At 39.9% G+C, this 288,358-nt stretch overlaps 1 protein-coding gene across 4 annotated transcripts; it reads right to left on the minus strand.

Moving 5' to 3' along the window:
* Positions 1–27,724: 27,724 nt before the first annotated feature.
* Positions 27,725–215,796, minus strand: MPPED2 (metallophosphoesterase domain containing 2). 4 transcript variants are annotated; one of them, XM_081949220.1, is made up of 7 exons: positions 215,378–215,772; positions 208,661–208,904; positions 150,704–150,885; positions 123,059–123,284; positions 54,117–54,232; positions 33,383–33,496; positions 27,725–29,354 (listed from the first exon to the last, which is right to left on the minus strand). In XM_081949220.1, the coding sequence occupies exons 2-7, from the start codon at positions 208,786–208,788 to the stop codon at positions 29,236–29,238; spliced, it is 885 nt and encodes a 294-aa protein (XP_081805346.1). In that variant the 5' UTR covers positions 208,789–208,904; positions 215,378–215,772; the 3' UTR covers positions 27,725–29,235. The 4 variants fall into 4 exon arrangements, with proteins under 4 accessions (XP_081805346.1, XP_081805348.1, XP_081805347.1 ...); XM_081949222.1 differs by lacking the exon at positions 215,378–215,772 and adding an exon at positions 213,705–213,834; XM_081949221.1 differs by lacking the exon at positions 215,378–215,772 and adding an exon at positions 213,523–213,674.
* Positions 215,797–288,358: the final 72,562 nt, after the last annotated feature.

The raw sequence follows: 288,358 nt of genomic DNA on the forward strand, positions 1-288,358 counted from the left end.
TTTTTATACCTCCTCCATGTACACGTGTTCGTTTATTCTGTGTGTGTATTGTCCTTATTGTTTTTATGTGTTTTATTGTATGCTGCCCCGAGTCCTTTGGGAGAGGGAGCGGCTAAGAAATAAATTTATTGTTATTATTATTATTATTATTATTATTATTATTATTATTATTATTATTATTATTATTATTATTATTATTATTATTATTATTATTATTATTATTATTTAAGTGCCTCTTTGGTTACTTCCCACAGATCCCCCGTGTAGCAAGGAATCCAAGTTCAGCAAACAGAGGGATGTCATTGGGAGCAATCATGTCAAGTGCCTGAGTTACCCCTGGATGCCAGTCACTCAACAGAACTGAGAAAACCCTTACGTGCCATCAGAACCATGAGGACTGGGATAGCGCATGATATATTTGCTAGAGTTAATGCATATGTTTAATCCTCCTTCCAAAGTGTATCCTTAAATCCAGCAATTCCAAAAGCGCAAAAAATTTGGACTTCCCAGGGAGCCATGGTAAGCCAAGCATGTCACCAAAAGAGGGGAGATGATGATTGCAGCAAAGACTGAAAAATCAGGCAAGTACACCAGTTCGTAGGAATCTCCAGATAAGGAAAAGTGGGAAATTAGTCACACTTCCTCTGGATGACCGCTCCTTGCAAGAAGACAACAGGACAGAGGTCTTCCTCAGGTTTGAGTGCCAGCAGATGATGGGATCACCCATCATACTCACAATTACAGCAGAACCTTTTAAAGGATACTGAGTTTGCTAATTTACTTTCTAATCACTTTTGGAAATTTGCTTGCTTGCTTGCTTATGTATGTATGTATTTATGTATCAGTGGTGGGTTTCAATTTTTTTTAGAACCTCTTATGTAGGTGTGGCCTGCTTTGTGGGAGTGGCTTGCCAGCCATGTGACTGGGTGGGAGTGGCCAACTTATAAAATGTGATGAAACTCACTTAACAACGCTCTTACTTAGCAACCAAAATATTGGCTCAGAAACTCTGGCATTTGAAGCACGCGAGTCTTAAAGCTGTCAAGTTACAAGACCCTTGCACCCCTAACTCTTTAGAAAAAAAATCCAGGGGTTTTCAAACTTGACAGCTTTAAGACTTGTGGACTTCAACTCTCAGAATTCCTCTTCCAGTCATGTTGGCTCAGAAAGTCTGGCATTGAAGTGTGCAAGTCTTGAAGCTGTCAAGTTACAAGACCCTTGCACCTCCAACCCTTTAGAAAAAAAAACCCAGGGGTGTTCAAACTTTACAGATTTAAAACTTGTGGACTTCAACTCCCAGAATTTCTCCTCTCGCTCTTCATCTTGATGATGTGCGGACGGGAGGGTGGAGGGAGCTGGAACCGGTTCTAAACGGCACTATAGATTTGTGGAACCTCTTCTATAGAAGAGGTTAGAAGTGGCAGGAACCCACCCCTGGTATGTATGTATGTATGTATGTATGTATGTACCAGTGGTGGGTTTCAAAATTTTTTGGAACCTACTCTGTGGGTGTGGCCTCCTTTGTGGGAGTGGCTTGCCAGCCATGTGACCTGGTGGGAGTGGCTTGCCGGCCATGTGACCGGGTGGGAGTGGCTTGCCGGCCATGTGACTGGGTGGGAGTGGCTTGGCAGTCATGTGACCGGATGGGAGTGGCCAAGACAATGTCACTGAATTTTTTGCCCCAATGAATGATCTACAAAAAGAAAATATAAAAAAGGAAATTTATTATTTTGTGCACTTACTACTTAAATAAGATTAAAATAAGTACACAAAACAATAAAAGAGCTACTTACAGAAGGGAATAAATACATATTTAATTTTACACATGTTAACAGCTGTTGGAATTGTGTTTGCACAACAGTGGAAAAAACAAAGATATGAAAATGAATAAATATTAGAATGTGCAAGAATGAATAAATTGACAATTAAAACCAAGAAGGCTTTGAATACTTTTTCACGTGGAATTTGTTTTATCAATTGCTAACTAACAGAAACAGCAATTAGAAATCTAAAAGTATGAAAGAAAACACCAATTATGAAAGGAAAGGTCATTAAAATGTATAAGGAAATATTATTAGTACTTGATCATTATTAATGTGTAGATAACTGCAGGACATTACATACCCACAAACACAAACTATGACAGTGCCAGGAAAACACACACACACACACAAAAAAAAAAACAATTCCCCCCCAAAAGACTGCAGATGAAACCAGTTTTTTTCCCTAACCCTAAGAACAGGAAAGACAAAGCCACAGGAATAAAAACCATCAAGGCATTGTGGGAAATTATAAAGGACAGTGCCAGGAAGCTCACAGAACCAGCAACCACCTCACAATTACCTAAACAACCAGGTATCACACAGAAACACACAAAATCTGGCAAAGCTGCCTTGCACCAACCTGGCCTGCCCATAGAAAAGAAGCCACCTTGAGACACATACCATACACCAACCTGTACACTTAAAAGCAACATATTGCATCACAAATAAAACATTTGCAAAAAGGAATAACATTTCTTGTAATAAACATTCTATAAACAATAAATAAATAAAAATTCCCTAAAAATAATTAAAAACCACCAGGTTCAGAGAACACCAAAGGACCCCACAGTCCTCTCCCTCCTTATCTTTTTCCTTTTTGTCCTTCGACTTCTCCTCCTCCTCCTTTCCCCACAACCCCATCTAGCACTGATGATGTTACCTAGTTTGGTAGTGAAATGTCTGTAAAAAAAACCACCAAGCTCAGAAAGCAGCAAGGATCCCACTTTCCCCCACCTCCTCCCTCTTTCTCCTTTTTGTCCCCCCCCCCCCCCCAAAGACTGCAAATGAAACCAGTGTTTTTTTCCCCCTAACCCTAAGGACAGGAAAGACAAAGCCACTGGAATAAAAACCATCAAGGCATTGTGGGAAATTATAAAGGACAGTGCCAGGAAGCTCACAGAACCAGCAACCACCTCACAATTACCTAAACAACCAGGGTGAAACACATTAAATGTGGCAAAGCTGCCTTGCACCAACCTGGCCTGCCCATAGAAAAGCACCCACTTTGAGATATATAAACCTGGTCTGAACACTTTTAAGCAACATATTGCACCACAAAGAAAACATTTGCAAAAAGGAATAATATTTCTTGTAGTAAATATATTTTATAAACAATTAAAACATAAAAATTCCCAAACAATAATTTAAAAAAGATATTCTATAAATAAAAAAAATCCTTAAAAACCATTGTTAAGTATTCCACCAGCAATAATTTATACTATAACTATTTTAAGGTATTGTACCAACTGTAACCATTATTCCACCAGCAATAATTTATACTGTACCATTTCAAACTACTCCACACACAATAATTTAAAATGAAACCATTAAAAACATTCAATACACAATAAATTACAATAAAACAATTTAAAACAATTCTATACACAATACATTTTAAAGTATTGAGTATAGAATATTTTAAAATGGTTTATTTTAATTTATTTTGGATATAATCTTTTTTAAAATAGTCTGAGACAATTTTAAAAAAGAATCCATACACAATAAATTGAAGTAAACCATTTTAAAATATACTACACTCAATACTTTTAAGTAAAAATATTTTAAAAAATTCTATGCACAATAAATAAAATATTATTTTAAAATACATTAAAAAAATAAAAGAAAAAAAACCAGGTTACTTACCAGCAGGCAGAATCAGCAGCTCTCCGATGCAACAGGCAGCAGACAGGCAGAGAGGCAGGAGGACAGGTAAGACTGTTTAAGACTCTTAGGGCTTAGCCAGCCAGGCGAGGCTGGAGAGGGGAGGGTGGGGGGCTTTTGGCCTAGCCTCGCGGAGGCTTGCCGCCCACGCCAGCCTGGTGCTTTGTCCCGGAAAGGCCCAGGGGCCTCTCCTGGGCTGAGCTAGCTTCCCGGCGGTCGCGCGTCCCACGCGACGCCGGCGCTTCGCCCCGGAAAGGCCCAGGGGCCTCTCCCGGGCTCAGCTAGCTTCCCGGCGGCCGCGCGTCCCACGCGACCCCGGCGCTTCGTCCCGGAAAGGCCCAGCGGCCTCTCCCGGGCGAAGCTAGCTTCCCGGCGGCCGCGCGTCCCACGCGACCCCGGCGCTTCGTCCCGGAAAGGCCCAGCGGCCTCTCCCGGGCGAAGCTAGCTTCCCGGCGGCCGCGCGTCCCACGCGACCCCGGCGCTTCGTCCCGGAAAGGCCCAGCGGCCTCTCCCGGGCGAAGCTAGCTTCCCGGCGGCCGCGCGTTCCACGCGACCCCGGCGCTTCGTCCCGGAAAGGCCCAGAGGCCTCTCCCGGGCGAAGCTAGCTTCCCGGCGGCCGCGCGTTCCACGCGACCCCGGCGCTTCGTCCCGGAAAGGCCCAAAGGCCTTTCCCGGGCGAAGCTAGCTTCCCGGCGGCCGTGCGTTCCACGCGACCCCGGCGCTTCGTCCCGGAAAGGCCCAGAGGCCTTTCCTGGGCGAAGCTAGCTGCCCACTGCCCGCACGGCCCACGCCAGCCCGCCGCTTCAGCGAGGGAAGGCCTAGAGGCCTTTCCTCGCCGAAGCTAGCCTCCTGCCCCCCCTCGCGCTTAGTTGCTTACCTGAAGGAAGCAGCAAGCTCCCAGCGAAGAGAAGGGAGTTTTGAAATGGAGGACAACCCGCTTTTAAACGGGTCGCCTCCAGCCCGCTCACTGATTGGCTGAACTCCAGCCAATCAATGAGCGGCTAGCTGGGCTAGCTACCTTAGTGTGGACGGGCGGGGGAGCGAGCGAGCTCCGTTGGGATGGCAAGGGGGATAAAGTGACAGGACCGGTGCCGGTTCCCGGTTACTTCCGGGTCCGGTTACTTCCGGGTTCGATCTTCAACCGGTTCGCGCGATCCGGTGCGAACCGGTAGGAACCCACCACTGGTATGTACCAGTATGTATGTATGAAATCTCCAGAATGGCATTGGAAAAGCCATCTGGTGAGTTTAACTTCATTCTTGAACAAAAGAAAAAGTAACCATATTTTTTCTTAATAATTAATTATTATTATTTTAAGAACTTAAAAGAATTGGAAATAAACTCCAAAAAGGTAAATAAGATTTTAATTCAATAAAGATATAAATAAAATAAGGGTTCAGAGAAATTTGGAATGTTTAGATTTTTTATTATAAAATTTGGAAATAATTATATAAAATGTTTATGAGAACCAAATTGTTTTGTCTATTTTAAATCATAATAGAGATTTGAGACATTATAATTTCACAAATTGGACACTAGAGGGATCTTAAGTTTCGGTACAGAAAAGGAAAAAGGAAAAAAAAGTGTAATCTTGCCTCTAATTTTCATTTAGTAAGGGGATTCACAAGAGGATCCAAAAGTTTTAACATTTGAAATATTCCAGATGATTTTTCTAAAGTATGGGGCAGAAATTAGTAGTTATTAGCAGTGCCAACAATGGTGCCTGCTTCTGGATTTCTGGAGAAGGAATGACAAATTGAAGATGGCACTTCGAAAGTGAAGTTGATGATCTCAGCAAAGACCAAGGAACCAGTGAGTAAAGCAGTTCCTTGAAACCTCGCTGGATAAGAAGAGAATGGGAGATCACCCAGGTGTCCTTTCGATGACTGCTCCTCACAAGAAAACTGCACTAGGAGATGATTGGATCAACCATCTTGCTTGCAACCAGTGGAAACTTTTAAAGCCACTAAGTTTGCAAGCCTCACTTCTTAATTATTTTACAAAATTGCTCATTGACTGTTTCTAACCTATTGCATATCTTTGGACTGATAAGTCTGAAAATGCCAGATGAATCTGCTTTCAATCCTAGATGAAAGAAAATTGTAACCATAAATTGAAGAATTTAAAGAATCTGAAACACAAACCAAAAAACTAAATAATTTCCCCCCTAAAAATAATAAATGGACTAAAGGTCAAGACATAAATTGGAATATTGAAACTTTTACAATATTTTGAAATTAATTAAAAACAACCACCAGCTTCTCATGAGAAATAGATTCTGTTTTGCTTTTTACAAGACAAAACAAAGAATTCATGATTTTAAAAACTGGACACTAAAAGTGTCTCTTAAAGTTTTTAGGTAAAGAAAAGATTTAAAAACCTATAAAATGTTGCAAAACATTCTAACAATGAAAATACTGAAAGAGACTTTTGAAGAATGAAAACCAAAAATAGTAACTCCATTATTAAGAATATAAGTAATGATGTCTGCTTCCATGTTCAAAAGATGTTGTAAAGCAACACATGTGGAACAAGTTTTAGTTTTTATCTTTCTTTTCCTTTTTCCTTTCTTAATACTTTTTACTTTTTTCCTTTCTCTGAGTTTAATTTGTATTTGCTTTCACTGTTGCCATTGAAATCTTCAATTAAAAGAAGAGCCAGACATTTCAGATTAGGCCCTCCACAGTGATGTTACTGCACCACTCCAGCTGTCACTCCCAAACACTGAAGAAAAAGTGTGCAAAGTGGTTGATAGCCTCTGAAAAACAGGCTCAAACTAGTGTTCTTTCATAATTTCCATGTTGCCTATTTTTTGCAATCCATATGAGCTGAAAGAACATGTGGCAATGGGTCCTTCTTGATGGTTATAGTACCTTTATTTTCATTTGCTTCATTAATGAGAATTCTTAATGTGATGTTGCAATGGGATTGAGATGTCAAAACTGTGGTTTCACATTCAAATATCAAAGCACCCAAAGCTTGTAACTTATTTTAATAGAGCTGAAAGTCAAAGATCCTTCTTCCTAGCACCTAATATTCAAGCCAGCATTCTTCACAGAAACTTTTTTGTTTGCAAGTATAGCGCACTCAGGAATAACAAAGCAGTAATACGAGCGTTTGCTACAGGTTTTCCCAGGAAGACTTTCATCCAAAATTGACCATTGGTTTCTGTGCTAGTGAGAGAAAGAAAAACTGCAGACAGACCACTCAGGAGAGACACAAACACCACACACACTATATGGGAAGACAATTGACCACACATTTTTGCCATCTTCAGTAGGGTGTTTCACTAGTTAATAAACTACTTGATATTCAAGTCCAGCTCAGGAAATAATTTTTGCACTTCCCTTCTTATCTGGACTCCTTCTGTCCATGTAACTACTGCCTTCTTCCATTTCATAACCAGGCCCAACAGAGAACCATGTTTGAAATAACATCAGCACACTCTCTTGCCACCCTTGTCAACTTTCTTTAGCGGAGAAAAGAGGGAAACAGAAGAGGGGGGCACATAAACAGCTGTTGCCTTGAGGCATGCAAACAGCAGAATGGGATTGTACTAATGGCATTTCACTCACCTGAAGTGCAGAGCCCATGTTTACATCTGCCTGTTACCTGGAAGAGGAAGATACTCGATTCTACCTGGTGAATGACAACTGGAGAATACCTGGAAGGCAGTCTGGTTGCTTTTTTCCACCGGGATTCTGGGGATGGTCCATCCCCCTATCTATTTGTGATGCTTTGGATTTGGGGAAACTACTGACTCAACTTCTATTTTAATACAAAATCAGAATCTGAAGAGCAGGTTGTTGCCCAGTAGCAAAAATTTCTGCTCCTGGGATTTTCCTTTCTTTCTGGAAGCCAAGAAGCCAGAATGCCTGGCCATCCTACCTGCTCTTCATTAGTAGCTTTCTCCCCTTTCCACATGACAGAACATGAACAAGAAAACAACAAGGGGATTAGATGGTTAGAACATAGTTTCCACTCCATCATTATTTAGCTAGATGGCAGAACTGTCTTTGCCTTTTCTTGTGCTCCACAATCTTGGGGAAAAGGAGTAGGGACACTTAGGAAATACAGTAATATAAAAATACAGGAGATTAAATAAACCAATAAACCAATAGCATAAAACCACTGCAAAGGTTAAGATGTTAAGTACCCAGAATTGTCTGGAGTTGGACAGTCTTTATATAAATAGAAATAACCTGTCCATTTAAAAAATATATCTTAAGAGCAGATAAACAGAAATGGAGAACATTTGGTGATTTCTTGGAGAATTAGCCTGAGAGATTTATGCCAGGGGTATAGCCGCAATAATGGAAAAATATGCATATTGAATTTATTGTAGCAATAGGTACCACATGCAATTATTTGGATGACATTAAAGATATAAGAAAAAAAAGTGCATTAAGTTCAAAAATACTTTGGTTTAGCCATTAGTCATAATATGCAAAATATCAATATAGAAAAATTGGCATTATATATAAAACTGGAGTAAAAGTTGTCATATTGTCTTTTAAAAATTAGGGTAAGATGATATCATTTGTAGTACAGTGCACAATCTAGCTTCCATGTGCATATCCAGATATCTTTAGTGACATTTGGTTGCTACCAGACAGAATTGGGCATACATTTTTATTGCTACTGACAAATAGATCTTCTTTCTTACTGATTTAATCAACAGTGGTTTCCTTCATGAGTTCCAGGGAAACCTTCACTGAATATTTTTAAGAATAATAAATGAGGTCTTATTAATGAGATGTTGCAATTTACCTTTCATTTTGCTCTTGTCTTGGGCACATTGATTATGACCTGATAAAAAAGCTATAGTGAAACTAAGCATCCTTTAAAACTTAGCTAGCTATGGCCAATGGCTGGTTGAGAAATATTCTGGGACATCTATCAATAAAGGGTGTTTTGTGAAGTATAAGCAAAGCTCCCTCCTTAAAATGTTAAAGCAGCGGTGTCTTTGGAAAGCTCATATAGCTGCTTCTAAGGGTCTATGCTGCCACAACATATCGTAACTGCTGGGCTGCAGATAAAGTGAAGTTTTGATGTGAGAATGATATAGTTGGCAATATGCCAAGCTTTCATAGACTTTTCACAATGGAAAAGGTCATCTCCCCAGTGTCTTCTACCTAAACTGGAGAAATTTGAAAACAACATTTGAATGCAATATCTTTGAAGCCCTATAAGAGAGAAATAAAACCATCACGTTTCCAGGCTACATACCATTTAGAGCTTTATGGATAAGGAAATAATGCTAATTCACTACATAATGTTCTTTTATGGACAACGGAGACAATTTTAGCCAAGTTCGTTGAACATATTTTTTTTTAAAAAAAATCCATTTACAAATGAAATAAATTTGCTCCAAATAGGAAAAGTTCATAGCTCAATTACAGAGCACATGCTTAGCATGCAAAAGGTCTCAATTAAAATGAGGCTTTGGTAGCAGATGAGGAAAAAAATAGCATCTCCCTGCTGAGATCATGGAGAGCCCATTGCTAGTCTGGGTAGATATAACTGGGCTTGATAAACAAATAAACTGACACTTTATATAAGGTACGCTCTCCAATTGTGTGGGATTACTTTCAGTCTGTGAGGCTTTAAGACACAGGCAAGATGCCTTATAGCCATTTGAACTACCATGTGCTCCTTTGATTCCCGCCCCTATTGGCTCATTCAAGGTGTAGTGCTAAAGGGACTGAACCTGAGAGTAATGGATACATCTTTCTGTAAGGGAATATTACTGTCTGCTTTGAAGGAATCAGGGCTTCACACACTCCTAAAAACATTTGCTTTTGGATGGAGGGGGAAAGTGCTTAAGAGTGTAGTAGCTGATAGTTCAAGATATTCTTGGAAGATCCAATTTTCTTGATCCCTTTCAGTCTCTGATCAGATAAGGTTTTAAGGAAAATCAGGCCTGGTTGTCCTGATAGATGATCTTTTACAAGAAAGAGAAGGAATACGGCTCTATGTTAATCCTGTTGGATATCTCAGTGTTTTAAATACCATTGATCATAGTAGTCTGGATAAAACCTTTTAAGGAGTGCTTCTAGAATTATCTTTATCACAGACTCAACTAGATAGAAGTACCTGCAAATAGCTTTGGCTGGCATACAAACAATAATGTTTTGTGGATGGAGCCAGCACAGCTGCAGTTGTTTATATGTGCAAAATTGCTGTTTGCATTTCCATCACATTTCTATTGAAGCGTCTCTACCGGCTGTCAAAAAGCTACCGATCCATAGACATAGAAGGCTCTAAACAAATTGGGATTAGGATAGTTATCCAATTTTGCCATTCTAGACATGGATGGTCACTGAGATCATTTGGGGGAGGCCTTGTTAGAGGCCCCAGGGGCTGCTGAATGCCTGTCGTTGGTAGTGTTGGCAAAATAGAATACATTCCAATTTTAAGTTCAGGAGGTGCCTATTCTACTATCCTTTAAGTACTTGTTGACCATTTCGCTCCTCTTTCTACATGAGAATTTCAGAAGAACGTTATTTTTTCTTATGCCCCACATTTCTTGTGTGTGTGTGTGTGTAATATTTTAATATTGTTATTTGATGAGAACCAACTTGGTGTAGTAGTTAACACACTAGGCTAGAAGCTGGGAGACTGTGAGTTCTGTTTTCAATCTGCAAAATGACTTCGTCTGAAACCATGCTTGCTTCTGTTTCATTTCTTGGTTGCCATTCAAGGGGAGGGGGAGCTTAGGAAAGTGGTGGCTCAGCTGGCTACCCATAACATCTACCAGCCAACATTTGAACCAAGGTCATGTCAACAGACACCTGTCAGAATCAGGGGAGCGGGGCACCTGCGACTGGACTGATTGGCCCATGTGACCAAAGAGACCCAGGGAGGAGGGAAAATCCTATTCTTTTAACCATCCTATGCACGGAAATAATTTAGAGCTAGCTTCACCTTTCTAAGTGCCGATATGATGTTCTCAATAAAGGGTTTTTTGAACCTGAACAAAATGTCAAAGTCTTGACTTCCCAGAGTTCATTACTCGAAATGATGACCTCTGTATTGGATTCATAGCCAACTGATGAACTTGGGTCAGTCATTCTCTCTGGAAGAACACAATGGCAAATCACTTTTAAAAACCTTTGCCAAAAGAACCCAAAACAAAATCTTCAAGGATTCATCCAGCTGGTCACCAGGAATAGGGGACACACACACAAGTTATTTGATATTGCATGAAATATTGTTTGATTATCTGTTTTACTGCTATTTTTATTATAGACTACCTGAAAGTGCTTTAGCAGTAAGAGACAATGAATAAATTCATTAAATAGTACCCTTTTCCCCAAAAAATAAGACCTCCCCGGTAATAAGCCCAATTGGCCTTATGAGCGCATGTGCTAAAATAAACCCTTCCCCAAAAATAAACTCTCCCCCAAAATATTGCAACACAGCAGCAACCATGAGTTGACCACACTCGCTGCCTCCTGCACCTCAAAATAATAAGACCTCCCCCAAAATATGGCCAAGTGCTTATTTTGAGTGTCAAAAGAAAATAAAACCCTGTCTTATTTTCAGGAAAACATGGTAGTAGAGGTAGTAGTGATAGTGATAATTCCCTAACTTTTCAATAATGGACTGTAGTCTACAACCTTCCAAATGGTATGTGAAAAAGAGTATTATTTCTGCAATCTAAACCAGCCTCCCACCCATTCCCTAATTTGCATACTATAGACAAGGTGGACTGAAATGCCCAAGTTGTGAACCAGCTAAGACTTAAATTCACAAGAGACCTCTGGAATATTCCTTAGGGAAGACTGAACTATGGTTTTGTTACTGTTAAGAAGGAAAAAGGAGAAGAAAGAAATTGACAGAAAGGAGAAGAAAGGAATTGACGGAAAGGAATTGACAGTGGGGTAGAAAAATAAAGAGAAATGGGAGGAGGCAAAAATAGAAAATCAGAGAGAGACAAAGAAATGGAGTTCAAACAAGCTGAATAGTCATCAGTTGGGGATGGTGCAGTGAATTCTTCAATGACCTCCAAGGTTCCTAACAGCTGTACAATTCTATGAAAATGGAGAAAACAGACATTTGTAGTGAATCTTGTTTTGCAGTGAACCAAATGCAGTGTATTCCTGGACACACAACTACCTATGCAGCATTTAACATTACCATATTTAAGATAAATATACAGACAGTTCTTGACTTACAAGAGTTCATTTAGTGACCGTTTGAAGTTACAATGGTACTAAAAAAAGTGACTTATGACCGTTTTTCACACATAGGAAAATTGCAGCATCCCCATGGTCATTTGGTCGAAATGCAGACGCTTGGCAACTGACTCATATATATGACGGTTGCAGTGTCCCGGGATCATGTGATCACCTTTTGAGACCTTTTGACAAGCAAAGTCAATGGGAATGCCAGATTCACTTAAGAACTGTATTACTAATTTAGCAACTGCAGTGATTCACTTAACAACTGTGGCAAGAAAGGTCATAAAATGGGGAAAACACTCATTTAACAAATGTCTCACTTAACAACAGAAATATTAGGGTCAATTTGTGGTCATAAGTCAAAGGTTACCTGTAGCGGGTCTTGTTTCGCACCGAACAAAACACATTGTATCCCTGCTCATGCAACTACCCAGCAGCAGCATTTAATATTACTATACAGTATGTAAGATGAATATATACCAATAAAGCTAGACTACTTCAGTGGGACGATGTGATGAGTGTAATTTAAGCTAATGAGAGTGGGGTGGGTGTTGGAAAGAGAACAAGAGGTCAGCTGAGAATATGTACCAGTCAAGGAACCATCCAAAACGTTTCTTAGCAGCAAGACAAGATACTGTTAATGATTCTTTGGAATTAAACTCAAACCCAGAGCTGGAATCTTTTCTGGTGGAAAATTCATGCTGGTCTGTGTCCCTTTAAGGCCAACTTTTTCTGGCTGCTCAGCAGTTCATGCCATTAACAGCCAGTCCTGTAAGTTTTCAGTATTATTGAACTCTCTCTGACCTTCACAGACAATAATTGCTTTAGCATAGGACAGACAATAACAGCCACAAATTTCCCCCACCACAATAGCAAAGCTCAAAATGCAGTTTAACCCCCCACCCTCCCAAAGACCCAAACACGTTTCCTCTTTGTTGTTCTGAGTTTAATAATATAGAGTGGGAATGGCCATTTCCCCCAACCCTGAAAGCATTTTAAATATCTCTTGTAGGAGTTTGTGATCTGGCAAAGAGCCAAACTACACTGTGAGTTGACTGTCCCTGCCTCCAGAAATGCTGTTCTCAATTATGTGGCTACCCATTAAGGACACATTTTAGCAGGAAGGTCTCCTGTGCATTAACATACATTGGAGCCCGTTCCTTTTCTCCTTTTGCCGCTCTCCTTTCAACCAAGATCAACTAGGAAGCAATGGAATCACGTGAAATTATATATTTTTTATTCTGTGGTTTAGATCTCTTTTATTCCCCTATCTAGATCACCTAAAACTCTGGTGACAATTTGCTTCAAGATTTCTTAGGACTACAAAACTCAACACCCAAAGCCTACTAAATGGCATTAGACCAGGGGTGACAAACTCGTGTTGTCATGGTGTTGTCATATGACACATAACTTTTACCCCCTTCACTAAACTGGGTGTGGGTGTGGACATCGCAGGACGCATCCGGGTGGCCTGCAACCCGTGAGTTTGACAGCCCTGCATTAGACTGATGAAGCTTGTTAAAATTTACTTTTAGCAGCCCACTGACAGACTTAACAATAAATTATGTAGGTGTCCTAGCATTGGAGGAATACTAGGATATTTATAGAGAACTCCCTATATCCAATCAGTCATCAGCAATTTCATTCTGCATTTGTGGAGGTTGCACTATTTCTCCATTGACTTTCTACCTGCATGTTTTCCACAAGCAAAGATTTCCAGTTACTTCCCTTTCAGCAGCCATAACTTTATAGCCTTAGGGTTATAAACAAAGCCAATTACTTTACCTGAGCCAGGTAGTATTGTAAAGAAGAGTATGAGTAAGAGTATGGAAAGAGTATGAGTATGGAAATTAGTTAGTCTGTGACTTCCAAACGCAATTGAGCCCCAAATTTCCCTTGCTAAGCAAGACAGTTGTTTTGCCCCATTTTATGACCTTTTTAGTCACCGTTATTAAGTGAATACTGCAAGTGTTAAGTTACTAACAAGGCTGTTAAGTGAATCTGGCTTCCCCATGACTTTGCTTGTCAGAAGGTTCGCAAAAAGTGATTACATGACGCCAAGGACACCTCATCCTTCGTAAACATGAGCCAGTTGACAAGTGTCTAAATTTTAGTCACATGACCACAGGGGTGCTCAATGGTCATATGTGTCATAAGTCACTTTTTTCAGTGCCTCTGTAAATTTGAATGGTCATTAAATTACAGGTCAAGGGCTACCCGTACTTCGTTTTTTGCATGAATGGAAGCTTCTGGATAGCTACTACCATATTTTTCGGAGTATAAGACACACCAAGGTTTTGAAGAGGCAAATTTAAAAAAAGTAGGAACGTAGATAGAGGGATAGAGAGGGAGAAAAAGAGAGAGAAATACAGTAGGTAGGTAGGGAGAGAGAAAGAGAGAGTAGTTAGGTAGGTAGGTAGGTAGGTAGATAAAGGGATAGAGAGAGACAGAAATACAGTAGGTAGGTAGGGAGAGAGAGTGACTAGGTAGGTGAAGGGAGAGAAATACAGTAGGTAGGTAGGGAGAGAGAGTAGTTGGTAGGTAGATGTTTCCAGGTGCATTTATCCATGTGCTGGAGAAGGAAATTGCTGACAACCTGCAGCACCTTGATCAATGTAATTCTCATCAATCATTCTAACTAAAGAGCTTTCCGAAAGGACAAAAAAAGGTTTTGCACTCTGCAAACCTCTCCAAAACAGCCCTTTTTTTCAAATAAAAGGCATGAATAGCCTTGGGGTGGGGTGGGGTTGCAGAGTGCTCCTGGGGGTGGGGGGTGGGGCAAAAACGAGCAAAAAACTGCCTGCTTTTTGTGAAAACGGGCTCGTTTTTTGTCAAAAGATTTGCATGCATAGCCTTACGGAGGCTTATAGAGTTCTGCTGAGGGCTGGGGGGGTGGGGGAATGACCCATTTTTTGCTCGTTTCTGCCCTCCCCAGCCCCCAGGAGCTCTCTGAAAGCCTCCATAAGGATATGCACGGCCATTTTTGTGAAGTGGGCAGGGCTTCAGGAGGCAAAAAATGCTGTATTCAATGTATAAGACGCACCCAGATTTTCAGCCTCTTTTTTGAGGAAAAAAGGTGCGTCTTATACTCTGAAAAATAAGGTACTTAGAACCCACTGCAGTGGTCTAAACCTGCCATACTCAACACAGTATTGTAAAATACACATGTATATGTATTTTAAACCAGATCTTAAATTCATGAATTTAAAAAAAAATCATACATTTAACTTGTTAAAAATCAATTCAATTTTAAGCTCTCATATCTATATCATATTACTAAAAACTAAACACATTACGAAGTGCTCATTTCTGAAGCAGTAGAGGGGAAACTTACTCTTTTTTTCCCTGTCAGTAAATGCTATTTAGAAACTGGGAGTGAATGGTATAATGCTTCCTTGGCAAGACTGTCAGACATAATGTGCTTTTATAGAAGAGCATTTCCTTTGGCTCTAATAGGAAACTGCTAAAGGCAAGGAATTCTAAATATAGACAGTAAAGTTTATCAAATTTTTCAGCATCTTTATTGGAAATATCTCTAGGATATAATCAGTATTAATTACTCTTCTTTCTTTACAAAGAGTTGTGGCATTGTTTAACCATATAGGAGTAATTCTGAGTTCAAACTTTTCTGTGCCAAAAGGGGATTGAATTGAGGGCAGGTCTCTTTGTTTGCTGCCTATATCCACATCTGTAGGGTTGCCAAATTAATTGAATGAGGTTCTTGTGACAAATGTGGATTACAAAATTATTGGCACTGTTAGGGCTGCTTCTAGCTGCCTTGAGAAATTTTCCTGAAACAGTCACCTCTATGAGCTGGAAAATGCAACACAATCTTTCCACAAGGCCAGATGTGAGCCATATGTTGACCTAAGAAAGAACAGTAAGCCTTGCCCCAGTGAAAAAAATATTCATTGGTGTATGACCAGAAAATTTGGCTTTCTTCTCAAGTTTTCTTAATATTTTACATTAGAACTAAACACTATCAAAAACAACTACCATACTACCAAGAATATACTATACACACCTAGAATAACAACCGGGAATGTGAGTTGCTTCATTATTTATTAAAATACTTCACATATTGCTTTAGGAAAAAACCCTAACTGAAATATTTCTTAAATTTTGTCCCATTGAGCACTATGAGAGATGGAATCATAATCAGCTTTATGTATTCTTTTCAAGATTTTCTTATATTGGGGACCCAGAAGAGGGCTGGTTGGGCTAAGATCCAATTTCACTTCACTAACTCTGCTTTCCTAATTTAGGAATTTGCTGTGAGAGAGGAACAGACTCCAATTTATATGAATTGAGGAGAAAGTTGTAATGGTATGTGGAAATAGCTTTAGGAGACAGAAGGAAGAATCTCAGACTAAACAACCATCCTGGAAAATGCCCACAGAAGGAAAAAGGGCATGGGAAACATCTCAGAAAAGTGAGACTTTCCTCATTCTGTCAAAGCTGAAGGAGCTTCTTGGATGAGAAGGGAAAAGTCTTCAAAGAAAAAAAACCCAGAAAGTCCAGTTACCTCTTGAAAAAGTACCTTTGGAATCTCAGAAAAGACCCCCCTAATTTTCTGGGAAGTATGATGGCAGGCCCTTTGAGGCAGCCTAGACAAGAAGCACAAGCTATGAATAAACCATCTTTATTATAAGGTTATAGCAATAGAGTCTTGCAAGTCTAAAAGCATTCCTTTATTTTTATTTTCCAGGAATCATTATTATACTGATACACCACAGCTCTATATCTTTACCCCAGGCCATGCAGGAGATGCAATCTCCTTAAACCTGGGTGGTATGGAACATATTCAGATTGAATCCCAACACAATGAGGTACCATTGTGCAGAGGGACACTGGTATCTTTAGCTTAAAGGTAAAGGTTACCCTTGCACATATGTGCTAGTTGTTCCCGACTCTAGGAGGTGATGCTCATCTCCGTTTCAAAGCTGAAGAGCCAGGGCTGTCTGAAGACGTCTCCATGGTCATGTGGTATATAAGTCTAAATGCTATTGTTATTGCTATTGCTATCTTGGAGGACAGGAGTCCCAATAAAACTCCAGCACTGGAAGTTTTTAAGAAGCGATTGGATAATGATTTGTCTGAAATGGTGTAGGGTTTCCTGCCTAAGCAGGGGGTTGGAGCAGTGGTGGGCTGCTGCATGATTGCAGGAGTTTGGGTGAACCCTTAGCTTTGATTGCTGACTGACCCCACCCACCGCCCTTGTGCTAAGCTATCCATTTATAACTAACTTTCTGGCTTGTTCCCTCCGCCCTTGCGGCCCAGCTGAGTTTTGCACTGCCCCTGCTTTACTCACCGGAGCTGCCTGAGTTGATTACCTGCTTCTTTGAAGCTGTTTCACTCCCAAAGGGGTGCATGCGAGCAAAGCTAGTGCATGCATGTTTTCACAACCAGCAAACCGCTTGTGAATGTAAGTGCAGCCCACCTCTGGGTTGGAGTAGAAGACCTCCAAGGTCCCTCCCAACTTTTGTTATTCTGAGGCAAATGTTGAGTCCCAATAAATGGAATTGCTTGATTGAAGAGACACAGCTAACATCCATACTGCTTGATCTTCTAGGATGACAGATGGTCTCTCAGTTAATCAGGTCCTTTGGAGGTAATTACCCGCACCTTGAATCGCGCTCAGAAATCAATTGAAAATCAATGTGGCTAATGCTATATGGGTATATTGAGGCAGTCCCATTAGTGGCAGTGCTGCTGCATTCTAGATCAGCTGTTGTTGATTTATGAAACTGGTCTCCCATGACCATTTAGCAACATCATCTAGAAAACAGTGAAAAGATACCCTTCCATATGACCTTCCAAGTGTAAACTGTCACATGAGAATGACAACAATATTTGTGGTAATAAAGCAGAGAGCCAGTTTGGTGTAGTGGTTAAGGTACCAAGCTAGAGACCAGCAGACTGCGAGCCTATTCCCCCTTTAGGCATAAAAAAGCCAACTGACTGATATTGGGCCAGTCATTTTCTCTCAGCCCAACTCATCTTATAGAGTGGTTGTGGGGGAAAAGAGGCAGGGGAACGAGTATTAAGCTTGTTTGCCACCTTCAATTATTTATAAAAATAATAAAGCCAGGATAAAAACAAATAAAATTTAAAAATAAAATATTTGAGATTGATGATGTTGGATGTTTGTATTGGTTTTGGATGTAGAATCAATTAAAAAAGCAGTAAATAATTAGGTGGATTACTGACTGGCAAGTTGGCTCAATAGATATTGATGGGTAATGAATGGATGGTTGGATAGATAGATATAGAGAGGCAGAGAAGCAGATTTTTCTCTGCATGAATCTCTTGCCATTTTACAATATCAGGGTAGACTTCCTAAAGTGACATGCTGCCCCTTCCCCTCCCCTCCCTTTTTTTATTCTGTAGAACCACATTTGCTAAATAAATTATAGTTTCCTTCCATGGAAACATTAACCTAGACATTTGAGCTTCAGTAGAAGTGAAATTCCTTCAAAAATATGTTGCAGGCTAGGAAAAAAAGGAATTAGTATAAAAAGTCATTCGCTTATTTTATTTCTGTAAATTAGTATGGTTAAATGAATGAAAGTTAGAAACGTCTGGTAAGCTGCCAATGATCTACCAACAGATTCTCATACATAATTACATATCCATTTCATCTATCCTCCACTTCACAAGAATAAGCTATAGAGGGTAACAGATTTTTGCAAGTTTTATTAGATCACAAGCAATAAGTAGTGGGGGTTTCGTACCCTATGATCCCCAGCATGTAATCTTTGTGAACTATGAATCATCCTGACCATCGCTTGTCCAGGCTATTTCAACAGTTTTCCAACAATCTTTTTTTTTTTTTAACAGACATTTGTTGAAAGACTGGCTGAGTGGAAGTTAGAGGGAGTCTCAGATAAAATGGGTAATCTAGCCCCTTTTCAGTTAGGATTCAGATATGGATACGGGAATAAAAGTGCATAGTTTATTCTTGATACAATTGCGTGGGATTTATTATGCCATCCTCTGGGTACTAGCTGCAAGAATTGCAAGTGGAATGCACTGTTCTTCAGTGACTTCCTCCTTTCCGATTGACCTGTTCCAGTTCATGGGATGTAAAAAGGATCAGGCCCTTGGTCATTCTGTTGTGTGTCCGTGCAAGGTGTGAACCTCTCCCCAGTATTGTTTAACATCCACATGAAACTACGGAGAGAAATCATCTACTGGCATAGAAAGTATGTTGTCCTAGCTTGATACTGGTGTCATGTTAGAGTCTGGATAGGAATTACAGGCTTAATCTAAATCTTACTAGAATTTGGTGGCTTTGGAAGTCAATTAAATAAAAAAATCCATCTTTTACTCTAGATGAAACTGGCCTAGTTTTGGGAGGATCCTTCTGGACAATGTAAGTGGTTGCATTCAGGAGGGTCTTTGCAGAAATCTCTTCCATATTACTGTTGCGTGTTTGGATCAGGAGCCTTTACGGATAATCACTCATGGCCATGTCACTTGGCAGTTGGATATTTTGCAATGAATTTTACATAGTCTTGTTCTTGAAGACCATCTGGAAGATAATTATGGGCTCACCAAAATTTGCCTATGGGAAGCTGCATTATTGCCAATTGACTTTTTTGAGGATAATCTGCCCACACAGTGATCCAAGGGAGTACTATTTTCAGAAATATCTGGTTTGAACCTTCTAGGATGCCTCCATCCTTTGGAATATCTTGTCCTTAGAAATCTGGAGCACCTTTCCTTGCAAAACTCTTTTAAAAAGTATTGAGGATAAGTAAGATCATGCCATTTTTGAACAATGAGTCATTGTAATGTTGGTATATAATTGATTTAATTTGGTTTGTGTTTGTAATAGTATAACAGTATATACATACTGTAAACTACACTGTGCTTCTAAAAGTCATGTGGCATATAATTAGTAATAGCAAATTTTCTCTTCTCTGTGCATGAAACAGTTCATGTTACCAAGGAGAAAGAAATAAAAAGACAATATTTCATAAGGAAAAATATTAAGATGGTGGCAGAATTTTGCTGATAGGTTATAAGTTCTGCAAAAATGGTATTTTTGGCTTAAAATAATTCATATTTGTTCGATTGAACTATTTGACAAATGATAAATAGTTGTAAAATATGCTAGAACAGAAATATATTGAATGTAGAAAACAGAAAGATCAGTCAATCCTAACATTACAATCTCCTAGTTTATGGAAGAGTAAACTCCAGAAGGACAAATTAATGAAGAAAAGTTGTTTCCAGAGCTTGTTTCCGAGATATTAAACATACCATTTCCCCTAAGTGATATAAAATATATGAATTTCCTTTAGCCATTGGCATGGATTTCCATTTTTGATAAATATACATCCAGCAATAATAAACATGATAAACATTTGTGAAGAATTAAGAGTGGAAGAGTTGTTCAGACAAATTTGCCAGATAATGCTGTGACTTTCACAAACATACTTGTTATACTTGTTTTAGTATAACCTGCATTTATATACTGTAAATATTCTACCAGTAAAAGCATATTGCTGCATTAAAGCCCCAGCTTTGGTTACACACATACTCTTAGGGATGTTGGAATACATAACTCATTTCCTAAGAAAAGTCTGTTTTCATAGCTCAGGTACCACTAGAGTTTGGAAAACACATCCTAGAGAGTTTGTAATGGCTGCTGACACCAGGCTAGCATTCCTTCTCATTCCCTATAAAAGCTACCAATCTTAAATCATCGGTAAAGGCACGGTGCTTACTTGCCCTCATCATTCAAGCATGTCTTTACTTCAGGGACTAAATCCATCTTGATATAGTTTAAACAAGAAATTTATTACATAGTACCTAAAAGCCCTTCACAGTGAGTCTAAAAAAAAAATTAAAAGTAGGATGAAGCTTTCAGGATAAAGCATGTGCATCTCAAGGAAATATTGATGAACAAATAACACATCTTAAAAATGTGAACGATATTTATACTTTTTATGTTTCAAGAGTCCATAACACAGGCTGCACTGTTTGAATGTTAATATAGCAAAACTAAAATGCATTTGAGTAATGAAAAAAAAAAGAGACAGATAAAATGCTGGTTTTTTAAAAATCTTTCTCCCCAGCTGCTCTTTTTGCTCTCTATACTATTTTATTTATTTAGTTAGTTAGTTTGTCACTCATGTACAAGATAACAGGAATAAGAATACATATGAATAAGAACAAAGGAAATGGGTACAAATAAATGGGGACAGTAGGATAGGGACGTTAGGCACACTGGTGCGCTTATGCACGCCCCTACGCTGTAGTCTTGAAATAAAATTAAAAATCCATCTCGTTATGTTCTAGCTATTTACCTTAGTAAGTTAAAACTCACCTTAGTAAAACAATCTGGGTGTGCTATGTTGCTTCCACATAGCCCTCATAACAATACACTTCATTCTCTAATGTCTTCTGTTAAATGTTTCAGGTGGTTGTTTCATTCAAAAATAACACTGTGCCACTGTAATAATGTATTCAAGCATGAAAAAAATGTTGTAATAGACATGTGTGGGTTCATTTACATCACTCCTACAAATCAGTCACTTAATAATAGAAAAAAATGTATTGAAGAAACTCAAAACCAGGTTTTGGACATGGAATGAAAAATTACAACAAACAGGTAGAGCTCCTGTAAGTTTCTACCATGCAGCTTATGACTTCTCGAATCCTTAGTGCCAAGTGGAGACATAACTCATATTTTCTTTCTGGAATAACCAAGTGCAAATTAAAGTGTGTGGTTATAAAAATCAATAGCCACCATGGATCTAGAATAGCATCTACATTTCTTCTCTATGGCTACTGTGTCGATGATTCATGTGTAGACTGTAAGACACTGATAAGTTTTTTCTTCTTCTAAATCTAGTTTATCTCTATTTATGTGAATATAAATTTTATACTAGTAGAAAGATTTTATTCCCCATTATGCATTAATGCTCCTATTCAATAACTGAGATGTTCTAAAGATTGTATTGAAGGTCTCCTGGTCAAACAACAGAACATTTATGGAACATATCAACCCACATTCACAACACAGTGGGGTTTATTGATGGTTTGGTCATATATATCTTCCCCAAAATTCATATTGAATACATACTGATATAGATATCATAGGACTGCAACCATTAAGGCAGGGGTACCAAACTCGTGTTGTCACAGCAGTAGCACCTGATGTATTGCAATTTTTTTCCCCTCTCCTAAACCGGGTGTGGATGTGGGCACGGGACGCATCCAGCCCACGAGCCACAGGTTTGACAGCCCTGCATTAAGATATAGAATCAAGTGCACTATGTGTTATTGTGACTCAGAGGAATATTATAGATTGAATATTAAATACAGTGAAAACATGAACTAGTCTGTACTTATTGAGATGCGCTTTAATTTGATCCTTTTTTTTCCCTGTGGAAAAAGTGTTACAAGCGTTTTATCAGTTGAAAATTGCCTAAAGGTCAGAAAGTCTATTCCATTGGCTAATTATTAGAGAACTGATGCCAGTGGAACTGTTTAAAACAGTCATAGAAAACTGAGTTACCCCATTGGTGCAGAAGAACTTACTAAAGTGTAGCCAAACACATCCTTGAAGGCAAATGCTGAGCAATGGCAGCGATATTTGTCTATCTGAATAATGAGTTCTTTCTGACAAAATCAATAGTTACTGAAATGCTGCAAGATATGAGCAATTCTCTGTAATAGGCTTCTATTTCATAACTATGCACAATATAGATCTTGATTTATGATGATTCATTTAATGACCTTTAAAAGTTTCAACAACCTCAAAGAAAAAGTGACTTACAATTTCTTAAGTACTCACACTTAAGACATCATCGTGGTCATGTGATCATAATTTAGGTACTTGCCAACCAGCTTGCATTTACAACATGTTGCGGCATCCTGTAGTTACACGATTGCAATTTGCAACCAAACACTCATTGGGGAAATTGAATTTGCTTCAAGACCGTGGCAATTTGTTTAACAACTGATGTAAAAATTGCCCTAATATTGGGTTCAACTCAATTTATGATTACAACAACGTGTGATGAAAATGTTAGTCACAATTGTGGTCATAAGTCAAGGACTACCTATGATTATGCAGCACATTTAAAACTCTTAAATCAGTATTTCCTAACTTCCAGGTGTATAGAGTTCCAAAATGTAATCAATTTACCGTTCTGGCTATGGAATTCAAAAGTTAAATAAAATTGGCATAGTATTCATTATATAACCAACTATAGTGAAAGAATATGATTAAACATAAGGATGGTTTGCAAGAATGACAAGGTGAATGGCGTTGGTATAAAATAGATTTAGCTATTTTTCTCATGCCTTCAATTTCTTTTGTTTGCTATATCTTATTCCTTTTCTGCACTTTGCATAGCGCTGCTTCCCTTGAAAGGCAGTGTATGCATGTAGGGATGATTACATGCTGCTCTTTAATCAATCTTTACGTAAGGCAGGGGGAAATCCTATTTAAAAATTTAGCTGTCATAAATGTTTCAGCTATTAAGATCAACGTTGGAATCATAACACCACCTACTTTTTGTAGAATTTATTGTATTTCATGAGAGAGGCTTGTAAGAACGGCGTGCACGCTTCCACTAAACCATTGAGCTACACAATTTTAGCCTTATGTACTTTGAAATTTTCTTTTTTATGTGGATATTTGTGATACAAGGAGACAAGCTGGGAATCTAGTGCTATATATAAGAGAAAATTTTTGGAAAAAAGTAATCTTATTATCTTAATATCTGCTTTATTTCCATATAGAATTTCTTACACAAGAAAATCCTCTTAGTATGAACTGTAGACTGCCATAGATTAAATTTCATATGTAGATAAACAATAAACTTCACAGGCTTACCCTAATCTATGGGATTGTAACCCGAGGCCTACCAAGAAATGGTTGCTGTCAAGTGATATTGGATAGGTGTTTTTAGCATTTTAACAAGAACCAGATCATTTAATTTTTTCTGGACATCAATGTCACAAGACAGTGTGGGAGGAAAGAAAGGGAAATGATGAAATGCATGTGATCATCACCTATAGTAACTTATTCACTTAATAGCATATCAAAACTTTAAAGAATTCAGTTGGCACTCCATGAAGAAAACTTGATATGACTTCAAATGTTTTCAACGACTGATGAAAAAGTGGCCAATCCAAGGATTGATCTTTGATAATGGGTTATGGCTGCAAAGTAATTGAAATTAAATTTAATAGATTTTAAATTGAATCATAGGTGAGCAGAAAAAAGGAGTAGGGGTTGTATATAGAAGACTTGTTGAGAATGAAGAGCCTGAATACAAGTAAGGAGTAAAACCACAAAGCAAACTGGAATTTATCTTGGCTATTCCAGCCTTAATTTCCTAGAGTTTTTGGAACTTTGTCATAGTTAAAATGAAATAATGATAGGCTAAATTACATAGGTTAGTGATATTTGTTGCAATATATTGAGGTTTTATGAAAGGCAACTTCTTACATTCCAAAATTATTACTACAAGAATACCTTTAACCATAATAAATACATAATTATTGAAACAGATTTGGAAATAAAATTGTGAAGAGTTAGGACTGTGCTGGTTACATGAATATTTGTTTTATTTTATTCTTTACTGTAATGAAATGCTGAAAATGTAATAAAGGTTTAGAAAGCAAGTTGGACTAAAAGAATGCAAAACCCATGTTTAAAGAAGTATCTCTATTAGGCGAACTGAAGGTTCCCAAAACAGCAGGCGACTTTCTGATTTTCCAAGAACTATTAATACAGCAAAAAAAGAGAGTTGGCTAAGCAAAAAAAATATAACTTGTATAAAATCTGATTCAAATGACAGTGTCTGAGAGAATGCTGGAGTAATCTGCAGGCATGCAAATTCAATTATGTTTATTATTGAAGTGAAGTTAGATTTTACGTTGCCTCCCTATATCATGCTGTTTGGCGTAGTGGTTAAGACATCAGGCTACAAATTGGGAGACCGTGAGTTCTAGTCCCACAGAGCCATAAATCAGAGTGACCTTGGGCCTGCCACACACTCTCAACTCTAGAAAGCAGGAATGGCACTTCCAAAATATTGCCAAGGAAACCTCAGGGGCTACACCAGGCAGTCACTTGGTGTCAGAAATTGACTGGAAGGCACCCCAAAACAAACAAAACAAAACACTTCCATGCAGGGTACATGATGTAGCTATTATTTTTTTCAATGAATACTTGCAAAATATGAAATGCAATAGAACATTTTTTTCTTGGCAGTCTTAAATGTAATACGATTACTTACAACCAACTATCCATTATTTTATCACTCTGCCTTAAAAACACTGTTTTGGTATGATCCTGGTAGAATACCCCCGAAGTTGAGCAGATTGATTTGAAAGTCTCTTACTCTAATAAATGTTTGACCTCTGGGTCTCTTGAATTCACTAGACAGGAGAACTCAGGAACCAATCACCTTGGTGGAACATCCTATTCTGCAGCGCTCATTTGATAAAGGCCTTGACTGCTTTCAACCTTTTCAAGATGATTAGATGAAAGCTGCTCTCTCAAAGTGAAAAGGTTAATCGACTACTGTGTGGTTAATCAATCACTTGAAAAGACTGAATACGAGTAGCTTCTTCTATCAGAGGTTCTTGTATAGTCATATGGGAACATCTACAGGTTAAAGAACAAACAAAACAGATAATCCATTCTGTTTCTGGATGCCTCAGCCAAATCCCCTTTGGCAGTAATGGTTAGTTAAAATGGTCTGTGTATATAACATTCCAAAGATAAAAACATTAAGAATGCTGTATTAGATCCAGCCATGAGAACTGAATGTTAAACAGCAAGAGAATAACCCCAAAGGTATAGCTTCACCTATTTTTAAACGGCAGATAGAGTAGGCTAACAATGGACACTCTTGTATCTTCCAGATGTTTTGGATTATAGTTTCCACAACACCTTACTCATGCTTATTTCAGCCAAAAGGAATTGATCTAATAATTTAGAAGAAAGCAGATTGTCAAACCTGGAATAACCAAATTGTTATTATGGAACATATAGAAAGTGGATCTGTTATTGGATTTATGGGCACCAATCAATGCACTTGTTGGAGGAAAGAATTAATCAATCTTGTCTAGTCAGAATGCAGAACTTGGACTATTTGCTGACTGGAGGAAAATCATCCTCTATGCTCACATATATTGGTTTCAGCTGAAACCAATCTCCCTGAATTTCCTGCTCTATAGGAGATCAACAGGTCTGTTGCCCTGTCTGTGCTTGAGATGTAGACTTAAGTTCTATGCATCTCAAGGTTATGCTTTGATTTTTTAATATTCTAACTTTTAGCAGAAATTTGGCAATATGATCACTTCTCTGTGAAAACTAGAATCAATCTTGGACGTCAAACAGGAATTCAGTGAAGAACCAGTCTGTTTTGGTTGAACTCACATAGTCCTCCTCTTATGGAGAAGAATACTAGCCCCTAAATATTCTGGCAGAGATGGAAGCTATTAAGAAGGCCATCTTCCATGTGAGGATGCTGGTGGGAATCTGTCTGATGTACTCATACAGGATAATAGTCAGTGCCTTGAAGGCCAAGGTAAAATGCCATAAATAGGAGTATATAACCTGGGATAAAAGATGTGAGCACATTTACAAAACATAGTGTATTTAAGAAGATCCCAAACAGAAGTCTATTTGTTTATTCTAAATTCTAGCTTATTTCAAGATGGGAGGCGTAACCTTATGTTTCCTATCATAATCACACTTACTTTATGAAAAGCAGTATAACTATTCACATGATAAGCTCACTTTTCCCTAGAGGCTATTTACATTGTAGCATGAGGTCATAATCCTAGATCTATTGCAGCATATTCCAATATTATTTTTATGACTCTTGATTTCCATGAAGAGATTGGGTATGTGAATCTTTTCTGCTGAAAATGTATATAATGTTGATTTCACACTACTTCTACTTGGTTAACAAACTACGCAATTGTGTATGCTGGAAGTGGCTTGTCTAATAGCAGTCCTTTTGATGCAATTCATAAAACTTCCAGTAAGTAACAAGATCAGAAACCAAACTGAAAATATGTTCCAACCAAAATCAAGCTTTTAAAAGGATCTCAATAAAATATGCAGCTAAGTGATAGAATTTAGAAGTACTTGTGACTATACAAAATATTTTTCATGTGGTCACTGTAGTCATGTTGGATGGATGAGAAGGGTGACTTGTTAAAATCAAAGGCAGAAAGTGAGTAACTGATTACCCATTCAAACCAATTCTATTCAAGTCATTTTCAGCGGAGAGTCATCTAATAAATTATCACATGGTTTGAGATAAATTATTTACTCGTAAAACTTACTCAGATTTTATAAATGACAAGCTGATACACCCAAAACCTGAGTATGGATATGATGGGAAAGGCATTTTTTTTCATTTTCTTTGCTACAATCTGACATTCAACTGATGTTTGTGTTTCACTAGTTTATGGATTTGATTGCTGTAGACTTGAGACAAAAGGTTCTAGGGCAAGGAATTGGAAAGCTAACAATAGTTCTCTGATATATGCCCAATCTAATGACCCATTTAGTTTACCCAATGGGCTGTTGATTTCCATTATCTATTATAATATGGGAGAGAGAGGAGGGGGGAAGGGGGAAGAGGAAGAAAGTAGTAGTAGTAGTTTTCCTTTTCAACAGTGCATATGATTCACTGAATATTGCATCCAAGTGCCCTGAGGAGTACTGAGCTGGGTATAGCATTATTTTGTAGAATTGTGCTGAGTGCATCCATTAGAATAAGTATTTAATTTTTTCAAACTATAAAAACATGCTCAAACAATTAAATATTTAAAAATCTTGCAATTTTATTTGCATATAAAGGCCGCTAGATATATAATATTGCAATAAATTTAAAGAAACACCTGCTTTCCTAAATTCCATGAAGATAACATAAAACAGAAGAAAGCTCAATAGCATTTACAGTGATAGAACAGAAGTAACTATCTGCAACAATATTTTGTGCTAGCAAGATTGCATTTACACACAGTGCAAAATAAGAAAAAAAAAGAAATGGAAAGACAATTCAATAATATTTTAAATATAAAGGACAACGAAGCCTTATTTTAGTTAGGCTTGATTGTATTTATTTGATTCTATACATGCCCGAAACTGCACAAAGATTTTAAACTCAAGCTCTTGAAGGCCTTGAGTGATTGGAAAAAATGTATCACATCCTTCATAATTTAGATGTGCTATACAGCATAATTTTGGAGATGCTACGCTGGCAATATTATATGCCTTGTTTTGTTATAATGCACAAAAAATATATATAAAAATCCATATTTAAAAGGAGTCCACATTTACATGTTTTTACTGCATGGAACACCTGCTCATTGCAGTTTTCATTCCCATATTTTTTTTTAAACTAAAATAATTTAAGAAACTCACCCAAATTGGGACAATTTAGATAATCATATACAGGATGTTGCTATCTAACTGATCATTAAAGCAGGCAGACAAACTAAACCTAGAAAGCTATTTTCCCCTCACTACTGCAATACTATTAATAAGCAGAATTTCATAGAACCCATATGTATCAATCAAAAAAACCTGATCCCTGATCCAGCAATCAGCTGTGGACACAGGAGCTCTAATGGGTGAAGATTCTTCCAGATCAATAATTCTTTCAAGAAAGGGAGATGATTCACTGAAAGGAATGGAGAATCCACATCCGGTTTAATAACTCCGTGACCACAGCCTAGCACAGATGGAAGCCTATCTAGAACCATCAATTCTAGAAGTTTTCAACACACTTCACTGAATCTTGAATTGTGATGTGCATTTTTCACAGGGACATATTCCAACCTCTGATTCATGGAACATATACATGCTAATAAAAATGAGGAAAGAATGGCATTTTATCATTGGAGATTCCCCACCCCCATCCCAAATAAAACAATAAAAAGTGTGCAAATTTGGACCTGGGTGTTCGTTTTTTTTAAAAAACAATGCCTTTTATAATCTTATTTAATAATAATAAAATAAGGTGTCTCACTCATTAAAAGAAAGCTTGGCTGTCCTTTTGAGAACACTAACAATTTACAATGGCAAGTTAATTAAGAGAACATAAAACTTCATTTTACAAATTCACAATGTTTTATCAATTTTCAAATGGATGCTGCATTTCCAAAAGAAAGAGAGAGAGAAAGAGAGAGAAAAGAAAAAAGCATAACCCCTATCTTTTTTTCCCCTCTGTAACAACAATTTACAAAAAAGCCCTACATTATTTGTAAAGAAACATGTTAAGAGAATGAATGTTTTGTAATTAGAAAAATGGCAGTTTATAGACCTTCCCCAGTGGAGTAGTGGTCTTTCATGATCCTTGTGGCGTTGGCAAGTCAAATATAATTGGTGGGTTGGTTGGCTGAAAGCTGACTGTACACGTTGAGGCATTAATGTATGTTGTATAACCATCTGTCATGATGCCGTAACCTGTAGAGAAAATGTGCCACATTTACTGTGATGCGAACAAACATTGGCCTTGTATATTACCCTCTCAGTGACAAAAGGAGGGGAAAATGTTCTGAGCATACTTTGGAAATTGCTTCATTTCCAGTAATCAAAAATCACCCCCATTACTCTTTCCCTGGTTTTTTAAGCAGTAAAATTTTGCTTTAGTATGAACTTGAAAAAGTTAAGAAGACAAAACTGCCTTTGTTTTTACATTATAGGAATTATTTGTAAACTTGATTTTAAGTTCATCACATGTAAAGTAGAGCCATGATGTAAAACAATGCTTAATTTAATTGGTGTTAACACCTCTGTCATTGCATTGGAAATTTAGCTACCTGATATATCATGAAGTCACTTCAGAGAACTTGGCAAAAACTTCCCTTTGCCTCCCAAACATTTTTTTTTAAATTCAAACTTCATTCAGATTGTCCATAAGACTCTTGCCTGTGTATTTTATCGGCATTGGGGGGAGTACTATTTAAAGCAGGGGTCCCAAATTTATGGTCCGTGGTCCACTGCTGGTCCGTGGCCTATTCACAACTGGGCTGCCTGAGTGGTGGGAGTGCACATGTGCATCCCCATTCATGTGAGAGGCGGGTGCCGGCACGTTCAGCCCCACTCACGCAAACGTTCACAGCCCCACTTCACAAATGAAGTAGGAAAGGTTGGTGAACACTGATTTAAACACAATGAACACAGATCATAAATAGGCTCCCCTTTGTTCAACAACCTGTTCCATTGCAGGTGCCAAATATATGCGACATAAGATGCTATCAATAAAGTGGTGGGGAAATGGCAAAACAGGGAGAATCAAAGCGGAGGGCTACTTTTCTAAGAGCCTGGCAATGTAGAACATGGTGCTGTGATGTCGCCTTTTGCTTTGTTGCTGATTACAAAGAGTAAAGGGCACCAGTGTGTGGGCTGGCATAATTTTCTACTTATTCTGAAATTTGTTAAGGACAATGCTGGATGGTGTTGAAACTCTTCCCTGCATGATCCTTTTCACTTTCTTCAGGGTTGGATCTTTCTTTGGATATACAAAAGAAACTTAAAAGCTCTGATTCAATTTTCCATGATGAAACCATTCTCTTCATCTTCAGAAGATAGAAAAAAACTTAAAAGCTCCCATAATGCCATCTTCGGCATTAGAAGGCTCTATAGTAACTTAGATATTATGTGTGTGTGTGTGTGTCTGTGTGTCAAAAAAGCACACAAGAGCATGTCCATGCTTCCCCTCCAGTGCTGGTGATACTGTCGGGATACTGGATCTATAAAGAGGGAAACCTCTTGTCAATATGTTGTCCCAAGACTCTGTGCAGCATACTTTCATGCTTTCTTTTCTGTTTTTAAATGTATAACCTTCTGTTAATTGTCCAGAAATGCATGGTGAGTGAGAGGTCATACAAACTTAAATAAATAAATAGGTAAGAGAGAAAGATATTTGCAATTTTACTCATCAAAACTGAGTTTAGTGGCACCAAATTCTTGTTCTGTCCTTTCATGTGAAAATAATCTTATACAATTTATCCTTAAGTTAAAATTTAAATGTTAGAAGAAACTATAGGAAATACTGTTTTACATTACTCATTCTATACATGCAGTGCAAATCTCTGCAATTAATAATTAAGGTACTGAGGGTTAAATCTATACTTCTGAGAGCAATTATTTCACAATTGTACAAGCAACCTCTCTTTCTCGTGAAAAAAAATATCCTTTTGGGTTGTTTTTAAAATAGATCCTCTATGTGATCTATGATTTTGCTTTTTAATAAATAGTGAAAACCTGAAATCCTCAATAGTATGCAACTGCTTGTCCTAAATAATGTAAGGGTTGCTATGAACTGAATTAAAGGAAACATAATTTTGATTCTGATCCAAAAAGATATACTGACTATATGGGGATATACATGTGTGGTCTTAAAAATAAACCAGGCAACCAACTCAGTCCCATCCCTTCCTTTACTCTTTTCTACACATTGTGCTGTACAATTAGGTTAGGGAATCACACTTGTCCATCCATGTTGTCAGCTATGGACATGATTCTACTTTCCATATATAGCCATATACCTAAGATATATAATAGGACATTATATATTTAAGTTATAATAATAACAACAACAACAACAACAATGTAATAATAGTATTTTAACGAGAAATTTCATTATATTCGAAGAGATCTACTCATATAAGTAGAAATGGTTATTATCTCAATGCTCTTGAATGCTCATTAAACCCCTTTTATAGTTAAAGTGTGCACTACCAGCCTAGTCATAAACTTAAATTGTATAATGCTGAGCCCCACAATAGCTTTCCATAATGATCTCTCCATCAGTTAATTCTTTTATTAGTGGATGTTTGATTACTTTCAACGTGGAAGAGAACTACAAAAGCTGCAGGCAGTTTCCATGCTCTAATAAAATATTTGTTTCTTCTGTCATTTACTTAACATTAATACCTGAGCATCAGTATTTATGCAAAATTATACTGTTTCCCTTATTTTTTACAGGGATGCTTCTGTGATTAAGGGCTAGTCAGCATTTCTCATTACGAAAACCTATCTGAAAGGCTTTATATAACACTGGTATAAAAATCTAGCTGCTTTAAAATAATGCAAACCAGGGGAGGGGGGGAGCAACAGTACGAATCAACTGGACATCTCATGCTTTATAAAGTTCTCCAGAGCTGTATGCTAGCAGAGAGCTTAATTAAAGACTGTAAGAAATTTCCACAAAAAAGGAAGGTATGCAATATAAAGCATTTAAATATATAATTTTTAGCTCTGGGGTCACAACATTGTTCTCTCTCTGCTCTCTAAGGCAGCATTTGCAGTATTTGTCTCGCTGGCATACAAAGGCGACTAAAAGTTCATTAAATATTTAAAACTCTTGCTTAGTTTATTAGAAGGAATTTCTCATTACCCCATAACCAGATTTATGTGCTAGAAATGTCCCTGCTTTTAATTTAACATTAAAGCAGGATATTTTGAAAAGCTTATCTAAAAAATACACACACTATTTAAAAGCATCTGAAATTTAAACCAGATTATAACTCCACATACATCCACACGCCCACTTCACTTGTTATTTCTTCATCTGCTCTGCTATTTGGGTAATCTTGTTCACATCTTGAACTTTCTATAAAAAACATATGCGAAATGAAACCACTTGCTGCAAAAGTAAATGGTCTCTTTTATCCGAAGGGCTCTAAATGATTTAAAGATGTTACTCATATTTGCAAATTGTACAAGATTCTTAGGAAAGCTTTAACGCCCAGAATAACATGGACATAAAGTGGGCATTGTACAGATAGTCCTTGACTTACGACCACAATTGAGCCTAACATTTCTGTTGTTAAGTAAATTTTGTCGCATTTTGCGACCTTTCTTGCCTCAGTTGTCTACTATAGCTAGCTTTTGTAGCTCTCTTCCATGTTGGATCATTGCAATTGATAAGTTAGTAACTCGGATGTTAAGTGAATCTGGCTTGCCCACTGACTTTGCTTGTCAGAAAGTCACAAAATCACATGACTTTGGGACACAGCAACGGTCATAAATATGAACCATTTGCCAAACATCTAAATTTTTATCATGTGACCAAAGGGATACTGCAACGGTTTTAAGTATGAAAAATGATCATAAGTCACTATTTGAGTGCTGTTGTAACTCTGAATAGTCACTAAATGAACTGTTGTAAGTCGAGGACTACCTGTATTTGTCTACTATATGTAGCATTTATCAGGATGGTAAATAACTTGGTACAATCAAATCTGTGCTTTCCTATTATTGAGTCAAATGGCACCAGGCCACTTCCTGTGACACACAGTTCTCCTGACCTCCCATTGCTTCATCTTCAGCTATAAAATTAGTTTAAATGTCAAATTTTCTATATCATATATGATCATTTAAAAAAAAAACTTCATTCTATTTGAAACACTTTTTTGACATAAAATACCAAAAAGAATGACTAATATTTTCCCATCACAAGGCATCTTATTTGATGGATTGCTTACCTTCATGAATACCTCCAAAGACGTGGAGTTTGGGTCTTACTCGCCTTTGTACAGTGTTTAGCAATTCCACGCAGCCAACCCTCTGCAGTTCCTTTGGAACCCAGTCTCGGAATCCTAAAAGTATGATAGAATTAATTGTCTTACTTCTCTATGTGTAGATTAAGTTTAATACAGACTTTCAGGAAGCAATAACTCAAAGAGGGTTTACTACATTATCTATAATTCTATCACCATTATAATATACAGTGGCTTTTAAGAAACTTTTGATTGGCATAATTATTTTTTTTAAGTTATGGCCATTATTCTTTTTGAATTCTACCTCTGCCTTCCCAAATTATATATTTTGCTACACAATTTGATTAAGTTAATCCAGTGCTTCTCAATTATTTTCTGTCATGCCCCCCCTTGGAAGAAGAAAACATTTCGCGCCCCCCCCCCCCGCGCGACTGTAAATAGTCTAATTTGTCTATAAAATTGTTATAAGTACACCTCTGCATAACATAGCACACCGGTCTTTCCTCGACTCCCACCGTAGTCACATGCTTTCTTTCCTCTTTCCCTCTTACTTGTCTATCCTTCCTTCCACCCTCCCTTCCTCCTTCCCTTCCTTCCTGCCTCCCTTCCAGTTCCCTCCTTCCTCTTTCCCCCTGCCTGCCTGCCTTCTTTCCTCTTTCCCTATCCACCTATCCTTCCTTTCTCCCTCCCTCCTTCCCTGCCTCCCTTCCAGTTCCATTCTTCCCTCCTTCCTTCTGCCTCCTTCCTGCCTGCTTGCCTTCTTTCCTCTTTCCCTCTTGCTTGTCTATCCTTCCTTCCACCCTCCCTTCCTCCTTCCCTTCCTTCCTGCCTCCCTTCCAGTTCCCTCCTTCCTCTTTCCCCCTGCCTGCCTGCCTTCTTTCCTCTTTCCCTATCCTCCTATCCTTCCTTTCTCCCTCCCTCCTTCCCTGCCTCCCTTCCAGTTCCATTCTTCCCTCCTTCCTTCTGCCTCCTTCCTGCCTGCTTGCCTTCTTTCCTCTTTCCCTCTTGCTTGTCTATCCTTCCTTCCACCCTCCCTTCCTCCTTCCCTTCCTTCCTGCCTCCCTTCCAGTTCCCTCCTTCCTCTTTCCCCCTGCCTGCCTGCCTTCTTTCCTCTTTCCCTATCCTCCTATCCTTCCTTTCTCCCTCCCTCCTTCCCTGCCTCCCTTCCAGTTCCATTCTTCCCTCCTTCCTTCTGCCTCCTTCCTGCCTGCTTGCCTTCTTTCCTCTTTCCCTCTTGCTTGTCTATCCTTCCTTCCACCCTCCCTTCCTCCTTCCCTTCCTTCCTGCCTCCCTTCCAGTTCCCTCCTTCCTCTTTCCCCCTGCCTGCCTGCCTTCTTTCCTCTTTCCCTATCCTCCTATCCTTCCTTTCTCCCTCCCTCCTTCCCTGCCTCCCTTCCAGTTCCATTCTTCCCTCCTTCCTTCTGCCTCCTTCCTGCCTGCTTGCCTTCTTTCCTCTTTCCCTCTTGCTTGTCTATCCTTACTCCCTCCTCCCTTTCTTCCCTCCCTCCCTGCCAGTAGCTCCTCCAGCATCCCAGCTGGAAGCAGCAGCACAACAGTCGCCGTTACCGGGGGGAAGGGGTGGGGGTGGCAAGATCGGGCGACCGCCGCCCCTTTGTCCCTTCCCCAACAGCGGCTGTTGCGCTTCCGCTTCCAGACGGAATGTTGGCGGTGGAGCTGCTGGCGGGGAGGCGAGCTACCTGCATAAAGACGCCGCCGAGGGCATGGCAGAATATATCCCGGCTTGAAGTGGCAGCGCTGGGGACTGCTCAGAGACTCATCAGAGCGGCGGGCTGGAGCTGTGCAAAAAGTCTGCTTGGGCTGGGGGGGGAGGGAGGGAAGCCTGGGACAGCCATGCTTCCCTCCCTCCCACCCCCGCCCGAGCAGGCTTCTTGCACAGATCCAGCCCGCGGCTCTGATGAGTCTCTAAGCAGTCCCCAGCGCTGCCACTTCAAGCCGGGATATATTATGCCTCGCCCACGCCGCCGCCGTTGCACCCAGATGGAAAGGGAGCCTTCGCGCCCCCCTTTACGGAGCCCCTGGGGGGGCGCGCCCCACTATTTGAGAACCGCTGAGTTAATCGCACAGATTCATCTACATAACACAAGGCTGTTAAATATGTATTCTTGATAGTGGTTCACCTTCTCAACGAGCCTTTGCTTTTTCTTTAATGGTGATTGCCAATTGATCAGATAATGATGGTTTACAGAGTTACATTCCCTAAGCACTTGATAGTTCACCTATAACAAATATCTAACATACAAAGAAACTCAGTGCAAAATCCATGCATATGTGAGATCATGTGAACTGGCCCTATCTCTTGAAATCTGATAGGTCTTTAGAACAATATGCATACACTGAACATTCCCTGATATATAAAGGCAAAACTATATATAATACCTTTTGTAAAGCTTATACTAGCCTTTCTTATTTTGGTATCCTCCATGCTTCATGGACAACTGACCTCCCCCAAAATTGATTGTGAATAGTGGATCCAACATGTCTGAAGTGTTGTGCTGTGTAAAGCAGGACCTGTTAGCCCAAGCAAAGTACCCCATCTTAAAACACTGAGATAGCAATAGCAATAGGACTTAGACTTATATACCGCTTTACAGCCCTCTCTAAACAGTTTACAGAGTCAGCCTCTTGCCCCCAACAATTTGGGTCCTCATTTTACCCACCTCAGAAGAATGGAAGGCTGAGCCAACCTTGAGCCTGGTGAGATCTGAACTGACAAATTGAAGACAACCAGCAGGCAGCAGCCTGCAATACTGCACTCTAACCACTGTGCCACCATGGCTCATAATTTAGTTCCCTGGAAGACTTTGCGCTGATGCTTGTCCAGATTGCCTCGGCTTCACTCTGTGCATGCAAGCACAGTGAATTTATCCAGCCATGCCAATGGAAGTGTTGCCCATGCTTGTATGTACAGGCAACCTGGAAAAGCTCTCCAAAAAATAGTTGCGAGTCTTCCAAGGATGCAGAGTTGCTTGGCTTGAGCCATTGCATTTTGAGAAGTCTCACTTATATTGCCCTGCTAAACATTGCCAGATTGTGAGATGGCTACTTTCTTACTGTGACCCTTTTACGAATCTAGGAGGAGGCATCATTATGTGATTCTATATAATGGAAATGCAGTAGGTTTCCCAGCTGAAGTGAATAAAGTACTTTTGCATATGGTCACTCGCACGCTGATAGAAACTACAGAACCAGAATAATAACTATTATTTCCACATGGCAAAGTGGAAGGAAATGTAGATTTTCAAAATCATTACCAGAAAAATATGTAATTAGGATAATCAAACAAATATAAATCCAGACTGCAGCCAAAAATATCAACACTGACATCCATACCAGAAACTTTTTTTAGAAGAAACACAGCAGATAAAGAAAGATGGCTGACATACGAGGCTGTATTAATACATGACAAGAGAGAATTGTCTTGTTGAAGATGAGAGAACAACTAGGAGAAGGAAATTATTTTCAATGATTTTCTTATAATCATCTAAGAGTTTTAACATGGATGAAAGGACAATTGTAATCAAGAAGAGAAATACTGATTTTTAAGAAAAACAATGTATAAATGATGATCATATAATAGTTAAAGAAGTATAAATTGTTATTAAGATTTGAGGATGAAGAGCTAAAATACCATTGTCAAGCCTGAATTTTAAGTGATGAAATGGACTACAAATGTTGATTATAATAATTGTTTCTATTGTGTTTGTGGATAATGAACAGAAAAGAATATGGGCAATTAATGTAGTATATAGCAATGTAGCAAGATTATAATGAAATACCCACAGTGCAAGATTGGATTATCAAATTGACTGAGCTTGTGACAAAGTTGATCATTTTGTCAGGGAAAAAATAGTAAAATATATTTTTTTTTAAAAAAAGACTGAAAGCCTTATATGACCTTTTTAATCAAAGAAGAAAAGTCTGAAATGATGATTTATGGATTGGATTGGATTGAATTTATTAGATTTATATGCCGTCCTTCTCCCAAAGGATTTATGGACTTGGGGATTAAGTAGGATCAAAGAGCAAAGGGAAAGAAGAAGATGTCTTAATTGCGGAGTCCTCTGTGTTTTCTGAGGTTGATTGTTAGGTTGAAAGATGTTTCATTACCCAACTAGGTAACATCATCAATGCAAGTGGATGTGGAGTTTACTCCCTGTTTACATATTTTTAGTTTGCCCTACCAGTTTTAGTAGATTTTTCCTTGGTAGTTCCTGGTTTAGGCTAATGTTTTCTGCTTGATTGTTTGACTGATGCTAATCTTTAGATTGGCTGCTGGAAAGGACATGTTCTGGTCTTTCCACCTTAACTTTTGTATTGTTTCTTAAATGGTTTATAAATATGTTTTATTTCTATGTGCCTATTGATGGCCGATTTCTCTCAAAGTCAAGTTTTCAAGAATTCCCTAACATTCTTTCGAAAAATGCTTAACATTTTTGGAGTTAGCTTGTTCTAGAATGCTCACAGTTTCCATGATTGCAAGATTAATATTAGCCTGTGAGATAGTCCAGTCAAGAAAATCAAGAGTGCTATCTCTATCTTTATTGTATGGGTTACATTATCAAATTCTTGTAGGATTTGAAAGAAAGTATTTCTCCCATACCTTTCATTTTCCATAAAACTAGGGAGAGTCCTTTCTAAGAGTTCCTTTCCCATGTCATCCCACCTTCTGTAGGATGAGACATCTTTTACATGCTGGTTGTTCCATCTGCATCTTTCCCTGTTGTTTCCTAAGGTCATTTCCTCTACCATTATACCACTGATTTCAAAATGTGGGCATTAATATTTAATTCCCTATATTATGCTGTGGTTAAAGTATGTAAAAGATTGTCTTTTACTACATATACCAATGCAGATTGACAATTTTCACAGGCCCTTTCCTGAGTGCTCCTACCAAATGAGATGTAATGGATATCTGCTAAGGAGACCCTTATGTTCAATAGTCATACGTGCTGTAAAGTATATGCTTTAATGCTTTAATGCTGCTGCCATTATTGTTGCTTTGCAATTTTAAATTTGTTTTTAATATTCCTCCTGTATTTTAATATTGTACAATTTAATTATCTTTCTATACTCTACTCAAGGGACTTTGATAAGGATATGGTACAAAATGTGGTAAACAAGTAGATGTTATATATATATATATATATATATATATATATATATATATATGTGTGTGTGTGTGTGTGTGTGTGTGTGTGTGTGTGTGTGTGTGTGTGTGTGTGTGTGTGTGTTTTACAACCCCCGGTATGCCCAAATATGGGAGGGAGCTCACTACTCCGCCTTTCTGTCCTTCGGCTCATTACAGAGGACCATCGAGGCAGAAAACCATATTTTTATTTTTAATGTTGCCTTTTTATATTTGTGTTGTATTTGTGCTGATAAATAATATACTAGTCGCCCTTTATTTATTTATCAGCACAAATACAACATATATACAACATATATATCAATATCAGGCATAGTAGGATTGCATAACACAATAGCCATTATAATTTTATGGTATTATAATGAGAGAGAGAGCTTTGTCATCAATTTGTGTATCTCATTTTTTTACAGTGTTGTAGCTGATAATGCCAATACCATTCAGTACATACCTTGTGTGAAGAGGTTATTGTATACTGTAGAGTGGGTGCACTTAACTGCCTTTTAGACTTCTCCAAAGAGAAGAATGCTGGAAAAAGCCTGCTATCTAACTTTACATTAATTCTTCTTCATTATTTTCTCCATGTTACCCTCAGTGTAAGTATGGACACATTTTTATATATATTATTTTCAATCTGCAGATGTTATACAGATTTTGCAATGCAAAATCTTATTGCACCACCAATATTCATTGTCATATGGAAAGAGCGGTTGAGAAAGATGGGAGTGAAAGAGAGACAGCCACCTGGATTTATTAAAAAAAAATATAGGCTGCAGTTTTAAGGGTTACATCTGGGCCTACACAGAGCATTGATGTAAGGTCTTGCCTCTCCAATCTTCCCAAGAAAGCAAGACTCTTGAAACTGCAGTAGTTCCAGAAGGAGCTTTTATTAGAAGGTTTGTGATAACAAGAGATCTAGGCAAGAACTGAAACTTCTCACTTAAAACCAGCTATTTAAAACAATGTTAACCAAACCCCTCTCACACTACAGCACTGCAGGGAAACAGAAACACAGACTTTATATAGAGATTAACACAGTAATTTAAGAAGCAGAAACTGGAAACAGAAACTTCATATACAGACCACTCCATTCCTCCCCCCGCCCACTTCCTCCCACCAAAATCCCAGCATCCCTGTAGAAATATATGGACCCGGGCAATAGATCTGCTTTATATACTCCACTCTCTCCCCACACAGGGAAGAGAGTGCACTGGTCAGTTGCTGTAGAATTACTGTTATGCTACATGAAAGGACTCCTCATGTTATGACAACATAAAGGTAAATCACTGGTTAGGAATTTCTGTCTTTAATAGGGGAAATCAAAGAAAGTTTGATCATGGAGTTCATGGCTTCCATGACGGCCATGGACCTGACCCAATTAGTTCAGGGCCCCACTCACGAAGGGGGCCACACACTGGACCTTATTTTTGTATCTGAACAGTGGACGAGTGATCTGGGAATAGGGGACTTAGTCATCACGCCCCTGTCATGGTCAGATCACTCATCCCTCCGGCTGGACTTCCCTGGCGCTATCCCCCACCGCGAGGAGGCGGAACCAGACTCTGCAAGCTGGTACCGCCCCAGGCTCCTGATGGAACCGGATAGATTCCAGACGGAGCTTGGGCCAATACCTGTAGCCCTGTCCCGCTCCCGGTCAGAGGACCTAGTGACTGCCTGGAATAGGGCGACGGCTGGGGCCTTGGACCGGGTTGCGCCTTTGCAACCTCTCCGGCGGCATCGATCCACCCGGGCTCCTTGGTTCACTGCCGCCCTTATTGCGTCCGCGGATAACCGCCCTGCCGCCCTGTTTCGGGTGACCCGCTCCCTTTTATTGCAGGGGACACGGGAGGCACCCTTACAGGGAAGAGCAGAGGAGTTTGGGGAATATCTGCAGGACAAAATCGCTCAGATCCGGAGTGGATGGACCCCCGTCAGTGGACCGGATGAGCCGTCAGCAGCGAATTTTGAGAGACCATTCTGGGAGGAGTTTGACTCTGTTGCCCCCGAGGATTTGGACAGGTTGCGTGGAAGGCTGCGACCCACTACATGTTGAATGGACCCGTGTCCCTCCTGGCTGGTACTGGCAGCCTGGGAGGTGACACGAGGCTGGCTTCTGGGCCTGGTGAACGCCTCATTGGGTGAGGGATACTTACCAACCGCCTTGAAAGAGGCGGTGGTGAGACCCTTGCTCAAGAGGCCTTCGCTCGACCCAACGGAGCTAGCTAATCATCGTCCAGTCTCCAACCTTCCCTTTTTGGCGAAGGTTGTTGAGAATGTGGTGGCGCAGCAGTTTCCGCGACACCTGGACGAATCCGATTATCTAGACTCACGCCAGTCCGGCTTCCGACCCGGGCACAGCACAGAAACAGCCTTGGTCGCGTTGGTCGATGATCTCTGGAGGGCCAGAGATAGAGGTTGTTCCTCTATCCTGGTCCTATTAGACCTCTCGGCGGCTTTTGATACCATCGACCATGGTATCCTATTGCGCCGGTTGGAGGGGATGGGAGTCGGAGGTACCGTCTTGCGGTGGTTCGGCTCCTACCTCTCCGACCGGAAGCAATGTGTGTTGACAGGGGGGCAGAGGTCGACCCTGAGGCCACTCACTTGTGGGGTGCCACAGGGGTCGGTCCTCTCGCCTCTCCTGTTCAATGCATATGTGAAGCCGCTGGGTGAGATCATCCGTGGCTTTGGGGTTGAGTACCATCTGTACGCTGATGATACTCAGCTGTACATTTCAACCCCAAACCACCTCAACGAGGCTGTCGAAGTGATGTCCCGGTGTTTGGAAGCCGTCGGGGTCTGGATGGGGGACAACAGACTCAAACTCAACCCCTCCAAGACTGAGTGGCTGTGGCTACCGGCACCTCGGTTCAGCCAGCTGATACCATCGCTGGCCATAGGGGGCGAACAACTGTCCCCTGTGGAACGGGCGCACAATTTGGGCGTCCTCCTTGATGCCCGGCTGTCAATGGATGACCATGTGGCAGCTGTGGCAAGGGGGGCATTCCACCAGGTTCGCCTGGTGCGCCAATTGCGCCCCCTACCGGAGTGCCCTACGCACGGTCACTCACGCGCTGGTGACGTCTCGCCTGGACTACTGCAATGCCCTCTACATGGGGCTCCCCTTGGGACGCATCCGGAGACTACAGCTAGTCCAGAATGCAGCCGCGCGGGCCATCATGGGGAGTGCACGATACTCCCGCGTAACACCCCTCCTGCGCGAGCTGCACTGGCTGCCTGTGGCCTTTCGGGTGCGTTTCAAGGTATTGATTACTATCTTTAAAGCGCTCCATGGCATAGGACCTAGTTATCTGCAGGATCGCATCCTACCACACACGTCCCTACGACCAATCTGCTCTCACAGGGAGGGACTCCTCCTGGTGCCGTCCACCAGGCAATGCCAGCGGGCGACACCTAGGAGTAGGTCCTTCTCTGTGATGGGCCCAACCCTCTGGAATGACCTCCCCCCCGACATCAGAACCACCACTGACCTCCGTTCCTTCCGTCAAAAACTAAAGACTCACCTGTTTCAATTAGCTGGCCTGGCACACTCTTAGTCTTACCTCCCGGGGATATATTTTAATTGGGTTTGGGTATTTTAATTGGGATGTTTTAGGGCTTTCATACTATATTTATTTCTTTGTACAGTCTCACCTCCTCTACCCAAATGCTCAATATTTAATTGTTTATATATTATTTATATTGTTATTTATGTATTTTATCTGTGTTTTATTGACTGTATACCGCCCCGAGTCCCTTTTTGGGAGAGGGGGCGGTTTATAAATCCAAATAAATAAATAAATAAATAAATAATAAAGATACTGTATTATTTGATATAAAAGGATTCATTGGTAGAACTTTGGGTGACTTGCAATTGATCGCTTATTTAAATACAGCAATTAAAACTGAAATTTCTTGGTTTAACTTTCTTCTTTACTGTTTCTCATCAGATACGTATTGCGATTAATTATGTGCATAATGGCTGTACAAACATTTCACACTGAAATGTTCAAAGTACAGAATTTCATATGTTCTCCTCTGAATGTGAAACAGGCTGTTTTGGGCACTATGAATTCTTTGCCGCTTTAGAAGCATTGTTTAAAAACACAGGACTTGCCTCAGAGACCCAAAACATAAGGCAAGACAATCATGCCACACACCAGAAGAACATCAAAGTAGAATCAACTCAAAGCAGAAGGTAGAGCAGCTCCCAAAAACTGAAAGAAAGACCAAACCAAGTTCCCAGCAAAAAAGGACGAACCAAAGTTATCATGGACAGAATACAATATACAGGTTATCATGGGCAGAACACAATACATACAAAAAGCCAAAGTATTACTGGAAGACAAAAAAACCTACATCCGAAAAAATACTAACGGAATACAGAAACTGCATGATATGATCAAGATAACCCTAAATAATCTAACCATGAAATATCAAATAACTAAAGAAGAATGGGGGTAGATGAAAATCAGTGAACCTATCCTGCCGTGCTTCTATAGTTATCCCAAAATATACAAGGCCAACATATCTCTTACTCCAATTGTATCATTGCCATGAACTTCAACATAGGTTACAGAACTTACAAAACAACTTGGATATTTGATAGAAAGGAGTGAATATTTTATTAACTCCCCACTATAATGCTTCCAGAAAAATCAAATATTTAAAAACCAAAAATGAAATTATGGTTCATTCGATGTCACAGCATTCTTACCGCTGTAGATTCAGAACTAATGAAAGAATCCATGGCAGCAGTATTATGCAACACACCTGACCTAGCCAAATACTCTAAGATCAAAACATACAGAATCTTGGACCTCATTAATCTTTGCCTTCACCAGCTACTTTCAGCTTGGTGACAAATGTATCAACATTCATGAGGTCCACTCTCAGGACTCATAACAAAGAGTGTATTGCAGCATCTAGAAACTACAGCACTTCCACTCACATAACCAAAATCACTGAACCAGGTCCAGTATGTACAGTAGATAACACCTTCAGCATCATAATAAAGAAACAATAAAGACACATGAAACTATCAGCATCTTCAAAGAAATAAAATTCACAAGTGAAGGAGGGGGGGGACACCACACTACCTTGCCTAGCTATCCTTATCAGCAGAAGAAATGATAATAACACAAAACACAAGTCTATTGAAAAACAGCCCATTCTCCAACAAGTGCTATATTGCGTAAGAACATTATTCAGATGAGTACATAAAATTGTTAAGCTGAAGCAACCAGAACATCAGAAAAAGGAAACAGACTGTCTATACAACAACTTTCAACAAAATAGGTATCAACACAACTTTATCAGAAAGTGCTTGACCTTACTACAGCACAACCAAAACAAGCTATGTAAAGGATAACTATCAAAACATCTCAGTAACAATCAACAGACGATTACAATTACATGGCATTACCATGGTATGCAAACCAACTAAAGTCCTCCAAAACATTTTAAGTAAGCCAAAAGACCCAGTAGCCCAAGAAAAACAACAACAGAGGTCTCTCTATTGTAACCTGGAATAGTCACTATGTAAGAAAGGTAGGCAGAAGACTAACAGAATGCATCCATTAATACTTACCAGCAGTAAGAACACATAATGAAAACTCCTTAATCTTACAACATATGGACAAACTCAATCAAAAACATCTTAGACCCATGATGACACACAGAGCCATCTCTCTGGGCACGCCAGCCGTCACCTCTTGCTCTTCCGGTGTGCACATGCCAGTTGGTCTTCTCACATGGGAGAGCACCGGAAACCGGAAGAGCAGCTACTTGGTGCGCATGCCAGGAAGCTGAGTTTCCAGTGCGCACGTGTGCGCCGGCCAGCTGGTCTTTGCATATGTATGCACACCAGAAACTGGAAGCTCAGTTTCCTGGGGCATGTATGCGTGCCGAGGAACTGCTCTTCCAGTTTCCAGCATACCACACATGCACGTAAAGCTTGGCATTGAGAGAAATTAGGTTTCAAAAGACACAGAGAAAGAACGTTGGTCTTACCTGAACGTTTTTTTCTGGAGTAGTGGAGGGAGGGGTCACAGCAGGGTTAACACAGCCTGATTGGTCCATTTGACTGAGAGAAAACTTCTTAACCTTCGCCTTCTCCCGTTGGTTCCCAGTTTCCGCGATGTCACGGCCAACAACTGCAAGTCAAACACAAACAAGAACAAGCCCCCCCGGGGCCTCCCGATTCTACACCTCCCGGACCCTGTCTAACTAACTAACTAGGGCGGGAAATGTGACCCCTCCCTCCACTACTCCAGAAAAAAACGTTCAGGTAAGACCAACGTTCTTTTTCCAGTAGAGTGGAGGGAGGGGTCACAGCAGGGACATACCCACGCTACGTCCCCGGGCGGGCCGACTGGGTCCCAGGTGAAGAATCGGCCACCACCCTCTGAAGGACCCTCCGGCCAAAGGATGCCTCAGCCGAGGCATAAGTATCCAAACGATAGTGTCTAATAAAAGGTGTGGGGGAAGCCCAGGCCGCCGCCCTACAAATATCCTCGAAAGGTGCCCTGGTGGCCCAAGCCGCCGAAGTAGCCGCACTGCGGGTGGAGTGCGCAGTGATCCCCGATGGGGGAGTCTTCCCAGAAGCCCCGTAAGCCTCAACTATGGCCAACCTAATCCATCGTCCGATGGTGGAAGAAGACACCTTACATCCTAACGAGCCTGGACGAAAGGAAACAAATAACGCTTCCGTCCTCCTAATGCCCTCAGTTCGCTTTAGGTAAATGCGAACAGCCCGGCGAACGTCCAGCTTATGCCACACCAACTCCCGCTCTCTCGAGGGATTGGGACAAAAATTCGGGAGCACGACCTCCTGGGCCCTGTGAAACTGTGAATTCACCTTCGGAATGAACGAAGGATCCAAGCGAAGGACCACCCTGTCCTGGTGTATTACACACAGGTCACTGCGTGAAGAAAGGGCCCCCAACTCTGAAATGCGCCTGGCCGATGTAATGGCCACTAAAAACACCACCTTAAGGGTAAGCAGACGCATGTGTACCGTCCTAAGTGGTTCGAACGGGGAGCTCGTCAGAGCCTGGAGAACCAGGGTCAGATCCCAGGTTGGAAACCTATGAACCGGAGGCGGACGGATGTTAGCCGCCCCCTTCAGAAAACGCTTAATCAGTGGAGACCGGGAAAGGACGGGGGAACCCTCCCCCCCCAGAATGGTGGCCAAAGCCGCCACTTGACGCCGGAGCGTATTATGCGACAAGCCATCCTCCAACCCCTTCTGGAGGAACTCCAACACGTTTGGGACGGTAGCCCTAGAAGGATCCAACCCCAAAGGAATGCACCACTTCGCAAACGCTTTCCATGTGGCATTGTAAATTCTAACCGTGGACGGCCTCCTAGACGCCTCTAAGGTGGCTATGACTCCTGACGAAAGTCTCTGCCCCCTCAGGATCCTCCGTTCAAGAGCCAGGCGGTCAGATGGAGCCACTGAGGCCCTGGGTGATGTAAAGCCCCCTGACTCAGAACGACCTCCCCCGGGGGAATCCTCCAGGGGTCTGCTACCGACAGCTGGACCAGGTCCGCGAACCAGGGTCTCCTCGGCCAGTATGGTGCTAACAGAATAACGAGAGCCCTCTCTGTGACTATCTTCCCTATCGTACGGGGAACGAGGGGAAGGGGAGGAAAGGCATAAAGGAGACCCGGGGGCCATCGGCTCCTGAGAGCATCCGCTCCTTCCGCCGACGGAGACTGGAACCGGGTAAAGAACCGGGGCAGCTGAGCGTTGTCGGGGGAGGCGAACAGATCCACCCGAGGTGTGCCGAACCTGCTGCATATCTTCCGAAACAACTCCGGGCCCAGTTGCCACTCGCCATCGTCTAGGGTTGTGCGACTCAGCCAATCCGCCTGAAGATTGGACACTCCTGAGATGTGCTCCGCCACTATGGAGGCCAAGTGTCTCTCCGCCCACAAGCCCAACGACTGCGCCTCTCGCCAGAGAGAACGTGAGTGGGTGCCCCCCTGGCGATTGACATGGGCCTTCGTCGCCACATTGTCCGTAAGCAGGAGGACATGGCGCCCCCGCAGGTGATGACGAAAAGTCCTTAGGGCAAGCCGCGCGGCTTTTAGCTCCAGCCAATTGATGTTGTGGCGGAGATCCGAGGCAGACCAACGTCCCTGGGTCATGTCGGAGTCCATCACGGCCCCCCAGCCGAAGAGGCTGGCATCCGTCGTCACTGTGACTCTCTCGGGCTCCCAAAAACAAGCCCCCTGTTGCAGTGCTGGGGACAACCACCACCGAAACGAGAGTCTCACCTCCACCGGTAGAGGAACTGGACGCAAGGAGTTGCTCATCATCCTTCTCTGGACCGGGATCAAGGCCCACTGGAGAGGTCGCAGGTGGAGCCGGGCCCAGGGCACTATCCCTATGCAAGAGACCATCTTCCCCAGAAGTTGAGACAAGGTCAGGATGGAAACAGACCGACTTTTTTGTACAGAGGAGACCAGCTGGCGAAGGCTGGACAAGCGCTCTGGAGACAGACGGACCCTCCCTGACTCGGAGTCTATCACTGTCCCTAGGTGTAGAATCTGCCTGGATGGGGACAGGTGGCTCTTGGGAAAGTTCACTGAAAACCCCAACGCCTGAAGCCAACGGATCGTCAGCCGAAGATCCGACTTGGCCCTGGGGAGGGACCCTGCCTGAACGAGGACGTCGTCCAAGTAGCACTGAAGTCTCACCGGAATGGAACGCAGGTAAGCCGCCAGTGCTGCCAGGACCTTGGTGAACGTCCGCGGAGCTGAGGCCAGACCAAACGGGAGAGCCCGGTACTGGTAATGCCTGCCCCGGTGAGAGAACCTGAGATAACACCGGTGAGACTGAAGGATGGGGACGTGGAGGTAGGCCTCCGTCAAATCTACTGAGGCCATGTAATCCCCCTTCCGAATGCCCTGCAGAATGGATTTCAGGGACGCCATCTTGAACCGCCTGTATACTAGGTAGCGGTTTAGGCGTTTCAGGTTGAGGATTGCCCTCCAACCCCCCGAGGATTTTGGAACTACGAACAGATGGGAGTAGTAGCCCAGACCCCTCTCCGGCTCCGGAACGACCTCCACTGCCCTGATTTCTAGAAGATGGGCGACCGCGAGGTCCATGAGATGACGCCGCTTCGGGTCCCGAGCCGGGGGAAAAACTTTGAAAAAACTTGGGGGTTTGGAGAGGAATTCTAACCTTAGGCCGTGGCGAACGGTCGCCCTGACCCAACCGTCTGACGTGATCCGATCCCACTCGTCCGCATACAGTGCCAGGCGGCCTCCGATGGGATGACTCGGGTTCGAGTCATTTCCCTCTGCGGAAGGGGCGGCCGCCCCCCCCACGAAAGGGCCGCTTGGACTGCGGCTGATATCTAGAACGGTCCTGAAAACTCTGTCTATGAAATGACCTGTCCTGCCTGTATGGTTGGTATCGCTGGTCCTGATCCCTGTCATAAGACTTGAACTGGGGCCTGCGATAGGGATGACTACGGGACTCCGCCTTCTTGGTGGATGTGGGCATAACTTTCTTTTTATCTTTGTTTTCCACCAAAATCGGGTCTAAGGAAGCCCCGAACAAATTTGGACCCTCAAAAGGGGCAGCTACTAGGTCCCACTTGGCTTTATAATCCATCTGCCAGTTCCTGAGCCACAAAAGTCTACGAGAGGCCACAGAGGTGGCCAAAGCACTTGAACCAAATCTAACTGCGTCTAGGGTCGCATCAGCCGAATACTGACACGCTGCCATTATTTTAGCCAAATCCTGGTGTGCGCGCTCCTCCTGGATCGGAATGCGCTCCTGGAGCCGGCGGAGCCACATGACCGTAGTACGGTTAAAGTACGAGGCAGCAGCCGCTGCCCGCACCGCCCATGCTGAGGCTTTAAAATTTTTACGTAAAGTGAGCTCCGCCCTCTTGTCCTCTGCCTTAAGTTTGTCAGCCGCGTCCCCCGAAACTACTGGAGAGGAGGAGACTAAAGCTGCTATGGGCTGATCTATAACTGGAAGCTGAATAGCCTGCACAAAAGACTTTTCCATGTTGTAGGCGCGACGGTCGTTGCTGCCAGGTGGGGAAAAGTTAGAAGGACGGGCCCATTGGCTAGTAGCTACCTCTAAGAAAAGAGGAGGGGCAGGAATCTCCTCCTTATTGGTGGCCGTCGCTGAGAACATGACCATGTCCGGATCCGTGGGCGGTGGGACCGTGGGGTCCCCCGTGCCCACCTTTGTGGTCCTCCTAGCCTTCTTAAGCAATGGTTTGAACATGGCCTGGAGGAAAAGATTGGAAGAGCGAGGCGGCTCAGGAGCCGCATCCTCCTCCTCAGAGAACCCCCAATCGTCCCTCCGTGCCTCCCCCCTAGAGGAGACCTCACTCATGAGGGAAGGCGAAGAAGCCCTAGATCTGGACCTACTAAAGGGAGTAACTCGACTGTGGTGGTAAGGTCTGTCCCTTTGGGAAATGCCCCTAGAAATGGCTGCAGAAATAAGCCTTTTGAGATTCTCAGGGAGGTTTTCGAGATCCTCCTCATCTTCTTCTGAATCATAGTCTGGTGCCACATAGGCCCTGCTGGATCTCCTACCCCTAACTGGACCTGCAGAGGTACCTTCCAATGGATCCCCCCTATCTTCTTCCCTAATCCCCGGGAAAGCAGAAGGAGAGCGAGGCGCCCCCCGCTCCTGACTCCTAACAGATCTGCATGGGGAAGCAGAGGAAGAGGAAGAGGAAGGGCTGAACCCCCTAGCCACCGGTGGGGGAGGGCATGAAGCTGCCACGTGTGGGGATCTGGATCTGGGCCTAGGATCCCTGGCCTGTCTCTTCTCAGCCCTTTCAATGACCTTCTCGATGGCCCTGGATCGCCTGAGCTCATCCCTTTGCAGAGCTCTCGAAGGCCTGTCCTCAGCTGAAGGCCTAGAAACCCGAGGCCTAACTGGGGGAGTGGGCTCAACCTGATCTTCGCCTGCCTGAGCTGGCGCGGCCTGCTGGGACTCAGTTCTATCTGCCATCCCCACTCACGTGCTCCAGAACGAGGTTTTTGGTAGGAATTGCCCTTCAGCTGGTGAGAATCGCCTGCTCCGGGCCTCCGGTAAAGTTGCAAACAGCACAGCCACGTTTTTTACAGCCTCTCCGTGTTGCAAGCCCCAAACACGTGACTCAAAATGGCCGCCGGCTTCTTTTGGGCGGTGCTTTCAAAAGCGCGCCTAAAAATGGCCGCTCACCTCGCCCTTATTGCCAATGCCTGCAACTGCAAGCTCGCTTTCCCAAAACACTCTCTAAATCACCGCTGAGCTCCTAAGCCCCTAGGAGCCTTCCAAACCAAGAAAAACGATTCCGCGCTGCTGCCGTGGGCTGTAACCGGCCCGGGAAGCTAGCGGTTCAAATTAGAAGCCGAAAAGCCGCTTTCGCGCCGAAAAGCCCCAGCGCGCTGCGAGCCTCACCGGAAAGTTTTAAGAAGACAAATTAAAGCACGTAGGATCGCCCGGCACACCCGAGACCCCAGGCACCAGTCCGGAGCGATCCCTTAAGAGAGGGGGAGGAAGCGCCCCCCCCCCACTGACTATCTCAGCCTCCTGAGGGCAGTCGAACAACAGCCCTGCAAGGCGGACCATTAGAAAAAAAAAAAAATTTTTTTAAATAAAAAACTCCAAATTCAAGGTGCCAACAACACTAACACTGACTAATAAAACCCACTAAAACTCTACTACTAGGAACCAAACCTGTGTCTTGGACCTTGACTGAGAGGAAACTGGGAACCAACGGGAGAAGGCGAAGGTTAAGAAGTTTTCTCTCAGTCAAATGGACCAATCAGGCTGTGTTAACCCTGCTGTGACCCCTCCCTCCACTCTACTGGAAAAATAAAGTATATTTATGTACCATTCAACAGAGACAATAAAAAAGCTAAGAAGGAAACAAAAAGAGAGGAACATATATTCAACCAGCATTTATATAATCAGGGATTAATACTAGGCAAACAATCAAGCAGAAAACCAATTAAGGAACTACCAAGAATAAAACCACACCCCTATCAACACTGATAGGGAAGGCTACGGTATATAAATAGAGAACATATCCCACGCTTACTCCCACTGATGATAATACCTAGTTGGATTAAAAAAAACATCTTCAAGGAAACAACCAAGCTCAGAGCACCAAGGAGTCCCCAGGTCCTCTTCTAAGATGTCAATTACTTGATAGAAGGAAAAGCAGAAGTCATAATTCTTTTTGGTATTTCATTTTTTTCTATTATTTTTCTTATTCTTTTAATTCTGTGCACTTTTATTGTACTGAAAAGATTTATTGAAGAAAATAACTATCATTTCCAGAAGGACAAGCTCTATCAATAATTTCCCTAGTTTTGAAACCGTGTAAGTAAAACTATAATACAAGAGAATATTAACTGGCCTCTAAGGAAAGTAGTAATTGACTTCTATTAAAAAGAAAGCCATTAAGGTCTATAGGTAATGAAAAAAATCAATAAATCTGACATCAATTATAGCAAAGGTTTGAGGTCTAATATTCTGCATTTATAAAGATTAAAGGAATAAGAAAGAGCTAAGAGAAGGAAGAGCTAAATCAAATATGGAGGCTACACATTCCTCCTTAATATTATTTAATCAACTTCAGAGGTGTTTTTATCTGGGTCAAATTTGGTTAATTCTACATTACAATACAGTGAAACTTTCAGTTGATTTCTATGGTTAACAATCTAACCCATGTGTACATTTTTACAAATTTTGGCATAATGCTTACAAACACAAATTACGATCCAGTTTGCTGAGAACTGGATAAACTCAGGGGGTGTCAAACTCACGTTGTCATGGTGGCGTGACATGATGTATCGGGACTTTTTCCTCCTTTGCTAAACCAGGCATGGCCAGCGCATGACACATCCGGTCCATGGGGCTGGGAGTTTGACAGCCTTGGCATAACTAGTCTAATTTGCTTGTTTGTTAAATTTATACGCTGGGTTTTCTTCTGGAGCTCAAGGTCCTGTATATAGCATTCCCTCCTCCCATTTTTCCATACAACTACTCTGTGAGATAGGTTGGTTTGAAAAAGAGGGACTAGCTGAAATTTCCCTTTTTCAAAACTCTGTAGTAATTATAGCCACAATGGGATAGAAGTACCCTGATGACTTGCAATCAATGATGATGTTATGCATTCAATCATGTTTGACTCTCAGCGATTCTATAGGCCAGGTCTCTCCACATCTTCCGATCTTGCACTGTTCTTTGAGTTTTTCTACGCTCTGGCTGGTGTCAGCTTTGATGGCATCTAGCCATCGTGTTCTTTGTCAGCCTGGTTTCCTTTTACTACTAACTCTTCCAAGTATAATTGCTTTCTCCAGTGAATTCCCCTGCATGACATGGTGAAAATAATTGAGGCACAGTGACAACTGCCTTCTAGTGACAACTCAGCTGTTATGTGATCCAGTACTTGCTTGTTAGTCTCCAATGCTGCCCAAGGAATACACGGGAGCCTTCTCTAGCACCACAACTCAAACAAGTTGATTTTCTTCCTACCTTGCTTTTTTAAGGTCCAACTTTCAGAGTCATAGATAGTTATGTGACACAAAGAGCAGACTAATTTACATCTGGTTGCCAGGCTGATGTTCTTGCTTTTTTTCATACTTACTTCATGTTCATCATTGCTGTGTGACCCATTGCAACCCAATATTTATTTCTGGGCTGCATTCACTGCTTTGAGCTCTCTGCAATCCTATGAAATTTTTCCATTCATTCAATCTCTTCATTGTCAAATTTCTCTTTTGATGTTTCCATTCCTTGCAGTAGTCATGAGCTTGGTCTTTTTCAAAAAGAGACCAAAGTTCTAACCTTTTTCCTTGATTAGATGTTCCAGGTCTTTTTTTTTTTTTTGGTTTTTGGTTTTTGAGAGGAGAGTTGTATTATCAGTGTATTTACCCTGATTTTTGATTCTCAAGATATAGCTTTCTTATAATCATTTCAGCATACAGGTTGAATAAATAGGGGGAGAAAATACAACCTTGTCTCACTCCTTTCTCTGTATTAAACCAATTAGTGTCACCATACAATGTGCGCAGAGCAGCTTCCTGATTTGTGTACAGTGATTGCACCAACTTGACATGATGTGCTCATACCCCAAAGTCTTGTAGGGTTATCCATAGATTCCCTTGAGCCAAAAAAACTGGGGAAGGTTCCAGTAGAGGGGCGTCATCAAAAAAGATGATTGGCTCAGTCTCCAGGCAGAAGACAACAGCAACACCCAATCCTGGTTGCTCCTCCCTATCACTATGGAGAATTGAAGGCTTTCTTGTAATCAGTGAAGCATATGTAAATTATCTTTTGATTTGTACAATTCCCTCACCCCCCATGTTCTAGTGCAGATCTACAATATGATCCTGGATACTATGACCCCTTCAGAAGCTGGCTTGGATATCTGGTAATTCCCTTTAAGCAGAATCTTGCTGATGTGAGGGATGAGAGCAATTGTGCAATAATTGGAGCATCTTTAGAGTCACCCTTTTCGACAGTGGAATGAACATTTGCAGGCAGAGGAAAGCAAACAAGCCAAATTGGGAGGGTGGGCAGTGACTGCCTGTCAGTGGGTTTGGTGATGGCTTGGAAGAGGGGGAAAAGAATCACAGTTAATGGAATAATATTTTGGGTAGAAAGTGGGAGAGAAGAGTAGGAATGTCAGCTGATGATACACCTGCCATTCATACATTGCAGTTTCTGCTTAGAAGCTACTTTTCTCTCATTTTGATATCCTAAATGGTCACAGAAGTAAATCTGGCTTCTTTCAACCCGACAGAATAGTTCTTATCAATTCCAATTGGACAATTGCCCTGGAAATTTTTCTATAACTGACCTCCGCCTTTTGATGCTGGCTTTGAGGATGCCAGAGTAAAGCAATTTCCATACTGCTATAATGTATAAACAGTGCCAAAGGAAAGGCTCAGCAGTGCAATCTATGGCGTGCCTGGACTACATGGATTTTAATGTGCTCCCTTTTATCACTATCATCTTTTCACAGATCCTATTGGGGGCAAGAATTCAAAACTTTATTAAAACGTGAGGTTTTTCGGAAAAGTTATTTTCTATATCATTGCAAGAGCCATGGTGGCACAGTGGTTAGAATGCAGTATTGCAGGGTAACTCAATCCATTGCCAGGAGTTCGATCCTGACTGACTCAAGGTTGGCTCAGCCTTCCATCCTTCTGAGATTAGTAAAATGAGGATCCAGATTGTTGGGGGCAATCTGCTGACTCTGTAAACTGCTTAGAGAGGGATGCAAAGCACTATGGAGTGGTGCATAAGTCTAAGTACTATTGCTATTTAAAATGGAGATTTAATTTCCTTCCAGAAGGTTACTGCAAATCAGCAAAAGGAATTGATGCATGAATCAGGTTTTACTTAGAGAATCCAGTTGATGATACCACTGCATACAGTAGAATTGAAAAATCATCTATTGTCTCCCGTTTGCCCTTGCGCCAATCAATTTATATCAATCTATCTGGATGCCATTAACGTCTGGGCTAAAGCATACCCACTGAGAGTGATCTTAGTTTAATTGTGATACTCACCAAGAGGAGGCCCATGGGTCATTAGTATATCTATGCCTTCAGGAATAAGGTTCCACTTGTCCAACAAAGATTGACCTCTGGGTAGATTAAAACCCCATCCATTAAACCATGGTGTCCTATGAAGGAAAGAAAATAAATTAGTGCCGCTATGGAAGAAGGATTTATCTCTGTCTTACAATTATACAACAAGGCACATTGTCTCTAGCTAGCCCTCATTCAGAATGAAAAATAAAGAGTAGAAGAAAACCTCTGATAACCAAATGATATCTAAACCATAATCATGTTAATCCAATATGACTGTCAGTCTCTAAGGAAGGAAAAGATGGATGTAAATATTCTTTTTATCTCATAGGTTTTTCTTTAAAAAGCTATAGCATAATACATTAATTCTAACAATAAAAATTGTAATTAATTTTTTTCCATTAGGCACTGATACATAAGTTATTCTTAGAGTAATTGAAAGTCTATCTTAAATTTATATTTGGCATTTGAGTTTTGATTTGGTATTGCAATGATAGGCAATAGATCTTTGACAAATAAATGCAGAATCTCCATTGTCCTGGGTTAATGTTTTGCTATAAATGTTTCTGGGTGAAGGAAGTCTCTTTAACTGCAATTTCTTATCCCAGGGCAATGGATCAAATAATTTAAACTTGATATCATCAACCTGCTTTACATCTAACCTTCTAATGTAACAAATTGATCTGCCAAGATACTATTACATTTAATAATTCTGTGAGTTGCTTTAGGTAAGCAGATAACTGAATGGGCTGAAAAAAGTCAGTTAAGTCACAGTGTCCTTTTACCACCCTACTTTAGTCCATGCTAATTGCAAAAGAAAGATGGTCATCTCTATGATTATGGGAGACACTTCAATCTGGATGGTAAAGAAGAGAGAGATGATCTCTTCCATGAATGCACTTAACAGAAATAATTCTTTGAAACAGCTAGCCAAGCAGTCAAAATGGAAATACAGTGCCGAAATTCAGGTAACCAAACTTGTTTGCAGATTAATATATTTTGTAAGTATATTTGCAAGAGTGTATTAGAAGCTCTATTTTCCACTTCTTGCATTTCTTTATATTTACCCTAACACAGGACCTGTAATTTATATAAAAAATTTGACGCTATACTTGAAAATTTCTTTAACTGCATTGGCACAAATTAAGTAGTTGGACTGCTCAATTCACTTTAATAATTTTAAAAGTTGAAACTGCAGATTAGTGGCCCAGTCGAGACGCCAGTGGCGAGTCTTGAGAAACCTTTTTGGGAGGAGTTTGACTTGGTTGTCATCGAGGATTTGGACAGATTGCGTGGGCGACTGCGACCTACCACATGTTTGTTGGACCCGTGTCCCTCCTGGCTTGTACTGGCATCCTGGGAGGTTACACGCGACTGGCTCCTGGACCTAGTGAACGCTTCGTTGGGTGAGGGGTCTCTCCCGGCCGCCTTGAAAGAGGCGGTGATGAGACCCTTGCTCAAGAAGCCTTCCCTGGACCCTATGGAGCTGGTCAATTATCGTCCTGTCTCCAACCTTCCCTTTTTGGCGAAGGTTGTGGAGAGTGTGGTGGCTTCTCAGTTTCCACGACATCTGGAGGAGAATGATTATCTAGACCCGCGCCAGTCCGGCTTTCGCCCTGGGCACAGCACTGAGACGGCCTTGGTCGCGTTGGTAGACGATCTCTGGAGGGCCAGAGATAGGGGCTGTTCCTCTATCCTGGTCCTATTAGATCTCTCGGCGGCTTTTGATACCATCGACCATGGTATCCTGTTGCACCGACTGGAGGGGTTGGGGATCCGGGGCACCGTCTTGCGGTGGTTCGGCTCCTACCTCTCCGGCAGGACGCAACGTGTGTTGGCAGGAGAGCAGAGGTCGACCCTAAGCCCCCTCATCTGTGGGGTGCCACAGGGGTCGGTCCTCTCGCCACTCCTGTTCAACACATACATGAAGCCGCTGGGTGAGATCATCCGTGGTTTTGGGGTGGGATACCACCTGTACGCTGATGATACTCAGCTGTACATTTCCACCCCGAACCACCCCAACGAGGCCGTCGAAGTGATGTCCCGGTGTGTGGAAGCCGTATGGGTCTGGATGGATGACAACCGACTCAGGCTCAACCCTTCCAAGACGGAGTGGCTGTGGGTTCCGGCTCCCCGGTTCAACCAGATAATTCCATCTCTGGCCATTGGGGGCATTCAACTTGCCCCCGTGGAGCGGGCGCGCAATTTGGGCGTCCTCCTGGATGCCAAGCTGTCCATGGATGAACATGTGACAGCTGTGGCCAGGGGGGCGTTCCATCAGGTTCGCCTGGTGCGCCAATTGCGCCCCCTATTGGACCGGGACGCTCTACGCACAGTCACCCATGCGCTGGTGACGTCTCGCCTGGACTACTGTAACGCTCTCTACATGGGGCTTCCCTTGAAATGCACTCGGAGACTACAGTTGGTCCAGAATGCGGCCGCGCGGGTGATTATGGGGAGCACCAGGTACTCCCACGTGACACCACACCTGCGCGAGCTGCACTGGCTTCCTGTGGTCTATCGAGTGCGTTTCAAGGTTTTGATTACGATCTTTAAAGCGCTCCATGGCTCAGGACCTAGTTACCTCCGGGACCGTATTCTGCCCCATACATCCCTACGACCTATTCGCTCGCACAGAGAGGGACTTCTCAAGGTGCCGTCCACTAGACAATGTCATGGGGCGGCGCCTAGGAGCAGAGCCTTCTCTGTGGCGGGCCCAGCCCTGTGGAATGACCTCCCCCTGGATATTAGGACCACTACAGACCTCCGCTCCTTCCGTGTTAAGCTCAAGACCCACCTTTTTCAAATATCTGGCCTGGCCCAACCATAACTTCGTTACGCTCCTGAGGGGTTTTTAATTCAGCAATTTTATTTAGGGGATTTTAAACTGTGTTTTAACTGTGTTTTTAGCTGTGTTTATTGTCTCTCACTTGCAGGTCTACTCTCCTCCATGCACAAATGTAATTGTCCTTGTTTTTTCGTATGTATGTGTGTCCTATGTGTATTTTATCTTTTTGACTGTACGCCGCCCCGAGTCCTTCGGGAGAGGGTTGCGGCTAATCAAATAAAATTTGATTTGATTTGATTTGATCTTTCAATCAAATCCCTTTGTATCAACATAAATATAAAACAGGTACAGTAGCATTTGTTGCCTCTAGTCAGATATTTTATTTTTACTGCAAACTTTGCTAGGGTTTTAGTAATATCCTGAAGTACTAAAGCTAATTTATCCAGTTTCAGCATTGTGTATAGGCATCCTGAATGTTTTGGAAAAAGACAACTGTGAATCTTATAACTGCCAAAAACCCTACATGGACATATCTACTGTATCAAATCATCAGTTGAGCTCAACTGGAAGAAGACTACTTTTTCTAGCAGCTATTAAATATTTGCTTTATTGCCCAGTTCATGAATAATTTCTTATCTCCAGCTCTGATCTGATAACAACACTGCAAAACCTCTTAATATGGTAAGATGTGCTGAATATTATGGACAAAACATTTTGTGCATGATCTGATGTCAAACTATAGCTGAAAACAATGTTAAACACAGAAAATAGTCATCTGTAGAGAGAGGATCTCTAAGATCACCATCAGATAGATTTGTAACTGGCTGACAAACCGTACTCAATGACCAGTCCTTAAAGATATTACATCTACATGCAGAGAAGTAAGCACTGGAGTAACACAAGTTTCCATCTTAGGCCCAGTACTCTTCAATATAGCAATAGCACTTAGACTTATATACTGCTTTACAATGCTTTACAGCCTTCTCTAAGTGGTTTACAAAGTTAGCATATTGCCCCCAGCAATTTGGGTCCTCATTTTACCTACCTCGGAAGGATGGAAGGCTGAATTAACCTTGAGCTTGGTGGGATTTGAACTGCCAAATTACAGGCAGCTGGAGGGCAGCAGAAGTAGTCTGCAGAACTGCACTTTAACCACTGCGCCATCACGGCTATCTTCATAAGTGACTTGCCGTAGATTAGAGAATAGAAGGTGAACTCATCAAATGTGCAGATGACACTAAACTAGTAGGAATAGCCAATATCCCAAAAGACAAGCTCTGGATCCAAAAAGATCCTGACAGACTTCAAAAATGTGCCCTATCTAGCAAAACGAAATTTAATATGGAGAAAAACACTGTTTTACCCTTATGCAGGAAAAACCATAGGTACAGATTAGGCAAAACCTGGCTCAAAAACAGTAACTGTGAGAGGGACTTTGGAGTCCTAGTGAACGGTCAATTTAATATGAGCCAGCAATGTGTGGCAGCAGCCAAAAAAGCTAATAAAAATTTTGGTTGTATAACAGAGATATCGAATCAAAATTACGGGAAGTATTAGTACCGCTTTATAAATCCTTAGTAAGATCACACCTGGAATACTGTATCCAGTTTTGGTCACCACATTACAAAGAAGATGTTGAGAGTTTGGAAAAAATGGAGAAAAGAGCAACTAACATTATTAAAGGCCTGGAGACTAAAACATATGAAGAATGATTGTAGGAATCGGGTATGCCTTGTCTAGAGGAAAGAAGGACTAAGGATGACATGATGGCAGTATTCCAGTATTTGAGGGGCTGCCACAAAGAAGAGGGGGGCAACTTATTTTACAAAGCACCAGAAGGCAAAACAAGAAACAATGGAGGGAAACTAAGGAGAGAAGCAACTGGGAACTGGATAAACTTTCTAACAATGAGAGCAATTAACCAGTAGAACAGTTTGCCTTCAGAATTTGTGGATGCTTCATCACTGAAGGTTTTAAAGAAGAGACTAGACCAGTGGTTTCCAACCTTTTTTTTGGCTATGCCTCACTTAAGCATCTTTACAATCCTGATGCCCCCTCTGTGATATATAATTCTTACTTTACTTAAAAAATGAACTCTACTCAGGCGGAGGAAGCCTAAAACACTATTAACTTGGTTTAAACAAGGTTCAAATTGCCCCCATTAAAAATCAAATTGCCTCCCTGTGGGGTGTGGGCCCCACGTCGGGAACCCCTGGACCAGACAGTTACTTGTCTGAATGAAATTGCATAGGGCCGTGATGGCGAACCTGTGGCACAGGTGGCACACAGAGCCATGTCTGCCGGCACATGAGCCAACAGCTCCAATACGCATGCCCCATCTGATTTTTGGCCTTCCGTAGGGCTGGGAGAGGCCATTTTTGTCCTCCCCAAACTTCAGGAAAGCCTCCGGAGCTGAGGAGGTTGGAAAATGGGCCCAACGGGTCTACCGAAATTTTGGAAATGATCCATTTCTGGCTTCCGGAAGGCCTCCATGAGACCAGTGGAAGTCATTTTTGCCCACCCCAGGCTTCAGAAAAGGCTCCGAAGCCTGGGGAGGGGGGAAAGCGCCCTACAGGAAGTTCGGAAAGGGCCCGTTTTTCGCTATCCCCAGGCTCTGGAGGCTTTCCTGGAACGTGGGAAGGGCAAAAACACCCCCCCCCCAGGAAATACCAAGCTCATCTTGGAGGCGAGGTGTGGGGGGGAGTGTATGTGTGTGTTTGTATTGTGCATGCATGCGCCTGTGGGGTGGCACTTTGCATTATGGGTGCCGGCACTTGTGCTCATATTTTTGGCATCCAACAACAAAAAGGTTAGCCATCACTGGTATAGGGTCTTCTGTTTGAGCAGGGGGTTGGGTCTAGAAGACCTCCATGTAACCTTCCAGCTCTATTCTAATTGATTGATCATAGACCAGGTGGGCCAGTGGTATATACAATGCTGGAATACTGGAAATAGTAGTCAACTGACTGGAAGGGAAGAATGAATGAATCGGGAAGTACACCTCTGCGGACGAAGGTGCAAACAGCCCATAAGAAGAGGATGCAGAATGAGTAATGTGCATTAGTATTGATATTGTTCTGCAAAATTACTTCAGGATTCAACTAAACATCTCTTTTAAATTTTGTTTCTGCCGTTTCTGCACCCTGATCTGAAATGGTTTGGAAAATCATCCAAATGAATGATAATTTGTTTTAGATTTTTTTTTTTAAAGTCTATTTTATGTTCGTGCAACCCTGCTGAGTATACATAATAAAGCATCTTCTGGAAAAGTCTCATGAACAATTACAAAATACTGTATATGAAAACAAGCCAAAGTACCCAGAGATTAAAATAAGGCCATTTGGGGTTGCTGTTAATGATTATGTATTGTTACTAATTAAAGACATTTGCTTTATACTGTTCTCATGTATTGCAAAGAAAAAGAAGCTTGTTAGAAAGTCAGCATGGTATTTTTCTCCCAGAACAAAGGCAGTAAAACTGAGATTCTGGAACAGATTTAGATTTCAGCGAGAACAAAAGAACAGGTCATCCTATTCTTCAAGCTGGTACACTATTATTACATAGTATTGTACAAATACATTAACAGCTGTTTGCTCCCAAACAATTTTAAATTCATAAAGAATTATTGTTAATTGCTCATGAAGTTTCACTGGAATTACTTGCATCATAGTTTTTTACATTTGAAATGGATTTTTGATTTAATATTGCTGAGCATGTTATGATCTATGCAAAAATGGGACAAAATGTTTTGTGTTAAAAGAGCAGGGAGGCACTCTCTCAGTTTCTGAAAATGCCTGTAAGAAACTCTGAATTAAAGGAATTTGGAAAACTGAATTTCTTATTTGTGAAGAAAATTCATACAATTTACAATAAGAATGTAACTGAGGAAACTAGTCCAGACAAGATTCTTGGTACTATTTGTAATGTGAGCTGATTGTCCCAGTGTATGACAACCAATAATTAAAAAAATCTTATATACAAACAAAAGAATTGAAGACATGATGTACTAACACAATAACAGTGAACCAATGACATGTGTGTCAAAAATGATATGCCATACATAACATTTTGGGTGACAAATCAGTGTTCACCAACACTGACAACTACTGTTCTTGAAAGCACACCCCATTCTAATATGATGGCTGCAGAGGCCACACCAAAATGGGGTGTGATCTTGTGTGGCTTCTGAACCCACCAGAAGTTGGGCAAAGGAGGTCATGTTCTTGTGCAGCTTCCAAATTCTCCAAAACTGAGTTTATTTTACTCAAATTTGTCATTAATATTATCTAATGTGTCTTTATTAACACATTCCGCTTGTGTATTTTTTTAAAAATAATTCTATATTTTTTTTAAAAAATTAATATGTTAAAATTTGTTATTCCCTTTTGGGGGGGGGGTTGACATGCTACCACAGTCATGTTATGTGTTGTGGCCCAGCAGGTGCCGTTGCCGCTGCCACCAGACTCCGAGAGTGAGGGTCCCTACGAGTCAGTGCCAGAGGAGATGGGGGACCCTGGACAGGGTTCGGACGCTGAGCAGGGATCCGAGAGTCTGGACGGCCACCAGGAGGCGCCTGAGGCATGGAGCAGCGGTGAGAGCCAGAGGAGGGGGGCTCCCGATGCCATGCCTTGGAGCAGCGGGGAGGAGTCATGAGACAGTGAGTCAGAACTCAGCAGGGAGTTTCTGGACGCTCGTTACCGCCGCGCCCATAGACGCAAGGAGCGTGGGTGTAATTACCGGCGGTAAGAGCTCTCAGCTGCTGCTTGGGAGGCTCCTTTCCAGGTTATAAAAAGGGTTGACTGTGCATACGCCCTTTGCAGCAGTCAACAGAAGACTTCTGCCAGAAGTTCTAGTCTGGAATTCTAGCAAGCTGGATAGCTGCTTTTGTGTTCTGTTCTTGTGAGTTTTGTCTTGGTGGCTTGCTGCCACGGAACCTTCTGTTTGTTTTGTGCAATAAACCTTGTTCCCTTGTACTGTTCCGGAGTGTATTCTGTGTGGGCAACGGAGGAAGGGGGGTCAGAACAGTTATGTATTTTTGACATTGCAAGGCCGAATGATTTGCCACTGTGTTTAAATACCTAATGTAACATGGTGCTAACAATGAGTAAGAAAGCTTTAACACACCACAAACAACATGGATAAGTGCTGCTGAAGTGTCACTGCCCCTCTCAAAATCTGCAATGACTTGATTGCCAGGACTTCTGGGTCAGACTCCTCATTCTTTATTTAAAGAAACATCACGGGAATGAAAAACCAATAAGAACTTTACTTTGCAGCTATTCTTGCACCCTATCTATTCCAATTTCTGAATCGATTTTGCAGGGGGTCAACAATACTGTATCTAAATGGCAAATAGGTGACATTAGTACCACCCCTTTTCACACACTCATGCAGCAGATATTAAAAAGGGGCGGAGTTTTGATAATCCATCTTTCTGCTATTTTGATACCACAAAGCCTCAGATGCCCCTCCAATTGTGGCCTAATTGTTGCTTAATCATTAATTGCTGTAAGTCCAGGTTTTATTGGCAGGCTACCACACTGAAACCAGAAAAGAAAAGTGGAGATCAGCCAACTTAATACTCCTGATGTTACTTTAGCCATGTAATAATGTTCAGATGAGGCTGAAAAAGGAAAGATGGGTACAGTACAAGCTCTGGGGCTTCCTTTTTCTCTTTTTCAAGTGTATGGATTTCAATCAAGCTTCTAGCTTTACCACTAGGCAAGGGCAGACAAACTCCTCCTCGCTCAGGATAGCTAACCAAGGTTTACATCTTCAAACATAAACATTTTTATTTCTCTCTTAATGAGATGTCCCATGGTAATTGCTCATAGAAAATAGGCTTTAATTTAGTTTCATGCAAACACAATGGCAAAAAGTATATGTAATGAAATTCCCTGACTTGTATCCCAGAAGTGTAACTAGATGGAGGGATTTGGCATTCCCATGATAAATCTGCCTGCCTATGAATATACAGAAGCAATTTCCCCTCTGCCCTGCAGGATATGTGTAATTCTTTTGTGCTCAAAGGCCTCTGACTTAGTTGCTATTATTTTTTTCTACAGGCTAGTTTTGTATAGGTCTATTTCCTTCTCTATTATACATACCACAATTGCAATTGTTGATTCATTACTTCTAGGGGAGGTATTTTTAAACAACTAGAATAACCTTTGATGCTACAATTTGTGAGAAATGAACTAAAAGTAAGATCCACATTCCAAAATCTTTGGTCTTAAAAGTCAGAATACGATATTATTCCAATTCCAGTTGTGCTTCAGAAAGCCATGAAATTGGCAAATTAGAAAGAGATTCAGTATTCCGTATTTCATAAGCTATAAATGCTTTATTCACCACTGTATTCCATTAAGGATTTTGAAGTCAAGGGCCCTGTACTCATACTTTACATTGATCTTTTAAGTCGACCGGGGGCGGTAGAAAAAAGCGGTCAGGTTGACATTTGAGTTTCCTCAATAATTTTCTAACAAAGACTTCACTGAATTTATGACTAATATGTCTATACAAGGCTTCCACAAATCCATGACCCAGCCATAGTTACTTCTAACATACCTGAACATTTCTGCATGATGAATGCTAATGCTACTGACAATATCTCAAACATTTTCTGTACCATTACATTTTCTGCTACTATACCTCCTGAGAAATGTGGTTGCCTGCAAAAGGCTGGACAAGAGTGATAGCAACTGATCAAGGATGCAGAAGGAGTGGGAAGGAAAGAAAAGGCTGAAGGATAGGAAACAGCTACAGAGAGATAGCAGAATAACAGCCTGGGAAAGAGAGAGAGCCTGAAAAGTACCACAAGGTTTGTCTGTGAATGATTCACATTTTCCCCAGCTATAATCTTTGATGGTAAACTTACATTCATAGGCAATTTCAGGATTATAAGCCTATATTTTCAAAGTTGCAATTGGCTTGGGTGAGAATTTAAATGAACTGAACCGGAAATAAATGTATGTTTTCCCCAGAAACATATATTTGCTGAGGTCAAACTGCAGAAGGTCTGCTGAATCTGTGGCATGTATTATATTTCATTTAAAAAAAAACCAGAGAATTTTAAGGAAAACAAAACTTCTGTTGCCATTTAAGTTATGGCTCCATTCCCAGTTACAAAGTCATACATTCTGTTGCCTATGCAAGGAAAATAAATCTCCAGATGACCTGCAAAATATCCTAGAGACCCATTTTACAATCATACAAACACCTACATTTGTGTGTGGTTTTGTGCCATTTAATTTGGTTTTAAGGTTATTTAAATGTGGGATAAAAAAATATTCTCCTTCCAATGATGTCACAGCATCACCAGTTAGCCTCCATCTACCTACCTTCCATCGTCTCCTGCACTGTTCTCCACTCCATACAATCTCACATTAAGTGATAAGAAACAGCTAGTATAACTAAAATTGTGGAGAAGTGAAACAACAAAATCTGGGTTTATTCATTACGTTCGGTAATAACCTGCTGTACAGCATTCTCAACCTAATGATTAATCTAACCTGTTTATTTAAAAAAAAAAGCTATCCTGGGAGCAAAAAGCAGTACTCAATACTAACTCTAGTTATAAGGGACCACCATTTGGATCAGTGGTGCAATTCAGCCGATTCTAACTGGTTTGGTGAACCGGTAGCGGTGGCGTCGGGAGGCTCCGCCCACCCACCCAGACATCATCACATCCTGTTATTGATGCTCTGTTCATGTGCGGAAGATCCTGTGCATGTACGGAGGTGGGCGTGCGCGCTCACATTTGAGAACCGGTAGCAAAGGTATGTTGATTTCACCCCTGATTTGGATGACTTGTGGTTAATCATAAACTCTTTCATCTTCTGTCTATTTTGCAATATTTTCTGGGTTTATTCACTGGGTGAAACGTTTCCTTCTCGCAACCCACTGATTTCTCAAATGTTCCCCAGCTCCTCATGGATAAAAGTTAAATTCATCTTAAGTTTCAAGGGATGAAAGATCCAGGACACTGAAAACAGAACTGGGTGAATTATATATGTGTGATCGTCCTATCTTCTGTTGAAAATGCTTGTTTTTTCTGAAGGTTTCATTTGATTAAATGGCTAATTAGAAGAGCAAGAGCCACCAAAAGACTGAATCTATGGGCCTTGGGATGATGCCCAACATCCTTCATTCCATGTGTATGCAAACTCATATGTTTACACATGTAGAGCCAGCCGTTTGTTTAAAGGGCTTTTTAACAGGAATGAAGCTCATACACAGCAGATTCATGCACCATTGGTTTTGTCACTTAAGAAAGTAATTATTTCTGATTCACTAATTCAGGGTAAATTAGTTCAAACTTGCAGTCAAAATTCACAAATAATAGGGAATAAAATTAGCTTAACAAGCAGAATCACATCCATAAGCAACAAGGAAGAATTAGCTCAGATAAAAATTAGCATTTGCTCAGTTTAACAAGTTATTCTACACATACAAGGAAGCAAGAAGACATAGGGGAAACAAGCATTCAGATAATTTTAAGTAACCTAAGGACAAAAGAAGAATGGAAGGATGTAGATCTTAGCAAATTGGATTTGGAAGGTAATATAGACTGCAGGACTGCATTAGACAATTGAAATGGAGTTGCTGGCAAAAACAGACCAGGGTTGCCATAGACACTTCCAATAACAGAGTAAGTAGATAAAAAAGATGCTATAATTACTATTTTCAGGAAACAGAAAGAATAAAACTTCTAGGTTGCTCTTGGAGGATTTGAACGTCATTGTATACCATCTACTCTCCAAAATTGCTAATTTAAAAACCAATATTCATACATACTTTTTTTCCTCGAAGTTCTCTAGAAATACCGGATGATTGGAAAATTGGATGGATAAATTAGTTATTTTGGAACCTGTAATACTAAATAATTGGCTGTGATTGTTAATAGCAAATAATGATTCTTAATATCAGGTATGTTTACAGGTAGACCTCATTTAACAACCACTCATTCAGCAATGTGTCCCTGTGATTATAAATTTGTGATTTGTGATGTTTCTTACTGGATTTTCATAATTAAAACCAATGGACAAGGCAGCAGGAAGTAGTAGTCACATGAGGTCTTCACTTAACAACCTATACTGTCCTCGCCTCAATAACTGGGGACTGTAGGAACTGCTGTTGTTAATAGGTGCAGTCATGTGACATTCACATTGCTTAGTGATGGAAATTCTGGTCCCAATTACTATTATTAACCAAGGATTACCTGTATCTAACAAATTACGGTATATATTTCATGTTCACTATTAATACTACTGATTTTAAAATCAACCAGTAGGTATTTCCTTCCAAGATATAAAAAGCTGCCAAAGACAAAGAGGATTAATCACAAGTTTAAAAATAATTATATTAGAAGATCAGAAGTAACAAAAGGAATCTTCAATAAATTAGTATCAGCAAATCAAAGTGCTGAAATAGTTCATTGGGAATAGACAACGAGATAGTTAATACTGACCAAGCAAAGAGACAATAGGTTGTGTGAACTCAAATGCATGTGTACATTTCCATGCATACAATCAAGGCACATAACCATTTTGCTAAACCAAATGCAACAAAAAAAAAAAGGTATTGTCATGGCCAATGATTAGAAACGTTTTGATTACAATGGTACCTTAGTACTTATCATTAATTGGTTCTAGGAGGTACAATGAGTATCACAAATAAAAATAATTTCCCCCCATTAGGAACAATGTAGTTAGTCACAAGACAACTGATGCCAACAAGTTCTAGCTTGTGAGTTGGGTATCAAACAAAGGATAAGTATCAGGACAACATTTTCATGTTAAAATGCGTTGAGTATCAAGTTCAATAAGTTTTAAATTGGAATTGAATACCAAGGCACCACTATATATGTTTATGTTTTTTTAACAAAAGGGCAATACATATAGTGAACAGTTATTGGCGATACTACTGAATGCCACAAACTGTCATTAGATTTGTTGATCTGGATAGGGAGATTGAAATAACATCCTGAAAGAAAGCAATGGAAAAATGCAGGCTATATCAACCTGCCTTATAGTCACAAAAAGATGAGCTCAACCTGAGGAAGTCTTATCTTTTAGTTACAAAAGTGAAAAGATACATCACTGATATTTAAGTATAGCTTTATACACGTCCAACAGTATGTCAGTACCTTGTGTGTGCATGAGCGTGTGTGCATGCATACACATGTGTCGATGTGTGGCATTTAATTAGATATGAAATGTATGATTCTACATTTTCATAGGAAAATTCTATATATGTAATTACTGGATTTATTCAGGCATCTCTCCTGGTTCAATTGTGCAAAGCAATACAACAACAAAAATATTTTATTTCAGGAATTCCTTCATATTTTCCAAATTAGACTCTACAGAGCATAATATCAAAAAAATGGGAAACTTTTCTGAAGGTCTTTAAGCTTATCACCCAGCAAGAATTAAAAAACTCAAAAACATATCTGTACAGTGTTAGCGTTTAAAAGCCAGCATATTGGGAAGTTGAAAATCAAATTAATACTACAAAGATTACTTAAATATAGTAAAATCATCATTAGCCATCTAATATATGACATAATTCTTAAGACATAAGAATTTTCATGCACTCAATAGTCATTTTCTATTTGAAACTCTATTTACATTTATCAGTATGTTTGTGTATAAATGCCTTGTTTTTTGTAATTTATCTCCCACTAAAATACACTTATGACATATACAAATATTACATATGCAGACCTGTGAAGAAAAGCAGGGGTTTTTTTCTCTCTGAATAGCTTGAACAAATAATTTGGGGAAAACATTTTCAAATTATATTCTTCCCATAGCCTACATGTACCTCAAATCCATCTCGAAAAGAAACATTCATGTAATAACAGTAATAAACCAGTTTTTTTTTTAAGACAAAAATGGTCACCACTCAGAGTTAAATGCACAATGCACAATGATTACTAGGGAGGGAGATCACTCCATTTGCAGAACAAAAATTACAGGACAGAGCATTAAATATGCATTTTCAGGATTGTTCAATTACAGCATTGCCCTGTAACTATGGCCTGAGAGTATCTATTTCAGTTTTACATTTGGGAGGTAATAACAGAGAATGTCCTGAACTGAATGAACTGCTGAAAAGGGAACACATGACCTTTTTGTAAAATAAAGAAGAGCCTTTCCATAAAGCACAGAGCACACAAATATTTGCATGCATCTGTGCCCTTTCTCTATTTAACGAAGAGAATGGAAAGAGCACACGGGTAAGACAGAAAACTATTGTAGAAGCTAAACCCGTGCATTAAATAGCAGCCTTTAATTTTTTTAAAAACCCTTTCAGCACATTTTTCAGAACGCCTTGAATGTTTAAGATTTAGCAACAAAGCCTCCTGCTCTTGTGAATGCTCGATTGTTACATGGCTACAAAGGCATAGGCTTAATCAAGACATTGTGTCCAAATCTATGAACATGCAAATCAAATATATTTTTTTAAAGTAACTGTAACTGCAATGTTGAGTTTCAAGGACTATAACCTACTATTACAGATGTCTTAGATCAGTGGTGGGCAACCCGCGGCTCGGGAGCCACATGCGGCTCTTTACACCCTTTAATGCGGCTCGTCTGTGTGCCGGGTGCCCGCTCCCCTCCCTCCTCTTGGGCTTCGGAGGGAAGCTTCTGCAAAAGCCCGGGCGAGTGACAACCAATTTTGGTCCTATGACTGCAGAATGCTGCAAAATACCATAAATGCAGGCCAGTTGTTGAGTGTTTCAAATGTGATTGGAACACTCAACAAGGTGACCACAGTGTGTGTGTGTGTGTGTGTGTGAGTGAGAAAGACAGACAGAGAGAGGAACAGAGAGAGGGAGTGAGGGAGGGAATCAGAGAGAGACTGACAGACAGACAGACACACACACAGACAGAGAGAGACAGAGAGGGGGAGGGAGGGAGAGAAAGATAGACAGACAGAGACACACACAGAGTGAGTGATTAAGTGAATGAGTGAGAGACAGACACACCCACATACACAGAGTGACAGAGAGAGAGGAAGGGAGGGGAAAGAGACAGAGTGAGAGACAGAGGCAGACACACACACACACAGAGTGAGTGAGAGGCAGACAGACACACACACACACAGAGTGACAGAGATGGGGGAGGGAGGGAGAGAGAGACAAAGAGCCAGAGAGAGAGAGAGAAAGAAAAAGAAAAAAAGAAAGAAAGTGGGAGAGAGAGATGAAATTAAAAACAACAACATACAAACCTGACTTACTCAAACTATCCAAGGAAATGCAAGGCCAATGTTCACATTAGTGGTTGTGACTTTGTCAGTCAATGTCAGGATGTAATTTTCTCTACATTGTAAGGCAAATTTTACGGAATTTAATGTTATCGATAAATAATATCGTTCTAAAGTTTTTGTTTTATTAGTTGTGTTATTTGTATCCTCCCGACCTATGTGGATACTTGCATGCAGAATATTCTCAATAAAAACTTATTGAAACTAAAAGCAGTGTACCATCCTATGTATTTTCGGTTTTAAAAATGTGGCTCTCAAAGTAAATTTCAATCGTGGTTTTGGCGAGATTTGGCTCAGTTGAAAAAAAAGGTTGCCCACCACTGTCTTAGATGAATGAAAACTCAGGTAAACAAAGACACAATACAAAAATTGAATTAAAGGCAACATATGAAGCAATGTCCATATAATGTGGAAACACAAATTGGTTTTTAGTGTATAAAATGAATTTCTGTCTGCAGAATTCCTGCAAACCATATAAAGAATGATGTCTTCTACTGGGTTGTTAATAGTACCTTCTGTAGTATTCTGTGGTATGCAAGGAAGGACTTGGTGAATGAAGCATGTTGGAATAAGTGAAATATGCCTGCTTAGAATGCAAAAAGAGCCACAACCTTTGGAAAGGCGAACAGTTATTTCAAAGTTCTTTCCAATTACTGTGATATGTTGGTACTCCACTACTTCAAAACTCATCAAATCTGGTACTTGATGCATTTTGACACAAAAATGCTGTCCCGATACTGGTTGTTTGTTTGGTACTCAAAATCCTGGGATAGGAAGAGGGGAGGGGTGAACTGCAGAGAATGGACAGGAAGTCTGCCATACTGGCATGGTGGCTGCAAAAGGAAGCAGAGCACGGTGGTCACAGAGGGTGGACAGGAAGTCCACCATGCTGGGAAGGTCACTGACATAAGAAAAGGGGAATGGTAGCAGAAAGCAGACAGGAAGTTCTTCCCAGACAAAAAAAGGGTATCACATCACAGTTTGTTTCGTATTCAGTTTTAGTACTCATCCCGCCTGGAACCAATTAACAAGTACTGAGGTACCACTGTATTTGTTTCTAGGTCTATACAAAAGGCAACACTTTTGCTGAGATTTCCAGTAAAGCATCTATGTATAGGTAGTCTTCGACTTACAACTTGTCAAAGTTACAACAGACACCCCCCACCCCTCAAATGGTATGGCCCGCTTCTGAAGTTCTGACACCGTTCCCACCCTGCAGTCACACTGCTGCATTTCAGCTACCTGGCAACCCAGCCTGCATTTACAGCTGTCTACAATGCCCCCCAGTCTTGACAGAGATTTCTGTTTTTGCTGAAAATCAGCATTTTTTACTTTTTTACTTTTGATAAAAATATCCCATAGGGAACAATATGCTTAATGACAGTGATTTTACAACCACAGAAAAGGTTGTGATGATCCACTTAACGGTTGTCATGATTCAGAACCATAATGGACATGCTTCATTACAATTGTAGGTTGAAGATTACCTACATGTGCCCCAGGGGTCGGTTCTCTCACCCCTCCTGTTCAACATATATATGAAACCGCTGGGTGAGATCATCTGTGGTTTTGGGGTACGGTATCATCAATATGCTGATGATACCCAACTTTTCATCTCTACCCCAAACCACCCAAACGATGCCCTCAACGTGATGTCCCGATGCCTGGAGGCTGTGCGGATCTGGATGGGGAGGAACAGACTCAGGCTCAATCCCTCCAAAACTGAATGGCTGTGGTTTCCGTCATGCCGATTTGTACATCTTGTTCCATCTTTGATGATAGGGGGAGAAATTTTAGCCCCCTCAGAGAAGGCTCGCAATCTGGGAGTCCTCCTGGATACGCGGCTTAGTTTAGAAGAACACCTGACGGCCGTGACCAGGGGGGCCTTTTACCAGATTCACCTGGTACATCAGTTGAGCCCCTTCCTGGATCGGGATGCTCTATGGACAGTCACTCATGCCCTCATCCTTTCTCGCCTGGACTACTGCAACGCTCTCTACGTGGGGCTGCCCTTGAAGAGCACCCAGAGGCTTCAGCTGGTCCAGAATGCAGCCGCGCGGGTTATCATGGGGGTACCTAGGTGCTCCCATGTTACACCCCTTTTAGGCGGCCTGCACTGGTTGCCAGTTGTTTTCCAGGTGCGATTCAAGGTACTAATTATGACCTTTAAAGCGCTCCATGGCTTAGGCCCAGGGTACCTGCGAGACTACCTACTGCCACCAGTAAACTCCCACCGTCCAGTGCGATCCCACAGAGTTGGCCTCCTCAGGGTGCCATCGGCCAAACAGTGTCGGCTAGCGACCCCCAGGCAGAGAGCCTTCTCTGTGGGAGCACCTTCCCTCTGGAATGAGCTGCCCCCGGAGCTTCGCATAATCCATGACCTCTGGTCCTTCCAACGCACCCTAAAAAGTTGGCTTTTCCAGCAAGCTGGCCTGGCCTGTTATTTGTTTTTGGATTGTTTCTAATTTCCTCTTATATATAACTTTTGTAATATGTGTTTTTTAATGCTGTACGCCGCCCTGAGTCCTTTGGGAGAAGGGCGGCATATAAATCCAATAAAACAAACAAACAAACTTGTATGTACACATAAACAAATACAGCTAGATAATGGTGTAACTTCTCCATGTTAAAACAGATCAAATGCAGTGGAATTTTAGCAGCATTTTGCTCAAGCTAACGTACTTTGTGAAATAATTATTTTCAATGTTTTATACAGTCTTATTTACAGACCATCATACAAGCTTATTCTTTTAATGCTGGGAAGTATTTTGCCATTAATGTACCAATTTAAAGGTGAAAGGCATAATTAAAGTAAGGTGTGATTACTAAAATACCAAAAGTCATTCTAAAGTTTAAAAACTTATTTTTAAAAAACTTCTATCTATGAAATATTAATACAATACAATACAATACAATACAATACAATACAATACAATACAATAGAAGAGTTGGAAGGGACCTTGGAGGTCTTCTAGTCCAACACCCTGCCTAGGCAGGAAACCCTATACCGTTTCAGACAGATGGCTATCCAACATCTTCTTAAAGACTTCCAGTGTTGGGGCATTCACAACTTCTGGAGGCAAGATGTTCCACTGATTAATTGTTCTAACTGTCAGGAAATTTCTCCTCAGTTCTAAGTTGCTTCTCTCCTTGATTAGTTTCCACCCATTGCTTCTTGTTCTATCCTCAGGTGCCTTAGAGAATAGTTTTACTCCCTCTTCTTTGTGGCAACCCCTAAGATATTGGAACACTGCTATCATGTCTCCCTTAGTCCTTCTTTCTCTTAAGTTAAACATACCCAGTTCCTGCAACCGTTCTTCATATGTTTTAGTCTCCAGTCCCCTAATCATCTTTGTTGCTCTTCTCTGCACTCTCTCCAGAGTCTCCACATCTTTTCTACATCGTGGCGACCAGAACTGAATGCAGTATTCCAAGTGTGGCCTTATCAAGGCATTATAAAGTGATATTAACACTTCACGTGATCTTCATTCTATCCCTCTATTTATGCAGCCTAGAACTGTGTTAGCTTTTTTGGCAGCTGCTGCATACTGCTGGCTCATATTTAAATGGTTGTCCACTAGGACTCCAAAATCCCTTTCACAGTTACTACTACTAAGCAAGGTACCATCTATATTGTACCTGTGCATTTCATTTTTCTTGCCTAAATGTAGAACCTTATTCTTTTCACCATTGAATTTCATTTTATTAGATAGTGCCCAATGTCCAAGTTTGTCAAGATCCTTCTGTATCTTAAGCCTATGTTCTGGAGTGTTAGCTATTCCTGCCAGCTTGGTGTCACCTGCAAATTTGATGAGTTCCCCATTTATTCCCTCATCCAAATCATTGATGAAGATGTTGAAGAGTACTGGGCCTAAAACAGAGCCTGGGGTACTCCACTGCATACTTCCCTCCATGAAGATGCAGTTCCATTGAGGACTACACGTTGAGTGCGGTTGGTCAGCCAGTTACGAATCCATCTGGTGGTGATGGATTCGTACATTCTTCTACTTTATCTAATAATAGGTTATGGTCTACCTTATCAATATTGTTTCATCACTTGAAGATAATTGGTTATTCTGAGATAAAAACTATTCCCATACTTCTTGTTTTTATTTCCTATCTTCTCAGCCTTATTCAAAAAAAATATTCTGCTTATGTGTGTGCATGTGTGTGTGTGTGTGAGAGAGAGAGAGAGGGAGAGGGAGGGAGTGGGAGAGAGGGGGGGGAGAGAGACAGAGAGAGAGAACACAGTATTATAAAATTGTTAGCAAAGCTAAGAAGCATGGCCTTGGATGTAGATTTCACCAAACCTGCCTTCACCATATGAGTCTATTTCAACATGTTGTGAAATATATATCTCTGAAATCTTTTCAAGAGCAAACTTATTTCGGTATAATCCTTAATATACTGGTACTTTATTGCTATTTCAATTATTCATAGAAGTGAAAAGGAAAGGGAAAACATCTAGAATTCATCATTCTTCAATACACAAGTGCTGTAGCAAGCTTTCAAATTCTATTTGTTTATTTCATCTATTTTATTACATATTGAATTTTATGCCACTTATTTCTCCTACAAGGTGACTCCAGATGGTTTATTTTATTTGTTTATTTTTATAAATAAACTTTTTACATTTATAAAAACTAGGCTTTTGGCTGAAGTTGTCTAACTTGTCCACTCTTGCCAACAAATATTCATTAAGAGATGGGATGGAAAATGAAATCTTTTTTTCATGTTAAACCTGAATTTAAAATAAATTTTGCATAATGACCAACTTTGCACTGCTTATTTGGTAAGAACAAACTCTTCAGCTCTTCGGAGGTTTCCAAGCCCCTAATTATACCGCAATCTAGTTAATGAGCTGTGGGATGTATTTGAAGACTGCAAAATTATAGAAATAATTTCAAGCCTGACTCTAGGGCACATTTTAGCTCACTTAAAATTAAGAGGAAACACAAAGTTGCTGCATTATTTCATTTTTGGTGCTGCCAGATATTAAGCATTAGGAGTGTACAAAACCTTTCCAAGACCAACTCTGCAATATCCAGAAGAGTATACAAAATAAACTACTTCTAATTACTAAATGCAGCCCAATCTTGTTCCCGGGTATGTGTGGTTGCTTCAAGAACTGCTGTTGGAAAAAGGTTGTATACACAGAGACAGCTGGGCATTAAAATCTTTTGAAGGATTTGCGAAGCCATATTAGGTTTCACATTTGTTTTTTAATGTATCTCTTACATTGTATAGAGGGACACGGTGGCCCCAGTGGCTAAGACACTGAGCTTGTTGATCAGAAAGGTTGGCAGTTCTGCGGTTCGAATCTCTAGTGCTGCATAACGGAGTGAGCTCCCAGTAATGGGAGCTCACCCCGTTATGCAGCAGTAGAGATGGCCAGCTTCTGCCAACCTAGCAGTTTGAAAGCATGTAAAAATGCAAGTAGAAAAATAGGAACCACCTTTGATGGGAAGGTAACAGTGTTCCGTGTGCCTTTAGCATTTAGTCATGCCATCCACATGACGACGGAGATGTCCTCGGACAGTACTGGCTCTTCGGCTTTGAAATGGAAATGGGCACTGCTCCCTAGAGTCAGGAATGACTAGCACATATGTGCGAAGGGAACCTTTACCTTACATTGTACGCTCGTGTGCATGAATACATTACACAATATAATTTGGCATAGTCTCTTTAAAAAAACAACAACTACAGTTGGAATAATATATACCTAATTTTTTTTCGGTTTTCGAGAACTGTGTGATGGAATGCCTTACAGAAGACACAGAGAAGAGAGCAGTGCAGCAGAGAAAGGGCATTAGAGAAGAAACTTTTGAGTTTTGAAGCATGAAAAAACTCACAGTAATTTTGCCTTAATTATAGTAGGTATAAAGTGTGGGAGAAAATTACATCGTGGGTTTTCATGAGTCTGTTGCATTATTTTACTTGCAATAAAGATCTTCCCATAAATCTAAGTGTTTCCTGAATTTGGCAGCCTCACAGAGACCTTTCCATCAAACGAAAACCCAAAACAAACAAAAACAAAGGCAGGGGCAAAAACCCTTGGTAACTCCAAGCAATTGGGCTGACAGCAGATACATAGAATAAAACACCCTGTGGGTTTGCAACGTTCTGAAGCAAAAAAAAAAAAAAAAAAAAAAAAAAAGTTTGATTTGGGGTGTTATACAATTCTGAGGTTCCTTGAAATTCCTACAAACCATGGACATTTGGACACTTATTAATCAATCTGAAAATGGGCAATTTTTCTATCCCTGCAACCACTGACTGTACAATGGATCCTGAAAGGCTCAGACGACAAATAATTTGGGTGCCGACTGAAAAAAAAATTGCTAAATGTTTCACTCACGTCAGAAACACATCCTCAGGTGCCAAATAAACACAGCCACGGCGATTTTCCCTGCTACGGCAATTTCCCCTGCCACTCCATTTTGTGTGTGTGTGTGCATGCACAGTTTGTCTTGCTTCTGGTCACGACCAAACCAGGTGCCGACTGAAGTCATGGAACGGATTACTCTCGGCATCCGAGGTCCCACTGTAGCATGTTGAAGTAGGGTTAGAGTGTAAGAGAGGGCACTTAAATGGATATATGATACGAGAATGAGAAGCATTCTGGTCATTAAAAGAATAATGCTGCCTCCCTTGAAAATAAATTCACTGCCATTTGAATTCTTTGCTATGAGATTAGGGTTCATGGGTGGTAATACAACTTTGCTGACTCTTTATATATTGTGTTTTATTTTTTCAGACTATTTGCTGAATGAGAAAGCATGGTGCTTATACACTAGAGATACCGCTATGCTGTCGTGCTTGTCATTACAAATGCAAACATTCGGCTTTTTTAATTTGTTAAACTCTGCAGGCAAAGAAGGAAATTTGTCATTATGTTGTTCATGGGCTTTGCAGAAATGACTTCACTGCTGTTTTTACTTGTTTCTCTGATGGGCTCTGCTCTGTGGGTATTTATGCAGGCAGGCTGCCAAAGAACCAACTAGCCCAAACACTTAACTTTTTCTTTCACTGTTTGCTACGAGAAGTTAAAATATATATTTAAAAATCAAACACTTTTGACAATCATTTTCTATAAATTCTGTAGCAAGTAACACTCAACATGTACCATTACATTATTCATGTAATTCAAGAAGAAACATGAGAGAGAAAAAAGGTTTATTTTGAATTAATCTTCTTTCTTACAGTGGCATTCCTATGGTGTCAGAAGACAGAACATCCAAGATACTTTGAGTTTCTGTCTTTTGGGACACATGCTGGAATATCCATTCCAAGAAAATACTCTGAGTGCAGATTTTTCATGTTGAGGACAGAATATACTTTCCTTGCATGCAACCCTTATTCTGCATAGGTTTTCCAGTTGGAATAATGTGCAAATTATTTCATCTTCTATTTCTACTTCTACAGTTCTCTTGTACATAATGAATGGAGAGTCTGGTGTTAATATCTTCCGTCCTTTCCCTCCTCCTGATTTTTGTATAATTTGACAATGGGAGATTGGGGATTGAAGAACTAGATTTAAAAACTTCAGGACTGTTTTGGGGGGGAAAGATAGGACTATTTGACTTTTAAAAAATGCCCTTATATTCTGTGGACTTCTTCAGTCTACCAACTCTACTTGGAATGTTTATGAGATAGATATTGTCACATTATATTCCACATCGACATTTTAGGATGCACCTGAACCAGTGGTGGGTTCCGGTTCCTGTTGCAACCGGTATGGTTGCAACGGGGCCCGGCATCCACTACATGAACGCATGCAGTGCGAGCATGCGTCCTTACCTCTTGCAATGCCTCCATGAGTCTCCGCAATGCTCCAGCTGTTCGGCAGAGCGTTGCGCAGGCACTGTGCGCTCTGTGCACGTGTGAGGACACCCCGAAGAGCTCAAATACAGGTAAGAAGCACTGGCGGGCCCTCCAGAGCACCGTATCGGAATGGTACCCGTACTGCCTGCAACCCACCACTGACCTGAACCCAGAAGTGCTACAGACATAGGTATAATGTATATAAAGTATAATGTTAAAATTTAACATCACAATCCACAATACCCTTTGACCCAACCAACCAACCAGCCCACTTCAATTCTTCTACTTTTTGAAAAAAAGAAGAATAATACCTTTCTCTTCCACACTGAGGGTTAAGACTGCTTCATTAGGAATACTTAACAGTGAGAAATACTAAACAAAGCTAAAGGCTGTTAAACAATGAATTATGTCTTCACTATCATAGTAAGAAGTATACTCATAAACATATATATTTGGATAATGAGGAAAAGGTATTCGTATCAGCTTTTCTTTATTCTACAATTCCCTTTTTCATTTGCTCTTCCTTGCAAAAGAAAGAGATCCGAATGCCACATTTAACAGCACAAGAAAGCCTGAGAGTGGGGCAGAGATGACACAAATCCACAGGTAGTCAATAGCTGGAGTAGATGAGTTAGATAATAACACATCATAGTTGCTTCTATTCTAATAATAAGCACAATAAAATTGGAAATACCACTTCCTTCTTGGTTTATTTACAATAAAAACCATTCAATTGTAATTATTTTGGACTCTCTGCAACCCCATTCTAGCAATCTTGTAATAAAATCACCAGCAACATTTTTAACTTATTGTAAAAAGGGAAAAAAGTGTTTATTTTTTCCTTTTACAAAAATGTCCTAAAATCATTATAATTATTACATAGTAAATCATTATAATTATTACATAGTTGGCTTATGGACTATTAATGTTTTACATTTAAACTTGTACATTTATTGTAATGTAGCGATGAAAATATTTTGCTTTAATCATGTCTGTCGATTAAACAAACAGCATTTCTCTCACGCTATTAGGTCTAAAATTATTACATTTTTGTGTTTGTAAAACTCTTTGTATTCTAAAAATTCACTTCAGTATAAATGTTGTTGACAAATAACAACAAATATATACAGTATTTGTCTCCATAATAATAGGCTATAATATGCTTCAGTTTAATTATCTCCTCTTCCATTCACTTCCATTTTCACAAGCTAAAGTAGGAGATAGACAAAATAATGGTTTGGTTTAAAATTATATGTACTTCAGTTAATCGGAATAAAACTGTTTCTTTTTCTTTTTCTTTTAAACTATATTTCTTGATCATGATGAATATATTTAGCTTACACCCAAAATCACAAGCAGCCCAGGGGTGAGATCCTACTGGTTTAACAACCAGTTCGCTGAGCGCATGCTGCACACACATGCACAATTTAGAGAAGACTTGCCTTCCAATTAATGCTTGGGAAGGAAAACAGCTGATGCATGGCAATCCACTCTGCTGCGCGACTTGGGTGGGGAGATAACAGCTCAGTAAAGCACAGGGGCGGGTGGGAGCGAGCTTGCTCACTCGTGGGAGCGAAGCGGTTCGCTTGCTTGTGGGAGCGAACCAGTTCACTCCCAGCTGATCTTCAGAGCTACCGGTTCGCCCGAACTGGTCCAAACCAGTAGAATTCCTTGAAGCAGCCCTGCATGTACCTCACTATATTGGTAATATATACACACACACATGCGCACGGGCACAAGCCAGGATTTTCAACTTACATGGTACTTCTAAGCTAATTATGAATGAACTGTGGAGTTCAAGCCAAAGAATGAAGTCACTCCATCAGCAGCCAGGCAAACTCAAATTAGCTGTAGATGTTGAACCATAATATATTAACTTAAAAAAACAGGGATGGACTTTAGAGGAGAGAGTTCTGATGCTATTACATGCAAGATCACTGAATTAAGAGGAAGGTTTCTAACTTAAAAAAGAACTATCTAAAAAGTGAATATTGTTAAACAAAAATGCCAACAAGGGCTGGTTTATATAAAACCTCGTTTGTATATCACCTCTTTGTTCTCTTGTTTCACCATTTCACCCTAATTGTTTCTAAAATAGTTTTGAGAATTACATATCTAAAAAAAAAAAGAATATAAGACAGCTGTTAAGACTAAAGTTAAATGAAACGATTAATTGTACTTACAGGTAGTCCTCAATTTACAAACATTTGTTTAGTTACCATTCATATGATTGCGTCACTATCACTGTTTGTAATCTCTCCAGCTGGCTTCTGACAAACAAAGTCAATGGGGGAAGCCAAATTTGCTGATGATTCACTTATCACTGCAGTGATTTTCTTAACAACTGTAGCAGAAAAGTCATAAAATGGGGCACAACTCAACAACCGTCTTGCTTAAGCAATGGAATTTTGGGCACAATTGTGGTCGTAAGTCAGCAACTATCTGTATAGTACTAGAGTTCACTGAGAGGGAGAGGGGTCTTAAGATCCCTAATTTCTAATAAAAGATGTGCTAGGTTCTCTAGTAACTATTCATGTCATTTATAGCACATCAACTCCTTCCACAACCTCAAGTATCCCTAATGATTTAAAAGAATTGTTAATGTAACACTACATCAAACCAATCAATCAGTATGTCACCCTAACAGATCTGAATGTTATGGTTAAACTGTGTTTTGGTTGGACAATTTTAAACAAGCATTTACAATGTAATGACATGCAATATGTCATGTATAGATTCCAGATTTCTGTGCAAGAGCAACCTCAGAAGAAACAGTATTTATTAAGTAAATGAGAGCAATACAATTTCATATATTTTATATATTGCTTTTTTACATTATCTGCATTATAGTACTTAATCGACTGTAATAAAATCAAAGCACCACATATCTGTATTTGATTACCACTGCTTAGCAAAATACAGATATTCTGTATGCTGAGGTCAGAAATCTTTCTAGGTGCTAAACACTATCATATGCTTTGATATTCGTATCATAGGCACAATAAAAGGAAGGTTTTTTTTAAAAAAAGCAAGAATACATTTAACAAAATTCCAAAGGGCAAAGTCTTCCAATAGAACATAAAGATCTTTAAAATTTGAATGTTTTGTAAAAAAAAATTAAGCTGATTTTTAAGATGTGGAACATGTTTACATTTTAAACTAATTGTACTGAAGAGTAGCACATTAAAGACCCCCCAAATATATATAAAATGTTAAAAATGGGAGCCTGCTAGTTTTCATTACCATTAGCTAGTTAATCGTAATGAGAAACCAAATACAGAGATAAAGCTGCTTTTAATGGGTATGTCAGAGACATCTGGAGAGAATAACTTAGTTCCAACATACTATTTACATTTTAAGACTATGGCATTGTCTGGAATGCCGTCTTATTTATTTATTTCCACGGTTTATTCTTTTAAACAACAATTATAATACCACAATTCAGTTTCCATGCAATAGATTTTCCCCTCCTTTCCTTTCAGTCTGGTCCTTTTTTTCAGTCTGCTTGTTTCTTGATGATTATTGGAAACAGACACATGGCAATGGCAAAAATGAACTCTTGGCCATGGACATGAAAGCAATGAGGGAGGGAGGGAGGGAGGGAGACAGAACAAAGGTCACTGCTACTAAATTTGCCAGTAACTTTTTTTTTATTTCCTGATAACAATAGGAAAGCGATACAGCTACTGCTGATGCTTATGGATGCAATGGCAGCCTTGGAAGTATGAAAGCAGCAAAATCCCCGCCTGTACTCTTTTAATATTTTATTTCCTCCAAGCTGTCTAGATATCCTGCTTCTGCTCACCATTCATTCTTATTTGATTAGCAAGGTCAGAAGTGAGTAACCTGGTGCTCTTGTTTAGATATAAACAGAAGGTTAGCTAGATATTGGAGATGCCAGTTCTTTGGAACCTGTCTGCCTACTCAGGAAGAAGATAAACAGGGATAGTCATGGATCACACTATGAGAATACTGAGGAAACAGGCCTAGGATGTAATTATAAACTTCACTCAAATGTAAATGTGTTCAGGCATATAGCAAGGTCCTGTGCATAGATTAGGTAAAGAAGTAGATACCCAAAGTAGGATTTAAAGCAAATTCTTGATCTGTAGCTACAAAACATTGGTTGTATTCAACAATTCCAAAAAGAGCATTTAGTCTCTTTTTGTGTGTCTCTCTCTACAAGTTAGTGTTGATTCCTGGTGATTGCCTGGATAAATCCTGGCAATTTTCTTGGACACTGGAAGTGATTTGCTATTGCTTCCTGCTTCTTAGGCTTGAGAGAGGAGGATTCCTTAACTGCCTTCATGCCTAAGGTTGGAATCAGTCGCCTAGATTCAAGCCTGATGCCTTAATTACTGTGCAAACTGGCTCTCTTTACTCTTTCTAAAGGCTGAAAAAACTATAAAAATGATGTCATCAAATACATTGGTAAAGTTTGAAAAATGTAACCTCTGTTTACTCCAGGACTCAATTTATTATTTTACTTTTTAAAAAGTCTGGGAAGATATCACTTCAAAAATCTTCACCTAAACTGAAAAATGGGATGGACTTTCATGGAGTTGCTAATTCTGAAGTATAGTTTGTCTTCAGCAGTGAATACATTTAAATATACCAAATATTACATAATTGTGCTTTAGACAAGTAATGCATACTTACATCTTGATCCCTTTGCATTTTAAGAAGGGCAGCTAAATGCAATTGGACATTCTTCTATAGAAGTATTCATAGGATTGCAACTTTGCAACCCAACTCTATAAGATGCAACTTTTATTTCATAGAGAACTAATTGCCTTATGGAAATCTTTATTTATTGGCTTGGTGTGGCTTGTTTATTTTCTGACAGTTACCACTGACCATATTCCAAAAATGTTAAAAGTTAACATGGAATAGAATTTAAAAGTGGCTAAAAAACAGAAGCCAAAACAGGAAATAGAAGTCTTTGTTTGTGTTTTTTTTAAACTAGTATTGAATAAAAATTAACTAAAGTTACTAATTATTATCAAACTTAATTGAATAAAAATTAACTAAAGTTACTAATTACTATCAAACTTAAAAAGTATTGACCACAATGTAAATATAATGGTAATATGAACAATTAATATTATTACAAGTGTTAGTACAACTGTTATTACACTATTACAGAAGTTAAAATCGATAGGAAGGCAATGGAAAATGGAGAACTACAAAGGCTAAACAGGAATGCCGATAGAGAAGGCTGTATAACTATTTTATATTGCTATGCTTGTCTTGTTTTTTTCTTTTTTGTGTGTGTTTTTTTAAGGTAAAAATGTTTAAGAAAAACTATTTTAAAAAAAGGAAACGGCACATTATCCTCTCTGAAATACTCTTAAAATCTCAAAAATACCAGGGATAAGGTTTTACACTTTTCTCTCCAAATGTTCACATGGACTGAAGGTAAAGGTGTTAAGCTTTGTGTAACGAGATTGAAATTATTTTCCATTTCTATGGCTAGACTACATAACAGAGCGTAGAATCACATTTAACTATAGCGGTATTGCAATATAGCATTTCTAGTACTGTTTTATTGCAGGCTTGTGAATTATATGCTGCCTCTACCTTTTTAGGCAAATGTTACTTGATAATATGAAAAGGAATTGCATTTGTTTTTTGAAGAAATGAGAGTGCAAAGAAAACATTTTTTTTTTTACCAAAGTGACAGCCAACAGTTGGTTTTCAGTTCTTAAATCAAATGTTGTGAACTTTTGCTCTACAATTAAGGACTTCATATTTCAGGTCTTCAACTCTAGACATTCTGATCAGATAACATTCTGAAGCTTACAGTAGCCTATTATATGGACATACTATTCATTTTATATTCACCTCCTTGTCATGTTAGTGCAGAGGGCATCTAAAGAGAAGGGCTAATTAATCAAGCTGCCAGAGCCAATGAGGAGGAGCATGTTAATAGGACTTTTATTTTACCCTGGAAAGCAGCAGTCTTGACAGGAAGCAGAAAATACAGCCCTGGTGTTGCTGTTTATTAGCCATGCTGAGATCAGTAGTAATAGACGGCAAGCAGTGTACTGTATGTTTGACAAAGTGCTGGGTGTCAAGAGCCAGCAGCACAAGAAATTGGACTGACAAGAAGAAAGAGTTGTATAATATTAATAGCTGATAAACAACACTCAAGGTCCAAATATGCAGTCAGGTAGCTTGTTATATTCCCCAGCCCCCCTCCAATAACATACATAACCTCGAATGCTTTTCCTTCTAGTTATGTCAATACATTGTAGTAATACTTTGTTTTGTTTATGATAGATTTTTTCTTAGATAGAACTGTACTTATCCAAATACCAGCTTGTTGGAAATACTTGAGTCACCCATGGGCTGAAGAAGTGTGGTTGCATGGCATTTTCCCAACAATGCAAGCCTAGTCAGTGTAGACAAGGGAGCGAGAAAAATGAAGGCTGTCTCAGTTGTGGCAACAGGTTCCATATCTTTGATTTCCAGAAGAAACATCACTGACCTGGGACTAATCACCAGGACATATCAAGGGTGAGATATTTGAATTACAATCTGTGCATTATCCCTGCGATTCTTTAGGTCATAGTACTTGGCATACTTCAAAGAGTATAGGTTTTAAGGTGATATTATTGTTTTGTAAAGCTTTAGAATTCATTTTATTTAGCTCTATACTAGTGAGTTCAATTTAGCCCATCATTTGTTGCAGGCAGCAGTGCTGCAATAACTGCTGGAAAAACAAGTGACCCCTGTCTTTTCTACAGGCTAAACTAAGTGACGTTCCTTATGTTTTAGTTATTATTATTTATACAGTGTCCTCTCTTCTTTTATTTAGATAGCACCATCGATTAATGGTTCTCTACAAACAAACAAAAGAAAAGAGCACCCTGTTAAAAGCTTTAGCTTAAATATGAAAGCTGTTGCATTCTTTATAATGAAAACTACCAGAGAAGAACAAGGGCAGAGGGGAATTGAATTGAAAAAAGAAAGCTAGGCTTAAAAAAAGAAAAGAAAAAAAACAGCAGAATCTGGTCAGCAGTAAATACCGAGTTTGCCCGAAAGTAAGACAGGGTCTTATTTTCTTTTGACCCCTGAAATAAGCACTTGGCCTTATTTCAGGGACATCTTATTTTTGAGATGCAAAAGGCAGCGATCATGGTCACCTCATGGCTTCTGCTGTGTTTCAATATTTTCAGGGGAGGGCTTATTTTAGTGCATGCGCTTCAAAGCCTGATTGGGCTTATTCCAAGGAGGTCTTATTTTGGGGGGGAACAGGGTAGTACAAGGTACTTCTTATTAATTCAAAAGTAAGTGCTATTTTGTGATTTTAAGGCAAAATGGTGGGGAAATCAACGGTGAAGCTTTTCAAATTCTCTGTAAGATTTTTTTTTAAATCTGAACTTTAAAATCGAGCCAGACTACATCACACTAAGTGATAGTTCATTCTAAACAAATTTGTGGACTAAGCCATAGTATGATTTGTTTGCTTTTGGCTTAGCATGACAGCTGAATTCATTTGCTATCATTAAGCCTTGCCTTCTAAATAAATCCTTCAAAAATCCTTGCTTGTAAACATTTTTACTCTTCCCCTGGCAGCAAAACAGAAAAGAACAATAATTTTCTTCAGAAGACACACAGGAGTAGACTTTCCTCCTCTAGTAGTTCACTGCTTCTGTGGTGGATGCAAAATAGGGTTAGAGTTTTCCTTATACCTGTATGCATTTCCAAAACTTACTGGATTCCCCTTGTTGGAAACTAGTCATGGTGGTACCACTATTGTTCATGCAGTGCATGAGCTTCTTTTCCTCTCAATCATGGTTATAAGAGCAAGGCCAAGAAGCAAAACCTTTCCTCTTTGTTATTGGAAGAACACAAGGAAAATTTAAGTCAGTAACTGCTTGTCAGAATGGAGGGACATGTTATCAGATTGCAACCTGTAAGATCCAAATTGACTTCAAAATATTACTCATCATCGTCACCTATTCAGTCTTGTCTGACCCTTGACCACTCTATGGTTCAGCTCTCTCCATGCCCCTCTCTCTTGCACTGCCTCTTTCAGATCCACCATAGCCCTCCTGATGTCATCCTTTATAATGTCAAGGCAATGGATACTAGGTGCTCCTTTTTCCGTTGATCATTCCCAGCATGATTTACTTTACAATGAAAACTTATTTTCGCTCAAAAGGTTATTAGTGAAAAGTTACAAAGATTCATTAAAATATATATAAGTGTTTCTTATTAGAGTTTATTAAGAGTTTACTGAGCAAAGTAAACAGGAACAGCAAATGGAAGAGTTTTTGGGGGGGTGTCTGGAAGGGATGTTTGGAAGAGATTCCAATGCATTCAATGACCATTCAATCTTGAAATGGTGCTGAATGAGTTGTAGTTATCACTGGTCCTTGAAGTTCTAGCTGCCACAATGCCTTCACAGTCATGTGATTGTGCTCAGCAACCAGCATAGATTTCCAACCATTGCAGTTCCCCACAGTCATGCAGTCACAATTTGACTCCACTGATTTCTCACAAGGAAATTAATGGGAAACCTGGTAGGAAGTTGAAAATTGAAATCACTAGAAATCCCTGCTTAACAACTTGTGTTTAATGACAAATGCAAGTAATCTACAAGTACTGCAAGTAGTCGATGCACAGCAATGGTAACTGGGACCTGAATTTATATCGCTAAGCAATGCAGTTACAATGCTGAAGCCTCACTGCTGCTTAGTGAGAGCAGTTTCAGTAATCCCCAATTACCATTACTATGCACAGACTACCTGTAGTTCTAAGCAGCATAGAACATGAAGGATCTGGTGTGATTTGCAATGCACATATGATATTTGTCATCATATTGGAAAAGAACCCATGCTGCATTACATTTTTGGAAAGAGAAGGTAAAAGGCAACAATGGGGAAAAATTCTAAACTGCAACACAAGATGCAGGAGAGTGGAGGGAGACATCAAGATTAGCAAGAAAACTATAAAAGCAAAGCCAATAGAGGGCACTTATAATCTCATATGTTTCTACACCAATGTTCAGGGTAGAGAAAACAGACAAACACAGCATATCAAACGTGATGTCCTAAGCAACACTAAAAATGGGTGAGATGACGATTGGAACATAAAAATGAGTGTAAGAAGAAAAGAAAGAAGGCATATATCTACATAGAAATTTCTGAATAGAACTACAAACTCTAGAGCAGTGGTTCTCAAGCTGTGGATCGGGACCCCTTTGGGGGTCGAACAACCCTTTCACAGGGGTCGCCTAAGGCCATCGGAAAACACATATTTTCAATGGTCTTAGGAACTGAGACACCAATTTTATGGTTGGGGGTCACCACAACATGAGGAACTGTATTAAAGGGTCGCAATATTGGGAAGATTGAGAAACACTGCTCTAGAGCAAGGTTTCCCAACCACGGTGCCATGGCCCGGTTTGAGGCGTGAGCGGTGGGCATATGCACTTGCTCCATTTGTGCATGCGCGTCCACTGCTTGTGCAAATGGAGCTGCCATTTCCACACTCCCACCACCACCACTAGTTCACAAATCTGGAAGGGTTGGGGACCGCTATTCTGGAGCATGAACATCCTCATCAAGGGGTTTGGATAAGAATGGAAAGTGAAAGTAATAAAAACTATTGTCATGGCAGACAGACGATAGCAATAAAGCCTTTCTGAGTCAGGTGACTAAACTTTTAAAGAGACACATAATAATGATGATAAACTTTGGCGACATCTGCTAAAAATCTAAAACTGTCAGGAATCAGGGGTCCAAGAAATTCTTGTCCTCTCCTAATAATAATTTTATAAGCAATGAAGGAATAAGGGAGTATACTCTGGATCTAACCCTTGCCAAAAAAGAGAGGAACTGGCTGAAAAACTAAAGATAATTAAACAATTAGGATAAGTTGGATAAAGGAAAGTCATTCTTTTATTTATGGTATCAATGCAACTGTCAGGAACACAGTCATATTTATATTCTGGATTTCAGATGTGCAGTTTTCAATGAACTCAAGCAGCAGGTAAGCCAATTCCAGTGTTTGAAATTCAAAAGGAGGAAAATTTCTGGAAAGGATGAGAAATAAAACACAACCACAAACACTTCCTATTGGAAGAAAAAGTGATGGGCCTCAAAAAAAAAAAAACCCACCACTGCAGAGGCACATGATTTACTAAAAATGTCAAAAGAAATAGAGACATCGATAGGAAATAGAAAGGAGACGGAAACAAAATAACCATAAGAAATTGTAGAGAATGACCATTGGCTTACCTGAAGGGTCCTTTTCTGTACACCGCGGGAGAGTCCAAGCAATGGGTTAATTCAGTCTGCTTGCCCTTAGGACTGAGGAACTATTTTTCCTTAAGCCACACCTCCTCCTGGTGTGCTCAATCCCCCAGAATTCTTTGAAGGAGTCAGTTCGTGCGGACGGAGCGAAGCGTCCAAGATGATGTACTGTTGACACGAGGAACCCGAATCCCGGCCTTGAGAGCCAGGGTGGGTTGGACTCTCCCGCGGTGTACAGAAAAGGACCCTTCAGGTAAGCCAATGGTCATTTTCCTGTACACCGCTTGGAGAGTCCAAGCAATGGGACATACCAAAGTTATTGTCCATCTGGGTGGGCAGAAGAAGGCTCCCGGGATTCGGTCTCTGACACAACCGCCTGGAGCACACGCCTGCCGAAAGACGCCTCAGCCGAGGCGAAAATGTCCAGTTTATAGTGTCGCACAAATGGAGAAGGAGAGGACCACGTAGCGGCCCTGCAGATGTCCAGGATCGAGGCCTGGGTGGCCCAGGCCGCTGAAGTAGCAGCACTTCGTGTGGAGTGTGCAGTGATGCCGCGCGGAACGGCTTTGGATTGACTTTCATAGGCAGTCGCAATGCAAGCGCGAAGCCACCTGCCAATTGTGGAGGAAGTGACCTTCTTCCCTAGGGAACCGGGCTGGAAGGAGAGGAAAAGAACCTCTGATTTCCTGAATTCCGCAGTACGAGCGATGTAGACCTTCAGGGCCCTCCTGACATCAAGATTGTGCCAGGATCGCTCTCTGGGATGCGACGGATGAGGACAAAAATTTGGCAACACAATGTCTTGCGCTCTATGGAACCATGAGTTTACTTTGGGGGTAAAGGTCGGGTCCAGCCTCAAAATGACCCTGTCAGGGTGGATGACGCACAGATCCTGGCGAACAGAGAGAGCCGCCAGCTCCGAAATCCGGCGAGCTGACGTGATGGCAATCAAGAAGGCCGTCTTCAGCGTCAGGAATCGAAGAGAAGTAGTGCGTAAAGGCTCGAATGGAGGGCCAGAGAGGGCCCGCAGGACCACGGACAGCTGCCAAGTAGGATAGCGATGAACGGTGGGAGGGCGAAGGTTAGAAGCGCCCTTGAGGAAAAGACGCACCTTCGGGATTTTGCTGAGAGGCAAAAGGTGGTCGCCCGACCAGACAGTAGACAAAGCCGCCACTTGGCGTCGAAGGGTGTTCGGGGCCAGGCCCTTGTTGAGTCCCGCTTGAAGGAAGTCAAGCACTCTGGGAACAGGCGCGGTCGTCGGCTCGATGAGCAGCTCCTCACACCACTTGGCGAAGGCGGCCCAGGACGCATCATAAATCCTAGTGGTTGAAGGGCGTCTAGCCGCCTGAATGGTGTTCACTACCTCCTCCGACAGGCCTTGGTCTTTTAGTTGGTCCCCCTCAAGTGCCAGACGGCCAACTGGAGCCACTGGGGCTCTGGGTGAATCACGGCCCCCTGGCTGAGGGAGATCTGGTCCGGAGGAATGCGCCACGGAGGAGACACCGACAGGTGGACAAGGTCGGCAAACCACGACCTGCGGGGCCAATGCGGGGCCACGAGAAGGACCTCTGCTCCCTCTGCGATGACTTTGGAGATGAATTGAGGAAGGAGAGGCAGGGGAGGGAAGGCATACAGTAGCTCGCGGGGCCACTTGCAACGCAGTGCGTCTGTCCCCTCCGCCCCCGGGGTGAAGAACCGGGAGTAGAAGCGGTCGAGCTGCTTGTTGTCCCTTGACGCAAACAGGTCTACGGCCGGAGTCCCGAATCTGTCGGACATCTGGTGGAACAGGCGAGGGTCCAGTTTCCACTCCGCAGGATCTATGGTCGTCCTGCTCAGCCAGTCGGCCTGTGTGTTGTCCACTCCGGAGATATGGTCGGAGCGAAGGGATTCCAGATGGCGCTCCGCCCAGCGTCCCAGGGACTCCGCCTCTCTCATCAGTGCTCTGGATCTGGTGCCGCCCTGACGGTTGATGTGGGCCTTGGTGGCCACATTGTCCGTCATCAGAAGCACATGTTGACGATGGATGGGCCGGCTGAAATGTCGCAGGGCCAGGCGAGCAGCTCTCAGTTCCAGCAGGTTGATGCTGTAGCTGGATTCCACTTGGGACCACTTGCCTTGAACAACCAGGGACCCCATGTGGGCTCCCCAGCCGGAGAGGCTGGCGTCTGTGGTGATGATCAACCTCTCGGGTTCCTTGAATAGGTGGCCCTTGAGGATGGCCGGAGACACCCACCAGCGGAGAGACCTCTTCACGTCCGGGGGAACTCGAATCGGCCTGGTAGAGTTGCTCCTGGATGCCCTCTGGTGCGGCAGCAGCAGCCACTGAAGAGACCTGGAATGCAGGCGGGCCCACGGCACGATGGAAATGCAGGAGATCATTTTTCCCAGCAGCTGCGACAGAAGGACCACTGGAGCCAGCCTCAAGCTCAACACCTTGTGGGTCATGGACCTTAGACCGGTCAACCTGTCTCGGGAAAGGAAAACCCTGCACAAGTTGGTATCTATCACCGCCCCCAGGTGTACAAGTCTGTTGGTTGGAGTGAGATGGCTCTTCTCTATGTTTAGAGTGAAGCCGTGATTTCTGAGGGATCTCATAGTGGTTTGGAGATCCCGAAGGGCCTGCTGCCTGGACGACGACTGGATCAGGATGTCGTCCAGGTAGCACTGGAGCCTTATGGGCCTGCGTCTTAGCTGAGCCGCCACTACCGCCAGCACTTTGGTAAACGTCCGAGGAGCGGACGAGAGGCCGAATGGAAGAGCTTTGTACTGGAAGTGGCGACCCGCATAATAGAAGCGCAGGAACTTCCTGTGCTGAGGACGGATGGGGATGTGGAGGTATGCCTCTTTGAGATCTATAGATGTGAGAAGATCTCCCTGTCGAATCCCCGCCAGAATGGACTGCAGAGACTGCATCTTGAACCTCCGGTAGGCGATATGCCTGTTGAGGTTCTTGAGGTCCAAGATGGCTCTCCACCCCCCCGAGTTCTTTGGTACCAGGAAGAGGATGGAGTAAAACCCCTTCCCCTCTTCGCCTTGGGGAACTGGTTCCACGGCCCTGATGTCCAGGAGATGACGGACTTCCTGGTCCATACGCTGCCTCTTTTGGGGGCAGGACGGGACAGGGCACCGGATGAAGGTCCGAGGGGGAAGGGACAGGAATTCCAGGGAGAGGCCTTCCCTGACTGTCTGCAGAACCCAAGCATCCTCGGTGTTCTGGGCCCAATGGGAGGCGAACAGCTGGAGGCGACCCCCGATGGGCGCCAAGCCCTGGCAGTCACTTTGACTTACGGAACGGCCTGTTGGAGGCCCCACCGCGGTTATACTTGCGGAAGCCGAACTGCTGCCTGCCTCTGTCCCGAAAGGGCGCTCTGTCTTGGGACCTGTCGCCCTGCTGGCCGAAGGACCTATTAGAGGGAGAGAAGGAAGAGGCAGAGGTGGAAGGCTCGGAGGCACGAAAGGACTGCCTCCTAGAGTAGGGAGCGGCCTTACGTTCCTGCTTTTTATTTAGAGAAGGTAGGATCTTCCTCTTGTCCTTGGACTCAATGAGGAGAGGATCCAGGGACTCGCCAAACAATTTGGACCCCTTAAAGGGGGCGGAAGCCAGTTTCCATTTGTTTTTCTGGTCCGCTTGCCAATGTCGGAGCCAGATCAGTCGACGGGAAGTTATGTTAGAACCGAGGGCCCTGGAGGCAAATTTGGTGGCATTGAGGGACGCGTCAGCGGCATACTGGGAGGCCGCGATTATTTTTGACACGTCCTGGTGGAGACGGATGTCTCCCGCCGGGAGCTTGTTTAGGAGCTCGCGCAGCCAGATCACAGAAGCCCTATTAAAAAAGGAAGCGGAAGAAGAGGCCCTGATGGCCCAGGCAGCCGCCAGATGGGTCTTGTGGCACGCCTTTTCCGCCTTCTTGTCCTCCGCCTTAAGGCCTTCCAGGAGGTCGGCCGGTAGCGAGGAGTTGGAAGTGAGCGCAGCGATGGGCGGGTCGACAGTGGGAAGGGCCAGAAGGTCCTCCAACACTGGCTCCATAGTATAAAGCTTCCTATCTACCCCACTGGGAGAGGATTGCGTGGCTGGCTGAGCCCACTGGCGCTGGATTAAGTCGAGGAACAGCCCCGGGACCGGAACCAGCTCTTGCTGGGGCGCTGGCACATCAAACATGACCGCATTGGGATTAGCCGGAGGGGCATCCTCCGCCGGCGCGGTCGGCTTGGGCTTGATCCCCACCCTGGTGGCAGCCTTGACCTTGTGAAGGACCGATTTAAAAAGGCTGGGCTTGAAGAGACCCGCAAAGGCGGGCGCTTCGGGGGGAAGGTCCTCGTCGTCCGAGAGGCCTAGCACCTCTGGGTCAGGGTCCTCAATGGCAGAGGCCTCGCTGACCACCGAGGATTCCAGGGAAGGATGGCGAGCACGCTTGCTTGGGGGCGGAGCTGCCTGATCGGGCTTGGGACCCCTAGGGGCCGCTGCGGTAGGGCTTTTAAATTTCATGGCCTCCGTGATGCCCTTGGCAATGGCGCGGGCCATTAGCTCCTGCATGCGGGGCGATAACTCCTCAGAGTCAGAATCGGGATCCAAGCCCTCTTCTAGGGGGGGTGAAGCCTCACCCTGCATATCGTCTATGCTAGCATCCCCAGGGGGAGGAACCTGTTCACAGGCCCAAGAAGGGACCGGGGAAGCCGGCTCTGCAAATGACCTATTAGGGGATAGGTCCTGGGATTCCACCTCCTCGGCGAGGACCGACTGGAGATCTTCCCGGGAGGGAGGGGCTCCTGAAAGGGACTGCACCCTGTCTGCCTGGCGTCTGGCCTTCTCGAATTGCTTGTCAAGGGCCCGCTGGCGCCTTTCAGCATCCTTGGCCTCAGCTACCGAAGGGGTTCTGGAACGCTGTTTCCCAGAGCTACCCCCACCACTCTTGCCCGCACCCCCACTCCCCGAAGAGGAGGAACCCTTGCTAGGGGCCTGCGAGAGGCTCGGCCTAGCGTCTTGGGAATCGGGAGGACTGGGCAGGTCCATAGTCAATGACCACACAAGATGGAGCAAGGCTATGATAAGGCAGAAGGATAGATATAGACTGGGTGCTGTAATGGGAAACAAAACGAAATGATCGTTAAAATTGCCATATATACAATTAATCGAACCAATACTATGAAATCATCCCATGTTTCACACCAGTCGGAGGCCCAGGGGTAGGATTGGGGCCTGCACCGAGGTGCAAGGCTCCGCAGGAGAAGCAGGGAGGAGAATGACTATATAAAAAATCTTCAGGCCTGCGCTTACTTAGGCCTCCTCCCTGAGCCGGTATGATGACCGTTGGAATGGCACAGGAACCAGCGCCGCTCGCAAAAATAGACAAATGGCGAAGGTGGCGATCCTAGCCCGAGAAACCCTTGCTAGGCCCTGCCACCTCCAGCGGCCTCCTGACAACGAGGCTGATGCAAAATGGCGGCCATGGCTGGGCGCGCTATTTTCGCGCCTAAAAATGGCCGCCGCAACAGCGTGGGGCTAAGGGAGAGCGAGGGGCGAACGCGCCTCGCAATGGCGACGATCGCCCACTCCTCCCTGCGGCAGAGGTCCTCTAGCAGGCCGGGGAGCGAAAAAACTTCGACGAAAATAACAAACGAGGGGCCTGGGGACTTAGGAACCTCGCCGCTGCAGCCGCGCCGTTTTAAACGACAAGCGGCAGGCCTCCGAAGCCGTCCCAAGAGGATCGGCTGAGGGGCACCCCCCACCACCTTGTAGCTTACCTCCTGGCCTTCAAGTGCAGATTCTATTGAAGAAAGTCGCAGAATTGAAGAGAGAAACGTCTCACGAGGTTGGGGAATATTAGAGAAAAAACTTTAAACGCAATTAGAGAGTCCAAGCCAAAAAAAAAAGATCAATTTAGCTCAGAGCTCTAACTAAATACGTCCAAACGGGCTGACTGAGGAAGAATTCTGGGGGATTGAGCACACCAGGAGGAGGTGTGGCTTAAGGAAAAATAGTTCCTCAGTCCTAAGGGCAAGCAGACTGAATTAACCCATTGCTTGGACTCTCCAAGCGGTGTACAGGAAAAAAGCAAAAGCAAAGAATGAGCTGAACTTTGTTACAAAAACAACAAAAAAAGCTTGTTTTGTTTCTGCTATACCAGAAACAAAAGAAAAAGCAAGAAGAATTGGAAAAAAAGATTTCAGATTGGAAGCATAATGTGTTAGCTGATGTTTTATATTTGTCTTCCTTCGGAAGGAAAGCAAATCTCTTGCTGGTGACCATTAATGCAAACTTTCATGGCTAGAGGCACCCATTCCAATACTTGAATATAGATAGATAATATCAGAAAGTGTTTTTTATAGATAGAAAAAGGGTTTGTAAACCCACTTCTATAAAATGAAAAACTTGTAGAATACTCCCCTTGGAGACATACAGTATGTTTGGCCCTTATCTTGTTAACCTTTAGGCAAACTTTTTATTACAGTCAGGCTCTGGATGATTTGTTGTGCTGTTTATTTTATGATTGCTGCAATGCTATCTTAATGTTTTTATTGTACTGTTTTCAGCTATGACTACTGTGGCTGGGCTATAAAAAATCCAGATGATTATATGGTAAATGGATACAAAAAAACTCTGAATTCCAATTAAAGTATCTTCTTTTAGTTAGCTGACTTGTCACATGATTTTCTGCTTCGATGTGATCATTTTTGTGATCCCTTTTGTGTGATCTTTTATGTAATTTTACCTATGAATATGAAGTATCTTGAGAGGACAATCAGTTCTGACATCTGAAAAGTGGCTTAAAGGACACTAAGTAAGCAGTGTAAATGTAAATAAAATGGCAACTAAACTTTCAAAAAATGATATTTTAAGATTTTTACGTTGAAACCATAGGCTCTTATTGGCAGAAGGTTATACGATAAAAGTAGTGTATGTGTTAATTTTAAAAATTGAAATGGACTCTATTGATGAGACTGGCCCACAACCCATATATAAAATCTTAGTTATTTCTAAAGCTAAATAAATCCTTATTTAGAGATCAAGACATCAAATATTTTGAAAAACAAAAAGATATTTTCCAAATAATTTACCCACACACCCATATTTATTTTTTCCCTGAAATACAACTGTCAATGAAACCTAAACCATTGTTTAAATAGGAGAAATCTATAATCAATATACTGTATATACTATATTCAAAATAGAAAAATATTGCTTGTATATGTAGTTTTACTATTCAACTTTAGGCATCATAAATAGGAAATAATATGGATGCATTGTAATGTAAAGTAGCTCATATACTTATATATTGTTATTATTTTATAAATACTTCTGCTTTTTATATACATCACTGCTTCTTCTCCTTAATCATTTCAATGTGCAAATTATATAGTTACTTATTGGAAGATCGGCCTTAGCCTTATAATGCAGAGTCTTTATTCACAACATTAAAAATAATGATAAACTGCCTGTTTACATTTTAATTATTCAACACTACTACATCTAACATTTTTGTTCAATTTGTAGAATCATTTTTCATTTTTCTTACTTTTATCTGCAGTTGAATCAAATGATACAAAACTTCTAGTAAAGCTCAAATCTGGAGATCTTTTGTCTAAGGCATAAATAATTATTTATGTAGTAACACTCTTTGCAAGGTAAATACCTTGTTTCGCCATAAATAAGATCTCCCCGGATAATAAGCCCAATTGGGCTTTTGAGCACATGTGCTAAAATAAGCCCTACCCCCAAAATAAACCCTCCCTGAAAATATTTCAACACAGCAGCAGCCATGAGGTGACCATGCTCGCCGCTTCCTTCACCTCAAAAATAATAAGATCTCCCTTAAAATAAGGCCAAATGCTTATTTCGGGGGTCCAAAGAAAATAAGACCCTGTCTTATTTTCGGGGAAACACGGTAATTGAAATTAGATACAATAAGGTAGCGTTGAACAGAAATTGCAAACATACTGCATTTATAAATAGCCTGAAGAAGATGCATAAGCATCATCCTTAAATTGGATTTAATTTCAGAGGAACTATGGAAATAGCATGAAGATTGCTTCTGATTTCTCTGAAGTATAATGTAACATCAGCCTTTGCTGTTGATTCAGGAGAAGAACAGGCTTTCCTTGAGCTTGTCAGGCCTCTTAAGAATGGCCTCTTTCAAGTGCCATGAAAGAGCAGTACAATGTTAGGGAGCACCATTATACTTCTATAGTCACTGTGGTATCTTAGGTTGTGGCTAGGAAATTGCTTTTTTACCATCCCCGGAAGTGCAAAATTGTTGAACACCCTTTAGAAGAGGAGATAAAAAATGAACATATGCATATATCCTCAATACCATCCAACTGTATCGATCTCAAAATAATAATAATAAAAAAAAGCAGATGCAGGGTCCTGAAGTGGAAGGCATTGATGATCACAATCAAGTATCCGTATAGTTAATGCAAACTTGAAAGCTAATTATATCTGGAAGATCCTCTTAAAAGAGTTCAGAAGAGAACTGCTGTATACTGTATAGGGTTTTTGCAGAAAATTATTTTTATTGATACAATTTGAAATAATATGTCAAATATGTTACATTTTATATTGGTGATAGAACAATGGAAGAAGAAAGTGAAATATCTGGTTGGTAAAGATTCTGATCAACATATATTGAAGATCTTATAGATGCTGACTAAAATGAATTATTAAGGAAAATTAAATTTTTAGAATATCTTTGGAGTTTCTATATATTGTTTCAATATATAAGTATAAACTGACTATTTTTTTATTAATTTACTGGAAGAAGGTGTACACTTCATAAAATATTTATTTTCTAATAAAAGTTCCTTGTGGCTCTTTGTCAAATATTATTCCTCTTCTACCTGTAAAATTTCAAAATAGTCTTACTTTTTACATATTTGCATATATTGTCTATAAAAGGACCCAGATTCTTACAGACAGAATCCAGTATTGTTGCCGGTCCTTAATATTTACTGCTCTTGTAAAATTGTTTTATTTATATTTTGAAATAAAGTTGTGCATCTGAAGGGACTTGAGTCCCATATGATTCTTCTGTAACCAGAAGCATTGGTTACAGAAGCAAAAATTATTATAATGCTTGAATCCTTTTTAATTTGAATTAATATGGTGGGGTTTTTTTCTGTGTTATTGTGTTGTGATTATTCTGTCCACACTGTAGTTTGTTTCCTTGCCCTTTCCAATTTTCTGAAAATAAGGAGTGGTTGATTAAATATTGCATCAAGACTTTAGATTATGATTGAGAATGAATGGTATATTTTGAAAAAAAAATATTTCATGATCTGTTCCCCATACTTTCCCCCTACAAATTGTGTTGTGGTCCTTGCCCTTGCCCCACAAGTTCAGTGCTACTGATTGTTATTCTCTGTTGATTAAAAGGGACAGGAATAATTGTTTGATTATTTTATAACTTGTTAAAATACATGTCTCAATCATTTTTTCCCCAGAGTATTTTTATTCTTGAGAGGAAATCAGTTCTCTTTGGGGTGGGGTGTAGGAACACACTTAATGACATAACTTTAAGTCTTTCCTGCCTACTTCCCAGTTCCCCTGACCCTTGAAGTACATTTATAGAGATTCTACAAATATTCAGATGATATTAAGCAATTCAGATGGGCAAATGGGCATATAGATAGATTTCCTCCCACTATTACAATTCAATAGAAGTAAGGTAACAACCTCTACTGCAGGTGTGGCCTTCAGTTATTTAAATCCCTCTGTATCAAGCTTATCTACAATTCCAAAACTGTAGAATATATGAAGTAAGCCTGCAATATTGGCTGTCTGGCTTGATGAAATGTACCTCAGACTGTGTTCAGTATTCACAAAATTTTACAATTTCTCTATCTGATGTTTATGAAATCTTAATGTAAACAAGTAGTGCTTTCTTCACAACTGTTGCCAAAAATATGTCTTACCCTTATTTTCTTACTTGTACAGGAATAGTATTCCCTTAAGAACTTTAACCTCAAAATATTAGTGTAGGAACCCTTATTTAGTGTGTGGTAAAAGAAATTCTTTCTTTCTTTCTTATAATCCCATTAAATCTAGGTCTCATTTAACTACTAAGAAGCTTTTACAATAGACTGGCTGATGCACTGTGATAAATGGCTGCATAATATCTTTTAACAATAGGCCTGGCCATATCCCTAACCATAATGTATATAAACACAGCTTATTTTTGAACAATGCAAAGCTCTCAATAACAGGAAGTAGAATAATTCAGAATACAAACATTTTTGCTAAAGTATTTTCTTTTTCTGTGAGAAAAAGAAACATCCACTCAAAATTATTGAAGTTTCTGAATAATGCTGAGAACTCTTTAAAAGCTGTAGCCCAGGCAGAAAGACTTCCTGAAACCAAATGCTTTAAAGATAAAAGAGTTGGCAATGGGATGAAAGTTGTCTTATTTCCCCCACACCCTATTTTTTTTAATATGTCGGAGAAATGAATGGAATGGCTTAGGAATATGTGGAGCTAGCTCATTCAGGAGCTGTTCTGGTTCCCCCCTTTGTCCTGAAATATTGGTATTAGGTTACTATGCAAATCTAAGAAGCACTTATCTAACATAAACTTGATCCATAAGAATGTAATAAGCCAAAACAAATTTGTCTAAAGACCTATGCAACTCTTAAAAAGTTATTGTGATGGCACACATTTTAAACATTCTTTCGTGCTCTTGAGCTTTTTACTTTTCCAGGAAACTTTATAAATTTATTACACATTATAAAATGGCAGTGTTATGGAAAGAATGCCTAAATTATAGGATAACTGTAAGTTTGTTCTACAAGCTTCATAGTTTTTCCTGCTTATAGCCAGACTCTGATATAATTTTACATAAAATGGTATTATAAAACTGGACATGGTAAAACTACAGTATTTACACTGGAGATGAGGGTCTGACATTCTGTCTAAACGAAATTTCCCAGTTGTCCTGAATGCTTTTTATCTTGTTTCCATGCTAGCAGTTAGAAATGTCACTGCATATTGCCACTTTGATAGATGAGCAAAAGCAAAGAAAACAACCTTTCTCAGAACTGAAATGTAGAAAAAAATGGGAAACCATTTAACATTTACCATTTGCAAAAGATCGGGAATTCTTATTGTTAACTCTCTAGTTTATCAACTAAATATGTTTTGAATGAAAAATAAAAATTGTGCTAAAAAGAAAATAATTGTGAAGTCTATCAGGATCAACACTGCATATAGATTTTCATCTTGCAAGACCATTGCAAGTCTTCCCACCCATTTAAAAGAAGTCCAAAGTAATGTCCTCAAAAATATGTATAATTACAGTATATTTATTATCCTTCACAATGGGACGAGGTGGCCCAGTGGCTAAGATGCTGAGCTTGTCGATCAGAAAGGTCAGCAGTTCGGTGGGTCGAATCCCCAGCTCCGTGTAATGGAGTGAGCTCCTGATACGTGTCCCAGCTTCTGCCACCTAGCAGTTCGAAAGCCCGTAAAAAATGCAACTAGAAAAATAGGAACCACCTTTAGTGGGAAGGTAACAATGTTCCGTGCGCCTTTGGCATTCAGTCATGCCGGCCCCATGACCACGGAGATGTCTTCGGACAGCGCTGGCTCTTCAGCTTTGAAATGGAGATGAGCACTGCCCCCTGGAGTCAGGAACAACTACCACATATATGCGAGAGGAACCTTTGCTTTTTATGATCCTTCACTTTTTATTTCATCAATTTTGTTATAGCTGCCCAATTCATATGCACTATCGTTCCAAAGAAATCATTCATATGCACTATAATTCCGAACATATCTCTTCAACATTATAAGCAAATGTAAATTAACACAGGAAACTTGAACACTGATTAATTATAAAATTGTACTGAAATATAGCAACATTTGTTCCACATAAATGCACACACTGAATTTACTTTTCCACAAACAATAGTAAAGTTATAGACTAACATGTCTTCTCAAATGAGACTTTTTCTAAATGTGTAGAAGCACATACAACACACACATCTATTCATCTCTTTCTCACAACAGCAACCTAATAACCTTCCCACATTAAACCAAGATAACTGTGTAATATAAATAAGAAAACCCAATTTTGGAACAATAATTGGTGTGACTATTGTAGCCTTACCGATTTGCCTTAGCTACTGACACAGAAATCGTAATAATCCTATTGGCTGAGACCAAGGCCCACTTCAGTTCAGCATTTTATTTCTCACAAGAACTAGCCATATCCCTCTGGAGTGTTTGTAAGCAAGAGATGGAAGCGTATCATTTCCCAACTGAGAATATGCTGCCCCTAATAGCACATTCTTTCTGTGAGAGGAACATCTTATTTTAATCTAGAAGAGACAACCCTACAACTAATGTTGTATACTAGAAGCCCCGTTTATATCTTATATTTCAGTAGTAGCAAAAGTTGATTACTAAAAAAAAGAACGCAAAATTTTCATTGAATAATGTGAAACTTTGTAAAACAAGAGAATCAATTACAATTATATAAAATGAGCTCCTTCCGCTTCTCACCGAAAGTGCTATAGCTAAAAGAAAAGAATCTAACATTTTAAAAAATGTTTTCATTTAAAATATTGGGGCATTTATAAAGGAGGCATTTTATTGCTTCTAGTCCTTATTTTTAAAAAGTTGTTCCAACAGGCTTCTTGTATAATATTTTATATGTTGCTTTTTTTCCAACTTCCCAAATTTCAGTTAAGATCTTGGTCATCAGTGCAGCCCATAGCACACCCTGGGTTAAAATAAAGCCTAAAGGCACACCTTGTCTAATATTTCCATTTCATTTCATTCTGCCATCTATAGTGTGTGATGGTGAAATGCTCTCATGTAGACCTGAATCGAAAGGTTTTGTGTTTTTAGGAGGCTACAGTGCAATTTAGGGCATGCTTAAATAAGCTCTGTTAACTTTTCTTCAACTACTCTGAACAGATGGAAGAGTTACTTCAGTAATAAGCTATAAGCATTCTAAAACATATAGACACATAGGTACTGATGAAAGAAAACATATGCTTTTTAGTTCAATGGAATTCTTGTTTCTTTGCATAAACTTTCATTCAAAGTTTATCAGTTGGACTTTTATTACTTTTTAATACATTGCTGTTAGTAACAGCTCTTAGAATTATGTAAAGCTAACTTAAACTCTTACAATTTATATTTTCTTTAATTTTTTTTGTCTTATCTATTAAAATTACTTTTAAAAAATCTAGAACCACAATGGAAACTCCCATTGGAGACACCAAAACTGCAAACAACTGCTATTTTCAAGTATTGGAAATATGACAAAAAAAACCCAAACCAAGTAGGTATATGTAGATAGGTATATGTAACACAGGGATGCAGTTATACTATTTACTATCACAATATATTTTACCAAGAAGCCAAATTTATAAAAACTAAGGAGGTAATTATCATCAAGAGAAACTCTTTCAAAAAGGCTCATGGAATTAGTCCAATGTCTGAAATATGTGAATATTATTTTCAAGGAGAAAAAGTTTCTGCATAAATCTAGATTGTAAATCATTAAAATTATTGTCAGGTTTTTATAATAACTCTGAGGTTTGCTTTAGGTCAAAGTAGTTACTACCATAGTTTTTTTTGAGTTTTATGATTCTGCTCTCACATAAATAGATTCCTTCTACTCAGTAATAAAACTGCTATTTATCTGGTGCCAAATAGATAGAAATCAGAACTAACAATATTTAAGACATTTTTTTTCTAGGAACTGATTAACTACCCAGATCTATTTAAGTCAAACTTGATATTCCATTCTATATCAGGTTTGACTTAAAACCTGATCCTGATATTCTACTTGAAACAAAGGATAATTAGATAAGACTACCTTCTCCCATCATACAGAGTTTTTTCTCTTTTCTAAAAGAATATGCATGAGTCAGATAAAACTATATGCAGAAGAAAGCTTCTAACTGCATAGGGGTTGGTGACCTGATAAAACAAGAGACTATAGATCAATAATGGTGAACCTTTTCAGCACCAAGTGCCAAACCGGAACATGTGTGCCGGGAGCTCCAGCGCACAAGAAGACCAGCTGGCCAGCGCACATGCTGACACTGGAAACCCGAAGACCAGGTAGCCAGCACGCACATACGCACCAGCCAGCTTGTCTTCCGGTTTCCAGCACTCCGGCATTCGCGAAGAACAGTTGGCGATGGCGCGTGTGCCCACAGACAGGGCCCTGCATGCCACCTCAGGCACACGTGCCATAGGTTCGCCATCACGGATATAGATAATACATAAAATATAGACTTTGGTATTATGGTTTGTAGAACTGAGAGAGAATATAGAGAATATAGACATTGGTGTGATGGTATGTGAGAAAGATCTTGCCAACAAGGTGAAGAGATGCTGTCCATGGAATGGTCAGATAAAGGATGATGTAGCCCCGCAGCCCCTAAGTTCTTGCGCTGTAAAGTAGCTGGCAAGAGATCTGTACTTTCAGACTTGCAAGATTCTGTTAATGTACTGTAGCTTTATAATAAAGTAGAGTTAGCTTATCTAGTCATGTTTCCTGTCTGGTCTACCTGATAAAGCTGACAATTTGGGTATACAAGCTCATTACTTTGAAAGGAATGTGCATTCAAATGTATTTAATACATAGAATAGTTTCCTAATAAAATAAATCAGATTCTGCAATACACTCAATACAGTAGTGCATCAAATTTTGTATACAAGTCTTCCTTTATTGTTACAGTTGATACAATTTTGTTAGTTATGCTTGACATTAAAAATATTATACATCCCCCACAGAATCAATGGATCAGGAATAGGAATATATTCGCCTCCTCAATGTTTCCTATCCTATTTCCCCTACTATTTATTGCCATCCTGCCCATGCCTGCCTTAACCATGGATAGGGGTAATGTATGAATAGTTATTAACAACTGTGAATAGCAACAGCAATAGCACTTATATACCGCTTCGCAGCCCTCTTATATACCACTTTATAGCCCTCTCTAAATAGTTTTACAAAGTTAGCATATTGCCTCCAACAATCTGGGTCCTGATTTTACCCAACACAGAAAGATGGAAGGCTGAGTCAACCTTGAGCCTGGTGAGATTCGATCTGCCAAACTGCTGGCAGCTGGTGATCAACAGAAGTAGCCTGCAGTACTGCACTCTAGCCAATATAAAAGGAATACCATTTATATTATATTATCTGTTGGAATCAGTGCATAATCTCAGTTCTCTGCCATTCCAAAATCTATGGCTAAGAAACTGGGAATATTATAACAGTATTAGAAAACCAGTTTGGTCTAGTGGTTAAGGCTTGAGCCTTGAAAGCCAGAGATTGAGTTCCAGTCCCAGATATAAACAAATAAATGAACCCTACAAAAGTGCAATTTAACTATGGAATGTACAATTTTTAAACTTTTGTTGTAATAGAATATTTTAGTACAAACCAGTATTGTTTGGAATGTTAATCCAAGTCTTATTTGAATGTAGTCTTTTTGCTGCAGTTTGGTAAAATATTTCAAAGAAGGCAGTTTTTCCAAGAGAACAGGAAATTCTCTTGTGCTCTGTTATAGCAATAATATGAAAATAACTAGAAAGAATGAAAAGCCTTTAATTTCAATATGTTCCTTCCCACTTGTTTTTCTTCAGGTGAGTCTTGATTATTATGCCGCAGGCAGTGTTAACTTTAAATATGTCTAACTGAGCTCAGCAAAGTTGCTGCAATTTCACTGCTTACTGGGATCCTAAACCAGGGGACAACAAGCCTTGAAATATAATTCCACAGAGCTATGCAAGTCTGACTGGCATGTTCAGAATATCTTACTATAGCGGTTTTCCAGAGGGAAACACAGAATAGTCAAATTAGTTGTACTACTTGAAACCAAGATTCTCCAGCTTCCTTCAAGGTTACTGTTTTGAAGAATTGACATGTTTATTGAGGAATGCAGTCCTGAGAATGAAAATCAGGGAATCAACTGTTGCCATAAATTACTAAGTTTGCTCTCAGTAGCTTATATTTTTAGTAACAAGAAATGCTACAACCAAAATAAAGTTTCTCATAATGATATATGTATTCTTTAACAATTATGTTACAAATAATCATTTATGCACCCTGCACTAATCCATCATGTCTGTGTGGTAGTGAGAGGTATCTTATTTCAGGATCTTTTATGCAGATTCTAGCAATTTGTATCTAAGTTACTTGATTTATCAATAGAAAATTGCTCAATCAATAGAAAAACTTAATTAACAATATAAAAATAGACATATAAAGTAGCAATAAAAATAGTAGCAATAATATAAACTCCATCTCATATTATTCAATCATCTGTTAGATATCAATATTTACCTCATGTTAGACAGGAAGAGCCGGCTTTTTGAAAGCTTCCTGAAAGTAGAAATCTATGAATGATTTTAAAGATGATAATTTAAGCTTGAATTGCACCTAGAAAGAAGCTGGCAGCCAATTCAGCTTTTGCAATACTAGTATTTTATGTCTAAATCTAATAATTGTGTTATATGTCTAAACCAGCTGGTCCCAATTAGCAAATGTGTGGTTGCATCTTATATCATATCAGCTGTAATTTCTTCAACTGTGGTCCCAAGTACAGCCACAAGGTTACAAGATCAGTTGCAAACATTTCTTGCATTGAAGACTCTCAACTGGCACATAAAGTCCAGCTGGATGAAAGCCTTCCTAGCTACATTTTCCAATTGTTCAGGCATTTCTCAAGATTGAACACTAACTCTCTCTGGGAGAGAGCAATCCCACTGAGAACTAAATCTGGTATTGTCCCAGATTTAAGTACATTCTGAACCAACAGCTACTCTGTGTCTTGCTAAGCCTAAATCTTTTCTCCCCATCCAAACCTTACAGCTTCCAGATACCAGGTGGAGATTTCCATGCCATATTCCAAGTGGCCTCTATTTGAGAACAAATTATATGTCAAAGCAATTAGCTGTTAAAATTAGATGTTACTCTTAAGTAGTCCTAGTATTCCATCCCTAGAATGGATCTACTGTCGAATGTTCAGTCTTGCCCTGCATGCCCTCTTTCTACACCTTGCTCTTTACTTCTCTGTACTATCAGGTCAGGAAGAAATTTCAACAAAACTCTTCCTCAGGCCACTGATATCTCTGGGAACCAAACCCATTAAGATATTTCTGACTCCTGCTCATGCTACTTTAACTGTCTGGTGAACAGGAAGGAACTGATAAAAATAGGATTACAATGCCCTTACAGATGAACTGGCAAGAGACCTGATTGTGATTGATGCCTGAATAAACATACAATAGCAGGCCATACATCTCAGCAAGGCTTTGCTAGAAACAGGAGACAAGGGTAGGTTTTCACTGGCTAGACTGTCACATTCTGTTCTCAATGAAACATTTCAGTACAAAGCCCTGTAAAGGGATGCTGGTTTGCTTCTTTCATTAACCCAGAGAAACAAATTCGACAAGCTTGCCATTTATACGGCTGCATAAGGGAACTGTAAACGTACATGAATGAGTGAGTGCCCCAGCTCCCTCCATGATGGAACCACAGGTAGTTTTCGACTTACTGCCACAATTTCCATTGCAAAACAAGATAGTTGTTTAATGAGTTGCCAAGCATCCAAATTTTGATCACATGACCATAGAGAAACGGCAACAGTCGTTAACTGTGAAAAATGGCCATACGTCAATTTTTTTTAGTGCCTCACAGGTTGTAACTTGAGGATTACCTGTATAAGCCTAATTGAAATTCAGTTTAGCAATGCATTGCAACTGTTATTTGGAATACCATTGTTTTCCACAGGAACCACACTAACTGCTGACATAACCTGCTTAGCAATAGCAATAGCACTTAGACTTATATACCGCTTCACAGTGCTTTACAGCCCTCTCTAAGCGGTTTACAGAGTCAGCATATTGCCCCCAACAATCTGGGTCCTCATTTTATCCACCTTGGATGGATGGAAGGCTGAGTCAACCTTGAGCCTGGTGAGATTCAATCTGCCAAACAGCTGGCAGCCGGTGATCAGCAGAAGTAGCCTGCAGTACTGCACTCTAACTATTGTGCCACCATGGCTTAGATATATGAATATGGTAAATCTGGCCAAATTAATATTTTGAAACAGGATTGCTACAGAAATGGTCATGTGTTAGTAAAGTTCTTAAATAAAAAATAATAAGTGTGTTTCAACCACACTTCTAACCAAGCAATACTCCCGCAAGGCCATACATTTGTACCTGGAATTGTATTTCAATTAGCAAGAAATATTTAGAGCAAAATTTCATTTTCCTGGTAGACATTGTGGGAGTTTCATTTTTTCACTTTTCAGCCTTCAGTTTCTAATACCAGACCCTCTATTATTCCAGAGGACTTCTACCATCAGTGAAATACAGAAGATTCAAGAAGATCAAGGAATCAGAGGGGGGAAAAGTATTTCATCCAGATGAAATGTCATCTTGAATCGTTTCTTCTAGTGAAAGGTTTAGATTACATTATTTAATTAAAACTGAATAGATTACATTTTGTATGTATGTATGTATTACAAAATTTTTATATATATAAATTTATATATATATAAATTTATATATATATATAAATTTATATATATATATAAATTATATATATATATATATATATATATATATATATATATATATATATATATATATATATATGAAGAACTATGCAAAATAATCAAGCAAAAGGAATTGCTTATGACATCTTAAGTTATAGTAGGATGTAAATATCCATGCTTTAATTCAGAAAACAGAATTTGAGCATGCCTAGCCATTTATAATACAACAAAAATTGTAACTGTTTTTTTTTCTTTTTCAAACAAGAAAGAGTAGGACACAGAAGCTTCATCTGTGATCACAAATGTGTGTGTGTAACTATAGCAAAAATAACATAGAAACATAACATTTTTACACTGACAATTTTTTAACATTTTGGCTTTCATGTATATGAAAGATTTTTCTCAGCCTAAAAGCTAATAGATTATGTAAAGATTATCAATAAGACATGCTTGCCCAGTGAAATAAAATACAAGGCAGTTGACAATCCAAAGATGCACTGAGGTCTTGTACAAATGTGTGGCTCTGATAAAACTCTTGCTATAATTTAATGACAGCAGCTGACAAATGCGCTTAACAGATCAACCAAAATAACACTACAGCACATCTATAAGGTACTGTGTGTAAATACTTCCCTCAGCCATTCATCATCAGACATCTAACAAAATTCATATCAATGTTTTTAAAGTAACATTTACAGGGTATAATACTTATCACAGCTTAGGATTCCTGGCTATAAACTTCTGTTCTTGTGAGCATGGGAAGTTGTTGAATTTATATTGGAATGCAATGGGGTTCGTGTTCCTTCTTCCAAATGGTAGTAACTTTTGTTTCCTTAAAACATGAAGATAATGGATTCAGTCTAAAACAATGTGAGAGTCTATTCAGGAAAGCTATTTCTGTATTTATTAATTGCAATCCTTAGATCCTTTCTGAGAAAATTATAGGTGTGAAAAGAAGCTGTGAAATAGAGATGTAGGGAAGTCCTATTCCACAAACCTATAGCTGTAGCTATATAGTATGTAGAGATTCTCTGCTTCTGGAGGTTGTTGGGCAATGGGTTTTTCATCTGTGACATTCCCAAACTGTTGACAACTCTGACACTAGCACTGTGATAAGCCTCAACTCCCTGCTTTCAGAAAAGAGTATGAAAAATATGCAATTGGTTGCCCTATAGCTGTGATGGTGAACCAATAGCACGCATGCCAGAGGTGGCACGCAGCACTCTCTCTGATAGCATGTGAACCATCACCCCAGTTCAGCTCCGCCACGTATGTGCCTCCCACCGGCCAGCTGGTCTTCAGGTCTCTGCCGTGCATGTGTGGGGAAGAGGGCATATGTGGAAGGTCATATGTGCATGTGCTGTGTGTGTGTGGGTCATGTGAATGCATGTGGGGGGGACACGGGGGTCATGTGTGGATGTATGGAAGGCAGGGGAAATGTGCGGTGAGGACGCACATTGCATTTTGGGAGTTCAGGAATGCACACGCACACATGCACACATGCTTTGGACATTCCGACCAGAAAAGGTTAGTCATTACTCCCCTATAGTTATGTAATGTTGATCTACGTTACAATTATTATTTGTTACATTGCAGGATTTTTCAGAGCAATTCTGGATGCACTCACTGTTGAATACATTTGACATAAATGTAATACCTGTGAATGTGTGAAGATTATGTTTTACACCAAATTATTATTTTATTTTCAGATCATATTCCTTCCTTGTTGTTTTTAATGACTGCGTCAAGTACTTTAAAGAATTTAAATTTCAAAACCAAGATATTTGATAGAACACCAAAGAAATGAATTATTGCAAACAGTAATAAAATGACACAAGATATGCTGAGCATCAGGAAATTGTGTTAAAAATATGTCCCTCCTTTTCTTATTTTTAATTGAGATTTGATTGTACCATAGTAGTATTTTAAAAAAATATTATACATCACTTGGAAGGCTCTGCAGGTAAATTAGAAATATTTTCATATTAAACAAAGTAAGTATTTGCAAAAAAAATTGGGAAGCCCTGGCATGTGATATTGTTGTGGGATGGACTTTGTCTTCTTGAAGAGACAGCATCAGAACAACATTTCAAGTCCATATCTTGGCCAGAGCTGGTTCCATTTAAAGCTAGGAATTGTAGGCTGTATATCATGGAAAATTCCTGTCAGTAACATTGATTACACAGAGCAACAGTCTCCAAGAGGAAATTACATAGCCACATTGCTTGAGTTATTTAAAATTAGAATGGACAAGCACTTAAGATGATAGTACTGAGACCTATTCAGCACTTAGAAGACAGCATAATAGGAGTCTTCAATCTCCAATATAATCTCCAAAAACAGTAAGGAGAAAGACAAACCTCTGCAAAATTAAATCACTGAGAATCAACTGGAGAATACAAATTAAATCATGAGAGTTTATTTCCTTCTTTGTAAGCATTAGCATTAATCTCATGCAAAAGTAAAATATTAGTTAATTTGATTGCCTTTTCCTCCAGACATAGTTTGAAGCAATCAATGCAGAAGAAATATTGTTTTGATAAATGAAGAAAAGAAAGTATAGTCTGCAGGAAGAAAAAAAGGCAAAGACAAAACCGTGTGTGTGTGTGTGTGTGTGTGTGTGTGTGTGTGTGTGTAGGATTAGGAAGAGAGAGGGAAGGCACAGAAAAAAAATGAATCCAAAAATAACACATAGTAAAGCTGTAAAAATACTATAGCCAGCTCAAAACAGCCACTATATGGATTATTGATGATACTAGATTCTCTTTAATATAATATGGTAAAGGAAATGTTTTTCATCTCTAATCTCCACCTTTGAGAGTGGTGGAGCCAATTTAAAGCAACGTTATCTTCTTTGGGGGTAAATACAGGAATTCTGAGGCAGTACCTCACTGCTCACCATTTCCTAATTAAGCCTATGGTGGAAACTGCGCTATTAGCACTTTGTTTCAAAGATTTAATATGCATGTCTGTTAACCCATGAGAGATGTAAGCCCCATCTATATTTCTTTGAAGCCCTCTACTCAAAGCAAAGCATATGTGAAAGAAGTTGATGTATGTGCTAGAGGATATACAAAAATCTGGACCAAGATGAATGGTATTTAAAATAGACATCTTTCTGTTTACTATTTCTGTTTTCATTTCATTTTCAAATAGAAGAACTGTTAAGTTAGAAGTCAATTTATCTCAGCAAGATTTAAAAGGAGTCAGTGACATTCCCATAGAGGCAAAAAAATGTCAACAAACGCTGGTAATTTTAGACCTGAGGGAATAACAATCTTCAATTTTATAATGAGAGGGTTGAAGGACAAAAGCCAAGAAAAATGAAATAAGACCCGGGGTCTTTAAACATAACTAAGTTATGAGCATCTGTATATTTGTTTAACGCAGACACAAGACCTCATTCTTTCCCAATGCTTTATTTTAACTGTTGCTTTCTATTAAAGAATGCCAATTTCTGACAAAGCGGTAGAGAAACATCATTATGTGCCCCTTCAGATTAGCAGATATGAAAAACATTATTGCTGAACCCGGTAATTTCTACTTCATTTTTAAAAGGCCTCAGTTAATTGCCAAGTAAGACTATGAAAATAAAAGACAGGGGAGCCATTCTCCCTATCAAGCATAACTGAAGCCTTACTGTGCGAGTTGCCAATTGGTTTTTCTAATCCAACAACTCAATATCTGCTGTTAATTTGCTCTCTATTTCGAGAACATGAAGACTGTCAGCAAAATCCATGATGCATTACACAATTTATAATTGGAAAAAAAATCTTGATGTTTTTCTGACAGTGTAAAGAGAAAGCGAGATAGCAGCATAAAGCAGTAACAACTTTATGGCTATTTGTACTAAAACATAACTGCAAATGAAGTAAGAAAAAAAATTGCAGCCTTTTAGTTTAGCTCCTACCATGAGAAATAATGTGAAAAATTGTGACAAAGCAAAACTGGATATTTTAGACTAAGCTATAAAGGATTTTGAAGGATTTCAACATTCAGGTAGTCCTTGGCTTATAACCATTCGCTTAGGGATAGTTGAAAAAAGGCACTGAAAAAAGTGACTTACGGCCATTTTTCTCATTTACACCATTGCAGGATCCCATGGTCAATGTTCAGTTGCTTGGCAATTTGCATATATTTATGATGAGTGCAGTGTCACACAGTCACATCATCACCTTTTGTAGACTTCTAACAAGCAAAGTCAATGGGGAAGCCAGATTCAATTAACAACTGTGTTAACTGCAATGATTCATTTAACAATGGTGGCAAGAAAGATTGTAAAATGGGACAACACTCATTTGACAACTGTCTTGCTTAGCAATGGAAATATTGGGTTCAATTGTGATCATAAATCAAAGACTATCTGTAAATTATATCAGCTGAATCGTTGTCTGCAGGCTGGGAAACTGGTAGCTCTTGCACAAGGGTGCAAAGCATCCAATTTGGACACCAGTACATTTGGGACATTCCTGCCACTGTTTTCCCTATTGTGATTTGTATCAGATCTCTATAATCTGTTGTTCTTTTTTTAAAGTTCAGCATAACAACAACAACAACAAAATCTGTAGATGTCAGAGGTACCACTGACTGTTTTTGATGAGCTTTTAATTACCAATGTCTACAGTAAGTGGTAGGACTTTGCTAAACTTGGGTGGTTTCAAAAAACCAAAAAAGGGCTATACCAGGTTGCTATGTGGACAGAGGGGTTATGCTGTTGCCAAGAAAACAACAACATGAAAGTCTTCATAAATCTAACAGGATTCAATTTAAGGGAAATTTTTATCCTAAAGGCCAATAGTTTAAATTTCTACCAGTAGATGCAAGAATTCTCAAAACCTCAGTTAAGTAAACTTGACAAAAGTGATTTAATGGTTGCTAAATAATGCTTTTATGCCTGTTGAGAAGTAAACTGTAGCATATGTTAGGCACTGAAAAAGCCAAAAGAGGTATTCTATACAAGTAGTCCTCAGCTTACAGCCATTCATATAGCCACGGTTTTAAAACAGCAGCACTAAAATAACTGAAATTACAACTCATACAAACTTATATTTACAACCTTTACAACGGCCCCAGAGTTGTGTGGTAAAAATTCATGGCATATCACCATATCAAATAAATTGCAAATTCCATATATACCTTAAACATGTTAGCTATGCACCATTGTTCCAACTGCAAACAGGCAGAAAAGCTTTTTTATATTCAAAGTTTTTGTTTAAGAACAAATTCTATTACAGTGCACTTATCATCTTGGTCATTAGATGTATGAAGAAAAATGACCAATCATGAATAATGTACATTTCTTTATTATAGCTATAATAAGTTGATAATTGTTTGTATGCACCTTTGAGTCAGCATTGATTCCTGGGAATTGCCTGGATACCTCCATTCAGCTTTTTTGCCAATATTTTTTTCAAAAAAAGTTTGCCACTGCCCTCTTGCCAAGGTCAGCTAGCTGGCTTTGTGTCTAACATGGAATTAGAACTCACAGAACAATTAATCAGTGGAACATCTTTCCTCCAGAAGTTGTGGATGCTCCAATAGTAGAGGTTTTTAAGAAGAGATTAGACAAGCATTTGTCTGAAATGATGTAGGGTTTCCGTCTTGAGCAGGCAGTTAGATTAGAAGTCTTCCAAGATCCTTTCCAATTCTGTTGTTCTAACCTGGTGCCATAACCATTATATCAAACTGAATTTCAAGTTGACAATGCTGATGTTGATACTAAGTACTGATTTTAAAAAAAATGTCCAGTAAGGCAGAAAGGACACGTTAAGAAGTCTGTTGACTAAAGAATTATGATTGGTGGGGTGCAGAAGAAGAAACTTCTCTACCATTACCCTTCCCCTTTGGAATACATTTCCCTGAGATGAGGTTGGGCCCCTTCTAGGAGAGCATTAACACTTGGTTTGTCAACTAGCATGGAGATCCCAGAGTGGTATGCAACCACAGGGGGTGGTTGGTAGCTTGAGGGCATTCCCTTCATCTTTTTAATTCTATTTTTGTAAGGATTTTATGGGATTTTTCTAGTTGTAAACTGCCAGAGTCACTTTGGTAGTGATATGGGCAATGTATACATTTGATTAATAAATAAAATAATTTACATTGTCTAAATCAGAGGTGCCCAACCCCCAACCCATTACCGGGCCATGGAAGTGGTAGGCAAAAGCATGCACGTACATCCCCACTTGTTCATTTGAATGAGCGGCAGACATGTGTACTCGCCTCTAGTGCAAATGGAGCTGAGCACATATGCGCACACTTGCTTGACACTCATGTAGAACCATTCCCCCCCCCCCCCCCAGATATGTTGGGAAACTCTGGTCTAAATATATGTGCTATGGTTAGTTTTGAAATTCAATGACAATTATTATTGAATCTGAAGCTCTTAAGAATTAGGAATATTAATGATAGGTTGAGTCCTCTCTTCGATGTAAAACTACTAATGGATTTTCTACATGACTAAATTCAGTGTTTTTAGTAGGGCTATTCACTTTTTTTTTCTAATTTTACAAGAGCACAGGCTTTCCTATATTCATTAAAGCAGATGATCTTCTCTTCTACTTCCATGTAAGCAGTCATCTTTTTCCCAGGCTCACATGAAAGTGTGAAAAAGTCTTATTTTATATATTTCTTCCATTAATTTAAGAGAGTGACACGCTTCCTGTTACACACATTAGGGACTGATGATAGCAGTTTGATTACCAAGCAAACAAGAATTCCTGTAAACTAGCTAATCCAGGAACTTAATGGAAAAGAAAACTCGACTCCATCCTGAAGAAAGTTTAGTTTTAACTCAGTTGTGTCCAGGAATTTTACTGAGGCTTTCTATCCATTTCCTGAAACAATCTATTAATTATTTTGTTCCTCCCCAGGGATATCAAATTCAAATCCACTGCGAACTAATTCATTATTTCAAGGTTTACAATGCCAAAGTCTTTTTATGTACTGATAAAGAAATCGCTAGTGAGTCATTTAAAAAAAAATGATTATATGACAGTACACATAAATGAATTACATTTTTAAAAAAATCCTCAGCTGCAAAGCAGACCTATCTCTGAAATAGAACCATTTCATTTTAGCCACTTTGCTTACAGTGTTTTTTATTAACTAAAATTATATGTAGATATCTCATTATCTTTAAATGTCTTGAAAAACTCTTGAAGTGAATTAAAATCATCATTCCAATTAGGATGGATTTTAAGCATTTAGTTTTTTAAACAAATCTCAAATGTATTTGTACCAAATAGTACAAATAATACCAAATCGTACATATTGTAAAACACCATGCGTAGAATCACAGAAGTTTGTTTTAGTCTCTATTTTTCTTTATTTTTATGGGAGAAAAAAAAGAGGTTATTTCAGCTACACCAACATCATTCCTAATGAAACTAATGCCATCCATTAGGAAATTCAGGGAGGGAACCTATGGTCAAAATTCCATATAGGTCTCAGAAAAAGAGCCAGAATGGGGAAAAAAACAGGGAAACCAAAGAGAGAAAGTATTAATACTGTGATATGGCAGATTCCATTTCTATTCTATCTACTCAAACTTTGAAACTTCACATTGGAGCTATGGCTCTACTTGCTCGGGGGGGAAGGGATGGTCGCAGTGTTGCAACATGCCTGAGCTGCATGGGCTCTAGCTTACTTTACTTACTTTACTTTTATTTAGACTTTTATACCGCCCCCTCTCCCCAAAGGGACTCGGGGCGGTGTACAGTCAGATAAAACACATCAATAGAAAATACAAACATAAATACAAACATAAAGAGGAGGCAATGAGAAACTGTACAAAAAGCAAAGCAGTTAAAAACAATATTTAAATAACCCTAAAAATACCCAATTAATATATCTGCCAGGAGGTAGAATAAACTATGAATGGGCCAGGCCGGCTAAACGGAACAGGTGAGTCTTCAGTTTTTGTCGGAAGGAGCGGAAGTCGGTGGTGGTTCTGATATCGGGGGGGAGGTCATTCCAGAGGGTTGGGCCCATCACAGAGAAGGCTCTACTCCTAGGCGCCGCCCGTTGGCATTGCTTAGTGGACGGCACCTGGAGGAGTCCTTCCCTGTGAGAGCGAATCGGTCGCAGGGAAGTGTGTGGTAGGATGCGATCCCGCAAGTACCTAGGTCCTGAGCCATGGAGCGCTTTAAAGATGGTAATTAACACCTTGAAACGCACCCGAAAGACCACAGGCAGCCAGTGCAGCTCGCGCAGGAGCGGTGTTACGTGGGAGTACCTAGTACTCCCCATAATAGCCCGCGCGGCTGCTTTTTGTACAGTTTCTCATTGCCATGTATAGCTGCTGCCATACATTGTCTCTCCCTGAGCGCTCGCCACCTCCTGTGCCCTCCACCCCTGGGCTGATGACCATCTTCACTGGGGCTTATTTTAGGGGCAGGGCTTGTAATGCGAGCAACATGAAAAATCAGGCTAGGCTTATTTTCTGGTAGGATGTTATTTTCACGGAAACACGGTACTTACAAATAATATTTCTCTGCAAGGCTGGAAGACTAGAATTTGACTCAAGAGGAACATTTTCACATTTTTTTAAATCTATCATTACAGATTATAGCATGCACAAAGAAGAAGAATATCCATATTAAAATGGAAATAATAAAATTTCTTGACTCACACTTTAAACAAAGTTACAAATTTAATTGGAATTTACTTCCAATTTACTTTTAGTCTACCACTTATTGACACCCTCATTTAATGCTTTCGCTACCAACAGCTCTACCAACAGATACCAACAGCTAACTGCAGCTAAATGTACATAAGTTACTGTACAATAGATTATAATGGTGAGTTGTAAGTACAGGTAATCCTCGAGTGATGACTATAACTAAGCCCAAAAATTATGTTGCTAAGTGAAACATTTGTTAAGTCTGTTTTTCCCCGTTTTATGACTTTTCTTGCCACAGTTGTTAGGTGAATTGCTACATTTGTTAAGTTAGCAACATGGTTGTTAAGTGAAACTGGCTTCCCCATTGACTTTGCTTGTCAGAAGGTCTCAAAAGCTGTTCACATGACCCCAGGGCACTGTAACCGTCATAAATATGAACTAATTGGCAAGTATCTGAATTTTGATCATGTTACCATGGAGATGCTGCAATGGTTGTAAGTGTGAAAAAGATCAGTGACAGAAATTTGAACGGTCACTAAATGAACGATTGTTAAGTCAAGGACTACCTGTAATTAGAAGCTATGCATTTAACAGAATAACAGAGTTGGAGGTCTTCTAGTCCAACCTCCTCCTCAAGCAGGAAACCCTGTAACATTTCAGATAAAACGTTCAATCTCTTCTTCACTCCACTGCTCCATTGCTCCACTGCTGGAATACCAGCAACTTCTGGAGGCAAATTCCAATTATTCCAATTTCACTTCCCACTGCTTTCTACATGACTCTTTCTACATGACTCTACCCTGTTCATGGGTAAGTACCTCCTAAAGGAAAGATGACGAAAGCTCTGAGTTCTGATAGGGGATTTGGCTACAGATCTATTACTAATATCCATAAAAACAGAAAAAATCTATGACAAGTGAATGCTGCCAATCTAGATCTTCCCTGGACTCTAAAATGACAACAAATCTATAATCTAGATAACTGTAATTTCATTTTGGATATACACACATTGCATACAAAGGATATTATCATCATAATTTGCAACACTTTTAGATTTATTATTTTTATATGAGGTAATTCTCCAACATACAACTCACTCATTTAAATGAAGTTTGAATTGCTTCTGTTGATTAAAAGGAAAAATAGATAAAAGAGGGAGGGAACATTTCGTAAAGTTCTGATTTCATTTTTTTTCACAAGGTTACAATTAGACAGGAGTGAAATTTCCCTTTGTTGAACCTTCAGCCTGTACTGGGAACAGGTCTTAAAGGAGAAATGGGAGTGAAATAACTTCTCAAACTTTGGGAACATCAACTCCCATCATCCTTTAAAATTGGCTATGCAGTTGATGGGTGTTGATGTCCAAACCAACTGGAAGAGATCAGATTGCTGATCCCCGAGGTAAGGTAAATTCTTCTCTTGCATTCTTTTTTGTGGTTAAAGATGCCTTTTTAACTAGTATGGACATGAATGGAAAAACATGTTTTGAAGGTCCCATTACATTTAGGTTATTTGCAAGACATCAGGAAGATAATCTAAATTCTAAATCATGCAGAAAGATTTTGGCGCAAGACAATGAAATGAAGTATTATCTGAAGATAATATTCTACTCTCTTTCTCTCATCCTGGTCTTTGGCTATGCATACATGCAGGTATGTGAACATGAATATGCATACATAGATCATTCCTTCTGTTTTTAAAATAGACTGGAAGTATAAAAAAATAGAATTTCTTTCTTCAATTACCCAATATAATACAAATATAAAAATGAAAACATAATTACAGTTTTTAAATAACTTGAAATAAATAGCAGACTGTCATAATTTCTTGTAGTAAACATTCAACTTAAGCATTTTCTATTAAGTTCATAAGGAGTTAAATGAAGAGGAACCCTGCCATGATTAGTAGAGACATAGGTGGGGACATATGAGATCTTAACTATGTGCAGTATTTAATTAGCAGATTACTAACAAAAGAGCTGTGAGAATGACCATTGGCTTACCTGAAGGGTCCTTTTCTGTACACCGCGGGAGAGTCCAAGCAATGGGTTAATTCAGTCTGCTTGCCCTTAGGACTGAGGAACTATTTTTCCTTAAGCCACACCTCCTCCTGGTGTGCTCAATCCCCCAGAATTCTTTGAAGGAGTCAGTTCGTGCGGACGGAGCGAAGCGTCCAAGATGATGTACTGTTGACACGAGGAACCCGAATCCCGGCCTTGAGAGCCAGGGTGGGTTGGACTCTCCCGCGGTGTACAGAAAAGGACCCTTCAGGTAAGCCAATGGTCATTTTCCTGTACACCGCTTGGAGAGTCCAAGCAATGGGACATACCAAAGTTATTGTCCATCTGGGTGGGCAGAAGAAGGCTCCCGGGATTCGGTCTCTGACACAACCGCCTGGAGCACACGCCTGCCGAAAGACGCCTCAGCCGAGGCGAAAATGTCCAGTTTATAGTGTCGCACAAATGGAGAAGGAGAGGACCACGTAGCGGCCCTGCAGATGTCCAGGATCGAGGCCTGGGTGGCCCAGGCCGCTGAGGTAGCAGCACTTCGTGTGGAGTGTGCAGTGATGCCGCGCGGAACGGCCTTGGATTGACTTTCATAGGCAGTCGCAATGCAAGCGCGAAGCCACCTGCCAATTGTGGAGGAAGTGACCTTCTTCCCTAGGGAACCGGGCTGGAAGGAGAGAAAAAGAGCCTCTGACTTCCTGAATTCCGCAGTACGAGCGATGTAGACCTTCAGGGCCCTCCTGACATCAAGATTGTGCCAGGATCGCTCTCTGGGATGCGACGGATGAGGACAAAAATTTGGCAACACAATGTCTTGCGCTCTATGGAACCATGAGTTTACTTTGGGGGTAAAGGTCGGGTCCAGCCTCAAAATGACCCTGTCAGGGTGGATGACGCACAGATCCTGGCGAACAGAGAGAGCCGCCAGCTCCGAAATCCGGCGAGCTGACGTGATGGCAATCAAGAAGGCCGTCTTCAGCGTCAGGAATCGAAGAGAAGTAGTGCGTAAAGGCTCGAATGGGGGGCCAGAGAGGGCCCGCAGGACCACGGACAGCTGCCAAGTAGGGTAGCGATGAACGGTGGGAGGGCGAAGGTTAGAAGCGCCCTTGAGGAAAAGACGCACCTTCGGGATTTTGCTGAGAGGCAAAAGGTGGTCGCCCGACCAGACAGTAGACAAAGCCGCCACTTGACGTCGAAGGGTGTTCGGGGCCAGGCCCCTGTTGAGTCCCGCTTGAAGGAAGTCAAGCACTCTGGGAACAGGCGCGGTCGTCGGCTCGATGAGCAGCTCCTCACACCACTTGGCGAAGGCGGCCCAGGACGCATCATAAATCCTAGTGGTTGAAGGGCGTCTAGCCGCCTGAATGGTGTTCACTACCTCCTCCGACAGGCCTTGGCCTTTCAGTTGGTCCCCCTCAAGTGCCAGACGGCCAACTGGAGCCACTGGGGCTCTGGGTGAATCACGGCCCCCTGGCTGAGGGAGATCTGGTCCGGAGGAATGCGCCACGGAGGAGACACCGACAGGTGGACAAGGTCGGCAAACCACGACCTGCGGGGCCAATGCGGGGCCACGAGAAGGACCTCTGCTCCCTCTGCGATGACTTTGGAGATGAATTGAGGAAGGAGAGGCAGGGGAGGGAAGGCATACAGTAGCTCGCGGGGCCACTTGCAACGCAGTGCGTCTGTCCCCTCCGCCCCCGGGGTGAAGAACCGGGAGTAGAAGCGGGCGAGCTGCTTGTTGTCCCTTGACGCAAACAGGTCTACGGCCGGAGTCCCGAATCTGTCGGACATCTGGTGGAACAGGCGAGGGTCCAGTTTCCACTCCGCAGGATCTATGGTCGTCCTGCTCAGCCAGTCGGCCTGTGTGTTGTCCACTCCGGAGATATGGTCGGAGCGAAGGGATTCCAGATGGCGCTCCGCCCAGCGTCCCAGGGACTCCGCCTCTCTCATCAGTGCTCTGGATCTGGTGCCGCCCTGGCGGTTGATGTGGGCCTTGGTGGCCACATTGTCCGTCATCAGAAGCACATGTTGGCGATGGATGGGCCGGCTGAAATGGCGCAGGGCCAGGCGAGCAGCTCTCAGTTCCAGCAGGTTGATGCTGTATCTGGATTCCACTTGGGACCACTTGCCCTGAACAACCAGGGACCCCATGTGGGCTCCCCAGCCGGAGAGGCTGGCGTCTGTGGTGATGATCAACCTCTCGGGTTCCTTGAATAGGTGGCCCTTGAGGATGGCCGGAGACACCCACCAGCGGAGAGACCTCTTCACGTCCGGGGGAACTCGAATCGGCCTGGTAGAGTTGCTCCTGGATGCCCTCTGGTGCGGCAGCAGCAGCCACTGGAGAGACCTGGAATGCAGGCGGGCCCACGGCACGATGGAAATGCAGGAGATCATTTTTCCCAGCAGCTGCGACAGAAGGACCACTGGAGCCTGCCTCAAGCTCAACACCTTGTGGGTCATGGACCTTAGACCGGTCAACCTGTCTCGGGAAAGGAAAACCCTGCACAAGTTGGTATCTATCACCGCCCCCAGGTGTACAAGTCTGTTGGTTGGGGTGAGATGGCTCTTCTCTATATTTAGAGAGAAGCCGTGGTTTCTGAGGGATCTCATAGTGGTTTGGAGATCCCGAAGGGCCTGCTGCCTGGACGACGACTGGATCAGGATGTCGTCCAGGTAGCACTGGAGCCTTATGGGCCTGCGTCTTAGCTGAGCCGCCACTACCGCCAGCACTTTGGTAAACGTCCGAGGAGCGGACGAGAGGCCGAATGGAAGAGCTTTGTACTGGAAGTGGCGACCCGCATAATAGAAGCGCAGGAACTTCCTGTGCTGAGGACGGATGGGGATGTGGAGGTATGCCTCTTTGAGATCTATAGATGTGAGAAGATCTCCCTGTCGAATCCCCGCCAGAATGGACTGCAGAGACTGCATCTTGAACCTCCGGTAGGCGATATGCCTGTTGAGGTTCTTGAGGTCCAAGATGGCTCTCCACCCCCCCGAGTTCTTTGGTACCAGGAAGAGGATGGAGTAAAACCCCTTCCCCTCTTCGCCTTGGGGAACTGGTTCCACGGCCCTGATGTCCAGGAGATGACGGACTTCCTGGTCCATACGCTGCCTCTTTTGGGGGCAGGACGGGACAGGGCACCGGATGAAGGTCCGGGGGGGAAGGGACAGGAATTCTAGGGAGAGGCCTTCCCTGACTGTCTGCAGAACCCAAGCATCCTCGGTGTTCTGGGCCCAATGAGAGGCGAACAGCTGGAGGCGACCCCCGATGGGCGCCAAGCCCTGGCAGTCACTTTGACTTACGGAACGGCCTGTTGGAGGCCCCACCGCGGTTATACTTGCGGAAGCCGAACTGCTGCCTGCCTCTGTCCCGAAAAGGCGCTCTGTCTTGGGACCTGTCGCCCTGCTGGCCGAAGGACCTATTAGAGGGAGAGAAGGAAGAGGCAGAGGTGGAAGGCTCGGAGGCACGAAAGGACTGCCTCCTAGAGTAGGGAGCGGCCTTACGTTCCTGCTTTTTATTTAAAGAAGGTAGGATCTTCCTCTTGTCCTTGGACTCAATGAGGAGAGGATCCAGGGACTCGCCAAACAATTTGGACCCCTTAAAGGGGGCGGAAGCCAGTTTCCATTTGTTTTTCTGGTCCGCTTGCCAATGTCGGAGCCAGATCAGTCGACGGGAAGTTATGTTAGAACCGAGGGCCCTGGAGGCAAATTTGGTGGCATTGAGGGACGCGTCAGCGGCATACTGGGAGGCCGCGATTATTTTTGACACGTCCTGGTGGAGACGGATGTCTCCCGCCGGGAGCTTGTTTAGGAGCTCGCGCAGCCAGATCACAGAGGCCCTATTAAAAAAGGAAGCGGAAGAAGAGGCCCTGATGGCCCAGGCAGCCGCCAGATGGGTCTTGTGACACGCCTTTTCCGCCTTCTTGTCCTCCGCCTTAAGGCCTTCCAGGAGGTCGGCCGGTAGCGAGGAGTTGGAAGTGAGCGCAGCGATGGGCGGGTCGACAGTGGGAAGGGCCAGAAGGTCCTCCAACACTGGCTCCATAGTATAAAGCTTCCTATCTACCCCACTGGGAGAGGATTGCGTGGCTGGCTGAGCCCACTGGCGCTGGATTAAGTCGAGGAACAGCCCCGGGACCGGAACCAGCTCTTGCTGGGGCGCTGGCACATCAAACATGACCGCATTGGGATTAGCCGGAGGGGCATCATCCGCCGGCGCGGTCGGCTTGGGCTTGATCCCCACCCTGGTGGCAGCCTTGACCTTGTGAAGGACCGATTTAAAAAGGCTGGGCTTAAAGAGACCCGCAAAGGCGGGCGCTTCGGGGGGAAGGTCCTCGTCGTCCGAGAGGCCTAGCACCTCCGGGTCAGGGTCCTCAATGGCAGAGGCCTCGCTGACCACCGAGGATTCCAGGGAAGGATGGCGAGCACGCTTGCTTGGGGGCGGAGCTGCCTGATCGGGTTTGGGACCCCTAGGGGCCGCTGCGGTAGGACTTTTAAATTTCATGGCCTCCGTGATGCCCTTGGCAATGGCACGGGCCATTAGCTCCTGCATGCGGGGCGATAACTCCTCAGAGTCAGAATCGGGATCCAAGCCCTCTACTAGGGGGGGTGAAGCCTCACCCTGCATATCGTCTATGCTAGCATCCCCAGGGGGAGGAACCTGTTCACAGGCCCAGGAAGGGACCGGGGAAGCCGGCTCTGCAAATGACCTATTAGGGGATAGGTCCTGGGATTCCACCTCCTCGGCGAGGACCGACTGGAGATCTTCCCGGGAGGGAGGGGCTCCTGAAAAGGACTGCACCCTGTCTGCCTGGCGTCTGGCCTTCTCGAATTGCTTGTCAAGGGCCCGCTGGCGCCTTTCAGCATCCTTGGCCTCAGCTACCGAAGGGGTTCTGGAACGCTGTTTCCCAGAGCTACCCCCACCACTCTTGCCCGCACCCCCACTCCCCGAAGAGGAGGAACCCTTGCTAGGGGCCTGCGAGAGGCTCGGCCTAGCGTCTTGGGAATCGGGAGGACTGGGCAGGTCCATAGTCAATGACCACACAAGATGGAGCAAGGCTATGATAAGGCAGAAGGATAGATATAGACTGGGTGCTGTAATGGGAAACAAAACGAAATGATCGTTAAAATTGCCATATATACAATTAATCGAATCAATACTATGAAATCATCCCATGTTTCACACCAGTCGGAGGCCCAGGGGTAGGATTGGGGCCTGCACCGGGGTGCAAGGCTCCGCAGGAGAAGCAGGGAGGAGAATGACTATAGAAAAATTCTTTAGGCCTGCTCTTACTTAAGGCCTCCTCCCTGAGCCGGTATGATGACCGTTGGAATGGCACAGGAACCAGCGCCGCTCGCAAAAATAGACAAAAGGCGAAGGTGGCGATCCTAGCCCGAGAAACCCTTGCTAGGCCCTGCCACCTCCAGCGGCCTCCTGAACAACGAGGCTGATGCAAAATGGCGGCCATGGCTGGGCGCGCTATTTTCGCGCCTAAAAATGGCCGCCGCAACAGCGTGGGGCTAAGGGAGAGCGAGGGGCGAACGCGCCTCGCAATGGCGACGATCGCCCACTCCTCCCTGCGGCAGAGGTCCTCTAGCAGGCCGGGGAGCGAAAAAACTTCGACGAAAATAACAAACGAGGGGCCTGGGGAGTTAGGAACCTCGCCGCTGCAGCCGCGCCGTTTTAAACGACAAGCGGCAGGCCTCCGAAGCCGTCCCAAGAGGATCGGCTGAGGGGCACCCCCCACCACCTTCCAGCTTACCTCCTGGCCTTCAAGTGCAGATTGTACTGAAGAAAGTCGCAGAATTTAAGAGAGAAACGTCTCACGATGTTGGAGGAATAGTAGAGAAAAACTTTAAACGTAATTTGAGAGTCCAAGCCAAAAAAAGGATCAATTTAGCTCAGAGCTCTAACTAAATACGTCCAAACGGGCTGACTGAGGAAGAATTCTGGGGGATTGAGCACACCAGGAGGAGGTGTGGCTTAAGGAAAAATAGTTCCTCAGTCCTAAGGGCAAGCAGACTGAATTAACCCATTGCTTGGACTCTCCAAGCGGTGTACAGGAAAACAAGCAGACTTACAATAACCATCATTAAGTGTCTTTCAAAGAATACTTTTTTCTTCCTTGCAGTGAACAGATCATACTAATCAGATGAGCTCAGTTTAGTTTTCATATGAAAGCTGACACACTGATGTAAAAGGAACAGCATCAAACTTAATTGGACATTATTTGTGAGTTTTATCCATTTACTCAATGTCTGCTCTCTAAGAAATCTATGATTTTTTTTATTGTAATGCTCAATGATATACTATATATATCCCTTTTTAGCGTTCTATGATTAAACTATTTTGCGTCATTTCAAAACACAGACAAAAAATCTATCATTCTGGAGTACAGCTATTAAATAAAATCAAGAGTTTTGAATTTCAAATTTATTATGTAAAATAACGGATTATTCCAGACTTCGCTCATAGCCTTAGTTTTCTAACAAACATACAAGAGTTTGAGTTATGGAGTATCTATTATTTCCCTTATTCAGAAGAAATTACATTCTATGTTAAGGTAAGAATTTCACAGATTGTGGAACTAATTAAATATGTATGCACATAAAGGTAAACTTTAGACTTACCAAGGGGCGCCATATATTCGGAATCCTTTGACGGTTACCTCAGAATCTTGCAAGTAAATACTGTTTGTCAAAAGTGACTGAACATTGTCAAAGTCCTCTGGTTTCAATTTGGATACAGAAGGAAAGCGGTAGTAATCCTGTTTTACAAGGTCTGCCATGAATTCCTTATCAAATGTTAGTTCATGATTCCCAGCAATCACTATTTTGTAATCATATGGCAAGTTTCCTGAAACAATACAGAAATAGAGCAATTATTTATTTATGAAACTGCTGTCCCAAACCAAATGTAGCTCTCACTTTTAAACTCACACTGCACAGATTTTGTTCAAGGAAAATCACAAGAAAGAAAGGCATATTGTTAACATTAATTTAGATGGTTGATGAATTGAAGAAGAATTTACGGAATAGTTCATACAGCTGGTTATCTTTTTATTCAGATGTATGCAATCTCAATTCCAGAAACACAATCATCTTTTTAAGAATCCTTCTGATACTCACTTGTCTAGCAGAACAGGAACATAATTAATACATATGTAGGGTGTAATCACGTTAATTATATACAATTGATTACATTAAACTCTAAATTTAAAATTTAAAAAATCAAATGTAGTTTTTGTTATGGCTGTAGTCAATATTCTTTGCTCTACTCCACCAAATTTTATGTTCTATGTTCTACTATCTTTGAAACAATGCCGCCAGTAGTCCATTGAAAGGCAACAGACTGGAACTCAGTCCTTGCTGTATTCATCAATAGTTCAGACTCACCTTTCCAATCTGGTGTCTCCAGATGTATTGAGTTTTTCAATTCCATAACTGACCAAAGTTTGCAATCTACATCTCAAGGACATCAGATTGAAAAAGGTTCAACTGAAATTTATTAGGAAAATAAGCACTTTCTATTACTATTACATAACAACCTGATGGCACACAACCATTATGGCAATCAAAAACAATACATTATGCCAGATTAATTAATATGGTAATGTTAACTCTTATGTTAACTGTTAAGTCTTGGCTTATACTATCTGAACTATTTTTCTTTCTTAATTATTCACTCTCTCTAATCTTCTTCATATCTGCTATCACAATTTTTATATTATCAAAATTTTTCAGAGGAAAGGGGAAAGTGTTACAAATTTCATGAACCTCCTCCTCTCGTTTGCTTTGCTTGCAAGGTTCACCCACAATCACTGCTACTGCTTTCTCTAGACTACAATTTAATATTAAAAAAATGAAATAAAAAATTAAAATAAAACGGACTACCATTAAATTTGGTTAATTATCCAAATGAACCAAGAGAAGGATCCACTGACTCATTCTTAATCACATTTCAAATAGCCCATAATCCTGTTCAACATTACTGAGCTAAAAATACAGTAGGACTGCATAGGTATATATTTTTGTCAGTCTTTAGAACACCTCTCTAATAATAATTTAGGGAAGTTTTTTTTTTAAAATCAATATCACTTAGAGAAGAAACTTCAATGTGTAACAATGTATATACATATGTCAAGATAGCCACTTAGGTTCAGGCTATCACTCTAAAGCAGAAGTTCTCAACCTGTGAGTTGCGACCCTTTGAGGGTCGAACAACCCTTTCCCAGGGGTCGCTTAAGACCATCGGAAAACACATATTTTTGAAAAAAATACAGAAAACATAAAATAATTTTATGGTTGGGGGTCACCACAACATGAGGAACTGCATTAAAGGGTCGCGACATTAGGAACGTTGAGTCCCACTGCTCTAAAGGTATGAAAATGATGGATTGTTTTATTTGTTTATCTTGGGAAGGCTACCTTGTATATGTAGCCTATACATATGTCTGCCATATAATATGGCCATTTGTAACATTATAAAGAACATTGCATTCATTTTCTTAAAATTCTATTCATCATAAACTAAAAACTATACAGGTCAGGTTTCTGAACTCACACTAACTTGGATCACTTCCACAAACACAGCAGTTTTAGTGAAGTCAACTTGATACTTCAGAATTTTGCAGTTTGAAAATCTTGTTATGTTTTACTGCTGATACTCTATTCCATTCATGATTGCTAAATTCATTGACTTGGATCCTTCTTCCATATTTGATGCCAATGCTGCAAAGCTCAACAACACTATGATTTACCTACAAAATTGAAGAAAACCTGAAAGTGGTAATTCCATTTTATCCTGAGATATTTTGATTAAACGCCACTCAACTATATAATATATTTATTCAATATATAATAAGTTGCATAGTATATCTTAACAGCTGCAAGGATATGGTGTTTTGTTTTTTTTAAATTAGAAGAGATATTTGGTCCCCTCTATGGAAAATTGTTTACTAAAATGTGGAATATGTTTCAATGCTTAGAATAACTTCATATTCAAAAAGAAAATCTAATGTGCAATTCAATCTTGTTTTGAAACCATTCGAAGACTACAATTCTATACATGGAATTGGGCCACAATCCAAATTTGTATTCTACAGTTTCTATTTTCATCTGATATATAGTTTACATATCACTGACACTATTCAATATACTGTTTTTTATTATTATAGTTTTCCCTCTCTTTTTGATTTTAATTGTGTTAACCAAATATATTTAATTTAACAGAAATATTATTTGATTAAAAATTGGGTATGAAATGCCTTAAAATACTTGGTTGTTGCTTGTATATTAGAATGTATTAGCCATATAAGGCTTTAATTTTATATACCACAAATCAAGAATGATCCCAGTCAGCTGCAGTTGTACAAGTCAGAAATGGGCTAAAAGTGAAATTATAATTAGAGCAGTGTACAAAATAGTGTACCAAATTAAATTGTAACCCAAGTATCCTAAAAAATTGAGCCTGTAACTGCAAATAACATTGTTGTTTTTCATGATGAAGAAAAAAATATTTTCTAGACTATATTTTGCCAAGGACTAGCCTATGTTTTTAACTTCACAGTATCTTATACAAAGTTCTATTAAGAATTTTATTAAAAAATAGCGAGGACAGGATATTCCCACTGTTCAGTCTCAACTAAATATAAACTCTGGTTGGATGGTATGTTTAATCATGGACTATTGTTCACCAAAGCATTTCAATCACAATGTTGTCTGATTTTGAACAAATAAATTCCAGATTGCTTCTATTTGTATAGAAAAATGAACTTCTATGCAAATATAGATAACTGCATAATAGAGAATATTGGACTGAAGGTTTCCCAAAAGCTTGCAAGATTGATTATTTAGATGAAAAAAGAGGAAAAACGTGAAGTAACTTGGTTAAGACGAGACATCAAGCAAAAAAGCAATGGGAAGATATTTTTTTGCAAAAAGATGTTTTGTCATTCCTAAGGATTAAGAACTAAACATATTTCCCCTCAATTTCAGTTATCTTACTTTTCTGTAATTTAACTGCTCCCTCCAGTGCTATCCCCAACATACTCAATATGTAGAAGTCAGAATGATTGTGTGGAATGGAACATTTATTCTCTTTAATCCAGCTCCTATGGTTTGTTCAAGCTTCTTTTTTTCAACCTGCTTGACTTTAATAGACTTCTTGGTAAACATAACCAAGGAGACCAAGGCAAAGCAAGAACCACTTTTGAAGCACTTCTCGCTCAATGAAATGATCAATGTATTCTCCAAATTAGCCAAATGTAATTCAAATATACATATAATCTCAAACTGAAAAATGTAATACCACAGAATGATGACCCTAATCTCTCTCTCTCTCTCTCTCTCTCTCTCACACACACACACACACACACACACACACACACACACACAGCCTAACATCAGGCATTCTCAAAATTCATTAACAAAACTTTCCTCATCATTACTACTTTAACTGCTGTCTGTTTCAAAAGTGGTAACTGAGTTGGACAGAGCCCGGAAGGACAGTTGAGAAGCATGGGAAAAATCAATCAAGGTGAAAGCAAACAACTAAATACTTTGGTTTTATGCAAGGAAAACATCAAGCTACAACACAAGGAAAAGAGAAGGCCAAGACCTATGGAGTCCTGTGATAAATCTAAGGCTCACACATAAAAGCTCTCCTTTGTTCAAATTGTTGTTAGACACAACAAAATACAAATGTTACATAAGAGCAAGCTCTGCCTCTGACCTTTCACTGGGTAACCATCAGGCTTCATTAATTTTCACAAGGCCTGACAGCTCTAGCGTTAATACTCACGCTTGCTGATCGAGCCACACAGCAGGTTCAGAACTGCTACTTTCTCCTCTGAAACTCATGCATTAGGGTTCCTTCCATGCTGGCAATGGAAAACCAAGTCTAAGAAACATTAAACACAAAAAACTACGTTACAATAATGCCAAGGTTGAGCCATAAACCCACGAAAGCAGGGAACCCCTGCCTACTCCTTCTAAAAGGCCTGCTTGGGCGTAGCCATATGCTAATCTCCATCAGAGTCCTCAATGCCAGACTATGTCATTCTCAAACTATTGGCTTACAATAGCATACATACCTGCCCAATGGCAGATTCATTTGAGATAAGCGTAAGTTGGTATCACCACCTGGAACAGGAGACGTGAAATCCACTGCCCCATCGGGGCTAATTTAAAGCTCCAATAGCAGTTAGCAATGGAATTAGTTCTCCATAATTTATGTCTCAACCATAACATTATTCTAATGTAACTGTTTGTGATTAATACCCTTGCTTTTGTTGAACAATAAGAAGCATATTGCATAAATTATTTTATTCCAAAAATTATAATATTTTGTTTCTTTTTTATGGTTTTTCTAAACAATTATAGTCGATAAAAAGATTCCATCAATATATTTTCAATTGTTGAATATTTGTCTTTAATCTATGCATCAATTTACATTTAATTCCATACTTGAGTGTATCTAATGAAGTTTATATATATGTTATCATGCAATCCTCAATGACCCCTTGATAATTTAACAAGCATTTTCTATTGTTTTGGTTGTCATATTTTTTAAAAAAACAATCAAATGAATAAACCTCTATTCAATTTAACAATTTACTTCAAAAAGGTAAACTTTCCCTTCCTAATAGAAGTAATTTAGGATTCATTTTTATTACAGGAAGATAATCTTACACTCAGTCCAAAGCTAGAAGATTCACAGTACTTTAGACTGAAACCAATGATCCAAACATTTACAAGGTGTGGTATGCCTATTTTAAAGTTGTTTAGTATTTTAAGATAAATCCTGGCAGATAAATTGATAAGTCCAACTTTTAAACAGTGCTTGAGGTTAACCAATGATGTCAAATTTTGAATTTCAATCACAATTATTTTTTTCACTAGTGTAACGATTGACTATATTAGTCTCCCAATGCAATGTCTCAGCCTTTCCTGCAGTGGAAAGAGAATTCCCAGGGAGGTCTGGGACCTTAACAGGTAAGTGGATGTTTCCACAGGAAAGGAAAATAAATTAACTTCAACTGACTACAAGTATCCAGTTGTACCACTGTTGGGTGGGACTAGACAGACCAATAATAATTTCCCACTTTTGCAAATGTTGCAGACATCAATTAATTTCTGATCATGGTATTCAAATAAATAAAAATTGTGTTATGCAAATAAAGGCACTTAATTAAAGGAAATGGAACAATTTTAAATAGATCAATATTCTGAAGGAAAATATATGAGAATATGTCAGTGTAGAGAAATAGAGAAATAGTCTTAAAAGATTACAAAAGTGGTTATGTAAACAGCAGCCCAGGCCTGCAAACGAGGGAGGGGTGTGAAACTCGTTTATCATCCTTGATTTTCTCATATCAGAGAATCATTAGGGGAAGAGTAACTCTGTCAGGCTTTCAAGATTCTTATTATACCCTTACAATGAGATAGTGAATTTCTTGGCTGTTTCCTGACCTAGCTTACTATAAAAGATAACACACTGTTTGGGTCATGGATAATTTTTTGGCCGCTCTTCCCTATGCAATATGGTTGCAGCGAAGAATGCTTAGCTATTAAAAGCACAGTTAGTTTCCTTTATAATCGGCAATTTCAGAATTGTAATACACAATTTATGCCCCACTTACAGCATAAGGAAGCCCAGCCGCTTGATTGTAGCATAATTTTTAAGCAAAGTGTAAATGCTTCATAGAGATAGAGAAGATAGAGAGATAGATGGAGAAGATGATCCTCAGATGAAGGAACACTTCATTTAAGTGTTTCTTAAATGTTTATTTAAGCTTATTTGACTAAATTAAAGAATTGAGCTTACAAATACAGATGATAAATTCTGGTTCAACAAATTTCTGCTGAGTCTCCATTGAAGTATTTTTGCTGAAGAATGGTGACTTTTAGATTTTGAGATGGGATAATGGGATAGTCTTCCACTGATTTCATATGCCAGCCATTAACAATTCTGAACAGCTTACAAAGATACCGTAAAATATGAAATATGGAAAACACAAGGAGTAACCTTAAAAACACGGTTAAATAAGTGTTTTGAATCATTTTCTAAGCAGTTATGGATTCAGTCTAATAGATGTTTGTTCAATAATGAACATTGGCACAGAGAAAGCATAATTGACCATCGAGCCCAAAAGTACTTGTTGTTAAGTCCAGAAAAAGTGCTACAGTTGAGACCACAAGTCAATAATCCAAGGAGTGCCATTACCGAAAGTAGGCAAATTTGATGGATGAATATATAGCATATAAAAATAAATTAATAGAGAAACATATTTGTATGTATGTATGTATGTGTGTGAATATGTGGGTATGTATATATGCATATGCATGCCTATACTAATTAGTTCCAAAACTTCTGGAATTTTAACTTACAATCATCATAAAATGATCCCAAAAGAAATCCCATCATCAATTAACATGACATAGAACTATATAGCAACAGAGGTACAACATGGTGTCCTGATTTACAAACATCATCGGTTACTATGTGAGAGACAGAAGCAACAAACTAGCCCTACCTAACAGCAAAAAATAATAAGCATTACAAAGAACAAAAAACCCAGTCCAAATCAAATCATCATCCAAAATATTAGTCAAATGATATCATCTTAAAACCATTTCAAAAAGCCAATAAGAAAGAATAGGGTGAACATCTGGGGGCAAGTTCATTCACAATCTTTAGGTCATCACACATAGAAAGATTCCTGTTCTTAGTCCATTTCTCTTGATCTCAGGAGAAGACCTCCTGAAGACCACCTCTAGATACAAACATTGAACAGCAGAGCAGATGGTTCCTAAGGGACTTGAGGACAAGCCATAAAAGGCTTTACAAACTAGTCCTTTCAGATGGATTCAGAAATTAATGCTGCAGCCTCTCCCCCAATCATACTCCATCCCACATGCAAGCTTCTGTTGCAAGACTTCAGGTCGAACCAATCTCATATACTCCTACTGCATAATATTGTCTAAAAACAAATCTAATACTAATCTCCCCTTCTCTCATTTGGGTCCATGAGATATAAATAAACTGTTTGGCCAATATAAGCCACATCTGACTTCTTCCTTATTTGGAGCTGTCAAAGCGACTGCTGTCCAATAACTTCTGTCCAACTTCTCCAGCCTTTTCATATTATCAAATACAATTTCTGCCTTCAGTTTTTGACATTTTCACTTTTCTCCTCCAATGCCCAATATCAGTGCTTCCATCACAGATAACCATGCCAATACAATTCTCTCTACTACCAAGACTCCCAAAATATAATAATGCCATGAAACAACAATGAACATAACATTATTATATATTGTATTGTATTGCATTTTATTGTATTACATATTATATATTTGTTATTTTTTAATTTATATGTTGTCCACCTCCCCAATAAGGTGACTCTGGGCAAACTACAAAGGATAAAAAGATAAATATACAAACAATTATATATAAAAACTAGAACCAAGGAAAGTTGCCTAAAATGCACCATCTTTTGCACAGCAACTGTTCTATGCTATGGAAATGCACTACTTGCAGATGACAATTGATATACTGTATTGCAATGTTACCCTGGTGGTACTGGTATTATTAGTATCGTTAGTAGTACTGGTGTCTGAAATTTAAAGTGTTATTAAATATGCTACAGTTTGCGTCACTGGAAAAATTTTGTCCTCTTCTGTTGAAATAGCTACTTTGGAAGAATGATTCTTCTCAAAGTAGGAATACATCAGCAATAAACTATTCCTCCCACTAATTGAAACCAGGGGAGATGGGAGAGAGGAGATTCTGCATGTGCAAAATCTTCTTTGTTCCCAAATGTTTTCTGTTTTTTTTTTTTTTTCATAAGAGGAAGCACATACGTGTGCCAAATTGTCTTCCATAGAAGCCTACATAAAGAAGAGTTCCATGTGAATATCATAGCACATAAATAGTGGAGAACCAGGATGTAAACTTGAATTTTTTAGATTGCACATTAGGTGCCTTCCTTTTAAAAAATAATAATAAAGTCTAAAAATATGAGAATAAGAAACTAACTAAACTAAGAAAAAAAGAAAAAATACAAACAAATTACCTCCCCCTTAATTAAAACAAATACAGTTTCAGTTACTTAATGTATCATCTTTTCTAACTAATTTCAAGCAAAGGTCTCATTTTCTGATAAAATTTTCTTATCTGTAAGTGAATTATAAAGCTTCTAAAACTTTGTCATTCAGTCCTAACCAATTACAGATGTCCATTAAGAGCTGCAAATAACAATAAATCAGTTCTATACTCCTTTCTTTTACTTTTAACACAGTAACTTAACACAACAAAAAATCCCCTCTTCCCATATCTTACCTCTTATCTATAACCAAATCTTTCAAGCTTCATCATTCGAATCAATCAAGAAAAATCAATTCAAAGCTGCCAGAAACAACATATTAAGAATACTGATCTTTATTCACTTTAGGCCTGAAAGCCGTCTTTTCCTTTTTGGACTTTAGGCCTGTCATACTTTCTATTATTTATTATGCATTTTCTATTGTGGGAAAATGGGAGGGGGAATTATATGGAGTTGGGTGATACGTAGCCATAACAAAATTCTTTCTAGAAACCCAAGGTCATCCTTTGTCTCTACACCTGGCTGGAATTGGATGGGTAGAAGCTGCAGGCATGGCAGGGGAGGATTGGACCATGTGATGGACCTGCGGGTGTAGGGGCAGGAACTTGAACTTTCAACTTGGTGGGAAAACCTGGAAGCTTTCAGATTCGGGTTTTCCCAGATGTGCCAAGATGGCTCTCTTAATAAATTGGAACTTTGAGGAATCCTCTGCCTTGGACTCTGATTTACTTTTGGATGCTATTTTGGAACTCTGACAAAGAGTGTCTTACAAATTCATTTAGCATTTTCTCTTTGTTTTCTCTTAGAAACTCCTTCACAAGTTTAACACACACCAAAAATAACACCTATATTTTAATCTGAATCAAATAAGCCAATTTGGTTATTCTTTAACATCATAGCTTATTGATTTCTCTGAAAATACAAGAAAAATTTTTTTCTTCCCATATCTATAAACATATCTTTAAAGCCTCATCATTCAATACAGGCTAATAAAAACTCAATAAGAGCTATTAGAAAGAACATTGTATGTATATTTTAACCTTGATCAAATAACCTGACTTTAAAAGCACACTAGGTGCTTTTAAAAATCTTAATGCTTATTTCCTTTAAATAGTGCAATGTCTCAGAGGATGATTTCATTTCATCTTTTGTCTTTTCTCAGGAACTCCTTCATAAGACTAAAATCATGTCCAAGTAACCATTCTGATTTACTACTTGTGTATCGATTTTGTTTATTAAGAGTTCAGCCAGTTTAACTTGCAAATCCAATCTAATATCTTTTTCTATATCACTTGTGAACTTCAAACTTGCACATTCAAAACAGCCTGGTTTTCAGTTGTATCCGCTTTTATCTCCTCCTTTAAACCCACATTTATGGTAGCAGATTCTTAAAAGAAATTTCTGACTGTATTGTCCCCAAATGTCTTTCAATTCTTCCAAAGTTAAAATACTCTTGTCCATTCTGTATCAGGAGGTTTCTTCTCCTTTAATTATAATTTTTAGTTCTTTTGGTTGTCTCTAATGTCTGGTCTTCAAAATCTCTTATTTTTCTTTAATATACAACATTTTTCCATGGAAAGATTTCTTATGCAGGATATATTAATAAATAAATGAACAGCAAGCAAACAAACAAACTAACTATGCTCTATAAGTGCATACTATTGCACAACACGTCACACTTATTTTACAGTGGATCTGCTCTGGAAGTCTAATATGTGCAACTTAAAATACATGGAATATTTTCTGGTTCTGATTAATGCATCAAACATACTGTGAACAGAATGTGTGAATAGAAAAGGTGTCCCCTGCACATTCAAAACTCTTATGAATGGATGAGGATTCTTCAAAAGAGGATTTTGGCTGTGCAGTGTTAAGTATTGCTTCCTCAAGAAATGACAATAGCCTCAAATTCAGAGACTTTAAAAGGGGGATCGGACAAATTAATTTAAGTTGGGTATGGACGACTGGACTAGTAGTCTCAATGGCTATATAATTAATCATAGTATAAGCTCTTCAGTCTAGTGAATGTGCAATATGCAAATCCCCACATTAACAGAATAAGGTTACGAAAACCAAGGGATTCCTGAAGAAGAGACCCTCATCCGTCCACCCCATGGACCATAACACTTTAGTAGGAAAACAGAGGAGCAAAAGTTTTGGGGCCATATAGTGTTTATAGTCTTCCCAGTGACATTTCCTATGCTACAGCATGACACAAGATAGAGAGAAAATAGGGGCGTGATGGTGAAACTGTGCCACAGGTGGCACGTGGAGCCATTTGTTAGGGCATGCGAGGCGTTGCTCTGTTAGCTCCAGCGCCCATGCGCGAGCTGGCCAGCTGACTTTGGCCTTCTTTTAAGGCTGTTGTCTGTCCTCTGGAAGCCACGGGAGCACAAAAAACCGGACAAACCGGAAGTCAGGAACGGACTTCTGGTTTGCTCGTAGGGACGTTTTTCGCCCTCCTGAAGGCTTTGGAGGGCGAAAAACGGCCCTACGGCCAAACCAGAAGAAACTTCCAGTTTGCTCATAGGGCTGTTTTTTGCCCTCTGGAGTTTCAGGGAAGCCTCCTGAAGGTTCCGGAAGGTGAAAAATGGCTGCATAAGAAAACCGGAATTCTGTTCCTGAACTTTCAGTTTGCCCGTAGGGCCGGTTTTTCGTGCTCCGGTGGCTTCTGGAGGACAGAAAACAGCCTTAAAAGAAGGCCAAAGTCAGCTGGCCAACGCACACATGTGCACTGGAGCTGACAGAGCAACGCCTCGCATGCCCTAGCAAATGGCTCCATGTGCCATAGTTTCGCTATCACCTTTGCCCATAGGGCTGCTTTTTTGCCCTCTGGAAAGGCTGTTTTCACCCTCCGCAGGCTCCTAGAAAGCCTCTGGACACTGGAGAGGGCGAAAAAAGCGCTCCAAAAGCAAGGGAGAACACTGGTTGCGCATGCATGCGCACACTCTGGGGTCATATGCATAGCATTATCGGTGTGAGCATGCCCACGCACAACCCCCCTGCGCTTCCCCCTGCTTTTGTCACACGATCGAAAAAAGGTTAGCCATCACTGAAATAGGGCATAGATCCAATCTCACAAGGTACTTTTAAAAGTATTTTTGCTTTTTCTTTCCTCGTAATGTAGCTTCTTACATTAGCTTGAACATATGTTATATACTGTCTTCAAAAGAAAGTAAATGTAGCATGCTATTAATTTGTACATCATGTCAAGGTCAAGGATCCAGTTCGGTCCAGAAATAAAAATGAAAAATAACCAAAAATGGGCTGTTAGTTAGCTTCTTAGCTGTTTCAGAGAGAACACAAACAATACTAATCTTTACTTTAAAAAATATTTCATCAGCATGTATGTGCTCAGATGTTTAAATAGACAAAATGGTGTGAATCCATATTCTAATACTGACTTCAACACATTTTTCCTATGTAAATATTTTGGTACAAACCTCTTTTGTTATAAAAGAAATGAAATGAATGTTCAAATATATTTTTAATTGGATTTGTTCCTATGATATTAAATAGGCTGACATAAAAAAGAGAAAGTCTTTTAAACTTTTTTGCAGTATTTATTTCCATGACTGTATCTAATAACTTTTTGCATATTTAACTGCTTTTAAACAATTTACAATGCAGTATTTTACATGTCACAAGTTATTAAGAATGAATATACAAACAATATGGTCTATGTATTTTTGAAATTAAAGTCATGAATAAGCAGTCTTACGAATAAACAATCAACTGTATAACCCGATTGAAACCTCAGGTTCCAGTGTTTCATTAAAATAACAAATTATATAGATGTATTTGCAAATCTCAAGTACCATAAGAACTGAAATTTAATTGTGAAAGTTAATATAATTCTGACTTCAATCATTTAAGATGTTCTACCTATTTGTATCTTATTTAGATTCTCCAACAGGAAAATTTGCGATGTTCACGTCAAGTGCTGCCATTACTGTTTTAACAGCTGGTTGTCCGGAAATACTTGTTTATTAATAGATCTATAGAACACCAACATCTTCTCTAGTCACTCAGACAAATTCTGAAAATTATTGAAGCACACCTAGATACAATGACTATTTATTTATCTTTCTAACTTACATTCCTTTTACTGGACATTTTTAATGTACTGCTACTTTCCTTCCAAAGCAAGCTAGAAAAGGAAGGAAAGAGTATTTTATGTCAAACGTATTATTTTACCAAAAGTACATATTGAGAATTATTTAGAACGTAATTTATAGATGAGGTAAAAAATCTTATTTTCATTGCAGTAGTATCAGACAGTCCAGTGGGAAAGTCTAAAAGAAAATATTTAGCATGATTCCTAAGAGAAAGAATAATAGATCTTTCATATACAGAACTTGTCGGGTTAAAATTAGATTTTTTTTTTGAAACAGCATTAACTACACTAACTTTAAGGTTTCTTTGGTTTAATGTCGGATCCATGAATCTTGATTTGGATTAATCTGCCTTTGTGTACACAGGTGAAACTCGAAAAATTAGAATATCATGCAAAAGTTCATTTATTTCAGTAATGCAACTTAAAAGGTGAAACTAATATATGAGATAAGACTCATTACATGCAAAACAAGATAGTTCAAGCCATTATTTGTCATAATTGTAATGATTATGGCTTACAGCTCATGAAAACCCCAAATCCACAATCTCAGAAAATTAGAATATTACATGCAATCAATAAAACAAGGATTGTACATAGAACAATATCGGACCTCTGAAAAGCATAAGCATGCATATGTACTCAGTACTTGGTTTGGGCCCCTTTTGCAGCAATTACTGCCTCAATGCGGCGTGGCATGGAAGCTATCAGCCTTTGGTACTGCTGAGGTGTTATGGAAGACCAGGATGCTTCAATAGCAGCCTTCAGCTCTTCTGCATTGTTCGGTCTCATGTCTCTCATTTTTCTCTTGGCAATGCCCCTAGATTCTCTATGGGGTTAAGGTCAGGTGAGTTTGCTGGCCAATTAAGCACAGTAATCCCACAGTCATTGAATCAGGTTTTGGTGCTTTTGGCAGTGTGGGCAGCTGGAAAACGAAGTTAGAATCCCCATAAAGCTCGTTTGCGGAAGGAAGCATGAAGTGCTCCAAAATCTCCTGGTAGACGGCTGCGTTGACCCTGGACTTAATGAAGCACAGTGTACCAACACCAGCAGATGACATGGCTCCCCAAATCAACACACGTGGAAATTTCACACTGGAAGCATTTTGCAGTCTGTGCCTCTCCATTCCTCTTCCATACTCTGGGTCCTTGGTTTCCAAATTAGATACAAAAGTTGCTCTCATCAGAAAAGAGGACTTTGGACCACTGAGCAACAGACCAGGTCTGGTTTTTTTTTAGCCCAGGTAAGACGCTTCTGACATTGTTTGTTGTTCAAGCGCGGCTTGACAAGAGGAATATGACATTTGAAGCCCATGTCCAGGATCCGTCTGTGTGTGATGGCTCTTGATGCCTCAGTCCACTCCTTGTGAAAGTCCCCAACACTTTTGAATGGCCTTTTCCTGACAATCCTCTCCAGGCTGAGGTCATCCCTGTTGCTTGTGCACCTTTTTCTTCCACACTTTTCCCTTCCACATAACTTTCTATTAATGTGCTTTGATACAGCACTTTGGGAACATCCAACTTCTTTTGCAATTACCTTTTGAGACTTTCCCTCCTCTTGGAAGGTGTCAATGATGGTTTTCTGCACAACTGTCAGGTCAGCAGTCTTTCCCATGATTGTGATTCCTACTGAACCAGACTGAGAGACCATTTAAAGGCTCAGGAACCTTTGCAGGTGTTATGGCTTAATTAGCTGATAAGAGTGGGACACTTTGAGCCTAGAATATTGCACCTTTTCACAATATTCTAATTTTCTGAGATTGTGGATTTGGGGTTTTCATGAGCTGTAAACCATAATCATCACAATTATGACAAATCACGGCTTGAACTATCTTGCTTTTCATGTAATGAGTCTATCTCATATATTAGTTTCACCTTTTAAGCTGCATTACTGAAATAAATGAACTTTTGCACGATATTCTAATTTTTCGAGTTTTACCTGCATGTTTAACACTTTTTGTGCTAAATTGTGTTTTTTCCCACCCATTTCTAACAATAATTTTTTTAACCTGTTATATTACACTCCAACACTGGATTATATTCACATTTTATTTTTGTTTAAAGGTAGCATCATATGCTAACATTTTTATATGAAATAGCCGTCTTCAGCATATAGAATCTATTTGTGTATCCATATATGATTTTTAGTACAAACGTGATTTAGGATTAATGTACCTTTGTGCACATGTTTAGCACTTTTTGCAAACTAACCTTCCTATTCTTCATGCTGTATCGTTCTAGATTTCAAGATTTGGAATTGTTCATTTGTTGGATGTCAAGTTCTTTGTTCCCCTTCTGTAAAGCCTCTACCCCCCCCCTCGCCTCCGCCACCCCACCCTCCACAAGGTCCAATAGAGTTTGAGAGAATGTCCTTTTATCTTAGATTTCAAAATGTAATAGAAGCAGATGGGGAAAACATAAGGGACATTATGACTAATATTTTAGCTGAATACATACACAAAGATAAACAGCAGATGGATTGGGAGATAGACCTAGCTTATAGAGTGAATTCAGCATATGCCAGAACACATAATGTACCCAGAGAGGTTCACATTAAATTTCTTAGGAAAACCACAAGAGATGAAATACTGGGTGTGCAAAGGGGGCAAACATTGACATACTGTGATAGGGAGATAACCATTCTAAAGCAGATTCCCAAAAAAATTAGGGAAAAAAGGAAAAATTATTCGCAATTGGCGAATAAATTATACCAGAAGGGGGTGTGGTTTAGATGGTTGATGCCTGAAGGTATGCTAATATTCTGGGAGGAGACAAGAATCAGAATTAATACACCCATAGAGGCACAGGCCTTTATGGAAAAAAACAAAGCTAACCTAGAAAAAACAGAAGATACTACAACGGTCATACAGGACACGGGAGGGGCCGGAGCTCTGCCAGCGGGGGGTGAAGGGGCAACACCAAGAAAACTCAGATCACAAAAATAAATAAGGAAATCACAATGTTATAAACAGACCGAAAGTAAATATGAATTTATAACTAGACTATATATTATAATTATATAAACTGATTGAAAATTATTTTCTCTAGAATTAAGATGCTGACTTTTTATGATTATGTATTAAGATTTGATATTTTGATGTAACCTAGGAGTTTGGAGGGAGGGGGCGTCTGCCACATTTGCAACTGCCAAAATTTGTAATTCCACCTACCCCTTTTCCACATAAATGTTTTTAAAAAAACCAATAAAACTTTCTGAAAAAAAAAAAAAAGATTTGGAATTGTTAAGTTACCAAGAAACAAACCTGCCAACAAGGAGTTCAACAATGAAACCAGAAAAGAGGAGGTCTACCCTTTATATCTCATGTTCAAGGGGAAACTAGATAGCTATCTGATGGAAATAATTTAGATCTCTGCACTGAGCAAGGTGCAACACACCTTCTTCCAACTTCTATGCATGTCCCTAGAGAAGGAAGCAGATACAGACTAGACTTGCTGGACCCCCTTTGCACTTCCCATTGGCAGAACAGAACTGGAAATCATTTGGTTGCAGAATTGTAGATGTATATTACTTACTAAATATGCTGTGCCTGTATGCATATGTGTGTGTGTGTATTATTTAATAAAACTCTTAGTATGCAATATGATAGGGGGGGGGATAAGATGCCTCAGATTGGTTGTTGTTTCTTTCTCCCTTCTTTCTCTATACATAACATGGATTTGGGTGGTGGCTGTTGCAATTTCTGTTATTTCTTCTTTTTTTTCTATGATGGGATAAACAAGTGTTTTGTTTCTTTTAGCCCTTGAGGTATAGGACTCTGAATGTTATCTTTTGTTTTCTTTCACTGGTCAGATGGAATGGGTACTCCTTGGCTCACTGACTGGTAATCTCAAACTGTTTATTGTACTTTATGGTGGGCAACACTGAAGACAAGAACAAGTCATTTTCAAACTGCTTTGGGAATTATGGGACGAAAATAACTTGGCTCTAGAGTCTGATCTTCAGCTTTAACATCTCCATCCCTGGCCATCTCCGTGATATGTGAAGGGTCCTAGTATCTGGAAGCTGTGGAACAAGCTTCAGCTCGACCTAAGCAAGACCAAGTGAGCCTTCTGCTTTGGGGGACCTTCAATTTTTAGTTTAGTTTTGTTCGGGTTTTTTAAACAATTTTTTGAAGGTTATAGTAAGCACAATAAAAACTAATGAGAGGCTGTAAATGTGTGAAGGCTACAGGCTGTATATTCTTTGGGTTTGCATGTTTTAATATTCCTTATGGAAGGCAACATTTTTTCCACGCAATAGCACTTTGTCCTACTATGCAAATACTTTTATTTCCCATTATTCATTATAATATACCACTGAACATATGTGCTCAAATGAAAAAGGAACATTTTCCAAGTTTCCCACCGAACTCACCACTGTGCAGCGCTGCTTTTTAAGATGTGCTCAAAATAATTTATTTCCACAAATTATAATGATTTTCAAGAAATCCAGTAGAAAACAAAAGATATATTGGTATCACTTCCCTTTCCCTGACCCTAAGGGAGAAGTCAGGCATATTCAGCATTAAAAGCAAAAGAATCTCAGAACTTTAAAGCTGGCTGCCAGCCCAACAGCACCAAAGGATTAATTAGCAAGTCAAACAAGATGCTAATAGTCCGTAGGAAGCATGGCTTTAGAAAGCTGCTCATTTTTCTTGCAATAAGGAAAATAAAGAAGTAATTCTAGGAACCTTTATTAACCCATGTAGTCTGGATAATTACATTATGGTGAAGGTCTGCCACTTTTACATTAATATAAGTTGCTGCATGTTGGTTTTTGGTGACAGTGTATATTGTCTGGTTCTGTGAATAAATGATAACATGAGTTTTGAAGCTGAAGCCGCATTTGCAGCAAATGGTTTCAACCAGACCTTTGCTCAGTGATTGTTTGATCATAAAAAGTTCATTTTCCAGAACACAAAAGAAGCCCAGGAAATATTCAACTGAGTAAAGCATTTCCTTAATATAACACTTCCATTCACTAACAATTACCGCTAAGCCAAAGGAAAGAACAAAAAAGGAGCACTAAATGCTGTCTGTCATCTAGATGGATCTTACAGATCCATCACATCACGTATATTACAGATGTACACATTAAAAAATTAAAACAGCTGTTGCAGCTGAGGCATTGCTGGCCAATTCTAAATTGAAGTCCATAGCCTATTAATCCTTTTTTTTTTAGACCCAGAGTGTTTTCCTAGATGTAGTGCAATGAAGAAATATGAGGTTTTAGTTATTAGTTCTTTATACAGTAGCATTTATTTAGCATTAATGAGGAAAAAACCTAAATAATTTCTGAGAAGACAGAGTTATCTTTGCTTTTTTCTCATAACTATTCACACAATAAGCCTACTTAAAATTTTCTTTTTTAAGTCATGATACCAGGGTTGGCAACACAGCATCCTCAAATGCCTATGACTCACATTGCAATAAATACACCCAAAAAACTCTATCTTCTCACCTCAATTTTCTGCGCTGTTTATTTATTTTTCCCTACAAATCAAGAAGCACGAAGACAGCTACATCAGCTACAGAAAGGTTGAAAGAAAAAGGAAGAACATCTTTATAATTCAATTCTTCTGCTTGCTTGATGAATCTGGGAAGGGGGCACAACTAAAGGCAGAAAAATGAACCTGAGATTTCCAAATCTGTAGGTTTATTGTTCTCATCTTGTGGATGAAAACAGTTAAGATGCTATTAGGAAGTTATTGATTCCAAGTCACAGCACTGGATTTATAGTTTTGAATGAGCCTTGATATTCAACAAGTATTACAAAAATTGAACATATACAAATGTTTGAATGTGCAGAATTACATGCATGCAGTCTCTTAATGGAATTGAAAATTTAAACCTAATGGAGTTTAAATTTGGGAGAAATTTCCTGAGCCGAACAACAAATATAGATTCTTCAAGAGTTAAGAAATAATACATTTGATCCCTTTTTTTGTTTCATTGTTACTGTTGTGAAAGTCTATTAAATTTTTCAATTTTGACAGCAAGGTCTTCAAAGCCGCCATACAGTCCAGGGGCGTGAAATTCGATTTCATTGAGAGCCGCATCAGGTTTGTGTTTGACCTTGAGGGACTGGGGTGGGCGTGGCCAGGGTGGGCATGCCAACTCAATGTCACTTGTGTCGGAGGTACCTGTGGTGGCCCGAGTGTTTTGCCAGAGAAAACGGGCTCCTGAGCTCTGTTTTCAGCTGTGACGGCCTCCAGTAAACCTCTACCAGCCACACGAGCTCCGTTTTTCACTTGCGGAGGTACTGAGGGCCAGTTCTTCACTGTTTCCCATGGGCCAGATCCGTCCCACGAGCCTTGAGTTTGACACCCCAAATCTAGTCCTAAAGTTAAGAAGACCTAAAGATGCTGCCAGACTATTGAAGACCTCGAGGATATTTAAACTTAATCAGCATTTTCGTTCAATCACAGCTTTTGAAAACACGCACAATGTATAACAAGTAGTAGAAAATGAATCTTTATAATAAATCTTTATTCCAGAAATAATAAATGAAATAATATGATGCAAAATTAAATGCCAGATGGTAAGCTCCAAAATGGGAAAATAAATCAAACTACTACTGCTTTAAAAAGGGGTTTTATTTCATTGTAAGATATTTGCTTTAATTCAAGTAAGAATATTGTAACAATACATTTTCCCCCTTTTTTTGTGAGGGACTTTTTTAAAAAAAATCCAACACAAATTAGAATAAATATGCTATTCTAAAGTGCAGTTTCTTTTAAAACTTTCTCTTAATTCATTTCTGGGCAACGCCACACAATTTCAGACATCTGATATTTCATCATTTTCCATAAACGAAATATGCAGTTTTGCAATGCCTTCCATATTTGTTAATTGATAAAATTTTGGTTAGACCTTTGATCCTAAAGAAAGTATATATGTCTCAAGTAGAACAAAATACTGTATTTCATATATAAAAAATAAATGCGACTCAAAATATTAAAATAAACAAATCAATTTATTATGTATTGAAGACAACAGTACTAATTTATAATATATATGCCAGTTTTTCCTTTAATATGAAACCTGTATACATGTCATTTCCTTCCTTTAGTTAAGTAATAAATCCCATTAAGTATACTGTAGTTACAGAATATAATTTTCAAATGCAAATAAACATGTTAAGTTGAAGAGGGAAAAAACAGTTTTTATATTAGTAAAAAGATTCAACCAAGCCTGAATTTTAGGGTGCCCAATTAAAATATAATTTGAAAGTTGGTTTGTCTTTTGTTTACATCAACACATTTCTCCTAAAGTGGAAGGTGAACATTTTAATCAAAAAGGTAGTAATAGTTAATTTAATTAATAAATAAATAAAATCTGTCACACACAGACACCCAAAAAGCTCAACATCATTATACTTAATTTACTCAAGTTTTACAAGTCTTTATAAAAGGTTTACCCTAATCTACTAGAATTCATATAAATCTTTATAATACAATTACAGTATGTCCAGATTATGGGAAAGATAATAAAAGATCATCTTTAATATATCTGAATTTCAAATTTAAGGCTAAAATTAAAAATGAAAACCAACTTGATTCTTGATTCGGTATTGCCCCAATTGAAATTGTAACTGCATAAACTTTCTGTTATTCGAGCAACTCTGAGTCGGCATGCAGAACTTACTTCTGTATTGCTGAAAAAACGACAGGGATGTTTTTATACAAACATCTGTAATCACATTTGGCTTGAGGAAGTGTTTAAACACCTAAGAGGAACATCTGTACGCTACTTTCATTTTGCATATTCATTCTCTTTGCTAGGTTATACAAAACAGCTGTCCTGCAAAAAGGTTTGAAACTAAATGACTTCAAGTAATACAGTAAAAGTAACAATCTAAAAAAATCAGCACTGGCTCAAGCAACAGCAATGTTTGAGAGGAGGCGGGGCTGACGTCGCTACAACACAACATGCCATCTTGGAGCTCCAGGATTGTTATTGATATCTCTGCTGCTGGACGGTCCTTTTGGACCTAAACGATCCCGAAGAGATGGTGACAGAGAAGAGCATGTCCTGCTGATCTCAGGGACATCGCAAAGTCCCTGATTGATCCAGGAGAAAGCTCTTTTTGCCGGCTACAAGAGAAGCAGCCATTTTTAAGCTGCATAAGATTGGGACAGACCCCTGAATGGAAGCTCAGCAGGAGAGAGAGAGTGTCGGAATTGGTGAGATAAATTTTACTTTTAGAGAACACCCAAAAAGATTTAGAGTAAAGTTAAAATTGAAGACAGAAGAGAGTAAGCCTGAATTACAGAGTTAAGAGAGTATTAGCCTGAATTACAACTATTGTGTGATCTTTTTTTCTTTAATTTTGTTTCCTTTTTATGGATGAAATTTTTACAAATGCCTCTTACTTTTTAAATTGGACAGGTCTATTTTTCCCTTCTTCTATTTTTTCTCATTTTTTATATTTGTGGATTAAGGATTCCTTTCTTATCTTTTCTCAATGCACAACAGGATTGTCCTTTTAAACCATTTTTTTCTTAACCCAAAGAAAGCTTAAACAGAGAGCTAAAAGCAGAGGAAAATAAGTAACACTGCTATCTAGAAGCTGGAGGCTTGGAAATATTGTTTTTTTTTTAATATTTGACGTATAACTCATGCTTCAGGGCGTCAGAATTTGTTTATTGAAAGAATAGTGGGAAGAGTAGAGTTTGTTTACACAGGTGCTCTTCTGGAATATTATCAGTAGCTGGACTGCAGTAAAGAGAAAGCCTTGACATGAAAGATTATAGTGAATTTATTTGAAACCTAGTAAAAGGCCTTGGATGTCTTAGTGGCAGTGTTTACAACCTGGAAAAATGGCACAATATGAAGAAGAAGAGGAAATAACTTTGCAAAAAATTATGCTAGAAATTCAAAAAGTCCTAATGAGCACAGAAAGAATTGAAAAGAATCTGGGGATTATAGAACAAAGAACAGAAAGAATGGAGGGAAGAGTTGAGGATATTGATGAAACAATGATGAAACTTGAAGAAAGAGCTCAAAAAATTGCAGAGAAATATGAACAAAGTGATAAGAAAATTGTTGATACTGACAGCAAACCGAGAGCGGAGGGAAATGATATGTATGGAATACTGAAAGGAGAGGTAGACAAGCTGGATCTCTTATCTCATGCTTCAAAACATAGATGAAGAAAGGGGAGAAAATTTGGCAGAAACAATGAGAATATCTTTGGCAGAAGCACCAGTGATAACCATAGGCAAGCTGATGAAGGGAACAGATGTAGGGTTTTGAGTCTTTACAAAATATGCAATGAACAAATTGCCAAGAGAAGTTCACGTAAGTTCACCTAGAATACAGATTTTACAAATGGCAAGAGATATTGGACTGCACTACTGGAAGGATACAGGATGATGAAATGAAATGTCACAATAAAATTAAGTTAAACTTAGTTAAACTTTGAGTATTATGTATAAGACAAAGTAATAATAGTTATAGTCAAATAAATGATTAATAATGATAATAATGCATTTATATATACTAGATTGATATATGGAATTTTATATAAGCTGTAAATGAGGACCATGGAGATGATGTGGAAAAGCTTTTTTTTTAAATAAAAGATAAACAATTCTATATAGAATAGAAGACAAAGGCGTAACACCATTGGATGAGTCCAGGATGATGTAATGAAATGTCATAATATAAATTTACTTTAAATTTAGTATGTTTCATATAAAAATGATGTAATAATAGCTATATTCAATGAATGCTTAATAATCATAATAATTGTATGCATATATATTAGATTGATGATATGAGCAATGGAATGTGCGAAAATGAGTAAGTTGACATGAAATTAGAGAATAAGAAGATAAAAAATTTTATAGGACATGGGATCTATTTAATTAGTGGTTAGATTAAAAAAAAATATGGAATTGAAAATTTATTAGCGAATGTTACCAACACCAAAATAAGGGAATGATTTAAAATAGGTGATTTAAAATAGGATATTTAAAAAAATACTTATTATTGGACATGTTGCAGATGATGTAACAAATTATTATAATATAAATGAACCCATATTTAGAATAACTTGTTTAAAATGAAGAAATAATAGTGACAGTCAAACAAATGAAGTACTATAATAATAATGTATACAAATATACTTGATTGACAATGTGTGACTTTATATAAAATTTAAGGGATGACTATGGAAAGGATGCACAAAAACCTTGTAACCAATCGACATACTGTACGGAATTGAAGATGTTTTTATGTTATGTGTTTTGTTTGTTAATGTTTGTTTAAAAAAATAAAAACATATAAAAAAAGCAACAGTTGATTTGTGGAAAATCAACCAAGTTGGACACAATCTAAGAGAGGAGGTATGAAGTTTTGGAAGATATTACTTGTAGATCAAGTACTTCTTTGGCCAATCCTCAAATAATGTGGTAGCAAAGAAAAAGAGAACAGTAACCAGAGTTGCTTTGGATAGTGAGAGGAGCAGAATGTAAATTTAATAAATAAGTAACAAACGTGCAATTCAGGAAAAAAAGCCTGAATCAAGTTGTGATATAAATATTTGTTGCAGAAATGATCCATTTTACATTGAGATATCTGCACAATAACAATGATTTTATTTTATTATTTGATTACATGATAACTATAGGTTAGAGATAACCCTGGTACAGGTAACTACGGGAAGCCAATTGTACAGAAAATACTTTTATGGTATTTTGGAGTTAATAAAGGATCCCAGCATCTGGTCTTTGAAATTAAATAACATTTTAACCTTTCAAAGTTCCTTGTAATTTACGTTAACAATCTTTACATTTCAGTATCTTTCAAACTGCAAGTAGTATCAGCCAGTTCTAAATAGCTAATATCTGCAACAATTATACCCAAATGCAATTCTGCAGTTAAGAGTCTTGCTGCTCCTATACACAACTGAGTGCAATGAGTAAACATGTGCATTGTACACTAGCCACTGAAAATTTTTTGTTCTTGACTCAGTCTATAGTGTTGGGTTTATTGCAAGGTCGGTTAAGTTACTATAAGGGATTTTTAATGAAAACAATTATAAATTTAAAATAACTGTGTTTAAAGCATTTAACAGTCACTGGGGTCAAGTGATTACAGCAGTTACAAGACCCCTGGGATATGTTCACACCAAAACAAAGTGAATAAATTACCCCAGCAGGCATGTGTAATCACTAAGTGACCACAAAGGTCAGGCAGTGTACAAGCCCAGATGACTTTCATGAAAAACCAATAATAAAAATTTATCAGTCAAGGAGCAAATGCACACAACACACACACACATACACACACACACACACACACACACACACACAGAAGAGAAGAGAGTTAGCTAATAGTTACTGCACAAAAGAAACCATAAGGCAAAATGCATAAAGGTTAGATAAAGAAGTCGGAAAAATAAAAGTTGACAAGGATGTGCTACGGTGAAGATGAAGACTTAAACAATTTGATCAACTCAGTCCTCTTAAACAGACATTTCAGATGCACACCTATTAAGTCAAAATTCTACCTCTTGCTACCAGGACATAAGACTATGGAGAAAAGAGAAAATAAAGGAGAAAATGCCCAAAGTCTTAAAAATGATTGGGGTGGGGGGGAAATCATGAAAAGTAATGAGTGAATTTCTATGGAGATTCTCACTCATCCAGGTCATGGTTGTTCCAAAGGTGATTTTTCAAGAGGCAACTGGACTTCCTGGTTTTTCTTTGAAGACATTTCACTTCTCATCCAAGAAGCTTCTTCGGCTCTGACTAATCACCCTTCCATTCCCCACTATCCAGTCAGAGCTGAAGAAGCTTCTTGGATGAAAAGCAAAAAGTATTTAAAAAAAACCCCGGAAGTCTAATTGCCTCTTGAAAAAACACCTTTGGGACTACTGAGTAAATTGGTTTCTGCTTGTTCCAGAGGACAAAATTAGAATCAATACTAAAAATCCCAGCAAAAGCAAATTTCAGCTAAAAATGTAGAGCAACTTCAAGTGGGATAAACTATCTTGAATGGATTTGTGATTGCCTTGGAAGGTGAGTAGAAATTCTTTATCAAGGAGGAAAGGTAGCCATAAATTGCCTCTTTCATTGCAGATTTTATCTTAAGAAGCAGCTCTGCCAACTAACTTTGTAAAAATGAGCTCATCTGCAAAAGGAGACTATAAGAAGTGGAGTTTAACTCACCCAGATAGCACCAGGTTGGAAAAGATGGGTTGGAGAACTGGATTAGATTACCAAAGCAGAATCCAAAAGTCATAATTCTGACCATAGTAACTAGAGACTCTATGATGTTAACCTAGGAAAACCTGGCTTCCAGTTAGTTTCCAAAACTTATATGAATGCTGACTCTGATCTTCATACTTCAGCTTTGTTGGATTTCAATGATTTGGGGAGAGATTTGCCTTTCCTGCTGTTTTTAGGTATGAACTAAAATAATTCTTGTTTAGAAGGATTTTTGGACCTCCAAGTATGCATATTGTTTGAAGGAACCAGCTTCTTGAAGCTGTCCTTGCTCAATCTTCTACAGTTCATTCATCAGCTGTAGTTAACAGAATAAGAGTTAGAAGGACCTTGGAGGTCTTTTAATCAACCCCCTGCTCAAACACGAGACCCTATATCATTTCAGACAAATTGTTGCCCAATCTCTTCATTAAATCCTCTGGTGATGGAGTACCCACAACTTCTGAAGGCAAGCAATTCCACTGATTAATTCTTCTAATTGTGAGGAAATTCCTCCTTACTTCTAGGATGGTTTTCTCCTTGATTAGTTTCCACCCATTGCTTCTTGTTTTGCCCAGGTGCTTCAGAGAATAGCTTTACCCCCTCGTCTTTGTGGCAGTTCCTTAGATATTGGAACATTGCTATTATGTTACCTCTGCTCCTTCTTTTCATTAATAGTTCTTCTATTCATTCATAATTCTGCTTTTGTTTCGTTTGGTGCTTTTTGCAAGATGGACACTGTCTCCGCTAACTTCTTGCAGACTACTATTTACCTAATTTATTTTGTGGTGGATTTCAAATGATTCACAAAACCACACTGTAAACTTTTTAGATCAAAACATGAGTTATAAATACTTTAGTAAACATGGCTATTTGCCAGAGAAATGGTTTGATATGAATCAGACTAAATATAGCCCATGAATCTGAGAAGAAGAAGCACAGAAGCTTACTCCTGCTTTGAAGAGTCTTGGAGACGATGGGAAGATTAATTACTTTTTTCAGACTGCAGCTGTGAAGAGTAACAATGTCTTATTGCAATGAACCGCAGAGACAATTCAGGATCAAATTGCTTTAAACACGTAAATTGGAATGGATTCTGAAAAGTTCAAACCATTCATCCAAATAGATTTCCCCCCCCCCCTACAAAAAAGCTGTAACAATTCTTTGATGAATAATAATTTATTTCACTAAGGGCTTTCCCAGATAATCTGAAAAATGTCATTACAGGTCTTTAGAAGCATGGTCCCTATAAAAAATTATAGAGGAGCACTGACACCTCTCAGGGAGGAGGAGTGATGAAATGTGCATTGTGACATCATGACCACAAATCTCACATCTGAATACTTTCAGCTGATGTTGGGGCAGGATTGCATTGTAACAACACAACATACATTTATTATTGTTTTTGTCATCATGTATCATAGGTACAGGAGGTCTATGTAAAAAATATTACAGATATGCTCTAAAATAAATGTTTTATATAATTATACAATTTTATTTACACAAAAGACCAATTATTTTTCCTAGAGTCATGTTTCCATTTAAAACTTCATGCTGTTCAGTTTTTCCCTTTCAAGATAACTTCCCCAAGTTTTCTAACTCTATACCACAGCATTCACATTTTAGGCAGGCCAGTGATACATATGCCTGTTTTTCTGTCTCTTCTGTTACTTATTGAATCCTTATATCAACTTATTAATGGCCTACTATCTAATAGGCTATTAGGAAATACTTAATAAAATTCAGCCTTGCAAACATATGTCTTGCTCCTTTAAGACTATATATATATATATATATATATATATATATATATATATATATATATATATATATATATATATATATATATATATATATATATATATATATATATATATATATATATATATATATATATATATATATATATATATATATATATATATATATATATATATATATATATATATATATATATATATATATATATATATATATATATATATATATATATATATATATATATATATATATATATATATATATATATATATATATATATATATATATATATATATATATATATATATATATATATATATATATATATATATATATATATATATATATATATATATATATATATATATATATATATATATATATATATATATATATATATATATATATATATATATATATATATATATATATATATATATATATATATATATATATATATATATATATATATATATATATATATATATATATATATATATATATATATATATATATATATATATATATATATATATATATATATATATATATATATATATATATATATATATATATATATATATATATATATATATATATATATATATATATATATATATATATATATATATATAAAGAAGATCCTTCAGTTATCAAGATATTATTATGCCTGTATCCCTTTATCTGGGAAACATATATCCATCTCCTAGTGTTTTTCTGATGTTCAGAGTCTTTTTCAAACCATATTTAGTACTGAGTACAGTAGAAAAAGCTGTTATATTTTTATTATTCCTTCTTTGCAAAGGTCTAAAACTCAGGTATGCTTTAGGTCAGGTAATTATTCAGCCTTTGTCATCATGGGATGCTCAAAGGCAAAGGTTATGTTAGTGAAAATACAAGATCAGGCATATAAATCCACGTTAATTAACAGAATCATATTTTGGTTGCACCGGGTATATAACAAGATGACAAGGTTGTAAGGTGAATACTTTTCAAAGCTCTAACACAATTAGGAGGTTGTAAGTGACACTTGGAAAGCAAAGGTTAATTTGGGTCATCAAAATGCAGTGATTTCTTACCTAACCAATCATTAAACTTCTTGACCTCAGAAGGTAGTCCCAACTCGGTAAAATCGCCTGTATGAAGCAAGATGTCCCCATAAGGCATCTGGACTCCATCTGTTCTGGAGTGTGTATCTGAGATGCACACAAACCGTGTGTGGCCTGCTGGTTTCGGGGTGTCGTATGGAATAGGGTCGACCCTAAAACAAACATAACAGATCCCATTAAAATTACACTAGCTACACACATTAAACAAATTAGGCATATTCACCATCTAGATACTTCCTACATGATGGGATTTTTTTCAATCTTAAAGAGATCCTTATAATACATAAATTGTTTTTTTTGTTTTATTTTTACACTGAGTATTACAAAAATAAAGATCTGAAAATACCATATGATTTTAATTAAATATTTTGGCAAATAGAAGTTACTATCACAAGGTAAATTTGAATCAAAGTATGAGGAATTACAGATGGCAATAAAGGAAGAGTTATTTGAAGTCAGGCAGCATCAAAATCAAATAAATCAAATAAACATGTATGTTGCTTTCATTCCTATATAGTGCATCACGCTGGCTATGTACCTGACATGTGACATATCTTCACAGATGAGCAAGGAAAAAAATCCTATTGGAATCATCTAGTGGTATTCATATTCATCCCCCACTCTCTCTCTCTCACACACACACACACAAACCGCACATTGCTTTGGCTTTGAAGAGTTTTGGAGCACAAAGGACATAAATGTAGCATCTGTCACTTAGTTCTTAATGTCCTTTCTTGAGATAGGGCAGGAGTTGTGCAGGGCAGCTGCACAATCTTGAGCAAAAGAGGCAGTAACTTTAAGAAGTTGCCAACTAGTGTTATGATCAACGTTATTTGGCTCTTTCTCAAACACACCCAGGGTGATTTTTGTGAGTTCTGATTATTAAATATATTATCAATCACTTTGCAAAATTTACCTGTGAATTTAATGTTTATAAAGCACCTTTAATGTTTATAAAGCACCTTTAAAGCAAAAAAAAGGGGTCAAATAGGTTTGTTTGTTTGTTTGTTTGTTTGTTTGTATTTATATGCCACCCTTCTCCCAAAGGACTCAGGGCGGTGTACAGCATTAAAAAAACACATATTACAAAACTTAAAAGAAAATTAGAAACAATCCAAGAAACAAACCAAATTAATATAACACTTAACATTTAAAAAATTAGATAAAATTAACAGGCCAGGCCGGCTTGCTTGAAAAGCCAACTTTTTAGGGCGCATCGGAAGGACAGGAGGTCAGGGATTATGCGAAGCTCCGGAGGCAGCTCATTCCAGAGGAAAGGCGCTCCCACAGAGAAGGCTCTCCCCCTGGGGGTCGCTAGCCGACACTGTCTGGACGACGGCACCCTGAAGAGGCCAACTCTGTGGGATCGCACTGGACGGTGAGAGGCTACTGGTGGCAGTAGGTGATCTTGCAGGTACCCTGGGCCTAAGCCATGGAGCGCTTTAAAGGTCATAATTAGTACCTTGAATCACACCCGGAAAACAACTGGCAACCAGTGCAGGCCGCCTAAAAGGGGTGTAACATGGACGCACCCCCATGATAACCTGCGCGGCCGCATTCTGGACCAGCTGAAGCCTCCGGGTGCTCTTCAAGGGCAGCCCCATGTAGAGAGCGTTGCAGTAGTCCAGGCGAGAAAGGACGAGGGCATGAGTGACTGTGCACAGAGCATCCCGATCCAGGAAGGGGCGCAACTGACATACCAGGCGAACCTGGTAAAAGGCCCCCCTGGTCACGGCCATCAGATGTTCTTCTAAACTAAGCTGCGTATCCAGGAGGATTGCGAGCCTTCTCTGAGGGGGCTAAAATTTCTCCCCCTATCATCAAAGATGGAACAAGATGTACAAATCGGGATGACGGAAACCACAGCCACTCAGTCTTGGAGGGATTGAGCTTGAGCCTGTTCCTCCCCATCCAGATCCGCACAGCCTCCAGGCATCGGGACATCACGCCGAGGGTATCGTTTGGGTGGTTTGGGGTAGAGATGAAAAGTTGGGTATCATCAGCATATTGATGATACTGTACCCCAAAACCATGGATAATCTCGCCCAGCGGTTTCATATATATGTTGAACAGGAGGGGTGAGAGAACTGACCCCTGGGGCACCCCACAAGTGACGCGCCTGGGGTCGATCTCTGCCCTCCAGTCAACACAAACTACAAACGATCCGACAGGTAGGAGGAGAACCATCGTAAAACGGTGCCCCCCACTCCCAACCCCCGAGTCATCGCAGTAGGATACCATGGTCGATCGTATCGAAAGCCGCCGAGAGGTCTAATAGGACCAGGACAGAGGAGCAGCCCCTGTCCCAGGCCCGCCAGAGATCATCGACCAACGCGACCAATGCCGTCTCCATCATGTACCCGGGCCTGAAACCCAACTGAAACGGATCCAGGTAGACAGCTTCATCCAGGTACTGGGGAAGCTGATGTGCTACCACACTCTCGACAACCTTTGCTACAAAGCGAAGGTTGGAGACCGGACGATAGTTGGCTAAAGAAGGCTTCTTAAGGATGGGCTTCACCACCGCCTCCTTCAAGGCGGTGGGAAAGAACCCCTCTCTCAATGAAGCATGGTAATCGCCTGGAGCCAGCTTCGTGTCACCTCCCGGGAAGCCGAAACTAACCACGAGGGACACGGGTCCAGCACACAAGTGGCAGCACTGAGTTTCCCCATAATCCTGTCCATGCCTTCGGGAGTCACAGGGTCAAACTCATCTCAGATAGTCTCCTCAAGATTCATCCCCGTCGGCTCGCCTGAAACTACCCAGTCAGAGTCCAAGCCTGTCCGGATCTGTGTGATTTTATCCTGCAGATACTGAACAAATTCTTCGGCCCTACCCTGCAAGGGGTCTTCCCCAGTTCCTTGGTTAAGTAAGGAGCGGGTCACCCTAAACAGGGCGGCTGGGTGGTTATCTGCGGACGCGATAAGAGCGGAAAAATGTTGCTGTTTTGCCGCTTCTATCGCCACTAAGTAGGATTTAATATGAATTCTTACTAGTGTTCGATCAGATTCGGACCGGCTGGCCCTCCAGCCACTCTCTAGGCATCTTTTCCAGCGTTTCATCTCCCGCAGCTCCTCGGTAAACCAGGGAGCCACCCGGGATCGACACTGGGTCAGAGGCCGCAAAGGCACAACACGATCCAAGGCTCCAGCGGCCACCCTATCCCAGGCTTGCACTAGGGCTTCGGTCGAGTTGTGAGCAAGGGATTCAGGAAAAGTCCCAAGCTCCATCAGGAACCTTTCAGGGTCCATCAGGTGCCTGGGGCGGAACCATCTAGTCGGGTTGAATAGAAATATCCCCTAAATCTAGATCATTCATCCACTGCCCAGAGACAAAAATCAGGTTGAGCGTGTGTCCCCCATTATGGGTGGGGTCTTGAATTAACTGAGTTAGGTCCATAGCTGTCATGGAAGCCATGAACTCCCGAGCTGACTCGGATGGCATCGCCAATGGAAGGCAGATTGAAATCCCCCAGGACCATGAGCCTGGGGAAATCAACCGCCAATTCAGCTAAGACATACAGCAGCTCCGGCAGGGCCGATGAAACATAGCAGGGAGACAGGTACATAACAAAAAGGCCCACCTGAGCTCCAAGGCCCCACTTCACAAAGAGGGACTCACACCCGCCTATCTGAGGCACAGTGACCTCCTGAGGTTTGAGACTTTCCCTAATAACCGCCGCCGCCGTCCCCCCCCCCCACCCTTGCCCTGGGTTCTCAGCTGGTGAAACACCCGGAAGCCTGGTGGGCATAGTTCACTAAAAGGCACACCCCCCTCATGGCCCAACCAGGTCTCCGTAATGCACGCCAGGTCCGCTCTACCCTCTTGTATGAGGTCGCAAATGAGGGGAGCCTTATGTACCACCAACCTGGCGTTAAGCGACACCAGCCGGAGACCAGGGCCCTGTAATCCCGAGCACCCAAGGGTGCGAGAAGGGCGATGAGGGTCGGAACGCACGATCGCTCTTAAACAGCAAACCTGCGTCCTCCGAACATCATTTGGCCCTTGGCCCCCACCATATCTGGCTCTCCCACAAACAGTAGAGATGGTGAACCCCCCAATGGAATGGCTTAATGTCTCCCCCGGAATCCCAACCCTTCCTAGCCCTTCCAACCCGCACCCATTAGTTAGCTCTGGCCTGTGCCCTGGCAGACTCCCCCCAAGCCTGTCTGAGCCATCCGAATCAACCCACCCCTCCCACCCCTTAAAATTTGGTTTAAAAGCCCCTGTAAAAAACCCTTAAGAAGTCTCTTCTTCGCATGCCACCTCTCAGGATCCCAAGATCCGTCATTAAGGAAGCGTCTTGATAGGTCAGAAGGCCATCCCCGGGAACGGGGGAGTTCCCGGAGGGAATAAAGTTCTGTCGCAGTATAGCATAGAGTGTGGCATCAACCAAACGGGATGACATCATGGGGAGATGGAATGAGGAGATGACATGACTGGGGGGGGGGGCAGCCGGCAGTGTTCAAGGGGGTAGCAGGAAGCTTATGTCCATCATAAAAATAGTCAGTGTTGGGGACAATATGTAAGGGTAACGGACAGCTGTCCAAAATTGCAGCATATGCTAGCTTGCGAGGTGGTGAAGCGGCCGGTGATGGCGGCAATGAGGACAGCAGCGGCAGCGGCGGCTGCTCCAACTCCGAATCCAACAGCTAAGCTCCGCCCACACAGCCACATGCATATCCATCGCCAGAGCCACACTCCGTTGACCCAGTCCATAATATCACGGGGGGGGGGGGGGGGCAAATGGCCAAATGGCACAGTACAGTGGCCCAGGCAACGGCGGTAATACCGGGGGGCACAACAAAGCCCCCCTCCAACCGCACCCATGCCAACTCCTGAAGCCATCTTCCGCTGGCATTAGTATCCATGCCAGCTGCCTCAGCCCCTCCCCGCCGATCTAATTCATGATGTTCATAAGCAAGGAGGGGGGGGAGCAACCGGGATAACACCACGGCGTGGGGAGCGGCGGCTGTAGAGACTCCAAACCGAGCGTCCCGCCGCCACTGCCGACCATACCCACGCCAGCTGCAGAGACCCCAGGCCAGGCGTCCCACCGCAGCTGCTGACCACACCCACGCCGGCAGCCGCCGACGCTTTCCATTCTCCTTTCACCGCTAACCACCCCATTTCACTCACAATGTTCCAGCTATAAGGCAGGCATCGTAGCTCAAGGGTATCCCCGAGGTCCCAGGAAGTTCTCATAGCTGGACCTGGAACCAACGATGGAATAGGGTATCCCTGCAAGCCCCAAGAAGGACAATCATCTCCCCGAAATTCTCCTCAAACGCGACAGGACACCATCTTGGGCATGCATAGTTGGTTGGTAGTTGGTAGAGATGAGTTGATATTGATAATACCGTACCCCAAAACCACGGATGATCTCACCCAGCGGTTTCATATATATGTTGAACAGGAGGGGTGAGAGAACCGACCCCTGGGGCACCCACAAGTGACGTGCCTCGGCGTCGATCCCTGCCCTCCAGTCAACACGAACTGGTAGGTATGAAGATATTGAAGAATTACTCATATTAAAAATATAATTGGTAATATCAATTTTGGAAGCATCATTTCTAGGTCTTAGAGACATAAATTATTAAAAGAGTAATAATTCATTCATATGGATGACAAGAGCACAAACATATTCGCACAAGCTTTTCCATCTGGGAAGACTATCATCATCATCATACAGGTTTACTCATCTTACTAGCTTATCTACAAAAACATTTTTTCTAAACTGCATATGTATCATCCCTTAGTTCCCAGTTCTTACATAGGTGTCGAATATTCAGTCAGCCCAAAAAAAGCAAGATATATTTTGGAACAAATATTGATATATTTATTAATATTTGAGAGAAAATTGGGAAATATTGAATATGGTTGGCACAACAATATTCAAAAACTACAGCAAAAACAATTATGAAGATTTGTGAAATCACACACAGTTGAAATAACTTTAACTTGTATTTTTTCTTAGCTTTGTCCTTGTATATAAAGTATGTGTGTATTTATATGTATACATGTAGTCATACAAAACACAAATACCACCCAAAATATTAGAAAACAGAACACGGGGCTACTGTTATTGATAAACAAAGACTGCAACTAGTGCAAAATGTGGCAGATCGCTAATTATTATGTGGACATGGAATACTAGCATCGGTACTGGTGATTGATTTTGGAATTTATTGATCGGGAATAGAACTCTTGTGTCAGCAGAAAGCATGTTTCCTCTATAGCAAAAAATGAACAGCCTGGGTTTCATGAAATGGCAATGAAAACTCTAGTATAGTGGTTTCCAAATATTTTGGTCTCAGACAGCTTTACATTCTTAAAAATGATTGAGAACTTCAAAGAGCTTTGGTTTTTGTGGATTGTATCTATCAATACGTTGTGTGTTAGAAATTAAAATTGAGATACGTTAAAATATTTGACTTTGTGGACCTCTTGAAAGGGTCACTAGACCACACTTTGAGAGCCACTGCTAAGCTTTGTAGCAGCTACATCACAGAAATGGAAGGAAGGACACACAAAATTAACACATGCACATATATTGTTCCAATTCATTCTATGACTCTTGTAACAAAGTGTAAAGAACCTTTTCACCAAAAGATTCTTTTTCTCTCTCTGCCTAAATATGAGGGGCTTCTTGTCTGGTTGGCAATTAGTGTGCTTTACAAAGTATATGCATGCACTTCTCTGAAACAATAAACATGTTTTTTTTTTAAACAATGATAGGACTATAAGACGCTCTGAAATCTCATTTCATTCCACTTTTCCCCCAGCAAAGGTGAATGGCTGTGCATACATATGAATACAGACAGCCAAGTTCAATTTAAAAACAGCTATGCAAGCATGGAAAATAATTCAGCTACCATATTTTTCAGAGTATAAGACGCGCCTTTTTCCCTCAAAAAAGGGGCTGAAAATCTGGGTGCATCTTATACATTGAATACAGCATTTTTTGCCTCTTGAAACCCTGGCTATATTTCTCCAGAGATTTATAAATATATGGCAACTTGGAAATGATATTTTAAAAAGAAAAATAGATAAATAGATTCCATACTTTCAGTATGTAGACCAATTATTGCAAAATGGTTTTTTTTAAATTAAAAATTCCATCTATTTTAAGCTCTCAGACACCAGCTTATTATATTTATTACAAACTTTGCTTATTGCACAGAACCTCACAAAATAATGAATATGCAGAATAATATAACTTCTATCAACATTTAGAAAATCTTAGTGAGAACATGCAATTAATATGTTTTTTCCCTGTTACAAGTTCTTAAATTAGTAAGTGTCAGAGGCTAAATTGGCAACTTAGATATAATTGTACTGACATATATAGATTTAATAAGTTTATCTAGTGACTTTCTTTCTTACAATGTAGTTTCCAGAATAATGGAAACTTCCAGAATAATGTTTGTTTGATTTTATAAAACAGTATCAGTGTGTGTTAACCCATGGTTAAAATCTTAGTATCATTTCACATTGCTTCAAAGAGAGCATTGTCCAAAGAATGAGCTTCTGTGTTTGTCTAAAAGAATATTATTAAGGCCTATCTGCATTAAGCATGAATATTCATCAGACCTATACTTTTATCATATATCCAGTACCTCCTCAAATTTATTCCCATATTTGCTGCTTTCAATTTTCACACGGAGATACTAAAACCAGTAGCCCTGCTACTATTGTGGGTCATAGATAAATCAGATTGCTATTGTGGATCATAAACAAAACAAAACCAGAATTCCATTTTTTTTCTGATGAAAAGGTAAAATGCTTGTTTGAAATTATAAGTTTATGCTTCACGAAAGATTGAATTGCCATTTACAAGTGGAAGGAATCAACAATTATATAAATGAGGGAGGGCTGCCAAAATGCAGTATTTCTCAAATATTTATGAGAAAAGGAAAGTGTGTGTGTGTGTTTACTCATGCATTCACACATACACACAAACATGCATGTACAAATAAAAGCATTAGATCCTTGCCTGCAGATATACAATTTACAGGATGTGACTATTAACGCAGGAACCATGCAATTAATTTCTATTGTGGCAAGGCAAATACACATGAGGAAAGTGTATTATCTAATACTTTTTTGCCATGTCTAGTGATATCAGCTCATGAACTGCATCCCTTCTCCACAACTGCATTTTTTATCTTCAAAGCCTGAAGTTGATGGGTTTTTTTCTTGAGCCCTGGGAACAGTAACAAACATATTCTTCATGATTGTGTTCAAGTTTACTATAGATTTATTTGTTAATTTGAAAGAAAAATGCAAAATACACTGTTGAAGGGGCCATGGAATTGTTGTAACTCCATTGTGGCAGAGACATTTTTTTTCTCTGCAACACAAATGGGACTGAAAGCTGGGTTGGTAGGATATGCTAACGTGGAAACAAAAATGAATATTGTATTGGCAGATAAGATGATTTTATTTTATTTTATTGTAACTATAAATATCTATAGAAAATATAAGTTGCACATACACACACATTTTTATATATTCTAAAGGCTATTTATAAACATTATCTACCACAAACAGAAAACTCCTGTAGGAAAGTTTCCTATTTTTAGACATAGCACGTATTTTTTCTTGGTGATTCAGTTTAAGTATGTAAGAATTTTTTATCTTCAGAAGAAAATAACATTCATTCCAAGATTATTTTCGCAATGAAAGTCAATAAACATATCTTTATGGAAAGTTCTTCATGAAATTTTCTTAATAAAATGCTTATGTTAAAGTTTTACACATCAACACACCAAATTTTACACACCAATTATACTAATCATGCTGATATTCATTAAATATTAAAATATTTAATACAGTCAAATTATCACATATGCCAGTAGTACAACTTAATAGGGGGTCTTAATTACTCTAACACCTGTTGGAAAACTAGCAGATGCCAGGCCCCTTTTCCAGATGATTCCTAAAATTTCTTACTGACAACTTTCTCTTCTAGAAAAAGGACAGAGAAGAATCATCTGTCCGTGACTTGATACTAATCAAGGCTTATTGAAAATCATACTAAAATTGGTGGAAAGTGATGGTGTAATTCAACATTTTTAACAATGGCTAAGTACAACTGAATTTGTAAGTAAGTTGTAAAATGTGGATTCAATAAACTCAGAGAATAATGAATAGTGTTCTTGGTCATAAATGCTAAAGAGAAAAGGTGCTCAAAATGAGACAGTGTAGGGACTCTGTGCACATGGAGATGAATGCACACACATAGAGACACACATAAAGTGGCAAGCAGTTCCTATGCAAAAGAAAAATAGAGAAAATCAGAAATCAACTTCTTTGCATCCCTACCTTATCAAGATGGATTCTTGTCCATATTTGGGTAGCCCAAATGGTCCCCTTTGTGATTTTATGAAATTAAAACACATACATGTGATCCTTACTCTTACAATTATTAAGGCATTAGAAATTGCCTTTGTCAGGGTTCCGAAGTTTTCCTGACCTGATCCCGAGTTGCATGCCTTCCTAAATTTAATGAACCCAGTAAATATAATTCACTGCTTGTACAGGAATACATATTAAAGCATACCTAACCTACAGTTGTCCAGTCTCCATTTCTAATGAAGGAAAGCTCACCATTTCCTTGAGAAATTGATTCTTCTATTCAACTGCCATTCTTATTCGGTGTGGTGCTACCTCTCTAAAGATAATTATTTGTGACAGATTTTGCTGGACTGGGAACTATTAATAGAAATCAGGGAACAACATACACCAGACTTGTTTCACTGTGGATTTTGGAAATCTCAGCTGAAACCTTGAGACATCCCCGTCCCCCAAGGGCTCAGGAAACCTCACCACTCAGAACATGGAACAAAAGGAAAGAAAAGCAATGCAAGTCAATTACTGGCTACAAAGAAGGAACAATGAGAATGATATGATTTCTGGGTCTGAATTAACTAGATGAACCACCTGCATAATATGAGTTGCACGTCCAAGAACTAGTAAAATTTTATTTGGCCAAAGTACCTCAATTCTGTAACAAAAGCTTTAGTTGAATCTGAGGTACGTGTGTGAATCAACCTCACACTTTTGCACTGTACCTCGCACGTATGTCCTATGGAAATCAGAGCTGCCACTGAAACAAAGTCAGTGAAAATAAAAAAGAATGTTGGTTGTTAAAGTGCATATTCTTCAATGACTGTAAATAAATGTTCAGAATACAGGAAATTCTGACAGAAACCAGCCAATGATGCTGCTGATGTTATCCATTCAGTCAAACCAACAATCAACAATACTCCAATCAAGGATCTGCAAAACAAGCTAACAGCTAACAGCCAAACCAAAAAATCTCCAAGACCATCCCCACCAAAGTTAACACTAGAATATAGACTGAGAGAAAACCCCGCTCCTTACCAGAATGTTACAGTACAGTAACAGAGTTGGAAGGGAACTTGGAGGACATCTAGTCCAACCCCTTGCTCACTGTACTAGGGATTCGAACCGCCAACCTTTCTGATTGACAAGCTCAGTGTCTTAGCCATTGAGCCACCTAGTCATGTTAGCTAGTTTGGGTAATGAAATGTCTAGCAAGAAAAGAACCAATCTCAGAGAACACCAAGGACCCCTCAATACACCTTGATCTCTCAGCACAGGAAAATAAAATTCAGTAGATATAATCTACTGAATCTATAATAGTATAGAAACCAGGTGGTATGATTGCTGTCTGCACTATAGTAGTTAAAGGAAATCGTTTGTTTTCAAAAGGCAAAAAAGAAATAGCAAAAGAGTTCTTACTGCGCTGAATGTTTAAAATATCCATGCCTTCTAAAAAAACCTAAATGAATAAACTTGGCAATGTTGGCAGAAAGCATTATGGTTAAAAATAAGTGGAGAAATAAATAATACTAATAATAAGGATGGTGTTCTCTGATACCTGCCAAATAATATTCTAAAAGCAAACTGCAAATCATTTTAAAAAAAACAGTATGAAGCCTAAGTGATTGGACAGTTTAAAGATCATGCTGTGAAACAAAATCTGTAAGACGTGATGGTTTTTTTCTAGAAAATTCCTGATTTTTTGTTTTGTTTTAGAAGGTAATGGAAGATGGGTGGGGGAATCAGAAATTCAGTTATCCTTGACTTGATACTAATCAATGGGGGATGTTACTTATACAGAAAAAATACTGAGTGACAAAGATATTTAATGTTGGGGTTCTTGATCTTGTGGAAAACTAAAATGAAACATAATCAAATATGTATCTCAGACTTCAAAAAAACCCAGATTTTTAATAAAGTCAAAGGAATACTAACAAGAATTCCATAGCAGTAGACAGTGTTGAGAAAGAAAGTGTTGAGAAAGAAGCGTAGGAGTACAGGAAGATCCTAAAGGAAGATGTAAAGTCAGTATTACCCCCAAACTCCAGCAAAGATATGAATACAAAATGAAATATTCAAGAAATGATTTAGATTGTTCTCATTAGAAAGTTTATTAAATGTGAGTTTGATGGCATAATGAAAATTGATGCAATATTCTAAATCCTCATAGAGACTTTATCAGTGATTATCAATTACATTTGAGAAATGAAGTACCAAGATTTCTGACCTGTGACATTACTATTCTTTAATACGGTGTTTCCCCAAAAATAAGACAGGGTCTTATATTCATTTGACCCCCATAATAATGGCTTGGCCTTATTTATGGGGGGGGAGAGATCATAATTTTCTGGCATTTCTGCCAAGTGGCAGGTGGGGCAGGCAAGAAGCGTGTCTTATCTTTCCAACTCCATCGCATTTCTTGCTGTTGTGTCCAGGGAAACACATTAAAAAAAACCTTCTTGCAAGTTCAATCAAACTTCTCGAACTCGCGAGAAGGTTTTGTTTTTTTACAACGGCGTCCAGTAAGTGTCTGGTATGATGCACGTCTCATGCTGGGGCACAATTTGGAGGGTGGCAGGTGGGGTGGGGGATGGGGTGGGCCAGGCCACGAGTCATGCGTCTTACAGGACACTGGCAGCTCTATCACGTCTCTTGGCCAGTCTGTACAGGGAAACACCTTGAACGGTAAAGAAAAAACTTCTTGCGAGTTCAAGAAGTTGTTAATTGCTCACACTCGCAATAAGTTTTTCTTTACCGTGCAAGGTGTTTCCCTGCACAGACAGGCCAAGACAGGTGACAGAGCTGCCAGTGTCCGGTAAGATGCACGTCTTACATCGGGGCACAATTTGGGGGTGGCAGGTGGGGTGTGAACCATGGTGGGTGCCTTTTGCCGTGGGCGGTTTTTCTTCCGCAGCGCTCTTTTTTACATTAGAGCTCTTTTTCCACAGCCATCAACATTATTGTTAGGTACAGTAATGGCATGTGGGGTGCGTGGGGCATGTCCCCTCTCCTCCAGAAGCAACTAGAGGAAATGGCAGAGACCAGCTGCTCATGCATTTAAGCAGTTTTTGGAGGGATAATTTTTTTGGGGGGAGCTTATTTTAACGCATGCACTGAAAAGCACAATTGGGCTTAGTATCAGGGTGTGTCTTATTTTGGGGGAAACACGGTATTAAATTAATAACGGATGAAGTTGGATAAATATTTATGAAAACTTTAGATAACAACAGAACTAATATCCTTCAAGATAGAAATACAATTTTAAATTACCTTATAAGAGAAATGAGATCTACCTTAGTATGTTTTAACTTAAAGTATCCGTTACTTTGTTCCATTCAAATACTACTGCTGCTTCTTAGTTCCATGTACTGTAATTAAGAGGTTTTGGAGGAATAAACTGTGGCCTCTAAGCCAATAATCTTTTTTTTATTTTAAGTTAAAGATACTTGATAAAAATTGGCAGTAACTACTTGAGATGTGCAGGGGATGTGAAAGGAAAAAGGAGAATTGGAGCGAATACACTGTACCTGACTGTAACTTTTTAAACAGACATTTGATTTACTGAGGTGTCAGCGGGTGCAATGTTTGCTCAAAAATCGTGTTTGTTTTCTTCAAAATGGCATAACCTTGTTAGTCATTTTTGTGACTTTTAGAATTACAAGCTTGCTCTCCTGCCCTGGCAAAGCAATTGGTGTGGGAGAGGAGTACTTTAACACCTTGCAAAAAAAAAAAAAAACCTGCAAGGACTAGTCAAAAATTGACATGAAAGGGCCAAATAAAATGTTAAAATTAACAATACAAAATAATAATAAAAAACCATTGCTTTGTGTATACTAGATACCTGAGAAAAGATTTAATGTGCTTATGAGAAGCACCTTGCTGTTAGATATAAATTCAAGAGTAGGAACATATTTGGAGCTCCCCTGTTATTGTCAGGGTCAATTACTTGCTTCTATTGTATATGTTTTCGCCAACTGTATGAGGTTACAATCCTGTTATTTCACATATATAAAACATGTAGATATTCAGGAATTGACTAAAAAAAATCACAGGAGAAAGAAACCTGCACTTGATTTGCACTCATATTAGTTGTTTTCCACAAAGAGGTTCAACTTTTCAAGCAATGTCAGTTTTTTGGAGTTGTTTGCTTTATACGAAAATTCCCAAGCTTTTTTCCTTCTTTTCCTTTTCATTTCTAGGATTCTAAATTGTGAGGTTACATTATCTTTAAATCCTGACTGCAGATGCTAGTGAATATATATAGATATATCTACAGCAGAGGAATTATTGTAGATAATTTAAAAAATTAAATATTTATTAAGTAATCAGATTAATGAATTAGAATCTTAATCTATACTTTCTAAATGTCAAAATGACTTACGTAATACAAGTTATTTCAACTGTGAAAGGAAGCCTCAGAGATTTTCACAAGCTACTATATATTGTGTGTTAGAGAGAAAAGAATTATGAAAGAAACAACTACACATAACTAAATGCCAGCCTCTCTTTCACTCCTCATGATATTGAGATGTTTTTTGTTGGAAGTAATTCCAAACCAGGCTATTAATTTTCTTGGAACATTCAATAAAATCAGACAATTGCAAAGCTCAAAATGATAAATTGGTCATCAAATTTAAAGCTGATATGCATAGTTCTTAACACACGAGGAATGGAAAAATCCTCAAGTAATATAAATCAATAAATCAAGTTACAGGATAACTACCTCATCTAAGATACATAAAAATTGCAACAATCCAAATTATTAAAGCAAGCATTTTTTAAATCTGTTCATTACCCCTGGAAAGAAAGCCTTAATGATGCTTTTAACACTGCTTCACACTGCACATATATTTGCAGAGGAAGGAAAACATCCCTTTAATCCTTACTGTGCCAGCCAGTGTAGCCAATGTCCCTGTTGACAGAGAATTGTAAGGCCTTTAATCTCATACAGTATATCAAAAGGGCACCAAATTAAGCAGGATTAAGTTAGGAGTCAGCAGTCCAAGGACACAATCCAAAACTTTGGAGGAAGTGTTACCTGGGGCCAGAGGTGGTATTCAGCCAGTTCTGACAGGTTCTAGAGAACCGGTAACAGAAAGTTTGAGTAGTTTGGAGAACCGTCAAATAGGCTAGCTCCACCCCCGCTGCCTCCCAGCCTCCAAGCTGATCTTCTTTTGTTGCCCTGAATAGGAGAACGGAGCTGGAGAGCAGATTAGTGGGGTAGGGAAGGAATGGGGATTTTGCAGTATCCTTTCCTTGCCATGCCACAAAGCCACGTCCACAGAACCAGTAGTAAAACATTTTGAATCCCACCACTGCATGTGGCCCTAGGGTAGCCAGATATATGATGCTGCATTATGCTATTTGTATATTTGTAAACTTAAAAAGTCACAATTCAATAAACACCAGAAATATATTCCAAAAAATAAGTGCTAAGTTGCTCTGCAAATAAGCCGTAGTGGTTTAACATAACCAGGGCTAGAAGCAGCTTTATTGTTTAATGGTTTTTATCACTACGGCTCGCTACAATGACAAGAACTGTACTGTACATTTAAAAGACTGTATAGCTTTTAGTCCATTTTCAGGTCAAAAACAGAAGAGAAAATGGCAGATTATGATCCTATATTTATCTCCTTTCTAGCGCCATACCCCAAACAGCAGACCCTCTTTACAATCCACAACCTACCATCTGAATAAAAAAGGAACACCTCCCCTCCACCATCTTATTCCTGCTTTGTAGGGAATACATAATTATTCTCTACACATACCTTAATTTTTGAATGTTAGAAAAACTACAAGTTCAGAATAAAAGCTAACATTTTAATGAACAAAAAGTTAACTAGAAGTTCTTTACCTTGAGCCTTAAAACAAGACAGGACTTGTAGCAAAAAGGCTTCAAAACAGATATTTTTGTTAAGATAATAATTGTATAATTATAATAATAATACATTTGAACAAATTTCATATAATTACAAAATACAACTTTTGAACAATACACCATCATTTTAACTAAGACTAATACAGTAATTGCCAAGAATACTTGATGACATATTGACATATGTTAAAAGCTACACACACAAAAAGTCTGGACTCAAATGCTTTGTGAAATTAAATTAAGATGCTAGTTAAAACAATGTAATTTTGAAAGAATCTTTTAGAAAGGAAGAGCCACAGATTATTCAAGAAATTACTTTAGATGTATTCTTATTCTTCAAAAGTGGCATCTGCTATTGGTCATAAGAACTGGATATTTTAACTAGTTATTTCCAAAGAGCTTCTATTTGATTAGAACAGTATTTTCATTATACTTGTATGTAACATGTAACACCTGTTGCACCATCTCCTTAATAACCTGTTATTAGTACGTAAAATTTTGTAGTTTGTATTGTCTAAGCAATGGATTATCTACCCAAGAGAGAAAAATTGATAAACATTTCAAGGAAATAGATAATAAAACCTTCATTTAAACTTCAGAAATAAGTACCTTATGATACTAAATTTACCTCTTTAATTTTATCAGATTAAAATCATATTCCTTAGATGAGATTGTCCTATATGTGACTTTAACCAGCAATTAGTTTATTAACAATCTCTTTCAGTACCATGACCTCAAGAACTGTATCTCTTTGGCATAAAATAAAAGTGTACAACCTTCTCACAAATATTATTATACTTTTACAATTTCTTCATAGAATTTGAATAAAACATTATAAAGTATAAACCATCTAATTCTGACAAAAATACACTGCATGAAGAAAAAAGATTTGTATATTAATAATTAAATTGCAGTTTTATGGGCAGCCATTCTGGATTGTCTATAAACCTGTATTTGTTTCTATATTTCCATGTTCAAAAATTAATGTATTATAAGAAATCTCAGTGGAAATACCTAGGCATTCATCCATTTATGACCAGTTATGTTTTGACAATTATTATTTTTCCTCTGCTAAGTCATTTATTTTTCAGTGAATTACAAAAATGAATTATAGTCAAGATAAAAATATGCCTTCAGGATATTTTTAAGAAGTCAATTAAAAAAATTTAACCTGCCATATTTTCTCTCTCTCTCTCTCTCTCTCTCTCTCTCTCTCTCTCTCTCTCTCTCTCTCACACATACACACACACACACTCACACAAACACACACACTTTCACTTCAATAAAGTTTGCAATTATACTTCAAGCCAGATTGGGAATCAACAGTAGTAAAATGTTTTACTGTATGTGTTAGATACTTGTTCTAACTACAGTGGTTTCCACCAAGGTCCTCTGTTCCAGCGGGAACAGAGGTTTAATCCTATTGGTCGAAGGGTTGACAGCTCCCAATAAAAGGGCTGCTGTCAGATTCAACCTTTGCTGGGTTGTTCTCACTTGTTGTACTTAATAAAGAGCTGTTGTTACCGTTAGGCCTCTGTGTGCCTATCCATTACCCAATCTAACACTGGCGATGAAGATGGGATTGGAAGGCAACTAGGCGAACCAAAAGAGCGTATCAATCCAGCAAGTACATCCAGCCTGGAGCTCAGCGCGGCTTCGAGCAGCCATTTTTGAGCGGCAAACTCAAAACGCCCTCTGAACACAAAATGGCCATGCATGCACCACCGACTCCGTATGACCCAGTCACTGAGCAATGGGACTCGTACATGTTATGATTTGACTGCTTCCTCGAGGCAAACGACCTCATGGGCCTTTCTGAAGGCCGCAAGAAGAACATGTTCCTCGGATACTGTGGATCGGAAGTGTTCAAGATGGCAAAAGACCTCTCTGAGCTGACACCACTGCAATCAGTCACCTGGTCCGTACTTCAGCAAATGATGAAAACCTGTTATGCCCCCAAGCTGTCCAAGCGCGTTCGCCGGCTTGAGTTTAACACCAGGAACCAGAAAGAGGGGGAGTCGATTAATGAGTATTTTGCAGCATTTAGCAAGGCCGCAGCGTACTGCGAATTCCGAGACCTGGTGGGCTGATTCTGGACCGCATAGTTTGCGGCGTGTGGGACATTAACCTACAGAGGAGGTTACTCGCTAAATATAACCTCACTCTGCAGATCGCATTGGACGAGGCCAGGGCGTCCGAATCAACCGACAAATCTACTGAGACTCTGCAGCACCAAAACACTCCACAAGAGCGCGAAAAAGTACACACATACATAGCGAGGATGCAGAGCCCGAGAGCTCAGAGGGCGAGGAAAATGACAGCTGCCGCATGCGCAGTAGCCACGCCCAGCCGGTACGCAAATTCAAACCGCGTCTCCCGACTTGCGCTAGCTGCAGAGACCATGCCAGATTGGCTTGCCATTTCCGTGACGCAACCTGACAGCGCTACGAGTGAAAGAGGCACATCACCAAGGTGTGCTGGAGCGAATTCTCTGTCACTACCTGGCAGCCTAGAAACACATCAAACCGCCAACAGAGGTCCAACCAAGGGGCCTGGCAGAACCCACCACGGCGCTCAGAGAGTGACAATAGAGTCACTTACCACACATCAATCAGCACCAGACGGCCAAATAAGCTGAAGGTCACAGTCCTCATCGAGGACTCTCCACGTGAGATGGAGATTGACACCGGGTCAACACTGACCATCATGCCGTGGTCTACCCTAAAGCAGGCTATGCCTAGCCTAAAGAAGCAGCATCTTCGCACCCCTGACATCCGCTTACGTGATTACCAGGGAAACTGGGTCCCTATCGTGGGCCAAGGCACCTTCCAGGCGAAGTTCAAGCAGTTCGGCGGGAAACTCCCAGTGCCAGTGGTCAGCAGCAACCTGCAGAGCAGAATAGGGCTACATCAGTTCCAAGCCCTGGGCCTAGAGGTGACCAGTATCAACATTTGAAAGACAGCACTGAAGCCATCTTTAAGGAGTTCGAGATCGTCTTCAGCACCGGTCTGGGTAAGTATGTGGGGACTCCAATTTCCTTTAGTTTGGACCCCAACATAGCCCTAATAAGGCTAAAACCCAGGAGAGTACCTTTTGTTCTCCACCCCAAAATTGACACGGAAATTGACAAGCTGGTAGGCCAGGGAATCCTAGAGCCGGTCGATCATGCACCCTGGGAGATCCCTATAGTGACACCTGTCAAATCTGACGGGTCTGTCCGGATCTGCACAGACTACAAGTGCACAATAAATAAAGCGCTACAACAAAGCGCCTAACCTGTACCCATTGTACAGCACCTCCTTCATTCATTAGGCCCCAGAAAATTTTTCGCAAAATTGGACATAGCGCAGGCATACCAACAACTGCCTGTAGATGGTGCTACAGTGGAGGCCCAAACCATTGTGACGCCTAGGGGTGCATTCAAATGTCACTGCCTGCAATTTGGCGTTAGTATTGCCCCATGACTGTTCCAAAGCGTCATGGAATGGCTTTTGCAGGGGATTCCAGGAGTCGTCCCCTATTTTGACAACATCTTGGTATCGGCTGCAAATGAGGCGCAACTTTTCAAACGTGTACGAACAGTTTTGGTTCGATTAGAGACAAAGGCCTCCGTCTCAAAAAAAGAGAAATGCCAAATTAATGTGCCAAGGGTTGAATTCTTAGGGTACCGAATCAATGGCTCTGGGATTCACCCGACCACACAAAAAATTAAAGCAATTCAGGATGCCAGCTGTGAGCGTTCCTCGGGCTCCTTAATTTCTACAGCGTCTTTCTTAAACAGAAAGCCACCATTAATGAGCCCTTACACCGTCTCCTGGCTAAGACCGCGAAGTGATCCTGGGACAGAGCTGAGGCTACCACATTTGCCGCGGTAAAATGACTCCTGTCGGCGGACTCCTTTATGGTACAATACAGCCAGACGCGTCGCCGCTGTCCTCAGCCACCGCATGCCCAACCGAACCGAAGCCCCTATTGCATTTCACTCCAGGACCTTGTCTGCCGCAGAGTGGAAGTAGAGCCAGCTGGACTGTGAGGCTTTGGCTGCAGTGGCCAGAATAAAGAGGTTCCATGAGTATCTATATGGCCGGGACCTTGAACTGGTTATGGATCACAAGCCGTTGCTGGGCTTACTGGCTGGGGACCAACTTACCCCAGTGTCATTATAACCCCGCATGACCAGATGGACCATCTTCCTAGCTGCCTACTCCTACTGTCTCATCCACCGACCAGGCTCCACTTTGGGGCACGCTGACACTCTAAGCCGCTGCCCGCTGCCTGAACTTCTCGCTGACCCTATCCCCAAGATGCCAGTCCTCCTCATTGACTGCCTTGAGACTGATCCTGTCTCGTCCAATGACGGTGCCCGTCACTCTGCAAAGGACTCCACCATCAAACAAATTTTGAACTGGGTGTGGAGGGGGTGGCCCAAGGGGCCTGTTGGGGCTGATTTCAAAATGTATTTTGCCAAACGCGATGAGTTATCGGTTGTAAATGGCTGTTTACTGTGGGGGAACTGGGGTTTTTGTTCCACCCAAACTGTGTATTGCAGTATTAGAGGCTTTACACGTAGGGCATCCTGGAATTGTCAGGATGAAGTCTTTGGCTAGGAGTTACATGTGGTGGCCTAACATGAACAGGGATATTGAAGAATGGGTGGCTACCTGCAACTTTGCCAGGAGACCAGACCAGCTCCCCCAGAGGCGCCCGCTAAGGAGTGGGAGCGACCTCAAGCACCATGGTCTAGGGTGCACATTAACTTTGCTGGCCCAGTTCACGGCCAGACATTTCTCGTAGTTGTGGACGCCTACTCGAAATGGTTAGAGGTAATCCTGATGACCTCCACTACGGCAGAAGCGGTCATCAAGGTGCTACGGAGACTTTTCTCCATGCACGGCTTGCCTGATATCTTGGTCTCTGACAACAGGCCCCAATTCACGGCCATGCAATTTGAGACCTTCCTAGCAGCTCAGGGAATCAGACATGCCCTGGTCGCGCCATTCCATCCGGCCTCCAATAGTTAGGCGGAGAGAATGGTGAGATCTGCAAAAGAGGCCCTCTCTAGGATGGGCCCGGGAGATTGGCAAACACGGGTCGACTACTATTTGCTAATTCAGCACATCACACCCAGCCCCACTACAGGGAGAAGCCCCTCCGAGCTTCTCATGTGTTGCCGGCTAAGATCCCACTTAGACCGGCTACACCCCAATTATTCTGCCTCATCGCCCCCAGACTCCACAAGCAAGATTTGGACATTTAGCGTAGGGGATTTGATATACACCCACAACTACGCCGGAGGAACTCTGTGGATTCCTGCCACAGTGATAGGCATCACCGGCCCTTGCTCTTACCTCCTAGAGCTCGAGGACAGTAGGAATTGGAGAAGGCATATTGAGCAACTCCGTGGCCGCCTCTCCAACTCCACTCTTAGACAACCAGAGGTAACTTCTGCACAAGTTAGCCAAAGCCCTACCCAAATGGAGCAAACACTCACTCCTTCCACGGCCAGCTCAAGCCCGAGGGTACTGGGAAACTTATCTGGTTATGTTGCAGGCCCGCAGCAGGCTCCGAGCAAACCGGCTCTAGAAGCTCCAGCCAAGGCCTGTGAAAGATTCCAGGAGCTTCCACCAAGCGGAGCTGCGGAGCAAACAGGTCCATCCAACCTGTCCAAGGAAACCCCTCCTACTGAACTGCGCAGGTCAGGTAGAGCTACCCAAAAGCCCGCCTACCTGCATGACTACGTAACAAGTAGGATTGTTCCATCCAAGAGGGGAGGGGTGTTAGATACTTATTCTAACTACAGTGGTTTCCACCAAGGTCCTCTGTTCCGGCGGGAACAGAGGTTTAATCCTATTGGTCGAAGGGTCTCACAGCTCCCTATAAAAGGGCTGCTGTCAGACTCAACCTTCGCTGGATTGTTCTCACTTGTTGTACTTAATAAAGAGCTGTTACCGTTAAGCCTGTGTGTGCCTATCCATTACCCAATCTAACAGTATGCATTCAGAAATCAAAGTTAAAGCTTAACTATCTATGGAGCAGAAGCTACTCCTAATGAGAAAATCATATGAAACAATCCCAATGAGATTTTGAATATATGAAAACTTCAGTGTTTTCTGAATTTATGTTCTGCAAATCTCATTTTGTTAGTTTGCAGGTAAGATGCTGCCATAAGGTAGAAACATCACTTTTTCCCCTAATAAACCAAGCATGCATTCTCTTCCTCTGGAGTGAAGAAGAACTATCAACGTAAGAAATTCTAAGTCTGAAAGAGAGAAAAGCTGTATGATAGGAACATATTATGATGCAGACAACATAATTTTATTTATGTGTTTTATTTGTAAATCCATGCAAATACAATCTCACTAATTACATTTTCAGACAAGGCTGGAAATGTTTAAATGCAATTTCTAACTATGGAAACATCATGGCATGCCCGCTCTGCTGAAAGATAAAGAAGCCAATGACATTTTATCTTATATTCAAACTCAAAAAAGATGGTAATTTGTCAAGAATTTATATAGTGAAATTCTATGTATATATAGGCGTAACTTCACTGAATGCAATGAGCTGTTTCCAGCAATTTCAGTAAATATATTGTCACTGTCTTTTCATTTATGTCTTATACATACTTACCTTCAACTCCTAAAGTCTTTTTAAACCCTCTATTTTCCTTAGTCTTTCATTAACATTTTAATAAAACATTTAATAAGGTTTCTGCTAGGTAGCCATCTAAGATTTATTTATAGTAATCTTTATTTGATCAATGAGCAGCAAAATTTAACATTTAACGGCCCTCGGGTTCTTGAGAAAAGAAGATTCTACCAAGCAGATCAGGATCTTACAGAGGAAATCTATTAACAATGCTTTAATGTCCTGGTACTTCAAGTAGATAATTGTCAAAGCATTCTGGGATGTATCCATTCATGAGTGCAGGCCAAATATCAGAAGTTGGAAAAGTGGTCTTCTAGATGTTGCTAAACTAAACTAAAATGTCCAACAGTTTCTTTTGGCCAAGTTAGGTTTAGTGGACGTGAGATACATTTTAGAAATATCTAAAGAACCACAGCACCAGGGGTGGGTTCCTACTGGTTTGCCAGCCTGGGTTGCTGGAACCAGCAGTGACCCTGGCCTGCCACGGCTCCGAACCAGTTTCCCGTTTAGAGCAGCATGTTTTTTTAATGTTCTGCGCATGCGCAGATCTATTTATGGGCAACTGCACAGTGCATGTGTCTGGGCACGCACGCACACAAGCAAAGCAAGTGCATGTGTGCAAAATTGCATGCGCACCAAACTGGCAGTAATGCCGGCAGCAACCCACTCCTGGTTAGAATTCTTGCTAACCAGATTTCACTCTACCAATAAAACAAAAAGAAAGGGTTATTCTTCTCACTTCTTGAGAATATCTCAGACCCCCCAACATAAAATAATTGGTTTTATCTTGGAACAATTAAATAAAGTCGTAACAATTGTCTAAAAGTCCAGAGCTTCTTTAAGTATCTTAACATCTTATCTAAAAGAGCCATAGCACAGTAGTTAGAATGTATTACCGTGTTTCCCCAAAAATAAGACAGGGTCTTATTCCCCCCCCCAAATGTTGCTTGGCCCTTATTATCGGAGAGACTTATTGGTTTGGGGTTGCCGGGTGGCTGCTCTCTTGCAAGCGGGCGCCCAAAGAACCGGGCACAGCTTCAGGGGCAAACAGCTGTGTTGCACTGTCGCAGCAGCGCAACAAAGTCACCATGAGGTTACCACGCTCATGAGCAGCTGCCCAGCAACCCCTCTTTCCAGCCAGGCAGACCGCTACTCAACTACCCAGTAATATCCCAAAGGAGCTAAGCCGTGTGGCGCTCTACCTGGCTGGAAAGGGAGGGAGCGCAAGCACTTGTTCTGCCTCCAGCTCGCGTGCCTCCAGGCCTCACCCAGCTCTCCCTGCAGGGCCGGACCAGGGCACCGCCGCCGTGACCCCACTGCCGCCACTGCCACAGCACCACTGCCACAGCACCACTGCCACCGCCATGCTCCGAGCATAACGGCTTCCAAACTCCGGAGATCCGTTGCCAAGTCTTCTGGCAGTGGCCACTCTGGGACTATGCTCCATGGTTGTGGGCTGGCTGTGAGAGTCTTCCTGCAGTCAGCCCACAACCATAGAGTGTAGTCCCAGAGCGGCCACTGCCGGAAGACTCGGCAGCAGATCTCCGGAGTTTGGAAGCCGGTTATGCTCGGAGCATGGCGGCGGCGGTGCCCTGGACTGGCCCTGCAGGGAGAGCTGGGCATGGTGAGCCTGGGAGGCACGTGAGCTTGAGGCAGAACAAGTGCTTGCACAATCTCTCTTTCCAGCTGGGCAGAGCGCCACGCGGCTTAGCACCTTTGGGATATTACTGGGTTGGTGAGTGGTGCTCTGCCCGGCTGGAAAGGGGTGTTGCCGAGCGGCTGCTCGTGAGAGCATCTACCCAACAACCATCCGCTCCAGTTGGGCACAGCGCCACTCATCAACCTAGCAGTATCCCAAAAGCGTCAAGAAATCTGAGCGCCTTTGCACCCCCCTTCCCCAGCTCCTGCGGCTTTGCGCTTTCAGGATATCACTAGGTTGGTAAGTGGCGCTCTGCCTGGCTGGGGGGGGTGTCCAGGGGGCTTATTTTTGGAGGAGGGTGTATAGTTCTGCCCACAGGAAAAATATGGCATGGTCTTATTATCAGGACATGTCATAATTTCAGGGAAACACGGTATTATAGGCCAACTCTGCAACTCTATTCGATTCTCACCGGTGCAAGGTTGACACAGCCTTCCATCCTTCCAAGTTGGTAAAATGAGGACCCAGATTGTTGGGAGCAATATGTTGACTCTGTAAACCACTTGGAGAGGGTTGTAAACTACTATGGAGTGGTATATAAGTCCAAATGCTATTGCTATTGCAAAAAGTTCAGTGGTAACTTAGAAGAGAATATATTCCACACTTTGGAAATAATATGGAAGAAAGACTTTGTATGCTGGACTGGAAAGTATATACATTCAAATGCCTTGTCTTTACAAGGGGTCTACATTACATACATTTTTCAATATATGTCAATCAGTGGTGGGGTTCAAAAATTTTTATTACCGGTTCTGTGGGCATGGCATGGCTTGGTGGGCGTGGCAGGGGAAGGGTAGTGTAAAATCCCCATTCCCTCCCCACTCCAGGGAAAGGTTACTGCAAAATCCCCATTTCCTCATGATCAGCTGGTACTCAGGAGGCAAAAGTAGATCGGGGCGGAGACAGTTAGAGGTGGTATTTACCAGTTCTCCGAACTACTCAAAAATTCTGCTACCAGCTCTTCAGAACTGGTCAGAACCACCTCAGATGGCAAAAAACAACTCTACGAGCACCCCGGAAGTGACTTCCGGTTTGCTCGTAGAGTTGTTTTTTGCCCTCCAGAGCCTTCAGGGAAGCCTCCTCAAGGTTCCAGAGGGCTAAAACCGGCCCTATGAGCAAACAGGAAGTACATTCCTGAACTTCCGGTTTGCCTGTAGGGGCGCTTTTTCACACTCTGGATGCTTCAGGGAAGCTCCTGAAGCCTCCGAAGGGCAAAAAATGGCCTCCAAAGAAAGCCAAAGTCAGCTGGCCAGCGGGGATGCACGCGTGCCAAGACAAATGGCTCCGCATGCCACCTGTGGCACATGTGCCATAGGTTCACCATCACAGGACTAGACTATTGGACATTGCTTGGTCAGCAAATAAGAATTAAAATATAATTTGAGAGATCTAAATTGCATTTACAAGTCAAAGAGATATATAGGCAATGAATAATCAGCCAACTTCAGAAGTTTCTTTGAATTTCTATTAGATAGAAATATTCAACAAATACTGTATAAGCAAAGCTATGAGTACACTAAGCCTTGAAGCTTGACTATACTGTATGTGTGGATAAATATAAAAATTCAAATTTTATATTTCTGAAGGTTACCACTTTAATACAAAGCTAAATATCCAGAGCAGTGTTTTTTTTAACCTTAGATATTTTAAGATATGTGGACTTCAATTTCCAGAATTCTCCAGTCATCTTGCTGGCTGGGAAATTCTGGGACTAAAGTCTGTGCATCTTAAAATGGCCAAGGTTAAGAAATACTTAGGCAGACACTTGATTTGTATGCAGTAGTGTAGTCCATTCACTTAAAGACAACCAACCACCAACAATGTACCTTCTGCACATTGGTTACACAAATTTGCTTTGTAATCTTGAGAGATCCTGCAGAGCCTTTCTGGGAGGTAAGGGAATAGAAAACAAGAGGCACTTTATTCACATGGTAGTTTGGCCACAGAATATTTGTGCCAAACTCTTTTAATCTTGCATCCTGTCTGTGGTAGATTTTCTAAGACATGTCATTTATTTAGTTCTTCTGCATATACAACATAATGTTCAAGTTCAAAACCTGTACATGTGAATTTCAGGTAGACTTTTATTTGGTTGCTAAAATATGTGCTAGCACTTAACTACAGCCCAAAATACACATAAAACCTTCTTTACAACAACTAACTAGAGAACCCCACCACCAGCAGTATGCCTCACAATTACTCATGCAAAGCCTGGTGACAGAATATATATAAACATGATCCAGTACATTACTTTCCCCTTGACCTTTGATAAATAAACTATGACGTTAGAATAGCAAGGGTTTTAGACTTTTTATCTTGTTACACCCTATCTTATGAGTATGGCCATGTAACATATTGAGCTGAAAACACTGAAGAGCAGAAAAGTTTACTATGCTTATATAAGCCAAATGTTTAGACAAAAATTTAATGTTCCTAGAATATGGGACCACTGTACATTCATCATCTCTCAGCCGCATATCCGAAAATCAGCATAATTTGAATTTAACATTAACTCTATATTTTGGGTAGTATAAAATGAAAACAAATATATAGATAACCAACAAATCAATAAATATTACACTACTGATTTTTTTTAACCATAAAAAAATCAATTTGTATACGAAGCAATATAGGTATGCAGAATTTGCTGATACTCTACAAAAATTGCTTGTCAAAATTTGATGTTGCCTGAACGCCATCAGTGATAAAAGCCTCATCATGGGTGGTGGGGGTGGAAATCGCTTGTTTGATGTGACCCTGGAAGGCAAAAATTCTCAATTAAGTATGCTGGAAGTATGTTAAAAGTGATGTTGTAGAATATCTTATAAAGCTTCATACACCATGAATGAAGTTAACAGTTGCTTAGTGTTAGCTCTATAGTCTCCATTCAGCTGAATCACTTTACAACTGCCTGGGTTTTTTCTCCAGAAACAATGTGATATGAGTGTCACGTGACCTGTCAAACTTAGAATAGAAATGCTTCTATCAATTGCTGCAATGGAGAATCTGACTTTTACTATCCATTGGCCAGATGTTATTTCATGCTCTGTTAATAGTCCTACAGCATCAATACAGGTTCACTGCTACATATGTTGTATCTATCTTTCTAGTCCAGACCTAATGTAGTAATATAAACAATACTACATTAACCTATTACAAGTAATAACTAAAAAGGAGAAAATCTGTGTACAATCAAATAACATGTTTAAATTATAGAATGAAAAATGAAACTTTTAGTACTGTGTTGTTTCATAAAAAAGTAAAATTATGAATAAACCTAATACAAATTAAACTGGCAACTAAGATATACTATTAGTCTAATCTATAAAATGCATATTGGTCTTGGGATCTTAACATGTTTACTTGTTTTTCCCTTGTCAAATAATTGGAAATGTTCCAGTGGTTGTCAGTTTTTGATATTTAACTTTTCCAGTCAACATAATTTCTGAAGAAAAGTTTGAATTTCTTTGAACTGCATTTAAACCCTGCAAGGTGTGTTTGTCCCAAAAACATACAGTATTTTACATCAATGCCTTGTACTACTGGAATAACATTTCTGATACAGGTAGCCCTCAATTTACAACAGTTCATTTAGTGGCCGTTGAAAGTTTAACGGCATTGAAAAAAATGACTTATGACCATTTTTCACACCTATAATAAATAATAATAATAATAATAATAATAATAAATTTGGATTTATTAGCCGCTCCCTTTCCAAGTAGGACTCGGGGCGGCGTACAATGGAGCATAAAACATAAAAAATATATAACAACACCAAACGTACATACATACGCAACATACCTACATACATACACGGAGGAGGAAACAAATTACATCAATAGACAGTTAAAAATCAACTTTAAAATACCCCAATTGTAAAAACCCAATAAAAATTAATATTTAAGAACAATTTAAAACAGTTTGGAGGAATGGGAAAATTACGATTGCGATTGAGCCAGGCCAGATAATTGAAAGAGGTGGGTCTTCAGCTGTACACGGAAGGAGCGGAGATCGGAAGTAATCCTGATGTCACGGGGGAGGTCATTCCACAGGGCTGGGCCCATCACAGAGAAGGCTCTGCTCCTGGGTGTCGCCCCCCGACACTGTTTGGCGGACGGCACCCGGAGAAGTCCCTCTCTGTGTGCGCGAATTGGTCGTAGGGATGTGTGGGGCAGGATGCGATCCTGCATATAACTAGGCCCTGTGCCATGGAGCGCTTTAAAGATCATAATCAAAACCTTGAAACGCACTCGGTAGACCACAGGCAGCCAGTGCAGCTCGTGCAGGAGAGGTGTTACAGGGGAGTATCTAGTCCTCCCCATAATCACCCGCGCGGCCGCGTTCTGGACCAACTGTAGTCTCCGAGTGCATCTCAAGGGAAGCCCCATGTAGAGAGCATTACAGTAATCCAGGCGAGACGTCACTAGCGCATGGGTGACTGTGCGTAGGGCATCCCGGTCCAATAAGGGGCGCAATTGGCGCATCAGGCGAACCTGATGGAACGCCCCCCTTGCCACGGCTGTTACATGGTTGTCCATGGACAGCCGGGCATCCAGGAGGACGCCCAAATTGCGCACCTGTTCCATGGGGGCTAGTTGGACGCCCCCGATGGCCAGAGATGGAAGCACCTGGTTGAACCGGGAGGCCGGAAGCCACAGCCACTCCGTCTTGGAAGGGTTGAGTTTTAGTCGGTTGCCATCCATCCAGACCCGTACGGCCTCCAGACACCGGGACATCATTTCGACGGCCTCATTGGGGTGGTTCGGAGTGGAAATGTATAGCTGAGTATCATCAGCATACAGATGATATCCCACTCCAAAACCACGGATGATCTCGCCCAGCGGTTTCATATATGTGTTGAACAGGAGAGGCGAGAGCACCGATCCCTGTGGCACTCCACATGTGAGTGGCCTCTGGCTGTTGCAATATTCCCATGCTCACTTGATTTACATTCACATGTTAACAACTAATTCATATTTATGACGGTTTCAGTGTCCTGGGGTCACATGATCCCTTTTTGCAAATTTTTGACAAGCAAAATGGGGAAGCCAGATTCACTTACCAACTGTGCTACTGCTTTAACAACTCAGTGATTCACTTAACAAATGTGACAAGTAAAGTTCTAAAATGAGGCAAAACCCACTTAAAAAATTTTTCACTGAGCAACGTATGTTCTGGGCTCAATTGTGGTTGTAAGTTGAGAACTATCTGTATATTAATACAATAAGTAAGTAAATAAATGCCCATCTTAAATATAGGCTAAATAAATAAATAAGCAAATAAATCTGATCACTATAATCATGGGAGTCTGAAAATGTTAACCCCATATCTTTATAAGGGACTATGTGCCAGTGAGGGAAGATTTTATAATTTTAGTGGGCATCTAAGCACCTAAGACATAATTTAGCTATGTTAAGTATATCTGAATCTGCATTTTTATTTGACATAAATATATGGAAGTCTTGTTAAACTGAACATCTATTCACAAGAAGCAAATTTTTGATTGTATGAAGCCAAACCTTAGTGAGATGCTAGATCAACTGCAGAGGAAGGATGGTCCATCTCCTTCCTGCACTACAGCTTCTCTCAAGGGTCGAAGAAAACTAGTCTAAAACTAATCAGGGAGAGGCATTTGCCATGAATGGAGTTGCTCTATGTTAAGTAGCACACACATTTCAAAATATATGTTAAGCAGAAAATATTTTTTTAAATATTGTATTTTCCAAAAATAGAAAGCTTAATTAAATCAATTTATTCCCCTGTTATTCATTATCACAATTTAAGAAATTTCATTTGAGAAATTTACTTATATTGTCTTTCGAGCTATTTTAGGAATTACTGTTTTTTGGTGTTAAGACAAAAATATAAATGGGATTAATAACAATTTCTCTTTGTGTAAGATATCCACTCCATTTTTCTATCTCTAATAGATTATCAGTTTTCTATAGCATGCTCCTGTAATCTTTATGCCCTTTATGTTATATCTCAGGAGCACTATATATCGCGGAAGTAGACTGGGACCCCTTATTTCCATTCATTAAGCATATGATAGCATCACAATGTCACATTTAGATTTATTACATGTTGTTATACTGACTGCTCAATATTTCAATTTAATATCCTGTTGTTTGCAGATTCGGATACAGGTGGTCTTCAAGTTACAACCACAGTTGAGCCCAACATTTCTGTTGTTAAGGGAAATAGTTGTTAAATGAATTTTGCCCCATTTTATACCCTTCTTTGCTATAATTGTTAATTGAATCACTGCAGTTATTAAATTAATAACATGGCTGTGAAGTGAATCTGACTTCCCCATTGATTTGACTTGCAACGGTCATAAATATGAGTCAGTTATTTTTATAAATAACTGAAGGTGGCAAAGATATGCAAAATACTGCCTCCTATTTTTCCCTTAACAACAACCCAACAACCATGTGTAGTAAATTGGGCTGAGAGAGTGTGATTGGCCCTAGGTCATCCAGATGGCTTTCAAGTCTAAGGCAAGACTCGAACTCACAGTCTCTTTGACTTCTAGCTTGGTACTTTAACCACTACACCAAACTGGTTTGGAGACATGATCCACACCACTCACAACTGCAAGTGTCTATCAAGCACAGACTAATCAGATGCACATTGTTTTTCTCCTCCACAGAAATCTTGCATACGGTATTTTTCAGAGTATAAGATACATCTCCCCCCCCCCGCCAAAAAAAGAGGAGAAATGCAGCTGTTTCATTTGGTGGTGTGTGGGACGGAATAGAAGCACTCCCCCTCCTATCTAATAAAACACTAAAAGAATGCAATGAAATAGCAGGTGGACTAAGCAGGAAACAATATGAACATAAAATAAAAAATGAACAATTGACTGTTAAAAAAGATATGATCTAGCCAAATTCTGGCAGTCGTAATTTAAAATTCTTTTATTGCTTGTAAATGGATTTGAAAACAAACATGTTATATATTGGAGTAAGTAATGTGGCTTTATATTAGAGTTTTGATATTTAAACCTGTGCTGATGGTAATTCTAATTTAAACAAAAGTACTTTTTTGCTTGATGGCCTATCCAAAAATCTGGTACTATTTCATAAAGGAAAAAGAATCTCAGGATATTGAGCAGTCTCATATATTACTGATTGAAGATATAGTGACAGGACATGAGCTGAAGTTGTATGAGGTAACAGCTTCCTGAAACGAAGCAGCTCAATTTTGGTCATCTCATCAATCTGAAGCAACTTGACAATTTCATGAATTTGGGAAGATACCATGAGTTTAGGAATAGGTTTATTTTAGTGCTCAGATAGGGAACTAATTTCCTCCCCAAAGATGTCAGAACAGAAAATACAAAATTGAAAATGGTAGCAAAGATCATATTGGCGCTGTATATTGTCTTCGGCGGTAAGTTGTATAGATCTTACGTAAGGCTTTTACTGCTAAGATAGACATATTTGCATGTCTCAATGACATCATAATATTAAATTAGGAAAACTAATTGTTAGGCAAAGCTGCCTCAATATATGTTTGTATATCAGACACCTCTGCAGGAGGAAAAGTATACCTTTGACATGTTTTAGGACCCTCTGTGGACCATGGAGAATTCAGGAGTGTTCACAAAGAGAAGTTCCTGCCTCTTCCACCAAGATGTACACATCACTGCAGTATTGGGCAATTAAATATTCTAACTGTTGAGTAACCTTTAGATTTAGTGAAACACTTGAGCTTTCTACTGCTCCTAATTTGAGGTTGTGAAATTACTAAACTGTAGGACCATCAAGGTGTTTCCACTCAAAGTAAGAGTTCGGGGAGGTTAAATGTAAAGCCGCCAAGTTCTTTGTTTCTGCATTCTCAGGTATTTTACTAGTTTGCAAAAAAAAAAGAAAAAATGGCAGATGTAATTAAAATACTTGGTAGACGGGTAAGCATTTCCCCTAGTGTAAAACTTTTCCCTTTGTAATGGGGAGATTTCATGACCCCACGTGTGCAATTTAAATGAGACTGTGTTCCACTTTATAAATATGCACTGGAAGCAGGAGGAGAAAAAAAAAACACCCTGCACACTCTCTCAGGATGCTGTTAAGGCCAAGCTGAATCTCATTAGGGCTGACTTCAAAGTTCAGTTCCGCATGTCCATAAAAACAAGTGTAAATTATCTTATGTGAGCCTGCTGTTAGCAGTTGCACTGTTACATTATGCATGATTCCAGACTACACATAGTATAAGCATACTGCACTATGTTCCATTAGTGTTTTTCATTTTTATGCTAAGCCTTGCAGCTTAGCATTTTATTGGTGTTATTTTGGTATAAGACATTATTCCAGATATTATTTATTTACTTTTTGCACTTGCTCTTAATATTGAAACCACGCACATATATGACCAGTAAGATTCCTTAGTGGGGTTACATTATTAAAAAGTAATAACTCAAACAGGGCACTCTGCTTTATTGACAGTTTGACCTACTTTCGTATTCCATTTTAAAGATTGCTACTTTGCAATGGCTGTGTTCAGGCTGGATGTAATAATGCTTCCCTTGACACCACATTGAATTTCTTTCTGTATATTTATGAAATTAATAAAATAACAGCTAGAAACTTACTAATGCACATTTTAACTAGTGTAGAGACTATTGTCCTTTAGTAACCATGGAAATGCTTGAAAGCAGAATGTTTGAAATTAACATAATCGAATAGAGTGATTTTTAATGTGAAACTTTTAAATTGTGTTTTAAGTTTATGGAATAGAGCTCTTTTGTTTCAGGCTTACCATTTTATTTAGAATTTCTTGCCTCAAAGACATTTTCATTGTATTTTTGAAACCTAAAGGAAACATTATTTACACAAATATAAAGTGATTGAAAACAAAATGCAGTTTAGTTGTTTTATCCATATGTCATTATTTTTGCCTTATTTCCCTTATCTCTTAAAGCACCAGTTGTTATGCAGCTCTTTTGGAAAGCAAATTTATATTGGAAGTGACCACTTTATGGCATTTATCTCAAAATAACTTTAAAAACACTAGTCAACACATGCACTTTTTAAATACATTATTTTTCTTATTTCTGATTAACAAATGCATGTCTCCATCAATTTTTTATTTACAGATAATTAATAATATTATTCTGCTTAGTTCTTCCATTTTCCCCTCTTTGCCATTTCAAATATTTCCTCTTGTCTTTCTTTCCCAAAGGCTTCGTTTAACTGAGGAATGTTTTCTAGTAAAAACTGAACAACATATGAGCCATATTTTAAGTTTCCCACCAGACCTACTTATAGTGTTAGAAGCAAAACCGGAATTCCCAGCTGCTATTTTGATAGCCAGGGACCGAGATAGCAATTGTATAGCCATCTTTTGGTTTTATTCTTGACAATCTCACGTATTCTATTGTTTTACAAATGCCATTATTGCCATATATTACATTTAAAAAAAAAACACCTCAGAATAGGATGTTGAAAAAATATTATATTTTTTCTAAATGTATAGACCTTGGAAACTTCAGTTGTTTATTTATTGATTAACGTTGTCACGTTAACATTATTCCATAAACATCTGAAGTGTTAGGCCTTTGTTATGGTCCTAATCAAATGTTTTAAATACCATATTTTTTGGAATATAAGACACACCAAGATTTTGAAGAGGTAAATTTAAAAAAAAAGTTTTTGCACTCTGCAGGCCTCCCAAACCCACTGCATGCCTCATTTTTTTGTGAAAAACGGGGCATGCTGAGAGTTTGAGAGGCCTGCAAAGTGCTCCTGGGGGCTGGAGGGTTGCAAAAACGAGCAAAAGATGGCCCATTTTTCACTTGTTTTTGCCCTCCCTAGCCTCGGGAGCACTTTGCAAGCCTCCCAAAGCCACTGCAGATCCATTTTTGTAAAGGGGCAGGGTTTCAGGAGGCCAAAAATGCTGTATTCAGTGTATAAGACACACTCAGAATTTGTCTTATGTGACATCGGGTGGAAATTATCCCTCAAGAAATGAAGGAAATATAATTATTTACATTTTTACAAAAGATATTCTGTCTACAATCCATACCGAACGGGAACATTTTACTGACTTCAAAGGCTTCCAGATCAGACACACTTTAGTTTTATCCTCAGCAAGATAAATATCTTATAAAATACAGAGAGCTAAGGCAATTACATTTAAAATTGGAAATCATCTTCAGTTTTATTTTTTTAGAAATTATTTCAAAGCAAAACTTTAGGTGCATATATAATCATTAAAAACCAATGCACAAATATTTCATTTTAAATCAAATTTTATATAAAAAATGGGATCCATTTTTTCAACTTTGGACCATTCCTATATTAAGAATTTTCTTCCTATTAATGAGATATAACCAATTCCAGACTAAATATACTTGAATTTTAACTTTCCTAAGATAAATGCCTTTTTTGCATCGATAAAAAAATGTATTTATTTATAAACATGTATCCAAATAGTTTTTTTTTTCTTTCCAAGACACAGAATTTATAATGGCAGATAATTAAAAACAAATAGTGACAATACTGTGAGTTAAAGGTCTTTGTTTTGTTGCCAAGCTGAAATATCAAATTCAGAGATAAACAAAGACCGTGTTTTTCCCCCCATTAACACTGTGGCTGTGTTAAGATGCAGCAATGCAAAGCAGCCTGGCAAAACACAATCAAAGGTCACAGTGCAAAAAATAATGCTCCCGAGGATTATTATCTTTTAATTTTCACAGTGTGTCTAAAAACTTCTAATGCTGTATCTGACTCATGCTGCTTCATTATAACGACAGCATTGCTAGGAGACAAAGTAGTTTAGATACTTCATATAAATATATACAGCAATCTTCAGACAATCCAGAAAGCTTGTGATGGCAGTGTGAACTCTCGTTAACTGGCTGGAAGTGCTTATTTCCAGAATTTTTTTAGTGAATACTAACAATATATCTGAATTATTGATTACTGATAGTGTTTGTAAGACTACATGTAGCTATGCCTCAGGGCAAAAATAAATAAGTACACAATTATATTTACAAATATGTGGCCTTCAATAGATTTATTTAGTTCCAAAAGCTTGTGGCAAACCTGAGCCAGTCATACAAATATTGCATTATGATGAATTATATTTATGCCAAGTCTGAACTTGTGGTCCACTAGCAGAACACAAAGAAGTTATTAAAGCCTCCTGGTTTTACTGTCCGTCTAGGTCTACAAAAATAAGATAGAGAGTTCTCAAATACATGGTAGACCACAATGACTGCATTCAGTCACAAAGCAGTACAACACTGGCTATCTTAGCCTTGTAGTCTCCATACCATAGACTAAAACTGATGTACAGTAATAATGCTATTACTTCCCTACAAACCTGATTCAGCGGTTAATGCTTCAGAATGATGTGCTGACCCTGGTGATCTTGGTCATTTGATTCTTTTTTTTTTGTAGCATACAAACAGAAAGCAGCAAGATCTTCTCTTAAAAGAACTCAATATAATGTGCCCTACCAATACACTCCAACCCACATTCCTTTTGTCTTCGTCAAACCATGACCCATAAAAAATGCTTGGGGGACAAGGGGCACCAAGTTATCCAATGTATGTGTTTAATGATAGAACCGCTATGTTTTGCTCTGAGACAATTATGCTTTTTAAAACATATACAGTAGTTCAAAACATCTATTTTTGAGAATAAAGAAACATCACGGGGAAAGAAAAATATATCAAAAAGAGGTCAAAATGTATTGTCCTCAAGTCCAATTGAAATGAGATATTAATATTTTTCCCTAGAAAAATAACACCTTCCAAGTTATAACTCCTTCTATCAGTTAAAAGGTCACTGTTTACTTCTTGAACATAATTTGAAATTACAACCTTCTTCATTTACTTCTCCCAAGATAGACTGGATTCTGCTAAATTAAGATGATTATTTAAACAAATTAATGAGTGACTTCAGCATTCATATTATTATTATTCGATTTAGCATAATTTTGTGTCACTTTGAATAATATTAACAATGCAAGCTGTACTTTGCTCAACAGGAAGAGGAGAGATTCAAAAAAAAGTATTTTTGTAGGTGTTCTAGAGCCTGTTATAAATAAGTGATATTTCTATATCGCTTATTTATTAGCTTGCCTTTCTTCTTTCTGTACAGTATCCCTTTGTATAAAATTCTGCATTGCTATTATTATGTCAAGACTGTAACTGTTGAAATTCTCTAACAAATGAACATTCTCCTCCATTCATCAAAAGAGAAAATAGTTCTAATTTCTCACATTTAATCTGTTTTTTGTCTTGTTATCAAACCATTTGGAATTTAGTAGTTGATTATAGTAGGAAAATAGTAGTAGTAGTTGTATAATAGTTAGTAGTTAGGATAGTGGTTAGGATAGCTATATCAAGAACAAAGCATTGAAAAAATCCCTCTAAACTAGGGCAATGGGCACTAAAATGGAGGGTAAACCCTATTAAACAGTACATCAGACTGGGGCAAAAAATCTAACATGTATGGCATTTGAATCAATAAGTGATCAGTGATAGTATCCCTAATTATTGAATAGGAGACAGAGGGGGAAGAGATTTATCAAATTCATCACTTTAAAAAAATGCCGACAGACTGTCCAAAGCTGCTAGATGAGTCATAAGTTGTGCTGGCCTATTCTAGAATTGACTAAAGTAAAGAAGATGACAACTCAAATATTCACTAGAAGAGAGCAACTAAAGTTAATCCATGGAAGAGAAAAATTGAAATAATGTAACAACATAAACCACTGTTACCGGTTGTATTCAATGTTATTTTACTGTTTACAACCTGAGCTGATATGAAGTATTGCAATCTAAATTGAAAAATGTATTGACAACATCTACCAAAAATTCCAGAACAATCAGATCCAGACATATTATGGAAACCAAATGGTTAGCTCTGCTGTACTTGTAATGTTCCATCTCCAGAATGTGAGTTACGCACATCCCTAATGATCAGCAGTCTTGAAAGCTACAGAATCAATCAAAACATCTTTCTATTTAAACCATTTCAAGACAATCTATCCAGGCCTAAAAGATGGAGCTTTTTCAAGCACTACATTCTCTCAATGTCTGACAGGGAAATATAATTTTGAAACTGTGCTAATGCTTAGCATTGGCAAATGTGAATGCTGTAACGCTTGAAACAGAACAGCAAAATAAAATGACTTTTGTATCCATTTTTCATATTGTCTATGAAAATACTCTCTTTAAAACTGCTAAAACTTAGTAGGTCCTTCTCTGTGGCGGGCCCTACCCTTTGGAACGACCTCCCCCCAGACATTAGAACAACAACCGATCTCCGCTCCTTCCGCAGTAAACTGAAGACCCACCTGTTTCGGCTAGCCGGCCTGGCATAATTCGACAACTTTTCCACCCCTAGGTCATTTTTAATTGTCAATTTTAGTTTTTAAACTATTAATGTTATTTATTGTAATTATTTATTTTTTACCTCCTCTGTATGACACTGTGCTAACTGTTGCTTGTGTACGTCGCCCCGAGTCCCTGTGGGGAGAGGGTGCGACTAATAAGTTTAAATAAATAAATAAATAAAAATAAATATAATTCATATTTGAAATTCACATCCCCCAATCCCCATCCTCAAGAGAATATTACTGTACTCAACATGAAAGAAGCCTTTGATATTGATGTTATCTATAGTGATGAATTATAAAATGAAAGATATGGATCTGTGACTCATTTCTATGTTCTTGATTCTGGAAATATAAGTTCTTCACACTTCAAACTCTGAATGAATTAAAAACAGATAAAATCAAAACCAGAAAACTACAGCACTACAGAGATGCATTTCTACTTGATCTCTAGGAATAGAACTGAATCCTGTTTTACTGACTGTAAACAGCCTCTTACAGATATAAGGATCAATTTCATCCACTCTGTGGAAAATCAGAAATGTGTCAATGGTATAACTTAAGTCAAACTTAAATTTATAAGTCTGATGATCAGCATTTCAAAGTGTATTCGTTCCTTTATGGATATTGAAACAGGCTCGTCTTTTTGTTTCAGGTTTCTTTCTTGATAGATATTCTCCTCCAAGCGAGGAACAGCATAGGTCAGTGATGGCAAACCACATGTGTCAAAGATGGCAAACCATCACCTTTGACAAGGGTCAAAGATGACACAGTGACATTTTGGGTGACATACCAGTGTTCACCAAAATCCAACTTTTCCTGAAAGCATGGCCTGTTCTTGTGCAATTTGTGGAGCCTACAAGAGAAAGAACGTTGGTCTTACCTGAACGTTTTTTTCTGGAGTAGTGGAGGGAGGGGTCACAGCAGGGTTAACACAGCCTGATTGGTCCATTTGACTGAGAGAAAACTTCTTAACCTTCGCCTTCTCCCTTTGGTTCCCAGTTTCCGCGATGTCACGGCCAGCACCTGCAAGTCAAACACAAACAAGGACAAGCCCCCCCGGGGCCTCCCGATTCTACACCTCCCGGACCCTGTCTAACTAACTAGGGTGGGAATGTGACCCCTCCCTCCACTACTCCAGAAAAAAACGTTCAGGTAAGACCAACGTTCTTTTTCCAGTAGAGTGGAGGGAGGGGTCACAGCAGGGACATACCCACGCTACGTCCCCAGGCGGGCAGACTGGGTCCCAGGTGAGGAATCGGCCACCACCCTCTGAAGGACCCTCCGGCCAAAAGATGCCTCAGCCGAGGCATAAGCATCCAAACGATAGTGCCTAATAAAAGGCGTGGGGGAGGCCCAGGCAGCCGCCCTACAAATATCCTCGAAGGGCGCCCTGGTGGCCCAGGCCGCCGAAGTAGCGGCACTGCGGGTGGAGTGAGCAGTGATCCCTGACGGGGGGGTCTTCCCAGAAGCCCCGTAAGCCTCAACTATGGCCAACCTAATCCATCTTCCGATGGTGGAAGAAGACACCTTGCATCCTAACGAGCCTGGATGAAAGGAAACAAATAACGCCTCGGTCTTCCTAATGCCCTCAGTTCGCTTCAGGTATATGCGAACAGCCCGGCGAACATCCAGCTTATGCCACACCAACTCCCGCTCCCTCGAAGGGTTGGGACAAAAATTCGGGAGCACGACCTCCTGGGCCCTGTGAAACTGTGAATTCACCTTCGGAATGAACGAAGGATCCAAACGAAGGACCACCCTGTCCTGGTGTATTACACACAGGTCACTGCGTGAAGAAAGGGCCCCCAACTCCGAAATGCGCCTGGCCGATGTAATGGCCACTAAAAACACCACCTTAAGGGTAAGCAGACGCATGTGTACCGTCCTAAGTGGTTCGAACGGGGAGCTCGTCAAAGCCTGGAGAACCAGGGTCAGATCCCAGGTCGGAAATCTATGAACCGGAGGTGGCCGGATGTTAGCCGCCCCCTTCAGAAAACGCTTAATCAGGGGAGAACGGGAAAGGGTGGGGGAACCCTCCCCCCCAGAATGGTGGCCAAAGCCGCCACGACGTTGGAGCGTATTATGCGACAAACCGTCCTCCAGCCCCTTCTGAAGGAACTCCAACACGTTCGGGACGGTAGCCCTAGAGGGATCCAACCCCAAGGGAATACACCACTTCGCAAACGCCTTCCATGTGGCATTGTAAATCCTAACCGTGGACGGCCTCCTAGACGCCTCTAAGGTGGCTATAACTCCCGACGATAGTCTCTGCCCCCTCAGGATCCTCCGTTCAAGAGCCAGGCGGTCAGATGAAGCCACTGAGGCCCTGGGTGATGTAAAGCCCCCTGACTCAGAACGACCTCCCCCGGGGGAATCCTCCAGGGGTCTGCTACCGACAGCTGGACCAGGTCCGCGAACCAGGGTCTCCTCGGCCAGTATGGGGCTAACAGGATAACGAGAGCCCTCTCTGTGACTATCTTCCCTATCGTACGGGGAACGAGGGGAAGGGGAGGAAAGGCATAAAGAAGGCCTGGGGGCCACCGGCTCCTGAGAGCATCCGCTCCTTCCGCTGACGGAGACTGGAACCGGGTAAAGAACCGGGGCAGCTGAGCGTTGTCGGGGGAGGCGAACAGATCCACCCGGGGCATGCCGAACCTGCTGCATATCTTCCGAAACAACTCCGGGCCCAGTTGCCACTCGCCATCGTCCAGGGTTGTGCGACTCAGCCAATCCGCTTGAAGATTGGACACTCCTGAGATGTGCTCCGCCACTATAGAGGCTAAGTGTCTCTCCGCCCACAAGCCCAACGACTGCGCCTCTCGCCAGAGTGAACGGGAGTGGGTGCCCCCCTGGCGATTGATATGGGCCTTCGTCGCCATATTGTCCGTGAGCAGGAGGACATGGCGCCCCCGCAGGTGATGACGAAAAGTCCGAAGGGCAAGTCGTGCGGCTTTCAGCTCCAGCCAATTGATGTTGTGGCGGAGATCCGAGGCAGACCAACGTCCCTGGGTCATGTCAGAGTCCATCACGGCCCCCCAGCCGAAGAGGCTGGCATCCGTCGTCACTGTGACTCTCTCGGGCTCCCAAAAACAAGCCCCCTGTTGCAGCGCTGGGGACAACCACCACCGAAAAGAGAGCCTCACCTCCGCTGGTAGAGGAACTGGCCGCAAGGAGTTGCTCATCATCCTTCTCTGGACTGGGATCAAGGCCCACTGGAGAGGTCGCAGGTGGAGCCGGGCCCAGGGCACTATCCCTATACAAGAGACCATCTTCCCCAGGAGTTGAGACAAGGTCAGGATGGAAACAGACCTTCTTTTTCGTACGGAGGAGACCAGCCGGCGCAGGCTGGACAAGCGTTCTGGGGATAGGCGGACCCTCCCTGACTCGGAGTCTATCACTGTCCCTAGGTGCAGGATCTGCCTGGATGGGGACAGGTGGCTCTTGGGAAAGTTCACAGAAAACCCCAACGCCTGAAGCCAACGGATCGTCAGCCGAAGATCCGACGTGGCTTTGGGGAGGGACTCCGCCTGAACGAGGACGTCGTCCAAGTAGCACTGAAGCCTCACCGGGATGGAACGCAGGTAAGCCGCCAGTGCTGCCAGGACCTTGGTGAACGTCCGCGGAGCAGAGGCCAGACCAAACGGGAGAGCCCGGTACTGGTAATGCCTGCCCCGGTCAGAGAACCTGAGATAACGCCGGTGAGACTGAAGGATGGGGACGTGGAGATAGGCCTCCGTCAAATCTACTGAGGCCATGTAATCCCCCTTCCGAATCCCCTGCAGAATTGATTTCAGGGACGCCATCTTGAACCGTCTGTATACTAGGTAGCAGTTCAGGCGTTTCAGGTTGAGAATCGCCCTCCAACCCCCCGAGGATTTTGGAACTACGAACAGATGTGAATAGTAGCCCAGACCCCTCTCCGGCTCCGGAACGACCTCCACCGCCCTGATTTCTAGAAGGTGGGCGACCGCGAGGTCCATGAGACGACGTCGCTCCGGGTCCCGAGCCGGGGGAAAAACTTTGAAAAAACTTGGGGGTTTGGAGAGGAATTCTAACCTTAGGCCGTGGCGAACGGTCGCCCTGACCCAACCGTCTGACGTGATCTGATCCCACTCGTCCGCATACAGTGCCAGGCGGCCTCCGATGGGATGACTCGGGTTCGAGTCATTTCCCTCTGCGGAAGGGACGGCCGCACCCCCCTCGAAAGGGCCGCTTGGACTGCGACTGATACCTAGAACGGTCCTGAAAGTTCTGCCTGTTGAACGACCTGTCCTGCCTGTACGGTTGGTATCGCTGATCCTGATCCCTGTCATAGGACTTGAACTGGGGCCTGCGATAGGGATGACTACGGGACTCCGCCTTCTTGGTGGATGTAGGCATAACCTTCTTTTTATCTTTGTTTTCCACCAAAATCGGGTCTAAGGAAGCCCCGAACAAATTTGGACCTGCAAAGGGGGCAGCCACCAGGTCCCACTTGGCCTTATAGTCCATCTGCCAGTTCCTGAGCCACAGGAGCCGTCGAGAGGCCACAGATGTGGCCAAAGCACTTGAACCGAACCTAACAGCATCTAGGGTCGCATCAGCCGAATACTGACACGCTGCCATTATTTTAGCCAAATCCTGGTGTACGCGCTCATCCTGGATCGGAATGCGATCCTGAAGCTGGCGGAGCCACATGACCGTTGTGCGGTTGAAATAGGAGGCGGCAGCTGCCGCCCGCACCGCCCATGCTGAGGCCTTATAATTTTTACGTAAGGTGAGCTCCGCCCTCTTGTCCTCTGGCTTAAGTTTGTCTGCCGCGTCCCCCGAGACCACTGGGGAAGAGGAGACTAAAGCTGCTATGGGCTGATCTATAACTGGAAGCTGAATAGCCTGCACAAAGGACTTTTCCATGTTGTAGGCGCGACGGTCGTTGCTGCCAGGTGGGGAAAAGTTAGAAGGACGGGCCCATTGGCTAGTAGCCACCTCTAAGAAAAGAGGAGGAGCAGGAATCTCCTCCTTATTGGTGGCCGTCGCTGAGAACATGACCATGTCCGGATCCGTGGGCGGTGGGACCGTGGGGTCCCCCGTGCCCACCTTGGTGGTCCTCCTAGCCTTCTTAAGTAATGGTTTGAACATGGCCTGGAGGAAAAGGTTGGAAGAGCGAGGCGGCTCAGGAGCCGCATCCTCCTCCTCAGAGAACCCCCAATCATCCCTCCGTGCCTCCCCCCTAGAGGAGACCTCACTCATGAGGGAAGGAGAAGCCCTAGATCTGGACCTACTAAAGGGAGTAACTCGACTGTGGTGGTAGGGCCTGTCCCTTTGAGAAATGCCCCTAGAAATGGCTGCAGAAATAAGCCTTTTGAGATTCTCAGGGAGGTTTTCTAGATCCTCCTCATCACCTTCTGAATCATAGTCTGGTGCCACATAGGCCCTGCTGGATCTCCTACCCCTAACGGGACCTGCAGAGGTACCTTCCAATGGATCCCCCCTATCTGCCTCTCTAGTCCCCAGGGAAGCAGAAGGAGAGCGAGGCGCCCCCCGCTCCTGACTCTTATCAGATCTGCATGGAGAAGCAGAGGAAGAGGAAGGACTGAACCCCCTGGCCACAGGTGGGGGAGGGCAGGGAGCCACCGTGCGTGGGGATCTGGATCTGGGCCTAGGATCCCTGGCCTGTCTCTTCTCAGCTCTTTCAATGACCTTCTCAATAGCCCTGGATCGCCTGAGCTCATCCCTCTGCAGGGCTCTCGAAGGTCTGTCCTCAGCTGAAGGCCTAGAAACCCGAGGCCTAACTGGGGAAGTGGGCTCAGCCTGATCTTCGCCTGCCTGAGCTGGCGCGGCCTGCTGGGACTCAGTTCTATCTGCCATCCCCACTCACGTGCTCCAGAACGAAGTTTTTGGTAGTAATTGCCCTTCAGCTGGTGAGAATCGCCTGCTCCGGGCCTCCGGCAAAGTTGCAAACAGCACTGCCACGTTTTTCACAGCCTCTCCGTGTTGCAAGCCCCAAACACGTGACTCAAAATGGCCGCCGGCTTCTTTGGGCGGTGCTTACAAAAGCGTGCCTAAAAATGGCCGCCTATCTCGCCCTTAATTGCTAATGCCTGCAAGCTGCAATGATCGCCATTCCAAACAAACACTCCAGATCACTGCTGGGCTCCTAAGCCACGAGGAGCCTTCCAACACCAGAAAAACGACTCCGCGCTGCTGCCGTGGGCTGTAACCGGCCCGGGAAGCTAGCAGTTTGAATTAGAAGCCGAATAGCCGCTTTCGCGCCGAAAAGCCCCAGCGCGCTGCGAGCCTCACAGGAAAAGTTTTAAAAGGTAATTTAAAGCATGCAGGGTCGCCCGGCACACCCGAGACCCCAGGCACCAGTCCGGAGCGATCCCTTAGGAGGGGGGAGGAAGCGCCCCCCCCCACTGACTATCTCAGCCTCCTGAGGGCAGCTGAACAACAGCCCTGCAAGGCGGACCCACTACAAAAAAATTTTGAAATAAAAGAATCCGAATTCAAAGTACCAACAACACTAATACTGACTAATAAAACCCAATAAAACACTCTTACTAGGAACCAAACCTGTGTCTTGGACCTTGACTGAGAGGAAACTGGGAACCAAAGGGAGAAGGCGAAGGTTAAGAAGTTTTCTCTCAGTCAAATGGACCAATCAGGCTGTGTTAACCCTGCTGTGACCCCTCCCTCCACTCTACTGGAAAATAGGGTATGCACGTGCAAGTTCCAGAGCCTCCCAAAGTTGTGTGAGAACATGCATGCTTTTCATGTCCCAAAGGTGCTACTTTTTTCAGGGGGTAACTGGACTTTCTTGTTTTTTCTTTTGAAAACATGTTGCTTTTCATCCAATAAGCTTCTTCAGCTCTGACCGTATAGTGGGGAATGTCAGAGCTGAAGAACCTTCTTGGATGAGAAGCGAAACGTCTTCAACCACGACCTGGATAACTGAGAATCTCTATGTGCTTTTACATGGTTTTCAGATGCTGCAGAGGCTGTGGAAAAGCATTGTGTGAAGCCACTTAATGAACAGGTCTTGTACAATCCAGAGCAACCTACAAGAGAAAAGGAATACTGTAAGTCAGCAATGGGGAATTAATTTTCCCAAGGGGCCAGATGAAAAACTGTGGAGGTCCGACCCAAGGTCCTCAAACTCCATCAGCTCAATTCCTCAGGCTGCTCCAGGCAAGGGATGAGCGCTGCACAAACACAGAAAAAAGCATTTTCTCTTCTCATCCTCCTGCAGCCACCAGTCAACTGAAGGAATGCACAGCTATTGCGCAGAGCCGGACTTGCTTCTTCTCCTGCTTCCTGTAGCACACTTATTTATATTTCCAATTGACCTCAAATTGACACATCAATACTGAAAGGTTTGCTATCACTGGTATAAATTAACAACTTTATTTTCACTGGTTACAAACTAAGCTCCTGCAATGCTACCCTTCCATCCTCTTTTATCTTCTTCCTAAGGCAGCTTCTGGAACCTTATAAGAGAATAAAGAATGCTGGAGCAGCTGAGATGCAGTACTTGGCTTTCCGATACATAAAAGATTGATGATGATGATGATTGATGATTATGATACTTGCATGGGCAGGATGCTTTACCAACCAGCCTGAGGTTTCTGGGAGTTCTGAAAAAACTGTGAATATCATGTTGGCAAACAAACGGTAACCTTCAAAATCAGCTTTCATGATTGCACCATCTGTTCAGAAATATGTACCACATTGGCACACTACATAACACTAATAATCTTAGTTAATAATATACATGATATTACATAAGGCATTTATTCTGAATTTTGCATTATGTTAAATCTCTAATTAATATAGTCATATTAGAATTAAGTAATGCGACGATATAGGTAATTCACACCTGGTGTTTCTCTTTGAAGTCAAAAGAAGTGACCATGTCCTGACAAATCAATGATCTGATAGACTTCATCATACATATCAATAACAATAGCAATAGCACTTAGACTTATATTTCATTCCACAGAGCTTTGGGTCCTCCTTTTACCGACCTTGGAAAGATTGAAGGCTGAGTCAACCTTGAACCATTCAGGATTGAACTTCTGGCTGTGGGTACAGTTATTGCATTCTAACCCATTTGCCACCACATATTATTTTAAGCAATATATATTTACCTTGTTAAGACATCCAACTAGAAACCAGAAGACTGTGAATTCTAATCCTACCACAGGTGTGAAGGTTAGCTGGGTAACTTTGGTTTAATTGTCATCCCTTAGTCCAACCCCCTTACAAGATTGTTGTAGGTAAAATAGGAGAAGGAATATTAGATATATTTACCCCCTTGAGTTATATATAAAATATTATAAAAGCAGAATAAAATAATCTAAAAAAAAATCCAAACAACCATTAGAAACTGTGAACTCTTGTTTTATATTATTAGCTGTCTGTTAAAATAAAAACTTGTATATTGCAGGCTACCAAATTTATTAGGCATCTTAGAAGTTCAATCTTTATTTTATTAAACACTAATAATATTTCCCTTAATTAAATAATAATATCTTTCAAAGATTCATTAATTCCGTATTCCGCTGAAAATAAATTTCAGCTGTGCTCATACATTCTTGAAAGAATTCTAACATTACAATAAAAGCAACTGACAAAGGAAATCAATACAAGCTTAGTAAAAAAAAATTAAAAGTTGATCGGCATTTCTACAAAACAAGGAACAGCCACTGAGAAAACCTCAGAAGAAAAGGAACAAATCTACATGGCTACTACACAGAATTCTCTCAAATCCTGTGAACCTGCCTCATTGTCATGGGGAAAGCAATGTTCCTGGGACGGATCAGCAAACCAACAGGGAATGTATAGGCGTCAAATAATCTCAGCTGTCCAACTAAAGAAAACAGGCACTGTATCACACCAGTGATATAGAATGATGGTGGAGTAGATTATCATTTTAGTATCAATAACTGTAAGTGCTGTGGGGCATGGGTACCAAAGGTGCAACAGGCCAAAAGTACTATGGACTAGTGCTAACAAGTACAGGTGTGTGTGTGTGTGTGGATGCCACTGGCAGGTATTATGGAGTATGGGTGGGTGAGTGCTCCGGGAGGGCACTGTGGATAGGTGAAAAAGCAGCAGAAATGACTTGCAACCTCCTGCCTGCTTCCCTAATGACTTTGCTCGTCAGTAGTTGGCAGAAAAGATTACAAATGGAGACCACATGGACACTGTAACATTTCAATTGCAAGCCAGTTGCCAAATCATGATCACATCACACAAATCACAACCATAGAAAGACTACAATAGCTGCGGCTTTGAGGACCGATCATAAGCACCATCATAACTTGGCTGCTAAACTAGTGGTCATCTGTGTATATTGTTTTGTTCCAAAAACCCAGCAACACCTATATACTGTAGATGTATGGAGTATACAGAAATCAAACTATATTATTTATACAAGGAGGTAGAAGAGAATTTAATTATAAAGGAACTGATGGTGAGACAGATAATGAATAACCCATGTGCGGATTCCCAATTAAGCTGAAACTGAGGAAGAAAGTCAACCCATTTCTACAATATGATCTTGAGCTCCACTTTTTAAGGAAAATGGGAAACGGGAAAAAGGAAAAAGAACAGGAATTGCTTTTGTTTAGTACTGAACTTTTTAAATAGGGAGCCAAAGGAACTGTGGAATGAAATCAAAGACCTTGCTAAGAATAAATGTGAAAAGAACAACTACCCAAAGACCAAGAAACAGAAGAAAGCTGGATGGACAAGCAGTGGGAATTGTCAAGAGAGGCTATCACCATGAAAGACAATGATCTGAAGAAGGAACTTTGTTTAAAAGCAGTATTATGAAAACAGTCATAAAGGCAATCAGAAGAGACACGGAAACCAAATCTTCCTAAGACTCTTAACTCAGAAGAGGAATTCCAACCTCAAATTGGTATACCCGAGTATACCAGTGGACAGATAGTAACTGATTCAAATAAGATCAAAGAAAGATGGAAGGTGCATACAAGGTAGCCCTCAAGTTGCAACTATTCGTTTAGTGACCATTCGAACTTACAACAACATCTGAAAAAAAGTGACCCTTTTTAACACTTACAATTATTTGGACATTTGGCAACTGGAATATATTTATGATGGTTGCAGTGTACCAGGATCATGTGACCACTTTTGTGATCTTCTGACAAGCAAAATTAATTCACTTAACAACTGTGTTTCTAATTGAACAATTGCAGTAATTCAATTAACAGCTGTTTCAAGATAGATTGTAAAATGGTTTACTTAACAACTGTCTTGCTTAGCAAACGAAATTTCAGACACAATTGTGGTTGTAAGTCAAGGATTACCTGTAGTGAAATTCTGTACAACTGGGATGTCAACATCCAAAATACCTTGCAAAAGTGGTTTTCAAATATTTTGGTCCCTTTATATTCTTAAAAAATAAGTGAGGAGCCTAAAGAGGTTAAATTTATGTGGGTTATACAAGTAGTCATTAACTTATGACCACATTGGGATTGGAATTTTGGTAGCTAAGGAAACCAGTCATTAAGTGAACCATCACTTGATTGGCCAATTTTATTGCCATTTGTCCTGTAGTCATTAAGTGAATAATCAGTTGTTACTGAATCATATGGTCATTAAGCGAATCTGGCTTCCCCAATTGATTTTGCTTTTGGAAGTAAGCTGTGAAGGTCACAAATTGTGGTCATGTGATCACCAAACACTGCAATCACTGTAAGTACAAGCTGATTGCCAAGTGCCTAAATAGTGATCACAATATTTTGGGTTGGTGCAACAGTCATAACTTTGATGACAGATGATTAAAAGAATAGTCATTAAGTCGAGGACTACCTGCCATGGGTTTTACTGATTATAGAAAGGTTTTTGATTGACTTAAACATGTCAACCCTAAACCTAACATTGTTCCATGTGCCTTCGGCGTTTAGTCATGCGGGCCACATGTCCACGGAGACGTCTTCAGACAGCACTGGCTTTTCAGCTTTGTAATGGAGATGAGCACCACGCCCTAGAGTCGGGAACAAGTAGCGCATATGTGCGAGGGGAACCTTTACCTTTAAAAGTGTCAAACTACCGTACACAGTATACTTAGAAATATGAGACTTTCAAAATATCTCATTGTTCTCATGAAAAATTTCTACACAGGACAAGAAGCCACTGACTGGATTGAACCCAGGAAAACAAGCTAGCCTAGATCGATATAGCAGCATTCCCCAACCTTTCCAGGCACAGCCGGGAGGCAGGGGGAGGGGCGAAGAGGGGATGATTTTGTGTGAGGGGCAGGTGCACATTTTCACTTGTTACGCTGCTCACACGGCCTGGTTGCAAATAGGCCATAGCCCAGTAGTGGGCTGCAGCCCACAGTTTGGGAACCTGCTGTATAGGATTGAGACAAGGCACTATGTTCTTTCTTTATATATTCCTTTTATATGCAATACACACACACACACACACCATATTTTTGGGAGTATAAGACGAAGCTTTTCCCCCCAAAAAGGAGGGTGAAAATCTGGGTGCGTCTTATACACTGAATACATCATTTTTGGCCTCCTGAAACCCCATCCCCTTCACAAATATAGACATGTAGAGGTTTTGGGAAGCCTGCAAAGTGCTCCTGGGGGCTGGGAAGGGCAAAAACGATCGAAAAACGGGCTGTTTTTTGCTCGTTTTTGCCCCCCTCCCCCTCAGTCCCCAGGAGCACTCTACAAGCCTCCTAAAGGCTATGCATGCCCTTTTCTTGGCAAAAACCAGGCCCGTTTTTGCAAAAACTTTTTTAAAAAATTTACTTTCAATATCTTGTTGCGTCTTATACTCCGAAAAATAGGGTATATATATTGAAAGAGCTCAGACAGGAAGATGAATATGGCTTTCACACTGGAGTAACAAACATGAATAATCAACCCTGTACTAATGATGATATTGAAATGCAAACAACATGCAACATCTGCTAATGAAAATCAAGACGCATAATGAAAAATGGGATTGAGATTAAATATGAAGAAGACCAAAGCAATAACATAAGATTCATAAGCCTTAAAATTGATAAAAGATATATTGAAGCACTGGATAGTTTCTCCCTTTTAGGATTGTCTATTAACAATAAAGGAATTGGTAGTCAATAAATACATTACAGACTAGCACTCAGTAGTGTAGCAATGAAGGCTTTGAAGGTCTTATAAAAATGCTCATATATTGTAACTATTTATAAAAGGACCATAATCATGCAGGCAATGATGCTCTATACAAATTGAAACTATATTTAGAAAGAGCAGGGTAGAAAGAATATTGATGCTTTTGATGTTAGACTTCTGAGAATACTGTGGATATAGAAGAAAAAAAATAAACAAATAAATCATAGAACAAATCAATCCAGAGCTCTCATTCTCATCATAAATGATCAAGCTCAGTTATCATATTTTGGGTACATTATACAAAGTTCCTGGTCTCCTGAGATGTCTACAATGGTGAAAGATGTCGAAGAAATGAGAAGTGGTGACCAATTGCAAGGATGAATGTGGCACATTGATTAGAGTGCAGTACTTCAGGCTACTTCTGCCCTGGTGGGATTTGACTACAATTCAGCAGTTCAAATCCCACCAGGCTCAAGGTTGACTCAGCCTTCCATCTTTCCAAGGTGGGTAAAATGAGAACCCAGATTGTTGGGGGCAATATGCTGACTCTGTAAACCACTTAGAGGGGGCTATAAAGCGGTATATAAATCTAAGTGTATTGCTATTGCTATGACCTTGATTACAGTTAATGATAGCACACCATTGGAAGCCCTGGAAGCCCAATAAATAATACTGGAAAAAGTCTATCGATTTGATTTCTAAAAATCAACACTGATCAAATATCACAATAAATCAATCATTAGCTCAGAAAACCCCAATCAAGTTGATCTCCTACTTAAAGCCACAGATTAAGAAAATATGGTCTATCCACACTTCCTATTTTGTATTTGTAATATCACAGCTGTTTTTGATAGCAATAGCACTTAGACTTATATACCGCTTCACAGTGCTTTATAGCCCTCTCTAAACGGTTTACAGAGTCAGCATATTGCCCCCAACAATTTCCATTCTCGGAAGGAGGGAAGGCTGAGTCAACCTTGAGCCTGAGCCTGGTGAGATTCGAACTGCAAAACTGCAGGCAGGCAGCAGGCAGCAGTCATAGCCTGCAGTACTGCACTCTAACCACTGCACCACTGAGGCTCGTGATAATTCAACTTTTTTTGGGAGGGGGGGGGAAATACTATCCACCAACAAGCCTCCTGAAAACACCATTATGACCTGGATTGTGTATTACACTAAAAAATGTCACCAAGATGAACTGTATTGCAATGTTATCAGTTACTGCAGCACACATCACTGTTGACACATACAACTTTGCAGTGATGTGCGATGAGGTTTACGGCTGGTGAGGCTGGTGACATCATCAGGAAGGTGGGGAATGGGATCACGTGTGCTGGAGGCTGAGGCAACCTCCAGCACACGTGATCCCATTCCCCGCCTTCCTGAGCGTGCTCCGCCGGCTCACGCTCTGCAGTCCTCGAAAGCAACTGGGGAATGACGAGAACCTTCCTGCCTCTTCTGGACTTTGCAGTACAGCAGAGGCAGGAAGGTTCTCGTCGTTCCCCAGTCGCTTTTGTGGCTTCGTCATCCGGGAGCGCCGACAACATTTCTGCCTCCGCAGCTCGCGGGCGGACAGAGGTAGCCAGAGTGGCACTGAGGCAGTCCAGCGGGCGAGCGACCGAGGACCTCCATCACTCGTCGCTCGCTCGCTCTTTCGTCCGCCCGGACTGCCTCGGCATCGCTCTGGCTACATCCATCCGGCCACGCCCGAGAGCTGCGGAGGCAGAAATGTTGTCGGCGCTCCCGGATGACGAAGCCACGAAAGCGACTGGGGAACGACGAGAATCTTCCCCCAGTCGCTTTTGTGGCTTCGTCATCCGGGAGCGCCGACATTTCTGCCTCCGCAGCTCCCAGGCGCGGCCGGGCGGATGTATATAATATTATAATATTACATATATATATATAGTATATAATACTATTAGTAGTATTATATACTATTATTTCATTATCTTCATTATTTCATGAAGAGAGGTGAGGCTCTGCCTCCCTTGCCTCCCCTGACCGTACGTCCCTGCAACTTTGTCTTCATCCACAAATGGTAATATATCAGCATTTTTATACAGATAGTCTTCAACTTAGAACTTGTTTGGTGACTGTTCAAACTTACAATGGCAGTAAAAAAAATGATGTGAATACTTTTCACACTTATAACCATTGCAGCATCTCCATGGTCATAAGATCAAAATTTGGATGCTTAGCAACTGGTTCATATCTATGATGGTTGCAGTCTCCTAGGGTCATGTGACCACCTTTTGTGACATTCTGACAATCTCAGTCAATGAGAAAGCAAGATTCACTTAACAACCACTTTACTAACTTAACAATTGCAGTCATTCACTTAACAACAATTTAACAGAATTAAAATGTATCATCTTGTTTTTTTTCCTGCTACTTGGACCATAAATGAGGCCAAAGGAATCACTTTGGGGGCAATAATACTTAGACTTATGATTACCCCATAATATAAGATTCAACGGATGAACCACCAATCTTCAGAACTGCTTAGGTAAATGAAAAGCAGGCTCAAGAAAATATGACAATCCTGACCGACCTCACTGCATTACTTGCCTTCTTTGATGTAGGCACCATATATGAAGATTAAAACATAGTAGAAAAAATAGCTAACAAAAATTAAAAACCTTACTCAAAACCTATACAAAGTATTCTCACACAGATTTTGGGCAGCAATATTGTATTTTTCCCATGTGCGCAAATCTTATTTAAATACTGTATACAATATGATAAGCAGCAAAAATAAATACAACTGTAGTATGGTGCACAATAAATCAGTCAATTCCACCTCACTAATTATGGCAAAAAAGTGCAAATGTGCAAGAAGAAACAAATTACTTTTAAGTCAACTGACACAAAGTGTAATATTCTTCATAAAGACAATAATGTTATATATACTGGGTTTTCACTGAACATAAAACAGAGATCTTTCTTAAGACCAGATTATACTGTAAAAGAGTAAATACCAAAATACCCATTGATAACTAAATAGTATACAAATTAAAACTCATTAAATGAAACTATTTTTCTAGTTCACTAAGTATAACAATATTTTTCATGAAGCATTTTAAAGGAATTGCAGAAGCTCATTTTTCTTATATGAATGACTATTTATTCCTTATACCCATGATGGCAAACCTATGGCATGCGTGCCACAGGTGGCATGCAGAGGCCTCTCTGCTGGCACGAGCCCCAGCTGAGCTCCACCAAGCATGCGCCGATGGCCAGCTGATTTTCGAGTCTCTGAAAAACACTATACAAGCCATCGATATACATCTAACAGAAACAGGAAGTGCCTCACAGGAGCAGATAGAGGTAAATCCCATAGAGGCAGGAAATGCATCACTGAACAACGGAGATGAATGCTAAAGAGGAATAAAGCTGCATACAAGGCCAACATAACTCCTGTAACAGTGTAGGCATGCATGGGGGGGGGCACCCACCCCACGCCCCATTTTTGGTCCCAGGAGACTTCAGGGAGGCCTGCTAGGCCCAAAATGGAGCACGGGGGGGTGTCATCCGCGCATGCGCAGGAGGGATGCTGGGGGGCATGTGCACATTGTATTATGGGTGTGGACATATGCACAAGTGCTGTCATGCACGCACGCACTTTCAGCACGCGAGGACAAAAAGGTTAGCAGCAATTTACTTCTAATAAGTCAAATTGAACTTCATATTTCAGAATGACTTTTGCTTCATCATCTTTGCCAACCATAATCTCAAAGTCACTAGAGATTAATAAAATTATTACAGGAGTTTGTCAGGCTTGGCAGTTATAACTACAATATCACCAATGAACAATATGTTGCTATGATTATTTTTACTGTTTAAGCATATAAGAATCAATCTCACATATACTTTTGGTAACTTCACTGCTCTATTTATCAATGCCAAATCCAGCATAGTATATATGTATAACAAGAAGACATCCATAGTAGTTGATTTCTCAGTATTTTGTATTGTTATCTTTATAAAATTCTTCATCATAAAAGAAAGGCAACAGGAAACGTCTTTACAGAAAAAATAGTAAGTGCCCTTTTAAACTGTCTCATCAGACAGTCAAATTATTCTAGAATTGCCAGTACAGAACAAGCATATTTACAGAAAGAAATACTCTTAATTAAAGTTCAACCGCATTATCTGCATTCTTTATCCTAGGGAAAGGATTTTTTTTACACGAGATACAAGAATTCCTCATCAAAGTGCACTGTCTATCTATCATTCTTATTTTCCAAGCTAATGAAATACTGAAAAAGAAATGAAGGGAAAGGTGCTGGAAACTCTTGACTGTCATTCAACATAGTTAACTGACTCAAAACTGAAAATCAAAGAGACCAAATTTGTTGAGGTGGGAGAAGTTAACAAAAGAAAGGCCAACTTTGAAAATGAGCCAGATCAGACTAGAAAAATATTCTAGGAAACATAACCCCTTTGTATTCCTGGGAAAGATATATTGATAGTAACTAAAATGTTGCTGACTATTCCTTTCTATCTTCTCTCCAACTGGGGCATATAATTCAGAATAAGGTATGAGCAGCTCACACTGCCTTTCCTACTTATACACAAGCACACATAAAAAGGAACAGAAAGTCACATACATATACCCAAGATTCATTTGTTGCAAAAAATATATATCGGTTCTTCTATTGTAACTACAGGTAAGGAACAGGAAAAAAACATTAAAGAAGCTACATTGTATGTGTTATTGTTGCTCTTTTTATTATATATTTTCCTAAAATTTACTTGAATTCACCTGCACATGAAAATGCTTTGTTTGAATAAGCTAAATGGATGTTTATTGCCCTTTACTTTAATCTTCCTCTCTAACAACTTCACCACAAGCCTATGAGACATGTTAGACTGAACTAAAATGATTGATCTAGAAAGGCAAATACAATTTAAAGATGTATACTGTCATCCAGCAGCAGTACATAGTTTTGATTAATTGGCAAACCATTAACGTTTACAGTCTCGGCAAACAAAGGAGTCTGTAATAAAGTTGATAGGGTACAATATCTTTCATGGGTACCTACTTTTAATCAGCCTCCTCAAGACTATACAATGTGTGTCTATATAATAAATTTGATTAATAAATAAATACTTAATCAAAACTACAGAAACCTAGCCCATACCGAGCAAGTATTTTTCTGCAGAAACTATTTTTGGATGTTTTTGATTTTATATACTTTTAACACTGGAGATGTAGGGTATACATTTTGTAAATAAGTAAATAAATATGGAACTAACAACCAGAAAAAGTCTCTAATGTATATATAAAATTCATGCAAGTAGTCCTCGACTTACAACTATTTGTTTGCTGACTGTTTCAAGTTATAACGGCACTGAAAAAGTGACTTAATGACAGTTTTTCACATTTATGACTGGTTGCAGCATCTCCACAGTCACATGATCAAAATTTGTACATCTGGCAATTAGAATGTATTTATGTTGGTTGCAGTGTCCTATGGTCATGTGATCTCCTTTTACAACCCTTTGACAATTAAAGTCAAAGGGGAAGTCAGATTCACAACAACCATGTTAGTAACTTAACAACAGTAGTGATTCACTTAACAACTGTGGCAAGAAAGATTGTAAAGTGGGACAAAACCCAATTGTCTTGCTTAGCAATGGAAATTTTGGATTCTATTGTAGTCCTAGGTCGAGGACTACCTGTATGTAATTAATGGAATTAAGTCAGAAACCGAAGAACAGGGAAAAGCTGAGATATACAGAAATCAACATTTTTTTTCAACTTCTGAATCCATGATTAATTATGATCAAGGAAGCATCTTTGAATACTTTGCAACACTACAAGGGCAAAATTTACATTATATTTTTAATCAAATTCAGGATTTTTATTTTATAGCCTAATACAGATAGTCCTCGACTTACAACAGTTCAATTAGTGACCGTTCAAAGTTACAATGGCACTGAAAAAGGTGACTTATGATGATTTTTCACACTTATGAGCATTGCAGCATCCCCATGGTCATGTGATTTACACCCAGTTGCTTTCCATTGCTAAATGTGAGTCAGCTTGACAACTGACTCACATTTATGATGGCTGCAGTGTCCCAGGGTCATGTGATCACCTTTGGCGATCTTCTGACGAGCAAAGTCAATGGGGGAAGCCAGAGTCATTTGACAATCATGTTACTAACTTAACAACTGCACTTATTCACTTAGCAACTGTGGCAAGTAAGTTCATAAAATGGGGCAAAACTTACTTACCAAATGTCTCACTTAACAACAGAAACTTTGGGCTCAACCGTGGTAGTAAATTGAGGACTACCTGTACAGCTTTGGAAAGATATTATTTTAAGTAGAAAAATAGACTGGTCAGATTTCTTTCTTTACCATCAACAATTTGTGTATTAATTTATTAATCTATGCTTGCTTTCCATCTTTTGGGAGTTTCAGTTGTATACCTCTGTAAACACGACAATAGAATCCCATTGAAAGAAATTCTGCAACAAAAATGAAATCAAAGTTCCATATCCCTGCAGCTCTATCCTTAGATGTAAAACAGCATAGCCACACAATTCTGTATGCACATGTCCGAATAATGGTCCCTTAAGCAAAATAAGCATGTACAAAGAAACAAAAAATATACAGAGCCTTCTCTAACAATCATAAAAATTATATCTTTTAATCCTGCTAGAAATCATCTTACATTTTGTCTTCCTCAATTTTTATTCTTTAACACCTTTATGGAATTCACTGAACAAATCTGGAACAAGCTGCGCCCCTTTTCTAAGTTTCAGCAGATCTCTTTAATTAACCTGATTAATAAATAAACAAAAATATATCCCTTGCACTTACAGATACATCAATGTAGCCATTAATTTCCAGAAACAAATGTGATTTTTATTTTTAGTTTGCAACTAATTGTGGAGAAAAGTCAATCTGATTCCACTTCCACAGAATAACAACATCCTATTTTTAAAAGTAACACTGGATTTCAACATTCTGTTTCCCATAGCTTCGCAGAAAACTCAAAGCTCGTGTAAAATCGCTACATTACAAATGAACTGCACAACATATTGAACTATCAGGTTCCTGTGCAACAAATGTAGCTACAGTTCAATTCAACAATCAGATAGAAGTAATTTGTTAAAATAACACCTGGAATTTTTTCTCATTGCAACCTATTAAATCATGTGGAAAGACAAACGTGAAAGCAGGGGCTGGATTTTTTTTTCTCTTGAATTGCATTCCCTCAAACACCCACTACTCCTATTTTAAAAATGCTTCTAAAATTCAAAGTTTATCCCACTGGTAGAAGAAATACTTCTAAGGTACAAACTGACCACATGCTTTTTACATCATGCCCAAAGTCTTTTTTTAATCTAGTCCATGAAAAGGCAACTGTGTTTTAAAGGGATTAAACTATTTGCATTGGCATTGACTCTTTCTTTCTTTTGGTATGGGTGAAAATATCCTAGCTTTTCATTTACTGAGGAACTCTGCATATCTCAAAGGCTTGCATACCACCCTCAGTGCAACAGAAGATTGTTCAATAGAGAACATCTTATCAGGTATTGTATACCTCCTCCCAAGTAGAGTTCAAAAGTAGAAACATGCTTCAGCATTCTCACTATGCAAAAGCTATTATCCACACAATGAATTAAATACCCCATTCGCTTTGGGTCACTGTCAGGTCAAGAGGTGCCCCTTTGTTTTATAATTTAACCTATCCATTAGACCAGAGGGGAAAAAAGAAGCTTAGCAAAAAAAAAAGAATGCCTGATAAAGATCACAATTCACAAAACAATGGGAAGGAAATCTGGAATTCAAGACTTTACTTAGTTTTTAAAATGGTGTGTGTTTAGGGAGCATGGGCACGCAATACATACACGTTCACACTTGAAAGATATAGACGAGACAGCATTTGGTCTGTGTTAAGTCCTTTTGCTGCAAGATCTCAGAAGCCACAATACCAAAACTGAAGCAGGCTAAGGAAAAGACCTTTTGCTCTACCTTTGTTGGTTTAGGTCTGGAACATAAACATTATTTTAATACAGTATTTGTATTTCTTGGGATTAATAGTTCAGCCCCCTTGGAATCCTTTGTCTTTCTTGACAGAGGAATGCAGCATGCAGCACACGTTCCCCTTACAAGAAGGAGGACAAAGGATTCAGTGATCAGGAGACAATTAGTCCCAATTAGGCCTATTTCGCAGCTGAGTGCAAAGAGAGGGGGAAGGGTGTTCACATTTTCGCAAAATATGTCCCTCTGGCAAGTTCCAGTGAAATCAATAAAGCTACAAGTCGGTTACAAGGCCTGCAGCTCACATACAAAATTTGCGCTCGAGTTTTACCAAGTCTCTGACATCTGGGGCTCTTTGAATGTAATATACTACACAACCCATTTTGGACATTTTTGATCGACTTATTTTCAGCAGAGGGCAACAATAATTGCAATTATTGCACATCCAATTCTTGGGGTTGGAAATAACTTAGTTGCAGTTCACACAATAAAATAGCTAATATTTCAATCCTTTTCAAAAAAAAATTAAAAAAATTTTTTTAGTCTTTATCCCTGCAAAGATGCCTGGAGGCATGATCTTGGTAAAAGCTACAAAATTGCCAAGTGATTTTTAAAGTCCACATTTCTATTTTGTAATGCTTATATGATTATTAAGTCATTGTGTTAGGACTGTTTTAGATTAGCCTAGTTAACTATTCTGAATTAAATCCTGAAAAAGGAATGAAAAATATGTGTTAGAAAAATCCACATTTCTATTATAAGCATACAGCAGATAAATAATTAATGCAGAATAGACATGGGTTTTTTTTTTTTAACAATCCTTTGATATAAGTGAGGATGGTTACACAATGATTGACAACATAAATGGCTCAACTGTACTTACATGTGTACGTGTGGAGGCTGGAATCGGCTTTGGTTAATATTGTAGTGTGTGAATGCCTGGGTTGGATTTGAACTGTATTCATCCACAGAAATGGAAACTTTGCCTTGTGAAGGAATTCCATGTGCCATGCTTCCTCTTTATAGACATGAGCGAGTTACAACTTTCCAGAGCAAAAGGCAGGAATGAGCATTGTGTTTCAGCCAATGTCGGAAGCCAAAGATGTCCTCATGAACTCTGCAGAATTCTGGGCAACAATACGGAGACATTTATCATTTTGAATTCCATCTAAAAACATTAAGCTCAGCCTAACATTTTCCTTGATGCATCTTTCTTATATCACATTAGCATATATACTCTTAGCAAACTCAATCTCCAAACATGGCTACTTATGTAAGCAAAATCAAAACTGTCCACAACCAAGAAAAAAGATCTCAGTAGGCATTAAAAAAATAAAATCTTTGGAAAGTAATATTAAACTTCCTTGTTGCGATCATGTTCTGCAGACTGACCAGAACATAATGGAAAACTAGGAAGGAAGGTAAATAGAATAGAGTACTTTAGAAAAAAGCTGGTTTGCTGGTTCATATGCCAAGCTGATATTTGCTTGCATATCCTATTAGTACTAATAAAATGTTGTTAATGTGTTTTTATACTGAATTTAAAAACCATGTTCTTTGTATATTTAAATCTATCAATTCTAATAAAAGCCACACTACTTTATTTTTTTAAAAACATCCAGCATACAAGTATCTTGTCATTCAACAGTTGTCATCTATTCCTCTTTTTCCTCCTCCTTTCTTTACTTTTCAAATATAGTTTTATTTTGGCAAATGTCAAAACACATCATTATGGATAAGTTATCTTACATTATAGTACTGTAAAACAAACAAAACATAATTATACTCTTCATTTTGAATTTCCCTTACATTTATCATTGATGTTTTAATAATGTATTGTCAGAATCATGTGCCATATTTCACAAATACAATTATAGCTATTTATCAGATTCAGTGATTCCATTTCATAAGTTGCCATAGACCTGGAAATGGGGCCATTAAAAAAGAACAAATAAAAAGACCAAAATATAGCACTTGTTACAAGGAAAAGATAATGATAATATAACTTTCTGATTTGTAAAATCAATCTAATGATAAATGTAGCAAAGATTTACAAAATTATAATTTAAAAAAGATTAGAAGCGCATATTTTCCAGATCATCTAGAAAAAGCACTGGAAAGGAGTCCAATTATGTAGTAAGTAAATACTAAGATGTGGTGACTAAATGGATAAGAGCATTCAATATATAAGTGATTTAAATTAAACACAATATCTATATTCAGAAGTAATATGCTCTTCAATACCAGATTGAGTACTGAGTAAACAAGCAAGGATGGGCATTCCCATTATATTCCACTTGCAAGTTTACAGAAGTATCTAGATCAGTTTTAGAAACAGATTGCACGAGCAGATGGACCTTGGCATGATCCATACATCTGTCAAGGCAATGCATATGTTCTAAGGGTTGCTTTTATCCATCTGTTGCCTTCCAGGTGCTTTGAGCTTAACTTGGCTATGGTTGGTGAATTATGACAATTGAAATGATCCAAGGAGTATAAGGTAGAGAAACTTATCTCTACTATTTTATCATCCTACTAGAGCTGCCTACTTTTGAATTATTACATGCAAAATGAAAAGTACTTAAAAGCCATGGGATAAATTTGTTATCACCTAAAGTCCTGTTCCTCTAACACATTTCCATTGCAAGCTAAAACATACAACCGTACACTCTAGTTTAAAACTAATTTATTACTATGAGCTAGTTTATCTTAAATTGATTAAACTATGTCATACATTTGTATCTACTTATTTTATCTATGTAATTTCTTTATCCTTTATATATTTGCTCAGGTCAATTTGAATAACATGATGCAACAGTATCTTCTATCCCAATTTTTGCCAAACCATTCTCATTAAAAAATATCCTTCCCACTCAAAGGTATATAAATTTGGGCATTCAAATATTTTGTAATAATGCATTTTTGCACACCTACTTCTATTCTTAAATGCATACATATTTATCTGTCAATCCATTTTCTTCTGATTTTTTTTTCTTCCCACTGCTATCAGAGAATACTGTATACACTGCTTCCAATTTTGGTTAGTCTAAAAGCCTAACATCAAGCACAGATGCAATATTTCTGATTCCAAATCTAGCAATTGGGAGAAAAAACTTATTACCAAAAACTACATTTAAAAATGTTGTAGGAAGGAGTGTAATCCACCCTAAAACTTCTAAGATGGGACAAAAATATTTCAAAAAAGAATCTGACCATTTTCAATAACTCCAAAATACATAACGTTTGGAGCCCTATACTATTCCAAACTTGAAATATACCTTTTCTATAACTGAGCAGAGTTACGAATAGGCAGAAAGTCTCATGTTGCATACCATGAGGCTCTTTCCCTACAATGATGCTATCTTTGAATCCAAAGGCTTTTGGATTGTTGAAAATTAAATGTGTAAGAGCATAAAATGAAGTTTAAAATCTACTTCAGCACAAAATTCAGGAAACAAATTTCCAAATGACAGATGGGCATCTCTCTTTTATTGTTATACCACATCAGGCCTACATAAGATTTCATATGGTAACCAAGCTAAGGAACCTCACAACTCTCTTTCTATAATCAGGATTGTTTGTCTGAAATTATGAAAAGCCATTATGATGAAATAGAACCCTAATTCCATCAATCAGGTATAGACCCAAATGAAATTAAATTTCATTAAATTGAATCTTTATTTCCAGCTTTGACTGGAAATATGTGTATGTGTGTGCGCGCGCGCATGTGTATATAAGATTCAGTACATAAAATTTTGGCGTTATTCGTGCAAGCTAACTGTCTACAAATTATAATGAAGGAACCTCCATACCAACTTTGCAGCTGTTTCCTTAATTTCCACCACAATTATATTTTACTGTTATTTTGCATAACAGTAAAATACAACACCTGCTTCCAATTGCCGTTCTGTAGTGAAGACTGTAATTCTCTTTTGAGATACTAACTATGAAGGCAGTGTGCAGTGTGGAGCTGCATAATTGCACTGCACTGAAAAGTAAATACAAATGAAAACATCTTCCCGTTAGAGAAATGACTGTCATTAAAAAAGAATGTTAGCCCTGAGAGCTCGGAGGGAAAAACACACACTTTGTATTGTGAAAATTTTAGTCCTGGCGTACATTAGGCAGTAATGTTGAAATGGCATAGCAATTTTTTTTCCCTCACACAAAGCAGATTCTGTTGGATAAAAGACAAACATTAATGAAATGCAAACCCATACTTTTTCTGCCCTTTAAAAATAGATGCCACTGTTATTTTCATTAACTGATGGAATTAATGTTACCTATTACAAAAAGCTCACTGACGATAATTTAAGATCTTAATTCAATTCTATTTATTTTCTTTCAACTATGAGGGGGGAAATGTTAAAGCTTAGGTATACTGATACACATGCAGAAAATCTTGAACTTCACTTTTGAATTCTTAAGAAGTGAAATATTTCATTTATATTCGCATTCGCAACAGAAGAAAAATATAGCTTTTTAAATGTCCATCAGTAAATATCAAACTCAGAAATATTGTTTTGTATCAAAAGAGACCGATTTTATTAATTTGCTTTTAATGTCTTTCTAGTGCAAAGCAGCTCTCATATTAAAGAGAATGACTGTGATCTTTAATGAATAACTCTTTGAAGAAAATGTAAGGCAAAGTCTTCAAAGTACTTCAAAACTTTTGCATACATGCTGGTATTAGCCTCCCATAAGGATTTGTTTTAACAATGTAATTCTTTTCTTCTCCTTAGAACAATCATTTCTTTAAGGAGATATACATACTTTGGAATAGATTTGACCTTGGCATTCATTTCAATGCAGGAGCTAATATAACCAAAAACTGCCAACAACCCTGAATTATCATATTATCTCATACATGATTCTAGAATCAATCCAAAATGTTGATAGACATCCTACAAGAATAAAGTTGACATGATGGAAAAACACCACCAGTTCAAATGAATTCACTGGTTCAATTTGAAGACTATAAAAGCAGAACACTGATAACATTTACACTGCAATTTTGTCTCACAACACAAAGCACTGTGAAGGATTGCATTTTTAATTAGTGGCAAGATAGAAAATTAAAAATAATACCAAACCTATTATTTGCTGAGAGGATTAAAAAAAACCATCCATAACATGGGGAATGAAAAGAGAAATTCATCATTTAATTCATCAAGGAGTTAGTTTACTAACCAGAGAACTCCTGAAATATTTGAGATAAGGGGAAAGAATACCCATATTAGACCACTTTTACAGGCTTGCATTAGTTCCAATACTGATACAAAATAAAGCAGCAAACAGGCAATATGCGCATCAAGTCTCACTCTCAGTGGAAGCATTAGTTTTTCTTTGTCAGTATAAGGAATGTGGATTAAATCTGTGTGTTTGCGTGTATGTGAAAAAGCAAAGAAGAGTCCAATCCAACGTTGACTCTGGCGGACTCACAGAGACACATCTATGAAGTTTTCTAATAAGATATAGAAGTGACCAGCCACTTTCTCCTTGCCCGATATCTTTACGACTTCCCATCTCTCCTGGCCATGCAAGTTTACACTCTCACTGCAATCTTGTGCAATACCAACAGATCAGAATCAGCATGCTACTGTACTCCTAATGCTAGGTGAACTGTCACTGGGGGAGGAAGGGATCATGAGTTCCAGCAAAGCAAGAGTTAAGCAGAAAAATATTATCCCACACATCCGGCCTGTAAAAGAGACCAAGTCAGGTTTCCCTAAATCAAAAACCAACCCGCCGGTAATCCCTCATGCACCCGGTAGTCCCTCTTTCACCCCGAAGCACTTGGGGACCCTTTAGAAAGAAACCCTTACAGCATCAAGCCTCTCCCTCTGTTGCAAAGATGCATTTTCCTCCAGCCCCTTTAGCTGAAAGGGACTATGAGCAAGGAAGACGTCCCAGGTTGCAGGCACTACCTCTTGGTGGCTGTCACTCCATGCCCATCTAAGCAGCGCTGGGTGGACTTTCTCCCCCCTTCTTTCCTGGATAGGTGGCTGCACTCCTCTGAATCCTCGCAGGGTGTTTGGGGCTGGCTCCTCTCTCCCTCTCCCGTTCCCTCTTGCCAGGACTGGGAATGATTGATCACAATCAGCGGCCAATAGCTTTGACTGCGCACCATCCTGCCTTTTCTATCGCTCCCCCCCTTCTTCCCAACGTCATTCATCCCAACCTGATTCTCCCCTTCCTTTCAAACTGGCACGGCAACCCTGATCAAGTCTCTGCTAATCCATAACAAGCAGACTCCACAGAGAGATACACATTTTAACCCCTCCATTGACTTTTTTTTTGGGGGGGGATGTCTTCCCCTTTCTGGAAACCCCTTTTGCGGGCTACTGCCTAAGTATGACTTTGGGCGCGCGCGCTTAAAGTTTTCATAATTTTCCCCCCTACTCAGATCTCTGCAATGCCCCCTCCCCAAATAATCTACACCCCGCTCTTCGCCAATACAAGCCGATCGCTGTAACTCCCTATTTCTCACGACGCTACGACACTTTGGGGAGGTCAGGGTTGAAGGATGCAGAGGGGGGAATGACATAATCCTAGAGCAAGGGAGGAAAACAAAAATATAATAATCGCGATGAAAAGCATGCAAACAGGGAGGCGAATACATCCCAATAAAATGCAAAGGTTTCCGAGGGCGCTTAGGCCTCGGGGGACCATTGATTTCAAAGCATGTTTTGGAAAAGCAGTGGGGGGGGGGAGCCTGTATCTGCCTTGAATGTGAAAGAAACGTGGAAAACTCCAGCTATAGTAAAAAAAAAAAACATTTGCACTCAGTACTTTTTTATGTTTTGCCAAGTTTTCCCCCAGGGTTTTTCCCCTTTCTTTTTGGAGAGGTGGGGAGAAAGAGGTGAAAAAGAAAAGCCTCTTGGAAAGCGGGAAATACGGCAAGAATAAACGATTTCTCTCCCCCCCCCCCTTCCCGGCGCCGTCCTTCTCTCCCGCCAGTCACACGTTTCAGTTTTTTCAGGCTAACTATACTTTTGCATTTCACTCCCTCGATCTACCGTTTTCTCTTCGCTTTCTCCGGCAGCCTTGCACAGCACAATGCTCCCTTTGGCCTACCCTCCCCCGGTCGTGCTCTAACATTGTAACCCCGATCACCCGAGACTTGCTAGTAAACAGCGAGCAAAATTAATCTCCTCTGCCAAATCTATTCCCAAACCGCCGCCGCCTCCCGAGTCTCCCCCCCCCCCCCAACACCTCCGCTCCGCAAAGGCAAGAAATGAACGCCGAATCCGGGAGGGGGGCAGGAGGAGGAGGAGAGATGGGGGCATTGCAAGCCAGGGTGGGAAGGAGGAGGAAGACGGGAGGCAAAAGAAACCGACCTTCGCGCAGATCAGCAAATTAGCTTTCCTTCTCCAAACCCCCTTTTTTAAACCCCCCGTTCTACCCAGAGCGAATGGCAAATAAGCCGCCCGTTTTGAGTCTGATTGTTGTTTCGCGGTGGTTGCCCTCTCTGATCTCCTTGTACATGACAAGGCACCTCTAACCCAGCGCTTTGTGTTTGTTATTGGTAATTCTCCTCTCCCTTCTTCCATTGGAGTCCTCCTCTCCCCTTCCTCTCTGAACGGGGCGGATGATTTACCTTCTCTGCCTCTTTTTATTTTCCTGGAGGTGGAGGTGTATTCCTAAGGATGCCTTCAGTGCTGGGGAAGGAGCCGATCCATGGAGGGGAGGGGGCGACGCTGCCGAAAAGCCGCTGGTTACAGAGAGCGAAAGAGCCAGGGAGACCTTGGCATAGGTGGGCGGCTGGTGTAAGGCAGGGCAGAACCTTCGACCCGCAAGGATCCCGGGGGGTGGGGTGGGGGAACGAAAGAGAGGCAGAGAAGGAGGGAGGGAGGGAAAGAAAAGAAAAAGGGGGAGAGAAAATAAGAGCAGTCCTAGCTCTGAACTGGGGAACGAGAAGGAAAGAGGGAGAGAGACACACACACACACACACAGAGGGAGAGGGAGAGAAAAAGCGAAGAAGGAAGAGAACAGTGCAATGAGTAAAGACTGCCACTGGGGTCAGGGAGCAGAGCACCAGGAAACAGGGCGGCCAACGCGCGCACACTACACACACAGACACACACACAAACACAGAACCAGCTCCTCCCTGCTGCTGTTGAATCTTACTTCACTGCCCACCCCCCGGCCCAGCTACACTCACAGCCAAAAAAAAAAAAAAAAAGCAGAGCAGCATCCCTCGCCGAAAAGCGGCGAATTTTTTGCCCTCCCTGAAAGATTAAAGCTTAAATAAGAGAAGGAGACCCAAGGCGTGCAAATGCCTCGATGTTTCTCATTCATTATGTCGTCATCTTAATTAATCAGTGGTGGGGTTCCCTCCACCTTTCCCTCCCTCTAAGAAATAGAACAAGTGCGGTTTTTTTTTTAAAAAAGTAATATCAGCAGGAGGGATTACAACAAGGAAAATCAATACTACCGCGTTCTAAGCCGAAAACATATTTATATAAAGAGACCTGAAATCATGTTTGTATAGAAACAAATGCATTTGTGTCTTGTGTTGATGTATTGCAGGGTTGCCTCAAATTGCTGTGTGATAGTTACAGCATTTCCAGAAAACAGACTGGAAAAGAAAAGAAAATGGAACAGGATGAAAATGGATGACACTGTGTCACCCATATCCCCAACCTTTTGTGAAATGTGTTGGGAAGCAACTTCTTAAAATAAGACCTTTTCTTGATCATCTCCATTACTAAAAAAGTAACTCACAACAGACCTTTAAACTACTGTATTCAGTTTCCATATAGTTATATTGTCCATATTTACTCAGATCTTACCCTTGAGGTACTTGCTCCCAGGTAACAAAGCAGAAGGTCTCAGTCTAAATTTATCCAACCTTTTTTTAATATCCTTTTAAGCTTGTTACTTTGCATAAGCTTTGTAACTTAGGAAGCAAGCCTTATTGGGTTTAATAGGATTTTTAGAAAATGTTGCATAGCAATTTTAATTATTAATTCTTAAATTAATTATTGAGATGATAATACATTTTCTCCTCATAAGCAATACCTGGAGTTAAAACTTCCTTTAAAAAAGAATTTGGAAGAATGAGAAACAAACGTCCTTAATGGTTGAAAACGCCAGACAAAACTATCTGAGGGAAATACAAAGAAATGACATTTAAATTAATTGTGGAAGTGCAGATATAATTAATAATAATGTCAATAAAGCTTTGTGGGGGGTATTTTTGTGCTTGTCTAGACTTTAAAAAAAATATTTTCAATACAATATCTGAGGGTAAAATAGAACAGTTCTTTTTATTTAAAAAAAGGGAGATTCATGTATGGAAAGTTATACCAAGGTTAAATGTAGTTTTCATCGGTTTCTTTCTAACTTTATTAAGAAGTACAGTTTGAAATATTCATCTGTCATCTTTCCAATGGATACAATTACCTCCAAGCCAGTCTAATTTTGTATGCTTTATGCAGCCACAGTACTGCTTTGGAACCAGATTTTTCAGAATGTTGCAATGAAAAAAAATCTTGCAAAGCCTTTTTTTTCCCAGAGGCAACATTAGAACCAACAGAATAAATATGAACACCACAGGTAGCATTGAGCCTTAAAAACCATTTTCAAACATTTTTTTTAAATGACTGCATTTTTGGAACATACAGCGTGGTGTTAAATAAAATGTGAATTCTTCAGAAAATTCATTTAGAGTGCAATTCCATGTAGCTCTAGAAGTAAGCCTTTAGTGGGTTTTTAGTAGGATTGTCTAGACAATTTGGGGGGGGGGGGTGTAGCAACTTTAATGATTAATTATTAAATTAATTATTGTAGTTTATAGTAAATTTCTTCCTCATAACCAATACCTGAAGTTAAATGGATTGTTCTTATTTGTACTGTAAACCATACATGGAACTGATGATAAATATGAATGAGAATTGTCAAGCACTGCAACGTTAAAAATTGTATATATAATTATTTCAATTTATTTATGTAGATTCTATTTATATATCAAACTTAGAAACCAACATCTCACTAACAGAGTGACTCTTCATTATAATAGGCTATGTTAGAAAGACAATGGTTAGGCCAAAATACTGCCATCCTTTAAAAATGCAACCATAATAGAATTAATCTGCAGTTAAAATCAGGATAGAATAAAACATAACAAAATAATCCTAAAGCATAACAAAAAGCAAGTTTGATACAAAAAAGTGAAAAGTAATAATAATGATACATTCAATATACTGTAATGCTAGTTATCATTTTAGCCTTTTGGGTTTGAAATTAAAACCATGAAAATTGTGACAAGTATCTAAAATAACTTAATGTGTGTTATTTCTTGTTTATTGTTACTTTATATTTACAATTTCCTTCAAAAAACTTAACATGAACAAAATAAGGTTGAAGACTTATGAATCCAACTATACTCACAAATCTATAGAAATAATCCTTCTTTAGTGGCTGCAGTTGAGACTGTCAACTTGGTTGTTAAATGATAATAGAATAACATAATTAGAGGGTGCATTGGAAGTCTTCTAGTCCAACCACCTGGTCAAGGAAGAAACCCTATACCATTTCAGACAAAAGGTTGTCTGAACTCTTAAAAATCGCCAGTGTTCGATCACCTACAGTTTCTGGAGACAAGTTGTTAATTGTTCTAACTATCAGGAAATGTCTCCTTAGTTCTAGGTTGCTTCTTTCCTTGATTACATAGTTTCCATCCATTGCTTCTTATCCTCCTTCAGGTGTTTTGGAGAATATATTGAGCCTCTCTTCTTTGTGGCAGCCCCTTAGATATTGGAAAACGTCTATCATGTCATCTCTAGTCTTCATCACTGGAGGCTTTCAAGAAGAGATGGGACTGCCATTTGTTAGAAATGGTGTAGGGTCTCCTGCTTGGGCGGGGATTGGAGTAGATGACCTACAAGGTTCCTTCTAACTGTTAATCTGTTAGATCTGTTAGAATCACAATGAAAAGAAGGACTAGATCTGTTAGATCTAGTCTTTCTTTTCATTAAACTAGACATACCCAATTTGTGCAATCTTCATATATTTTAGCCTTCAGTCCCCTAATCAACTTTGTTCTTCTCTGCACACTTTCTAAAGTCTCAACTTTTTTTTTGTATCTTGGCGACCAAAACTATAAAATACTCAAGTGTGGTCTGTGAAGTGTTGTATTATGAAGTACAGATGAAGTAATTGGTAAGTGAAACAATCACTGCGCTCATGTTTTTATTTCAGCTTTCCTTTGTTTTGAAGTCCTACAAAGGCCATAAATGCAAAGATTGGTCATAAAATTCCTTTTGCAATGGTTGTTAAATGAGGCAGTTGCTAAACAAGCACTTCCTGTAGTAGCCAAATGCCATGTGAGTCCACTCAGAAATCTCAACTGAATTCAGTCAATCTTGTTACACTAAAATTGTAAAGATTTAAATTCCAATCCCTTCTCAGGTCTGGTAATTCACTGATTGTAAACGATTGTAGGCTGGAATGACCAATTGTGGTCTGATCATCAGGCTTGCAGTTAGAACTCCTCCTATCATTCTCCATCATAATAAATGATGTTTTGGATGGAGCAGCTTTGCTGCTGCAGGGCAATCGTGAATAAACAAAAAAGGATGTTGGAAAAACAGATCAGGTAATACAATACAATAGCAGAATTAGAAGGGACCTTGAAGGTTTCTAGTCCAACCTCCTGCCTAGGCAGGTACAGAGTTTCTTTGGAGTGTTGTTTATAAGAGGGTGAGTTGGGACTTAGGCACATGCTGGTCATTTTAGAAATAACCCCAAATTGCCTTGAGGATGTCCAGATAAGGTGCACAAATCTATCTGATATAATAGATACTCAGATAAAGTTAGAATGTAAAAGGCCAAAGAAATCAGATTGGTTGCAGCTGTGTATACAATAGTTAAGAAGCCAAAATACTGTATTGAAAAGAATTAGACAACTAGGAAATTAATTGCTTTGAGATACTATGATTCTTGTATGCATTACTTTATTACTATAGTGAATTATGTATACAAATGAATACTTAACTGTCTTGAAGTGTTTATTATAAATATCTAGTATTTTATTAATTTGCTTGTTTATATATACCTGCTTTTTAAAGTAAAAAAAAAAAGACTACACCAAACATGTAACAATATGCTAATGCTAGCTTTTCAATCATGTCTGATCCTTGGTGATTCTATGAACCAGCTCTTTTCACATTTTCTGATCTTGTTTGGTTTCTTTCAGTTGTTTTATACACTGAATGGTGTCACCTTTGATGGTGTCTAGCCACCATGCTTTTTGGCAATTTTGTTTTCTTTTACCGCTGACTAGTACAAATTGCATTTAATTTAATAAAAGGGTAACAGGGTACATAAAATGTCACAAAATTACTGTTATTGTTTAACATTTAATTATATCAAGCCAGGGTTCTAACTCAAAGCAAAAATACTTGCACTCAATGGAAAGAGAAGATGAGGAAGACCAGCAGTAAGGTAGATGGACTGAATTAGATTGGTGATGCATGCATGTTAGAAGATCAAAAATTTGGGGATATATCTTCCTGGAGAAAATGTATGTAATTACTAAGAGTTGTTATGGCTGAGGTGATGACACATAAACAATATATCCACCTGTATTTTTATCTTTTTTCTGGTGTTCAGAGAGACTCCCATGTCTATAATGTCAGGATAGCTCAGAAGTGAAGATCTGAATTGAGATCTAAGAATTTTGATTTCACTGATATTGACATTTCGATGCAAAATTTGATTGGTTAAACTTCTAGAAAATTTTCTTATGCATTAATACAAGATATAAGTTAAAATCCTATTAAAAGTCATGCTCTGCTAGCAAATCTAGGGATATAAAATGTCTTAAAATGTAATGAAAAATACTGGGTTTCCACCACTGCTTAGGTCACTCCTGATGGGAAGGGTATAATTCATGAATCCAAACAATAATTTTCAATCTTTCTGTCCTTAAGTATGTTTCATGTGTTGTCCTCTGCCAGCTAAGTACTAGGATTAACCCGGTGCTTGCCTAACTTCCATTCTGGGAAGTCATATGGAGTCAGTGATTGTACTCCCATAAGCAGTAGCATCAATTCATGTCTTGAAGCTATGATTAGTGGAAGAAGATATGCCTGGCCTCACTGATCATAGGAAATATGGTATCAGGTGTGCTCTATTGTCTGATTTTGGACATTGCTTATTCCTATTTTGATATTTAAAATTGTATCTTAGGTGTGTGTGTGTGTGTATGTCAAATACTATTAAGTATGCATATGTATCAGCTGCTTTATTGCTATTTTTCAGCATGTTGAATGCAAACATTCTCTAAGGAAAAGATCTGTCTTCTCTCTCTCAGTACCATCCCAGAGATATTTTCCCTCAGAGATTGTTGCCAAAACAACCCCTGAATTCTTTCCCTAGTATCACTGCAAACTCACCTCCCTTAACTACTCAATGGAATCTTTGAAAGAGAGTCCTCTGACATGAACAATTATGCACTGAGGGTGTAAATCTAACAAGAATTGGACTTTCTAATGAAAATGCAGGGAAAAATTTTCTCTGGCATATTCAGATCCATCATTATGTTTAAATTATTTTTGGCAACATTGGTTTGCTTGAAGGAGAAGCCTTCATCTCTATCATTTTTTTTTCTTCACCTTGCTCTTTTATGAAGTCCCAGCTGCAATTTCTGAGTGGTCCCTAAGGATTCTTGGAAAATTCTTCCTTTTACTTTCTGCATTATTTTTCTGGAGATTCTTCCTCTTTAAAAAATCTATCAGTTCACTCTTTATTTATCCCACATTTTGAGAGTTCTACTGCTCAAATCTACTTTTTCTCTAAATCTCACTTCATGCCAATGCACATTTTCTTTCATTCTTTCTCTTTTTCATATTAAGATATTTAGAAGTGATATACCAGTCCAAGCCACAGCAGATGGCAGCACATAGCAGACAATGGCTGATCTCAAAAAAGTTAAACAGGATTAGAGCTGGTTAGTAGTGGGATGAAAAAATTCCAATGGTACAAACTAGGTCATACAGTTAACAGTCATGAAAGATGGCTAGGGTAAGCCATCTTGCGTTATTTCCAAGAAAACAACATGAATTTGTCTATATAGTTCAGCCAAGATTTTTTTAAATCTGTTTTATTCCAGTACAATGATGAAGATTTTAGCCACTTTTTTTGTAACTGAATAAATATTTCTGCAATATGACCTTTGATCAGGATCCATTAAAACATTTTTATGCAAATACCTTCCCCCCAAGAAATCATCTAAACAGTTTGTTGCTCATGGGTGGGCTTAATGGATGAATTTCTTTCTAATGAAATTGGAGTAGATGTGAGCCATTGGTGATGTGCCAGGATTCTTAATGTGAATATTGATAATCCCTTAACAATTATGCCTCAAAATATATGTGAGACTCAGAAATATATCTGAAAACAGGCAATCTAACTAACATTTTTCTTATAAACATCTATACCCAGGAAACCAGCCTTATAGACAATATATCCTGATTTCATTCTTTTTCCTCCTATATTTAACACCAATAAAATATATGTCAGAATAGGCAACATTCAAAACCTTATTCAGCTGTATAAATAAACTGGATGTGCAAAAGCTAAAGGGAAAAAATATTCTTAAGACTAGAGAGCAGCTCTTATCTTTTGAAGTGTTTTCAATTTAGAAAATAATCAAGGTCAAAAATGGTGAAAAGGATGACTTGAAAACTGGAATTGAAATTTATTTATTTCAGTTTTACATTCTAAAATATTATCTACTGTGTCTGTTCTGAAATACTGTTTTATCAAATGCATCTGATAAAACTTGGCTTTAATGCACAAAAAATGTATGCCATAACATCTGTTAATTTTAAAGGTGCACAAGATACCGAATACTTTTTCTTCTCATGTTCACATTCCCATTTTCATAACAATGTGGATTAATGACAGAGAATCAGGAATGTCCACAGTTAACAGACTGAATTCTTAAAGAGAAAAAGAAAAAGAATAAAGGGATTGAATGATAACATTGATGGGCCAGTAAGAAGACTCTGTTAAAAGTATGAAAATAGAACTCTCACCAGATGCTGTCTTAAGGCTTTTTTGCTTACCAGATCAAGACTATTTCACCAAAAAATTGATCATCTTCAGCTTCCTTCCTATTAAGTTAAATTATTTAAATAGCTGACTGAAACATTCCATTTTGGCCTATGTGATCGAAGAGCCAGACAAAAAGCATAGCATCTGGGTTTTTCAGATGATTAACTTAAGCACATTTAATTAAGAAACCATTTCTACTTGTTCTAGCTGCACTTTGAAATGGATTTATTTGGGCAAAATGTAAAAACACTGCTATCAAACTAATTAAAAATTTTCATTTAATCTGGACAATTTTCCAGTAAGGGTGAAAAATCTTCAAGTATAATATCTGATTTTTGCATAGATCTTTCCCATACCACGGCTATCTACATACATATATGCTGATACCATATCATCTGTGATACTTCTAAACATTGGGTGTGGGTGTTGTTTAGCAATTGTTAAACATGGAGATAAATAAAACATAGAGATAAATTTAAAAAACTATATTCAAAGAAGAATATTCAGAACCCATATCTTTCATAGATATGGTTCTTGGCATATAGTAGGCTTCAGGCATTAAAAAGCAACTTTCTGAATTGACGCCTTTGCTAAAACAAATATTTTAATATAATAGAAAAATACACATTTGTTATCTTTAGCTAGTCATTCCCAACTCTATGGGGCAGTGCTCATCTCTGTTTCAAAGCCAAAAAGCCAGCACTGTCCAAAGATGTCTCCGTGTTCATGTGGCTGGCATGACTAAACGCTGCCAAAGGTGCACAGAATGCTGTTGCCTTCCCACCAAGGGTGATTCCTATTTTTCTACTTGCATTTTTACATGCTTTTGAACTGCTAGGTTGGCAGAAGCTGGGACAAGTAACAGGAGCTCACTCCGTTACATGGCGCTAGGGATTCGAACCGCCAAACTGCCGACCTTTCTGATCAACAAGCTCAGCATCTTAGCCACTAAACCACCACATCCATTTAGCATTTACTAAGTTACTAATCTAAAATCAGAGATAAAATAAAGCTTCTTTACAGGTGGTCGTCTATGATGACTTCCATGATTATAAGCAACATAATCTAGTTTATTTTAATGACAATAGGTACAACTTAAGATGTAACAAGGAAAACTAACAGGGATCCAGAAAAGAACAGTACTATGCTTCTCATAGTCAGATGTTCCTGTTTTTTATTATTGAATTTAACAAACAAAAATAAAGAAAACTGCAACAGTGATTACGATCAACAAGCATATAGAAGTGTTATAAATGAACTAAGATCTAAAAAGAAGAAAATATTAATATTAATATACAATTTGCCTAACCCTTTACCATATAATGAAATCTAGAAACATCTTGTTATATCTATAAAATAGAGAGATCTCAACAATCAACTGAATCATATATCTTAAATCCACTCTTCAATATGTGGAGGACCATCCTTTTCCACTTGCACAAAATGATTGTCTTACATAATTCCTAGCCCTAATAGAGCCAAAGTTCTTCATAAAATGTCTGTGGTATAATGTTCTCTGGATACTCAGGAGGGAGGACTGCATCCTAGAGGAGCAAAAGACAGCAAAGTTTAGATAGTTTGTGTGGAGAAAAGAGTCAAGATGGCTCCTCCCTGGGTGTTCTCATAATATATGCTTGATGGTGTGAATAGTCTGCTTTACTTTGGCAAGACTTCTGTCTATAGGAGAGCAATAATAAAGGAAACTGCTTGAAAGAACTTCATCATCTCTTTCTTTGGAGCCTGACAATATCAAATCCTACTTTTTGGAAATAACACTATCTTGTTTTATATCTTTAACAACTATGGTGTTGGATCAGGTTGTCCCAACTACATCAACCAGGGAGCCAGGGAGGGTATTTTGAAGATCCTGTTAGTTAAAGAATATCAACTGGGAGTACCATCTGCTGATGATTCTGTCCTTTGGAACCTCTTACCCTCATTCTTCTGTCTTTCAGGAAGTGTCAAGACTTTGGTCTGCTAATTGGAATGGTGGGGCGGTCTAAACTTGATATACTACCTTGGAGGTGGTTGGTGTCTTGACGGAAGTCCCTCCATCTCTTTTAACTTTTTAACATCTTCATTTGAATCTTGTTCAAATCTGTTTTTACCTCTGCTTTTTAACTCTGCTTTTATACTGTTATATTTTTTATTGTAAACTGCCTACTTAGGGCAATTGTTTTGCCTAGTGTCAGGGCATTGATCAGGTGCCCATGCAATTGGCTGTTTTCGATCCAGAGACAATTAGCCCAACAGTGAATAAAGAAAATTTAATTTATTATTAATTCAAGCAAACAGCTTTAAAGGCATAACATCAAAAGCTTGCATATCAAGCAAGACGATACCCACATTTTTTATAAGTTGTCAGAAGTTCCTTAATAATGAGAGCAGAGATACCCCAAGGATATCCAGTTTCCATAGCACCCAATAGCAGGTTCTGTGCAGAAGCTCCAAACAAACAAGAATTGTAAGCTGCCCAAAACTGATCATTGAGATGGGCGGCAATAGAAATTGAAAGAAAGAAGAAAGAAAGAAGGAAAGAAAGAAAGAAAGAAGAAAGAAAGAAAGAAAGAAAGAAAGAAAGAAAGAAAGAAAGAAAGAAGAAAGAAAGAAAGAAAGAAGAAAGAAAGAAGAATTCTAAGGTTTTTATCAAAACTTGGCATCATGACACGACGGCCCTGCTATATTCATGAGCTGCAAGACCCTATCTTGACTGAGTGGCACATAACTCTGGAATGCGAACTGAAAGTCTGAGACTTTCATAGGTTTGCAGCTATGTGAAGATTATCCCTTTTCCTTTATTCAGTAAACAGGAGTGAAACAAAACAGTTCAGAATAAGATTTAAGGTTCTAGACTTTTATTAATATGAAAGAGAAATCAAAATATGTTTGCTAAATTCTTTGAAATAACAATGCTCCCGGCACTGCCACTGCAGAAGCATAGAAATTTGATAAATAAACATTAAACAATGCTAACTATGTTAATCTGGGGGTAGTGGTTAAGGCAGCAGCCAGCTTAGTGATTTTGAGAGAGTCATTCTCTTTCAGCACAACACACTTCACAAAATTCGGATTCCTTATTACACAGTTCATAACTCAGACTTGTTGTCAGTGTTAAACTAAAAAAAATGTATTAATTCAAATTCAGCATCTCTTAAACATCTAACTGTTTTAAGTGCCTTTAAAGTTAATAAAGCGGCCAGGCCAAGTTATTCTAACAATATATTCTTTAATGGTCCATATTGTTAGGCAAATGTGTATGTTCTACTCAAAAATAGCCTATTAAAATCCTTTAAATACTTCTTGTTGATCAATTCATTCAAGATGTTAATTCCAACTTCTATAATGTCAACTTCTGATATAAATCTGAATTATAGCTTACCACTTTATTATTAATGCAGAAATGTGTAACAGCTTTCAAAGCTGGGAAAGTAATATTTTGCTTCCTGTAAGTTGACCCAAGAACTTATCAAGATTTCAAAGGAATCAGATACTGTCTGTCTTAATGAGCTCAGAAGGGATAACAATCATGAAAAGATTCATTCCACATGACTTTGGATATTAAAGTAAAAGTTCAATGATAAAGTTAAAATCTGGGAGATTAAATAGTGCATCAGCAAAAGTCAATCTCAGTTTAACTAGAGAGAATCGAGGGATCTTGTGCTGCCATTAAAACTTCCTCAATATTTTAACTACCTTTGTAAAATATGTAATAGGAATGGACATAGAAATCCATCTTAAAATGTACATCTGTCTAGAGGTTATAGTCATTTTAATTACATAAATCTTACCCCAGAGACTCAAAGGTAATTCTAACCAATTAGTTATCCAATATAATAATGCATATGCATATGGATATATTTAATTCCATGTACTTTTAGATATTTGCAGAAATATATTTTATACAATCCAAGCAAATTGCTAAAGTCAGCTTTTTATAACAATGTATAGATCATTTTGATCCTAGTGGAAGAAAATAGAGGGTTTTTTAACAGAATCTAAGACATACTGTTGTATTACTTTGTTTAAATCTCTAGCCAGATTTTAAATGTCAGCTGGTTCAATTCAACAGCTTAGTACAATACATATTCCATAAGTCAGATCAATTCTGGCAATATCCTCATTCAGTTAGGAAAGCATGAAGATGTGTGGCAACTGCAATGCCCATACCCTTCCCATTTCCCTTTAAATGAATCACAGCTTGTCATTTTTGGACAAGCTAAACCTGGACAAGGTAAAAGAATTTGAGGGTAAGAAAAAGAAGAAGTAGGAGTGGGGAGATAAAGCAATAAGTGACCTATGGATCATAGGTCATAATTATCTGAGAGAAATTTCTCTCATTATATCAACCATTTAAGGTAGACCAGGTGAGGAAATAAACACAGCAAGTACTAGAACTCAATTGTTGGATATAATAGACTCTTGCGGTCCTGTCAGAGTTTTTCTTTTAATACCTTAAATGATTTTTGCCTATCTTTGTGAGGGCTTCCTATTTCTGTTCCACTATGATGACCATCCTCCTTTTCTGTTTTATTATATTGCTCTGTTTCTTTGGTTTCCAACGCAGAAGCTTTGCAACTGTGAATAATGTAAATATAAAATAAACTGAGCTCTTCCTTTGTAAAGAAATGTTTTTATAACCCCTTTTTCTATTTAGAAAGGAAACCTTTATAAGAGAAACATGTGTCGCCATGTCTTATGAAGCTGCTACCGGTATTCATAAACAGAAGCTACAACAAAATGGCAAACTTTTTATGCAGGCATTTGAATGTGCACCGTGCTATAAAGTGATACTTAGACAAAACTGCTCTGCCTTTTCTTCTTTTAATCATAAGCAGAAAGCGTATTGTAGCAAATGAGGGTGCATTGCTGAATTTCATTGATCTTGAGAAGAGTTAAGCAAGATTTCCTCTGGGTGGAACCCTGCTAAATTCTTGAGTGGGAGACCCATCAGGAAGTTCCAGGAATGTAAGCTATATTGGAAGTTGTTTTTTTTAAATAAAAAATTCTTCCCAAAAAGGACAATTCAAACCAATTCCTGTGGCCCAGAAAACTGTTCCCCAGAAATTTATATTATACCCATATAGTCATTAGGAATATAGCTTGATTAAAAGTCTTTACCTTAAGACAAGGGTGTCAAATTGGTGGCCCTTGGGCCAGATATGTCACGTGCAAGCCATGCCCAACCCAACTCCACAAAGGGGAACGTGATGTCAATGTGACGCTGTGAGTTTGACTCCCATGCCTTAAGAGATGGTCATCATTCTGTTAACTTGTACTTGATAACAATTAATAATAAAGAGATGGTCATCTTTCTCTTCTTTTATATTTGATAAACTGTTCAAAATACACTTTCATTAATTCATCAAGATAAAATTCATGACAAGTATTATTAAGACTGCTTCATAGCATTTGTGTGACAAGAGGTTGCAGCCCTAAAATATGCAGCGTTACATTTGTACTGTCCAGTCTTTCAGTTGTGTACTGTAGGTCTATCTATGTCCTCTTTTCATATGATGCCTTATTGTATTTTGCTTCTGATGCTGCATGCACCTCCAGTAATAAGTTGATGCTGACCACAGATTATTGTGACTCCTTGTCAAAATTCTCAAAATTTGGCTCCTAACTGAAACAAGTATTTTCTCCTTTCCTTGCTACAGATATACCTTCAAGCATATCATTTAAAAACAAAAAACAAAAGGAGACACAGCATGAATTTTAGACAGACCAATAACTCCTTTTATTGGCCCATACTGTTCTTTATTAACTGTTCTATAAAAACTTGATTCTGATCTAATTCACATATGAAGTTGATATCCCCATATTTAATTGACTTCTTAATATGCATTCATTATTAAAAAAAGTACTTGTATGCTTTTACAAACTAGAAAATGAATTTCCCTTCATTTATGAAAATAATAATAATAATAATAATAATAATAATAATAATAATAATAATAATAATAATAATAATAATAATAATAATAATAAATTTATTTCTTAGCCGCACCCTCTCCCGAAGGACTCGGGGCGGCGTACAATAAAACACATAAAAAACAATATGGACAATACACACACAGAATAAACGAACACGCGTACATGGAGGAGGTATGAAGATAAGAAAAGACAGTTAAAACATAGTTTAAAATCCCCTAATAAAAGTCTAAAAGTCACAAAAATTAAAAAACCCGTCAGGAGCAGTGTGAACGAACTATGGTTGAGCCAGGCCAGCTACTTGAAATAGGTGCGTCTTGAGCTTTATCCGGAAGGCGCGGAGGTCAGAGGTAATCCTAATATCCGGGAGAAGGTCATTCCACAGGGCTGGGCCCGCAACGGAGAAGGCTCTACTCCTAGACGCTGCCCCCCGACATTGTCTGGTGGACGGCACCTGGAGGAGTCCCTCTCTGTGCGAGCGAATTGGTCGCAGGGATGTATGGGGCAGGATACGATCCCGCAAGTAGCTAGGTCCTGAGCCATGGAGCGCTTTAAAGATCGTTATCAAGACCTTGAAACGCACCCGGTAGACCACAGGGAGCCAGTGCAGCTCGCGCAGGAAAGGTGTCACATGGGAGTACCTTGTACTCCCCATAATTACCCGCGCGGCCGCGTTCTGGACCAACTGTAGTCTACGAGTGCATTTCAAGGGAAGCCCCATGTAGAGAGCGTTACAGTAGTCCAGGCGAGACGTCACCAGCGCATGAGTGACTGTGCGCAAGGCATCCCGGTCCAATAGGGGGCGCAATTGGCGCACCAGGAGAACCTGGTGGAACGCCCCCCTTGCCACGGCTGTCACATGGTCATCCATGGACAGCCGAGCATCAAGGAGGACGCCCAAATTGCGCGCCCGCTCCATCGGGGCAAGTTGAACGCCCCCGATGGCCAGAGATGGAATTAACTGGTTGAACCGGGGGGCCGGAACCCACAGCCACTCCGTCTTGGAGGGGTTGAGCTTGAGTCGGTTGTCATCCATCCAGACCCGTATGGCTTCCATACACCGGGACATCATTTCGACGGCCTCGTTGGGGTGGTTCGGTGTGGAAATGTACAGCTGAGTATCATCAGCGTACAGCGTAAGTAAACATTAATGATCCTAATCACTGTGAACAACTGCTGCTGTGCTTCTCTTATAACAATTCACTCACATAATGGAAGAGCACCCTGCCAAATTGAGGTAATATTAGACAACATGAAATAACCAACATTGTGGACATTTATTTAGTACTTCATCGTGAAAATAAATAAGTTTTTCAGCAGCCATTTAGAATGTTTTCTAAATTTGGAATGTTGTGAATAAACTATCATAATCTTTAAATTTTAAATAAATAAATAATTTTCAAATAAAGTTCAAGATAAATAGAACTTTTAAATAGAAATAGAATATTAATAGAAAATTATAAAAATAGAATTGCATCTGTTTGCTAAATTGGTGTCTGATGATAGTAGACAGACTTAAATCTTCAACTGAATGTTTTATTTTTTCTCTGTATAAGCACGAACATTTTTTTGAGAAATATTAGAAATCGCATTATCATATTGATATTCTTCTGTCTGTTATTATTTGTATTTCTTCTCTATCTTAGTAATAAAAGTAAATCTAAATTAAAGGTAGAGAATGGTCAGTGAGTCATGATTTGGGGAACAGGAAATAAACTGACATGTAGAAATCTCAACACTCATGATAAAAATCTAAGAATTTTATTCCAATTTATGCTTTTGGTTAAAAAGAACATTTTCAGAAGTTCAGTGTTTGCTGTTAGGTCCCTTGAAATAAATGAAGTACATTTAATATTAATTCTCTTTTCATTCCAATTGACACAGTCCTTCTGTCAGGGTTCCAATAACACCACTAACGAAAGAAGACTCTGGGGCTAGAGTTTCCTCAAAGTTCCATTTTATTAGAGATGTCATATTGGCACATCTGGGAAAACCCGAATCTGAAAGTTTCCAGGTTTTCCCCACCCAAAAGAAAGTTCAAGTCCCTGCCCAGCATCCACATGTCCATCACATGATCCAATCAGGTACCATCCAAAACAGGAGATGCCTCCCAGTCACCTCATCACAGCTGCAGGGTCAGATAACCTTGACTTTCTGAGAAAGAATGTTGTTATGGCTATATATCACTCACACTCTGTATAATCCCCCCTCCCATTTTCCCACATTAGAAAATGCGGCAGGCCTGAAGTCCAAAAGGTAAAAGATGGCTTCCAGGTCTGACACATACCTTCCTTCCTTCCTTCCTTCCTTCCTTCCTTCCTTCCTTCCTTCCTTCCTTCCTTCCTTCCTTCCTTCCTTCCTTCCTCTCATTGAACACCACCTCTAGTTTTGCCATACATTCTTTTTCTAGGCAAATGTATCTAAATGCACTTAGTTGTTGATAAAAAAGGGCATGTGGGAGGGAGAGATATAGAATATCTGTTCGTCATTTTAAAAAATTGTTTAGATGTGCAGTCTACTGCAGGAAACGGTACATACAAATGCCAAACAAATTTTTAAGAAATCTAAACAAATGATTCAGAAATGTCAGATCCTGCCTACAGCAAGTTACTTTGGCTTTTTGCCAGTTTTAAAGAACCATCACTTGATTAATGCTTCTGTGCTGAAGAGATAAAGCAAAGCATACATAGCCTGTGAAGAAATATATGTATGAATATAATACAACCAATCTACTCATGTTAATATTCTACACTGAAAAGACAATTTTATTTATTAGTCCCCAAAGTTGCACTTAAAACTAAGCTGCAAGGTTTTATCGGTCTAAGCTTGCCTTTGGACAAACCCAGCTAATAGTTTGTCTTTATGTTCTGGATAATGTCCCCCTTTATACTGATCTGACACGAAAATTAAATTTTTGTAGCAGCTGCCCTATCTGGAAAGTGTTGAGCTACAAACAAGAGTTGTGGGATTTTAAATGTGTTGCCTCTATCAGCTCCATCTTACTTAAAAACAGCTTTCTTGCATTTATTAGCTAGTTGCTTTATGTCTTTGATGCAAATGGAAATTATTGATAAAGTGACTAATTTATCTTTTAGGAAAATTTGATGAAACCTGAAGCAAGGATCTCTGGAAAATGAGTGAATCAATATCATACATTTTTTTTTTTAAAAATAACGAAACAAAAATACCATACTTTGATTGTTGAGCAAAGACTGTGAAATGAGATTGTCAACTCTGAAGCGAACCTGGCTGAAGCCATCTTGTGCTGCCTTATAGTTGCCATGAAACCTGAGAGAGGGAAGGGAGGGGAGAAGTAAATAGCAGGGCTAAGAGTCAAAAGAAAAAGTTTTCCTGTGGGAACTAAGGTCATTGTAAGAGGTGGCTGTTAAAGGAGGAGAGGAGCCTGCCAGCTATATTCATGGAACAATGTAACCGGTGACACCTTGGAGGGGAAGTTTTACTCTTTTAATTAGGTGAAAACCATGGAAACTTTTAAAATTGGTTTTCACCAGCTGTGCCGATATGATGTATCCAATAAACATGTTCTTTGAGGAATCTACCTGCCTCAGAGTTCTGCTTTCAATGGGTGCGTTACTCGGAATGGTGACAAAGATTTCTAATGTAAAAATTAAGAGAATCTATAACATCCACATCTTAAAGATCTCAATTTGGATACAGTGGCTTTATTTACATCCTCATTTTTCATCTTGGATGAGAAACAAAACCTTTAAAACAAAAACAAAACCCAGAAAGTCCAGTTGCCTCTTGAAAAAGCACCTTTGGGACAACTCTGTCCTGGATGTCTGAGAATCTTCATAGCTTTACATCCTTAGTCTTCTGCAAGGAAAGTACAACAGGAAACCATAACGTCTGGGTAACATAACATGTTCACCAAATTACTGGTTTAACACCAATAATTTAAGAGAAATTCCATATTTGTCCCTCGCATTGCAGGCAAAACACACAGCTTCTTGCCTAATGTGTAACACTTTATAGGTAGTTAGTGAAATCATGACAAATACAGCTTAGTCTTAGGCAAAAGGAAGACAGCAAAATAAACAAAAAATAGAGATAAAACATTGCACAAACAATGAATCTCTGTAATTAGGAGATAGGTATTTTTTTCTGGAGGTTAGCAAATAACAAGAAAATAGTAAAAAAAAAGATAGAAAAACCACATAAAGCTATATGAATATTGCAATGAACCATCTTATTGGACACTGCTTTATTTTGTTATCAAGTGGAGTTAGTTTCAATTCTACATTCTGTTCTAAATATACTTTTTTTCAAACATCCATTCTTTGTCCTTCCATGATTATGTTAGCATTTTAAGGCAGTACTTTAAGATTCCCTGAAAAGTGTCTGCAACTTGTTTACAGAGAAATAGAAATAGGGCCTCCTGTTTTAATGCTAGCATCATGCCTAATGCGAGAGGCAACTTCCCCAGATGTGCTGAAATTAGAATTTCCAGAATTCCCATCAATAATGATTTAAGATTCTTTCTCCCTAAGCAATTGCTTTCATATTGAAAAGCAACTAGAGTATTCAGTGATATCTGAAGAGCTAGATCAAATAATGTTTGATTTTATGCTGTTGTGTTAATAAGTTGTTGCCACTTCCTAAAAAAGCACTAAGCACCATGTCTGTTAGACATACACTATTAGTTAGGAATCTTGAGGATTGTGGTTCAACATCAAGGAAACACTTGTTTGGATCAAAGAAAATACAGTTGATAAGCCATTGAAATTTTTTAGCTTTTTCTATAAATAAAATTGTAACACGAAGTTCTGTTTAATCAGTTTGAATTCTTATTTTACATTTCCCAAGCAATATCCAAGCCACTCCATTACTTCATAAGCACCATTGCTGTGAATACATTTTAAAATAAATAAAAATAAAAAGCATCTGACAAGTTGACCCATTACTGAAAGGCTAAGTAGACAAAATTCACCTTTTGTTTTCCCCAAAGCATGTAATCCTTTTTTATACAATGACTTAATTGGTAAAAACTAGTCAGTGTTTTTTTATTACTCAATTGCAGGTCATTAAGAAGGGGTCAGATAATTTTCTGAATTGCTGGGTTTATACAGAAAGAGACAAAGCACCTAGCTTTTTTCTTTTCTTTTGTAGAGCAACCCAAAGGAAAAAAATACTGGAAGAGCTAAAATTTCCCTAGGCAGATAGGCTAGGATTTGTCGGAAGTTCAATGTAACTAGGTAAAGTCCCAAATATCTTTTATTGGGAAACCCTTGGACAAAATGAATGTGCACTGAGATTTTAAATTAACTCCCTTGTTTTATGGTACTTGCCAAGGAAAAATCAAAAGTAATTCATATAAGCAATTGTAGGCCTAGGCAGCAAGTAATGTTTAGTACTTAATGCAACATATCCTCCCCCATTTATCTGTTTTATTTGCCCATCTATCCATCTATGCATCAACTTGTTTGCAAAAATTTACCACAGCTGTAGAATAGCAATCGCACTTAGGCTTATATACCACCCCATAGTGCTTTACAGCAGCCTCGGGCTGGTTTACAGAGTCAGCTTATTGCCCCCAACAATCTGGGTTCTCATTTTACCTACCTCAGAAGGATAGAAGGCTGAGTCAACCTTGAGCCCTGTCAGGCTCAAACTCCAGGCTGCGGGCATAGTTAGTCTGCAATACTGCATTCTAACCGCTGTGCCACCAGGGCTTTTTAATCAGACATTGGATAGGGATTACCCTCTTTGCATCTTAAAAAATTTGACACATTTACATGGAATTATTGGGCAGCATATAAAGCCACAGTGGACTTCTAATGAGGCACAAGTTGTTCAATAGTTCTATATACAGCTATATTTGTACTTACAGCTTACTTTCTACAAATTTCCGCAGAAATATTCACATTAGTCTGTTACACTAAACAGAAATATGTTGTAACGCTTTCAAAAATTGTTATAGATCTAGTAAAATGGACTATGGTCTACAAATTTACATTATAAAAATTGTGTTAGTTGGAGACTCTTGTTTACAAGTAGCTCAAGTCATATCATGAGCCTAGCATTCTGTCCAAGTGAACAGAATTGTTGCTGTAAAAACAATTTATTTCAAAAGAAGTAGCCTCATAGTGCTACTAATTGGTTAGTACCTACCTATCTACAAATTTCCAAGAAATATTCACCTTAGTTATTACACCATCAAATCCTTGACTTTCAATTGTTTCTCTAAGCATACCTCATTTTTGCAGACATCCAGAGTTAAGAAAAAAGTAAGTTGGTGGTGTAGACAGACAATAGGAGCACCATGTCACATGCCCTGATAATTAATGTTTAATGCATAAAACAGTGGTTCTCAACCTGTGGGTTGGGACCCCTTTGGGGGTCAAATGACCCTTTCACAGGGGTTGCCTAAGACCATCGGAAAACACATATTTTCGATGGTCTTAGGAACAGAGACACCAATGTTATGGTTGGGGGTCACCACAACATGAGGAACTGTATTAAAGGGTCGCGGCATTGGGAAGGTTGAGAACCACTGGCATAGAAGATGATACAGTGAATCTGACCTTAGGAAATCATACAGTGATACTCAAGGAGAAAGGAATTTAATATTTAAAAATCATGAAGATTCAAAGTAGATAGAGTTTGAAACTTCTTCTCAGAATAACTAACCAACCTACTAATTCTCTGATGTTCAGATTAAAAGGCCCAGATCAGAAAGTACAGCATGAAATGAGCAAGTGATTAGAGAAATAACTTGCAGAAAAATAGCTACATAAACCAACAATTTTAAATGATACAAAAGCACTAAATTCACTTTAAAAATAAGGTATTATATGAATCTGGGAAAAATGACTCCCAAAACATAACTCCCAATACATAAATTAATTCTATTTGTTCTAGCTATGGTTTTAAATTCTTTGCACATTACATATTAAAATGTTCAAGATTTATTCATAGAAGCATGAATGTAATTTTTTAAAAAAAACACTTTGTAGAGCTTTTTCCTTAGTTACTGTAGCTTGTTCCACTACATACTTTTATTGATCTTTTGTTACTGCAGAATTTAAAGCTAGTTTTCCTAGCTTTTAAGTTGCACTCTTTTGTTACTTGAAAAAAAAGTTAAGGATAAATGCAAACTAGAAAATACCCAACCAACATCCATACCCTATTTGGATTATGTTTGAGATGTCAATACTGACCATATATTTCCCTTCCCTCCAACCCTACTGTTTTATTAACTTACCTAAAATATTCTTTTTATTAGATTTTCTTTCACATTTGATCTTTTCCCCCATTATACATCTTGAGCACAGAAATTCTCACTTAACTCCTCACATTTTTCAGAAGGTGACCAAGAGAATTGCTATGAGTCCTGGGCTGCCAAAATCCTGACAGCAGGAAAGAAATACAGAAAACTTTAATTTTTTTGCAGGTATCTTGTGATCACAAGGATTTTTGCAACTCTAGATCTGGTAGCTCTAACTAAGAAGAACAAAGCTTTTCTCTCTTTTAAAGAACCATTTGCATGAATGGCTACCTTGTGAACACACCACTGAGAATAAAAGTCTGAACTTTAAAAAGCAGAGTTTTTTTAAAAGGAAAATGTCATTTAAAAAGCAGAAGGAAAAACCTGAAAAGGAAAAATTAGAAAAAGAGAGAGAAAGAAAGAGAGAGAGAGAGGGAGAGAGAGAGAGAGAGTATAGTGTTTTTAATAGCAGTTGTCTTTTTCCTTCTAACAATCAGAAAAAGATAAACTGTTTAACAAAAGTAACATAGAATGTGAACTTTGCTTATATAAATTATTAAACACACTTAATAAGCAGGTTGTGTGTTTTAAATCAGCAATACCAGAGTTTCTATTTTTCTTTCACTACTATTATACAAATATTTTTGATGTAGTCATTTTGGTATATTTTGTCTGGACTAAAAGATAAAAAGAAATCCAACATGTATTTTCTACATCAAACCCTTAGGGACATCTGGTGTATCTTCCTATAAGTAAAGGTAAAGATTTCCCCCTGTGCAGTCATGTCCACCTCCAAGGTGCTCATCTCTGTTTCTTAGCCAAGGGAACCAGCATTTTTCTGAAGACATTTCCATGGTCACATAGTTAACATGATTATATGCTGAGGCCCAGGGACCTCTGTTACCTTCCCAACAAAGTGCTACCTATTTATCTACTTGCATTTGCATGTTTTTGAACTGCTTATTGGGCAGGAGCTGGGGCAAGTAACAGGAGTTCATTTCATTCTGCGGCATTCAAGTTTTCTATATTATCATAATAAACCATTTTAGTAGGCAATTTTGCTTAATAAAAAAGCAGTTACTGTAGCATCCAGGAGTTGTTAAAGGGACATACAAATTTGTTAATACCCTCAAGCTACTTCTTTCTGTATATATTTTATTGGAACAATTCCTTCTGTGGGAATTCTCGTCCTGGGATTTCTGAACAAAAGCACAGATAGTTGGTGAGGGACTTGAGAACAGCCAAGATGGTCCCCTTTCCATGGGAAAAAAAAGAAGAACCCAATAATTATTAGCCAGTGAGCCTAATGTCAATATCTGGAAAGATGGTAGACCAGATAATGAAGCAGGCAGTTAGTAAGCACCCCTAAGACAATACTGTGATTGCTAAGTGTCAATAAGGCTTTGCCAAAAATAGGTCAGGTGAAACAAATCTTTTCTTCACTTTTGACAAGATAAGTATTTTAGTGGACAAGGGAAAAGCAGTGGATGTAATCTACTTCAGTTTTAGTAAAGCTTTTGACACATCTCCACATGACATTTTCATTGAGATGTTATTAAAATGTGGTTTATATAGAACTAGAGTAGGATGGCTCCACAGGTAGCTGTCTGACCCCACTCAGAGAGTTACTGTCTCTGCATCAAGGTGCATAGTAGATACTATTTGGATCCAGCTAAGATCTTTGCTGGTGCCAATATTATTCTACTTTTTTTAGTAATTACATAGATGATGGGATTGATGGGTTCTTATCAAAAAAAATGCGAAGGCTGGCCAACACTGAGAATGAGATTGCAGTCTAATATGGATAGATTGGAGGACAAGACTGAGAACAAAACTTGCTTCAAAGCAAATAAATAAGGTATTTCACTTAGAGAATAAAAATATAGGTTGTGTGTATACAACATGTCGCATTCATAGTTTGAAAGCAGTGCATCAAAAAAGGACCAGTATAGTCATTTACAACACACTGAACATAAATCAGCAGTGTAATGCAGCTGCTAGAAGAGCTAACACAATTCTGTGTAGCAGGACAAAAGCATTGTATCAAGGTTGCATATAGTCCTTATTCTTTTTTAATGTGCTTTGGTGAAATTACACCTGGAGTAGTGATGGTGATTCTGGGAAACAGATTCCTGAAAGTGGCAAGTTAGAACAGGTTCAGAGGAAGGAAACAAAGGCAGTACCGAGACTGCAAGGTCCTGTCACCAAAATAGACTGAAATATCTTGGGGCGTTCAGTCTGGAGAAAAGCCGAGGAAGATATGATATTAGCATTAGATATATTAAAGTGTGATGTAGGGAACATTGTTAGGAACTATTTCCCACTGCCATAGAAACTAGTACCAGATGTAAACAATATACATTTCAGCTCCCTCTATTTTATTTTAATATAAAGGGGAATTTTCTGACAGCGATCTTCAGAACAGTAAAACAACCTCCTTACAGAGATTGGGGTTCTCAATGTCTATGTTTTTAAGTTGCCACCTCTCCAAAATGGTTTAATTGGTTTTCCTATACATTCTTTTAATCCCTTATTCCAATTCCTTAACTTTGCTAATCTTACAGTTAGTTTTAAACCTGAGATGTCATAGAACTGCTGCTATGGAGACAAATAGGAGGAATGAATAGTGCCTGAGCTCCTGCACAAAAGCAAAATAAAAATCAAATAAATTAATATGTGCAGGAAAAAGAGAAGAAAACATAACTCCATGCCCAGAGTCTTTTATGAAGTATTCACTAATGAGCCTTGGAAAACTTCATATCTATTAAATTGGAACTACGGTATCAAACGTGAATGATCCTTAGATCCCTATATGGTAGCAGAGAGAGTCTGCCATCATCATTGTGTGTTATCAAATGATTGTCCAGATTTTTGCAGTCTGTTATTCTTGGATGGAAAACCTAATTTCTGTAGATCAATCATAACAAAATGTTAAACGATAGTCCCATCACTTCTCTGCTACTCCCTTCCAAAGTCCTGCACAAACTAACATATGCATTCACTTGTCATTATAAATTGAAACCTAGACAAAGGTTTGGATTCCTTGATTTAAGATTTAGGAACATTTTCCAAGTGAAATGACTCATGACTTGGGAACACATATTTCTAACCAATATTACAAATCATAGGACAACAGTTCACCCAAGATTTAGATAAAATATTAATGTACTGAATAAAGCGTGAAAAGATGAGTATGCCCAAACAGATGCATATATCATTGCAAACTTAAAGTGCAATTATTTTATTTTTGTAATAAATTTGGGAAGATATCGATGAAAGATTTTATAAACAAATAACCTTTTTCTCCCTAAGAACTATTCTTTAAATATCTTTGATTACTTTAGAAAGTACACACCATTAGGCAGGGAGGATTTACTTTACTTTACTTTATTTCGTATTTCTAGACCGCCCCCTCTCCCAAAAGGGACTCGGGGCGGTGACTTCACTATCTGCATCTTAGGAAATTATCACAATAAATATTACTGTTAAAGAAACTTTGTTAAGAGAAACACTGATATGACTAAATAGGTATCTTAATGGGATTTATGTTGTTTTTCTTTGCTTCTTCAATAATTTAAGTAAATTAAAGAAGTACCATTGCAATTTTTGTCATGAGGATTTTTATTTAAAGTTTAATTGGTGGGCATTTAAAAAAAAGATGTCCAACTATACGGCAATGAAAGGGTGTTGTTTCTTAAACTTTGCTTATCCCATATGCAAATGTTTCCAGGCATCAAGATTATTATCTTTCAATGCCAACACGTTTTTGAAGAAAATGTGATGCTTAAAAGGCATAGCCCTTTTTCTTGAAATTAATATATGCACATTGTATACATACGATGACAGCACATTTGTATCTATATCTCTTGAGAAACAAGCCTTAGTCCCTTGTGTTCTTTCCCACAATAAAAAGTATAGAAATGCAGTTTTAAATGGCAATAACCCTGGAATATATGCAATTCATTTTTAAGTAATATTAAAGTTTTGTTTCTTCATATTAGATCACATGAAGAAACAGCACACTTCTATTATCACAGAGGTCTGCCTTCCCTAACTATTGCCAGCCATAGTTAAATAAATTATATATTAAATTTATTGAAGTGTTGGATGACAAAAGTCTGTAATACTCAATATTGAGACTGACATAGTTCTTTGCCAAAGGTCCTTAATTGTCTTGGGCAAGTAAGCAATGTGAGACTGCCATTAGGTTTACATCCTTCTGTCTATAGTTTTCCTGAGGAATTGACTTATTTTTAATGTTTTTGGGGAAAATTGCACCTCCCTCATTCAGCAGGGCATAAAGTATTTTAAAATTATGGCAGTATCCACTTGGTTAAAAAAAAGAGGTGCCCACTCTCTATATAAACAGGGAAACTCACACCAGGAGGTTTTCTAAAAAGCATTGTGAATCTCAATAGAAACAATTCAGGATACTTTTTCCAGATAAAATTGCTTTGTGAAATTAACTAAAGAACGAGCCACTTGCCAACTGAAGATGATGGAAAGATATTCTGATCTCATTTCCAGCAAAGAATTGGGCTTTACAAAAGATTTATTTCTTTAAAAAATATAACAAATGTATACCAGCAAAGGAATTGTGGTTCAAATCTGTGCATAATATGCAGATGAAAAAATGGACCAAAAAGAACATACACAATAGCAGTGGTTGCAAAAAGACAGTGAGCCTTTTTATCATCTATTTTTTCCCTACATGAAACATGTGCTGCTTGTCCCATCTAAACACAGTGCATATTATTCCTGATTCTTTGCCATATGTCTACTGAGAAACAGTTGAGTTTTAGAAACCAATTTCCATGGCAATGCCTCACACATGGTAAGGGCTCCAGCTTACATCCTGTTGTGGCAAGCTTCATGACTGACTGGTCTAGGCCAAAAAAAAATACCTTTAAAAACTCCATCAATTGGGAAACCTTAATGGATTATCTGGTGCTGGTAACGAACAGCAACAACACTATAAAATATTGCAGAATTGGTCTAAATCAGAGGTGTCAAACTGGCGGCCTGCAGGCCAGATGCATCACGTCCAGGCCACGCACACCCCAGCTCCACGAAAGGAAAAAAAAATTGCAATACGTTACACGACGGCAACATGACGCCGCAAGTTTGACACCCGTGGTCTAAATGCCGTCAAATTTCTCCTAAGTATCTGAATACTGGGAATATCATGGGAAATTGAAATGGTGAAGGGCAGATATTCAGTTTCATATCAAAGGAAATTAACACAAGCGACATTCACATATTGCCTCATGACCTTGACTTGTTGGTTATACAACCATAAATTGAACTGATTATGTACCTGAACAAATTCAGCTCAAATTGAAACTACCAAAACATTTCAAATACTGTAGATGCAAGTCAGTCCAAACAAACAACAGAGCCAAACAGTGAGAAATTGTACAATTGGATTAACTCACAACAAATTATAACTGCTAGCAAACCAAAGAGCTCAACAGTCAATAAAAAATATTGTAATATTTTGACAGTTTTATTCTCTCGTCTCCATTCTCCCATCTCCATTGTGTGTGTGTGTTTGTTTGTATGTTTGTACATAGAACAGACTATCATGTCATCTACACACAAACATATCTTATTAATTAGGAAATCCTTCATTTTTAATAAAATCTCCATATTCATTATTGTACTATCATGAAGTATTTATTTAACACAATAATGGGACAAGTGCCACACTCCAACTATATTCAAGTTAGGTGTCTGAATTTTATTGAATATTTAAAAAAAATACATTATGTTATATTTGTCAGAGGCCATCAGAAAGAATTTAAGGGGGGGGGGGGAATCTTGAAAGTGATAGACACAGTTTGCCCAGTAGATTAATACAGAGCTATGATCTTTTATCCTCTGCAGCAAGATTTCTATCCAACTGACACTGAAGTGACATGCAGTCACACTTACAACCAGGGGGATCCAATTTAGACAGCGTTCAAATGATTTCAAGCTACTCATGGGTCACAGAGGTAAAGTATGCATAAGAGAACTGGCTTTAATCAGGAGGCTTTCAGTAATGTCATACTAGAAATGATGGAGAACATTGAAAATGAGCTAGATGTCAAAGGGGAGAATGAAATCCCTAACTATTGCTAAAGAATTCAAATCTCACAGCATTTACATCAGATTTTCACTTGTGATCAGTAGGATTTTGTTTTACAGGAAACAAGGCGCAAAAAGCAGAATTGGAGACAACCAATATAAATTAGCTGAAGTCCTCCAATTAGTATCAGTTGTATGGCATAACCACGAGCAAAATCTGATTTTTTTCCAAAGAAAAGGTGCATATAATACAAGAAGCTGCACCCATGAAGTGTTATTCTTTTGAATATTATTCTTGCTAAGGGAGGTTAAACCTTTTTTGAGGAAGCCTCACTTATATTACATTAGCATTTCCAAAAGAGATACTAAAAGCATTGTGTTTTTTCACAGCACAGCTCTTATCAATTGTAATCTTTTAACAGCTTCAATATTAAAGGAGAATATTTGTAGCTTAGGGTTGACATGGAGGTCCTTGGTGCTCTCTGAGCGTGTTTGTTTTCTTGCAGATGCTTCATTATCTGAACTAGGTAACAACATCAGTGCTAGTAAAGAGTGCAGTTGGCTGTCAGTTTATATTCTAGTGGCTTGCCTGTCAGTGTTGGTGGGGAAGATCTTAGATATTGTTTGGTTGGTCTGTTTGCTGCTAGCTTCTTTGGAAGTTTCTTGATTGGAGTACTTAATTTCACAACATATAGACAGATTTAACCATAGATTCAACTGGCAAAATGTGACCATCCTAGACCAATCCACGTCCAAAAATGCCAGGGAGTTTCTAGAAGCCTGGCACTCCTGATAAATCAGCCATCAATCGACGCATAGACATCAACATATATAGATTATAGACTATCACCCAGCCCAAAAAGGAACAAAAAGATCTAAGCACCCCTCCACCAGCAATCAGCACCCAGACCGGCATAAATTACCTCCAAGACTAACATCAGAGCAACAATCAAGTAAACAATATCCCAATCAAGAAACTGCCAAAGAACTCAACAGCAAACAGCCCAACCAAAGAATCTCTAAGACAACCCCCCCTCCCCCCCCAAAAAAAATAGAATTTTCTATTGAGATTCATTTTGGCTTAGTGATTAAGGTGCTGGACTAGGAGTGTTGAAACCTGAATTCCAGTCCACCTTTAGGCACAAAGTCAGCTAAATTCCTCTGGACCAGTCTCTGTCTCTCTGCCTTAAGAAAAATGCAAAGTCGGACTACTTCTGAAAATGCTGCCAAGAAAATTACAGGGACTTGTTCATGTGGTCAACAGAAGTCAAGACTGGCTAAAAGGGTTTCTTTTCTTTCTTTTTAAATCCTTTCTCTTATCAGGTGTAAGAAAAGCAATGCAGCATCTGAGGTGCAGTGGTGGGTTCCGGATCCCGGTGCAACTGGGACAGTGCAACAGGGTCCGGCGTCCCCCACATTCACGTGCGCAGCATGCACACACATGTGCACATGCATCCTTACCACAGCGATGCCTCCGTGATGCTCCAGCTGTTTAATGAAGCATCGTGTAGGTGCTCTATGGTCTGTGTGCGGAAGCGCCAAAGAGCTCAAATACAGGTAAGGACGGTGGGCTGGTGGGTGTGCTCTCCAGAGCACTATACCAGAACGGTACCCGGTGTTCCCAGCAGGCACCGGTACACCCGTACTGGGGCATACTCCCTGCAACCCACTACTGCTGAGGTGCACTTAGGTCTACTTCTCAGGCATATCTGGTTCATGTGCCTGTAAGTATGCATGCATTTTCATATTAATGGAACACAATAATGGGGGGGGGGATGCAGCGTTTATCTCTGTAGAACAGGGGTCCCTGGGCCATATCCAGCCCACAGGGTGTTTAAATCTGGCCCACAGGGCTGCCCTGAGAACAGTGAAGGAGCAGCTCACGGTGTCTCTGCCAGTGAAAATGGAGCTCCGGATAATTATTACTAAATATTTTTTTTATTAAAGCATGGATTCTCCTTAACATCTTGTTGCAATATGTATTACAATACTACAAAGGAGTGATTTTTAAAATATAGCCAAGAAGAAGAGATATTTCTTTATATAGGTTGACGTGCAAAAAATCATATTTTTTGTAAGCTCCCAGCTTTTGCTCGTGAAGAGGACTGGTGCAGAGAGATTTCTACTTTGTATAAGTGAATAGAAAGCTGCTACTAGCAATTATTCTATTGATGGTAATAGAGATAAAAATCCAAAAAGGAATCTATCTTCTACCATTAGTGGCATAACCAATTTTCCAATGACAATTTCCCAGATTTCTTACATCTGCCTCCTATTCTACCTCTGTTACTATTACAACTACTGAGAAAATTGCCTGAAATCTCTGATTTGTTGCTAATTATCATGAGTATTGGAGCTACGTTATGGGAGTGTTGGAAGAAATACCCATCTGGTTCAGTTCCAAGTGGGGAGAAAGACCCTGGAAACATGGAGGCTGATTGGAAAGATGGTTTATTGATGAACAGGACCACAAGGGTTTGAAATCCTGGGCAGCTGACCACATGGAGTGGAGAGCGAGAGGTATTTATACCCTCTGATGGGCTTTGAAGTTGAGCTTCCTATTCTTGTGCAAGAATATATATTCTATTGGCTGTAGTAAGATTCCCATGAGGAATCATGTTTTTCTAAATCAAGTTTGGTTGAAGCTTAGGCTGATGTAATGTCCCCAGATGATTTCACAATGCAATAAACCCTGCTGCTAGATAATCCTATAATGTCTTGGAGGGTCACGCCTTAATCCCATCACCCTGGAGCTAAAAGTCTAATTGTTTTATAGATAGGTTGGCCCAGTCCTGCTCAATGGGCACCAAATATCTGCTGGGGGCAGGGAGCTGAAGCTCTGAGTTTCTTTCGCCCTTAAGTTTTCCATTTCCCCTTTAGGGGAAATATTCTGCCTTTTTAATATTTCCTAAAGTATTTCATTCTTCTGGGAGAAGGGAGGTGGAATTCAGCAGATTCTGACCAGTTCTGGAGAACCGGTAGTGGAGATTTTGAGTAGTTCTGAGAACCGGTGAATACCACCTCTGACTGGCCCTGCACCCATCTGTTCTCTGCCTCCTGAGTCCCAGCTGATCAGGCGGGAATGGAGATTTTACAGTATCCTTTCCCTGGAGTGGGGAGGGAATGGAGATTTTACAATATCCTTCCCCTGCCAAGCCCGCCAAGCCACGCCCACCAAGCCACACCATGCCCACCAAGCCACACCCACAGAACTGGTAGTAAAAAATGTTGAATCCCACCACTGGTGCTAACTTTCTATAGAAGCATAAAAGAAAAGACGCCTAAATATTCTGTTTCATTGTGTTTTTCCAAATCACTATTATCCATCAAACTATGTGTTGTCTCCCATAGTAAGAAGAGGCTGCATACATAGTCCCACTGGATAGGAAACTGAGAAACAACATAGCAATGGGACTCATCTGATATTGCTGTACAAAATTTGGGACTAGGTGGTCATATATTTGTATGATTCTCCTTAAAGAAGTCTAAAAATTATTTGGTAAAGTCAAATTGATTGTAGCAGGATATTAACACAATAAAAAGATAAATTCCCTAAGAAAATTGCAATGACAAAGATCTCGGTGATCAAAGGCTAACAAGTTGAAGTCACAAGAGTGGAAGAATAGTGCTTTCAAGTCATAGCAAGATCTCACTTAACCAGCATTTTGTTTCTCACAGTGTCTAACCAGATATCTCTGAGGTGCTTGTGAGCAGGAATTGAAGACGTAACTCTCTCCTGCTGGTAACCGGCAGTTAGTATTTGGAAGCATGCTGTTCCCAATCTGAAGGTAACATTTAGTCTTCAAATAAAATAGCCCTTAATAGACCTACCTTCCACGAATCTATTCAGTCCCTTTAAAAGCATCCAAATTAGCAATCGTCACTACATTTCCTGGTGGTGAATGCCACAGGTTTGTTATGTATAGTGTAAAAAATAGTGTTATCTCCTATCTGAACAGGCAAAGGAAAGTTGGAAAGAAGGATGAATTGGGGAGAAGGAGAGAAGGAGAACATACTGTTAAATTTTCTTGACAAAAATTGCAGTACAAAAACTGCAAATAAAAGGTACTTAGGCTTACATGCATATGAAATTACTTCTTCCAGCATTAGAGACATGGGTTTTTTTTTTCAATTACAAGAATGTTCTTAGAGCCTGTTAGAAGCTTAAAACCTTCAGTGTGTAACTGATTAAGATCTTATCAATTTCAGATAGGTGGAAGTGGAAGGGAGGGCGCTAATCAACTAATTAAACTGACAGACAGAAGTTTGTTCACTTCTGGTTAGCACATGTTAGGGAAGCCCTACATCATGGTAAAAAGCTGTTGAGGGAAAGACACTCAAAAAGTCACAAAAATTTGACTTTAAGGCTATGTTGGATGGAAGACATGAAAAGCCAGGCACGGGGCAGCAGGAGGTCATGCATGCATGCACATGGGTCATAGCGTGGGGGCATTAAATTATGGGGCTGGGCACACGAACATGTGCGTGCTTTTAGCACCCAAGGCAAAAAAGGTTCATCATCACTGATCTATAGTCCTAAGACTTAAGAGAGAGAGAGAGAGAGAGAGAGAGAGAGAGAGAGAGAGAGAGAGAGAGAGAGAGAGAGAGAGAGAGAGAGAGAGAGAGAAACTACCCCCAAGCACTTTCTCCATGCCATACATGACTTTATACACCTCAATCACGTGCAACCTCAGTTGTCTTCTTGTGTGCAAAAGAACTTTAAACAGCGTAGCCATTTCTCACCTGGAAAAGTTTGAAATTTCTGACTCTAAAGAAAAAATAAATAAAATAGATTGGGTGTAATCTTATAAATTGCTTCAATCCATTTACCATGAATGCAGTGATTTAAATTAGAGGTAGTCCTCAACTTACAAGCATTTTATTTAGTGGTTATATATCAGCTAAAAGATGCATTCATCTGTCAGTTATTGAAGATATTTAAGTCCTGCATAATGAATATTGTTCAAATTATTCTTGCTATTGTCCTAAAGACAAAGGCTATTTCACTTTAGTTCAATGTTGGTTACTTAACTGTTGTAAGTCAAGGACCCAAGGTAGTCATTGACTTACAACTGCTTTTTAGTGACCATTCAAAGTTACAATGGCACAGAAAAAAGTTGCTGCAGCATTCCCATGGTCATGTGATCAAAATTTCGATGCTTGGCAACTGGCATGTATTTATGACAGTTGCAGTGTACCTGGACCATGTGATCACCTTTTGCATGTTTTGACAAGCAAAGTCAGTGGAGAAGCCAGATTCACTTAAAAACTATGCTACTGAAATAACAACTGAAATGATTCGATTAACAGCTATAGCAAGAAAGGCTGCAAAATGGGGCAAAACTCATGGAGCATCTGTCTTGCTTAGCAGTGGAAATTTGGAGCTCAACAGTGGTTGTAAGTCAAGGACTACCTGATGGTGTTTAACATGTATGTATTTCCAATTCATACATAATATCCCTTAGAGTTTAGAGTAGTGTACAAAGAATTAATCATTTCGTTAAAAGGAATTTAATTTTATGCAATGTTTTAAGGATCTTTTTGTGTTAAAATTAGATCCTGTTTTTTACTCTCCAAAATGGAAGATTGAGATGTTTACCAAAAATTGGAAAAAAAAATAGAAAACCAAATTAATAAAAATCATTATGAAAACTGGAGTGTTACAAATTTTGGTTTACATTTACAGTATGCTGTGAATATAATATATACATTTCTTAATCAATGCAATGCAGCTTATATGTTCATACCAGTGACCTACTGTAAAGTTTACTAGGTCATGTCATATAAAGCCTATGATTTATCTGTGCTATCATTTTAACATTTACTTGTTACATTTCAGTCATGCCCGCCTCCAAGGACTCTATGTTTACAAAGAATAAAAGCCATTTAGTATCTGCAGAGAATTATAGTGAAGTCAACCATACATCGTAATGCATGGCAGAATTAATTTTGAGCACGGATTTGCTGTCTTTCAAGGAATTCTGTTTATTTTTAGGATTGTGAGATATTTTCTGGCCACTGGCAGTTCACTTAAAATGCATGTGGCTCTCTCCAGCCTTAAGCACGGAACAAAACATAAACAAAACATAATTCAGGCTCAGAAGGTAAAAAATAATACCCAAAAGCATGAGGGTGTGGAGTGAATGAAGTCACAACAAGGAAGTAGTGGAAGCTCAAAAACAGGAGCCCAGATTTTTTCTAGAAAATATTTGTTTCTTTTAAAGAAAAAAAAATTAAACCCTCCCTACTTGCAAGGAGAGTGTTGAGATCTTTCAAGCTATCTTATCAAACCACTTCATTATAATGGTTGAACTTTCGAAAACTCTCAAGCATCCAACTGCTTTTGCTGATGAGATTAGTATTTATTTGGTATTACTGGTGATATTGCAATTCTTAAATAATTAACCTGCATCCAATATGTGTGGAATTGCCTCCGTAGGCTCACTGTCCATGACTGCTTGCCGTTTAATTAGTGGAATAAATAATTTACACCCCAAAAGTGTGCACTAGATAGTACCAATAAACCTGATAGCACTTGTTCATTATTTGAAGAAAATTGAATGGAGAACACAATTCCCTCAGTACAAGCTACCCTGCAGAGTAAGTGGTATGTTAGCACTATTGAATCCTGTAGGGAGGAGATGAGATTCCCAGAAGTGTTCAGTTTGTAGCATTTGTCCCCTTCCATCTTGATTCGTGTTAAAGATTTGTTTAAAATATTTGACATGAAGCTAAAAAGGATACTTTTCTTTTTTATACCCAGAGATAGTTCAAACAGACAAATATAGACATCGGTAACATAGATGAGACCTTGGCAGTGAGATGGAGATCAACCTTTTCTTCCTTACTTTGCTCATTATTAGAAGAATGAAAATAAACAGATAAGCAACAATCAGCCTACTAAAAAGACCATTTAGAATCAGTTTATAAATCCAGAAGTCTTCTTTAAATGATAATGTTTATGATTCAGAAAAAGAATGTGTTTTCTTACAGGGTTAATATTGTGTTCTAATGACCAAAAAATGTATTTTAAAGAAGTGATCCACCATGTGCCAAAGGAAAATAATTTTAGAACTTTCTTTGCATTGGCAGAATTTTACTATGTGGGACTATCTATTTTATTTTTAAGTTGTTTATATATCTCCCCCAATCTCATTAGTTTCAGGGTGATTAAGGAGATTTCACTTAAAAAAAGAAATGTGCAGAAGGATCTTGACAAACTTGACCATTGGGCACTATCTAATAAAATGAAATTCAATGGTGAAAAGAGTAAGGTTCTACATTTAGGCAACAAAAATGGAATGCACAGGTATAGTATAGGTGGTACCTTGCTCAGTAGTAGTAACTGTGAAAGGGATCTTGGAGTCCTAGTGGACAACCATTTTAATATGAGCCAGCAGTGTACAGCAGCTGCCAAAAAAGCCAACACAGTCCTAGGCTGCATCAACAGAGGGATAGAATCAAGATCACGTGAAGTGTTAATACCACTTTATAATGCCTTGGTAAGGCCACACTTGGAATACTGCATTCAGTTCTGGTCGCCACGATGTAAAAAAGATGTGGAGACTCTAGAAAGAGTGCAGAGAAGAGCAACAAAGATGATTAGGGGACTGGAGACTAAAACATATGAAGAACGGTTGCAGGAACTGGGTATGTTTAGCTTAAGAGAAAGAAGGACTAGGGGACATGATAGCAGTGTTCCAATATCTCAGGGGTTGCCACAAAGAAGAGGGTGTCAAACTATTCTTCAATGCACCTGAGGGTAGAACAAGAAGCAATGGGTGGAAACTAATCAAGGAGAAAAGCAACTTAGAACTGAGGAAAAATTTCCTGACAGTTAGAACAATTAATCAGTGGAACAGCTTGCCTCCAGAAGTTGTGAATGCCCCAACACTGGAAGTCTTTAAGAAGATGTTGAGTAGCCATTTGTCTGAAACGGTATAGGGTTTCCTGCCTAAGCATGGGGTTGCACTAGAAGACCTCCAAGGTCCCTTCCAACTCTACTATTGTATTGTATTGTAAGAAATCATATCCAGTTTATAAACTACATTATTAAATGGTGTTTCTGATAGGCTTATTTTAACCTAAATCTTACAGCAGCTTGGAGATTGGATGTGGCATAAAAACAGAACATTTCCAGAAAGCACAGGACAGGGTGTGGGTATATATATATATATACACGTCTTGGTTGTTCGGGTTTTCTCCCACGTAGAATTGGAAGTATCTTCACGACGTTTCGATGAAGTCTCATTCATCATCTTCAGGCTGGTGCTTCTGGCTTGGTGCTTCCAGGAGCAATGATATATATATAATTATATATTATATATATACAATTATATATATATAACCTCCCCTGTACTGGTCGTCCTTGACTTATAACAGTTCATTTAGTGATTGTTCAAAGTTACAAATCACTGAAAAAAGTGACTTATGATTGTTTTTCATACTTATGACCCCTGTAGCATCCCCATGGTCACTTGATTTACATTTGGATGCTTGACAACTGACCCACATTTATGTGATTTCCTTTTGCAACCTTCTGGCAGACAAACTCAGTGGTGAAGCCAGATTCAGTTAACAACCGTGTTACAAATTTAACAATTTCAGAGATTCAAACAATAGCAATAGTGATAACAAACATGCCGAGGAAAATTGTAAAATGGGGCAAAACTCACTTAAGAAATTTCTCACTTAACAACATACATTTTGGGCTCAATTGTGGTCGTAAGTTGTGGACTACCTGTAGTCTGAAATCCTCGTGAAAATTGTTCTCCATGGCTATTTTTATTAAAATAAGGACATTACTGACATAGTTCCCAACAATAGAACATTTAACATCTTATTTACTTACAGGAGACAAAGGGCGGGGTATAGAAAGAACAATATTCATACCTGCAAGACAGGAATTCATTGCCAGTTTCATACTAACCACTACAATCTAGAATGCTGAGCAGTGTGGGTAATCCAAGGCAATAGACGTCTTGCACCAAATTGGTAATAATTGAAGGTAGATAAATTTAGGTTAATTGGATATCATCTACCTGAACAAAGTGTGGTGAAAATATTATACATGTGTGACAGAATTACCCAATTCTTTGTTTACAGCTAATTCCTAATAAGTAGCAAATGATGTGTTTTGAGAAAGATTTGAATATAAATAGGCCAAAATATGTTTTTTATTATTAATATTTTAAGTCAAAATTCCTTATGCTGGATTAATGCAATCATTCTCCAAACATTAAATATTGAAGACTGTAGAGCTTGGGTTCTTGTTTAATGTCTCTTGTAAAATTTACTATGTATTAAAACCAACAACTCACTGCAACGATTAATCTATCATTTTAGCAACAACTGCATGGAAATCCTCCTCTTCACACACAGGCACATCTCCAACAACAACAACAATGAAAACCACTTCAACCCAAATACCTTATTCTTCTAGTAGCAAAAGTATATCTGCAACATTTTACCATATATGGATCTGATATTATCTAGCTACAAGTTGTTCTATTTCAAAAGAAAGCCTTAGCTAAGTGTGGGACATTTTATCAATCCATAATGGAAATATCTGTCACTCTTTGAATGTCATCATATGGTTGGTGGCCAGCAGATAATGGGCTGCTCAGAGTCAAGGTGACTGGCTTTGAATGCAGACAAAACCAAAAATTATAGACCTGTCATTCTATGGGAAGGCCACAATTAGCTGTCTATGCAACTTGGAATTTTTATTTTGCCAGTTGAATAATCACTGCAGTTTTCTCAATTTAGTAATATTTTAAAGCTTTTTTTTTTCTTAAAAGGGGATTCAAATAAAAATTCTGGGCACTCAGTAGTTCAAAACAATCCATTCCCTAGAATGTATACAAACAAATGCATCTCCTAAAATTTTATAAGCAGCCCATTTTATATTAGTCCTCTGTGATTACATTAACATTTGAATATGCATGAAGGATTGTTGCTACAAGAAAATAAATCATTTCTGCTGTGCAGGATGAAAGCCAGTTTAATCCCTCATAATTAATCAGACCCAAATTTATTTTACTATCAGTACACTATGGAGAGTAGCCATGAATTTTAGATATTCCATCTTCCCCAGTAACAAGTATCAAAGGATGGGACAAAAATGCTTACAATTGGAATCTTAACTATGAGTTGTAGTCAGTGGTTGGCTGCTGACTGGTCAGACTGGTTTGGGCCAATCGGCAGTTGTGATCAATGGTTGGGCCTGCCCACCTGTCTGTGCGCTATTCTATCAACTTATAACTAACTTTCTGGCTCATTCCCCCCGCCCACACTGTCCAGCTGAGTTCCGCGCCGCGCCTACTGTCATTGACAGAGCTGCCTAAGTTGATTAGCTTCATGCTTGAAGCTCTATTTCTACCCTGAAGAGGTGCGTGTGCATGCTCACAACCACCGAACCGGTTGTTAAGGTAGCAGCCACCTCTGGTTGTAGTCACATGAAGGTGAACTGGATACTGCTTTGTCCTCTTTCATGTCTCTAGCTAGCTTTTGGACAGTCAATTCAAACTGAAAGTAATCTTTTTCTCAGGCGCAAATCATACAAGCTGTTCTTAACAAGATATAGTGAATTGTAGGGGACAAACTTACAAGAATTTCAAGAATTATTACAAAGGCTCTAAGAATTATTTCTCACTAGTACTGTTTTATCTCCTTAAACTTAAGGACAGAGGTTTTGTAATTTCTTTTTAACTCCTTGATGAACAGTTGAAGAGGCAAGTCTCTTTATTGATAAGTGATAGCATGCAGACATATATCTCCAGAATCCTTATGAGCCTAAGACCCAAAGTCTTTAACTAGGACCTATTGTCAGAAAGCTGAAACTTTGCCGAGGGAAAATTGTTATGTTTGCTTCATCAATTTAAACTTTATCTTTTATTCAAGTTCAAGGTGTCATTCAGTACATAACATTTCCTCCTCCTATTTTTCCTCACATCAAGAACCCATTGAAGCAGGTTGTTGAGCTTATTCTTGTCTATCACTGTGGTAGAATGCTGATTGAGCTGCATGACAGATTTCTCAGGGAAATTACACAAGCACAACAGGCTTCTGTTGCAAACAGAAGGGCTATCTGGAGCTGTACAGACCAGGAACATTTCCAATAGTAGCCACTGCCATCAAATAGTGGACCTGACCAAGCAAGAAAAATCCTGCTTCTTTTTACACACATACTACATGTTGTACACATATACAATATACTAGCTGGATCCCCCTGCTTTCCAACAAAACTATGTGATCAGGCAATGCAGGAAGAATCCATTTCACTCCAGTTCAATCTGTTGGCTAAGTGGTGGTCAGTAATTGAAACACATAAGGGATTATCGCTCCCACAGCCTGGAGTCCGGAAGCAGTTCCACAGGTGGAGGGCATAGACATTTTGGTGAGGTACCGACATTTAGTACTGTAAGGAACCCAGGTTGCTCCTGAGTGAAGGAGTGGAATGTCTGCCAGTTTGAACTGAGGTAATGGAATATGAGGCAACTGTCAGTTGGAACAGAGTTCTTTTCAGGTGGGGAGGGGTAGTAGAACTCCTTAGCATCAGGATGTATTAATTACAGTATAAGAAGTACTAATCTAATGGTCATTTTGAAAAATATTTTTGTGCCGAGCACCTAGAAGCCAAGAGTAACATACATGCCAAATTTCAAGTTTGTAGGCTTTACAGTTCTGGAGATTTTGTGATGAGTGAGTGTATTTGGCCTTTGTATATTTAGATTAAAAATTGGCAAGGCTTTGGTCATCCACTTATGCCTGCCATTTTGAAGCCCGTAACAATCTCTATGGATGCCCTAGTAAAGCATGACTGGAACCAATTATATAGACACAAAAGACCCAGCTAGAACTCTTCTTTATTATGTCCAGGATCCTGAGGCTTTCACATTAAACAAATTTGTCCACTAATTGCTTTGCAGCCCTAATAATTTTCCCAAATAACTTGTTAGGGAGAGTTATCTCAATAAAGAGATATTTAAATCTCCTAATGTATTTCAAAAAATAACGTTTTTCAGAATTAAGTTTTCTCTAAAATCCTGTGCCAAAACAGAATGATTATGTCCCATAGTTATCAATGTACTGAGACACTTTCTTCTTTATTTATTTTTATTCAAGTTAACTGTTTAGTCTGCTTGCTAGATTTCTCTTTTTTTTAAAAAAAAAAAGTAGGTGGAGGGGTTAGTTCTGGCATGCTAGCATTTTTATTTTCATGAATATGCTGGATCCTTTCTCTGAAAATAAAAATAGGTGCTTGCAGTCAGGGTGAATGGGATTATTTTGAAAGAATTAAAGAGGGAGAGGGTCTAGATGGTGAATGGATGGTTTGTGATTAACCATACCCTCATAACACATTGAAGCGGGGCTAGCTTTTCATGGCAATCATTTTGTGATAGCACTTATGACATACTGCCAAAATTCCTGGTGTGTCACAGACTCCAAAGATCTATTTTTTTTGGTCTGTATGCACTAACAGTTTTATGATACTCACTAGCTTTAATTTACCAATAGTGCAAATTAAACAGATAAGTACATTCCCATTTTGAAATACACTATTTCACCCAGATCCACTTCAAGCTAGTTTTCAACTTTTCTTATTGCCCAGACGTTAGCTCTTATTGCCAGAACTCAGCTGAAATGACCATTAAAACCATAAATCTTGTTTACTTGTTAGGTCTACTGAAGTTTAAAGCCTTACTGAATTTGAGCCACGGTTTGGAAAGCGACATAAAATCTACTTCACTTAATATAATTTTGGCTTGCAATATAAGGGACAAAAAGGGTCTTCCATACCATAACAATAAGTAATTCTATTCTGCCCTAAGAGTCCTTGAGTTCTACAGCTGCTGTTCAGAAACATTATTTTTATTACAACACAATTTCAGTTAGGTGAGTGAGGCATGGAGGTGAAGGGCATTTTCCTAACATCCTGATAGTGATGGAAAAGCATAGGCAGACACTGTGAATCACATCAATGTGATTATATGGAGGGTGTGATCAGTCACAAACCATCAATTTACCATCCGCCTCCACCACTGCCTCCATCAACACCACCTTTAGTCCTCCAGGATAACCCCAGCTGCTCTGACTTTTTCATTCCTGGGCTGCAACCTCTTACTGTTTCTTATTTTCAATGTTCATGCAGCCTCTGTGGGGCCAAGTGACATTATTAGAAATAAAAGCAAAGCTTTGTAATGTGCCAGTTCTCTCCCCTTTGAAAAATAATTTAGTAAACAGCCACAAAGTTACAGTGAGTGGAGTGTCTAGTGAACAGCAAAGAATGTATCTATGTGTACATAAGGATTATGTGAACTACATTATGATGGATGGCCGGAGGGCTGGATGGATGGAAGACACACAAATATAGTCCTATCCTTTCATTCCTGCAATGGCACCTGTACATATGCTTCTTGTTTATTTATAAAACTCTGAGCAGCCAGAAAAAAAAAAGAACACTAGTAATAATTGTGAGATTACAGTAATTGTTTGGACAACAAGCTATGTCTAATAACATTATGCTCTATTGTGCTATCAAGCCATTCAAACCCCTGTAATCTGCCTTGTTGATAACTGTAGATAGAAATGCATTGGAAGTTGGAATAACAATGTATTTGGTCCATCTGAGGAAAAATGTTTCTTTTTCTTCTTTGAATATTCGTGATTGAAATACTATAAGTATAATCTTTATTGTCAATGTACTTAAATACAACGAAATTGGTTACTAGCAATACTACCTCTTACAGATTTTTTTCTGAATTACTGGTGAGCTCAAAAAGGAACTTTGTGTCCAGTCCTCACATTTATGATGTTTACAGATCTGTAAAACAAAGGAACTTACTGATTGCTTCATTTAACAACCAAGTTGTCAGTCCCAAGTCTGGTTGCTAAACCTGTGTCATGATATTTCTACATATGAAGCAATGTCAATCAGAATATGCCATATCCATCTTTGGGTACCAAATCAATGATACATCATGATTTAGCATTCTGTTTATCAGTTTCCCCTCTTCCCCTTTAGAAATGTTTTTAATTATTTTGGAATTTCTCAAATAAATGCCTTTGTTGTGTGCATGACATTGAAGACTGCTCCTAACTACTACTTCTCCTTTAGCTCTTTTGCATGTCGTGATGAACTCTTTGACCAGCAAAGTCATATTTTAGTAATTGTATTGCTTTGTAAGGTACATTTTAGACAAGTTACTGGCATTTGAGAACCAGCTATAGATCCTGGCTTCAATACATATCAAATAAGGGTTTAGTTTGCTGATTCAGTATTCAAGAAATTACAGCAATATTTCTCTACTCACCAAACCTGCTTTCATCATCTAAAGGAGACTATTTAGAGATCCATATTACAGCGCTGCAGTTTATATTCCTGATCTGTTACTCCTTAAGCTTTCCAACTGAAGTTTCTTCTGACTCCAGCATTTTGGAATTCATTTCATCTTTCATCAATTATTATCTGTATTTAAATATTCATTGATGTTTTCAGGCTTTGGTATTGATGTTTAATGGTCCATGCAGGTCAACAACTTGATTTTAAATGCCGATGTCCTTTAATTGCATGGGGGTTAGTCTGTGTTATATATATCAGGGGCCACCAACTCCTGGTCTGTGACCCAGTTCAAGGCGGCAGCCCATTGGGATCCCAACTGCACCAGCATCAGCTGAGCAAAGGAAGCTGCATTTGTGCACGTGACACATGTGCATGCAAAACCATCCCCTCTTCCCCCTTCCCCTGCCGCCATCACCATCACCGGTCTGCAGGACTAGAAAGGTTGGGAACCACTGATATAGACCATTTTTCACAAATAGAAAACAATTAATATGCCAAGCCAGTAAAACAAAAATTATAGATTTTTCTCAGTGGTATTTTCTAAACTATGAAATTCTCTTCCAATTGCCTTGCGCCTTCTGTCTTCTGTAATTAGCATCGATGAACAGCTTCTCATGGTAATTATTCTTAGCCTTCCCTCTTGATGGCACATCATTTTGTGAGGCATATCTCTAAAACTCAAGATGTTTTAAGTAAATGAATTAAATAGCCAAGCAATATCTTAGACAACTGAAAGTTAATCCTAACAACCTTTGTATATTATGACCTCCCTCCGGATATTAGGAATACCTCTGACCTCCGCTCCTTTCGTATTAAGCTTAAGACCCACCTATTCCAAGCAGCTGGCCTGGCTCAACTTTGATCTAACCATATCGCTCCTGACGGGTTTTTACTGGGTATTTTAATTATATTTAATTCAATTATCTAGGGGTTTTTAAATACTGTATTTTAATTGTTTTATTTATCAGCCGACCTCCTCCTTGTGTGTGTCTCGGTATATGTCTCTGTTATATGTTTGTTTTGTCCACATATTTATTTCATATGTTTCATTGTACGCCGCCCCGAGTCCTTCGGGAGAGGGTGCGGCTAAGAAATAAATATTTATTATTATTATTATTATTATTATTATTATTATTATTATTATTATTATTATTATTATTCAACAATACAAGTAATTTATCAATGTGCCACGGTAAATTTTACTGTCTTCATGTAGTCATCCCAGACTTCCTATTCCTGGTTGTACCGTTAGTAACACGCAGCTACAAAAATAAAAAGATGCAGCTGCTGTCTAGTATTGTATCACTCTCCAATCTTCCAAATGTGTGAAAAGAGCAAGTAGAGGGGAAGAGAAAGAATATGACTATATTTCAATTGGGGGTTCATACATGTCTTCTCTATCCAGCTTCTCATTCCACAGTGAAAGCATAATACATATAACTAAGGAGCACAACTACAGTTTCAAAATAGCATTATATTTGCACTTTTCACTTAATATACAGTACTGGCCAAAAAAAAAAGAAAGATGATTCAGGAAGGGGGAGGGGGAGAGGCATGCATTCTAAGTGCATCACTGTGTATTTATTATCCAGTTTTGCACACAGTTCATCTCATGTTGAGATCACAAGCTGATGATAATGCAATATTCAGAATTCAGTGCTTCTGTACACAGCTTGGCCTTCCAACAGAATAAATAATTGAGCCATTTGTAAGATGTGAAATGCATGCCGACATGTGTTCTTGTTGATAAAAACCCTGCCTCATAAAAAAAGGAACAGATTATGCAAATGCATTCTTTAGAAGCAACTTTTATTTCCTTTCCCCCACCTTTTTTTAGGAATTGGCTCAAACTAAACCATAAACTGTAGTTAACAATTCACAATAGCTGGCTTCATGTATATTAAGTCAACCAAGCCAAACCAAGCCAAACCAAGCAAACCATATTAAGATTTAGTATAAAGTTGTGTACCAAGGCACAAAAAGAAAAAAAATATTAATAATCTAGCCTTTATGTTTAACGGGACAGTAGCGATGCACTTCAGAATTACATTTGTTTCTTTGGCAATATGGAATACATTATAAAAGGCTATAAATCAGTCCTTACATTTATGAAGTTCATTTTTACTCAGACTTGGCAATGTAATGTAAATCTGTTTTCCTTCATTTTGCTGTGCATTTTGCAGGAAGTAAGGTTTGCTATGGCTGTTGTTTCTTTTGTCTAAAACCACATTGATTGTTTAAATGACACAGTTATACTGTTCACACACATATCATCCTTTGTCATAATGGTTGGATTCACACATTACACTAAATTGGTTTGGCTTTGGCTTGATGTGCTGAATAGATCCAGTCCATGTAAACCCTAATTCAGGATTCATGTGCAAATCTAACTATTAAGTGGAGCTATGAAGACCATGTTGAATGTTCATCTGGACATTTCTCTAAAAGTCAGTATGATCCCTACTTTCTTAATAAGATGTTCAATATATTAGGACAAAGTTAGCAGGGTCTATTTCCAGCACCAAACATATATTAAACATGAAAACGCATTTGTATTTTTTTTAATAATACTACCAGAGTTAATAACAGAAAAAAAATCTTGGCTGATAGGGAGAAGAGTACCTAAATGATCCAAAATCTGTTAGTTGCACTAACCTAGTTTGGTTTGGCCAACTAACATTTTCTATAATAATATACAAGCTTCAGAAGTCTCAAGAACATTTTGTGAGACTATGGATAAAACATTTAGTTGAAAGGGTAAGAGAGAAAAAGGGAGAGGGTTTTATGTCTGCACCAATTTCAGAGTGTGAGAGAAGTCTGAGACATGTAAATTGGGACCTGTCAGAAACAACAACCACAATAAGGTTGCACCAATAATTTGTTCAAAGCTTGTGGGGGGAAAACAGACTAACTGTTAGTCTTCTATGTCTGGAAATACAAAGTCCATCTCAAAGAAATTGTTTTTACCATAGCAAGATACCCCCCATTACCACCACCACCCCTTGATAGGGGAAAGCAGTTAAGTGATCAACTAGAATAGATACTTTAGTTGGTATAGTTAGATCATGTAGTCAAAGCCATGTCGTGCCATGATTAACACATTATCACATGGAGGTATGCAGCCACAATACTCAGTGTGAGCCCATGCAAAATGTTTAATATATAATAAAATAAAATAACAGGTAGAAATCTTTGCCAAAGACGTCACATAATTACATCTTTAATGATATTTTTTGCTGGTGTTTTGGATGTTTTAGTAAGAGTTCCCGGCTTTCAACATTGCAACAAAACAAAACAATGAGCATTCCTCTTTATTTCCTCAGCATATTGTTATTGAAAGAAAGCAACGCAGCACTTTTTTAAAGCTCTCAGAAACAATAGATTGTGTATCAAAAATACCTATGTGTGAGGTAATCCTGGCACACTCAAATTTTAAATGAGAAGCATAATGGACATTAATTATTACGTCTGATAATTTTTTAATTTCCATATTCCTGAAAATTGGAGGTTTAAAATATTTTATAAGAAAAGAACGTAGGTTTCCTCATATTTTACCCAGATTCCCAGATACATTAATTCTCTAATTATGTTCCCAGAGCAGATATGTGTGCATCCTAATCATTCCAAGTTTTCATTAGTTGCCATATTGTGTTTTTCTCCTGCGTTGCCACACTTGAAATGCAACCTCAAGCTATGCATGCTGACAGAGTCTATTAGCATGAATGCTGTTCCCTTATCTTGGGCTCTTCGTCTTTCTTTTCCTCCTCCCCCTCCCCACTTTTCTTTTCTGATGGTTCACTGACATAGTTGACAAGGCTGACACCGCCAATCAGCTTCTACTCAGCAAGGTCACTGTTCAGACTTGACTCATGATTGGCTGCTGTGCTTCAGTGTGTTATTACTGTCTGAATTGATCGGAGGCAGGGGTGGTCTCCAATCAAACAGAGAAAAGGTCCTGGAGAAGGTAATTAAATCCTGTCAGAGTCTATTATCGGTTCCAGGGCCGTGACTCTGGCATTGAATGCAGATGATCTGAAGCTCTATTCTTGTAGAAATTCAAGAGGGCTTCTGGCACAGATCAGTTAGACATAAAGGAAACAGCAGGCTTTTTGCAAACAATGCAGGTTTTATTATAACCTTTCTACGCAGCCTTTCACCCCCTCATTCTCCTTCCTTCTTATTCTGGCTATCCCTGAATGCATTTCCCCCTTTTTTTCTTCACATTCTAATTACGTTCCTGACAGGGTTTTCTTACCAGAATATACATTTGTCTAAATTACAGAAGACAGTGCCTTTCTCAAAATATTAGCCCCAGCAAGTGCCCTTCCTGAAGTCAGAATGGCCCTGAGCTTTCCTTGCTGTTTCTGTTTTGGATCTCGTGAAGTCTCAAAGGAAGACCAACCAATAGTTTTGTAGGCTGCAGCTTTCCTGAGAAAAAAGCCCCATTGAAATCAGATGTATGCAGATTGTTAATGTAACCCAAAGAACAGAATTGTATTTTTATTCTGTCCTCACTTCTTTCTCTTTTTTTGAAACAAGTAGTGAAGTAGAAGATCAAGATCAACTGCAAACCCCAATTTGCAGTAATGCACCCAACCTAGTAAGGTTTATGGAATAAACATGCTTCATATTGTTCCGTCACAGGTGGGATTAAAAACAATAATGAGATATACTTGTTTTATCCTTTTTTTATAAAGCAGTGTGTCTATTCATTTTTGTGGAATTGTTCCATCAAAGGTCATTGTTTTACATTTTACGTTGGCACCAATTATAATAAATATTTCCAAAGGGATAGCCATGTTCATCTATTTCAATAAAAGCACAAATATGTTTACTATGTCCAAAATGTTTATAAGTTACTGGTTTTAAACATTTTCTCTGTGGTGGGCATTAATCCATCAGAAAGTTAAAACATGCTATATGTTCATTAAAATAAATTTGGTTAACTGTCATGATTTTGATTATGTGCCATCAAGTCATTGTTGATACTTAGAAATTACATAGATATTCCACGGCTGACCTGGCCTTCCAATCATACACTCAGGGCCGGATTTTCCTACAGGCTAACTAGGCTTCAGCCTAGGGCCTCAAGATCAAGAGGGCCCTTTTATTTTTATTTATTATCCGTGCTACATTTTTTATAAAGGTTAGTACCAATTACAACATGTTTCATTTAATATATTGATATATATCACAGTAATGATGTATTTTATTATCTCTCATGTAATTTACAAACTTAAAAATGGGAGGTGAAAGGGCCCCATAAGTGGAATAGCCTAGGGCAGGGGTGTCCAAACTTGGCAACTTTAAGACTTGTGGACTTCAACTCCCAGAATTCCCCAGCCAGCTGGGGAATTCTGGGAGTTGAAGTCCACAAGTCTTAAAGTTGCCAAGTTTGGACACCCCTGCCCTAGGGCCTCTTTTCATCTAAATCCGGCCCTGCATACACTCAACAATAGAAGTCACCTTTCTACTGTTCATCCTCTTCTCTTTCCTTCCATCTTTCCGAGCATTAAAGTCTTCTCCAGAGAGAAGAGAGAAGTATTTGCAGAATGTCTCCTAAGTTGGATCATTTGAGCCTGGCCATATGAGCTTAAAATGAGAACCCCGGTTTGATTTTTTTTGATGATCCATTTATTTTCTTGTCTTTCCACAGTATTCTCAGGAGTCTTCTCCAACACTAAAGTTGAAAAGTTTCTTTCCATCCTCCTTCAACATCCAACTTTTGCTTTCATAGATTTAGCTGTCATGATACATAGAATTTAAGAAAACTTTTTACATGTTGCACAGGCATTATGACTAAAAGTGAGAGCCTTATATTATATTAATACACTTACTTGTTTTAAAGCTATCTAAACTATCCATTAGAAAGCCAATTCTCTGTAATCGTTAAGGTATCAGGCAAGAAACTAGGAAACTAGACAGTGAGTTTTAGTCCTACCTTAATCACAAAGCCATCTGAGTGACCTTTGATCAATCACACTTTCTCAGACCCAGGAAGTAGGCCAGGGCTGTCAAACTCCCAGCCCTTCGGCTGGATGTGTTGCCTGCTGGCCACTCCGATACCCATTGTAGTGAAGGCGGGGGGGAAACGATACGCCACCAAGACAATGTGAGTTTGACACCCCTGAAGTAGGCAATAGCAAACCACTATTGAAAAAAACTTTTTACTATTGTAGCATCTAGGTAAGGGCATTTAATGTGAATAAATATTCCTGGAATCTTTGCATTTGTGGTTATGAAAAGGAAGGAACAAATTGTTAAATTTAGTTGTGTGATCTCTAGACTGTGCTAAATTATGTTAATAACAGAATTGGGGCAGTAACCGCTTTCTACCCAATCTCATCCCAAAATAACCCCATTACTCCAGCTACTCCATACATCTGATGGACTCAGCTGCAGCTCATGAAAGGCTATACCATTTAATAAAATTTCTTAGTCTGAAAAGGTACTACCAGAATTCTGATTTGTGTGTGTGTGTGTGTGTGTGTGTGTACACAAGACCAGCATACCTACACCCGTGAAAATCTACGAAAACATTTATATATATATATATATATATATATATATATATATATATATATATATATATATATATATATATATATATATATATATATATATATATATATATATATATATATATATATATTCGTAGATTTTCACGGGTGTAGGTATGCTGGTTTTGTTGTATTCGGGTCTTTTCCCATGTAAAGTTGAGATTGTCTTTGCAACGTTTCGGCAGGATCGCACCTGCCATCCGAAGATCCTGCCGAAACGTTGCAAAGACAATCTCAACTTTACACGGGAAAAGACCCGAATACAACAAAACCAGCATATATATATATATATATATATATATATATATATATATATATATATATATATATATATATATATATATATATATATATATATATATATATAATGTTTTCGTAGATTTTCACTATATATATATAGTGTGTGTGTGTGTGTGTGTGTTGTATTTGTGCTGATAAATAAATAAAGGGAGACTAGTATAGATCTATTTCAAGCTATTTAGCTCTCATCAGCTAGCCATACCCTTACTGGGATTTGAACCTGGGCTTTGTTACATATTAGGCAGATTTGTTAGCCACTAAGCCACCAAATACAACACAAATATAAAAAGGCAACATTAAAAATAAAAATATGGTTTTCTGCCTGGATGGTCCTCTGTAGTGAGCTCCCTCCCATATTTGGGCATACCAGGGGTTGTAACACAAATACACACACACACACACACACACACACACACACACACACACACACATATATATATATATATATATATATATATATATATATATATATATATATATATTCCTCTTTTGATATAATTAAAAATCACTGGGTAGAAGAATTCTAACGTTAGTTATATATTGGGGGGGGGGGTGTCAAAGTGTTTCTTTCTTTATTTGCTGCATACCATTCTATTAATAGTTTAGTCCATAAAAAAGAATAAAATTTAAAATGAAAGTGTTGAAAGTAGTTATAACCAAAAGCCAGAAAATCTCTTTTATGTTTAAACATGAATGAAGGAAATAAGCAAAACATTAATTTTAATAAATTTAATAAACAAAAATTAAATTATGATTTTCAAACAAAACAGATTTTTCGCATCTTATATATTTCAGTAACCCAATCACACACACACACCTTATAGCTTTCACCTATCAAATTTCTTTTGACAGCTAAACAATGCTTCATTTCACTACAGTTCTCTTATCTGGAGTCAAAGCTTCATGACATTTTCAAAGAAAGGAAAATAAAGAATGATTTTCTGGCAGACAGGTATCATTTTTAAGAGATCTCTTGCAGATATGTTGGTAAACATTCCGGCTGTGTTTCAAGGTAAACATCTAGTTCTGATTGTTTTGTTCTGATTGTTTTGCCACAAATCCCATGGCAACTTCTGCTTCAAGTCCCCTATTCTCCCATTTGGCAACAATAACAAAACAGGACTTCCATGGAAAAAAATGGTGAATTGAAGATTGCTTCACTAAAAGTAGAGCCAACAACCAGCTGAATGAAAATGCAGCAAGTAGACCAGACTGGAGAGGACTTAAAATCACCCACAACTGCTCGAGACCAGCGGACCCCAAACTTTATGGCTTGGTGGCCCAGAGTGGGGAGGGAATTGGTGGCACATGTGTGTGCTGGCCAGCCACTCATGCAGTCTGGTTCCGAATGGGTCATGGGCAGAGGTAAAATCTAAATATTTTGCCCAACGGTCTATGGGCATGGCTTGGTGGGGGATCATGTGACTGAGTGGGCTTGGTCAACTTTTTTTCACTTTTTAAAGCATTTTTTCCTGCCAGTTCGGGCAGGGGAAAAATGCTTTAAAAAGTGCGGGAGGGAAGCTTCTGATGATCGCATGGATCAGCTGTGAACTGTGTGATTGTTGGAACCTTTTCCCCCCACTTTTTAAAGGTTTTATTCCTGCCTATTCACCCAAACTGGCAAGAAAAATGCTTTAAAAAGCAGGGGAGAAAGCTTCCAACGATTGGGCAGTTCACAGCTGAGCCACGCGATCCTCGAAAGCTTTTTTTAAACTACCGGTTTGCAGAACCAGGCTCAATTGACCCTATCAGTTCGGCCGAACTGGGAGGATTTCACCCCTGGCCATGGCCCAGCAGAGGGCTGTGGCCTAGGAGTTGGGGATCTCTGCTCTAGACAATTGTTCCTAACCAGGAGTCTTCTTGGTCTAGGATGAGTTTAGAGCACTGGAAGACAAGGGAACAATCTTTTGCTCAAACCCTGGTCAGCGTCTTTAAAACAACACTTGGTTTGCATTCCACCTTTCTAATCACGTTTGGATATTGCTTGTTTCTAATCATCAGCTATTAGGAACATTTGGATCAACATGTTTTACGGCACGAGGTGAATTTCCTTCAATCTTGAATGAAACCCTCTGTGGCATAGGACTAGACCAGGGGTTTTTAAACAGGGGGCCAATTCACAGTCCCTCAGACTGTTGAGGGGCTGGACCTGCTGGGTGGGTGTGCCTAGGTGGTCATGTGACTGGGTGGACATGGCCAATTTAGCAATCTATTAAACAATACACATGAATTAAACTTGAATTTGTTTTGCTCCTGAGGATGTTTTATTTGTTTTTGTTGGCATATTGCTCTTTTGGTTGACTTTTCTTTTTACTAAATCATATTTTAAGTTGTTTAAGAGTCTAATGGTCCACTTCAGGAAACTCAGTTTTGCAGCAATTCTTCTCAGCCCTAAGGAGTTTATAATCAACAAGTCTCACCCTCCCTCCCTCCCTCCCTCCCTCCCTCCCTCTCTATCTCTATCTATCTATCTATCTATCTATCTATCTATCTATCTATCTATCTATCTATCTATCTATCATCTATCTATCTATCTATCTATCTATCTTCTATCTATCATCTATAGGTGTCTCTCTCTCTCTCCCTCTCTCCCTCCCTGTCTCTCTCTGTCTCTCTCTTTCTCTGTCCCCTGGGAGTGGGAGAAACCACTGAACTGGTGCTGAGTGGTAGGAATCTGACGTGGGGGGGGGGCATGCTGAAGACCACCTGGCAGGCAGAGAGGCAGTGCAATCCCACAGTCTTCCGAAGAGTTACACATCTCTTGTTGCTTGAAACTTGAAGACTAGTGTGGCCAGTGGGTGGGTGGGCGAGCAGACGGCCCTCCTTCTCCAAACCAGTCCTCCTGCAGCACTCTGCTGGCTGCGTGGAGCCCCAGGAGGCCTCCATGCAACCTGTTCTTGGCCTCCCCCACCTCCAGAAGCAGTCTGCTGGCCAAAAGTGGAGCATGCAGAGGCCTCTACAATATTTTAGGATTAGCCCACTTGCAGTGGAAGTGCAAATTCACCTGGAAGAGATTATCTCAAGTGTAACCAGGACCATGTAAGTAAGTAAGTAAATATTTATTACGGTCAAAGACCAGCATTACACATTAGTTTTTACAATATGTTAAAAAGTACTGACATTAAGATATAATTAAAAAGTATTGACGTTAAAAGTGGAAAATAACATACATGTTCTCAGATTGTTCAGGTCACTCCCTGGTTTACCTGGGTGCAACGCTGTTAAGTATAGGAGTAAATACAATGGTCCAAAGATTGTTAGAGATATGTCCAGATAATTGGTACAAGATGACAACTATACTTCTGTAGCCAATTTTTTTTCTTATGGACATTGCAGCAGCACAGAACTTTGCCACTGCATACGTGGTAATCGGGTTAGTGTCCTGGAGGAGAAAGCCTAGATAAAAATTGTCTGCCCTCCCTGGCAATCTCTCTAATAAGAGGAGAATATGTGCAGACCTACAAGCTCTGTATAGTGCTTGTATCACAGTGTAATAGAACATGTGAATTATCTTCCACTTCTCCTTTACCACATATACTAACCCGTTATGCTATAGGTGTTCTCTTATACTGTACCTGCCCTGGAGGAGTGCTGAAGGAAGAATGTTAAATCTGGCTATGAAGAAAGCTATTCTTTGTTTTGGGAAGATCGGGTCATTTAGATCTCTTGCCGATTCCCACACACCCTGTTTGATTCTGTTCCTACAGTGGAGAGGCAACCTATTTAGTTCTTCTTGGAACTCCATGTCCTTCATTCTATTAATTACTACTTGCTTTGCTTGATCAAAGCCTAGGGACATTAAGAATAGCGGTGAGAGCCCATAAGAGCCCAGCTTGTGATCAATTGCCTTTTTCCAGGGAGAGGGGAAATTGTCAGTCAACACTAGTGGGGACAGTCCCTCTGGAAAGAAATGCATTTTAAGCCAATGAATGATCATCCATCATCTTCCAGGCTCTTACCTGAATTTGAGGCATGCCTGTCTTTCTTTGCAAGGATTCCTCTTTGTGCCCCATATAGAATTTGTGCCAATGTTTTGGCCTCAAAGAGTTTTAAGGCAGCAGGTACTAATTGACCTCCACCTGTATAAACTGTGTGTTGCCAGTTTACTTTTCTTACCTCTGATTTCCTTCAAGAAAGAGAATTCTTTATTCTTTCACTGGATTTCTTTGGACATGTTGGTGTTAATCCAAGGGCTGTAATCCAAAATTATGGATCAAAAAGCCTTATGCAGCATATTACTGATGCAAACATTTAAGAGTCTTTGTTTAGAAGTGGAATATTGAGGAAAATGGCACCCATTTAATTCTTAGAAACTCCTGCAACCCTCTCCCTAAATGGACTCTGACACTAGGCACCATTAGACTGTAACCCTTAATATCCCATGCAACACCTTGAGTGTCCTTGAACTGATACAAATTGGGCACATCTGTTATTAGTCAGAGCATAGTTATTTTTCAAGTCTTAAGAGGTGCAACCTGATAGACCAGGAGTGGACAAGCTTTTCAGACTGAGTAGCTTCTTTGATATTTTGAGGGGAGATGACAGATTTCTTCACAAAATAGTATAGGATGCTTTCACCAAATAGCAGCTAAGGTGAGCATGACAAAAATCATACCTCTTTATCAAAAGGTAAACTAATCACATTCCACCTGGCAACTTTTTCATTCCCAGGATGCTTACCTTTGTATTTTTCCCCCTGGATGGATAGCACTAAAGCTAATCCTTGTTTAATTATCACAATTAGGGCCAGAATTTGGTTATTTACTTTACTTTACTTTACTTTATTTTGGACTTTTATACCGCCCCCTCTCCCAAAAGGGACTCGGGGTGGTGTACAGTCAGATTAAAACATATAAATATATAAAAATACAAACATAGTTAAATACTAAGTGCCTAAAAGAGGAGGCTATAAAAGACTGTACCCAAGTAAAGTAGTTAAAAACAATGTTTAAAAATAACCCCTAAAAAATACCCAATTAAAAATATCTGCCAGGAGGTGAAATAGGACTATGAATGGGCCAAGCCGGCTAAACGGAACAGGTGAGTCTTCAGTTTTTGTCGGAAGGAGCGGAAGTCGGTGGTGGTTCTGATATCGGGGGGAGGTCATTCCAGAGGGTTGGGCCCATCACAGAGAAGGCTCTACCCCTAGGTGCCGCCCGTTGGCATTGCTTAGTGGACGGCACCAGGAGGAGTCCCTCCCTGTGAGAGCGAATACTTTGTTATTAAACAAAGTGGACACTAAGTGAAACCATAACTGTGTTTTATGATCTTACTTCAGCTTTTCTTTTCTTTATAGACCCGCGAAGATCTAATTTGGATTAGTTGCAAAATGTTCTGACCTAAGCTTCCTGAGACAGTAAAAAGCACACACTTAGTCCCCAAAAACCTCTTTTTATTTCAATGGCTGTGAATTAAGTTCATTCACAGCCTGTAATGAGTCACAAATAGTTCTAAGGCTCCAGCAGAAGTCTGCTACAGTCTTTCGGGATAAGGCTGATAAGCACCCGCCTTTATCTCCCTTGAAACGCTGCCAAAGACTTAATTGCCAATTAGCTTTGCAAGGCCAAACAAGTACAGATTCAAAATGGAGCTTCAAAGTTTAAACCGACCAGGATGAACAAAGTTGCTTCCTGCAAAGGCTCATGTGCCTTTGCTCCTCCTTTATGTCTTATGTGATGGGCCGATCATCTCAAAGCCTTACTCCCGAGTCACCCCTTTTGTCTTAACTGTTCATACCTTCTGGCAGCCCTGCACATGCTTGCACTGGGAACAGGCTCCCCATGCTTCTCTGCCTCGCTGATGTCAGACTCTGGAGACTATGGAGGCAGCACATAACAGAGGCAGATTCCCTCTCTGCCTCTGATGCAGAGCCCTCATCCAAGCCTTCCCCAGACTCCAGGACTGGCCCATGTTCCTCCCCAACCTCCTCACTGTCTGACCAACTGTTGCAATTTGGCAGATCGAATCTCACCAGGCTCAAGGTTGACTCAGCCTTCCATCCTTCCGAGGTGGATAAAATGAGGACCCAGATTGTTGGGGTCAATAGGCTGACTCTGTAAACCACTTAGAGAGGGTCTGTGAAGCGGTATATAAGTCTTAAGTGCTAAGTGCTATATTATTTATTTATTTATTTATTTATTTATTTATTTATTTATTTATTTAAACTTATTAGTCGCCCCCTCTCCCCACAGGGACTCGGGGCGACGTACACAAGCAACAGTCAGCACAGTGTCATCAGAGGAGGTAATAAATAAATAAATAATTACAATACTGAAAAAGGTTAAAACCCCAATAACATTAATAATTTAAAAACTAAAATTGACAATTAAAAATGACCTAGGGGTGGAAAAGTTGTCGAATTATGCCAGGCCGGCTAGCCGAAACAGGTGGGTCTTCAGTTTACTGCAGAAGGAGCGGAGATCGGTTGTTGTTCTAATGTCTGGGGGGAGGTCGTTCCAAAGGGTAGGGCCCACCACAGAGAAGGACCTACTCCTGGGCACCGCCCTCTGACAATCTCTAGAGGACGGCACCCAGAGGAGACCCTCTCTGTGTGAGCGAATAGGTCGCAGGGATGTATGGGGCAGGACACGATCCCGCAGGTAACTAGGCCCTATGCCATGGAATGCTTTGAAGATGGTAACTAACACCTTGAAGCGCACCCGGTAGGCCACAGGAAGCCAGTGCAGCTCGCGCAGGAGCGGTGTTATATGGGAGAACCTCGATCTCCCCATAATTACCCGCGCGGCTGCATTCTGGACCAACTGCAGTCTCTGGGTGCACCTCAAGGGGAGCCCCATGTAGAGAGCATTACAGTAGTCCAGGCGAGACGTCACCAGCGCGTGACTGACTGTGTGCAGGGCCTCCCGGTCCAAAAGGGGTCGCAATTGGTGCACCAGGCGAACCTGGTGGAACGTCCCCCTCGCCACGGCTGCCACATGATCTTCCATAGCCAGCCGGGCATCAAGGAGGACGCCCAAATTGCGTGCCCGTTCCACCGGGGCTAATTGTTCATCCCCAATGGCCAGCGATGGAATGTGCTGGTTGTACCGGGGTGCCGGAAGCCACAGCCACTCTGTCTTGGAGGGGTTGAGCTTGAGCCTGTTGTCACCCATCCAGACCCGCACAGCTTCCAGACAATGGGACATCACTTCAACAGCCTCGTTGGGGTGGTTTGGGGTGGAAATATACAGCTGAGTGTCATCAGCGTACAGATGATATCTCACCCCAAAACCACGGATGATCTCGCCCAGCGGTTTCATATATGTGTTGAACAGGAGAGGCGAGAGGATCGACCCCTGTGGGACCCCACAAGTGAGGGGCCTCGGGGTCGACCTCTGCTCCCCTGTCAACACACATTGCATCCGGCCAGAGAGGTAGGAGCGGAACCACCGCAATACGGTGCCCCCGATCCCCAACCCCTCCAGACGGCGCAATAGGATACCATGGTCGATGGTATCGAAAGCCGCCGAGAGGTCTAATAGGACAAGGATGGAGGAACAACCCCCATCCTTTGCCCTCCAGAGATCATCCACCAACGCGACCAAGGCCGTCTCCGTGTTGTGACCGGGTCGGAAGCCGGACTGGCGCGGGTCTAGATAATCATCTTCCTCCAGGTGACGCGGGAACTGCTGAGCCACCACACTCTCAACAACCTTCGCTAGAAAAGGAAGGTTGGAGACAGGACGATAATTTGCTAGCTCCATTGGGTCCAGAGAAGGCTTCTTGAGCAGGGGTCTCACCACCGCCTCTTTCAAGGCGGTTGGTAAAAGGCCCTCACCCAACGAAGCGTTCACCAGTCCCAGTAGCCAGCCTCGTGAGCCCTCCCAGGAAGCCAGTACCAACCAGGAGGGGCACGGGTCCAATAAACATGTGGTGGCTCGCAGTCGCCCGCGCAACCTGTCCAAATCTTCGGTGACAACAGGGTCAAACTCCTCCCAGCGTGGAATCTCAAGACTAGCCTCGGACGCCCCCCCTGGAGCACTGGAGTGGGTCCACCCCCTCCGGATCTGATCAATTTTATCCTGCAGGTATTCCCCAAACTCCTCTGCCCTGCCCTGCAATGGGGGGTCCCGTTGTCCCTGCGACAGCAGGGAGCGGGTCACCTGAAACAGGGCGGTAGGGCGGTTCTCTGCGGACGCTATAAGGGTGGCACAATATTGACGTTTGGCCACCCTTATTGCCACAAGGTAGGTCCTTAAGTAGGCTCTTACCTGTGTTCGATCGGATTCGGAGCGGGAGGATCTCCACTTGTTCTCTAGGCGTCTCCTGTGGCGTTTCATCGCCCTTAGCTCCCCGTTAAACCAGGGAGCCCGAGTCGATCGTTGCCATCGGAGAGGCCGCAAAGGCGCAACCCGGTCCAAGGCCCCGGCGGCCGCACTGTTCCACGCGGCTACCAGGTCCTCTGCCCAGGAGCGGAACAGGTATGCAGGAGGTGGCCCAAGCTCCGCCTGGAACCTATCTGGTTCCATCAGACGCCTGGGGCGGAACCATCTGGGACCAGCTGGTTCCGCCTCCCCGCGGCGGGGGGTAGCGCCAGGGAAGTCCAGTTGGAGAAGTGAGTGATCTGACCATGACAGGGGTGTGATGACTAAATTCCCTCTTCCCAGATCACTCGTCCACTGGTCGGAGACAAACACAAGATCCAGTATGTGGTCTCTTTCGTGTGTGGGGTCCCGAACTACTTGAGTCAGATCCATGGCTGTCATGGAAGCCATGAATTCCCGGGCTGCCTCGGATGCCTCTCCCGTCGACGGCAGATTGAAATCCCCCATCACTAATAACTTGGGGGTCTCAACCGCCATCTCCGCGATCAGCTCGAGGAGTCCGGGCAGGGCCGTTGATGTATGGCGGGGAGCCAGGTATACTATCAACAGACCCAACTGACTCCCTGGGCCCCATTTCACACCCAGAGACTCACAACCAGATGTCTGCAACACAGTGAATTCTCTTGCAGCCAAATCTTCCCGGATGATTATCGCTACCCCACCACCCCTACCCTGGGCCCGTGGCTGATGGAATACCCGGTAACCTGGAGGGCACATTTCCCCGAGGGGCAACCCCCCCTCCGGGCCCAACCAGGTTTCCGTTATTCCTGCGAGGTCCGGCTCCCCCTCTGAGATCAAGTCCCTGATGAGGGAGACCTTGTTAACCACGGACCTCGCGTTACATAACATCAGCCTAAGGCCTAGGCTCTGCCGATCCTGTCCACCTAGACTGCGGGGGTTGGTACAAGCGACCGGGCGTGTCCAACAGCCCCGGTCTCCCAACCGACCATGCGTTCTTCTGGTGTCCTCGCGCCCGCCCCTCCCTACGACCGTCGCTATCGGAATCCCCCCTGTAGGAATACTGTATCCTCTCGCCTCCCCCACTCCGCTCCCCTCCATCCTGATCCCACCTGTTGACCTGGCTGTATCCATACCCCCAGGTTGAATAACCCTCCCCCCCTCCCTGGAACCCCTTAAAAATTTTAAAAAACATTTCGCTAAAAAACCCCTAATCCCCCGCTTCCTCCACCTCTCTGGGTTAATAAACCCTTCATCGAGGTGGGCCCTCACCAGGGCAGGGGGGCATATCTGCGAGAGGGGGGACCCTCGCAGTCATAGAATGTCAGCCCTAGAATAAATTATGCTGTTACTCAGTCCGTGAGTATGGCTATGGCAGGGTTTTCTTTGCAATAAGTCCAAGATGTAGATAAATGTAAAAAGGCCAAGATGTAAATAGATGTAAAAGGTAACTAAAAGGAGAGAGGAAGCCTACATCGCCAAATCACAATAGTCTAACAGTCCACCATCGAGGCCCAGAGGTAGTTCTTAAAGTGCTTCTTAAGTTCTTAAAGTGCGTAGAAGCCACAAATCGCAGATCCATCCATGGCGGGGGGGAATGGGCAAAGTGCCAAGGCCAGTTTCCTGGCCTGTTGATCTTCTGGGGGTCGCCCAAACCTCCGGCGACCCCCCCTGGCTTGCTTCTTCGATCCCCGCAGCTCCTCTCCGCCCCCCCCAGCCTCCTAAATAGGCAGCTCAAGCAAGATGTAAATTCGTTCTCCTCCTCACCGACTCACTCACTCCCCTCATGGAATCACTCCTCCGCTCCTCAGCTGTCTCACCGCTTTCTCGCCGCCCTGGCAGCTACACAAACCTCATCCTCCGCTCTTCCAGTTTTTCCAGTTTTTCCAGTTTTTCGGCTGCCGCGGCCCAGCCTCAGCATTCAGCGTTCAGCGTTCTCGCCTCTTAGCCGCCATCCACAATCCTCAATCCTCGATCTCCTGTCCATCTGGCTGTCGATTCTCCCGGGTCTCAGCTGTTCCCCCCGGGTCCCAGATTGTTCTCAGAGACAGCCAGGGTTGCCACTGGCCAGCTCTAGACCCCCCTGAATGACCGGTAGGGGCCGAAAGCGCCCGCTATCCCTGCCAGGGAGCCCCATCCTTCACGGAGCTCTAGGAAGGGCCGCCATTGCCCCGGAAGCTCCTCCTCTTTCTTCATATTAGCAGCAAACTTCAATCTTACACACGTGATTATACATAGTCCTTACACCAATGATGTGCGGTGAGGTTTATGGCTGGTGAGGCTGGTGACGTCATCAGCGCGAGCCGCGGTCCCCTTCATGTTGACTCAGGAAGGAGGGGAATGGGACCACGTGTGCAGGAGGCTGAGGCTACCTCAGCCTCCTGCACACGTGGACCCATTCCCCTCCTTCCTGACTCCTGTGTCAACATGAAGGGGACCACGGAACGTGCTCCGCGGGACTGCGGCTCATGCTCCGCGGTCCCCTTCGTGTTAACTCAGGAAGGCGGGGAATGGGACGGTGCAGGAGGGAGGCTGAGGCTAGAGGAGCCTCCTGCACACGTGGTCCCATTCCCGGACCATGTGTGCAGAAGGCTCCTCAGCACCTTTTCCCTTTCCCCCTTTTTTTTATTTTTATGATGAGAGCAGTGAGGCTCTGCCTCCCCTGCCTCCCCTGACAGCATGTCCCTACATCTAGACATCTAGAGGTATATGACAGTAGAATGTTAAGTTTCATGTACTATCATTCTTTTCACACCAGGTTTTCTCCTAAGCACCCCTCCACCTCCAATTCTACATGTCTACAATAGCTTTTTCTACTGAAAAATTCAAGCAATTTTCCCGTAGCCATCAAGATAAATTTGATGAAGCCAGTCGAAGCAAGAAGTGGGAGAGAGATGTATGAGAGATAATAACATAGCCTATTTTAGCTTTTACAAATAGATGAAGCAAGTAAAGTGGAATGGGATAAATTCACTCAAGGATAAGGAGGCGAAAACATATTGGAAATAAAATGGCTTTTAAAAAGAGAGGGCAATGTACTTTGCTGGGCAACGGCTGTATTTAATGAGAGGACTGACATAAGGTCGGCTCATGTTGTTATTTTCAGATTATAAGTGGTTTCCTTCTGAATCTGAATCCATGGCACGTCTTAGCATTTTGACTCATATATATACCCTAAAATTCCCTACTATTACCAAAATAAGACTGTTGTACTCTGTGACCACCCAAGGCATAGGTCGGCCAAGACATTAGGTAATCTAATACTGCAAATCCTAAATTAACTATGTAGGCATCAGCCAGGAGTTCTTCTCAACCCCAGCAACACCAGGTAGCTCATGATAACAGCAAGATACCTGCTGTCAAACAGAATAAGAAGCTTGCAAATGGCTTGAATCAGTTCATGGGTAGCAAGAAGCAGAGAGGGGTTAGACCAGGGGTAAATTCCAGCAGGTTCTGACAGGTTCTGGAGAACCAGTAGTGGAAAATTTGAGTAGTTCAGAGGACTGGCAAATGCCACCTCTGGCTGGCCCCAGAGGATATTTTGCAGTATTCTTCCCCTGCCATGCCCACCAAGCCACACCATGCCTACCAAGCCACACTCTCAGAACTGGTAGTAAAAAAAATTGAATTTCACCACTGGGTTAGGCATTCAATATGATGCATGCTTTGGTCAGCACCATTCAACATAGTATACTATGCCAGATTCTAGTTTCTTATCCATTTTTCCTATGACCAAAAGTTTTCAAAATATTTAAGGCATGTAACCAGTTAGTTAAAATCTTGGAACTGCTGATCATGAGGCAAAGCTCTAGTGATACAAAATTGTCCTTTTTTGCCCTTAGTCTCTCATAGCAACCCCTAAGGTTTTGTGGATAGTTTGAAAAGCCAGGCCTTAGATTACCATCTTCAGCAAGGAAATGGTATTCTCGTGTCAACAAGGAAGATAGGATGCATCAGGGTCTATTTCAAGGAAAAGGCTTCAGCCCATTTTGCCCATTTCATTTCAGAGATCAAGTCAAGTCAAGTCATGATGGAGTGTGCAGTTTCTGACTCTTTCTCCCATTGCATAAATGCAAATGAGGAGTGAGTGAGTTGGTATCTGTTATTGTAACCTCCAGAGTGAACCACAATGCAAGAGCCAGGCTAACAGCAGCTGCTTGTCCTGAAATGCTAGATGTAACTCTCATAGCATATGAGGGGATTCTGGCCATGAGCCATATGCTGGCTGAATCGCAATAGCAACAGCAATAGCACTTAGTCTTATATACCTCTTCACGCTGTTTTACAGTTCTCTCTGTAAAGCCCTCTTTACAGAATCAGCCTATTGCCCCCAACAATCTGGGTCCTCATTTTACCCACCTTGGAAGGATGGAAGGCTGAGTCAACCTAGAGCCTGGTGAGATTTGAACTGCCAAATTGCAGGCAGCTGGCAGGCAGCAGAAGTAGCCTGTAGTACTGAACTCTAACCACTGTGCCACCATTGCTCATAGATTTAGCATGGATATCTAAATATCAGCTATTGGCTTCATAGTCATGAAGTGGGGATTCAACATTCAAAGGGCAACTTGTCAAATGCAGTTGGTTGGCATTAACTACATTGCTCAGAAATTGCATCTATCCAGAGGGGGACAGCACCAAAATAATCCCAACTGAAACTGAGGTGCAAATCGGTACGTTTATTGACAAATACCTTAAGATTGCTGGTATTTTCATTGGAGTATGAAGGATAAGGCATGTGCTAACCAACACCAGATCAAGTTCTACTTTCCCTGAAATCTCATTCCCTAGGATGTCCTTTCTGGGTAAAATTTAACTACTTCTTGTTCAAACAGGTGCTTAAACATCAGATGGCCAAACATGACATGGCAAGGCATTCATCCATATATTTCCTCAACCCTGGAACTATGAGTCATACCATAGGCAGTTTCATTCTTTGTGATGAACTTAGTGCAGAGGGAGACATTCTAAAGTGATCCTTTTATTAGAAATGTTTCTGAGTGAATACCAGGAGGGGAGTGTATACTGGCTGAAATTCATTTATGGTTGCCAACCTCTAATACTCAAGCATAAAGAGGATGGTTGCCTACACTTACAATCTGCCCTGTAGAAGTAAATGTCAATCATAGAAGTGGCCCCAGGATACACGCATGTAGGAAAACTAGGCTACAGAAAGCAAGATTGAATTGGATAGTCTAGCAGACATTCTTCACATAGGATAAGCAGCTACTGCCAAAATTCCATTTCTGGCACAGATTCTCCAGATGTGTCAATGTTAAATTGTGGGGCTATGTGCTTGGCATGTGATAGGAAGAAGAGCAATGTTGTCTATGGCTCATTCAGCAGCAGAACACTCCATTCTGTGCTACATCAACAGGAATGGGTTTGCGCTAGTTTTGAGCAACCTATGCCAAGATGTGTAGTATAGACCTTCCAGTGGTAGCTAGCAATACAACTCTTGATCCCAAGCATGTCTAAGCATGAAGGTATGTTCCAAGACTGCTGACGCAGTGTCGTAAATTGCTAATACCTAGTTGCTGACTTGTGGATGAACTTTTCAGTAAGCTGAACATACTGTTGCTGGACTTCCCTGATATGTCTCAGAAGGACTGCTGAAGACTAGTATTTTACTTCATTTTCCAGGTCACTCGCAGAAATTTTCCCACTGTCTAGATACAGTAATATTTATTTATTTATTTTAGGAAATTTAAATTGCTGCCTATTCACACATGGCAACTCAATATTGAAGAGTGAAAAGCAATAGCACTTAGACTTATATACCACTTCACAGTGCTTTACATCCCTCTATAAGTGGTTTACAGAGTCAGCATATTGCCCCCAAGAATCTGGCTCCTCATTTTACCGACATTGGAAGGATGGAAGGCAACCTTGAGCCTGGTGAGAATCAAACTGCCAAACTGCTGGTAATTGGCAGTCAACAAAAGTAGCCCGCAGTACTGCATTCTAACCACTGCGCCACCACAGCTCTTAGGAATGCTAAGTTATACCTGTTCATTAAAGCAAGTCATACAAGAATGAATCTCTGGCTCACATCATCTGAAGCACACACATTGGATAACATCTCCATGGTATCCATGTCCGACTTTCTCTCATCCCCAAACAGTACCACTGGGAGAGGCTGATATAGGTAGAGATTCCGCATAGGTTGAGCCCTCCACCATCCCTTCCATGAGGGTCTACTGTTCTGCAACTGTCATGAGCACCTACATTCTCAAATAGTCAGTGATCACACTGTTGAGTTGGCCTGGAGTTGGAGGCCACATGCACTTACACCATGTTCACATGCAACATGGAAGTGATGTTCTGGCCAGTAGGGAACCAGACCACTAACCTCCACTCATAATGCTATTGCCTACTAGCCAGAAAGAAATTACTGCTACTTTTGCAAGGATTTATTTATGAAGATTTTGTGTGGCTGAATTAATATGGATGGACCTCCCAAAAATCTCAGGTGGAATGCCGGAGTTCATATTAGTGGTATTTGTGTATGCATACACAATACACAGTATGTTTGTTCATAAATATGTGAAGGAAATACAAAAGTACATAATGGTTTAGATGGTTTGTTGCTTGAATGTGTGGCTGTACAGCATATGTGTACTCAGTAGATACTCTTGATTGAGATTCATGCCAACTTTCTCCTTCCATTCCTCTCTCTCTGTTTTCTTAATCTCCTCATTCAGCCAACTGATTCTTTCTTTGTTTTTGGCATGCAAAAAGAAAAGGGAGAAAAGTACATCTGCAATGCAGATGAACTTTTAAAATATTGAGGTGGAAGGAAAACACCATGTTCCTGAATGTCTGCAAGGATAGATGTAGGCTTAGACAACATCGAATTAGAAGTGGATTATTTAGCACATTTTTTACTTGCCACTTAATGGACTGACAGGAATTAATGTAATATTTTCTGCCAGGATATCCTTCTACCCTGGATAATGTAATAGATTTGAAAGGGTTATGGGTTATGTAAAAGAACAAAACAAAGAGCCATCCTACTACTAATCTCTGTCCTCGTATTTCTTTCAATTATAATTCCTATGTCCCTTGGGGAAATCATTTCTGAAGTCTCAGTTCAAGGAAGGCAAAAGCCAAGACATCTAATCAGGGCTGGGGAAAAGTCTGTAGAACTACCAGATGATAGTAGATAAAGATGTTCAGTATCACTTTGCTGCCCTCTACTGATTATCTGGAGTTTTGCAGCAGCTATTGGATAACCAAGTCCAATGAGCACACGCCAAGTCCAGGAAAGCAGTCCATGAGTTGAACAGGCCAGGATAAAGGGTATGAGCACACAAGGCACTGAATTAGGCACATTGCTTCACCAATGCTCAAGTCCTCAGGGCAGAATTAGGTAGGTGATGCCAGTGCAGCTCTTCAGGAGAGATGAGGTTGTCTAACTGACTGGTGTTGTGCCTGTCTCCTCTCTGCTCTACATGTCTTTGGATTGGGAGCAGAGGTGGTATTCAGCAGGTTCTGACCAGTTCTGGAGAATTGATAGTGGACATTTTGAGTAGTTCAGAGAACTGGTAAATACCACCTCTGACTGACCCCACCCCACCCCCATCTATTCTCTGCCTCCTGAGTCCCAGCTGATTGGGAGGAAATGAGGATTTTGCAGTATCCTTCCCCTGCCATGCCCATCAAGCCATGCTACACCCACCAAGCCATGTCCACAGAACCGGTAGTAAAAAAAAATTGAATCCTACCACTGATCGGGAGGAGATGGGGACTAATGAGCAGCAGCTGCTCCCGGTCCTTAACTTGGCCAACTTGCTGCACCTTTTATATTTCTTTTAAAGCAGGGGTCCCCAACTCCTATTACTGGTTCGTGGCCTGTTGGGAACAGGTCACACAAGCAGCCCATGAGCATGCAAAGCTCCATTTGCACAAGTGGCAGGCATATGTCGCCTCTCCTCCTTCATTGCTACCACCGCTGCTTCTGCTGGTCCACAGAGCTGGAAAGGTTGGGGGGCGGGGGAGCACTCTTTTAAAATCTGGAAGAGAGATAGAATATGTTATCCTTCAAATAGTTACAGCCTTGCCTTCTCATGTTAATTCTATTATAAAACCTCCAATACTTTGTCTTGGGGAATGCATACTCTTTGCCACCAGATCCAGTCGGGTTATAGCATCATCATACATTCCTAGCATTCACTGCATTGCTCTGGACACTAACTCAGCTTGCTTACATTGATATGTAGAAGCCACACTATATGTTCTTTTTATCTCTTCCCTCAAAAAATGCTGCTTATGATCTGCCAGGGCTACCGCAGGCATTTTTCAGCACAGTGTCAGGTTTTCTGACGTTCACTTGCTGACATCCTGCTATTCCTTAGTAATGTTACGTTTCTGCAGATAGTGCTTTCTCTGAGCAGAGCCCGATTGAGAGTGAGGTAACAATGCCCACAGAGCTTGTGAGAGAGGGTCACAGACAGAAACTGTTTCTTTCAACTTCCTTCTCTCTGAAATATTCTCTTTATAGATGGTAAGATTTGCATTTTTGAGAATGAGCTCAATTTCACATTAGCAAGCTCCTCTGGCTTCAAAGCAACTTCAGCGCATCTTCTTTCCAACCAATTTTTCTGTTTCTTACTTCCAAAATCTCGTTTTGTACTTTTATTTGAACTTTTTAAAATGCTGCTCTTTACTACAGTGCTAAACTAATACATATTAAAATGAGGGGTCATATACAGTTCTCTACTCTGTTTTCGAACCTGGAAAATTTGGTTTTATTTCCTCCTAAAATCCAATGTAATTCTTCTGAAAATACATAAGAAAACATTTTGCATATCTTCTGCTGAACAGCTTCCTAAATTATTTTCCAGTTGTGATATGCCATAAAGCTTCAGACCTCAAATGTTTGTGGAAAAAAATCATAATCACATTATTTATTTAGTAGATTTATTTTCCACTTCTCCCTAGGATTTCAAGGGAGAGGATCATAGACTCCCTTTTCTATCTTTTCTCCTGCAAGTAACACTCTTGAAAAGCAGTTTTGGAAGAGAAAGGGAGGGAGGGAAGGAAAGAAGTAAGGAAAGAAAGAAGGAAGAGAGAGAGAGGAAGGAAGGAAGAAAAGAAAAGAAAAGAAAAGAAAAGAAAAAGAGAAAAGAAAGAGGCTCAGAATCAATTTCCTAGGAAGTTTCTACCTCTGAAGACAGATTTGAACCAGGGATTGACAACATAATCCAACTTCTTCACCATAGCACTATAATGGTTCATATTTTTATCAATGGCTTGCTTGAGTTAATCTCAACATTTTTATTAAAAAAAACCAATAAAACCACAGATGCCCCACAATTTAGTTAGTCCAAAACTCAAATTTAACTATTGTTTCTTGGCTACAAATATAAACTCTTGCCTCAGCACCATTCAGTTCTCCTATCTAAATGCAGGACTTTGGTCCAAGAAGCATAAGGAATTTTTGAAGCTTATATTAAATTACGCATTCTCGACTTACTCTCTAGTGTAGTCTTAATTCATTTTCATCTTCCATAATGAAATCTTCTATATTGTCTTCTCTCTTTTCAAGTCAGAAGAACTGAATAAGGAGAGATGTCTTGGATTTCTCCCCCCCCCCCCCTGTTTATGGCACATTAAACAGACCTTTGTAAATAAAAGAATATCTCAGCTATATTTTTTGATACATTAGTATTGCAATCCTATGCATATAGACACAGACATAAGTGCCACTGAATTCACTGAAATCATTTACTAATTTTTTTAAAAATTAAACTTAATCCCAAAGCCTTACCCATTGCACCTGATCCCAGTATCATATTTCTTCTCTCAGGTCCATGTCACTGCTGTTCTCATGTGCAGCACATGTCAGTTTTGATCACCTTTGCCTGCATCAGTCTTAAAGTAGTATATTTCCCCTCTATACAACTCTATTCAAACACATCCTTAACATATGTAAATCCTGCTACACTTTGTCACTCATTATGTTAAGAGCTGGATCAGTGAACAGTAGTGAGTGGGGTCAGAGCAGTACTTAAAATATTTGGCTTATTTGTTAAGGGTGAAGAAGTGCAAATGATTTACTAGTGCAAGAGTGAAATTATTGGATCACTATCATCTTCCACTACTGCCTCCTGAACAGAACACAGTGGAATCTGGAATACAATTGTTGTTGCCCAAATAAGAAAAAAAATGGAGAGAAGAGAAATTCTAAAGAAGGATGCAATTGATGAATTGGTTCCTTTTGATTCTGGTCATATGGGGAAAACAAAAAACCTCTTCAGCTAAGATTACAAGAACATTCTGTAAAAAGAGTTGCAAAAAAAAAAGAGGTGCAAAAAACCCCCTAGAAATGATATAGTTTTGCAATCAGACCAACCATAAAACATTGTGATTGGTGGCTGTTAAAATGGCGACTGTTATCATGTTGAAAGGTGAGGCAAGGATAACAAAGACAGAAGAATCACGTGTGATACATGTACACATGAATCAGTCAAATGGACAAATGAAATACTAAAAGGATTGGCAATGGGGAAAGCACATTTCATACTACTACAGTTTTTTTGCTGACCCAAGTATTAAGCACTTTAACTCAGTGATGAGGAAAGGTGCTCAAACAGAAAGAAAATATTTTTCAGTAATTCATTGACTTGGCCTAAAACTTCCTTCTATGTATTCAAAACATGGCTTTAAATAAAAACTGGTGTTAAGCATATGCATAAATAAATGCACTGGTTTTACAGAAGAATGTTTATTATCTATGGAGATTTTCAGTCATCCAGGTCATAGATGTCCCAAAGGTACTTTCTTCAAGAGGCAACTGGACTTCCTTATTTTTCTTTGAAGATGTTTCACTTCTCATCCCAGAAGCTTCTTCGGTTCTGACTGGATGGTGGGGAATGGAAGGACTTATATTCCTTGCAGGCAGCTGGTCATTTGCATTCTTTAAGAGAGTCATTGAGGCCACTTGGAGGTTTGTCTGTGTCCTCAGGATCACCCGAGTAGTGCACATGGGTGCGGACCCTTCTTGGAACTGCTGAAAAGATTGTGTTGTGGAACTGTGCTTGTGTAGAATGTATGTTAGTTACTAATCTCCAGAAGCAAGCCTTTTTATTTCCATCTTATGCAATTGTATGGACAACTAAGAATCATGCCACAACTATGTGTTTCTTATAATTTATAATTTGCAAGTATTTGCAGGGTTGAAGCACGGTGTTTTTGAGGGGAGGTCTGCTTAGGATGATCCAGAGTGGAACAATGAAGCCTTCCCTCTCAGCTTATAGTGTCATACTCCATTTTGTTCTTCCAGAAGCAATTTCAAGGAGCATAACTAATTGCAGAAACAACTAGCCAAGATGGTCCCTACACACAGATCAGCAACTGCAGGCCCAGAAGGTCAGATTTAGATAAGACATGTTTATGGTAGCTATAAATCTCACTACAGTGCAGGAATGAAAGCTGAGGAAAGAACAAACAGGCTTACTGCAGAAGCCAGAGTCCCATGAAGACAGTTCCAAGCTACAGTAATCAGAGATGGGTATAGCCTTTCACTTACCTTTCCTACAGGTTTGCAAATGTGAGCACACACATCTGTGCATGCGCTCAGCATTCCATGCATGCACTTTGGCTTCAAAACATGCTTAAATGGGATGGCATGGAGCTGAGGCAGGTGAGTGGGTTGGTGGGCTTCCACTACTGGTTCAGGTGAACCGGTCTGAACTGGCAGAATACCACGTCTGGGTATAGCCCTGTAGCAGTCCAGAAATCATCCAGAACCTCCACATTATCAAGAAGTCAAGACCTACATTGGAAATTTTACTAACAGAAGTCTTGACACCCAAGCCCTCTTTTATTGTTTTGATTGAGACATGTTCATTTTCCTAAGTCTTGCCTCTGGTTTGTTTCTTTTTTCGACAAGCTCCACCGAACATCTCAGGTCAACTCATTTGATTTTTTTTTTTTTGGTGTCTATTAGGATTGAGTATCTTCTCCTACTCAGTCTCCAAACAGCCTGTTTCTGTACTCCTGTAATAGGTAACTGATGACTCCAGATCTGCAGGCTCATTCTCCAGGGGTTTCTGCTCATTCTAAGCCTCGTCTGCAGATATCTGACAGCCTGCTGGTTCCTGGACTGCCAGGTCAGAACCTGTCAAATCTTGCTTCTCCAATTCAGGCTCTAGTTCATCATAAGGTCCATATCAGCTCATTATGCAAAAAGGCCTTGCTTGATTAAAGTCATATGAATATACTGAAACCACGATTAATCCATGCCATTCATTATGGCTGGCTAGGAGACAGCAATAGCCCAAATGACTTTTAAAAGAGATTGGTTAAATTTTATGGAACGCAGAAGTACATTGACAGCTATTATACATGACATTTCCAGATTTAGAAGGAGCAAGATAGGTCATCTCTGCTGCTAAGGGGCAATAATGGAGAAGCAGTATAAGAGTCATGTGTTTCTGAGATTCCAAGAAGAAATTCAATGTTAAATGAGGAAGACAAAGAGCTGACCTAGATAAATTGTTGGTTTGTTTCAGAAAAGCTCTTGAATAACTAGCAAAGTATCTCTTTTCTCCTCCAATCGACTCTGAAATCATGAATATTATAAAAGCAAACTCTGGCAATTTGGAATGTATGTTTTCAGTTAGCAAGACATTCTTCCTATTTTAACTCCTATTATTTCAAATAGGATTCTTCAGTCAATCACATGGAGATTAGTTAGGTTAACAAGATAACATTTAATTCCTATTCATCAAATATACTGTATGTTCCAAAACCATTATTTGTCTTTCAGAAGAACAGAATAGTTCAATTTTGTCAGCCCTACAATCTGGTATACCAGATCAGAAAAATGTCTCCATATGAAGACAGAACTATATTTTATTGTGGTCTGATTGTGCTTTTCCTACCTATCTTATATCTGAATGAGTCAAGGAGAAGTCAGCCTGAGCATCTTCTTAATACTATCACCCTTTCAGGACTTAAGTAACACTTATGTCCCTTTTATTTCTGCATCGATTTCTGAATTCTACAACAGTTTCAAGGCCATCTCTCTGGCTTTCTACAGATGTTGCTTTCTTGCTGTTGGTTTCATGCTTATCATTGGTATTATCAATTAATAATGGAGAAAGTAATATTTCTGATCTTTATTTTATAGCCAAAGTATTCCCAAACTCTGGTCACATTTGGAAAGCTGCCACTTTGAAATGGATGTCATATTATGTAATTAATACAACTGTGCAATCCTTTGAATTTAGTTACAAAAGATATTTCAGGCTGAAAAAATTGATGTCAGCTCTCCTAGGTAAACCCAATAGAAAACTTATCTAGATGGTATAATTCTACTTTATTGTAAAGCTCCATTAACATAATTTTGTAAATATTGCTGCCACTTTTAACTGCTTGATCCATTAGGGTGGGTCCTTCCTAAGTTTCTTTCTCTGACTGTTAATCCACTTAGACTCCTACCTCTCTTGGCTAATTGTTTCCCTTGCAGCTTCTCTTACCCTCATTCCCCAAGGCCATTCCCACATTCCATTACATATTCTACATATAAAACATTTCATCTCTTCAGGAGGAAATGATCTTTTTTAGCTATGTAGATGAAATGCGTTTCAAGGTGTTGATTGTCATCTTTAAAGCGCTCCATGGCTCGGGACCTAGTTACCTGCGGGATCGCATTCTACCCCACACATCCCTGCGACCAATCCGCTCTCACAGAGAGGGACTCCTCCGGGTACCTTCCGCTAAGCAGTGCGGGCGGGCGGTGCCTAGGAATAGGGCCTTCTCTGTGATGGGCCCAACCCTCTGGAACGACCTCCCCCCCGATATTAGAACCACCTTGGACCTCTGCTCCTTCCGCAAGAAACTCAAGACCCACCTGTTTCGATTAGCTGGCCTGGCCTAATTGTAACTGTAACTGTAATTGTATTTACAGGGAACACCCACTACTGACCTTCCTGGATGGCTTTTTAAATTTTAAATTTGGGGGTTTTAAATTGGTTTTAGAATTGTTTTTAATTATTTAATTAGTTTGGGTTGTATATATAGACGGTATGTTTGCGTTGTTTTGTCTGATGTTTTATGTTATCTTTTGTTGTTTTATACACGAATGGTCTGTACACCGCCCCGAGTCCCTACGGGGAGAGGGGGCGGTCTGTAAATTTAATAAACCTAAACCTAAACCTAAATTCTATGTTGAAATCCTATCCAAAGAAAGATGTAAATATGCAGACATAAAAACTACCTGGAATACTGTGTAATTTTCATAACACTGTTGATGTTGGATTGCCAAGTCTTGTTAAATAATGGAATAACATATTTTCTGCTTTCGTATTCAGATAATAAACCAAAGCCTCTAGCTATCAATTAGAATGATCCATAAGCAATTTTAAATTATGTACGTACCGTAAAACCAGCATCTCAAATGGTCTCAAGTTTAAGTGGAAGTACTGTTTCTTGAATGCACTACAAACTATCTTAATTACTAAACATATTAGAGGATTTTCCCCTAACCTGATATATTAATGCTAGAGTTCATTTTTCAGTTTGAGCAATTAGAATTCGTTTGTTCATTAAGCAACATCCAACAGTCCATTTAATAGGTAGACAAGAGGCTGTGAGATGAACACATTTGTTATGGTGAAAGCACATTAAAATCCATGGGGTTCCACTGCTGGAATTTGTAACCTTAATCTATAAATCTGTTCCCATATTTGAATACAGACACAGAGATAATATATTCTTTTTTTTACTTTATTGTGGGATTAGAACTTTAATACCTCCTTTCTGAAATATCTAACGACTTCCAGAAATTCTGATTTGGGTTCCGTACAAAATACAACTTTCTATTTATGCATTAATTATTAAATTATTATTTGAGCCTTAAATACTTATATGATCTTGGGAATATTGTGAGGACTAAAATATATAGCCTCCCTGAGTGATTCCAACAGTGAGACGGGCAGCATACAATTAAATAAGTAAGTAAGTAAGTAAGTAAATGAATGAATGAATAAATAAATAAATAATATCATTTTATAATTTAAACTATAATTCTAAAAGACACCCTTTATATTATATTAACCAAAAAACTGAAAAATAGAATTTTCCTCAGCTTTTTCTAGTGAAATACAAATAGGTAAAAGGGTTGTAGTTTCTTTCCAAGCATTTCCAGACTATACTAACCTCTGTATATATCCAAGTACCTAACCCAGTTATAAAGATAACATACTAAATGCAAACAAGTTCTGTATTGATCTATTGCAAACAAGATTTGAGGCTGTACACCAAAACATCACAACATCTATATAGGGAGCAAAAGCTCGACTAGAAACTTGCTCGTCTATTATTTTGTTCTTGAGTACTCTTTGAATAAAAATTGTTCACACTGCAAAGCTCAGCACTTCATAGAAAAAGAAGAATAGCAATGGGTGTCCCGAGACTGAGAATATGGACTAGAGAAAGCATTGCATTTTAATCGGAACCATTTATAAAGATTCTTGAAACTAAGTTTTTGCTTTGTCTCCTCTATTCTATCATCAGCTGGAGGGGACAGGAGAAAACTAATTCACACACATATTTCAAGATTCATTTCTATCAAAAGAAAAGAAGGGGGGAAAGGGTGTCACATCCAAGATCAAGGCAACTATTTTTCTCCTGTTAGGAAGTTACGGCAACATGCAAAGCATTTAAAGGGTCATCTTGCAAATATTTTGGCATGAATACTTGATTCTCCTCTCAGAGCACTGAAACATTGAGGGCTTTCTCAGGTGGGATCTTTGTATATATAGTCATTTCACTGCAAGAGGGTCAGAAATCAAGATAGCAGCAATGGACCTTCAATTGAAGCCCCACTCCTTTTTATGTGTATCACATATATGTGAGTGCCTTAAGTTGCACAGCTGCCATCCCAATTTTACTAATTTATTTTTCTAGCTGCCCAGTGGAAGCGCCCTCAAAGCAGCATTCTATTGCACATTCCTAATAGCAATAGCACTTAGATTTATATACCGCTTCATAGTGCTTTACAGCCCTCTCTAAGTGGTTTACAGAGTCAGCATATTGCACCCAACAATCTGGGTCCTCATTTTACTGACTTCAGAAGGATGGAAGTCAACCTTGAGCTGGTCAGGATTGAAGTCCAGAACGTGAGCATAGTTAGCCTACAATACTGCATTCTAACCACTGCACCATCACAGCTGGCTAAGGCTGCTTTTCCTGTATTTATCTTTTTTTTTAAAATTATCATTTATTTAAATATTTATTCATTATTTGTATATACCATCCTACTCCCAGAAACTTTGGACAATTAACTAACATTTTTTCCTTGCATCTTCGTAGTTTCCCAGGCTTCCAACCTCTCCTGGCGTTCCAGGAATATGGTGCCAGTAAAATTCATTTCCCAGTGTTGGTCCTCATTAAAATTCTGCTTTTCCTTCCTTCTTGATGCGTGCCCTGAAAAAGATAGTAAGTTACCCAGAGATGCACTAGTAACATCTGGGGGGGGGGGGGAGAGATGTAAAAAATAATTGCATTCCAAGCTCTATCCAAATGTGGACACTTCTTGTAGCAGATCTTTTCTTCACTTTTTCTTGGTTTATCCATCCTAGTGACTTTCTTTATGATAAAACAGTGTGTTGTGCTATATGATGCATCCACCAGAGCTGTAGTTCTCTACAATAAATCTGTTCCCAGGGAAGACCTCTGGTTGAAATATAAGGATTTTAAGTGTCCGCTCCCCTTCAACCTTAACTTCTTTGTTGACTTCCTAAGTGTTCTGACTTAGGCTTCCTGATACAGTAAAAAGCACAGGCTTAGCTCC

The sequence above is a fragment of the Natrix helvetica genome, assembly GCF_964273705.1.
Source record: "Natrix helvetica genome assembly, chromosome: 1".
Lineage (NCBI taxonomy): Eukaryota > Metazoa > Chordata > Lepidosauria > Squamata > Natricidae > Natrix > Natrix helvetica.

Coding starts and splice junctions, on each gene's coding strand:
- MPPED2 (XM_081949220.1), bottom strand. CDS start 208,788: ATGGCACATGGAATTCCTTCACAAGGCAAAGTTTCCATTTCTGTGGAT. Junction 54,233..123,058: donor CGAATATATGGCGCCCCTTG/GTAAGTCTAAAG, acceptor TTTCCTTCATAG/GACACCATGGTTTAATGGAT. Junction 33,497..54,116: donor GACCCATGGGCCTCCTCTTG/GTGAGTATCACA, acceptor TCATACTTTTAG/GATTCCGAGACTGGGTTCCA.